Below are 288,358 nucleotides of genomic sequence, written 5' to 3'. Positions count from 1 at the left end.
GAAACTCCACAACTTGAAACTCTGCAACTAGACACTTCACAACTAGAAATTCCACAACTAGAGACTCAACAACTAGAGGTTCCTCAACTAAAAGCTCCACAACTAGAAACTCCGTAACTAGAAATTCCACAACTAGAAACTCCACAACTACAGACTCCGCAACTACAAACTTCACGACGAGAAACTCCGCAACTAGAAACTCCACAACTACGAACCCCACAACTACGAACCCTTCAACTAGAAGCTCCACAACTAGAAACTCCACAACTAGAAACTCCACAACTTGAGACTTCGCAACGAGAAACTCCGCAACTAGAAACTCCACAACTACGAACCCCACAACTACGAACCCCACAACTAGAAGCTCCACAACTAGAAACTCCACAACTAGAAACTCCACAACTTGAGACTTCGCAACTAGAAACTCCACAACTAGAAACTCCACAACTAGAGACTCCACAACTAGAAACTCGACAACTAGAAACTCCACAACTACGAACCTCACAACTAGAAACTCCACAACTAGAAACTCCGCAACTAGAAACTCCACTACTAGAAGCTCTACAACTAGAAACTCTGCAACTAGAAACTCTGCAACTAGAAACTCCCTACTAGAATCTCCACAGCTAGAAATTCCACATTTATAAACTCCACAACCAGAAACTCCACAACTAGAGACTCCAAAACTAGAGACTGCACAATTTGAGACTCCGCAAGTAGATACTCCAAAACTAGGAACTCTGCAACTAGAAAATCTACAACTACAAACTCGAAAACTAAAAACTACAAATAGAAACTCCACAACTAGAAACTCCACAAGTAGACACTCCACAACTAGAAACTCCGTAACTAGAAACCCGAAAACTAGAAACTCCACAACTAGAAACTCCACACCTATAAATTCCACAACTTTAAACTCCACAACTAAAACTCCACAACTAGAAACTCTACAACTAGAAACTCTGCAACTAGAAACTCCGCAACTAGAAACTCTACAACTTGAGACTTCGCAACTAAAGAACTCGGCCACTAGAAACTCAACAACTAGAAACTCCACAACTAGAAACACCGCAACTAAAAACTCTGCAACCAGAAATTCCACAGCTAGAAAATCCACAACTAGAAACTCTGCAACTAGAAACTCCGCAAATAGAAACTCCACAGCTAGAAAATTCACAACTAGAAACTCCACAACTAGAAACCCCACAACTACTGACTCCGCAACTAGAAACTCCACAACCAGAAACTCCGCAACTAGAAACTCACTCCACAACTAGAGACTCCACAACTAGAAATTCCACAACTAGAAACTCCACAACTAGAAACTCCACAACTTGAAAGTCCACAACTAGATACTCCACAACTACAAACTCCACAACTAGAAACTCCACAACTAGAAACTCCACAACTTGAAAGTCCACAAATAGATACTCCACAACTACAAACTCCACAACTAGAAACTCCACAACGAGAAACTCCACAACTTGAAGCTCCACAACTAGAAACTCCGCAACTAGAAACTCCACAACTAGAAAACTCCGGAACTAGAAACTCTGCAACTAGAAACTCCGCAACTAGAAACTCCACAACTTGAAACACCACAACTATATACCCCACAACTACAAAATCCACATCTAGAAACTCCGCAACTAGAAACTCCCTAACTAGAAGCTCCGCAACTAGAAACTCCACAGCTAGAAACTCCACGACTTTAGACTTCGCAACTAGAAACTCGACAACTAGAAACTCAACTACTAGAAACTCTACAACTAGAAACTCCACAACTAGAAACTCCGCAACTAGAAACTCCACAACTAGAAACTCCACAACGAGAAACTCCACAACTTGAAACTCCGCAACTACAAACTCCGCCACTAGAATCTCCACAACTAGAAAACTCCGCAACTAGAAACTCTGCAACTAGAAACTCCGCAACTAGAAACTCCACAACTAGAACTTCCACAACTAGAGACTCAACAACTAGAGACTCAACAACTAGAGACTCCTCAACTAAAAGCTCCACAACTAGAAACTCCACTACTGGAAACTCCGTAACTAGAAACCCGAAAACTAGATACTCCACAACTAGAAACTCCACACCTATAAATTCCACAACTTGAAACTTCACAACCAGAAACTCCACAACTTGAAACTCCGCAACTAGAAACTCCGCAACTAGAAACTCCACAACTAGAAAACTCCGCAACTAGAAACCCTGCAACTAGAAACTCCACAGCTAGAAACTCCACAACTTCAAACTCCGCAACTAGAAACTCCACAACTACAGACTCCACAACAAGAGACTGCACAACTAGAGACTCCGCCACTAGAATCTCCACAGCTAGAAACTCCGCAACTAGAAACTCTACAACTAGAGACTCCGCAACTAGAAACTCCACAACTTGAAACTCTGCAACTAGACACTCCACAACTAGAAATTCCACAACTAGAGACTCAACAACTAGAGACTCCTCAACTAAAAGCTCCACAACTAGAAACTCCGTAACTAGAAATTCCACAACTAGAAACTCCACATCTACAGACTCCGCAACTAGAAAACTCCGCAACTAGAAACTCCACAACTAGAAACCCCACAACTTGAAAGCCCACAACTAGATACTCCACAACTACAAACTCCACAACTAGAAACTCCACAACTAGAAACTCCACAACTTGAAGCTCCACAACTAGAAACTCCATAACTAGAAACTCCACAATTAGAAAACTCCGCAACTAGAAACTCTGCAACTAGAGACTCCGCCACTAGAATCTCCACAGCTAGAAACTCCGCAACTAGAAACTCTACAACTAGAGACTCCGCAACTAGAAACTCCACAACTTGAAACTCTGCAACTAGACACTCCACAAATAGAAATTCCACAACTAGAGACTCAACAACTAGAGGCTCCTCAACTAAAAGCTCCACAACTAGAAACTCCGTAACTAGAAAATCCACAACTAGAAACTCCACAACTACAGACTCCGCAACTAGAAAACTCCGCAACTAGAAAACTCCGCAACTAGAAACTCCACAACTAGAAACTCCACAACTAGAAACTCCAAAACTAGAAACTCCACAACTTGAAGCTCCACAACTAGAAACTCCGCAACTAGAAACTCCACAACTAGAAAACTCCGCAACTAGAAACTCTGCAACTAGAAACTCCGCCACTAGAAACTCCACAACCTGAAACACCACAACTGTATACTCCACAACTACAAATTCCACAACTAGAAACTCCGCAACTAGAAACTCCGCAACTAGAAGCTCCGCAACTAGAAACTCCACAGCTAAAAACTCCACAACTTGAGACGTCGCAACTAGAAACTCGGCAACTAGAAACTCAACTACTAGAAACTCCACAACTAGAAACTGCACAACTACAAACTTCACAACGAGGAACTCCGCAACTAGAAACTCCACCACTAGAAACTCCACAACTTGAGACTTCACAACGAGAAACTCCGCAACTAGAAACTCCACAACTACGAACCCCACAACTAGAAGCTCCACAACTAGAAACTCCACAACTAGAAACTCCACAACTTGAGACTTCGCAACTAGAAACTACACAACTAGAAACTCCACAACTAGAGACTCCACAACTAGAAACTCGACAACTAGAAACTCCACAACTACGAACCTCACAACTAGAAACTCCACAACTAGAAACTCCGAACTAGAAATTCCACAGCCAGAAACTCCGCAACTAGAAACTCCACAACTAGAACTTCCACAACTAGACACTGCACACCTATAAATTCCACAACTTTAAACTCCACAACTAAAACTCCACAACTAGAAACTCCACACCTAGAAACTCTGCAACTAGAAACTCCGTAACTAGAATCTCCACAGCTAGAAATTCCACATTTATAAACTCCATAACCAGAAACTCCACAACTAGAGACTCCAAAACTAGAGACTGCACAATTAGAGACTCCGCAACTAGATACTCCAAAACTAGGAACTCTGCAACTAGAAAATCTACAACTACAAACTCGAAAACTAAAAACTACAAATAGAAACTCCACAACTAGAAACTCCACAAGTAGACACTCCACAACTAGAAACTCCACAACTAGAGACTCCACAACTAAAAACTCCACAACTAGAAGCTCCGCAACTAGAAACTCCGCAACTAGAAACTCCACAGCTAGAAACACCGCAACTAAAAACTCTGCAACCAAAAATTCCACAGCTAGAAAATCCAAAACTAGAAACGCTGCAACTAGAAACTCCGCTAATAGAAACTCCACAGCTAGAAAATCCACAACTAGAAACTCCACAACTAGAAACCCCACAACTACTGACTCCGCAACTAGAAACTCCACAACCAGAAACTCCGCAACTAGAAACTCACTCCACAACTAGAGACTCCACAACTAGAAATTCCACAACTAGAAACTCCACAACTACAGACTCCGCAACTAGAAAACTCCGCAACTAGAAACTCCACAACTAGAAACTCCACAACTAGAAAGTCCACAACTAGATACTCCACAACTACAAGCTCCACAACTAGAAACTCCGCAACTAGAAACTCCACAACTAGAAAACTCCGCAACTAGAAACTCCGCAACTAGAAACTCCAGAACTAGAAAACTCCGGAACTAGAATCTCTGCAACTAGAAACTCCGCAACTAGAAACTCCACAACGTGAAACACCACAACTATATACCCCACAACTACAAAATCCACAACTAGAAAGTCCGCAACTAGAAACTCTCTAACTAGAAGCTCCGCAACTAGAAACTCCACAGCTAGAAACTCCACGACTTTAGACTTCGCAACTAGAAACTCGACAACTAGAAACTCAACTACTAGAAACTCCACAACTAGAAACTCTGCAACTAGAAACTCCACAACTAGAAACTCCACAACGAGAAACTCCACAACTTGAAACTCCGCAACTAGAAACTCCGCCACTAGAAATTCCACAACTAGAGACTCAACAACTAGAGGCTCCTCAACTAAAAGCTCCACAACAAGAAAATCCGTAACTAGAAATTCCACAACTAGAAACTCCACAACTGCAGACTCCGCAACTAGAAAACTCCGCAACTAGAAACTCCACAACTAGAAACTCCACAACTTGAAAGACCACAACTAGATACTCCACAACTACAAACTCCACAACTAGAAACTCCACAACTAGAAACTCCACAACTTGAAGCTCCACAACTAGAAACTCCGCAACTAGAAACTCCACAACTAGAAAACTCCGCAACTAGAAACTCTGCAACTAGAAACTCCGCCACTAGAAACTCCACAACCTGAAACACCACAACTATATACTCCACAACTACAAATTCCACAACTAGAAACTCCGCAACTAGAAACTCCACAGCCAGAAACTCCGCAACTAGAAACTCCACAACTAGAACTTCCACAACTAGAAAGTCAACAACTAGAGATTCCTCAACTAAAAGCTCCACAACTAGACACTCCACAACTAGAAACTCCACAACTAGAAACTCCGTAACTAGAAACCCAAAAACTAGAAACTCCACAACTAGAAACTCCACACCTATAAATTCCACAACTTTAAACTCCACAACTAAAACTCCACAACTAGAAACTCTACAACTAGAAACTCTGCAACTAGAAACTCCGCAACTAGAATCTCCACAGCTAGAAATTCCACATTTATAAACTCCACAACCAGAAACTCCACAACTAGAGACTCCAAAACTAGAGACTGCACAATTAGAGACTCCGCAACTAGAAACTCCACAACTTGAAACTCTGCAACTAGACACTCCACAACTAGAAATTCCACAACTAGAGACTCAACAACTAGAGGCTCCTCAACTAAAAGCTCCACAACTAGAAACTCCGTAACTAGAAATTCCACAACTAGAAACTCCACAACTACAGACTCCGCAACTAGAAAACTCCGCAACTAGAAACTCCACAACTAGAAACTCCACAACTTGAAAGCCCACAACTAGATACTCCACAACTACAAACTCCACAATTAGAAACTCCACAACTAGAAACTCCACAAGTTGAAGCTGCACAACTAGAAACTCCGCAACTAGAAACTCCACAACTAGAAAACTCAGCAACTAGAAACTCTGCAACTAGAAACTCCGCCACTAGAAACTCCACAACCTGAAACACCACAACTATATACTCCACAACTACAAAATCCACAACTAGAAACTCCGCAACTAGAAGCTCCGCAACTAGAAACTCCACAGCTAAAAACTCCACGACTTGAGACGTCGCAACTAGAAACTCGGCAACTAGAAACTCAACTACTAGAAACTCCACAACTCGAAACTCCACAACTACAAACTTCACGACGAGAAACTCCGCAACTAGAAACTCCACAACTACGAACCCCACAACTACGAACCCCTCAACTAGAAGCTCCACAACTAGAAACTCCACAACTAGAAACTCCACAACTTGAGACTTCGCAACTAGACACTCCACAACTAGAAACTCCACAACTAGAGACTCCACAACTAGAAACTCGACAACTAGAAACTCCACAACTACGAACCTCACAACTAGAAACTCCGCAACTACAAACTCCACAGCTAGAAACTCCGCAACTAGAAAATCCACAACTACAACTTCCACAACTAGAAACTCAACAACTAGAGACTCCTCAACTAAAAGCTCCACAACTAGAAACTCCACAACTACGAACCTCACAACTAGAAACTCCACAACTAGAAACTCCGAACTAGAAATTCCACAGCCAGAAACTCCGCAACTAAAAACTCCACAACTAGAACTTCCACAACTAGACACTGCACACCTATAAATTCCACAACTTTAAACTCCACAACTAAAACTGGACAACTAAAAACTCCACACCTAGAAACTCTGCAACTAGAAACTCCGCAACTAGAATCTCCACAGCTAGAAATTCCACATTTATAAACTCCATAACCAGAAACTCCACAACTAGAGACTCCAAAACTAGAGACTGCACAATTAGAGACTCCGCAACTAGATACTCCAAAACTAGGAACTCTGCAACTAGAAAATCTACAACTACAAACTCGAAAACTAAAAACTACAAATAGAAACTCCACAACTAGAAACTCCACAAGTAGACACTCCACAACTAGAAACTCCACAACTAGAGACTCCACAACTAAAAACTCCACAACTAGAAGCTCCGCAACTAGAAACTCCGCAACTAGAAACTCCACAGCTAGAAACTCTACAACTTAAGACTTTGCAACTAAAGAACTCGGCAACTAGAAACTCAACAACTAGAAACTCCACAACTAGAAACACCGCAACTAAAAACTCTGCAACCAAAAATTCCACAGCTAGAAAATCCAAAACTAGAAACGCTGCAACTAGAAACTCCGCTAATAGAAACTCCACAGCTAGAAAATCCACAACTAGAAACTCCACAACTAGAAACCCCACAACTACTGACTCCGCAACTAGAAACTCCACAACCAGAAACTCCGCAACTAGAAACTCACTCCACAACTAGAGACTCCACAACTAGAAATTCTACAACTAGAAACTCCACAACTACAGACTCCGCAACTAGAAAACTCCGCAACTAGAAAACTCCGCAACTAGAAACTCCACAACTAGAAACTCCACAACTAGAAACTCCACAACTAGAAACTCCACAACTTGAAGCTCCACAACTAGAAACTCCGCAACTAGAAACTCCACAACTAGAAAACTCCGCAACTAGAGACTTCGCAACTAGAAACTCCACAACTAGAAAACTCCGGAACTAGAATCTCTGCAACTAGAAACTCCGCAACTAGAAACTCCACAACGTGAAACACCACAACTATATACCCCACAACTACAAAATCCACAACTAGAAAGTCCGCAACTAGAAACTCTCTAACTAGAAGCTCCGCAACTAGAAACTCCACAGCTAGAAACTCCACGACTTTAGACTTCGCAACTAGAAACTCGACAACTAGAAACTCAACTACTAGAAACTCCACAACTAGAAACTGTGCAACTAGAAACTCCACAACTAGAAACTCCACAACGAGAAACACCACAACTTGAAACTCCGCAACTAGAAACTCCGCCACTAGAAATTCCACAACTAGAGACTCAACAACTAGATGCTCCTCAACTAAAAGCTCCACAACTAGAAAATCCGTAACTAGAAATTCCACAACTAGAAACTCCACAACTGCAGACTCCGCAACTAGAAAACTCCGCAACTAGAAACTCCACAACTAGAAACTCCACAACTTGAAAGCCCACAACTAGATACTCCACAACTACAAACTCCACAACTAGAAACTCCACAGCTAGAAACTCCACAACTTGAAGCTCCACAACTAGAAACTCCGCAACTAGAAACTCCACAACTAGAAATTCCGCAACTAGAAACTCTGCAACTAGAAACTCCGCCACTAGAAACTCCACAACCTGAAACACCACAACTATATACTCCACAACTACAAATTCCACAACTAGAAACTCCACAACTAGAAACTCCACAGCCAGAAACTCCGCAACTAGAAACTCCACAACTAGAACTTCCACAGCTAGAAAGTCAACAACTAGAGATTCCTCAACTAAAAGCTCCAGAACTAGACACTCCACAACTAGAAACTCCAAAACTAGAAACTCCGTAACTAGAAACCCAAAAACTAGAAACTCCACAACTAGAAACTCCACACCTATAAATTCCACAACTTTAAACTCCACAACTAAAACTCCACAACTAGAAACTCTACAACTAGAAACTCTGCAACTAGAAACTCCGCAACTATAATCTCCACAGCTAGAAATTCCACATTTATAAACTCCACAAGCAGAAACTCCACAACTAGAGACTCCGCAACTAGAAAACTCCGCAACTAGAAACTCCACAACTAGAAACTCCACAACTTGAAAGCCCACAACTAGATACTCCACAACTACAAACTCCACAATTAGAAACTCCACAACTAGAAACTCCACAAGTTGAAGCTGCACAACTAGAAACTCCGCAACTAGAAACTCCACAACTAGAAAACTCAGCAACTAGAAACTCTGCAACTAGAAACTCCGCCACTAGAAACTCCACAACCTGAAACACCACAACTATATACTCCACAACTACAAAATCCACAACTAGAAACTCCGCAACTAGAAGCTCCGCAACTAGAAACTCCACAGCTTAAAACTCCACGACTTGAGACGTCGCAACTAGAAACTCGGCAACTAGAAACTCAACTACTAGAAACTCCACAACTCGAAACTCCACAACTACAAACTTCACGACGAGAAACTCCGCAACTAGAAACTCCACAACTACGAACCCCTCAGCTAGAAGCTCCACAACTAGAAACTCCACAACTAGAAACTCCACAACTTGAGACTTCGCAACTAGACACTCCACAACTAGAAACTCCACAACTAGAGACTCCACAACTAGAAACTCGACAACTAGAAACTCCACAACTACGAACCTCACAACTAGAAACTCCGCAACTACAAACTCCACAGCTAGAAACTCCGCAACTAGAAAATCCACAACTACAACTTCCACAACTAGAAACTCAACAACTAGAGACTCCTCAACTAAAAGCTCCACAACTAGAAACTCCACAACTACGAACCTCACAACTAGAAACTCCACAACTAGAAACTCCGAACTAGAAATTCCACAGCCAGAAACTCCGCAACTAAAAACTCCACAACTAGAACTTCCACAACTAGACACTGCACACCTATAAATTCCACAACTTTAAACTCCACAACTAAAACTGGACAACTAAAAACTCCACACCTAGAAACTCTGCAACTAGAAACTCCGCAACTAGAATCTCCACAGCTAGAAATTCCACATTTATAAACTCCATAACCAGAAACTCCACAACTAGAGACTCCAAAACTAGAGACTGCACAATTAGAGACTCCGCAACTAGATACTCCAAAACTAGGAACTCTGCAACTAGAAAATCTACAACTACAAACTCGAAAACTAAAAACTACAAATAGAAACTCCACAACTAGAAACTCCACAAGTAGACACTCCACAACTAGAAACTCCACAACTAGAGACTCCACAACTAAAAACTCCACAACTAGAAGCTCCGCAACTAGAAACTCCGCAACTAGAAACTCCACAGCTAGAAACTCTACAACTTAAGACTTTGCAACTAAAGAACTCGGCAACTAGAAACTCAACAACTAGAAACTCCACAACTAGAAACACCGCAACTAAAAACTCTGCAACCACAAATTCCACAGCTAGAAAATCCAAAACTAGAAACGCTGCAACTAGAAACTCCGCTAATAGAAACTCCACAGCTAGAAAATCCACAACTAGAAACTCCACAACTAGAAACCCCACAACTACTGACTCCGCAACTAGAAACTCCACAACCAGAAACTCCGCAACTAGAAACTCACTCCACAACTAGAGACTCCACAACTAGAAATTCTACAACTAGAAACTCCACAACTACAGACTCCGCAACTAGAAAACTCCGCAACTAGAAACTCCACAACTAGAAACTCCACAACTAGAAACTCCACAACTAGAAACTCCACAACTTGAAGCTCCACAACTAGAAACTCCGCAACTAGAAACTCCACAACTAGAAAACTCCGCAACTAGAAACTTCGCAACTAGAAACTCCACAACTAGAAAACTCCGGAACTAGAATCTCTGCAACTAGAAACTCCGCAACTAGAAACTCCACAACGTGAAACACCACAACTATATACCCCACAACTACAAAATCCACAACTAGAAAGTCCGCAACTAGAAACTCTCTAACTAGAAGCTCCGCAACTAGAAACTCCACAGCTAGAAACTCCACGACTTTAGACTTCGCAACTAGAAACTCGACAACTAGAAACTCAACTACTAGAAACTCTACAACTAGAAACTGTGCAACTAGAAACTCCACAACTAGAAACTCCACAACGAGAAACACCACAACTTGAAACTCCGCAACTAGAAACTCCGCCACTAGAAATTCCACAACTAGAGACTCAACAACTAGAAACTCTACAACTAGAAACTCTGCAACTAGAAACTCCGCAACTATAATCTCCACAGCTAGAAATTCCACATTTATAAACTCCACAACCAGAAACTCCACAACTAGAGACTCCAAAACTAGAGACTGCACAATTAGAGACTCCGCAACTAGAAACTCCACAACTTGAAACTCTGCAACTAGACACTCCACAACTAGAAATTCCACAACTAGAGACTCAACAACTAGAGGCTCCTCAACTAAAAGCTCCACAACTAGAAACTCCGTAACTAGAAATTCCACAACTAGAAACTCCACAACTACAGACTCCGCAACTAGAAAACTCCGCAACTAGAAACTCCACAACTAGAAACTCCACAACTTGAAAGCCCACAACTAGATACTCCACAACTACAAACTCCACAATTAGAAACTCCACAAGTTGAAGCTCCACAACTAGAAACTCCGCAACTAGAAACTCCACAACTAGAAAACTCCGCAACTAGAAACTCTGCAACTAGAAACTCCGCCACTAGAAACTCCACAACCTGAAACACCACAACTATATACTCCACCACTACAAATTCCACAACTAGAAACTCCGCAACTAGAAGCTCCGCAACTAGAAACTCCACAGCTAAAAACTCCACGACTTGAGACGTCGCAACTAGAAACTCGGCAACTAGAAACTCAACTACTAGAAACTCCACAACTCGAAACTCCACAACTACAAACTTCACGACGAGAAACTCCGCAACTAGAAACTCCACAACTACGAACCCCACAACTACGAACCCCTCAACTAGAAGCTCCACAACTAGAAACTCCACAACTAGAAACTCCACAACTTGAGACTTCGCAACTATAAACTCCACAACTAGAAACTCCACAACTAGAGACTCCACAACTAGAAACTCGACAACTAGAAACTCCACAACTACGAACCTCACAACTAGAAACTCCGCAACTACAAACTCCACAGCCAGAAACTCCGCAACTAGAAAATCTACAACTAGAACTTCCACAACTAGAAACTCAACAACTAGAGACTCCTCAACTTAAAGCTCCACAACTAGAAACTCCACAACTAGAAACTCCACAACTAGAAACTCAGTAACTAGAAACCCAAAAACTAGAAACTCCACAACTAGAAACTCCACACCTATTAATTCCACAACTTTAAACTCCACAACTAAAACTCCACAACTAGAAACTCCACGCCTATAAATTCCACAACTTTAAACTCCACAACTAAAACTCCACAACTAGAAACTCTACAACTAGAAACTCTGCAACTAGAAACTCCGCAACTAGAATCTCCACAGCTAGAAATTCCACATTTATAAACTCCACAACCAGAAACTCCACAACTAGAGACTCCAAAACTAGAGACTGCACAATTAGAGACTCCGCAACTAGAAACTCCACAACTTGAAACTCTGCAACTAGACAGTCCACAACTAGAAATTCCACAACTAGAGACTCAACAACTAGAGGCTCCTCAACTAAAAGCTCCACAACTAGAAACTCCGTAACTAGAAATTCCACAACTAGAAACTCCACAACTACAGACTCCGCAACTAGAAAACTCCGCAACTAGAAACTCCACAACTAGAAACTCCACAACTTGAAAGCCCACAACTAGATACTCCACAACTACAAACTCCACAATTAGAAACTCCACAACTAGAAACTCCACAAGTTGAAGCTCCACAACTAGAAACTCCGCAACTAGAAACTCCACAACTAGAAAACTCCGCAACTAGAAACTCTGCAACTAGAAACTCCGCCACTAGAAACTCCACAACCTGAAACACCACAACTATATACTCCACAACTACAAATTCCACAACTAGAAACTCCGCAACTAGAAGCTCCGCAACTAGAAACTCCACAGCTAAAAACTCCACGACTTGAGACGTCGCAACTAGAAACTCGGCAACTAGAAACTCAACTACAAGAAACTCCACAACTCGAAACTCCACAACTACAAACTTCACGACGAGAAACTCCGCAACTAGAAACTCTACAACTACGAACCCCACAACTACGAACCCCTCAACTAGAAGCTCCACAACTAGAAACTCCACAACTAGAAACTCCACAACTTGAGACTTCGCAACTAGAAACTCCACAACTAGAAACTCCACAACTAGAGACTCCACAACTAGAAACTCGACAACTAGAAACTCCACAACTACGAACCTCACAACTAGAAACTCCGCAACTACAAACTCCACAGCTAGAAACTCCGCAACTAGAAAATCCACAACTAGAACTTCCACAACTAGAAACTCAACAACTAGAGACTCCTCAACTAAAAGCTCCACAACTAGAAACTCCACAACTACGAACCTCACAACTAGAAACTCCACAACTAGAAACTCCGAACTAGAAATTCCACAGCCAGAAACTCCGCAACTAGAAACTCCACAACTAGAACTTCCACAACTAGACACTGCACACCTATAAATTCCACAACTTTAAACTCCACAACTAAAACTCGACAACTAGAAACTCCACACCTAGAAACTCTGCAACTAGAAACTCCGCAACTAGAATCTCCACAGCTAGAAATTCCACATTTATAAACTCCACAACCAGAAACTCCACAACTAGAGACTCCAAAACTAGAGACTGCACAATTAGAGACTCCGCAACTAGAAACTCCACAACTTGAAACTCTGCAACTAGACACTCCACAACTAGAAATTCCACAACTAGAGACTCAACAACTAGAGGCTCCTCAACTAAAAGCTCCACAACTAGAAACTCCGTAACTAGAAATTCCACAACAAGAAACTCCACAACTACAGACTCCGCAACTAGAAAACTCCGCAACTAGAAACTCCACAACTAGAAACTCCACAACTTGAAAGCCCACAACTAGATACTCCACAACTACAAACTCCACAATTAGAAACTCCACAACTAGAAACTCCACAAGTTGAAGCTCCACAACTAGAAACTCCGCAACTAGAAACTCCACAACTAGAAAACTCCGCAACTAGAAACTCTGCAACTAGAAACCCCGCCACTAGAAACTCCACAACCTGAAACACCACAACTATATACTCCACAACTACAAATTCCACAACTAGAAACTCCGCAACTAGAAGCTCCGCAACTAGAAACTCCACAGCTAAAAACTCCACGACTTGAGACGTCGCAACTAGAAACTCGGCAACTAGAAACTCAACTACTAGAAACTCCACAACTCGAAACTCCACAACTACAAACTTCACGACGAGAAACTCCGCAACTAGAAACTCCACAACTACGAACCCCACAACTACGAACCCCTCAACTAGAAGCTCCACAACTAGAAACTCCGCTAATAGAAACTCCACAGCTAGAAAATCCACAACTGGAAACTCCACAACTAGAAACCCCACAACTACTGACTCCGCAACTAGAAACTCCACAACCAGAAACTCCGCAACTAGAAACTCACTCCACAACTAGAGACTCCACAACTAGAAATTCCACAACTAGAAACTCCACAACTACAGACTCCGCAACTAGAAAACTCCGCAACTAGAAACTCCACAACTAGAAACTCCACAACTAGAAACTCCACAACTAGAAACTCCACAACTTGAAGCTCCACAACTAGAAACTCCGCAACTAGAAACTCCACAACTAGAAAACTCCGCAACTAGAAACTCCGCAACTAGAAACTCCACAACTAGAAAACTCCGGAACTAGAATCTCTGCAACTAGAAACTCCGCAACTAGAAACTCCACAACGTGAAACACCACAACTATATACCCCACAACTACAAAATCCACAACTAGAAAGTCCGCAACTAGAAACTCTCTAACTAGAAGCTCCGCAACTAGAAACTCCACAGCTAGAAACTCCACGACTTTAGACTTCGCAACTAGAAACTCGACAACTAGAAACTCAACTACTAGAAACTCCACAACTAGAAACTCTGCAACTAGAAACTCCACAACTAGAAACTCCACAACGAGAAACTCCACAACTTGAAACTCCGCAACTAGAAACTCCGCCACTAGAAATTCCACAACTAGAGACTCAACAACTAGAGGCTCCTCAACTAAAAGCTCCACAACTAGAAAATCCGTAACTAGAAATTCCACAACTACCTTCCATGTTAACCACAAATGTTAAGAAATTCTGGCGAACTTTTAATCCCTCAACCGATGACGCTATCACACTGACCGATTCCTCTGGCGACCCCATTTCATCTGATATTTGTGCCTCAGTTTTTAACCGTACATTTGCTGAGAACTTTTCTGCCCATTCTGCTGTTAATAACCCCACAACAAACAGCCATACCTTTGAAAGTATGCCACCTATACTAATCAGTACACTTGGTGTTCTTGAGCTCATTGGTGGACTTAGCCTTCATTCAGCTCCCGGCTGCGATAATATTAGTAACAAGTTCTTGAAAAACACTTCGGCCTACGCTGCGTTAATCTTAACTAAACTTTTTCAACAGTCTCTTGATCAGTCCATTCTTCCAAATGAGTGGAAAATTGGGAAGGTCATTTCAATTCACAAGTCTGGAAGCAAGACATCTCCACTTAACTATCGCCCCATTTCCTTAACCAGCACATGTTGTAAAATGTTTGAGCATATTATTTTCACTAACCTTGTCGGTTTTCTAGAATCCAACTCTTTTTTCTGTTCAGCACAACACGGTTTTAGAAAACATTACTCATGTGAAACTCAGCTAATAACCTTTACTCATGCGCTACATCAAGTACTAGATCGATCATCGATCATTGACTGCATATTTTTAGATTTTTCTAAGGCATTCGACAAGGTTTGTCATAAATTGCTACTGCTTAAACTAAACACGCTTAATATTGGTATTAATTTACTGAAATGGATTGAGTGCTTCCTTTTAAACCGCTCACAATTTGTTGCTTTTAATGGCTTTAACTCAGAGTTTACAGATGTCTATTCGGGAGTTCCTCAAGGTTCAGTCCTTGGGCCTTTATTATTCCTAATTTATATTAATGATCTTCCTTCCGTTGTTAACTCTAATATTCTCCTATTCGCGGATGACTGTGTTGTTTTTAGAGAGATAACGAACTCTAATGATGTTGCCTCACTTCAGTTTGATCTTGGCGCAATCGCAGACTGGTGCAGTGAATGGCTAATGCAACTAAATATTAATAAATGTAAAGTCATGCGTGTTTCCAGAAAATCTTCCCGTCCACCACCATACCACATTGATAACATTCATTTAGAATCAGTAACTTCATATAAATACCTCGGTGTTTACATTACTGCAAACCTAAACTGGTCTGCTCATATCGAGCACTTAATTAACAAAGCTAACCGCATGTTAGGCTATCTTCGTCGAAATTTTTATCACGTTCCTTCCTCCTTGAAACTCCTGCTCTATAAAACACTAATCCGATCGAAATTAGAGTATGCTACATCGGTGTGGGATCCCACCCATATCAACTTAATTACTGCTCTAGAGATGGTTCAGAACAACTCTGTACGTTTCATTCGGGCTAATTACAGTCGCACCGCCAGCATAACTTCTATGAAATCAGACCTTTCCCTCCCATCATTATCACTGCGCAGAAAAGTGTCACGCATTGCCTTGTTTCATAAATTGTATCATCGTCCTGATCTGCGCGATCGACTCATCCCTCAACCATCTTATGTATCCCATCGCACTGATCATCGTCACAAAGTTGGATTCGCTTCATGTAATACTGAGTACTTTTATCAATCATTTCTACCACGAACCTCTCGCGATTGGAATGGCCTTCCCGCTGACATTGTAAACATTAATAACTGTAAACATTTTCGCAATTCTGTAGCTAATAATGTATACTCAGGCTCTTTCTGACTTATAGTGCGTCTCTATTGTACTTGCATATTTTGTTCCTTTTATTTTGTTACCTTTTTGTGCTTTTACCACTCCCCCTCTGTAATGCCTCTGGCCCTGAGGGGTATAATAAAATGAAATGAAATGAAATGAAATGAAACTAGAAACTCCACAACTGCAGACTCCGCAACTAGAAAACTCCGCAACTAGAAACTCCACAACTAGAAACTCCACAACTTGAAAGCCCACAACTAGATACTCCACAACTACAAACTCCACAACTAGAAACTCCACAGCTAGAAACTCCACAACTTGAAGCTCCACAACTAGAAACTCCGCAACTAGAAACTTTACAACTAGAAAACTCCGCAACTAGAAACTCTGCAACTAGAAACTCCGCCACTAGAAACTCCACAACCTGAAACACCACAACTATATACTCCACAACTACAAATTCCACAACTAGAAACTCCGCAACTAGAAACTCCACAGCCAGAAACTCCGCAACTAGAAACTCCACAACTAGAACTTCCACAGCTAGAAAGTCAACAACTAGAGATTCCTCAACTAAAAGCTCCACAACTAGACACTCCACAACTAGAAACTCCAAAACTAGAAACTCCGTAACTAGAAACCCAAAAACTAGAAACTCCACAACTAGAAACTCCACACCTATAAATTCCACAACTTTAAACTCCACAACTAAAACTCCACAACTAGAAACTCTACAACTAGAAACTCTGCAACTAGAAACTCCGCAACCAGAATCTCCACAGCTAGAAATTCCACATTTATAAACTCCACAACCAGAAACTCCACAGCTAGAGACTCCAAAACTAGAGACTGCACAATTAGAGACTCCGCAACTAGAAACTCCACAACTTGAAACTCTGCAACTAGACACTCCACAACTAGAAATTCCACAACTAGAGACTCAACAACTAGAGGCTCCTCAACTAAAAGCTCCACAACTAGAAACTCCGTAACTAGAAATTCCACAACTAGAAACTCCACAACTACAGACTCCGCAACTAGAAAACTCCGCAACTAGAAACTCCACAACTAGAAACTCCACAACTTGAAAGCCCACAACTAGATACTCCACAACTACAAACTCCACAATTAGAAACTCCACAACTAGAAACTCCACAAGTTGAAGCTCCACAACTAGAAACTCCGCAACTAGAAACTCCACAACTAGAAAACTCCGCAACTAGAAACTCTGCAACTAGAAACTCCGCCACTAGAAACTCCACAACCTGAAACACCACAACTATATACTCCACAACTACAAATTCCACAACTAGAAACTCCGCAACTAGAAGCTCCGCAACTAGAAACTCCACAGCTAAAAACTCCACGACTTGAGAATTCGCAACTAGAAACTCGGCAACTAGAAACTCAACTACTAGAAACTCCACAACTGGAAACTCCACAACTACAAGCTTCACGACGAGAAACTCCGCAACTAGAAACTCCACAACTACGAACCCCACAACTACGAACCCCTCAACTAGAAGCTCCACAACTAGAAACTCCACAACTAGAAACTCCACAACTTGAGACTTCGCAACTATAAACTCCACAACTAGAAACTCCACAACTAGAGACTCCACAACTAGAAACTCGACAACTAGAAACTCCACAACTACGAACCTCACAACTAGAAACTCCGCAACTACAAACTCCACAGCCAGAAACTCCGCAACTAGAAAATCCACAACTAGAACTTCCACAACTAGAAACTCAACAACTAGAGACTCCTCAACTAAAAGCTCCACAACTAGAAACTCCACAACTAGAAACTCCACAACTAGAAACTCAGTAACTAGAAACCCAAAAACTAGAAACTCCACAACTAGAAACTCCACACCTATTAATTCCACAACTTTAAACTCCACAACTAAAACTCCACAACTAGAAACTCCACACCTAGAAACTCTGGAACTAGAAACTCCGCAACTAGAATCTCCACAGCTAGAAATTCCACATTTATAAACTCCATAACCAGAAACTCCCCAACTAGAGACTCCAAAACTAGAGACTGCACAATTAGAGACTCCGCAACTAGATACTCCAAAACTAGGAACTCGGCAACTAGAAAATCTACAACTACAAACTCGAAAACTAAAAACTACAAATAGAAACTCCACAACTAGAAACTCCACAAGTAGACACTCCACAACTAGAAACTCCACAACTAGAGACTCCACAACTAAAAACTCCACAACTAGAAACTCCGCAACTAGAAACTACGCAACTAGAAACTCCACAGCTAGAAACTCTACAACTTGAGACTTTGCAACTAAAGAACTCGGCAACTAGAAACTCAACAACTAGAAACTCCACAACTAGAAACACCGCAACTAAAACTCTGCAACCAAAAATTCCACAGCTAGAAAATCCAAAACTAGAAACGCTGCAACTAGAAACTCCGCTAATAGAAACTCCACAGCTAGAAAATCCACAACTAGAAACTCCACAACTAGAAACCCCACAACTACTGACTCCGCAACTAGAAACTCCACAACCAGAAACTCCGCAACTAGAAACTCACTCCACAACTAGAGACTCCACAACTAGAAATTCCACAACTAGAAACTCCACAACTACAGACTCCCCAACTAGAAAACTCCGCATCTAGAAACTCCACAACTAGAAACTCCACAACTTGAAAGTCCACAACTACATACTCCACAACTACAAACTCCACAACTAGAAACTCTACAACGAGAAACTCCACAACTTGAAGCTCCACAACTAGAAACTCCGCAACTAGAAACTCCACAACTAGAAAACTCCGGAACTAGAATCTCTGCAACTAGAAACTCCGCAACTAGAAACTCCACAACGTGAAACACCACAACTATATACCCCACAACTACAAAATCGACAACTAGAAACTCCGCAACTAGAAACTCTCTAACTAAAAGCTCCGCAACTAGAAACTCCACAGCTAGAAACTGCACGACTTTAGACTTCGCAACTAGAAACTCGACAACTAGGAACTCAACTACTAGAAACTCCACAACTAGAAACTCCACAACTAGAAACTCTGCAACTAGAAACTCCACAACTAGAAACTCCAAACGAGAAACTCCACAACTTGAAACTCCGCAACTAGAAACTCCGCCACTAGAAATTCCACAACTAGAGACTCAACAACTAGAGGCTCCTCAACTAAAAGCTCCACAACTAGAAACTCCGTAACTAGAAATTCTACAACTAGAAACTCCACAACTACAGACTCCGCAACTAGAAAACTCCGCAACTAGAAACTCCACAACTAGAAACTCCACAACTTGAAAGCCCACAACTAGATACACCACAACTACAAACTCCACAACTAGAAACTCCACAACTAGAAACTCCACAACTTGAAGCTCCACAACTAGAAACTCCGCAACTAGAAACTCCACAACTTGAGACTTCGCAACTATAAATTCCACAACTAGAAACTCCACAACTAGAGACTCCACAACTAGAAACTCGACAACTAGAAACTCCACAACTACGAACCTCACAACTAGAAACTCCGCAACTACAAACTCCACAGCCAGAAACTCCGCAACTAGAAAATCCACAACTAGAACTTCCACAACTAGAAACTCAACAACTAGAGACTCCTCAACTAAAAGCTCCACAACTAGAAACTCCACAAGTAGAAACTCCACAACTAGAAACTCAGTAACTAGAAACCCAAAAACTAGAAACTCCACAACTAGAAACTCCACACCTATTAATTCCACAACTTTAAACTCCACAACTAAAACTCCACAACTAGAAACTCCACACCTAGAAACTCTGGAACTAGAAACTCCGCAATTAGAATCTCCACAGCTAGAAATTCCACATTTATAAACTCCATAACCAGAAACTGCACAACTAGAGACTCCAAAACTAGAGACTGCACAATTAGAGACTCCGCAACTAGATACTCCAAAACTAGGAACTCGGCAACTAGAAAATCTACAACTACAAACTCGAAAACTAAAAACTACAAATAGAAACTCCACAACTAGAAACTCCACAAGTAGACACTCCACAACTAGAAACTCCACAACTAGAGACTCCACAACTAAAAACTCCACAACTAGAAACTCCGCAACTAGAAACTACGCAACTAGAAACTCCACAGCTAGAAACTCTACAACTTGAGACTTTGCAACTAAAGAACTCGGCAACTAGAAACTCAACAACTAGAAACTCCACAACTAGTAACACCGCAACTAAAAACTCTGCAACCAAAAATTCCACAGCTAGAAAATCCAAAACTAGAAACGCTGCAACTAGAAACTCCGCTAATAGAAACTCCACAGCTAGAAAATCCACAACTAGAAACTCCACAACTAGAAACCCCACAACTATTGACTCCGCAACTAGAAACTCCACAACCAGAAACTCCGCAACTAGAAACTCACTCCACAACTAGAGACTCTACAACTAGAAATTCCACAACTAGAAACTCCACAACTACAGACTCCCCAACTAGAAAACTCCGCATCTAGAAACTCCACAACTAGAAACTCCACAACTTGAAAGTCCACAACTAGATACTCCACAACTACAAACTCCACAACTAGAAACTCTACAACGAGAAACTCCACAACTTGAAGCTCCACAACTAGAAACTCCGCAACTAGAAACTCCACAACTAGAAAACTCCGGAACTAGAATCTCTGCAACTAGAAACTCCGCAACTAGAAACTCCACAACGTGAAACACCACAACTATATACCCCACAACTACAAAATCCACAACTAGAAACTCCGCAACTAGAAACTCTCTAACTAGAAGCTCCGCAACTAGAAACTCCACAGCTAGAAACTCCACGACTTTAGACTTCGCAACTAGAAACTCGACAAATAGAAACTCAACTACTAGAAACTCCACAACTAGAAACTCCACAACTAGAAACTCTGCAACTAGAAACTCCACAACTAGAAACTCCACAACGAGAAACTCCGCAACTCGAAACTCCGCCACTAGAAATTCCACAACTAGAGACTCAACAACTAGAGGCTCCTCAACTAAAGGCTCCACAACTAGAAACTTCGTAACTAGAAATTCCACAACTAGAAACTCCACAACTACAGACTCCGCAACTAGAAAACTCCGCAACTAGAAACTCCACAACTAGAAACTCCACAACTTGAAAGCCCACAACTAGATACTCCACAACTACAAACTCCACAACTAGAAACTCCACAACTAGAAACTCCACAACTTGAAGCTCCACAACTAGAAACTCCGCAACTAGAAACTCCACAACTAGAAAACTCCGCAACTAGAAACTCTGCAAATAGAAACTCCGCCACTAGAAACTCCACAACCTGAAACACCACAACTATATACTCCACAACTACAAATTCCACAACTAGAAACCCCGCAACTAGAAACTCCACAGCCAGAAACTCCGCAACTAGAAACTCCACAACTAGAACTTCCACATTTAGAAACTCAACAACTAGAGACTCCTCAACTAAAAGCTCCACAACTAGAAACTCCACAACTAGAAACTCCACAACTAGAAACTCCGTAACTAGAAACCCAAAAACTAGAAACTCCACAACTAGAAACTCCACACCTATAAATTCCACAACTTTAAACTCCACAACTAAAACTCCACAACTAGAAACTCTACAACTAGAAACTCTGCAACTAGAAACTCCGCAACTAGAATATCCACAGCTAGAAATTCCACATTTATAAACTCCACAACCAGAAACTCCACAACTAGAGACTCCAAAACTAGAGACTGCACAATTAGAGACTCCGCAACCAGAAACTCCACAACTTGAAACTCTGCAACTAGACACTCCTCAACTAGAAATTCCACAACTAGAGACTCAACAACTAGAGGCTCCTCAACTAAAAGCTCCACAACTAGAAACTCCGTAACTAGAAATTCCACAACTAGAAAACTCCGGAACTAGAATCTCTGCAACTAGAAACTCCGCAACTAGAAACTCCACAACGTGAAACACCACAACTATATACCCCACAACTACAAAATCCACAACTAGAAACTCCGCAACTAGAAACTCTCTAACTAGAAGCTCCGCAACTAGAAACTCCACAGCTAGAAACTCCACGACTTTAGACTTCGCAACTAGAAACTCGACAAATAGAAACTCAACTACTAGAAACTCCACAACTAGAAACTCCACAACTAGAAACTCTGCAACTAGAAACTCCACAACTAGAAACTCCACAACGAGAAACTCCACAACTTGAAACTCCGCAACTCGAAACTCCGCCACTAGAAATTCCACAACTAGAGACTCAACAACTAGAGGCTCCTCAACTAAAGGCTCCACAACTAGAAACTCTGCAACTAGAAACTCCGCAACTAGAATATCCACAGCTAGAAATTCCACATTTATAAACTCCACAACCAGAAACTCCACAACTAGAGACTCCAAAACTAGAGACTGCACAATTAGAGACTCCGCAACTAGAAACTCCACAACTTGAAACTCTGCAACTAGACACTCCTCAACTAGAAATTCCACAACTAGAGACTCAACAACTAGAGGCTCCTCAACTAAAAGCTCCACAACTAGAAACTCCGTAACTAGAAATTCCACAACTAGAAACTCCACAACTACAGACTCCGCAACTAGAAAACTCCGCAACTAGAAACTCCACAACTAGAAACTCCACAACTTGAAAGTCCACAACTAGATACTCCACAACTACAAACTCCACAACTAGAAACTCTACAACGAGAAACTCCACAACTTGAAGCTCCACAACTAGAAACTCCTCAACTAGAAACTCCACAACTAGAAAACTCCGGAACTAGAATCTCTGCAACTAGAAACTCCGCAACTAGAAACTCCACAACGTGAAACACCACAACTATATACCCCACAACTACAAAATCCACAACTAGAAAGTCCGCAACTAGAAACTCTCTAACTAGAAGCTCCGCAACTAGAAACTCCACAGCTAGAAACTCCACGACTTTAGACTTCGCAACAAGAAACTCGACAACTAGAAACTCAACTACTAGAAACTCCACAACTAGAAACTCTGCAACTAGAAACTCCACAACTAGAAACTCCACAACGAGAAACTCCACAACTTGAAACTCCGCAACTAGAAACTCCGCCACTAGAAATTCCACAACTAGAGACTCAACAACTAGAGGCTCCTCAACTAAAAGCTCCACAACTAGAAAATCCGTAACTAGAAATTCCACAACTAGAAACTCCACAACTGCGGACTCCGCAACTAGAAAACTCCGCAACTAGAAACTCCACAACTAGAAACTCCACAACTTGAAAGCCCACAACTAGATACTCCACAACTACAAACTCCACAACTAGAAACTCCACAACTAGAAACTCCACAACTTGAAGCTCCACAACTAGAAACTCCGCAACTAGAAACTCCACAACTAGAAAACTCCGCAACTAGAAACTCTGCAACTAGAAACTCCGCCACTAGAAACTACACAACCTGAAACACCACAACTATATACTCCACAACTACAAATTCCACAACTAGAAACTCTGCAACTACAAACTCCACAGCCAGAAACTCCGCAACTAGAAACTCCACAACTAGAACTTCCACAACTAGAGATTCCTCAACTAAAAGCTCCACAACTAGACACTCCACAACTAGAAACTCCAAAACTAGAAACTCCGTAACTAGAAACCCAAAAACTAGAAACTCCACAACTAGAAACTCCACACCTATAAATTCCACAACTTTAAACTCCACAACTAAAACTCCACAACTAGAAACTCTACAACTAGAAACCCTGCAACTAGAAACTCCGCAACTAGAATCTCCACAGCTAGAAATTCCACATTTATAAACTCCACAACCAGAAACTCCACAACTAGAGACTCCAAAACTAGAGACTGCACAATTAGAGACTCCGCAACTAGAAACTCCACAACTTGAAACTCTGCAACTAGACACTCCACAACTAGAAATTCCACAACTAGAGACTCAAAAACTAGAGGCTCCTCAACTGAAAGCTCCACAACTAGAAACTCCATAACTAGAAATTCCACAACTAGAAACTCCACAACTACAGACTCCGCAACTAGAAAACTCCGCAACTAGAAACTCCACAACTAGAAACTCCACAACTTGAAAGCCCACAACTAACTACTCCACAACTACAAACTCCACAATTAGAAACTCCACAACTAGAAACTCCACAAGTTGAAGCTCCACAACTAGAAACTCCGCAACTAGAAACTCCACAACTAGAAAACTCCGCAACTAGAAACTCTGCAACTAGAAACTCCGCCACTAGAAACTCCACAACCTGAAACACCACAACTATATACTCCACAACTACAAATTCCACAACTAGAAACTCCGCAACTAGAAGCTCCGCAACTAGAAACTCCACAGCTAAAAACTCCACGACTTGAGACGTCGCAACTAGAAACTCGGCAACTAGAAACTCAACTACTAGAAACTCCACAACTCGAAACTCCACAACTACAAACTTCACGACGAGAAACTCCGCAACTAGAAACTCCACAACTACGAACCCCACAACTACGAACCCCTCAACTAGAAGCTCCACTACTAGAAACTCCACAACTAGAAACTCCACAACTTGAGACTTCGCAACTATAAACTCCACAACTAGAAACTCCACAACTAGAGACTCCACAACTAGAAATTCGACAACTAGAAACTCCACAACTACGAACCTCACAACTAGAAACTCCGCAACTACAAACTCCACAGCCAGAAACTCCGCAACTAGAAAATCCACAACTAGAACTTCCACAACTAGAAACTCAACAACTAGAGACTCCTCAACTAAAACTCCACAACTAAAAACTCCACACCTAGAAACTCTGGAACTAGAAACTCCGCAACTAGAATCTCCACAGCTAGAAATTCCACATTTATAAACTCCATAACCAGAAACTCCACAACTAGAGACTCCAAAACTAGAGACTGCACAATTAGAGACTCCGCAACTAGATACTCCAAAACTAGGAACTCGGCAACTAGAAAATCTACAACTACAAACTCGAAAACTAAAAACTACAAATAGAAACTCCACAACTAGAAACTCCACAAGTAGACACTTCACAACTAGAAACTCCACAACTAGAGACTCCACAACTAAAAACTCCACAACTAGAAACTCCGCAACTAGAAACTACGCAACTAGAAACTTCACAGCTAGAAACTCTACAACTTGAGACTTTGCAACTAAAGAACTCGGCAACTAGAAACTCAACAACTAGAAACTCCACAACTAGAAACACCGCAACTAAAAACTCTGCAACCAAAAATTCCACAGCTAGAAAATCCAAAACTAGAAACGCTGCAACTAGAAACTCCGCTAATAGAAACTCCACAGCTAGAAAATCCACAACTAGAAACTCCACAACTAGAAACCCCACAACTACTGACTCCGCAACTAGAAACTCCACAACCAGAAACTCCGCAACTAGAAACTCACTCCACAACTAGAGACTCTACAACTAGAAATTCCACAACTAGAAACTCCACAACTACAGACTCCCCAACTAGAAAACTCCGCATCTAGAAACTCCACAACTAGAAACTCCACAACTTGAAAGTCCACAAATAGATACTCCACAACTACAAACTCCACAACTAGAAACTCTACAACGAGAAACTCCACAACTTGAAGCTCCACAACTAGAAACTCCGCAACTAGAAACTCCACAACTAAAAAACTCCGGAACTAGAATCTCTGCAACTAGAAACTCCGCAACTAGAAACTCCACAACGTGAAACACCACAACTATATACCCCACAACTACAAAATCCACAACTAGAAACTCCGCAACTAGAAACTCTCTAACTAGAAGCTCCGCAACTAGAAACTCCACAGCTAGAAACTCCACGACTTTAGACTTCGCAACTAGAAACTCGACAAATAGAAACTCAACTACTAGAAACTCCACAACTAGAAACTCCACAACTAGAAACTCTGCAACTAGAAACTCCACAACTAGAAACTCCACAACGAGAAACTCCACAACTTGAAACTCCGCAACTCGAAACTCCGCAACTAATAATTCCACAACTAGAGACTCAACAACTAGAGGCTCCTCAACTAAAGGCTCCACAACTAGAAACTCCGTAACTAGAAATTCCACAGCTAGAAACTCCACAACTACAGACTCCGCAACTAGAAAACTCCGCAACTAGAAACTCCACAACTAGAAACTCCACAACTTGAAAGCCCACAACTAGATACTCCACAACTACAAACTCCACAACTAGAAACTCCACAACTAGAAACTCCACAACTTGAAGCTCCACAACTAGAAACTCCGCAACTATAAACTCCACAACTAGAAAACTCCGCAACTAGAAACTCTGCAACTAGAAACTCCGCCACTAGAAACTCCACAACCTGAAACACCACAACTATATACTCCACAACTACAAATTCCACAACTAGAAACTCCGCAACTAGAAACTCCACAGCCAGAAACTCCGCAACTAGAATCTCCACAGCTAGAAATTCCACATTTATAAACTCCATAACCAGAAACTCCACAACTAGAGACTCCAAAACTAGAGACTGCACAATTAGAGACTCCGCAACTAGATACTCCAAAACTAGGAACTCGGCAACTAGGAAATCTACAACAACAAACTCGAAAACTAAAAACTACAAGTAGAAACTCCACAACTAGAAACTCCACAAGTAGACACTCCACAACTAGAAACTCCACAGCTAGAAACTCTACAACTTGAGACTTTGCAACTAAAGAACTCGGCAACTAGAAACTCAACAACTAGAAACTCCATAACTAGAAACACCGCAACTAAAAACTCTGCAACCAAAAATTCCACAGCTAGAAAATCCAAAACTAGAAACGCTGAACTAGAAACTCCGCTAATAGAAACTCCACAGCTAGAAAATCCACAACTAGAAACTCCACAACTAGAAACCCCACAACTACTGACTTCGCAACTAGAAACTCCACAACCAGAAACTCCGCAACTAGAAACTCACTCCACAACTAGAGACTCTACAACTAGAAATTCCACAACTAGAAACTCCACAACTACAGACTCCCCAACTAGAAAACTCCGCATCTAGAAACTCCACAACTAGAAACTCCACAACTTGAAAGTCCACAACTACATACTCCACAACTACAAACTCCACAACTAGAAACTCTACAACGAGAAACTCCACAACTTGAAGCTCCACAACTAGAAACTCCGCAACTAGAAACTCCACAACTAGAAAACTCCGGAACTAGAATCTCTGCAACTAGAAACTCCGCAACTAGAAACTCCACAACGTGAAACACCACAACTATATACCCCACAACTACAAATTCCACAACTAGAAACTCCGCAACTAGAAACTCCACAGCCAGAAACTCCGCAACTAGAAACTCCACAACTAGAACTTCCACATTTAGAAACTCAACAACTAGAGACTCCTCAACTAAAAGCTCCACAACTAGAAGCTCCACAACTAGAAACTCCACAACTAGAAACTCCGTAACTAGAAACCCAAAAACTAGAAACTCCACAACTAGAAACTCCACACCTATAAATTCCACAACTTTAAACTCCACAACTAAAACTCCACAACTAGAAACTCTACAACTAGAAACTCTGCAACTAGAAACTCCGCAACTAGAATATCCACAGCTAGAAATTCCACATTTATAAACTCCACAACCAGAAACTCCACAACTAGAGACTCCTAAACTAGAGACTGCACAATTAGAGACTCCGCAACTAGAAACTCCACAACTTGAAACTCTGCAACTAGACACTCCTCAACTAGAAATTCCACAACTAGAGACTCAACAACTAGAGGCTCCTCAACTAAAAGCTCCACAACTAGAAACTCCGTAACTAGAAATTCCACAACTAGAAACTCCACAACTACAGACTCCGCAACTAGAAAACTCCGCAACTAGAAACTCCACAACTAGAAACTCCACAACTTGAAAGTCCACAACTAGATACTCCACAACTACAAACTCCACAACTAGAAACTCTACAACGAGAAACTCCACAACTTGAAGCTCCACAACTAGAAACTCCTCAACTAGAAACTCCACAACTAGAAAACTCCGGAACTAGAATCTCTGCAACTAGAAACTCCGCAACTAGAAACTCCACAACGTGAAACACCACAACTATATACCCCACAACTACAAAATCCACAACTAGAAAGTCCGCAACTAGAAACTCTCTAACTAGAAGCTCCGCAACTAGAAACTCCACAGCTAGAAACTCCACGACTTTAGACTTCGCAACTAGAAACTCGACAACTAGAAACTCAACTACTAGAAACTCCACAACTAGAAACTCTGCAACTAGAAACTCCACAACTAGAAACTCCACAACGAGAAACTCCACAACTTGAAACTCCGCAACTAGAAACTCCGCCACTAGAAATTCCACAACTAGAGACTCAACAACTAGAGGCTCCTCAACTAAAAGCTCCACAACTAGAAAATCCGTAACTAGAAATTCCACAACTAGAAACTCCACAACTGCAGACTCCGCAACTAGAAAACTCCGCAACTAGAAACTCCACAACTAGAAACTCCACAACTTGAAAGCCCACAACTAGATACTCCACAACTACAAACTCCACAACTAGAAACTCCACAACTAGAAACTCCACAACTTGAAGCTCCACAACTAGAAACTCCGCAACTAGAAACTCCAGAACTAGAAAACTCCGCAACTAGAAACTCTGCAACTAGAAACTCCGCCACTAGAAACTACACAACCTGAAACACCACAACTATATACTCCACAACTACAAATTCCACAACTAGAAACTCCGCAACTACAAACTCCACAGCCAGAAACTCCGCAACTAGAAACTCCACAACTAGAACTTCCACAACTAGAAAGTCAACAACTAGAGATTCCTACACTAAAAGCTCCACAACTAGACACTCCACAACTAGAAACTCCACAACTAGAAACTCCGTAACTAGAAACCCAAAAACTAGAAACTCCACAACTAGAAACTCCACACCTATAAATTCCACAACTTTAAACTCCACAACTAAAACTCCACAACTAGAAACTCTACAACTAGAAACTCTGCAACTAGAAACTCCGCAACTAGAATCTCCACAGCTAGAAATTCCACATTTATAAACTCCACAACCAGAAACTCCACAACTAGAGACTCCAAAACTAGAGACTGCACAATTAGAGACTCCGCAACTAGAAACTCCACAACTTGAAACTCTGCAACTAGACACTCCACAACTAGAAATTCCACAACTAGAGACTCAACAACTAGAGGCTCCTCAACTAAAAGCTCCACAACTAGAAACTTCGTAACTAGAAATTCCACAACTAGAAACTCCACAACTACAGACTCCGCAACTGGAAAACTCCGCAACTAGAAACTCCACAACTAGAAACTCCACAACTTGAAAGCCCACAACTAGATACTCCACAACTACAAACTCCACAATTAGAAACTCCACAACTAGAAACTCCACAAGTTGAAGCTCCACAACTAGAAACTCCGCAACTAGAAACTCCACAACTAGAAAACTCCGCAACTAGAAACTCTGCAACTAGAAACTCCGCCACTAGAAACTCCACAACCTGAAACACCACAACTATATACTCCACAACTACAAATTCCACAACTAGAAACTCCGCAACTAGAAGCTCCGCAACTAGAAACTCCACAGCTAAAAACTCCACGACTTGAGACGTCGCAACTAGAAACTCGGCAACTAGAAACTCAACTACCAGAAACTCCACAACTCGAAACTCCACAACTACAAACTTCACGACGAGAAACTCCGCAACTAGAAACTCCACAACTACGAACCCCACAACTACGAACCCCTCAACTAGAAGCTCCACAACTAAAAACTCCACAACCAGAAACTCCACAACTTGAGACTTCGCAACTAGAAACTCCACAACTAGAAACTCCACAACTAGAGACTCCACAACTAGAAACTCGACAACTAGAAACTCCACAACTACGAACCTCACAACTAGAAACTCCGCAACTACAAACTCCACAGCCAGAAACTCCTCAACTAGAAACTCCACAACTAGAACTTCCACAACTAGAAACTGCACAACTATAGACTCCTCAACTAAAAGCTCCACAACTAGAAACTCCACAACTAGAAACTCCACAACTAGAAACTCAGTAACTAGAAACCCAAAAACTAGAAACTCCACAACTGGAAACTCCACACCTATTAATTCCACAACTTTAAACTCCACAACTAAAACTCCACAACTATAAACTCCACACCTAGAAACTCTGGAACTAGAAACTCCACAACCAGAAACTCCGCAACTAGAAACTCACTCCACAACTAGAGACTCTACAACTAGAAATTCCACAACTAGAAACTCCACAACTACAGACTCCCCAACTAGAAAACTCCGCATCTAGAAACTCCACAACTAGAAACTCCACAACTTGAAAGTCCACAACTAGATACTCCACAACTACAAACTCCACAACTAGAAACTCTACAACGAGAAACTCCACAACTTGAAGCTCCACAACTAGAAACTCCGCAACTAGAAACTCCACAACTAGAAAACTCCGAAACTAGAATCTCTGCAACTAGAAACTCCGCAACTAGAAACTCCACAACGTGAAACACCACAACTATATACCCCACAACTACAAAATCCACAACTAGAAACTCCGCAACTAGAAACTCTAACTAGAAGCTCCGCAACTAGAAACTCCACAGCTAGAAACTCCACGACTTTAGACTTCGCAACTAGAAACTCGACAAATAGAAACTCAACTACTAGAAACTCCACAACTAGAAACTCCACAACTAAAAACTCTGCAACTAGAAACTCCACAACTAGAAACTCCACAACGAGAAACTCCACAACTAGAAAACTCCGGAACTAGAATCTCTGCAACTAGAAACTCCGCAACTAGAAACTCCACAACTAGAAACTCCACAACTACAGACTCCGCAACTAGAAAACTCCGCAACTAGAAACTCCACAACTAGAAACTCCACAACTTGAAAGCCCACAACTAGATACTCCACAACTACAAACTCCACAATTAGAAACTCCACAACTAGAAACTCCACAAGTTGAAGCTCCACAACTAGAAACTCCGCAACTAGAAACTCCACAACTAGAAAACTCCGCAACTAGAAACTCTGCAACTAGAAACTCTGCAACTAGAAACTCCACAGCTAAAAACTCCACGACTTGAGACGTCGCGATTAGAAACTCGGCAACTACAAACTCAACTACTAGAAACTCCACAACTCGAAACTCCACAACTACAAACTTCACGACGAGAAACTCCGCAACTAGAACTCCACAACTACGAACCCCACAACTACGAACCCCTCAACTAGAAGCTCCAGAACTAGAAACTCCACAACTAGAAACTCGACAACTTGAGACTTCACAACGAGAAACTCCGCAACTAGAAACTCCACAACTACGAACCCCACAACTACGAACCCCACAACTAGAAGCTCCACAACTAGAAACTCCACAACTAGAAACTCCACAACTTGAGACTTCGCAACTAGAAACTCCACAACTATAACTCCACAACTATAACTCCACAACTAGAGACTCCACAACTAGAAACTCGACAACTAGAAACTCCACAACTACGAACCTCACAACTAGAAACTCCACAACTAGAAACTCCGCAACTACAAACTCCACAGCCAGAAACTCCGCAACTAGAAACTCCACAACTAGAACTTCCACAACTAGAAACTCAACAACTAGAGACTCCTCAACTAAAAGCTCCACAACTAGAAACTCCACAACTAGAAACTCCACAACTAGAAACTCCGTAACTAGAAACCCAAAAACTAGAAACTCCACAACTAGAAACTCCACACCTGTAAATTCCACAACTTTAAACTCCACAACTAAAACTCCACAACTAGAAACTCTACAACTAGAAACTCTGCAACTAGAAACTCCGCAACTAGAATCTCCACAGCTAGAAATTCCACATTTATAAACTCCACAACCAGAAACTCCACAACTAGAGACTCCAAAACTAGAGACTGCACAATTAGAGACTCCGCAACTAGATACTCCAAAACTAGGAACTCTGCAACTAGAAAATCTACAACTACAAACTCGAAAACTAAAAACTACAAATAGAAACTCCACAACTAGAAACTCCACAAGTAGACACTCCACAACTAGAAACTCCACAGCTAGAAACTCTACAACTTGAGACTTTGCAACTAAAGAACTCGGCAACTAGAAACTCAACAACTAGAAACTCCATAACTAGAAACACCGCAACTAAAAACTCTGCAACCAAAAATTCCACAGCTAGAAAATCCAAAACTAGAAACGCTGCAACTAGAAACTCCGCTAATAGAAACTCCACAGCTAGAAAATCCACAACTAGAAACTCCACAACTAGAAACCCCACAACTACTGACTTCGCAACTAGAAACTCCACAACCAGAAACTCCGCAACTAGAAACTCACTCCACAACTAGAGACTCTACAACTAGAAATTCCACAACTAGAAACTCCACAACTACAGACTCCCCAACTAGAAAACTCCGCATCTAGAAACTCCACAACTAGAAACTCCACAACTTGAAAGTCCACAACTACATACTCCACAACTACAAACTCCACAACTAGAAACTCTACAACGAGAAACTCCACAACTTGAAGCTCCACAACTAGAAACTCCGCAACTAGAAACTCCACAACTAGAAAACTCCGGAACTAGAATCTCTGCAACTAGAAACTCCGCAACTAGAAACTCCACAACGTGAAACACCACAACTATATACCCCACAACTACAAATTCCACAACTAGAAACTCCGCAACTAGAAACTCCACAGCCAGAAACTCCGCAACTAGAAACTCCACAACTAGAACTTCCACATTTAGAAACTCAACAACTAGAGACTCCTCAACTAAAAGCTCCACAACTAGAAGCTCCACAACTAGAAACTCCACAACTAGAAACTCCGTAACTAGAAACCCAAAAACTAGAAACTCCACAACTAGAAACTCCACACCTATAAATTCCACAACTTTAAACTCCACAACTAAAACTCCACAACTAGAAACTCTACAACTAGAAACTCTGCAACTAGAAACTCCGCAACTAGAATATCCACAGCTAGAAATTCCACATTTATAAACTCCACAACCAGAAACTCCACAACTAGAGACTCCTAAACTAGAGACTGCACAATTAGAGACTCCGCAACTAGAAACTCCACAACTTGAAACTCTGCAACTAGACACTCCTCAACTAGAAATTCCACAACTAGAGACTCAACAACTAGAGGCTCCTCAACTAAAAGCTCCACAACTAGAAACTCCGTAACTAGAAATTCCACAACTAGAAACTCCACAACTACAGACTCCGCAACTAGAAAACTCCGCAACTAGAAACTCCACAACTAGAAACTCCACAACTTGAAAGTCCACAACTAGATACTCCACAACTACAAACTCCACAACTAGAAACTCTACAACGAGAAACTCCACAACTTGAAGCTCCACAACTAGAAACTCCTCAACTAGAAACTCCACAACTAGAAAACTCCGGAACTAGAATCTCTGCAACTAGAAACTCCGCAACTAGAAACTCCACAACGTGAAACACCACAACTATATACCCCACAACTACAAAATCCACAACTAGAAAGTCCGCAACTAGAAACTCTCTAACTAGAAGCTCCGCAACTAGAAACTCCACAGCTAGAAACTCCACGACTTTAGACTTCGCAACTAGAAACTCGACAACTAGAAACTCAACTACTAGAAACTCCACAACTAGAAACTCTGCAACTAGAAACTCCACAACTAGAAACTCCACAACGAGAAACTCCACAACTTGAAACTCCGCAACTAGAAACTCCGCCACTAGAAATTCCACAACTAGAGACTCAACAACTAGAGGCTCCTCAACTAAAAGCTCCACAACTAGAAAATCCGTAACTAGAAATTCCACAACTAGAAACTCCACAACTGCAGACTCCGCAACTAGAAAACTCCGCAACTAGAAACTCCACAACTAGAAACTCCACAACTTGAAAGCCCACAACTAGATACTCCACAACTACAAACTCCACAACTAGACACTCCACAACTAGAAACTCCACAACTTGAAGCTCCACAACTAGAAACTCCGCTACTAGAAACTCCAGAACTAGAAAACTCCGCAACTAGAAACTCTGCAACTAGAAACTCCGCCACTAGAAACTACACAACCTGAAACACCACAACTATATACTCCACAACTACAAATTCCACAACTAGAAACTCCGCAACTACAAACTCCACAGCCAGAAACTCCGCAACTAGAAACTCCACAACTAGAACTTCCACAACTAGAAAGTCAACAACTAGAGATTCCTACACTAAAAGCTCCACAACTAGACACTCCACAACTAGAAACTCCACAACTAGAAACTCCGTAACTAGAAACCCAAAAACTAGAAACTCCACAACTAGAAACTCCACACCTATAAATTCCACAACTTTAAACTCCACAACTAAAACTCCACAACTAGAAACTCTACAACTAGAAACTCTGCAACTAGAAACTCCGCAACTAGAATCTCCACAGCTAGAAATTCCACATTTATAAACTCCACAACCAGAAACTCCACAACTAGAGACTCCAAAACTAGAGACTGCACAATTAGAGACTCCGCAACTAGAAACTCCACAACTTGAAACTCTGCAACTAGACACTCCACAACTAGAAATTCCACAACTAGAGACTCAACAACTAGAGGCTCCTCAACAAAAAGCTCCACAACTAGAAACTTCGTAACTAGAAATTCCACAACTAGAAACTCCACAACTACAGACTCCGCAACTGGAAAACTCCGCAACTAGAAACTCCACAACTAGAAACTCCACAACTTGAAAGCCCACAACTAGATACTCCACAACTACAAACTCCACAATTAGAAACTCCACAACTAGAAACTCCACAAGTTGAAGCTCCACAACTAGAAACTCCGCAACTAGAAACTCCACAACTAGAAAACTCCGCAACTAGAAACTCTGCAACTTGAAACTCCGCCACTAGAAACTCCACAACCTGAAACACCACAACTATATACTCCACAACTACAAATTCCACAACTAGAAACTCCGCAACTAGAAGCTCCGCAACTAGAAACTCCACAGCTAAAAACTCCACGACTTGAGACGTCGCAACTAGAAACTCGGCAACTAGAAACTCAACTACCAGAAACTCCTCAACTCGAAACTCCACAACTACAAACTTCACGACGAGAAACTCCGCAACTAGAAACTCCACAACTACGAACCCCACAACTACGAACCCCTCAACTAGAAGCTCCACAACTAAAAACTCCACAACCAGAAACTCCACAACTTGAGACTTCGCAACTAGAAACTCCACAACTAGAAACTCCACAACTAGAGACTCCACAACTAGAAACTCGACAACTAGAAACTCCACAACTACGAACCTCACAACTAGAAACTCCGCAACTACAAACTCAACAGCCAGAAACTCCTCAACTAGAAACTCCACAACTAGAACTTCCACAACTAGAAACTGCACAACTAGAGACTCCTCAACTAAAAGCTCCACAACTAGAAACTCCACAACTAGAAACTCCACAACTAGAAACTCAGTAACTAGAAACCCAAAAACTAGAAACTCCACAACTGGAAACTCCACACCTATTAATTCCACAACTTTAAACTCCACAACTAAAACTCCACAACTAGAAACTCCACACCTAGAAACACTGGAACTAGAAACTCCACAACCAGAAACTCCGCAACTAGAAACTCACTCCACAACTAGAGACTCTACAACTAGAAATTCCACAACTAGAAACTCCACAACTACAGACTCCCCAACTAGAAAACTCCGCATCTAGAAACTCCACAACTAGAAACTCCACAACTTGAAAGTCCACAACTAGATACTCCACAACTACAAACTCCACAACTAGAAACTCTACAACGAGAAACTCCACAACTTGAAGCTCCACAACTAGAAACTCCGCAACTAGAAACTCCACAACTAGAAAACTCCGAAACTAGAATCTCTGCAACTAGAAACTCCGCAACTAGAAACTCCACAACGTGAAACACCACAACTATATACCCCACAACTACAAAATCCACAACTAGAAACTCCGCAACTAGAAACTCTAACTAGAAGCTCCGCAACTAGAAACTCCACAGCTAGAAACTCCACGACTTTAGACTTCGCAACTAGAAACTCGACAAATAGAAACTCAACTACTAGAAACTCCACAACTAGAAACTCCACAACTAGAAACTCTGCAACTAGAAACTCCACAACTAGAAACTCCACAACGAGAAACTCCACAACTTGAAACTCCGCAACTCGAAACTCCGCACACTAGAAATTCCACAACTAGAGACTCAACAACTAGAGGCTCCTCAACTAAAGGCTCCACAACTAGAAACTCCGTAACTAGAAATTTCACAACTAGAAACTCCACAACTACAGACTCCGCAACTAGAAAACTCCGCAACTAGAAACTCCACAACTAGAAACTCCACAACTTGAAAGCCCACAACTAGATACTCCACAACTAGAAACTCCACAACTTGAAAGCCCAGAACTAGATACTCCACAACTACAAACTCCACAATTAGAAACTCCACAACTAGAAACTCCACAAGTTGAAGCTCCACAACTAGAAACTCCGCAACTAGAAACTCCACAACTAGAAAACTCCGGAACTAGAATCTCTGCAACTAGAAACTCCGCAACTAGAAACTCCACAACGTGAAACACCACAACTATATACCCCACAACTACAAAATCCACAACTAGAAAGTCCGCAACTAAAAACTCTCTAACTAGAAGCTCCGCAACTAGAAACTCCACAGCTAGAAACTCCACGACTTTAGACTTCGCAACTAGAAACTCGACAACTAGAAACTCAACTACTAGAAACTCCACAACTAGAAACTCTGCAACTAAAAACTCCACAACTAGAAACTCTACAACGAGAAACTCCACAACTTGAAACTCCGCAACTAGAAACTCCGCCACTAGAAATTCCACAACTAGAGACTCAACAACTAGAGGCTCCTCAACTAAAAGCTCCACAACTAGAAAATCCGTAACTAGAAATTCCACAACTAGAAACTCCACAACTACTGACTCCGCAACTAGAAACTCCACAACCAGAAACTCCGCAACTAGAAACTCACTCCACAACTAGAGACTCCACAACTAGAAATTCCAGAACTAGAAACTCCACAACTACAGACTCCCCAACTAGAAAACTCCGCATCTAGAAACTCCACAACTAGAAACTCCACAACTTGAAAGTCCACAACTAGATACTCCACAACTACAAACTCCACAACTAGAAACTCTACAACGAGAAACCCCACAACTTGAAGCTCCACAACTAGAAACTCCTCAACTAGATACTCCACAACTAGAAAACTCCGGAACTAGAATCTCTGCAACTAGAAACTCCGCAACTAGAAACTCCACAACGTGAAACACCACAACCATATACCCCACAACTACAAAATCCACAACTAGAAAGTCCGCAACTACAAACTCTCTAACTAGAAGCTCCGCAACTAGAAACTCCACAGCTAGAAACTCCACGACTTTAGACTTCGCAACTAGAAACTCGACAAATAGAAACTCCACAACTAGAAACTCCACAACTAGAAACTCCACAACTAGAAACTCTGCAACTAGAAACTCCACAACTAGAAACTCCACAACGAGAAACTCCACAACTTGAAACTCCGCAACTCGAAACTCCGCCACTAGAAATTCCACAACTAGAGACTCAACAACTAGAGGCTCCTCAACTAAAGGCTCCACAACTAGAAACTCCGTAACTAGAAATTCCACAACTAGAAACTCCACAACTACAGACTCCGCAACTAGAAAACTCCGCAACTAGAAACTCCACAACTAGAAACTCCACAACTTGAAAGCCCACAACTAGATACTCCACAACTACAAACTCCACAACTAGAAACTCCACAACTAGAAACTCCACAACTTGAAGCTCCACAACTAGAAACTCCGCAACTAGAAACTCCACAACTAGAAAACTCCGCAACTAGAAACTCTGCAACTAGAAACTCCGCCACTAGAAACTCCACAACCTGAAACACCACAACTATATACTCCACAACTACAAATTCCACAACTAGAAACTCCGCAACTAGAAACTCCACAGCCAGAAACTCCGCAACTAGAAACTCCACAACTAGAACTTCCACATTTAGAAACTCAACAACTAGAGACTCCTCAACTAAAAGCTCCACAACTAGAAACTCCACAACTAGAAACTCCACAACTAGAAACTCCGTAACTAGAAACCCAAAAACTAGAAACTCCACAACTAGAAACTCCACACCTATAAATTCCACAACTTTAAACTCCACAACTAAAACTCCACAACTAGAAACTCTACAACTAGAAACTCTGCAACTAGAAACTCCGCAACTAGAATATCCACAGCTAGAAATTCCACATTTATAAACTCCACAACCAGAAACTCCACAACTAGAGACTCCAAAACTAGAGACTGCACAATTAGAGACTCCGCAACTAGAAACTCCACAACTTGAAACTCTGCAACTAGACACTCCTCAACTAGAAATTCCACAACTAGAGACTCAACAACTAGAGGCTCCTCAACTAAAAGCTCCACAACTAGAAACTCCGTAACTAGAAATTCCACAACTAGAAACTCCACAACTACAGACTCCGCAACTAGAAAACTCCGCAACTAGAAACTCCACAACTAGAAACTCCACAACTTGAAAGCCCACAACTAGATACTCCACAACTACAAACTCCACAATTAGAAACTCCACAACTAGAAACTCCACAAGTTGAAGCTCCACAACTAGAAACTCCGCAACTAGAAACTCCACAACTAGAAAACTCCGCAACTAGAAACTCTGCAACTAGAAACTCTGCAACTAGAAACTCCACAGCTAAAAACTCCACGACTTGAGACGTCGCGATTAGAAACTCGGCAACTACAAACTCAACTACTAGAAACTCCACAACTCGAAACTCCACAACTACAAACTTCACGACGAGAAACTCCGCAACTAGAACTCCACAACTACGAACCCCACAACTACGAACCCCTCAACTAGAAGCTCCAGAACTAGAAACTCCACAACTAGAAACTCGACAACTTGAGAATTCACAACGAGAAACTCCGCAACTAGAAACTCCACAACTACGAACCCCACAACTACGAACCCCACAACTAGAAGCTCCACAAGTAGAAACTCCACAACTAGAAACTCCACAACTTGAGACTTCGCAACTAGAAACTCCACAACTATAACTCCACAACTAGAGACTCCACAACTAGAAACTCGACAACTAGAAACTCCACAACTACGAACCTCACAACTAGAAACTCCACAACTAGAAACTCCGCAACTACAAACTCCACAGCCAGAAACTCCGCAACTAGAAACTCCACAACTAGAACTTCCACAACTAGAAACTCAACAACTAGAGACTCCTCAACTAAAAGCTCCACAACTAGAAACTCCACAACTAGAAACTCCACAACTAGAAACTCCGTAACTAGAAACCCAAAAACTAGAAACTCCACAACTAGAAACTCCACACCTGTAAATTCCACAACTTTAAACTCCACAACTAAAACTCCACAACTAGAAACTCTACAACTAGAAACTCTGCAACTAGAAACTCCGCAACTAGAATCTCCACAGCTAGAAATTCCACATTTATAAACTCCACAACCAGAAACTCCACAACTAGAGACTCCAAAACTAGAGACTGCACAATTAGAGACTCCGCAACTAGATACTCCAAAACTAGGAACTCTGCAACTAGAAAATCTACAACTACAAACTCGAAAACTAAAAACTACAAATAGAAACTCCACAACTAGAAACTCCACAAGTAGACACTCCACAACTAGAAACTCCGTAACTAGAAACCCGAAAACTAGAAACTCCACAACTAGAAACTCCACACCTATAAATTCCACAACTTTAAACTCCACAACTAAAACTCCACAACTAGAAACTCTACAACTAGAAACTCTGCAACTAGAAACTCCGCAACTAGAAACTCCTCAACTAGAGACTCCACAACTAAAAACTCCACAACTAGAAACTCCGCAACTAGAAACTCCGCAACTAGAAACTCCACAGCTAGAAACTCTACAACTTGAGACTTCGCAACTAAAGAATCGACAACTAGAAACGCAACAACTAGAAACTCCACAACTAGAAACACCGCAACTAAAAACTCTGCAACCAGAAATTCCACAGCTAGAAAATCCTCAACTAGAAACTCTGCAACTAGAAACTCCGCAAATAGAAACTCCACAGCTAGAAAATCCACAACTAGAAACTCCACAACTAGAAACCCCACAACTACTGACTCCGCAACTAGAAACTCCACAACCAGAAACTCCGCAACTAGAAACTCACTCCACAACTAGAAACTCCACAACTAGAAACTCCACGACTTGAGACTTCGCAACTAGAAACTCGGCAACTAGAAAACTCCGCAACTAGAAACTCCACAACTAGAAACTCCACAACTTGAAAGTCCACAACTAGACACTCCACAACTACAAACTCCACAACAAGAAACTCCACAACGAGAAACTCCACAACTTGAAGCTCCACAACTAGAAACTCCGCAACTAGAAACTCCACAACTAGAATACTCCGGAACTAGAATCTCTGCAACTAGAAACTCCGCAACTAGAAACTCCACAACTTGAAACACCACAACTATATACCCCACAACTACAAAATCCACAACTAGAAACTCCGCAACTAGAAACTCCCTAACTAGAAGCTCCGCAACTAGAAACTCCACAGCTAGAAACTCCACGACTTTAGACTTCGCAACTAGAAACTCGACAACTAGAAACTCAACTACTAGAAACTCCACAACTAGAAACTCCACAACTAGAAACTCCGCAACTAGAAACTCCACAACTACAAACTCCACAACGAGAAACTCCACAACTTGAAACTCCGCAACTAGAAACTCCGCCACTAGAATCTCCACAACTAGAAAACTCCGCAACTAGAAACTCTGCAACTAGAAACTCCGCGACTAGAAAGTCCACAACTAGAACTTCCACAACTAGAGACTCAACAATTAGAGACTCAACAACTAGAGACTCCTCAACTAAAAGCTCCACAACTAGAAACTCCACTACTAGAAACTCCGTAACTAGAAACCCGAAAACCAGAAACTCCACAACTAGTTACTCCACACCTATAAATTCCACAACTTGAAACTTCACAACCAGAAACTCCACAACTTGAAACTCCGCAACTAGAAACTCCGCAACTAGAAACTCCACAACTAGAAAACTCCGCAACTAGAAACCCTGCAACTAGAAACTCCACAGCTAGAAACTCCACAACTTCAAACTCCGCAACTAGAAACTCCACAACTACAGACTCCACAACTAGAGACTGCACAACTAGAGACTCCGCCACTAGAATCTCCACAGCTAGAAACTCCGCAACTAGAAACTCTCCAACTAGAGACTCCGCAACTAGAAACTCCACAACTTGAAACTCTGCAACTAGACACTCCACAACTAGAAATTCCACAACTAGAGACTCAACAACTAGAGACTCCTCAACTAAAAGCTCCACAACTAGAAACTCCGTAACTAGAAATTCCACAACTAGAAACTCCACAACTACAGACTCCGCAACTAGAAAACTCCGCAACTAGAAACTCCACAACTAGAAACTCCACAACTTGAAAGCCCACAACTAGATACTCCACAACTACAAACTCCACAACTAGAAACTCCACAACTAGAAACTCCACAACTTGAAGCTCCACAACTAGAAACTCCACCACTAGAAACTCCACAATTAGAAAACTCCGCAACTAGAAACTCTGCAACTAGAAACTCCGCCACTAGAAACTCCACAACCTGAAACACCACAACTATATACTCCACAACTACAAATTCCACAACTAGAAACTCCGCAACTAGAAACTCCACAACTAGAAGCTCTGCAACTAGAAACTCCACAGCTAAAAACTCCACGACTTGAGACTTCGCAACTAGACACTCGGCAACTAGAAACTCAACTACTAGAAACTCCACAACTAGAAACTCCACAACTAGAAACTTCACAATGAGAAACTCCGGAACTAGAAACTCCACAACTACGAACCCCACAACTACGAACCCCACAACTAGAAGCTCCACAACTAGAAACTCCACAACTAGAAACTCCACAACTTGAGACTTCACAACGAGAAACTCCGCAACTAGCGTCCCCAGGATTCCGGCCCACGCGCAGGAGGCGCGCTTTCCCGCACGGTGGGGGCGGCGCCCCGCGTCACTCTATGGGACGGGAAAGAAAAAAAATAATAACTCCTCTCCCTTTCTGATTTTCTCATTGCTTTCGCGGTTTCAAGTAGCAACTGCATGAACCTTTCTTCTGCCGGAGTTACAGTATTGTAGTTGAAATAGTGCGAGTTCCTTAGCTTAATAAAAAATAATGCACAGCGCCTATGGGCGCTCTCAGAAATGTCGGCTGTTTTACCGCATTTGAATCGCTACCGTAGAGCCGTGCTTGAAGATATCCAATTGCTTTCTGGGATTCAGGTACTGGCATATGTCTAGTTCATGATGGTGTAGAGCGTGTTTGAATCGCGTGGTAAAAAAAGTTCCCTGGCCAGTTTTGTTGAGGGTGCGACAGCATCAAGCCCTCGTAGCTCTATCTAGCGTTGAGATGGTGTACTCTACGGTGCCACGCAAATATTAAAATAGGGTACGCGTAAAAAGAGAGGATTCTTATGGAAGGCACAACATGACCTCGTAAAACAATATTTAGTGTTCGTTGAGGTAAAGATCAATAGTATAGAACATCAATAGGGTACTTAAAAAAAAGACGAAGTGCGCGTTTCCGAACAGTCAGTGTATGTACCACATAGACCCCTCAATTTACAGCACATTCTCGAGTTTTACAGGTTCCATAGTAGTTTTAGGTATCTACTAATTAGTTAATTAGTGTAAATAACGAATGCATCTTAGGTTAGGCTTTGAAAGCGCGAGTAATATTCACCGGGCGCGGTATTACGGATGGTGGTATCAACTCGCCGTCTGCGCCGCTTAAATCTGGCAGACCTCTGGGATCCGTCCTCGGACCTCTTTTCGGTTTATATCAATAATGCCACCCGTGATATTGCAGCAAATCTAAAGCTTTTTGCGAATGCCTGCGCGCTTTAAAGTAGTTAACGCATCCAGTGACCAGGTTCTTTTAAATAACTCTTTTAAGATTCAAGATTTGTGCACAAAATGACAGATGACCTTTAACGCGAGAAAAACTCTGGCGATAACCATGACCTGCAAAAAAGATCTACTAACATTCCAATACAACCTAGGCAATCAATTCTTGTCCTTTGTCTCACAGTATATGCACCTTAGTCTTGTTATCACATCTACATCAAGATGAAACCAACATGTTTGTTAAACTGAGAAAATGGCTTTGAATATACAAGGCTACTTACGGGCACTCGCTATGGCATTCGGCAAACCGAAATGTGAAACGAACGTAATACCAATATTATAATATTCATCGGCTGTCTGGGACCCGCACACGCAAGCTAACACAGATAAACTTGAATCAATACAGCGAAAAGCTGTAAAATTCATATTCAATACGTAAATGTAACACATCTCCGTCAGTTCTTCTGGAAGGCGCTAAACTAGAAACCTTGGAATGGAGACGTTATCGCGAAATAACGAAGCTGTTCTATCGCATATATAATAATAAGCTGGCAATACAAAAAAAAGTCTAATTATATCGAACCAATTTTGCGCCACGAAACGCGTGCCTCCAATCTCGAAAGAGTGACTGAGCCCCTATATACAGGTACCTTTTTTTTTTTCGAACAAGCAGAGAACGGAACAATACGCCGCCAGAGATTCTTGTAAGTGTCGATCTCAACTAGTTTCTTCGTGCGTTAGCTGTTCACGCGGCTTATAACTACACCTTCATATATATTACAGTGCACTTTATTCTGATACCCATCTTGATCAGACTGATTGCTTGAGGTTCAATGCCTCGCTTCTGCACGATTCTTAAATTCTTCGATTCTGCAATGTCTCGCTTCTTAACATTGCCGACTTTATTTTTTATACAGTTAATATTTGAGTTCTTTTTACTTTTTATCCAAACAAAATAACCTAGTGAACACTGTTTTTATAGTTTTTGTTTTGTTTAGTGTATTATGGCCATTCTTGGGATTGTGGACCATGTTTTCTGTTGCTTCTTTTTTTTGCGTTTTGAATCAGCGCGCTTTCATTCAACACTATCTATACTGCTGTACCTCCTACACAATGTTGCGTCCACTGCGCCACACCCCTGCCCAAAGTCCGGCACTAGAATGGCACTTTTTCTCTGAAATAAATAACAAATATTTAAATAAATAAATTCACTTCCTTTTTTTCAATGCGCACCTCTCCAATTTATTGATAGAAATTAAAAATATTAACGGAAGTAAGTTGAAAGAGAGAGATATAATGCTGAAAGGTGGGGAGGTTGAATTTGTTAGGGACTAATAACCCTATTTGCACTGTGTTATGTCCATGGTAGCCATAATACCAAGCGTACGTAACAGGGAACTGACTTTATTACTTTCAAGAAAGGCATTTGCGCGCAGCATGGTCCAAACGGTCCAAGTGCTGGCTTTCGAGTCCACTGTGGGCCATAAAAGGGGCGAGGAGCACAATGGACAGGCAACCAGTGCGCGGGCACAGTGATTGCCCCGATAGTCCGTCACTCCCCGGGCGCGCCGCGCCCAGCATCGAGGGGGAGGGGGGGCGGTCAAGGTGGAGGGCAGAGTGCATCCTTGCATCCCTGGAAGCGGCAATGCCCGGTCTAAAGCCTCTCCATGCGCTTTCCGGTAGAAGACGCGATGAAGGGGCTTTAAATTCAACAAACCAAAACTCCGGGTGAAACTTTTTTTTTACGATGGCTGCCGTTCATTCGGGCATTCTTTGAAACTGGTGGGCGACCACTGGTTGTCGTTTGTGGAGCTACCGGCAACGCGAGGCGTCTTCCTAATCTGGTGTTACCTTTCAAGGCGGTTCTGGCAGAATGGCTGAGATGTGTGTTCGCAGCTCGCAAGAAAACATGAGATTCGCCGATACCTGGCCCGTCTGGCCCATTGTGAGTTGCTTGACAAAAAAAAATAAACGTGCAATGCGCCGCTGTAATGACCCCGCAGAGTATCTTGCAAGAGCACGTTTTAGCTCTACCACGTAGCGTTTGGCCTGTCCGTTTGTGGCTGGGTGGTTCGGTGCAAATTTCACCACGGTGATGTAGTTGTCACTCGTAGGATTTCTGTATTTTGGCTGACAGGAATGCGATTCCGTTGTCTGAAACCACTTTGTGGTGTAATCCAAAAGTTTCGAACAACAAGCGCAGGAAATCGATGGCAGCTGTCGATGTTGTTCTGTTCACATGGCGACTTTGAACTCATTTACTGTAGGCACAAGAATAGGACAGCAGCGCGAAACTTGCGAATGAACCAGTACCTAGGAATGCTGCTATCTCCTGGGATGATCACTTGACCTGTGACTACACGTAGGCGATCATAGCTGAGCGTCTCCTTTAAAAAAAAAATTCAGTTTCCTGACACATGTACCTGGTGTCCAATTGTTTTCTCAAGTTCTTGAAAGCTTTTATAATAAATTTCTGTAACAAAGCCTAGGGTTCTGTAAACACAAGTAATGTTCATGAAGCTTTCATCATATCGTAGCTGCCTTAAGCATTTAGTTAAAAATGATTCATATTTATTTATTGGTTTCTTTATTATTTGTTCGCTGTGCCAGCAGTGTAGCCAGAAACTTCTTTCGAGTGGAGGCTTTGCCGTCCCTTATGCATGCTGGTACATCTCTTTGCATGTGTATGTGTACACAAGAACCCCCCCCCCCCTCACCACAGCACGGCCTTCGCCAGGCTCTGTGCGATTTTTGCAGCTGAAGTGAGTTCTGACACCAATAAGATGCCCAAATTGAGCATTACTATGGTTTTATGCTTCAAAAAACTGGAAGAAGTTACTGCAGTGGTAATATTTGGTCGGTGATGGGCTCTATCTCATAAAGAGAAAATTGTTGCTGAGGCTTGATAAGGACAAGAAATGAAAGTACTTGTGAATACTTTATTTTTTATCCTTTTAATGTATACAAAGTGCATTTATTACCGATTACTGTGCTTGAGCATATGTTCCTTACTTCTGTTATGATCTTGGCATTTGCATCTGTTTATAGGTATAATTTGTAAATTTGTGCCTGTCATATTTTTTTATATTTGTATCGGGATATGTATATAGATTGCGCACATTTTTTTGGCGGCTTTCGTGTTTGATATTTCGCGCATTTATTTCAAATGTGTGCCCAATGAATGTCTAACAATCTTTTTATTTGTTAGGCACATTGTGGAAATAGATCATAGTACAGTTTTACAGAATCATTTTTTATAAAACGAGCTGCGTTGTATTTTGCATGTGCATTTTTTGCTACAGAAGACAGCAAGCTCTATTGAGACTATCACTCCACACAGGTACTTTACCTAATCAGTGGAAGGTATAAGGGAGCTAGTTCCACTTCTCAAATTAGGTAACAAAACCTTAACGACCAAATATCGGCCCATTTCTTTTACCAGCACGTGCTTCTAACTATTATATAATACTTCGTAATCAAAAGCACCCTCAATTTCTCTGAAAATAACATCTTTTCATCTTCACAACATGGTTTTAAGAAATCATAATCATGTGAGACTCAACCTACATCTTTCACTGATCTAATTCTTGATCGTTCATCATCGGCTGGCTGCATTTGTTTTAGATTTTGCAAAAGCATTTGATAAAGTGTGTTATAAACTTCTCATCCACAAGTTACGGAACTTAAATCTTGACATTAACCTATTAAAATAGGTCGGATGCTGTCTTGCTAATCACTAACAGTACGTTACTGCTTACGGCTACAGTTCATAAATGTGCCATGTTATCTCAGGAGTGCCCCAAAAGTTGGTAATTGGTGTTTTGTTGTTTCTAATATATATTATTGACCTGCCTTCTCAAGTAGCTTCTAATATCCACCTTTTTGCTGATGATTGCGATACTTTTACAGCAGTTACTTTAAACGACTATTGTAATCGCCTACACTCCGATTTAAATAAATATCTAACTGGTGCAGCTTGTGGCTAATGGAACTAAATATTAACTGAAGTAAAGTTAAGCCTATATTTAGGACACCTAACTCTTCTCGGGTATACTACTTAAATAATTTACCTTTAGATCAAGTAACCTCATACAATACTTAGGAATTCATATCACATCCAATCTTACTATACGCATGGGCTTGTAATAGTGCAATGGTGATTACCAGGCACCCTATATACTCAAGCCAGGGTGTAGGAGGAAAATACCCATTTGACAGACAGACGTTTTTTGTTATCTCGTTGAACGCGAGCAAGGGTTCGTCTCAAGGTAGGCGGACAGCGGAGGCAGCATGGTCCTCTGGCGTCGTCGTCCGCACAATGAAGATTCGGCGAACGCCTTCCTCAAACCACATTCCCAGAAACACAAATGACACGCTGGGGGAAGGGGGGTAGGATGGACGCCAACCATGGTCAGAAGTTTAACCCAGCTCCCAACGAAAGATTATGAACATTTTTTCTGTTTGCAAAGTCTACCCCCCCCCCTTTTTTTTCTCAGTAGTCGGCTTGACGGAGGGATAATCATTACGGCGGGAGCAGGTTTTTCTTGCCAAAGTGGCGGTGTGTGGACAAGTGCGGAGGAGTCAAAATCGTGTCCGAGTCGGATACGTGGCAGGATTCTGACACTCCTTTCGACAGAGATAACCACAGCATGCAGCAGTGACCCAGTGCTTCCATTTTGGACTCGCTCACTACATATAAGGCCTTATGCTGGCTGCTCTCCGTCTCATCATATTTCGATTCTGGTTTTACTGCGCATTTGCTACTGAACATTCTTTTTTTTTGTATTCTCTTTCTATGGTGTTCCTGGATGTTTATTCACTCATGTTCTTACCGATGAAATGGGCACACGGGAGAGGTTTTGCTACATGATTCATTTCATTACAATAAAAATTGGCATATCCCACGTACAGTGGGAATCGATGATATGCGAAGCATGCACGAATGAGAAATGTTGATATGTCTCTTTAAAATCAGCGCAACGTTACGAGGTGGGTGTAAATGATGTCGTACATGACTTCCGTGTCATGATTATCTTGTTTGGATGTGTCGTTTACCTTTGTTATCTGTTCACGTCGCGTGATACCAAATTTAGTATATGTGAAGCTAGCGAAACGACCACGAACACGCTGTGAGCCTGGTATGTTATCATGTTCTTACACGACACGTGTGTCAGAATTATCATGCTTGCACCAGTCATTATACTTTCGTCATTCATTGACGTCACGTAACACCAAATTTGTTATATGTGAAGCTAGCAAAATGGCCGCGAGCGCATCATGAAGGGCTCAGTATACTCCCATGTAGCGTCCACGCTCGAGCACACTGGGCACAGCGACGCTTCGTTAGAAAAACGCGAGCACTGTATAGTCTGATGCCAGGCGCGGCTATTGTGCGTCGGCGCCGCCCGACGGCAACTGGCGTGAAATGCGACATGCTGCATTTAGTGCCGATGCGTTACCAAGACAACACTGCGTCTCCCTATTTTCATTATGGAGGGCCGCCGGACGCGCTGAAACGCGCATGCGTCAAAGCAACGAGGCGCGCCTGCGAGTATATGGCAGGACCAGCGCCTGGCGTGGCAACGCCAGCGTGACGCGACGAAATAAATGTCGGAGAGCACGCGCACCGCGTCAGGTCAAAATGTATTGTCGCCTTGACTTAGGCATGTAGTCATGTTCTCACATGACACGCATGTCATGATTATCATGTTTGCACCAGTCACATATCTTCGTCATCCATTGGCTTAACGTAATACCAAACTTGGCATATGTGAAGCTAGCGAAACGGCCGCGAGCGCATCATCAGTGTGGCATGTAGTCATGCTGTTACATGACACGCATGTCGTGATTATCATGTTTGGATGTGTCATTTACCTATGTTGTCCATTCGCGTCGCGTAATACCGAGTTTGGTACATGTGAAGCTAGCGAAACAGCCGCGAGCGCATCATGAGTGTAGCATGTGGTCATGTTGTTACATGACATACATGTCATGTTTATCATTCTTTCACCAGTATCATATCTTCTTCATCCATTCACGTCTCGTAATGCCAAATTTAGTATATGTGACGTTTCCGAAACGGCCGCGAGCACACCATGAGCGTGGCATGTAGCCATGTTGTTACATGACACGCGTGTCATGATTTTCATGTTAAGTATGTCGCTTGTGTTCGCCATGCAATCATACCATACGATACCAGTTTTTCAACATGTCATGTGAACGAAACCACCGCAAGTGCTACAAGACCATGAAATGTAAGTCATGACGTTCATGACATACATGTAATGATTTTCATGTTATGACCAGTCAAATATGTTTTTCATACAGTCATGTTATGCCATACCAACTTTGGTATTGATACCATTATCGAAACGGCCAGGAGAGCTAAAAGTCGTAGGCGGCTAGATAGATAGATACGCTGAAAGTCGCCGAAGGTCGCTAAAAAATGAAGGAATGAAAATTGGAGGAAAAGAATGCCAGGGAGGTTAACCAGCCTATAGGCAGCCGGTTTGCAACCCTGCGCATGAGAGGGGGGTGGGGGTGATGAAAGATAGAGAGCAGAGAGGGAAGAAGGATAAACATTACGTTACCGCCTTCCAAATGTGATGAACAAATGGAAACTAACAACTGATAATCTGCGTATTGTCTAAAACAGAAATGTTAAATTGGATGTGCTGATTGTGTTGTAAATGAATGTTGGGTGATTTCTGTAATGGTTATTCCGTTTTTATTCTTTCATACATTGCTTTGTAATGCATATTTTTGTATGTATTTCAGAGTTGTCATTCTATTATTTGCTGTCATGGGCCACATGCGTGTTTCTTTCTGTATTGTCGCTTTCGCTGCCTGTAATTTTTGTATTTTTGTAAACTTGTAGTTTAGATTTTTTTTCTGGGTGGAGGGGCCAGTCAAGCTGTGAAATGCAGCTTTTTTCCCTTCGCACCAAACCACGTATACAGTGTATTTTCGTGTACTTGTCACGTGGTTAACTAAACTCAAACTCAAACTCAAAACTTTCGGTAGCACACGCGCTCACACTCAGTCATAGTCCAATCTTGTCTTTCGCGGTGTGTGACATTACTGTTACAGCCGCTTGTTCAAGTCCGTGTCGCGTAGGAATTTTAACAGAGCTTTTGTCGCCTTCTGTTGCAATGTCTTCTCTCGGGCACTTGACAGAATAGTGTCCACAGATATTTGGCTGTTGTCGACGCGCGCAAAAATGGATGCCAGTGACTGTCTCTGGATGGCATACAGCGGACAGTCACACAGGATGTGGTGTAGCGTCTCTTCGCAATGACAGGCATCGCAGAGAGCGTTGTCGGCCATTCCTATGACAAAGGAGTAAGATTTTGTAAATGCCACTCCTAGCCATAAGCGATGAAGAAGGGTGGCTTTTCTTCGGTCGAGTCCAGTGGGCATGCGGAGAGTCATCAAAGAGGACAGGTGGTGTTGACGATTCGCATCGATGCTTGGTGGGCACCATAGTGAAAACGTGATTTCACGCGCAAGTCGTCGAAGATTACTGGCAGCATCGCTCCGCGAAAGTGGTATAGCTTCTTCTCGTGTTCCTTCAAGGGCTGCCCAAGCGGCAGTATCGGCATGTTCGTTCCCTATGATGCCGCAGTGACTTGGCCGCTGAAACGTCACATGATCCCCTTTCTCTTCTGAAGTGTGGAGGAGGCATCGAGTTTTGAAAACAAGCTGTTTGTACGGACCGCAAAGTATTGCTGAGAGCACAGATTGTAGGGCAGCCCTTGAGTAGCTGAAAATCGACCATTGTTGCGGTGGTTCCTGATTGACCACACAAAGTGCAGCACGCAAAGCAGCTAGTTCCGCTGTTGTAGATGCCGTGGAGTGGTCAGTCCTAAAGCTGATGGTAACACATCTTGCTTGGACAACTACTGCAATGCTTCACATTTAATATTGTGAGATGAACAATGCGTGCGTGTGGGCGTGTCCACCCTCTCTATATCTAAAGTTTATTGGATCTTCTGGTACCACTCAAGTCTCGTGATGCTTTTCAGGTCGCGTGCAGTAGTTTATTCGTGTTTTAGGCCCACAAGTTATTACTGAAATATTTTGAATTTCTGCTTGAAGCTTTTCGGCATTGTGATTGCCGTGCATGTGTTACAAATGACTAACGATAATTGCGAATCAACCTAACCTTATTTTTTGGTCAATGAGAGAAGCATAGTGGGAGGGGTGGCTTTATTGTTAGTCCCCTAATTCTGGGTTTTCACCGGACCGCCTAACATTATCTTTGTTTTCTTCGGGCCCCTCTTTAGTTTGTTTTCTTTGGGGCCCCTCATACTTTAACGTGTATTTCTTTTACATCTTCAAATTATTTTTTTTCGTGAATCATCACCAGCATTACTAAAAAGCGCGATATTGTCCGCAGAACTCAAATAACAAAGATATTATACGTTAAGCCTTATTATTTTGTTTTAGTTTTACTTCTTTAATATTATGAAAGTGCCGCGAATCCTATACAAGAGATTCTAACTCTTACTGAGCGCATTACCGATCATGATTTTCTTGCTTTTCTTGAGGAATACTGTGTTTAAAAGCACGTAATAAACTTTTACGTAGCATAAGCTACTACGAATACGAGTATTGCTGATGACACTTTCTTTTATCCTATTCGTACTTACGTCATGGCTGTAAGCGTCTGCTTATATGTAAATATTCGTGTTTCTTCATATGTGGATTTTTCAATTTGTCTGGGGCAGCACAATGTACGAAACTTTTTTACTAGAGGGAAGGGGGAGCAGGTGTTTAACCATACTTCATTATGTTCATACGTGTAGTTTGTATGTGTGCGCGTACATACACATGCATCCACGCACTCCTGCCTAGGCCAGGCGTCCGTACAATTTTCGCAGCTGTAGTTAGTTTTGATAGTAATGAGGTGCTTATAGCACTACCATGGTTCTATGCTTGAGAGAACTGAAAGATGTAGCTTTATTAATTTATCGTCCCGAAACGGTGATAGGATCTTTTTCACACCAAGAAAAGTGTTGAGGCTTGATAAGGACAAAAAACAACAGTACTTTCAATGTAATTATTTCATTTTTCGTTCTTTGTTTTGATTATCTCCACAGTGAATATAACATTATATTGTGCATGAATATACGTACCTTGTATTGTTATGATCTTGACATCTGCATTCCTTTGTAGGTAAAGTTTGCAGATTTGCACAGCATAATTTTTTACATTTTAATCGGGACATGCACATGCGTTTCACACATTATATTGAGGTGTTTGTGTTATTAAAGAAAACTTATTTCTTATTGATTCATGAAGAGCACACAATAAGTATCCAAAGATGTTTATATTTGTAGACACATTACAAAATATATCATAAGATTGATTTGCAGCGCATGTTTGATTACAAATGAACTGCGTCGTATTTTGCAGGTATGTTTCTTGCTATAGGCCACCACTCTATCAATGACAGGAATGTTTCACTTTTCTCGGAATTTATTACAGGCTCAATATTTTCGGAGTATTTTACATGCCTCAATTCTACAAATTGACTACGAATTGAGTACCAACTGGATTATTACAAATTGACTACAAGTTTGGTTACTGTGATTCGGTTTGTGTTGGCAGCTATAAAACTCCGACGACAGAAAGACTCATGAAAACATACGATTGACGACATCACTGCCGTCTATTCCTATATTTGCTCGAGTACAAGTGTTTGCTCAGTATTATACACTGCACCATGATTCAGAAGCACAGCCTCAGAGGGACGGGACTTGGACAATGTCGGTAAAAGAACTTTACATAGTTCCCACGCTGAGCGATAACACCTTCACATTTAGGATATTCTGTGTGTGCCAAGAGTTTTACTAAGCACACAGTGCTCTAGTAGATGCCTCAAGGCCTTCAACGTGCACCTCGGTGACGTTCAGGATGGTAACTATATGTGAATGAGGGGGTTCTGACCCCCACCAGATTTTTTTGTAATGCTTTAGCTTTTCGGGTGCTACAAAAGTATCTCCGCGCTTTCAGATCGACCAACGTTGCCAAAATTAGCCAATTTACAAAAACCCAGGCGGGTATGCTTGAATTCGTTCACTTATTTCTTCGTGGTATCAACTTCCAAGAAAAGCACGCTCCATGCCGCAACTACCTACAGGGGCGCATCAGTCAACCCGCTCTCAGCGTCATCATTAGCGTTACAGACACTGGCGAGCATTCCATTACACATCCACTCAGAGTTTGGCATCGGATTATATGGACTCCGGGCCACATGGGACTGGAGGGGAATCAGGCAGCGGATAGGGTAGCTCGAGGGTATGCGAGCCGAGCACCTTCCAACTCCGCCCCTGAGGAACTCGTTCCGGTCCCTTGCGACTATTCGGCCATCCTAAACCATTACAGAGGACTTAGGAAAGCTTATTCGCTACCACACCGAACACTAAATAAAGAGGAATCGGTCAGCTTAAGGCAAATTCAAACCGGCACGTTTCCAAATTTGCACATCCTGAGTAAAATGCACCCCTCGGCATACTCTCCTCTCTGCCCATGGTGTTCAGCTAAAGCCACTCTGTACCACGTCACGTGGGAGTGTCAGGCCATTACAGCCTTACAACCAGTACAAAATCCAACAGCGGAGCGATGGGAGGAGCTGCTGGCCAGCGAGAACCTGGAAGATCAATTGAGTCTGATCAACCGGGCCCGCAGAGCGGCTGTTGCGAGCGGAGCCCTGGACTAAGGCCCCCCTTCCCCCAACCGCAAGCCAAGCATGTCCGACTACTCGGAGCTTCTCCGCAGAAAATTTCATGTAATTAAATAAATAAATGTTTCCACCACCACCACCTCCATGAATGACGATGGCACGAACGCAGACCAAAGCAGCAACTCAATTACACAAAGTATAAATCTGCTACTTCAGGTGCTTATTAGCAAAGCAAAACACATGCAGATATTGAGACACACACACACACACACACACACATGTCACAGAACGAGCGCTAAAAAAAAGAGCGCGCCGCCAAATCCTTGCGACAACGGGCGGCGGAAACGCCGCGAGGTAAAAAGAAAAAAAAAGAAAGCAAACATCCAGGGCTCCCGGGCGCGCGCTCTCCCTGCAGAAGCACGGCTTCGCAGACGATCCTCCTCACCCCACATCGGCGGCCCAGCAAGGCCGCGATTTTTCTAGAACGAAGGAGGCGGGGTCAGACCGAGTGAATCATCCTCCGGAGAGGGCAGTCGAACCGTCTCGTGCCTCTCCCCAGCCTTCGCTGCGTATCGCGCCGACGAAATGACGAGAAACATCTGGAAAGTCGCGCGCAAGGTATTTAACTGAGCAGCCGAGACGAGAAATCAGAAGGAGACGGAAGTTAGTGCCAGGGCGCGTAGGAATTCCGCCGTGTAGTCGGCGAAGGTTCTGCCCGTAGTGACAGAACAGGAGGAGACGGAAGTGAGCGCCAGAGTGCGTAGAGATTCCGCCGTGTAGTCGGCGAAGTTTTGGTCCGTAGGGACGGCTCGAGCTACAGGCAAGAGCGTGGGTTTACCGCTATCGAGCGAAGACGCGGGCAACAGCTGCGTGTGTGAAGCCGACGGTCTTCCGGCGAAGAAGTTGAAGTTTGAAGAGTGGCCAATTGAAGACGGGAGCTTTCCTGGAAGAGAAACTCCGGCGAGGTTTCCTGGAGAGAAACTTCGAGGGCTGCGGAACGACAACGCTGAACTTTGAGTGAGTGATTCTCAGAAGAGTATCATTCAGACTTCTGTTCCAAGGACTTTGGACTGAATAGGTTTTCTATCTGTTTAGTCTTTAAGTGTCTTGGTTGTTCAATGCATGCGACTGCATTGTAGTGCGTATTGTTGTCCGTGTCCGTTGTTTCAAGTGTGGCTGATTGTATTGTGTAGTACGTTGATTGATTGGTTTGATTGGTGACATATTGTATGCAACTAGTGTGGAGTGTGCATTTTTGTGGATTATTTTCGATCTGCCATTATCGAGAATATAATTTGTTTGTTTATCAACTCTCGGCTCTGACTTGTTCTTTGGGCCACAGCCGGCGTCCGCTGGCGCACCAATAAGGATCACTTCTAAATTGTCCACGCTTTCGTGGTGCGGTTCGGGGGGCCGATACTTCGGCTCTTTGAATTAGCCCGGCGATCGCCTCCCTAATAAACGGGACAGGTGTGACAATTAATGTGGCGTCCGCGATACAGGACCTTTTGGTGCACAGTGTGTCCAAAGTAGTGAGAAAGAGCCTCGAGTTGTTGATAGTGCTATCGGAACGATTTTGTGGGTTGTTCAGTGTTCTCGTTAACGAGTGCAGGGGAGTGCTCCGATAGACTGATCTAGGCAGATACTTTTTGCACGCGGCAAGGTTTTATTTGCGAGACACCATGGATCTCGAAAAGTTAGTTGCTCTTGGTGAAAAGATGGGTCTTTCTGGCGCCGAACTACGGAAGTGGGTCACCCAGAGGGAAAAAGGAGAAAAAGCAGCCGAGCTGGAAAAAGAGAGGTTGGCGGTCGAAAGAGCCAAAGCGGAAAAAGAAGCTGAGGTGGAGAGAGAAAAGTTGGCAGCTGAAAGGGCGAAAGAAGAAAGAGAGCAGCAATTGAAGTTGGAGCTGGAGAGAGAGAAGTTGGCAGCCGAAAGGGCGAGAGAAGAAAGAGAAGCGAGGGAGCGCCAGCTGAAAGAAGAAAGAGAGGAAAGGGAGCGGCAGCGGCAGCACGAGATGGAACTCGAGCGGCTCCGTTTGCAACAGCGAAGTGAAACTCCCGTCCAAGCTAGAGTTGAAAGCAGCGAACGGGAAGATCACGGCTTCCGCTTGAACCCAAGCAAGCTGCTCGTAGCGTTTGATGAAAGGAAGGACGACCTAGACGCGTACCTCCACAGATTTGAGACGATTGCGAGGAGCCAGAATTGGCCGGAACAGCAATGGGCAACTGCTTTGAGTACCTGCTTGAGTGGTGAAGCGCTCAGTGTGTACGGTAGGCTGACGCCGACCGATGCAGCCAACTACGCAAAGGTGAAAGCGGCTTTGTTGAAGCGATTTAGATTCACTGTGGAAGGATTCCGGGACAGATTTCGGACAGGAAAGCCAGCTGATGGTGAGACGGCTACGCAGTATGCCGCCCGACTTTGCCATTATTTCGACAGATGGATTGAACTTTCAGGGACAGCACAGGAGTACGAGGAGCTTAGAGAGCTCCTAATTAGAGAACAATTTCTTACTAGTTGCCACCCAAGCCTGTCGCTGTACTTGAAAGAGAGGAGAGCTAAGTCACTTGAAGACATGCTTGAATTAGCTGATGAATTCTTGGAAGCGCAAGGTGGAACTAATTTGGCCAAGGTCAAGAAGGAGTGTCCCGATGATTTGAAGAAATTGGCTCCCGAAGAAAAGAAGCGTGCACCAGAGAGCATTCAGCGATGTTTTCTGTGTAACCGAGTGGGTCATCGCGCGAAAAACTGTCGAACGATCTTTACGAGCCCTACGGTAGTAAAATGTTTTAAGTGTGGTCAGACTGGGCACAAAGCAGACGCTTGTCGGAACGGAGTGAGTCAAACTCACCAGGTATCTTGTGTGCAAGCGGCACCGAAATCTGATAATAATGCCGTCACCGACGGATTCGTAGAATTGAAAAATGGGGAGAAAATTCCTATTGTCGGTGCTGTAATGTCAAAACAGCCAACCGGTGTTACGAAAGGAATGCCAGCGCGGCCTGGAAAAGTTGCGGGCAAAAAAGTTACGGTGTTAAGAGATACCGGAAGCTCCACGGTTATCGTGCGGAGAGATTTGGTACGGGAAAGGGAGTTAACAGGCAAAACGAAACTGGTTTGCTTAATTGACCGTACAGTTCGGATGCTTCCCGAAGCAGAAATTGAAGTTGAAACCCCGTACTTCAGCGGGAAATTACTGCTTTATGCATGACAAGCCCCCTGTATGACCTTGTCATCGGAAACATCGACGGGGCGCGAGGACCAAGTGATCCAGAATGTTTGGGAGAAGACCCGAAGATAGAGCCCTCGACAACACAGCGGCCGCGAGATACAGCGGAGGAACATCCCGTGACGGATCTCACCAGAGCCCAAGGTGAAGCTGCGGCGCAAGAGACAGCGAAGGAGAAGACGATCGTGTCGAATCAGTTCACGGGCCGAGCAACCGGACTTACGTCGGCACGACCTCAACCGACCGACAGTGTAAAGGAGACGGTGTTGGCCAGCCGGGCAAAATGTAGAGACATTATCAAGCGGGTAAAGAAACAGACAGGACCCGTCGAATGTAATGACGCATTAACGGTGTCGGAAGAGACAACGATGGCTGAGACGACGCCTCAGATATCGTCGTTGGAAAGGGCTCGCCGAAAAAGAACGTGGAAGCACAAGAAGAGATCGAGCGAGCACCGCAAAAAGGGGCGCAAGCGCAGCTCAAAATACACAGGATAAGTGCTGAGGTGGAATCAGAATGTGTTCGGCAGGGCTGAGTGACATATGTTGTGTTAATGTTCTTGTTATCCTGTGTCTCAAGTGTATGTCGAGTGAGTCAGTGTTCTGTGCGATGGTGTGATGTATAGTGTTGTATAATTGTTGGATAGACAGAACTTTGTACGTTTGTATTGTTTAGAATGTGTGATGAAGTGTTGTAGGCATGTACCTGTGGCTATATTTCATGTGTTGTGGAATTGAACTACAATGTACGATTGTATTGCGTGATATATTGTGAATGTGAAGTGTCATGAGTGACGGATTGTGTTACAGTCTGTGAGAATGTGTGGTGACTGTTCGCGCTCGTTTGTGTGGTTTTGAATATTATGAGATAATATTCTTAAAGTGGGGGGCAGTGTCACAGAACGAGCGCTAAAAAAAAGAGCGCGCCGCCAAATCCTTGCGACAACGGGCGGCAGAAACGCCGTGAGGTAAAAAGAAAAAAAAAGAAAGCAAACATCCAGGGCTCCCGGGCGCGCGCTCTCCCTGCAGAAGCACGGCTTCGCAGACGATCCTCCTCACCCCACATCGGCGGCCCAACAAAGCCGCGATTTTTCTAGAACGAAGGAGGCGGGGTCAGACCGAGCGAAACATCCTCCGGAGAGGGCAGTCGAACCGTCTCGTGCCTCTCCCCAGCCTTCGCTGCGTATCGCGCTGACGAAATGACGAGAAACATCTGGAAAGTCGCGCGCAAGGTATTTAACCGAGCAGCCGAGACGAGAAATCAGGAGGAGACGGAAGTTATTGCCAGGGCGCGTAGGAATTCCGCCGTGTAGTCGGCGAAGGTTCTGCCCGTAGTGACAGAACAGGAGGAGACGGAAGTGAGCGCCAGAGTGCGTAGAGATTCCGCCGTGTAGTCGGCGAAGTTTTGGTCCGTAGGGACGGCTCGAGCTACAGGCAAGAGCGTGGGTTTACCGCTATCGAGCGAAGACGCGGGCAACAGCTGCGTGTGTGAAGCCGACGGTCTTCCGGCGAAGAAGTTGAAGCTTGAAGAGTGGCCAATTGAAGACGGGAGTTTTCCTGGAAGAGAAACTCCGGCGAGGTTTCCTGGGGAGAAACTTCGAGGGCTGTGGAACGACAACAACGCTGAACTTTGAGTGAGTGATTCTCAGAAGAGTATCATTCAGACTTCTGTTCCAAGGACTTTGGACTGAATAGGTTTTCTATCTCTTTAGTCTTTAAGTGTCTTGGTTGTTCAATGCATGCGACTGCATTGTAGTGCGTATTGTTGTCCGTGTCCGTTGTTTCAAGTGTGGCTGATTGTATTGTGTAGTACGTTGATTGATTGGTTTGATTGGTGACATATTGTATGCAACTAGTGTGGAGTGTGCATTTTTGTGGATTATTTTCGATCTGCCATTATCGAGAATATAATTTGTTTGTTTATCAACTCTCGGCTCTGACTTGTTCTTTGGGCCACAGCCGGCGTCCGCTGGCGCACCAATAAGGACCACTTCTAAATTGTCCACGCTTTCGTGGTGCGGTTCGGGGGGCCGATACTTCGGCTCTTGGAATTAGCCCGGCGATCGCCTCCCTAATAAACGGGACAGGTGTGACAACACACACACACATATATATATATAAATATATATATATATATATATATATATATATATATATATATATATATACGACGTTTAAGTAAATATTTCTAAATCAACAGCAACATTTTAGCAGCCAGCACTACACACTACATTTTTGTTTATTTTTGCTTTTTTTGGAGGTCGTTATTTGTGGAGTGTGAATTTTATAAGCTTAAATGTAAGCATTTTGGCAGAAATCTGTCGGGCTCGGTGGAAGATTTAAGAAGTTGGGAAGTTCGTAGAGGGCCGGGGGTGTGAGGAACGACTTGGTACTTCCTCGGGATCTGTCTGTGTGTGTCACAAAACATATCTGTGTCTTGTTTTGCCAAAACTGTGTTTCTCCATTTCCAACACGTTTCCGAAGCCGTGAACGTATACAGAGGAGATTGTTCCTAGATAGCGGTTCAAGTTTGTTGGCGTGTTGTAAATGTGTCAGGACTCGCGCAAGGACCTCCTTCCGAAATTCCTCTCTGTTTCTATAACAGAAAAGCTGTAGAAATCGATCATATGGTCGGGCTGCTCAAGCTCTCTGCAAAAGCGCCGCGTTGCACTTCTGCCTTCCTGACGTCGTTCTTAAGTTGGCGTAATCTTAACGAGTGGGAGCGGAAGTTTATTGCTGCCCGGCAAGGCGCACGTTAGCGCTCAGTGGCTGACTCCCTCGTCAGGAACGCCAGTCCAAGCCTTTCGGTCGCTCCACGGGCTTTCTGAATGCAAACATTCGCTTCTGCCCACGTAGCTGGCTGGACACTCTGAACACGGCAACTTGCAGGCTACTCGCTGGTGTTGCTTCTTCCTCCGGCCGTGGTAGCAAGCGGGTGAGCGTCGAAGCAGGCTTGCGAACCACCTCGACCCCTGATTTTCCGAGAATCGCGGCGAGCTCTTCACTGGCGCCGGCACATATGGGATGACAATGCGCTTGGCTGGCTTCAACTATTTTTCTGCCAGTGGGGTGACCAGCGAGGGAACGTTGCCGCGTAGTGTGTCTTTCACGGGTTCCTCTACACGGTACAGTGATCGTTTTCTACCCATGGTGACGCCTGCCTAAATAACAAAAACGCAGGCAAAAATGGAAAGAAAACAAGAGCTATCTAAATGCACAACGCTGGGTAATATTTTTGTCAGTTTGTACCTCTCGAGGGGGCGTCACTAAAGTGTAAAGAGTGAACTTTTTCGTTGATAAATGTAAAACCAGGTTGCCGAGATGTATTAATAAAGGCAAGCTAACTGAAAAAAAATGTTTGGAGTGATTTATGTTGTTGTATACCATAATTGAAAAAAACAAATGCCGTAGGTAAATATTGTGTTACTGTGTTGCTTTCCGGCACTAAAACTCAGCTGTTCCTCCAGTAGTTCGTCACGTACACCTCAGCACCAAGAATGTAACCCTACCATCTGTGATCAATATTTTAATATGAGCATTTAGTGTGTTCACCTACCTGTACGGTGAACAGTTTAAAAAAAAGACAGGCTTATCAACAGAATGCAATTCTAGTTTCATGATGCATTTTATTGTCGCTTCCCTTTGTAACATTTACAAACTAGACCACTTCGGACGCTTTAGCACTGTGCGAAGAAATGCGAATTGTATAGCATTAATATATAAACGATCGTTATTGCTGAGCTTAAGAAAAAGAAAGCAGATTTTTCTGGCGCACACGAGAAGACTGTGGAAGCAACAATGCTGGTGGCCTACCCCAATTCCTTTCATTTATTTTACCTCTTCCTCAGTTTTTTTTCTCCCTTCTTGCTACATCATCAGTTTATCGGCTCGTTATATATATATATATATATATATATATATATATCAATGCTTTGTTTACGCTTAGCTGACACGTGTGTTCCAAGTTCGGAGAGGCCGTCGGGCCAGGCTGGAAATGAAGTTTAAACACTCCGCCGTTGAAAATAAAATGCTACGTGTATCAAGCATGTAATTCACCTGAATTTTCATCCTACGCTCTTGTCTAAACTGTGGGAGTATCGAAGCTGTAACACTGTATACGATGGCACCAAACGTGAACATCAGTTTTCTTTCTTCCTGGAAGGAAAATCAAAGCATATTTCTGCCAGTAATGACCTTACGTTAACAACTAATGGAATATTACCAATAAATACCTGTTTTATAGACTAATAAAAATGTTCTGCATCACTTTTTTTTCTTGGCTGCAGCATGATTAGTGTTCCTGCCGTTGCCATGTTTAAAAATACATCAGCGAGGCCATTGAGTGAAAAGGTGGATTATCATCAATATTTCCCAATCTAATATAGGCAATAATTATGGTGCATTCACTCTTATATCGCAAAATCAAGCTCTGAATTCCGACAACATCCGGGGGCGAGAGGAAGCACTACATACTTGAGATGTACACCTAAATAAACAGTGTGGGTTTAAAATTGCTTATAAGTTAAGCATGCTAGCCCTTACATCGTACGCCAAGGACCCCATTCGATAGCTCTTTTATTGGTGCACAGGCCTTCAACACATATATCAATAATGCGGAGATCGTTGCACATTCGACTATCTGTTGCATAAAGCAGTTGTAATGTGCGCAATAACGCTATGAAATTTCCTTTCACATGTCGCAATGAAATCTCGCCAGATGAAGTGTTACATAAATAATTTATCTATTACTATATGTAATATATCAAGGCGATTGAAATGAGCCAAAAACATAAAGACACAACAGTTCTAGGTGTAGCAAATCTTTTGTTAAACACACGATGCTGCATAATTTGAAGTTGCGAATCTCGTTAAATAAATGTTGTCAGGTAGTAGTGGAAAAACAATCAGGCATTGTTTGAAGTACAGTTTACGGAACTATGCTGAGTACCTTATAAAATCAGACACATGCAATGAGATGCCAGCAAATGAGAGGTTAACACTAAATTACAAAAAGTTCTACAAAAGCCGCTCCTTCAGCTTACACTCTGCTGTCGGTCCCGAGCATCTGGTGCTATTTTCTCGATGGAACTATACTTACCTCCTTACGCACATCGACGCAAAGAATAAGCTCTACAAAGAAATAAGAAAGCGAAAGAGCTTCCGCAAAGGATAACCGCACAGTACAATCTCGGAGCGTTTACTATGTAGTTAACAAGCACATTCCTTTCCTGCCCCTTGACTAATGTATTGAACACATTGTTTATTATTACTATTTATTTGCAGTTACTGCAATCACCATTTGGGGATTTCAGCAGGGTGGTACATATACTTAGTCGCTGACACAAACATGACGGTAAAAGTGATGAATAAAAGTAAGCAGAGCTACAGTCAGAACTAAAACCACTTTGGTAGCTTCTGTAAGAGTCGAGTAAGATGTTATATGGTGTAGTTCACCCTTCAGCTCCACCTATTTATCGGGCACTAGAAGTAATTGCGTAATCTACGCGAAACTGCGTGCGCATGATGCGTTCAAGTATACAAAAGTATTTCAGGACATATCTTTGCACCATTGAAATCATTTAAATTGTATGAGTTCTGTCATGTTTTTTCGATACGTTGTTGCAAAAATGTAGTTTTTCTAATAAAAACTTTGCTGGCAATGCGAAAATTACCTATGTCCAGTACACTCACACAAAGGTGCAATTGGTGCACATCGTGCTCAATTTAGAAGGAAAAAAAGAAAACAAGAGGTGGCTTGACGTGACACTCTTCAAGCCCAGTCATGAAAATAAAACTGAGGCATGCTGGGAATATATCAACAGCTTGAAGAGGATCAGCGAAGAGGATCAACTTTTTCTCGGGACAAAACAAACCCCGCTTGTGTTATATAAGACTAATAACCTAACAGGGCCAAAAGCAGCGCTCTATTTAAGGGAATAGCAGAATATGTGTACCTATTTGTTCAACAATTTATTCCCAGTGTCCAATATACTGGACATGCTTCTCCTGTGAAAATCGTTCTACTAACATCTTTCTTATTTTTTTGTGTGCTTTTCAATAGCCTAGTAGCTAAAAAAACAAGATTAAAAACTTTGTTCTGCCCTACAGAAAGTTTGGGTCGGAAAGTAATATGGCTTAGCCACAAATTAAGTATTGAACCTGATATTATGATTACAATAGATTACCTACGACGAGAAGAAAACTAAAGAATGTAATGCAGTTGGTCCTAGCTTCTTCGTATATCAATTATCTATGACTATATCAAAACTGTGAGGACTCGAATTCAACCAAGGCAAGAAAAAAAAGAAGTCCTCAGTCTGAAAAATTGTTCATGGCTGGTTCGGAACCTGTTCGCGTACTCTACACAGGCCGGCTCTTAAACGGCGTGAGTAAGAATGCACTGACAGCGGGTCGATATTCTTTGGTTCCCGCAATGAGGGGCGGGCGAGAACAGGTTGAAGAGCGAGGCCACTTCCGTAGGGAACTCGTCAGCGCCGTGGTGGGAGGAGAAAAGAGGGAACGAGGGGGACGGTTCAACTTCATGCGGCACGTGGTGGACGTTTAACGAACTAGCCCCTCGTGGGCCAGAATCCTGGCCTCGTAGAAACTCCACAACTACGAACCCCACAACTACGAACCCCACAACTAGAAGCTCCACAACTAGAAACTCCACAACTAGAAACTCCACAACTTGAGACTTCGCAACTAGAAGCTCCACTACTAGAAACTCCGCAACTAGAGACTCCACAACTATAAACTCGACAACTAGAAACTCCACAACTACAAACCTCACAACTAGAAACTCCATAACTAGAAACTCCGCAACTAGAAACTCCACAGCCAGAAACTCCGCAACTAGAAACTCCACAACAAGAACCTCCACAACTAGAAACTCAACAACTAGAGACTCCTCAACTAAAAGCTCCAACACTAGAAACTCCACAACTAGAAACTCCACAACTAGAAACTCCGTAACTAGAAACCGGAAAACTAGAAACTCCACAACTAGAAACTCCACACCTATAAATTCCACAACTTTAAACTCCACAACTAAAACTCCACAACTAGAAACTCCACAACTAGAAACTCTGCAACTAGAAACTCCGCAACTAGAATCTCCACAGCTAGAAATTCCACATTTATAAACTCCACAACCAGAAACTCCACAACTAGAGACTCCAAAACTAGAGACTGCACAATTAGAGACTCCGCAACTAGATAATCCAAAACTAGGAACTCTGCAACTAGAAAATCTACAACTACAAACTCGAAAACTAAAAACTACAAATAGAAACTCCACAACTAGAAACTCCACAAGTAGACACTCCACAACTAGAAACTCCACAACTAGAGACTCCACAACTAAAAACTCCACAACTAGAAACTCCGCAACTAGAAACTCCGCAACTAGAAACTCCAAAGCTAGAAACTCTACAACTTGAGACTTCGCAACTAAAGAACTCGGCAACTAGAAACTCAACAACTAGAAACTCCACAACTAGAACCACCGCAACTAAAAACTCTGCAACCAGAAATTCCACAGCTAGAAAATCCACAACTAGAAACTCTGCAACTAGAAACTCCGCAAATAGAAACTCCACAGCTAGAAAGTCCATAACTAGAAACTCCACAACTAGAAACCCCACAACTACTGACTCCGCAACTACAAACTCCTCAACCAGAAACTCCGCAACTAGAAACTCACTCCGCAACTAGAGACTCCACAACTAGAAAGTCCACAACTAGAAACTCCACAACTACAGACTCCCCAACTAGAAAACTCCGCATCTAGAAACTCCACAACTAGAAACTCCACAACTTGAAAGTCCACAACTAGATACTCCATACTACAAACTCCACAACTAGAAACTTCACAACGAGAAACTCCACAACTTGAAGCTCCACAACTAGAAACTCCGCAACTAGAAACTCCACAACTAGAAAACTCCGGAACTAGAATCTCTGCAACTAGAAACTCCGCAACTAGAAACTCCACAACTTGAAACACCAAAACTATATACCCCACAACTACAAAATCCACAACTAGAAACTCCGCAACTAGAAACTCCCTAACTAGAAGCTCCGCAACTAGAAACTCCACAGCTAGAAACTCCACGACTTTAGACTTCACAACTAGAAACTCGACAACTAGAAACTCAACTACTAGAAACTCCACAACTAGAAACTCCACAACTAGAAACTCCGCAATTAGAAACTCCACAACTAGAAACTCTACAACGAGAAACTCCACAACTTGAAACTCCGCCACTAGAAACTCCGCCACTAGAATCTCCACAACTAGAAAACTCCGCAACTAGAAACTGTGCAACTAGAAACTCCGCAACTAGAAACTCCACAACTAGAACTTCCACAACTAGAGGCTCAACAACTAGAGACTCTACAACTAGAGACTCCTCAACTAAAAGCTCCACAACTAGAAACTCCACTACTAGAAACTCCGTAACTAGAAACCCGAAAACCAAAAACTCCACAACTAGAAACTCCACACCTATAAATTCCACAACTTGAAACTCCACAACCAGAAACTCCACAACTTGAAACTCCGCAACTAGAAACTCCGCAACTAGAAACTCCACAACTAGAAAACTCCGCAACTAGAAACGCTGCAACTAGAAACTCTACAGCTAGAAACTCCACAACTTCAAACTCCGCAACTAGAAACGGGACAACTACAGACTCCACAACTAGAGACTGCTTAACTAGAGACTCCGCCACTAGAATCTCCACAGCTAGAAACTCCGCAACTAGAAACTCTACAACTAGAGACTCCGCAACTAGAAACTCCACAACTTGAAGCTCCACAACTAGAAACTCCGCAACTAGAAACTCCACAACTAGCAAACTCCGGAACTAGAATCTCTGCAACTAGAAACTCCGCAACTAGAAACTCCACAACTTGAAACACCACAACTATATACCCCACAACTACAAAATCCACAACTAGAAACTCCGCAACTAGAAACTCCCTAACTAGAAGCTCCGCAACTAGAAACTCCACAGCTAGAAACTCCACGACTTTAGACTTCGCAACTAGAAACTCGACAACTAGAAACTCAACTACTAGAAACTCCACAACTAGAAACTCCACAACTAGAAACTCCGCAACTAGAAACTCCACAACTAGAAACTCTACAACGAGAAACTCCACAACTTGAAACTCCGCAACTAGAAACTCCGCCACTAGAATCTCCACAACTAGAAAACTCTGCAACTAGAAACTGTGCAACTAGAAACTCCGCAACTAGAAACTCCACAACTAGAACTACCACAACTAGAGGCTCAACAACTAGAGACTCTACAACTAGAGACTCCTCAACTAAAAGCTCCACAACTAGAAACTCCACTACTAGAAACTCCGTAACTAGAAACCCGAAAACCAAAAACTCCAAACTAGAAACTCCACACCTATAAATTCCACAACTTGAAACTCCACAACCAGAAACTCCACAACTTGAAACTCCGCAACTAGAAACTCCGCAACTAGAAACTCCACAACTAGAAAACTCCGCAACTAGAAACGCTGCACTTAGAAACTCTACAGCTAGAAACTCCACAACTTCGAACTCCGCAACTAGAAACGGGACAAATACAGACTCCACAACTAGAGACTGCTTAACTAGAAACTCTACAACTAGAAACTCTAACACTAAAAACTCCGCAACTAGAATCTCCACAGCTAGAAATTCCACATTTATAAACTCCACAACCAGAAACTCCACAACTAGAGACTCCCAAACTAGAGACTGCACAATTAGAGACTCCGCAACTAGAAACTCCACAACTTGAAACTCTGCAACTAGACACTCCACAACTAGAAATTCCACAACTAGATACTCAACAACTAGAGGCTCCTCAAGTAAAAGCTCCACAACTAGAAACTCCGTAACTAGAAATTCCACAACTAGAAACTCCACAACTACAGACTCCGCAACTAGAAAACTCCGCAACTAGAAACTCCACAACTAGAAACTCCACAACTTGAAAGCCCACAACTAGATACTCCACAACTACAAACTCCACAATTAGAAACTCCACAACTAGAAACTCCACAAGTTGAAGCTCCACAACTAGAAACTCCGCAACTAGAAACTCCACAACTAGAAAACTCCGCAACTAGAAACTCTGCAACTAGAAACTCCACCACTAGAAACTCCACAACCTGAAACACCACAACTATATACTCCACAACTACAAATTCCACAACTAGAAACTCCGCACCTAGAAGCTCCGCAACTAGAAACTCCACAGCTAAAAACTCCACGACTTGAGACGTCGCAACTAGAAACTCGGCAACTAGAAACTCAACTACTAGAAACTCCACAACTCGAAACTCCACAACTACAAACTTCACGACGAGAAACTCCGCAACTAGAAACTCCACAACTACGAACCCCACAACTACGAAACCCTCAACTAGAAGCTCCACAACTAGAAACTCCACAACTAGAAACTCCACAACTTGAGACTTCACAACGAGAAACTCCGCAACTAGAAACTCCACAACTACGAACCCCACAACTACGAACCCCACAACTAGAAGCTCCACAACTAGAAACTCCACAACTAGAAACTCCACAACTTGAGACTTCGCAACTAGAAACTCCACAACTAGAAACTCCACAACAAGAGACTTCACAACTAGAAACTCGACAACTAGAAACTCCACAACTACGAACCTCACAACTAGAAACTCCACAACTAGAAACTCCGCAACTACAAACTCCACAGCCAGAAACTCCGCAACTAGAAACTCCACAACTAGAACTTCCACAACTAGAAACTCAACAACTAGAGACTCCTCAACTAAAAGCTCCACAACTAGAAACTCCACAACTAGAAACTCCACAACTAGATACTCCGTAACTAGAAACCCAAAAACTAGAAACTCCACAACTAGAAACTCCACACCTATAAATTCCACAACTTTAAACTCCACAACTAAAACTCCACAACTAGAAACTCTACAAGTAGAAACTCTGCAACTAGAAACTCCGCAACTAGAATCTCCACAGCTAGAAATTCCACATTTATAAACTCCACAACCAGAAACTCCACAACTAGAGACTCCAAAACTAGAGACTGCACAATTAGAGACTCCGTAACTAGATACTCCAAAACTAGGAACTCTGCAACTAGAAAATCTACAACTACAAACTCGAAAACTAAAAACTACAAATAGAAACTCCACAACTAGAAACTCCACAAGTAGACACTCCACAACTAGAAACTCCGTAACTAGAAACCCGAAAACTAGAAACTCCACAACTAGAAGCTCCACACCTATAAATTCCACAACTTTAAACTCCACAACTAAAACTCCACAACTAGAAACTCTACAACTAGAAACTCTGCAACTAGAAACTCCGCAACTAGAAACTCCTCAACTAGAGACTCCACAACTAAAAACTCCACAACTAGAAACTCCGCAACTAGAAACTCCGCAACTAGAAACTCCACAGCTAGAAACTCTACAACTTGAGACTTCGCAACTAAAGAATCGGCAACTAGAAACTCAACAACCAGAAACTCCACAACTAGAAACACCGCAACTAAAAACTCTGCAACCAGAAATTCCATAGCTAGAAAATCCACAACTAGAAACTCTGCAACTAGAAACTCCGCAAATAGAAACTCCACAGCTAGAAAATCCACAACTAGAAACTCCACAACTAGAAACCCCACAACTACTGACTCCGCAACTAGAAACTCCACAACCAGAAACTCCGCAACTAGAAACTCACTCCACAACTAGAGACTCCACAACTAGAAACTCCACGACTTGAGAATTTGCAACTAGAAACTCGGCAACTAGAAAACTCCGCAACTAGAAACTCCACAACTAGAAACTCCACAACTTGAAAGTCCACAACTAGATACTCCACAACTACAAACTCCACAACTAGAAACTCCACAACGAGAAACTCCACAACTTGAAGCACCACAACTAGAAACTCCGCAACTAGAAACTCCACAACTAGAAAACTCCGGAACTAGAAACTCTGCAACTAGAAACTCCGCAACTAGAAACTCCACAACTTGAAACACCACAACTATATACCCCACAACTACAAAATCCACAACTAGAAACTCCGCAACTAGAAACTCCCTAACTAGAAACTCCGCAACTAGAAACTCCACAACTTGAAACACCAAAACTATATACCCCACAACTACAAAGTCCACAACTAGAAACTCCGCAACTAGAAACTCCCTAACTAGAAGCTCCGCAACTAGAAACTCCACAGCTAGAAACTCCACGACTTTAGACTTCACAACTAGAAACTCGACAACTAGAAACTCAACTACTAGAAACTCCACAACTAGAAACTCCACAACTAGAAACTCCGCAATTAGAAACTCCACAACTAGAAACTCTACAACGAGAAACTCCACAACTTGAAACTCCGCCACTAGAAACTCCGCCACTAGAATCTCCACAACTAGAAATCTCCGCAACTAGAAACTGTGCAACTAGAAACTCCGCAACTAGAAACTCCACAACTAGAACTTCCACAACTAGAGGCTCAACAACTAGAGACTCTACAACTAGAGACTCCTCAACTAAAAGCTCCACAACTAGAAACTCCACTACTAGAAACTCCGTAACTAGAAACCCGAAAACCAAAAACTCCACAACTAGAAACTCCACACCTATAAATTCCACAACTTGAAACTCCACAACCAGAAACTCCACAACTTGAAACTCCGCAACTAGAAACTCCGCAACTAGAAACTCCACAACTAGAAAACTCCGCAACTAGAAACGCTGCAACTAGAAACTCTACAGCTAGAAACTCCACAACTTCAAACTCCGCAACTAGAAACGGGACAACTACAGACTCCACAACTAGAGACTGCTTAACTAGAGACTCCGCCACTAGAATCTCCACAGCTAGAAACTCCGCAACTAGAAACTCTACAACTAGAGACTCCGCAACTAGAAACTCCACAACTTGAAGCTCCACAACTAGAAACTCCGCAACTAGAAACTCCACAACTAGCAAACTCCGGAACTAGAATCTCTGCAACTAGAAACTCCGCAACTAGAAACTCCACAACTTGAAACACCACAACTATATACCCCACAACTACAAAATCCACAACTAGAAACTCCGCAACTAGAAACTCCCTAACTAGAAGCTCCGCAACTAGAAACTCCACAGCTAGAAACTCCACGACTTTAGACTTCGCAACTAGAAACTCGACAACTAGAAACTCAACTACTAGAAACTCCACAACTAGAAACTCCACAACTAGAAACTCCGCAACTAGAAACTCCACAACTAGAAACTCCGCAAATAGAAACTCCACAGCTAGAAAATCCACAACTAGAAACTCCACAACTAGAAACCCCACAACTACTGACTCCGCAACTAGAAACTCCACAACCAGAAACTCCGCAACTAGAAACTCACTCCACAACTAGAGACTCCACAACTAGAAACTCCACGACTTGAGAATTTGCAACTAGAAACTCGGCAACTAGAAAACTCCGCAACTAGAAACTCCACAACTAGAAACTCCACAACTTGAAAGTCCACAACTAGAGGCTCAACAACTACAAACTCCACAACTAGAAACTCCACAACGAGAAACTCCACAACTTGAAGCACCACAACTAGAAACTCCGCAACTAGAAACTCCACAACTAGAAAACTCCGGAACTAGAAACTCTGCAACTAGAAACTCCGCAACTAGAAACTCCACAACTTGAAACACCACAACTATATACCCCACAACTACAAAATCCACAACTAGAAACTCCGCAACTAGAAACTCCCTAACTAGAAACTCCGCAACTAGAAACTCCACAACTTGAAACACCAAAACTATATACCCCACAACTACAAAATCCACAACTAGAAACTCCGCAACTAGAAACTCCCTAACTAGAAGCTCCGCAACTAGAAACTCCACAGCTAGAAACTCCACGACTTTAGACTTCACAACTAGAAACTCGACAACTAGAAACTCAACTACTAGAAACTCCACAACTAGAAACTCCACAACTAGAAACTCCGCAATTAGAAACTCCACAACTAGAAACTCTACAACGAGAAACTCCACAACTTGAAACTCCGCCACTAGAAACTCCGCCACTAGAATCTCCACAACTAGAAATCTCCGCAACTAGAAACTGTGCAACTAGAAACTCCGCAACTAGAAACTCCACAACTAGAACTTCCACAACTAGAGGCTCAACAACTAGAGACTCTACAACTAGAGACTCCTCAACTAAAAGCTCCACAACTAGAAACTCCACTACTAGAAACTCCGTAACTAGAAACCCGAAAACCAAAAACTCCACAACTAGAAACTCCACACCTATAAATTCCACAACTTGAAACTCCACAACCAGAAACTCCACAACTTGAAACTCCGCAACTAGAAACTCCGCAACTAGAAACTCCACAACTAGAAAACTCCGCAACTAGAAACGCTGCAACTAGAAACTCTACAGCTAGAAACTCCACAACTTCAAACTCCGCAACTAGAAACGGGACAACTACAGACTCCACAACTAGAGACTGCTTAACTAGAGACTCCGCCACTAGAATCTCCACAGCTAGAAACTCCGCAACTAGAAACTCTACAACTAGAGACTCCGCAACTAGAAACTCCACAACTTGAAGCTCCACAACTAGAAACTCCGCAACTAGAAACTCCACAACTAGCAAACTCCGGAACTAGAATCTCTGCAACTAGAAACTCCGCAACTAGAAACTCCACAACTTGAAACACCACAACTATATACCCCACAACTACAAAATCCACAACTAGAAACTCCGCAACTAGAAACTCCCTAACTAGAAGCTCCGCAACTAGAAACTCCACAGCTAGAAACTCCACGACTTTAGACTTCGCAACTAGAAACTCGACAACTAGAAACTCAACTACTAGAAACTCCACAACTAGAAACTCCACAACTAGAAACTCCGCAACTAGAAACTCCACAACTAGAAACTCTACAACGAGAAACTCCACAACTTGAAACTCCGCAACTAGAAACTCCGCCACTAGAATCTCCACAACTAGAAAACTCTGCAACTAGAAACTGTGCAACTAGAAACTCCGCAACTAGAAACTCCACAACTAGAACTACCACAACTAGAGGCTCAACAACTAGAGACTCTACAACTAGAGACTCCTCAACTAAAAGCTCCACAACTAGAAACTCCACTACTAGAAACTCCGTAACTAGAAACCCGAAAACCAAAAACTCCAAACTAGAAACTCCACACCTATAAATTCCACAACTTGAAACTCCACAACCAGAAACTCCACAACTTGAAACTCCGCAACTAGAAACTCCGCAACTAGAAACTCCACAACTAGAAAACTCCGCAACTAGAAACGCTGCACTTAGAAACTCTACAGCTAGAAACTCCACAACTTCGAACTCCGCAACTAGAAACGGGACAAATACAGACTCCACAACTAGAGACTGCTTAACTAGAAACTCTACAACTAGAAACTCTAACACTAAAAACTCCGCAACTAGAATCTCCACAGCTAGAAATTCCACATTTATAAACTCCACAACCAGAAACTCCACAACTAGAGACTCCAAAACTAGAGACTGCACAATTAGAGACTCCGCAACTAGAAACTCCACAACTTGAAACTCTGCAACTAGACACTCCACAACTAGAAATTCCACAACTAGATACTCAACAACTAGAGGCTCCTCAAGTAAAAGCTCCACAACTAGAAACTCCGTAACTAGAAATTCCACAACTAGAAACTCCACAACTACAGACTCCGCAACTAGAAAACTCCGCAACTAGAAACTCCACAACTAGAAACTCCACAACTTGAAAGCCCACAACTAGATACTCCACAACTACAAACTCCACAATTAGAAACTCCACAACTAGAAACTCCACAAGTTGAAGCTCCACAACTAGAAACTCCGCAACTAGAAACTCCACAACTAGAAAACTCCGCAACTAGAAACTCTGCAACTAGAAACTCCACCACTAGAAACTCCACAACCTGAAACACCACAACTATATACTCCACAACTACAAATTCCACAACTAGAAACTCCGCACCTAGAAGCTCCGCAACTAGAAACTCCACAGCTAAAAACTCCACGACTTGAGACGTCGCAACTAGAAACTCGGCAACTAGAAACTCAACTACTAGAAACTCCACAACTCGAAACTCCACAACTACAAACTTCACGACGAGAAACTCCGCAACTAGAAACTCCACAACTTCGAACCCCACAAGTACGAAACCCTCAACTAGAAGCTCCACAACTAGAAACTCCACAACTAGAAACTCCACAACTTGAGACTTCACAACGAGAAACTCCGCAACTAGAAACTCCACAACTACGAACCCCACAACTACGAACCCCACAACTAGAAGCTCCACAACTAGAAACTCCACAACTAGAAACTCCACAACTTGAGACTTCGCAACTAGAAACTCCACAACTAGAAACTCCACAACAAGAGACTTCACAACTAGAAACTCGACAACTAGAAACTCCACAACTACGAACCTCACAATTAGAAACTCCACAACTAGAAACTCCGCAACTACAAACTCCACAGCCAGAAACTCCGCAACTAGAAACTCCACAACTAGAACTTCCACAACTAGAAACTCAACAACTAGAGACTCCTCAACTAAAAGCTCCACAACTAGAAACTCCACAACTAGAAACTCCACAACTAGATACTCCGTAACTAGAAACCCAAAAACTAGAAACTCCACAACTAGAAACTCCACACCTATAAATTCCACAACTTTAAACTCCACAACTAAAACTCCACAACTAGAAACTCTACAAGTAGAAACTCTGCAACTAGAAACTCCGCAACTAGAATCTCCACAGCTAGAAATTCCACATTTATAAACTCCACAACCAGAAACTCCACAACTAGAGACTCCAAAACTAGAGACTGCACAATTAGAGACTCCGTAACTAGATACTCCAAAACTAGGAACTCTGCAACTAGAAAATCTACAACTACAAACTCGAAAACTAAAAACTACAAATAGAAACTCCACAACTAGAAACTCCACAAGTAGACACTCCACAACTAGAAACTCCGTAACTAGAAACCCGAAAACTAGAAACTCCACAACTAGAAACTCCACACCTATAAATTCCACAACTTTAAACTCCACAACTAAAACTCCACAACTAGAAACTCTACAACTAGAAACTCTGCAACTAGAAACTCCGCAACTAGAAACTCCTCAACTAGAGACTCCACAACTAAAAACTCCACAACTAGAAACTCCGCAACTAGAAACTCCGCAACTAGAAACTCCACAGCTAGAAACTCTACAACTTGAGACTTCGCAACTAAAGAATCGGCAACTAGAAACTCAACAACCAGAAACTCCACAACTAGAAACAACGCAACTAAAAACTCTGCAACCAGAAATTCCACAGCTAGAAAATCCACAACTAGAAACTCTGCAACTAGAAACTCCGCAAATAGAAACTCCACAGCTAGAAAATCCACAACTAGAAACTCCACAACTAGAAACCCCACAACTACTGACTCCGCAACTAGAAACTCCACAACCAGAAACTCCGCCACTAGAAACTCACTCCACAACTAGAGACTCCACAACTAGAAACTCCACGACTTGAGAATTTGCAACTAGAAACTCGGCAACTAGAAAACTCCGCAACTAGAAACTCCACAACTAGAAACTCCACAACTTGAAAGTCCACAACTAGATACTCCACAACTACAAACTCCACAACTAGAAACTCCACAACTTGAAGCACCACAACTAGAAACTCCGCAACTAGAAACTCCACAACTAGAAAACTCCGGAACTAGAAACTCTGCAACTAGAAACTCCGCAACTAGAAACTCCACAACTTGAAACACCACAACTATATACCCCACAACTACAAAATCCACAACTAGAAACTCCGCAACTAGAAACTCCCTAACTAGAAGCTCCGCAACTAGAAACTCCACAGCTAGAAACTCCAGGACTTTAGACTTCGCAACTAGAAACTCGACAACTAGAAACTCAACTACTAGAAACTCCACAACTAGAAACTCCACAACTAGAAACTCCGCAACTAGAAACTCAACAACTAGAAACTCCACAACGAGAAACTCCACAACTTGAAACTCCGCAACTAGAAACTCCGCCACTAGAATCTCCACAACTAGAAAACTCCGCAACTAGAAACTCTGCAACTAGAAACTCCGCAACTAGAAACTCCACAACTAGAACTTCCACAACTAGAGACTCAACAACTAGAGACTCAACAACTAGAGACTCCTCAACTAAAAGCTCCACAACTAGAAACTCCACTACTAGAAACTCCGTAACTAGAAACCCGAAAACCAGAAACTCCACAACTAGAAACTCCACACCTATAAATTCCACAACTTGAAACTTCACAACCAGAAACTCCACAACTTGAAACTACGCAACTAGAAACTCCGCAACTAGAAACTCCACAACTAGAAAACTCCGCAACTAGAAACCCTGCAACTAGAAACTCCACAGCTAGAAACTCCACAACTTCAAACTCCGCAACTAGAAACTCCACAACTACAGACTCCACAACTAGAGACTGCACAACTACAGACTCCGCCACTAGAATCTCCACAGCTAGAAACTCAGCAACTAGAAACTCTACAACTAGAGACTCCGCAACTAGAAACTCCACAACTTGAAACTCTGCAACTAGACACTCCACAACTAGAAATTCCACAACTAGAGACTCAACAACTAGAGACTCCTCAACTAAAAGCTCCACAACTAGAAACTCCGTAACTAGAAATTCCACAACTAGAAACTCCACAACTACAGACTCCGCAACTAGAAAACTCCGCAACTAGAAACTCCACAACTAGAAACTCCACAACTTGAAAGCCCACAACTAGATACTCCACAACTACAAACTCCACAACTAGAAACTCAACAACTAGAAACTCCACAACTTGAAGCTCCACAACTAGAAACTCCACAACTAGAAACTCCACAATTAGAAAACTCCGCAACTAGAAACTCTGCAACTAGAAACTCCGCCACTAGAAACTCCACAACCTGAAACACCACAACTATATACGCCACAACTACAAATTCCACAACTAGAAACTCCGCAACTAGAAACTCCGCAACTAGAAGCTCTGCAACTAGAAACTCCACAGCTAAAAACTCCACGACTCGAGACTTCGCAACTAGAAACTCGGCAACTAGAAACTCAACTACTAGAAACTCCACAACTAGAAACTCCACAACTAGAAACTTCACAATGAGAAATTCCGGAACTAGAAACTCCACAACTACGAACCCCACAACTACGAACCCCACAACTAGAAGCTCCACAACTAGAAACTCCACAACTAGAAACTCCACAACTTGAGACTTCGCAACTAGAAGCTCCACAACTAGAAACTCCGCAACTAGAGACTCCACAACTAGAAACTCGACAACTAGAAACTCCACAACTACAAACCACACAACTAGAAACTCCACAACTAGAAACTCCGCAACTAGAAACTCCACAGCCAGAAACTCCGCAACTAGAAACTCCACAACAAGAACCTCCACAACTAGAAACTCAACAACTAGAGACTCCTCAACTAGAGACTCCTCAACTAAAAGCTCCAACACTAGAAACTCCACAACTAGAAACTCCGTAACTAGAAACCGGAAAACTAGAAACTCCACAACTAGAAACTCCACACCTATAAATTCCACAACTCTAAACTCCACAACTAAAACTCCACAACTAGAAACTCCACAACTAGAAACTCTGCAACTAGAAACTCCGCAACTAGAATCTCCACAGCTAGAAATTCCACATTTATAAACTCCACAACCAGAAACTCCACAACTAGAGACTCCAAAACTAGAGACTGCACAATTAGAGACTCCGCAACTAGATAATCCAAATCTAGGAACTCTGCAACTAGAAAATACTACAACTACAAACTCGAAAACTAAAAACTACAAATAGAAACTCCACAACTAGAAACTCCACAAGTAGACACTCCACAACTAGAAACTCCACAACTAGAGACTCCACAACTAAAAACTCCACAACTAGAAACTCCGCAACTAGAAACTCCGCAACTAGAAACTCCAAAGCTAGAAACTCTACAGCTTGAGACTTCGCAACTAAAGAACTCGGCAACTAGAAACTCAACAACTAGAAACTCCACAACTAGAAACACCGCAACTAAAAACTCTGCAACCAGAAATTCCACAGCTAGAAAATCCACAACTAGAAACTCTGCAACTAGAAACTCCACAAATAGAAACTCCACAGCTAGAAAGTCCACAACTAGAAACTCCACAACTAGAAACCCCACAACTACTGACTCCGCAACTAGAAACTCCACAACCAGAAACTCCGCAACTAGAAACTCACTCCGCAACTAGAGACTCCACAACTAGAAATTCCACAACTAGAAACTCCACAACTACAGACTCCCCAACTAGAAAACTCCGCGTCTAGAAACTCCACAACTAGAAACTCCACAACTTGAAAGTCCACAACTAGATACTCCATACTACAAACTCCACAACTAGAAACTCCACAACGAGAAACTCCACAACTTGAAGCTCAACAACTAGAAACTCCGCAACTAGAAACTCCACAACTAGAAAACTCCGGAACTAGAATCTCTGCAACTAGAAACTCCGCAACTAGAAACTCCACAACTTGAAACACCACAACTATATACCCCACAACTACAAAATCCACAACTAGAAACTCCGCAACTAGAAACTCCCTAACTAGAAGCTCCGCAACTAGAAACTCCACAGCTAGAAACTCCACGACTTTAGACTTCGCAACTAGAAACTCGACAACTAGAAACTCAACTACTAGAAACTCCACAACTAGAAACTCCACTACTAGAAACTCCGCAACTAGAAACTCCTCAACTAGAAACTCCGCAACTAGAAACTCTATAACTAGAGACTCCACAACTAGAAACTCCACAACTTGAAACTCTGCAACTAGACACTCCACAACTAGAAATTCCACAACTAGAGACTCAACAACTAGAGGCTCCTCAACTAAAAGATCCACAACTAGATACTCCGTAACTGGAAACTCCACAAATAGAAACTCCACAACTACAGACTCCGCAACTAGAAAACTCCGCAACTAGAAACTCCACAACTAGAAACTCCGCAACTAGAAACTCCACAACTTGAAACACCACAACTATATACCCCACAACTACAAAATCCACAACTAGAAACTCCGCAACTAGAAACTCCCTAACTAGAAGCTCCGCAACTAGAAACTCCACAGCTGGAAACTCCACGACTTTAGACTTCGCAACTAGAAACTCGACAACTAGAAACTCAACTACTAGAAACTCCACAACTAGAAACTCCACTACTAGAAACTCCGCAACTAGAAACACCACAACTAGAAACTCTACAACGAGAAACTCCACAACTTCAAACTCCGCAACTAGAAACTCCGCCACTAGAATCTCCACAACTAGAAAACTCCGCAACTAGAAACTGTGCAACTAGAAACTCCGCAACTAGAAACTCCACAACTACGAACCCCACAACTACGAACCCCACAACTAGAAGCTCCACAACTAGAAACTCCGCAACTAGAGACTCCACAACTAGAAACTCGACAACTAGAAACTCCACAACTACAAACCTCACAACTAGAAACTCCACAACTAGAAACTCCGCAACTAGAAACTCCACAGCCAGAAACTCCGCAACTAGAAACTCCACAACTAGAACCTCCACAACCAGAAACTCAAAACTAGAGACTCCTCAACTAAAAGCTCCAACAATAGAAACTCCACAACTAGAAACTCCACAACTAGAAACTCCGTAACTAGAAACCGGAAAACTAGAAACTCCACAACTAGAAACTCCACACCTATAAATTCCACAACTTTAAACTCCACAACTAAAACTCCACAACTAGAAACTCCACAACTAGAAACTCCACAACTAGAAACTCCGCAACTAGAATCTCCACAGCTAGAAATTCCACATTTATAAACTCCACAACCAGAAACTCCACAACGAGAGACTCCAAAACTAGAGACTGCACAATTAGAGACTCTGCAACTAGATAATCCAAAACTAGGAACTCTGCAACTAGAAAATCTACAACTACAAACTCGAAAACTAAAAACTACAAATAGAAACTCCACAACTAGAAACTCCACAAGTAGACACTCCACAACTAGAAACTCCACAACTAGAGACTCCACAACTAAAAACTCCACAACTAGAAACTCCGCAACTAGAAACTCCGCAACTAGAAACTCCAAAGCTAGAAACTCTACAACTTGAGACTTCGCAACTAAAGAACTCGGCAACTAGAAATTCAACAACTAGAAACTCCACAACTAGAAACACTGCAACTAAAAACTCTGCAACCAGAAATTCCACAGCTAGAAAATCCACAACTAGAAACCCCACAACTACTGACTCCGCAACTAGAAACTCCACAACCAGAAACTCCGCAACTAGAAACTCACTCCGCAACTAGAGACTCCACAACTAGAAATTCCACAACTAGAAACTCCACAACTAGAGACTCCCCAACTAGAAAACTCCGCGTCTAGAAACTCCACAACTAGAAACTCCACAACTTGAAAGTCCACAACTAGATACTCCATACTACAAACTCCACAACTAGAATCTCCACAACGAGAAACTCCACAACTTGAAGCTCCACAACTAGAAACTCCACAACTAGAAAACTCCGGAACTAGAATCTCTGCAACTAGAAACTCCGCAACTAGAAACTCCACAACTTGAAACACCACAACTATATACCCCACAACTACAAAATCCACAACTAGAAACTCCGCAACTAGAAACTCCCTAACATGAAGCTCCGCGACTAGAAACTCCACAGCTAGAACCTCCACGACTTTAGACTTCGCAACTAGAAACTCGACAACTAGAAACTCAACTACTAGAAACTCCACAACTAGAAACTCCACCACTAAAAACTCCGCAACTAGAAACTCCACAACTAGAAACTCTACAACGAGAAACTCCACAACTTGAAACTCCGCAACTAGAAACTCCGCCACTAGAATCTCCACAACTAGAAAACTCCGCAACTAGAAACTGTGCAACTAGAAACTCCGCAACTAGAAACTCCACAACTAGAACTTCCACAACTAGAGGCTCAACAACTAGAGACTCTACAACTAGAGACTCCTCAACTAAAAGCTCCACAACTAGAAACTCCACTACTAGAAACTCCGTAACTAGAAACCGGAAAACCAAAAACTCCACAACTAGAAACTCCACACCTATAAATTCCACAACTTGAAACTCCACAACCAGAAACTCCACAACTTGAAACTCCGCAACTAGAAACTCCGCAACTAGAAACTCGACAAATAGAAAACTCCGCAACTAGAAACGCTGCAACTAGAACCTCTACAGCTAGAAACTCCACAACTTCAAACTCCGCAACTAGAAACGGGACAACTACAGACTCCACAACTAGAGACTGCTTAACTAGAGACTCCGCCACTAGAATCTCCACAGCTAGAAACTCCGCAACTAGAAACTCTATAACTAGAGACTCCGCAACTAGAAACTCCACAACTTGAAACTCTGCAACTAGACACTCCACAACTAGAAATTCCACAACTAGAGACTCAACAACTAGAGGCTCCTCAACTAAAAGATCCACAACTAGAAACTCCGTAACTAGAAATTCCACAAATAGAAACTCCACAACTACAGACTCCGTAACTAGAAAACTCCACAACTAGAAACTCCACAACTAGAAACTCCACAACTTGAAAGCCCACAACTAGATACTCCACAACTACAAACTCCACAACTAGAAACTCCACAACTAGAAACTCCCCAACTTGAAGCTCCACAACTAGAAACTCCGCAACTAGAAACTCCACAACTAGAAAACTCCGCAACTAGAAACTCTGCAACTAGAAACTCCGCCACTAGAAACTCCACAACCTGAAACACCACAACTATATACTCCACAACTACAAATTCCACAACTAGAAACTCCGCAACTAGAAGCTCCGCAACTAGAAACTCCACAGCTAAAAACTCCACGACTTGAGACGTCGCAACTACAAACTCGGCAACTAGAAACTCAACTACTAGAAACTCCACAACTAGAAACTCCACAACTACAAACTTCACAACGAGAAACTCCGCAACTAGAAACTCCACAACTACGAACCCCACAACTACGAACCCCACAACTAGAAGCTCCACAACTAGAAGCTCCACAACTCGAAACTCCACAACTAGAAACTCCACAACTTGAGACTTCACAACGAGAAACTCCGCAACTAGAAACTCCACAACTACGAACCCCACAACCACGAACCCCACAACTAGAAGCTCCACAACTAGAAACTCCACAACTAGAAACTCCACAACTTGAGACTTCGCAACTAGAAACTCCACAACTGGAAACTCCACAACTAGAGACTCCACAACTAGAAACTCGACAACTAGAAACTCCACAACTACGAACCTCACAACTAGAAACTCCACAACTAGAAACTCCACAACTAGAACTTCCACAACTAGAAACTCAACAACTAGAGACTCCTCCACTAAAAGTGCCACAATTAGGAACTCCACAACTAGAAACTCCACAACTAGAAACTCCGTAACTAGAAGCCCAAAAACTAGAAACTCCACAACTAGAAACTCCACACCTATAAATTCCACAACTTTAAACTCCACAACTAAAACTCCACAACTAGAAACTCTACAACTAGAAACTCCACAACCAGAAACTCCACAACTAGAGACTCCAAAACTAGAGACTGCACAATTAGAGACTCCGCAACTAGAAACTCCACAACTTGAAACTCTGCAACTAGACACTCTACAACTAGAAATTCCACAACTAGATACTCAACAACTAGAGGCTCCTTAACAAAAAGCTCCACAACTAGAAACTCCGTAACTAGAAATTCCACAACTAGAAACTCCACAACTACAGACTCCGCAACTAGAAAACTCCGCAACTAGAAACTCCACAACTAGAAACTCCACAACTTGAAAGCCCACAACTAGATACTCCACAACTACAAACTCCACAATTAGAAACTCCACAACTAGAAACTCCACAAGTTGAAGCTCCAGAACTAGAAACTCCGAACCTAGAAACTCCACAACTAGAAAACTCCGCAACTAGAAACTCTGCAACTAGAAACTCCGCCACTAGAAACTCCACAACCTGAAACACCACAACTATATACTCCACAACTAGAAATTCCACAACTAGAAACTCCGCAACTTGAAGCTCCGCAACTAGAAACTCCACAACTAGAAACTCCACAATTAGAAAACTCCGCAACTAGAAACTCTGCAACTAGAAACTCCGCCACTAGAAACTCCACAACCTGAAACACCACAACTATATACGCCACAACTACAAATTCCACAACTAGAAACTCCGCAACTAGAAACTCCGCAACTAGAAGCTCTGCAACTAGAAACTCCACAGCTAAAAACTCCACGACTCGAGACTTCGCAACTAGAAACTCGGCAACTAGAAACTCAACTACTAGAAACTCCACAACTAGAAACTCCACAACTAGAAACTTCACAATGAGAAATTCCGGAACTAGAAACTCCACAACTACGAACCCCACAACTACGAACCCCACAACTAGAAGCTCCACAACTAGAAACTCCACAACTAGAAACTCCACAACTTGAGACTTCGCAACTAGAAGCTCCACAACTAGAAACTCCGCAACTAGAGACTCCACAACTAGAAACTCGACAACTAGAAACTCCACAACTACAAACCACACAACTAGAAACTCCACAACTAGAAACTCCGCAACTAGAAACTCCACAGCCAGAAACTCCGCAACTAGAAACTCCACAACAAGAACCTCCACAACTAGAAACTCAACAACTAGAGACTCCTCAACTAGAGACTCCTCAACTAAAAGCTCCAACACTAGAAACTCCACAACTAGAAACTCCGTAACTAGAAACCGGAAAACTAGAAACTCCACAACTAGAAACTCCACACCTATAAATTCCACAACTCTAAACTCCACAACTAAAACTCCACAACTAGAAACTCCACAACTAGAAACTCTGCAACTAGAAACTCCGCAACTAGAATCTCCACAGCTAGAAATTCCACATTTATAAACTCCACAACCAGAAACTCCACAACTAGAGACTCCAAAACTAGAGACTGCACAATTAGAGACTCCGCAACTAGATAATCCAAATCTAGGAACTCTGCAACTAGAAAATACTACAACTACAAACTCGAAAACTAAAAACTACAAATAGAAACTCCACAACTAGAAACTCCACAAGTAGACACTCCACAACTAGAAACTCCACAACTAGAGACTCCACAACTAAAAACTCCACAACTAGAAACTCCGCAACTAGAAACTCCGCAACTAGAAACTCCAAAGCTAGAAACTCTACAGCTTGAGACTTCGCAACTAAAGAACTCGGCAACTAGAAACTCAACAACTAGAAACTCCACAACTAGAAACACCGCAACTAAAAACTCTGCAACCAGAAATTCCACAGCTAGAAAATCCACAACTAGAAACTCTGCAACTAGAAACTCCACAAATAGAAACTCCACAGCTAGAAAGTCCACAACTAGAAACTCCACAACTAGAAACCCCACAACTACTGACTCCGCAACTAGAAACTCCACAACCAGAAACTCCGCAACTAGAAACTCACTCCGCAACTAGAGACTCCACAACTAGAAATTCCACAACTAGAAACTCCACAACTACAGACTCCCCAACTAGAAAACTCCGCGTCTAGAAACTCCACAACTAGAAACTCCACAACTTGAAAGTCCACAACTAGATACTCCATACTACAAACTCCACAACTTGAAACTCCACAACGAGAAACTCCACAACTTGAAGCTCAACAACTAGAAACTCCGCAACTAGAAACTCCACAACTAGAAAACTCCGGAACTAGAATCTCTGCAACTAGAAACTCCGCAACTAGAAACTCCACAACTTGAAACACCACAACTATATACCCCACAACTACAAAATCCACAACTAGAAACTCCGCAACTAGAAACTCCCTAACTAGAAGCTCCGCAACTAGAAACTCCACAGCTAGAAACTCCACGACTTTAGACTTCGCAACTAGAAACTCGACAACTAGAAACTCAACTACTAGAAACTCCACAACTAGAAACTCCACTACTAGAAACTCCGCAACTAGAAACTCCTCAACTAGAAACTCCGCAACTAGAAACTCTATAACTAGAGACTCCACAACTAGAAACTCCACAACTTGAAACTCTGCAACTAGACACTCCACAACTAGAAATTCCACAACTAGAGACTCAACAACTAGAGGCTCCTCAACTAAAAGATCCACAACTAGATACTCCGTAACTGGAAACTCCACAAATAGAAACTCCACAACTACAGACTCCGCAACTAGAAAACTCCGCAACTAGAAACTCCACAACTAGAAACTCCGCAACTAGAAACTCCACAACTTGAAACACCACAACTATATACCCCACAACTACAAAATCCACAACTAGAAACTCCGCAACTAGAAACTCCCTAACTAGAAGCTCCGCAACTAGAAACTCCACAGCTGGAAACTCCACGACTTTAGACTTCGCAACTAGAAACTCGACAACTAGAAACTCAACTACTAGAAACTCCACAACTAGAAACTCCACTACTAGAAACTCCGCAACTAGAAACACCACAACTAGAAACTCTACAACGAGAAACTCCACAACTTCAAACTCCGCAACTAGAAACTCCGCCACTAGAATCTCCACAACTAGAAAACTCCGCAACTAGAAACTGTGCAACTAGAAACTCCGCAACTAGAAACTCCACAACTACGAACCCCACAACTACGAACCCCACAACTAGAAGCTCCACAACTAGAAACTCCGCAACTAGAGACTCCACAACTAGAAACTCGACAACTAGAAACTCCACAACTACAAACCTCACAACTAGAAACTCCACAACTAGAAACTCCGCAACTAGAAACTCCACAGCCAGAAACTCCGCAACTAGAAACTCCACAACTAGAACCTCCACAACCAGAAACTCAAAACTAGAGACTCCTCAACTAAAAGCTCCAACAATAGAAACTCCACAACTAGAAACTCCACAACTAGAAACTCCGTAACTAGAAACCGGAAAACTAGAAACTCCACAACTAGAAACTCCACACCTATAAATTCCACAACTTTAAACTCCACAACTAAAACTCCACAACTAGAAACTCCACAACTAGAAACTCCACAACTAGAAACTCCGCAACTAGAATCTCCACAGCTAGAAATTCCACATTTATAAACTCCACAACCAGAAACTCCACAACGAGAGACTCCAAAACTAGAGACTGCACAATTAGAGACTCTGCAACTAGATAATCCAAAACTAGGAACTCTGCAACTAGAAAATCTACAACTACAAACTCGAAAACTAAAAACTACAAATAGAAACTCCACAACTAGAAACTCCACAAGTAGACACTCCACAACTAGAAACTCCACAACTAGAGACTCCACAACTAAAAACTCCACAACTAGAAACTCCGCAACTAGAAACTCCGCAACTAGAAACTCCAAAGCTAGAAACTCTACAACTTGAGACTTCGCAACTAAAGAACTCGGCAACTAGAAATTCAACAACTAGAAACTCCACAACTAGAAACACTGCAACTAAAAACTCTGCAACCAGAAATTCCACAGCTAGAAAATCCACAACTAGAAACCCCACAACTACTGACTCCGCAACTAGAAACTCCACAACCAGAAACTCCGCAACTAGAAACTCACTCCGCAACTAGAGACTCCACAACTAGAAATTCCACAACTAGAAACTCCACAACTAGAGACTCCCCAACTAGAAAACTCCGCGTCTAGAAACTCCACAACTAGAAACTCCACAACTTGAAAGTCCACAACTAGATACTCCATACTACAAACTCCACAACTAGAATCTCCACAACGAGAAACTCCACAACTTGAAGCTCCACAACTAGAAACTCCACAACTAGAAAACTCCGGAACTAGAATCTCTGCAACTAGAAACTCCGCAACTAGAAACTCCACAACTTGAAACACCACAACTATATACCCCACAACTACAAAATCCACAACTAGAAACTCCGCAACTAGAAACTCCCTAACATGAAGCTCCGCGACTAGAAACTCCACAGCTAGAACCTCCACGACTTTAGACTTCGCAACTAGAAACTCGACAACTAGAAACTCAACTACTAGAAACTCCACAACTAGAAACTCCACCACTAAAAACTCCGCAACTAGAAACTCCACAACTAGAAACTCTACAACGAGAAACTCCACAACTTGAAACTCCGCAACTAGAAACTCCGCCACTAGAATCTCCACAACTAGAAAACTCCGCAACTAGAAACTGTGCAACTAGAAACTCCGCAACTAGAAACTCCACAACTAGAACTTCCACAACTAGAGGCTCAACAACTAGAGACTCTACAACTAGAGACTCCTCAACTAAAAGCTCCACAACTAGAAACTCCACTACTAGAAACTCCGTAACTAGAAACCGGAAAACCAAAAACTCCACAACTAGAAACTCCACACCTATAAATTCCACAACTTGAAACTCCACAACCAGAAACTCCACAACTTGAAACTCCGCAACTAGAAACTCCGCAACTAGAAACTCGACAAATAGAAAACTCCGCAACTAGAAACGCTGCAACTAGAACCTCTACAGCTAGAAACTCCACAACTTCAAACTCCGCAACTAGAAACGGGACAACTACAGACTCCACAACTAGAGACTGCTTAACTAGAGACTCCGCCACTAGAATCTCCACAGCTAGAAACTCCGCAACTAGAAACTCTATAACTAGAGACTCCGCAACTAGAAACTCCACAACTTGAAACTCTGCAACTAGACACTCCACAACTAGAAATTCCACAACTAGAGACTCAACAACTAGAGGCTCCTCAACTAAAAGATCCACAACTAGAAACTCCGTAACTAGAAATTCCACAAATAGAAACTCCACAACTACAGACTCCGTAACTAGAAAACTCCACAACTAGAAACTCCACAACTAGAAACTCCACAACTTGAAAGCCCACAACTAGATACTCCACAACTACAAACTCCACAACTAGAAACTCCACAACTAGAAACTCCCCAACTTGAAGCTCCACAACTAGAAACTCCGCAACTAGAAACTCCACAACTAGAAAACTCCGCAACTAGAAACTCTGCAACTAGAAACTCCGCCACTAGAAACTCCACAACCTGAAACACCACAACTATATACTCCACAACTACAAATTCCACAACTAGAAACTCCGCAACTAGAAGCTCCGCAACTAGAAACTCCACAGCTAAAAACTCCACGACTTGAGACGTCGCAACTACAAACTCGGCAACTAGAAACTCAACTACTAGAAACTCCACAACTAGAAACTCCACAACTACAAACTTCACAACGAGAAACTCCGCAACTAGAAACTCCACAACTACGAACCCCACAACTACGAACCCCACAACTAGAAGCTCCACAACTAGAAGCTCCACAACTCGAAACTCCACAACTAGAAACTCCACAACTTGAGACTTCACAACGAGAAACTCCGCAACTAGAAACTCCACAACTACGAACCCCACAACCACGAACCCCACAACTAGAAGCTCCACAACTAGAAACTCCACAACTAGAAACTCCACAACTTGAGACTTCGCAACTAGAAACTCCACAACTGGAAACTCCACAACTAGAGACTCCACAACTAGAAACTCGACAACTAGAAACTCCACAACTACGAACCTCACAACTAGAAACTCCACAACTAGAAACTCCACAACTAGAACTTCCACAACTAGAAACTCAACAACTAGAGACTCCTCCACTAAAAGTGCCACAATTAGGAACTCCACAACTAGAAACTCCACAACTAGAAACTCCGTAACTAGAAGCCCAAAAACTAGAAACTCCACAACTAGAAACTCCACACCTATAAATTCCACAACTTTAAACTCCACAACTAAAACTCCACAACTAGAAACTCTACAACTAGAAACTCCACAACCAGAAACTCCACAACTAGAGACTCCAAAACTAGAGACTGCACAATTAGAGACTCCGCAACTAGAAACTCCACAACTTGAAACTCTGCAACTAGACACTCTACAACTAGAAATTCCACAACTAGATACTCAACAACTAGAGGCTCCTTAACAAAAAGCTCCACAACTAGAAACTCCGTAACTAGAAATTCCACAACTAGAAACTCCACAACTACAGACTCCGCAACTAGAAAACTCCGCAACTAGAAACTCCACAACTAGAAACTCCACAACTTGAAAGCCCACAACTAGATACTCCACAACTACAAACTCCACAATTAGAAACTCCACAACTAGAAACTCCACAAGTTGAAGCTCCACAACTAGAAACTCCGAACCTAGAAACTCCACAACTAGAAAACTCCGCAACTAGAAACTCTGCAACTAGAAACTCCGCCACTAGAAACTCCACAACCTGAAACACCACAACTATATACTCCACAACTAGAAATTCCACAACTAGAAACTCCGCAACTTGAAGCTCCGCAACTAGAAACTCCACAGCTAAAAACTCCACGACTTGAGACGTCGCAACTAGAAACTCGGCAACTAGAAACTCAACTACTAGAAACTCCACAACTCGAAACTCCACAACTACGAACCCCACAACTACGAACCCCTCAACTAGAAGCTCCACAACTAGAAACTCCACAACTTGAGACTTCACAACGAGAAACTCCGCAACTAGAAACTCCACAACTACAAACCCCACAACTACGAACCCCACAACTAGAAGCTCCAACTCTAGAAACTCCACAACTAGAAACTCCACAACTTGAGACTTCGCAACTAGAAACTCCACAACTAGAAACTCCACAACTAGAGACTCCACAACTAGAAACTCGACAACTAGAAACTCCACAACTACGAACCTCACAACTAGAAACTCCACAACTACAAACTCCGCAACTACAAACTCCACAGCCAGAAACTCCGCAACTAGAAACTCCACAACTAGAACTTCCACAACTAGAAACTCAACAACTAGAGACTCCTCAACTAAAAGCTCCACAACTAGAAACTCCATAACTAGAAACTCCACAACTAGAAACTCTACAACGAGAAACTCCACAACTTGAAACTCCGCAACTAGAAACTCCGCCACTAGAATCTCCACAACTAGAAAACTCCGCAACTAGAAACTGTGCAACTAGAAACTCCGCAACTAGAAACTCCACAACTAGAACTTCCACAACTAGAGGCTCAACAACTAGAGACTCTACAACTAGAGACTCCTCAACTAAAAGCTCCACAACTAGAAACTCCACTACTAGAAACTCCGTAACTAGAAACCGGAAAACCAAAAACTCCACAACTAGAAACTCCACACCTATAAATTCCACAACTTGAAACTCCACAACCAGAAACTCCACAACTTGAAACTCCGCAACTAGAAACTCCGCAACTAGAAACTCGACAACTAGAAAACTCCGCAACTAGAAACGCTGCAACTAGAAACTCTACAGCTAGAAACTCCACAACTTCAAACTCCGCAACTAGAAACGGGACAACTACAGACTCCACAACTAGAGACTGCTTAACTAGAGACTCCGCCACTAGAATCTCCACAGCTAGAAACTCCGCAACTAGAAACTCTATAACTAGAGACTCCGCAACTAGAAACTCCACAACTTGAAACTCTGCAACTAGACACTCCACAACTAGAAATTCCACAACTAGAGACTCAACAACTAGAGGCTCCTCTACTAAAAGATCCACAACTAGAAACTCCGTAACTAGAAATTCCACAAATAGAAACTCCACAACTACAGACTCCGTAACTAGAAAACTCCACAACTAGAAACTCCACAACTAGAAACTCCACAACTTGAAAGCCCACAACTAGATACTCCACAACTACAAACTCCACAACTAGAAACTCCACAACTAGAAACTCCCCAACTTGAAGCTCCACAACTAGAAACTCCGCAACTAGAAACTCCACAACTAGAAAACTCCGCAACTAGAAACTCTGACTAGAAACTCCGCCACTAGAAACTCCACAACCTGAAACACCACAACTATATACTCCACAACTACAAATTCCACAACTAGAAACTCCGAGACTAGAAACTCCGCAACTAGAAGCTCCGCAACTAGAAACTCCACAGCTAAAAACTCCACGACTTGAGACGTCGCAACTAGAAACTCGGCAACTAGAAACTCAACTACTAGAAACTCCACAACTAGAAACTCCACAACTACAAACTTCACAACGAGAAACTCCGCAACTAGAAACTCCACAACTACGAACCCCACAACTACGAACCCCACAACTAGAAGCTCCACAACTAGAAGCTCCACAACTCGAAACTCCACAACTAGAAACTCCACAACTTGAGACTTCACAACGAGAAACTCCGCAACTAGAAACTCCACAACTACGAACCCCACAACCACGAACCCCACAACTAGAAGCTCCACAACTAGAAACTCCACAACTAGAAACTCCACAACTTGAGACTTCGCAACTAGAAACTCCACAACTAGAAACTCCACAACTAGAGACTCCACAACTAGAAACTCGACAACTAGAAACTCCACAACTACGAACCTCACAACTAGAAACTCCACAACTAGAAACTCCGCAACTAGAAACTCCACAGCCAGAAACTCCGCAACTAGAAACTCCACAACTAGAACTTCCACAACTAGAAACTCAACAACTAGAGACTCCTCCACTAAAAGTGCCACAACTAGAAACTCCACAACTAGAAACTCTACAACTAGAAACTCCGTAACTAGAAACCCAAAAACTAGAAACTCCACAACTAGAAACTCCACACCTATAAATTCCACAACTTTAAACTCCACAACTAAAACTCCACAACTAGAAACTCTACAACTAGAAACTCCACAACCAGAAACTCCACAACTAGAGACTCCAAAACTAGAGACTGCACAATTAGAGACTCCGCAACTAGAAACTCCACAACTTGAAACTCTGCAACTAGACACTCTACAACTAGAAATTCCACAACTAGATACTCAACAACTAGAGGCTCCTTAACTAAAAGCTCCACAACTAGAAACTCCGTAACTAGAAATTCCACAACTAGAAACTCCACAACTACAGACTCCGCAACTAGAAAACTCCGCAACTAGAAACTCAACAACTAGAAACTCCACAACTTGAAAGCCCACAACTAGATACTCCACAACTACAAACTCCACAATTAGAAACTCCACAACTAGAAACTCCACAAGTTGAAGCTCCACAACTAGAAACTCCGCAACTAGAAACTCCACAACTTGAGACTCCACAACTAGAAACTCCACAACTAGAAACTCCCAAACTGGAAACTCCCCAACTAGAAACTCCGCAACTAGAAACTCCGCAACAGGAGACTCTACTACTAGAGACTCCAAAACTAGAAACTCCACAACTAGAAACTCCACAACTAGAAACTCAACTACTAGAAACTCCACAACTAGAAACTCCACAACTACAAACTTCACAACGAGAAACTCCGCAACTAGAAACTCCACAACTACGAACCCCACAACTACGAACCCCACAACTAGAAGCTCCACAACTAGAAGCTCCACAACTCGAAACTCCACAACTAGAAACTCCACAACTTGAGACTTCACAACGAGAAACTCCGCAACTAGAAACTCCACAACTACGAACCCCACAACCACGAACCCCACAACTAGAAGCTCCACAACTAGAAACTCCACAACTAGAAACTCCACAACTTGAGACTTCGCAACTAGAAACTCCACAACTGGAAACTCCACAACTAGAGACTCCACAACTAGAAACTCGACAACTAGAAACTCCACAACTACGAACCTCACAACTAGAAACTCCACAACTAGAAACTCCACAACTAGAACTTCCACAACTAGAAACTCAACAACTAGAGACTCCTCCACTAAAAGTGCCACAATTAGGAACTCCACAACTAGAAACTCCACAACTAGAAACTCCGTAACTAGAAGCCCAAAAACTAGAAACTCCACAACTAGAAACTCCACACCTATAAATTCCACAACTTTAAACTCCACAACTAAAACTCCACAACTAGAAACTCTACAACTAGAAACTCCACAACCAGAAACTCCACAACTAGAGACTCCAAAACTAGAGACTGCACAATTAGAGACTCCGCAACTAGAAACTCCACAACTTGAAACTCTGCAACTAGACACTCTACAACTAGAAATTCCACAACTAGATACTCAACAACTAGAGGCTCCTTAACAAAAAGCTCCACAACTAGAAACTCCGTAACTAGAAATTCCACAACTAGAAACTCCACAACTACAGACTCCGCAACTAGAAAACTCCGCAACTAGAAACTCCACAACTAGAAACTCCACAACTTGAAAGCCCACAACTAGATACTCCACAACTACAAACTCCACAATTAGAAACTCCACAACTAGAAACTCCACAAGTTGAAGCTCCACAACTAGAAACTCCGAACCTAGAAACTCCACAACTAGAAAACTCCGCAACTAGAAACTCTGCAACTAGAAACTCCGCCACTAGAAACTCCACAACCTGAAACACCACAACTATATACTCCACAACTAGAAATTCCACAACTAGAAACTCCGCAACTTGAAGCTCCGCAACTAGAAACTCCACAACTAGAAACTCCACAATTAGAAAACTCCGCAACTAGAAACTCTGCAACTAGAAACTCCGCCACTAGAAACTCCACAACCTGAAACACCACAACTATATACGCCACAACTACAAATTCCACAACTAGAAACTCCGCAACTAGAAACTCCGCAACTAGAAGCTCTGCAACTAGAAACTCCACAGCTAAAAACTCCACGACTCGAGACTTCGCAACTAGAAACTCGGCAACTAGAAACTCAACTACTAGAAACTCCACAACTAGAAACTCCACAACTAGAAACTTCACAATGAGAAATTCCGGAACTAGAAACTCCACAACTACGAACCCCACAACTACGAACCCCACAACTAGAAGCTCCACAACTAGAAACTCCACAACTAGAAACTCCACAACTTGAGACTTCGCAACTAGAAGCTCCACAACTAGAAACTCCGCAACTAGAGACTCCACAACTAGAAACTCGACAACTAGAAACTCCACAACTACAAACCACACAACTAGAAACTCCACAACTAGAAACTCCGCAACTAGAAACTCCACAGCCAGAAACTCCGCAACTAGAAACTCCACAACAAGAACCTCCACAACTAGAAACTCAACAACTAGAGACTCCTCAACTAGAGACTCCTCAACTAAAAGCTCCAACACTAGAAACTCCACAACTAGAAACTCCGTAACTAGAAACCGGAAAACTAGAAACTCCACAACTAGAAACTCCACACCTATAAATTCCACAACTCTAAACTCCACAACTAAAACTCCACAACTAGAAACTCCACAACTAGAAACTCTGCAACTAGAAACTCCGCAACTAGAATCTCCACAGCTAGAAATTCCACATTTATAAACTCCACAACCAGAAACTCCACAACTAGAGACTCCAAAACTAGAGACTGCACAATTAGAGACTCCGCAACTAGATAATCCAAATCTAGGAACTCTGCAACTAGAAAATACTACAACTACAAACTCGAAAACTAAAAACTACAAATAGAAACTCCACAACTAGAAACTCCACAAGTAGACACTCCACAACTAGAAACTCCACAACTAGAGACTCCACAACTAAAAACTCCACAACTAGAAACTCCGCAACTAGAAACTCCGCAACTAGAAACTCCAAAGCTAGAAACTCTACAGCTTGAGACTTCGCAACTAAAGAACTCGGCAACTAGAAACTCAACAACTAGAAACTCCACAACTAGAAACACCGCAACTAAAAACTCTGCAACCAGAAATTCCACAGCTAGAAAATCCACAACTAGAAACTCTGCAACTAGAAACTCCACAAATAGAAACTCCACAGCTAGAAAGTCCACAACTAGAAACTCCACAACTAGAAACCCCACAACTACTGACTCCGCAACTAGAAACTCCACAACCAGAAACTCCGCAACTAGAAACTCACTCCGCAACTAGAGACTCCACAACTAGAAATTCCACAACTAGAAACTCCACAACTACAGACTCCCCAACTAGAAAACTCCGCGTCTAGAAACTCCACAACTAGAAACTCCACAACTTGAAAGTCCACAACTAGATACTCCATACTACAAACTCCACAACTAGAAACTCCACAACGAGAAACTCCACAACTTGAAGCTCAACAACTAGAAACTCCGCAACTAGAAACTCCACAACTAGAAAACTCCGGAACTAGAATCTCTGCAACTAGAAACTCCGCAACTAGAAACTCCACAACTTGAAACACCACAACTATATACCCCACAACTACAAAATCCACAACTAGAAACTCCGCAACTAGAAACTCCCTAACTAGAAGCTCCGCAACTAGAAACTCCACAGCTAGAAACTCCACGACTTTAGACTTCGCAACTAGAAACTCGACAACTAGAAACTCAACTACTAGAAACTCCACAACTAGAAACTCCACTACTAGAAACTCCGCAACTAGAAACTCCTCAACTAGAAACTCCGCAACTAGAAACTCTATAACTAGAGACTCCACAACTAGAAACTCCACAACTTGAAACTCTGCAACTAGACACTCCACAACTAGAAATTCCACAACTAGAGACTCAACAACTAGAGGCTCCTCAACTAAAAGATCCACAACTAGATACTCCGTAACTGGAAACTCCACAAATAGAAACTCCACAACTACAGACTCCGCAACTAGAAAACTCCGCAACTAGAAACTCCACAACTAGAAACTCCGCAACTAGAAACTCCACAACTTGAAACACCACAACTATATACCCCACAACTACAAAATCCACAACTAGAAACTCCGCAACTAGAAACTCCCTAACTAGAAGCTCCGCAACTAGAAACTCCACAGCTGGAAACTCCACGACTTTAGACTTCGCAACTAGAAACTCGACAACTAGAAACTCAACTACTAGAAACTCCACAACTAGAAACTCCACTACTAGAAACTCCGCAACTAGAAACACCACAACTAGAAACTCTACAACGAGAAACTCCACAACTTCAAACTCCGCAACTAGAAACTCCGCCACTAGAATCTCCACAACTAGAAAACTCCGCAACTAGAAACTGTGCAACTAGAAACTCCGCAACTAGAAACTCCACAACTACGAACCCCACAACTACGAACCCCACAACTAGAAGCTCCACAACTAGAAACTCCGCAACTAGAGACTCCACAACTAGAAACTCGACAACTAGAAACTCCACAACTACAAACCTCACAACTAGAAACTCCACAACTAGAAACTCCGCAACTAGAAACTCCACAGCCAGAAACTCCGCAACTAGAAACTCCACAACTAGAACCTCCACAACCAGAAACTCAAAACTAGAGACTCCTCAACTAAAAGCTCCAACAATAGAAACTCCACAACTAGAAACTCCACAACTAGAAACTCCGTAACTAGAAACCGGAAAACTAGAAACTCCACAACTAGAAACTCCACACCTATAAATTCCACAACTTTAAACTCCACAACTAAAACTCCACAACTAGAAACTCCACAACTAGAAACTCCACAACTAGAAACTCCGCAACTAGAATCTCCACAGCTAGAAATTCCACATTTATAAACTCCACAACCAGAAACTCCACAACGAGAGACTCCAAAACTAGAGACTGCACAATTAGAGACTCTGCAACTAGATAATCCAAAACTAGGAACTCTGCAACTAGAAAATCTACAACTACAAACTCGAAAACTAAAAACTACAAATAGAAACTCCACAACTAGAAACTCCACAAGTAGACACTCCACAACTAGAAACTCCACAACTAGAGACTCCACAACTAAAAACTCCACAACTAGAAACTCCGCAACTAGAAACTCCGCAACTAGAAACTCCAAAGCTAGAAACTCTACAACTTGAGACTTCGCAACTAAAGAACTCGGCAACTAGAAATTCAACAACTAGAAACTCCACAACTAGAAACACTGCAACTAAAAACTCTGCAACCAGAAATTCCACAGCTAGAAAATCCACAACTAGAAACCCCACAACTACTGACTCCGCAACTAGAAACTCCACAACCAGAAACTCCGCAACTAGAAACTCACTCCGCAACTAGAGACTCCACAACTAGAAATTCCACAACTAGAAACTCCACAACTAGAGACTCCCCAACTAGAAAACTCCGCGTCTAGAAACTCCACAACTAGAAACTCCACAACTTGAAAGTCCACAACTAGATACTCCATACTACAAACTCCACAACTAGAATCTCCACAACGAGAAACTCCACAACTTGAAGCTCCACAACTAGAAACTCCACAACTAGAAAACTCCGGAACTAGAATCTCTGCAACTAGAAACTCCGCAACTAGAAACTCCACAACTTGAAACACCACAACTATATACCCCACAACTACAAAATCCACAACTAGAAACTCCGCAACTAGAAACTCCCTAACATGAAGCTCCGCGACTAGAAACTCCACAGCTAGAACCTCCACGACTTTAGACTTCGCAACTAGAAACTCGACAACTAGAAACTCAACTACTAGAAACTCCACAACTAGAAACTCCACCACTAAAAACTCCGCAACTAGAAACTCCACAACTAGAAACTCTACAACGAGAAACTCCACAACTTGAAACTCCGCAACTAGAAACTCCGCCACTAGAATCTCCACAACTAGAAAACTCCGCAACTAGAAACTGTGCAACTAGAAACTCCGCAACTAGAAACTCCACAACTAGAACTTCCACAACTAGAGGCTCAACAACTAGAGACTCTACAACTAGAGACTCCTCAACTAAAAGCTCCACAACTAGAAACTCCACTACTAGAAACTCCGTAACTAGAAACCGGAAAACCAAAAACTCCACAACTAGAAACTCCACACCTATAAATTCCACAACTTGAAACTCCACAACCAGAAACTCCACAACTTGAAACTCCGCAACTAGAAACTCCGCAACTAGAAACTCGACAAATAGAAAACTCCGCAACTAGAAACGCTGCAACTAGAACCTCTACAGCTAGAAACTCCACAACTTCAAACTCCGCAACTAGAAACGGGACAACTACAGACTCCACAACTAGAGACTGCTTAACTAGAGACTCCGCCACTAGAATCTCCACAGCTAGAAACTCCGCAACTAGAAACTCTATAACTAGAGACTCCGCAACTAGAAACTCCACAACTTGAAACTCTGCAACTAGACACTCCACAACTAGAAATTCCACAACTAGAGACTCAACAACTAGAGGCTCCTCAACTAAAAGATCCACAACTAGAAACTCCGTAACTAGAAATTCCACAAATAGAAACTCCACAACTACAGACTCCGTAACTAGAAAACTCCACAACTAGAAACTCCACAACTAGAAACTCCACAACTTGAAAGCCCACAACTAGATACTCCACAACTACAAACTCCACAACTAGAAACTCCACAACTAGAAACTCCCCAACTTGAAGCTCCACAACTAGAAACTCCGCAACTAGAAACTCCACAACTAGAAAACTCCGCAACTAGAAACTCTGCAACTAGAAACTCCGCCACTAGAAACTCCACAACCTGAAACACCACAACTATATACTCCACAACTACAAATTCCACAACTAGAAACTCCGCAACTAGAAGCTCCGCAACTAGAAACTCCACAGCTAAAAACTCCACGACTTGAGACGTCGCAACTACAAACTCGGCAACTAGAAACTCAACTACTAGAAACTCCACAACTAGAAACTCCACAACTACAAACTTCACAACGAGAAACTCCGCAACTAGAAACTCCACAACTACGAACCCCACAACTACGAACCCCACAACTAGAAGCTCCACAACTAGAAGCTCCACAACTCGAAACTCCACAACTAGAAACTCCACAACTTGAGACTTCACAACGAGAAACTCCGCAACTAGAAACTCCACAACTACGAACCCCACAACCACGAACCCCACAACTAGAAGCTCCACAACTAGAAACTCCACAACTAGAAACTCCACAACTTGAGACTTCGCAACTAGAAACTCCACAACTGGAAACTCCACAACTAGAGACTCCACAACTAGAAACTCGACAACTAGAAACTCCACAACTACGAACCTCACAACTAGAAACTCCACAACTAGAAACTCCACAACTAGAACTTCCACAACTAGAAACTCAACAACTAGAGACTCCTCCACTAAAAGTGCCACAATTAGGAACTCCACAACTAGAAACTCCACAACTAGAAACTCCGTAACTAGAAGCCCAAAAACTAGAAACTCCACAACTAGAAACTCCACACCTATAAATTCCACAACTTTAAACTCCACAACTAAAACTCCACAACTAGAAACTCTACAACTAGAAACTCCACAACCAGAAACTCCACAACTAGAGACTCCAAAACTAGAGACTGCACAATTAGAGACTCCGCAACTAGAAACTCCACAACTTGAAACTCTGCAACTAGACACTCTACAACTAGAAATTCCACAACTAGATACTCAACAACTAGAGGCTCCTTAACAAAAAGCTCCACAACTAGAAACTCCGTAACTAGAAATTCCACAACTAGAAACTCCACAACTACAGACTCCGCAACTAGAAAACTCCGCAACTAGAAACTCCACAACTAGAAACTCCACAACTTGAAAGCCCACAACTAGATACTCCACAACTACAAACTCCACAATTAGAAACTCCACAACTAGAAACTCCACAAGTTGAAGCTCCACAACTAGAAACTCCGAACCTAGAAACTCCACAACTAGAAAACTCCGCAACTAGAAACTCTGCAACTAGAAACTCCGCCACTAGAAACTCCACAACCTGAAACACCACAACTATATACTCCACAACTAGAAATTCCACAACTAGAAACTCCGCAACTTGAAGCTCCGCAACTAGAAACTCCACAGCTAAAAACTCCACGACTTGAGACGTCGCAACTAGAAACTCGGCAACTAGAAACTCAACTACTAGAAACTCCACAACTCGAAACTCCACAACTACGAACCCCACAACTACGAACCCCTCAACTAGAAGCTCCACAACTAGAAACTCCACAACTTGAGACTTCACAACGAGAAACTCCGCAACTAGAAACTCCACAACTACAAACCCCACAACTACGAACCCCACAACTAGAAGCTCCACAACTAGAAACTCCACAACTAGAAACTCCACAACTTGAGACTTCGCAACTAGAAACTCCACAACTAGAAACTCCACAACTAGAGACTCCACAACTAGAAACTCGACAACTAGAAACTCCACAACTACGAACCTCACAACTAGAAACTCCACAACTACAAACTCCGCAACTACAAACTCCACAGCCAGAAACTCCGCAACTAGAAACTCCACAACTAGAACTTCCACAACTACAAACTCAACAACTAGAGACTCCTCAACTAAAAGCTCCACAACTAGAAACTCCATAACTAGAAACTCCACAACTAGAAACTCTACAACGAGAAACTCCACAACTTGAAACTCCGCAACTAGAAACTCCGCCACTAGAATCTCCACAACTAGAAAACTCCGCAACTAGAAACTGTGCAACTAGAAACTCCGCAACTAGAAACTCCACAACTAGAACTTCCACAACTAGAGGCTCAACAACTAGAGACTCTACAACTAGAGACTCCTCAACTAAAAGCTCCACAACTAGAAACTCCACTACTAGAAACTCCGTAACTAGAAACCGGAAAACCAAAAACTCCACAACTAGAAACTCCACACCTATAAATTCCACAACTTGAAACTCCACAACCAGAAACTCCACAACTTGAAACTCCGCAACTAGAAACTCCGCAACTAGAAACTCGACAACTAGAAAACTCCGCAACTAGAAACGCTGCAACTAGAAACTCTACAGCTAGAAACTCCACAACTTCAAACTCCGCAACTAGAAACGGGACAACTACAGACTCCACAACTAGAGACTGCTTAACTAGAGACTCCGCCACTAGAATCTCCACAGCTAGAAACTCCGCAACTAGAAACTCTATAACTAGAGACTCCGCAACTAGAAACTCCACAACTTGAAACTCTGCAACTAGACACTCCACAACTAGAAATTCCACAACTAGAGACTCAACAACTAGAGGCTCCTCTACTAAAAGATCCACAACTAGAAACTCCGTAACTAGAAATTCCACAAATAGAAACTCCACAACTACAGACTCCGTAACTAGAAAACTCCACAACTAGAAACTCCACAACTAGAAACTCCACAACTTGAAAGCCCACAACTAGATACTCCACAACTACAAACTCCACAACTAGAAACTCCACAACTAGAAACTCCCCAACTTGAAGCTCCACAACTAGAAACTCCGCAACTAGAAACTCCACAACTAGAAAACTCCGCAACTAGAAACTCTGACTAGAAACTCCGCCACTAGAAACTCCACAACCTGAAACACCACAACTATATACTCCACAACTACAAATTCCACAACTAGAAACTCCGAGACTAGAAACTCCGCAACTAGAAGCTCCGCAACTAGAAACTCCACAGCTAAAAACTCCACGACTTGAGACGTCGCAACTAGAAACTCGGCAACTAGAAACTCAACTACTAGAAACTCCACAACTAGAAACTCCACAACTACAAACTTCACAACGAGAAACTCCGCAACTAGAAACTCCACAACTACGAACCCCACAACTACGAACCCCACAACTAGAAGCTCCACAACTAGAAGCTCCACAACTCGAAACTCCACAACTAGAAACTCCACAACTTGAGACTTCACAACGAGAAACTCCGCAACTAGAAACTCCACAACTACGAACCCCACAACCACGAACCCCACAACTAGAAGCTCCACAACTAGAAACTCCACAACTAGAAACTCCACAACTTGAGACTTCGCAACTAGAAACTCCACAACTAGAAACTCCACAACTAGAGACTCCACAACTAGAAACTCGACAACTAGAAACTCCACAACTACGAACCTCACAACTAGAAACTCCACAACTAGAAACTCCGCAACTAGAAACTCCACAGCCAGAAACTCCGCAACTAGAAACTCCACAACTAGAACTTCCACAACTAGAAACTCAACAACTAGAGACTCCTCCACTAAAAGTGCCACAACTAGAAACTCCACAACTAGAAACTCTACAACTAGAAACTCCGTAACTAGAAACCCAAAAACTAGAAACTCCACAACTAGAAACTCCACACCTATAAATTCCACAACTTTAAACTCCACAACTAAAACTCCACAACTAGAAACTCTACAACTAGAAACTCCACAACCAGAAACTCCACAACTAGAGACTCCAAAACTAGAGACTGCACAATTAGAGACTCCGCAACTAGAAACTCCACAACTTGAAACTCTGCAACTAGACACTCTACAACTAGAAATTCCACAACTAGATACTCAACAACTAGAGGCTCCTTAACTAAAAGCTCCACAACTAGAAACTCCGTAACTAGAAATTCCACAACTAGAAACTCCACAACTACAGACTCCGCAACTAGAAAACTCCGCAACTAGAAACTCAACAACTAGAAACTCCACAACTTGAAAGCCCACAACTAGATACTCCACAACTACAAACTCCACAATTAGAAACTCCACAACTAGAAACTCCACAAGTTGAAGCTCCACAACTAGAAACTCCGCAACTAGAAACTCCACAACTAGAAAACTCTGCAACTAGAAACTCTGCAACTAGAAACTCCGCCACTAGAAACTCCACAACCTGAAACACCACAACTATATACTCCACAACTACAAATTCCACAACTAGAAACTCCGCAACTTGAAGCTCCACAACTAGAAACTCCACAGCTAAAAACTCCACGACTTGAGACGTCGCAACTAGAAACTCGGCAACTAGAAACTCAACTACTAGAAACTCCACAACTCGAAACTCCACAACTACGAACCCCACAACTACGAACCCCTCAACTAGAAGCTCCACAACTAGAAACTCCACAACTTGAGACTTCAAAACGAGAAACTCCGCAACTAGAAACTCCACAACTACAAACCCCACAACTACGAACCCCACAACTAGAGGCTCCACAACTAGAAACTCCACAACTAGAAACTCCACAACTTGAGACTTCGCAACTAGAAACTCCACAACTAGAAACTCCACAACTAGAGACTCCACAACTAGAAACTCGACAACTAGAAACTCCACAACTACGAACCTCACAACTAGAAACTCCACAACTACAAACTCCGCAACTACAAACTCCACAGCCAGAAACTCCGCAACTAGAAACTCCACAACTAGAACTTCCACAACTAGAAACTCAACAACTAGAGACTCCTCAACTAAAAGCTCCACAACTAGAAACTCCATAACTAGAAACTCCACAACTAGAAACTCCGTAACTAGAAACCCAAAAACTAGAAACTCCACAACTAGAAACTCAACACCTATAAATTCCACAACTTTAAACTCCACAACTAAAACTCCACAACTAGAAACTCTACAACTAGAAACTCTGCAACTAGAAACTCCGCAACTAGAATCTCCACAGCTAGAAATTCCACATTTATAAACTCCACAACCAGAAACTCCACAACTATAGACTCCAAAACTAGAGACTGCACAATTAGAGACTCCGCAACTAGATACTCCAAAACTAGGAACTCTGCAACTAGAAAATCTACAACTACAAACTCGAAAACTAAAAACTACAAATAGAAACTCCACAACTAGAAACTCCACAAGTAGACACTCCACAACTAGAAGCTCCGTATCTAGAAACCCGAAAACTAGAAACTCCACAACTAGAAACTCCACACCTATAAATTCCACAAGTTTAAACTCCACAACTAAAACTCCACAACTAGAAACTCTACAACTAGAAACTCTGCAACTAGAAACTCCGCAACTAGAAACTCCTCAACTAGAGACTCCACAACTAAAAACTCCACAACTAGAAACTCCGCAACTAGAAACTCCGCAACTAGAAACTCCACAGCTAGAAACTCTACAACTTGAGACTTCGCAACTAAAGAATCGGCAACTAGAAACTCAACAACTATAAACTCCACAACTAGAAACACCGCAACTAAAAACTCTGCAACCAGAAATTACACAGCTAGAAAATCCACAACTAGAAACTCTGCAACTAGAAACTCCGCAAATAGAAACTCCACAGCTAGAAAATCCACAACTAGAAACTCCACAACTAGAAACCCCACAACTACTGACTCCGCAACTAGAAACTCACTCCACAACTACAGACTCCACAACTAGAAACTCCACGACTTGATACTTTGCAACTAGAAACTCGGCAACTAGAAAACTCCGCAACTAGAAACTCCACAACTAGAAACTCCACAACTTGAAAGTCCACAACTAGATACTCCACAACTACAAACTCCACAACTAGAAACTCCACAACGAGAAACTCCACAACTTGAAGCTCCACAACTAGAAACTTCGCAACTAGAAACTCCACAACTAGAAAACTCCGGAACTAGAAACTCTGCAACTAGAAACTCCGCAACTAGAAACTCCACAACTTGAAACACCACAACTATATACCCCACAACTACAAAATCCACAACTAGAAACTCCGCAACTAGAAACTCCCTAACTAGAAGCTCAGCAACTAGAAACTCCACAGCTAGAAACTCCACGACTTTAGACTTCGCAACTAGAAACTCGACAACTAGAAACTCTATAACTAGAGACTCCACAACTAGAAACTCCACAACTTGAAACTCTGCAACTAGACACTCCACAACTAGAAATTCCACAACTAGAGACTCAACAACTAGAGGCTCCTCAACTAAAAGATCCACAACTAGAAACTCCGTAACTGGAAACTCCACAAATAGAAACTCCACAACTACAGACTCCGCAACTAGAAAACTCCGCAACTAGAAACTCCACAACTAGAAACTCCGCAACTAGAAACTCCACAACTTGAAACACCACAACTATATACCCCACAACTACAAAATCCACAACTAGAAACTCCGCAAATTGAAACTCCCTAACTAGAAGCTCCGCAACTAGAAACTCCACAGCTAGAAACTCCACGACTTTACTCTTCGCAACTAGAAACTCGACAACTAGAAACTCAACTACTAGAAACTCCACAACTAGAAACTCCACTACTAGAAACTCCGCAACTAGAAACACCACAACTAGAAACTCTACAACGAGAAACTCCACAACTTCAAACTCCGCAACTAGAAACTCCGCCACTAGAATCTCCACAACTAGAAAACTCCGCAACTAGAAACTGTGCAACTAGAAACTCCGCAACTAGAAACTCCACAACTACGAACCCCACAACTACGAACCCCACAACTAGAAGCTCCACAACTAGAAACTCCGCAACTAGAGACTCCACAACTAGAAACTCGACAACTAGAAACTCCACAACTACAAACCTCACAACTAGAAACTCCACAACTAGAAACTCCGCAACTAGAAACTCCACAGCCAGAAACTCCGCAACTAGAAACTCCACAACTAGAACCTCCACAACTAGAAACTCAACAACTAGAGACTCCTCAACTAAAAGCTCCAACACTAGAAACTCCACAACTAGAAACTCCACAACTAGAAACTCCGTAACTAAAAACCGGAAAACTAGAAACTCCACAACTAGAAACTCCACACCTATAAATTCCACAACTTTAAACTCCACAACTAAAACTCCACAACTAGAAACTCCACAACTAGAAACTCTGCAACTAGAAACTCCGCAACTAGAATCTCCACAGCTAGAAATTCCACATTTATAAACTCCACAACCAGAAACTCCACAACGAGAGACTCCAAAACTAGAGACTGCACAATTAGAGACTCTGCAACTAGATAATCCAAAACTAGGAACTCTGCAACTAGAAAATCTACAACTACAATCTCGAAAACTAAAAACTACAAATAGAAACTCCACAACTAGAAACTCCACAAGTAGACACTCCACAACTAGAAACTCCACAACTAGAGACTCCACAACTAAAAACTCCACAACTAGAAACTCCGCAACTAGAAACTCCGCAACTAGAAACTCCAAAGCTAGAAACTCTACAACTTGAGACTGCGCAACTAAAGAACTCGGCAACTAGAAATTCAACAACTAGAAACTCCACAACTAGAAACACCGCAACTAAAAACTCTGCAACCAGAAATTCCACAGCTAGAAAATCCACAACTAGAAACTCTGCAACTAGAAACTCCGCAAATAGAAACTCCACAGCTAGAAAGTCCACAACTAGAAACTCCACAACTAGAAACCCCACAACTACTGACTCCGCAACTAGAAACTCCACAACCAGAAACTTCGCAACTAGAAACTCACTCCGCAACTAGAGACTCCACAACTAGAAATTCCACAACTAGAAACTCCACAACTAGAGACTCCCCAACTAGAAAACTCCGCGTCTAGAAACTCCACAACTAGAAACTCCGTAACTAGAAACCGGAAAACTAGAAACTCCACAACTAGAAACTCCACACCTATAAATTCCACAACTTTAAACTCCACAACTAAAACTCCACAACTAGAAACTCCACAACTAGAAACTCTGCAACTAGAAACTCCGCAACTAGAATCTCCACAGCTAGAAATTCCACATTTATAAACTCCACAACCAGAAACTCCACAACGAGAGACTCCAAAACTAGAGACTGCATAATTAGAGACTCCGCAACTAGATAATCCAAAAATAGGAACTCTGCAACTAGAAAATCTACAACTACAAACTCGAAAACTAAAAACTACAAATAGAAACTCCACAACTAGAAACTCCACAAGTAGACACTCCACAACTAGAAACTCCACAACTAGAGACTCCACAACTAAAAACTCCACAACTAGAAACTCCGCAACTAGAAACTCCGCAACTAGAAACTCTACAACTTCAGACTTCGCAACTAAAGAACTCGGCAACTAGAAACTCCACAACTAGAAACTCCACAACTTGAAACTCTGCAACTAGACACTCCACAACTAGAAATTCCACAACTAGAGACTCAACAACTAGAGGCTCCTCAACTAAAAGATCCACAACTAGAAACTCCGTAACTGGAAACTCCACAAATAGAAACTCCACAACTACAGACTCCGCAACTAGAAAACTCCGCAACTAGAAACTCCACAACTAGAAACTCCGAAACTAGAAACTCCACAACTTGAAACACCACAACTATATACCCCACAACTACAAAATCCACAACTAGAAACTCCGCAACTAGAAACTCCCTAACTAGAAGCTCCGCAACTAGAAACTCCACAGCTAGAAACTCCACGACTTTAGACTTCGCAACTAGAAACTCAACTACTAGAAACTCCACAACTAGAAACTCCACTACTAGAAACTCCGCAACTAGAAACACCACAACTAGAAACTCTACAACGAGAAACTCCACAACTTCAAACTCCGCAACTAGAAACTCCGCCACTAGAATCTCCACAACTAGAAAACTCCGCAACTAGAAACTGTGCAACTAGAAACTCCGCAACAAGAAACTCCACAACTACGAACCCCACAACTACGAACCCCACAACTAGAAGCTCCACAACTAGAAACTCCGCAACTAGAGACTCCACAACTAGAAACTCGACAACTAGAAACTCCACAACTACAAACCTCACAACTAGAAACTCCACAACTAGAAACTCCGCAACTAGAAACTCCACAGCCAGAAACTCCGCAACTAGAAACTCCACAACTAGAACCTCCACAACTAGAAACTCAACAACTAGAGACTCCTCAACTAAAAGCTCCAAAACTAGAAACTCCACAACTAGAAACTCCACAACTAGAAACTCCGTAACTAGAAACCGGAAAACTAGAAACTCCACAACTAGAAACTCCACACCTATAAATTCCACAACTTTAAACTCCACAACTAAAACTCCACAACTAGAAACTCCACAACTAGAAACTCTGCAACTAGAAACTCCGCAACTAGAATCTCCACAGCTAGAAATTCCACATTTATAAACTCCACAACCAGAAACTCCACAACGAGAGACTCCAAAACTAGAGACTGCACAATTAGAGACTCTGCAACTAGATAATCCAAAACTAGGAACTCTGCAACTAGAAAATCTACAACTACAAACTCGAAAACTAAAAACTACAAATAGAAACTCCACAACTAGAAACTCCACAAGTAGACACTCCACAACTGGAAACTCCACAACTAGAGACTCCACAACTAAAAACTCCACAACTAGAAACTCCGCAACTAGAAACTCCGCAACTAGAAACTCCAAAGCTAGAAACTCTACAACTTGAGACTTCGCAACTAAAGAACTCGGCAACTAGAAATTCAACAACTAGAAACTCCACAACTAGAAACACCGCAACTAAAAACTCTGCAACCAGAAATTGCACAGCTAGAAAATCCACAACTAGAAACTCTGCAACTAGAAACTCCGCAAATAGAAACTCCACAGCTAGAAAGTCCACAACTACTGACTCCGCAACTAGAAACTCCACAACCAGAAACTCCGCAACTAGAAACTCACTCCACAACTAGAAACTCTGCAACTAGAAACTCCGCAACTAGAATCTCCACAGCTAGAAATTCCACATTTATAAACTCCACAACCAGAAACTCCACAACGAGAGACTCCAAAACTAGAGACTGCACAATTAGAGACTCCGCAACTAGATAATCCAAAACTAGGAACTCTGCAACTAGAAAATCTACAACTACAAACTCGAAAACTAAAAACTACAAATAGAAACTCCACAACTAGAAACTCCACAAGTAGACACTCCACAACTAGAAACTCCACAACTAGAGACTCCACAACTAAAACTCCACAACTAGAAACTCCGCAACTAGAAACTCCGCAACTAGAAACTCCAAAGCTAGAAACTCTACAACTTGAGACTTCGCAACTAAAGAATCGGCAACTAGAAACTCAACAACTATAAACTCCACAACTAGAAACACCGCAACTAAAAACTCTGCAACCAGAAATTGCACAGCTAGAAAATCCACAACTAGAAACTCTGCAACTAGAAACTCCGCAAATAGAAACTCCACAGCTAGAAAATCCACAACTAGAAACTCCACAACTAGAAACCCCACAACTACTGACTCCGCAACTAGAAACTCCACAACCAGAAACTCCGCAACTAGAAACTCACTCCACAACTACAGACTCCACAACTAGAAACTCCACGACTTGAGACTTCGCAACTAGAAACTCGGCAACTAGAAAACTCCGCAACTAGAAACTCCACAACTAGAAACTCCACAACTTGAAAGTCCACAACTAGATACTCCACAACTACAAACTCCACAACTAGAAACTCCACAACGAGAAACTCCACAACTTGAAGCTCCACAACTAGAAACTTCGCAACTAGAAACTCCACAACTAGAAAACTCCGGAACTAGAAACTCTGCAACTAGAAACTCCGCAACTAGAAACTCCACAACTTGAAACACCACAACTATATACCCCACAACTACAAAATCCACAACTAGAAACTCCGCAACTAGAAACTCCCTAACTAGAAGCTCCGCAACTAGAAACTCCACAGCTAGAAACTCCACGACTTTAGACTTCGCAACTAGAAACTCGACAACTAGAAACTCAACTACTAGAAACTCCACAACTAGAAACTCCACTACTAGAAACTCCGCAACTAGAAACTCCTCAACTAGAAACTCCGCAACTAGAAACTCTATAACTAGAGACTCCACAACTAGAAACTCCACAACTTGAAACTCTGCAACTAGACACTCCACAACTAGAAATTCCACAACTAGAGACTCAACAACTAGAGGCTCCTCAACTAAAAGATCCACAACTAGAAACTCCGTAACTGGAAACTCCACAAATAGAAACTCCACAACTACAGACTCCGCAACTAGAAAACTCCGCAACTAGAAACTCCACAACTAGAAACTCCGCAACTAGAAACTCCACAACTTGAAACACCACAACTATATACCCCACAACTACAAAATCCACAACTAGAAACTCCCTAACTAGAAGCTCCGCAACTAGAAACTCCACAGCTAGAAACTCCACGACTTTAGACTTCGCAACTAGAAACTCGACAACTAGAAACTCAACTACTAGAAACTCCACAACTTGAAACTCCACTACTAGAAACTCCGCAACTAGAAACACCACAACTAGAAACTCTACAACGAGAAACTCCACAACTTCAAACTCCGCAACTAGAAACTCCGCCACTAGAATCTTCACAACTAGAAAACTCCGCAACTAGAAACTGTGCAACTAGAAACTCCGCAACTAGAAACTCCACAACTACGAACCCCACAACTACGAACCCCACAACTAGAAGCTCCACAACTAGAAACTCCGCAACTAGAGACTCCACAACTAGAAACTCGACAACTAGAAACTCCACAACTACAAACCTCACAACTAGAAACTCCACAACTAGAAACTCCTCAACTAGAAACTCCACAGCCAGAAACTCCGCAACTAGAAACTCCACAACTAGAACCTCCACAAGTAGAAACTCAACAACTAGAGACTCCTCAACTAAAAGCTCCAACACTAGAAACTCCACAACTAGAAACTCCACAACTAGAAACTCCGTAACTAAAAACCGGAAAACTAGAAACTCCACAACTAGAAACTCCACACCTATATATTCCACAACTTTAAACTCCACAACTAAAACTCCACAACTAGAAACTCCACAACTAGAAACTCTGCAACTAGAAACTCCGCAACTAGAATCTCCACAGCTAGAAATTCCACATTTATAAACTCCACAACTAGAAACTCCACAAGTAGACACTCCACAACTAGAAACTCCACAACTAGAGACTCCACAACTAAAAACTCCACAACTAGAAACTCCGCAACTAGAAACTCCGCAACTAGAAACTCCAAAGCTAGAAACTCTACAACTTGAGACTTCGCAACTAAAGAACTCGGCAACTAGAAACTCAACAACTAGAAACTCCACAACTAGAAACACCGCAACTAAAAACTCTGCAACCAGAAATTCCACAGCTAGAAAATCCACAACTAGAAACTCTGCAACTAGAAACTCCGCAAATAGAAACTCCACAGCTAGAAAGTCCACAACTAGAAACTCCACAACTAGAAACCCCACAACTACTGACTCCGCAACTAGAAACTCCACAACCAGAAACTCCGCAACTAGAAACTCACTCCGCAACTAGAGACTCCACAACTAGAAATTCCACAACTAGAAACTCCACAACTACAGACTCCCCAACTAGAAAACTCCGCGTCTAGAAACTCCACAACTAGAAACTCCACAACTTGAAAGTCCACAACTAGATACTCCATACTACAAACTCCACAACTAGAAACTCCACAACGAGAAACTCCACAACTTGAAGCTCCACAACTAGAAACTCCGCAACTAGAAACTCCACAACTAGAAAACTCCGGAACTAGAATCTCTGCAACTAGAAACTCCGCAACTAGAAACTCCACAGCTAGAAACTCCACGACTTTAGACTTCGCAACTAGAAACTCGACAACTAGAAACTCAACTACTAGAAACTCCACAACTAGAAACTCCACTACTAGAAACTCCGCAACTAGAAACTCCTCAACTAGAAACTCCGCAACTAGAAACTCTTTAACTAGAGACTCCACAACTAGAAACTCCACAACTTTAAACTCTGCAACTAGACACTCCACAACTATAAATTCCACAACTAGAGACTCAACAACTAGAGGCTCCTCAACTAAAAGATCCACAACTAGAAACTCCGTAACTGGAAACTCCACAAATAGAAACTCCACAACTACAGACTCCGCAACTAGAAAACTCCGCAACTAGAAACTCCACAACTAGAAACTCCGCAACTAGAAACTCCACAACTTGAAACACCACAACTATATACCCCACAACTACAAAATCCACAACTTGAAACACCACAACTATATACCCCACAACTACAAAATCCACAACTAGAAACTCCGCAACTAGAAACTCCCTAACTAGAAGCTCCGCAACTAGAAACTCCACAGCTAGAAACTCCACGACTTTAGACTTCGCAACTAGAAACTCGACAACTAGAAACTCAACTACTAGAAACTCCACAACTAGAAACTCCACTACTAGAAACTCCGCAACTAGAAACACCACAACTAGAAACTCTACAACGAGAAACTCCACAACTTCAAACTCCGCAACTAGAAACTCCGCCACTAGAATCTCCACAACTAGAAAACTCCGCAACTAGAAACTGTGCAACTAGAAACTCCGCAACTTGAAACTCGACAACTAGAAACTCCACAACTAGAAACTCAACAACTAGAGACTCCTCAACTAAAAGCTCCAACACTAGAAACTCCACAACTAGAAACTCCACAACTAGAAACTCCGTAACTAGAAACCGAAAAACTAGAAACTCCACAACTAGAAACTCCACACCTATAAATTCCACAACTTTAAACTCCACAACTAAAACTCCACAACTAGAAACTCCACAACTAGAAACTCTGCAACTAGAAACTCCGCAACTAGAATCTCCACAGCTAGAAATTCCACATTTATAAACTCCACAACCAGAAACTCCACAACGAGAGACTCCAAAACTAGAGACTGCACAATTAGAGACTCTGCAACTAGATAATCGAAAACTAGGAACTCTGCAACTAGAAAATCCTCAACTACAAACTCGAAAACTAAAAACTACAAATAGAAACTCCACAACTAGAAACTCCACAAGTAGACACTCCACAACTAGAAACTCCACAACTAGAGACTCCACAACTAAAAACTCCACAACTAGAAACTCCGCAACTAGAAACTCCGCAACTAGAAACTCCAAAGCTAGAAACTCTACAACTTGAGACTGCGCAACTAAAGAACTCGGCAACTAGAAATTCAACAACTAGAAACTCCACAACTAGAAACACCGCAACTAAAAACTCTGCAACCAGAAATTCCACAGCTAGAAAATCCACAACTAGAAACTCTGCAACTAGAAACTCCGCAAATAGAAACTCCACAGCTAGAAAGTCCACAACTAGAAACTCCACAACTAGAAACCCCACAACTACTGACTCCGCAACTAGAAACTCCACAACCAGAAACTCCGCAACTAGAAACTCACTCCGCAACTAGAGACTCCACAACTAGAAATTCCACAACTAGAAACTCCACAACTAGAGACTCCCCAACTAGAAAACTCCGCGTCTAGAAACTCCACAACTAGAAACTCCGTAACTAGAAACCGGAAAACTAGAAACTCCACAACTAGAAACTCCACACCTATAAATTCCACAACTTTAAACTCCACAACTAAAACTCCACAACTAGAAACTCCACAACTAGAAACTCTGCAACTAGAAACTCCGCAACTAGAATCTCCACAGCTAAGATATTCCACATTTATAAACTCCACAACCAGAAACTCCACAACGAGAGACTCCAAAACTAGAGACTGCACAATTAGAGACTCCGCAACTAGATAATCCAAAACTAGGAACTCTGCAACTAGAAAATCTACAACTACAAACTCGAAAACTAAAAACTACAAATAGAAACTCCACAACTAGAAACTCCACAAGTAGACACTCCACAACTAGAAACTCCACAACTAGAGACTCCACAACTAAAAACTCCACAACTAGAAACTCCGCAACTAGAAACTCCGCAACTAGAAACTCCCAAGCTAGAAACTCTACAACTTGAGACTTCGCAACTAAAGAACTCGGCAACTAGAAACTCCACAACTAGAAACTCCACAACTTGAAACTCTGCAACTAGACACTCCACAACTAGAAATTCCACAACTAGAGACTCAACAACTAGAGGCTCCTCAACTAAAAGATCCACAACTAGAAACTCCGTAACTGGAAACTCCACAAATAGAAACTCCACAACTACAGACTCCGCAACTAGAAAACTCCGCAACTAGAAACTCCACAACTAGAAACTCCGCAACTAGAAACTCCACAACTTGAAACACCACAACTATATACCCCACAACTACAAAATCCACAACTAGAAACTCCGCAACTAGAAACTCCCTAACTAGAAGCTCCGCAACTAGAAACTCCACAGCTAGAAACTCCACGACTTTAGACTTCGCAACTAGAAACTCAACTACTAGAAACTCCACAACTAGAAACTCCACTACTAGAAACTCCGCAACTAGAAACACCACAACTAGAAACTCCGCAACTAGAAACTCCACAACTACGAACCCCACAACTACGAACCCCACAACTAGAAGCTCCACAACTAGAAACTCCGCAACTAGAGACTCCACAACTAGAAACTCGACAACTAGAAACTCCACAACTACAAACCTCACAACTAGAAACTCCACAACTAGAAACTCCGCAACTAGAAACTCCACAGCCAGAAACTCCGCAACTAGAAACTCCACAACTAGAACCTCCACAACTAGAAACTCAACAACTAGAGACTCCTCAACTAAAAGCTCCAACACTAGAAACTCCACAACTAGAAACTCCACAACTAGAAACTCCGTAACTAGAAACCGGAAAACTAGAAACTCCACAACTAGAAACTCCACACCTATAAATTCCACAACTTTAAACTCCACAACTAAAACTCCACAACTAGAAACTCCACAACTAGAAACTCTGCAACTAGAAACTCCGCAACTAGAATCTCCACAGCTAGAAATTCCACATTTATAAACTCCACAACCAGAAACTCCACAACGAGAGACTCCAAAACTAGAGACTGCACAATTAGAGACTCTGCAACTAGATAATCCAAAATTAGGAACTCTGCAACTAGAAAATCTACAACTACAAACTCGAAAACTAAAAACTACAAATAGAAACTCCACAACTAGAAACTCCACAAGTAGACACTCCACAACTGGAAACTCCACAACTAGAGACTCCACAACTAAAAACTCCACAACTAGAAACTCCGCAACTAGAAACTCCCCAACTAGAAACTCCAAAGCTAGAAACTCTACAACTTGAGACTTCGCAACTAAAGAACTCGGCAACTAGAAATTCAACAACTAGAAACTCCACAACTAGAAACACCGCAACTAAAAACTCTGCAACCAGAAATTGCACAGATAGAAAATCCACAACTAGAAACTCTGCAACTAGAAACTCCGCAAATAGAAACTCCACAGCTAGAAAGTCCACAACTAGAAACTCCACAACTAGAAACCCCACAACTACTGACTCCGCAACTAGAAACTCCACAACCAGAAACTCCGCAACTAGAAACTCACTCCGCAACTAGAGACTCCACAACTAGAAATTCCACAACTAGAAACTCCACAACTAGAGACTCCCCAACTAGAAAACTCCGCGTCTAGAAACTCCACAACTAGAAACTCCGTAACTAGAAACCGGAAAACTAGAAACTCCACAACTAGAAACTCCACACCTATAAATTCCACAACTTTAAACTCCACAACTAAAACTCCACAACTAGAAACTCCACAACTAGAAACTCTGCAACTAGAAACTCCGCAACTAGAATCTCCACAGCTAGAAATTCCACATTTATAAACTCCACAACCAGAAACTCCACAACGAGAGACTCCAAAACTAGAGACTACACAATTAGAGACTCCGCAACTAGATAATCCAAAACTAGGAACTCTGCAACTAGAAAATCTACAACTACAAACTCGAAAACTAAAAACTACAAATAGAAACTCCACAACTAGAAACTCCACAAGTAGACACTCCACAACTAGAAACTCCACAACTAGAGACTCCACAACTAAAAACTCCACAACTAGAAACTCCGCAACTAGAAACTCCGCAACTAGAAACTCCAAAGCTAGAAACTCTACAACTTGAGACTTCGCAACTAAAGAACTCGGCAACTAGAAACTCAACAACTAGAAACTCCACAACTAGAAACACCGCAACTAAAAACTCTGCAACCAGAAATTCCACAGCTAGAAAATCCACAACTAGAAACTCTGCAACTAGAAACTCCGCAAATAGAAACTCCACAGCTAGAAAGTCCACAACTAGAAACTCCACAACTAGAAACCCCACAACTACTGACTCCGCAACTAGAAACTCCACAACCAGAAACTCCGCAACTAGAAACTCACTCCGCAACTAGAGACTCCACAACTAGAAATTCCACAACTAGAAACTCCACAACTACAGACTCCCCAACTAGAAAACTCCGCGTCTAGAAACTCCACAACTAGAAACTCCACAACTTGAAAGTCCACAACTAGATACTCCATACTACAAACTCCACAACTAGAAACTCCACAACGAGAAACTCCACAACTTGAAGCTCCACAACTAGAAACTCCGCAACTAGAAACTCCACAACTAGAAAACTCCGGAACTAGAATCTCTGCAACTAGAAACTCCGCAACTAGAAACTCCACAACTTGAAACACCACAACTATATACCCCACAACTACAAAATCCACAACTAGAAATTCCGCAACTAGAAACTCCCTAACTAGAAGCTCCGCAACTAGAAACTCCACAGCTAGAAACTCCACGACTTTAGACTTCGCAACTAGAAACTCGACAACTAGAAACTCAACTACTAGAAACTCCACAACTAGAAACTCCACTACTACAAACTCCGCAACTAGAAACTCCTCAACTAGAAACTCCGCAACTAGAAACTCTATAACTAGAGACTCCACAACTAGAAACTCCACAACTTGAAACTCTGCAAGACACTCCACAACTAGAAATTCCACAACTAGAGACTCAACAACTAGAGGCTCCTCAACTAAAAGATCCACAACTAGAAACTCCGTAACTGGAAACTCCACAAATAGAAACTCCACAACTACAGACTCCGCAACTAGAAAACTCCGCAACTAGAAACTCCACAACTAGAAACTCCGCAACTAGAAACTCAACAACTTGAAACACCACAACTATATACCCCACAACTACAAAATCCACAACTTGAAACACCACAACTATATACCCCACAACTACAAAATCCACAACTAGAAACTCCGCAACTAGAAACTCCCTAACTAGAAGCTCCGCAACTAGAAACTCCACAGCTAGAAACTCCACGACTTTAGACTTCGCAACTAGAAACTCGACAACTAGAAACTCAACTACTAGAAACTCCAGAACTAGAAACTCCACTACTAGAAACTCCGCAACTAGAAACACCACAACTAGAAACTCTACAACGAGAAACTCCACAACTTCAAACTCCGCAACTAGAAACTCCGCCACTAGAATCTCCACAACTAGAAAACTCCGCAACTAGAAACTGTGCAACTAGAAACTCCGCAACTTGAAACTCCACAACTACGAACCCCACAACTACGAACCCCACAACTAGAAGCTCCACAACTAGAAACTCCGCAACTAGAGACTCCACAACTAGAAACTCGACAACTAGAAACTCCACAACTACAAACCTCACAACTAGAAACTCCACAACTAGAAACTCCGCAACTAGAAACTCCACAGCCAGAAACTCCGCAACTAGAAACTCCACAACTAGAACCTCCACAACTAGAAACTCAACAACTAGAGACTCCTCAACTAAAAGCTCCAACACTAGAAACTCCACAACTAGAAACTCCACAACTAGAAACTCCGTAACTAGAAACCGGAAAACTAGAAACTCCACAACTAGAAACTCCACACCTATAAATTCCACAACTTTAAACTCCACAACTAAAACTCCACAACTAGAAACTCCACAACTAGAAACTCTGCAACTAGAAACTCCGCAACTAGAATCTCCACAGCTAGAAATTCCACATTTATAAACTCCACAACCAGAAACTCCACAACGAGAGACTCCAAAACTAGAGACTGCACAATTAGAGACTCTGCAACTAGATAATCCAAAACTAGGAACTCTGCAACTAGAAAATCTACAACTACAAACTCGAAAACTAAAAACTACAAATAGAAACTCCACAACTAGAAACTCCACAAGTAGACACTCCACAACTAGAAACTCCACAACTAGAGACTCCACAACTAAAAACTCCACAACTAGAAACTCCGCAACTAGAAACTCCGCAACTAGAAACTCCAAAGCTAGAAACTCTACAACTTGAGACTTCGCAACTAAAGAACTCGGCAACTAGAAATTCAACAACTAGAAACTCCACAACTAGAAACACTGCAACTAAAAACTCTGCAACCAGAAATTCCACAGCTAGAAAATCCACAACTAGAAACTCTGCAACTAGAAACTCCGCAAATAGAAACTCCACAGCTAGAAAGTCCACAACTAGAAACTCCACAACTAGAAACCCCACAACTACTGACTCCGCAACTAGAAACTCCACAACCAGAAACTCCGCAACTAGAAACTCACTCCGCAACTAGAGACTCCACAACTAGAAATTCCACAACTAGAAACTCCACAACTAGAGACTCCCCAACTAGAAAACTCCGCGTCTAGAAACTCCACAACTAGAAACTCCACAACTTGAAAGTCCACAACTAGATACTCCATACTACAAACTCCACAACTAGAAACTCCACAACGAGAAACTCCACAACTTGAAGCTCCACAACTAGAAACTCCGCAACTAGAAACTCCACAACTAGAAAACTCCGGAACTAGAATCTCTGCAACTAGAAACTCCGCAACTAGAAACTCCACAACTTGAAACACCACAACTATATACCCCACAACTACAAAATCCACAACTAGAAACTCCGCAACTAGAAACTCCCTAACATGAAGCTCCGCAACTAGAAACTCCACAGCTAGAACCTCCACGACTTTAGACTTCGCAACTAGAAACTCGACAGCTAGAAACTCAACTACTAGAAACTCCACAACTAGAAACTCCACCACTAGAAACTCCACAACTAGAAACTCCACAACTAGAAACTCTACAACGAGAAACTCCACAACTTGAAACTCCGCAACTAGAAACTCCGCCACTAGAATCTCCACAACTAGAAAACTCCGCAACTAGAAACTGTGCAACTAGAAACTCCACAACTAGAACTTCCACAACTAGAGGCTCAACAACTAGAGACTCTACAACTAGAGACTCCTCAACTAAAAGCTCCACAACTAGAAACTCCACTACTAGAAACTCCGTAACTAGAAACCCGAAAACCAAAAACTCCACAACTAGAAACTCCACACCTATAAATTCCACAACTTGAAACTCCACAACCAGAAACTCCACAACTTGAAACTCCGCAACTAGAAACTCCACAACTAGAAAACTCCGCAACTAGAAACTCTGCAACTAGAAACTCTACAGCTAGAAACTCCACAACTTCAAACTCCGCAACTAGAAACGGGACAACTACAGACTCCACAACTAGAGACTGCTTAACTAGAGACTCCGCCACTAGAATCTCCACAGCTAGAAACTCCGCAACTAGAAACTCTATAACTAGAGACTCCGCAACTAGAAACTCCACAACTTGAAACTCTGCAACTAGACACTCCACAACTAGAAATTCCACAACTAGAGACTCAACAACTAGAGGCTCCTCAACTAAAAGATCCACAACTAGAAACTCCGTAACTAGAAATTCCACAAATAGAAACTCCACAACTACAGACTCCGCAACTAGAAAACTCCGCAACTAGAAACTCCACAACTAGAAACTCCACAACTTGAAAGCCCACAACTAGATACTCCACAACTACAAACTCCACAACTAGAAACTGCACAACTAGAAACTCCCCAACTTGAAGCTCCACAACTAGAAACTCCGCAACTAGAAACTCCACAACTAGAAAACTCCGCAACTAGAAACTCTGCAACTAGAAACTCCGCCACTAGAAACTCCACAACCTGAAACACCACAACTATATACTCCACAACTACAAATTCCACAACTAGAAACTCCGCAACTAGAAACTCCGCAACTAGAAGCTCCGCAACTAGAAACTCCACAGCTAAAAACTCCACGACTTGAGACGTCGCAACTAGAAACTCGGCAACTAGAAACTCAACTACTAGAAACTCCACAACTAGAAACTCCACAACTACAAACTTCACAACGAGAAACTCCGCAACTAGAAACTCCACAACTACGAACCCCACAACTACGAACCCCACAACTAGAAGCTCCACAACTAGAAACTCCACAACTAGAAACTCCACAACTTGAGACTTCACAACGAGAAACTCCGCAACTAGAAACTCCACAACTACGAACCCCACAACCACGAACCCCACAACTAGAAGCTCCACAACTAGAAACTCCACAACTAGAAACTCCACAACTTGAGACTTCGCAACTAGAAACTCCACAACTAGAAACTCCACAACTAGAGACTCCACAACTAGAAACTCGACAACTAGAAACTCCACAACTACGAACCTCACAACTAGAAACTCCACAACTAGAAACTCCGCAACTAGAAACTCCACAGCAAGAAACTCCGCAACTAGAAACTCCACAACTAGAACTTCCACAACTAGAAACTCAACAACTAGAGACTCCTCAACTAAAAGCTCCACAACAAGAAACTCCATAACTAGAAACTCCACAACTAGAAACTCCGTAACTAGAAACCCAAAAACTAGAAACTCCACAACTAGAAACTCCACACCTATAAATTCCACAACTTTAAACTCCACAACTAAAACTCCACAACTAGAAACTCTACAACTAGAAACTCTGCAACTAGAAACTCCGCAACTAGAATCTCCACAGCGAGAAATTCCACATTTATAAACTCCACAACCAGAAACTCCACAACTAGAGACTCCAAAACTAGAGACTGCACAAATAGAGACTCCACAACTAGATACTCCAAAACTAGGAACTCTGCAACTAGAAAATCTACAACTACAAACTCGAAAACTAAAAACTACAAATAGAAACTCCACAACTAGAAACTCCACAAGTAGACACTCCACAACTAGAAACTCTGTAACTAGAAACCCGAAAACTAGAAACTCCACAACTAGAAACTGCACACCTATAAATTCCACAACTTTAAACTCCACAACTAAAACTCCACAACTAGAAACTCTACAACTAGAAACTCTGCAACTAGAAACTCCGCAACTAGAAACTCCTCAACTAGAGACTCCACAACTAAAAACTCCACAACTAGAAACTCCGCAACTAGAAACTCCGCAACTAGAAACTCCACAGCTAGAAAATCCGTACTAGAAACTCCACAACTAGAAACCCCACAACTACTGACTCCGCAACTAGAAACTCCACAACCAGAAACTCCGCAACTAGAAACTCACTCCACAACTACAGACACCACAACTAGAAACTCCACGACTTAAGACTTCGCAACTAGAAACTCGGCAACTAGAAAACTCCGCAACTAGAAACTCCACAACTAGAAACTCCACAACTTGAAAGTCCACAACTAGATACTCCACAACTACAAACTCCACAACTAGAAACTCCACAACGAGAAACTCCACAACTTGAAGCTCCACAACAAGAAACTTCGCAACTAGAAACTCCACAACTAGAAAACTCCGGAACTAGAAACTCTGCAACTAGAAACTCCGCAACTAGAAACTCCACAACTTGAAACACCACAACTATATACCCCACAACTACAAAATCCACAACTAGAAACTCCGCAACTAGAAACTCCCTAACTAGAAACTCCACAACTAGAAACTCCACAACGAGAAACTCCACAACTTGAAACTCCGCAACTAGAAACTCCGCCACTAGAACCTCCACAACTAGAAAACTCCGCAACTAGAAACTGTGCAACTAGAAACTCCGCAACTAGAAACTCCACAACTAGAACTTCCACAACTAGAGGCTCAACAACTAGAGACTCTACAACTTGAGACTCCTCAACTAAAAGCTCCACAACTAGAAACTCCACTACTAGAAACCCGAAAACCAAAAACTCCACAACTAGAAACTCCACACCTATAAATTCCACAACTTGAAACTCCACAACCAGAAACTCCACAACTTGAAACTCCGCAACTAGAAACTCCGCAACTAGAAACTCCACAACTAGAAAACTCCGCAACTAGAAACGCTGCAACTAGAAACTCTACAGCTAGAAACTCCACAACTTCAAACTCCGCAACTAGAAACGGGACAACTACAGACTCCACAACTAGAGACTGCTCTACTAGAGACTCCGCCACTAGAATCTCCACAGCTAGAAACTCCGCAACTAGAAACTCTATAACTAGAGACTCCGCAACTAGAAACTCCACAACTTGAAACTCTGCAACTAGACACTCCACAACTAGAAATTCCACAACAAGAGACTCAACAACTAGAGGCTCCTCAACTAAAAGATCCACAACTAGAAACTCCGTAACTAGAAATTCCACAAATAGAAACTCCACAACTACAGACTCCGCAACTAGAAAACTCCGCAACTAGAAACTCCACAACGAGAAACTCCACAACTTGAAAGCCCACAACTAGATACTCCACAACTACAAACTCCACAACTAGAAACTCCACAACTAGAAACTCCCCAACTTGAAGCTCCACAACTAGAAACTCCGCAACTAGAAACTCCACAACTAGAAAACTCCGCAACTAGAAACTCTGCAACTAGAAACTCCGCCACTAGAAACTCCACAACCTGAAACACCACAACTATATACTCCACAACTACAAATTCCACAACTAGAAACTCCGCAACTAGAAGCTCCGCAACTAGAAACTCCACAGCTAAAAACTCCACGACTTGAGACGTCGCAACTAGAAACTCGGCAACTAGAAACTCAACTACTAGAAACTCCACAACTAGAAACTCCACAACTACAAACTTCACAACGAGAAACTCTGCAACTAGAAACTCCACAACTACGAACCCCACAACTACGAACCCCACAACTAGAAGCTCCACAACTAGAAACTCCACAACTAGAAACTCCACAACTTGAGACTTCACAACGAGAAACTCCGCAACTAGAAACTCCACAACTACGAACCCCACAACCACGAACCCCACAACTAGAAGCTCCACAACTAGAAACTCCACAACTAGAAACTCCACAACTTGAGACTTCGCAACTAGAAACTCCACAACTAGAAACTCCACAACTAGAGACTCCACAACTAGAAACTCGACAACTAGAAACTCCACAACTACGAACCTCACAACTAGAAACTCCACAACTAGAAACTCCGCAACTAGAAACTCCACAGCCAGAAACTCCGCAACTAGAAACTCCACAACTAGAACTTCCACAACTAGAAACTCAACAACTAGAGACTCCTCCACTAAAAGCGCCACAACTAGAAACTCCACAACTAGAAACTCCACAACTAGAAACTCCGTAACTAGAAACCCAAAAACTAGAAACTCCACAACTAGAAACTCCACACCTATAAATTCCACAACTTTAAACTCCACAACTAAAACTCCACAACTAGAAACTCTACAACTAGAAACTCCACAACCAGAAACTCCACAACTAGAGACTCCAAAACTAGAGACTGCACAATTAGAGACTCCGCAACTAGAAACTCCACAACTTGAAACTCTGCAACTAGACACTCTACAACTAGAAATTCCACAACTAGATACTCAACAACTAGAGGCTCCTTAACTAAAAGCTCCATAACTAGAAACTCCGTAACTAGAAATTCCACAACTAGAAACTCCACAACTACAGACTCCGCAACTAGAAAACTCCGCAACTAGAAACTCCACAACTAGAAACTCCACAACTTGAAAGCCCACAACTAGATACTCCACAACTACAAACTCCACAATTAGAAACTCCACAACTAGAAACTCCACAAGTTGAAGCTCCACAACTAGAAACTCCGCAACTAGAAACTCCACAACTAGAAAACTCCGCAACTAGAAACTCTGCAACTAGAAACTCCGCCACTAGAAACTCCACAACCTGAAACACCACAACTATATACTCCACAACTACAAATTCCACAACTAGAAACTCCGCAACTTGAAGCTCCGCAACTAGAAACTCCACAGCTAAAAACTCCACGACTTGAGACGTCGCAACTAGAAACTCGGCAACTAGAAACTCAACTACTAGAAACTCCACAACTCGAAACTCCACAACTACGAACCCCACAACTACGAACCCCTCCACTAGAAGCTCCACAACTAGAAACTCCACAACTTGAGACTTCACAACGAGAAACTCCGCAACTAGAAACTCCACAACTACAAACCCCACAACTACGAACCCCACAACTAGAAGCTCCACAACTAGAAACTCCACAACTAGAAACTCCACAACTTGAGACTTCGCAACTAGAAACTCCACAACTAGAAACTCCACAACTAGAGACTCCACAACTAGAAACTCGACAACTAGAAACTCCACAACTACGAACCTCACAACTAGAAACTCCACAACTACAAACTCCGCAACTACAAACTCCACAGCCAGAAACTCCGCAACTAGAAACTCCACAACTAGAACTTCCACAACTAGAAACTCAACAACTAGAGACTCCTCAACTAAAAGCTCCACAACTAGAAACTCCATAACTAGAAACTCCACAACTAGAAACTCCGTAACTAGAAACCCAAAAACTAGAAACTCCACAACTAGAAACTCAACACCTATAAATTCCACAACTTTAAACTCCACAACTAAAACTCAACAACTAGAAACTCTACAACTAGAAACTCTGCAACTAGAAACTCCGCAACTAGAATCTCCACAGCTAGAAATTCCACATTTATAAACTCCACAACCAGAAACTCCACAACTAGATACTCCAAAACTAGAGACTGCACAATTAGAGACTCCGCAACTAGATACTCCAAAACTAGGAACTCTGCAACTAGAAAATCTACAACTACAAACTCGAAAACTAAAAACTACAAATAGAAACTCCACAACTAGAAACTCCACAAGTAGACACTCCACAACTAGAAACTCCACAACTAGAAACTCCACAACTAGAAACTCCCCAACTTGAAGCTCCACAACTAGAAACTCCGCAACTAGAAACTCCACAACTAGAAAACTCCGCAACTAGAAACTCTGCAACTAGAAACTCCGCCACTAGAAACTCCACAACCTGAAACACCACAACTATATACTCCACAACTACAAATTCCACAACTAGAAACTCCGCAACTAGAAGCTCCGCAACTAGAAACTCCACAGCTAAAAACTCCACGACTTGAGACGTCGCAACTAGAAACTCGGCAACTAGAAACTCAACTACTAGAAACTCCACAACTAGAAACTCCACAACTACAAACTTCACAACGAGAAACTCTGCAACTAGAAACTCCACAACTACGAACCCCACAACTACGAACCCCACAACTAGAAGCTCCACAACTAGAAACTCCACAACTAGAAACTCCACAACTTGAGACTTCACAACGAGAAACTCCGCAACTAGAAACTCCACAACTACGAACCCCACAACCACGAACCCCACAACTAGAAGCTCCACAACTAGAAACTCCACAACTAGAAACTCCACAACTTGAGACTTCGCAACTAGAAACTCCACAACTAGAAACTCCACAACTAGAGACTCCACAACTAGAAACTCGACAACTAGAAACTCCACAACTACGAACCTCACAACTAGAAACTCCACAACTAGAAACTCCGCAACTAGAAACTCCACAGCCAGAAACTCCGCAACTAGAAACTCCACAACTAGAACTTCCACAACTAGAAACTCAACAACTAGAGACTCCTCCACTAAAAGCGCCACAACTAGAAACTCCACAACTAGAAACTCCACAACTAGAAACTCCGTAACTAGAAACCCAAAAACTAGAAACTCCACAACTAGAAACTCCACACCTATAAATTCCACAACTTTAAACTCCACAACTAAAACTCCACAACTAGGAACTCTACAACTAGAAACTCCACAACCAGAAACTCCACAACTAGAGACTCCAAAACTAGAGACTGCACAATTAGAGACTCCGCAACTAGAAACTCCACAACTTGAAACTCTGCAACTAGACACTCTACAACTAGAAATTCCACAACTAGATACTCAACAACTAGAGGCTCCTTAACTAAAAGCTCCATAACTAGAAACTCCGTAACTAGAAATTCCACAACTAGAAACTCCACAACTACAGACTCCGCAACTAGAAAACTCCGCAACTAGAAACTCCACAACTAGAAACTCCACAACTTGAAAGCCCACAACTAGATACTCCACAACTACAAACTCCACAATTAGAAACTCCACAACTAGAAACTCCACAAGTTGAAGCTCCACAACTAGAAACTCCGCAACTAGAAACTCCACAACTAGAAAACTCCGCAACTAGAAACTCTGCAACTAGAAACTCCGCCACTAGAAACTCCACAACCTGAAACACCACAACTATATACTCCACAACTACAAATTCCACAACTAGAAACTCCGCAACTTGAAGCTCCGCAACTAGAAACTCCACAGCTAAAAACTCCACGACTTGAGACGTCGCAACTAGAAACTCGGCAACTAGAAACTCAACTACTAGAAACTCCACAACTCGAAACTCCACAACTACGAACCCCACAACTACGAACCCCTCCACTAGAAGCTCCACAACTAGAAACTCCACAACTTGAGACTTCACAACGAGAAACTCCGCAACTAGAAACTCCACAACTACAAACCCCACAACTACGAACCCCACAACTAGAAGCTCCACAACTAGAAACTCCACAACTAGAAACTCCACAACTTGAGACTTCGCAACTAGAAACTCCACAACTAGAAACTCCACAACTAGAGACTCCACAACTAGAAACTCGACAACTAGAAACTCCACAACTACGAACCTCACAACTAGAAACTCCACAACTACAAACTCCGCAACTACAAACTCCACAGCCAGAAACTCCGCAACTAGAAACTCCACAACTAGAACTTCCACAACTAGAAACTCAACAACTAGAGACTCCTCAACTAAAAGCTCCACAACTAGAAACTCCATAACTAGAAACTCCACAACTAGAAACTCCGTAACTAGAAACCCAAAAACTAGAAACTCCACAACTAGAAACTCAACACCTATAAATTCCACAACTTTAAACTCCACAACTAAAACTCAACAACTAGAAACTCTACAACTAGAAACTCTGCAACTAGAAACTCCGCAACTAGAATCTCCACAGCTAGAAATTCCACATTTATAAACTCCACAACCAGAAACTCCACAACTAGATACTCCAAAACTAGAGACTGCACAATTAGAGACTCCGCAACTAGATACTCCAAAACTAGGAACTCTGCAACTAGAAAATCTACAACTACAAACTCGAAAACTAAAAACTACAAATAGAAACTCCACAACTAGAAACTCCACAAGTAGACACTCCACAAATAGAAACTCCGTATCTAGAAACCCGAAAACTAGAAACTCCACAACTAGAAACTCCACACCTATAAATTCCACAACTTTAAACTCCACAACTAAAACTCCACAACTAGAAACTCTACAACTAGAAACTCTGCAACTAGAAACTCCGCAACTAGAAACTCCTCAACTAGAGACTCCACAACTAAAAACTCCACAACTAGAAACTCCGCAACTAGAAACTCCGCAACTAGAAACTCCACAGCTAGAAACTCTACAACTTGAGACTTCGCAACTAAAGAATCGGCAACTAGAAACTCAACAACTAGAAACTCCACAACTAGAAACACCGCAACTAAAAACTCTGCAACCAGAAATTCCACAGCTAGAAAATCCACAACTAGAAACTCTGCAACTAGAAACTCCGCAAATAGAAACTCCACAGCTAGAAAATCCACAACTAGAAACTCCACAACTAGAAACCCCTCAACTACTGACTCCGCAACTAGAAACTCCACAACCAGAAACTCCGCAACTAGAAACTCACTCCACAACTACAGACTCCACAACTAGAAACTCCACGACTTGAGACTTCGCAACTAGAAACTCGGCAACTAGAAAACTCCACAACTAGAAACTCCACAACTAGAAACTCCACAACTTGAAAGTCCACAACTAGATACTCCACAACTACAAACTCCACAACTAGAAACTCCACAACGAGAAACTCCACAACTTGAAGCTCCACAACTAGAAAATTCGCAACTAGAAACTCCACAACTAGAAAACTCCGGAACTAGAAACTCTGCAACTAGAAACTCCGCAACTAGAAACTCCACAACTTGAAACACCACAACTATATACCCCACAACTACAAAATCCACAACTAGAAACTCCGCAACTAGAAACTCCCTAACTAGAAGCTCCGCAACTAGAAACTCCACAGCTAGAACCTCCACGACTTTAGACTTCGCAACTAGAAACTCGACAGCTAGAAACTCAACTACTAGAAACTCCACAACTAGAAACTCCACCACTAGAAACTCCACAACTAGAAACTCCACAACTAGAAACTCTACAACGAGAAACTCCACAACTTGAAACTCTGCAACTAGAAACTCCGCCACTAGAATCTCCACAACTAGAAAACTCCGCAACTAGAAACTGTGCAACTAGAAACTCCACAACTAGAACTTCCACAACTAGAGGCTCAACAACTAGAGACTCTACAACTAGAGACTCCTCAACTAAAAGCTCCACAACTAGAAACTCCACTACTAGAAACTCCGTAACTAGAAACCCGAAAACCAAAAACTCCACAACTAGAAACTCCACACCTATAAATTCCACAACTTGAAACTCCACAACCAGAAACTCCACAACTTGAAACTCCGCAACTAGAAACTCCACAACTAGAAAACTCCGCAACTAGAAACTCTGCAACTAGAAACTCTACAGCTAGAAACTCCACAACTTCAAACTCCGCAACTAGAAACGGGACAACTACAGACTCCACAACTAGAGACTGCTTAACTAGAGACTCCGCCACTAGAATCTCCACAGCTAGAAACTCCGCAACTAGAAACTCTATAACTAGAGACTCCGCAACTAGAAACTCCACAACTTGAAACTCTGCAACTAGACACTCCACAACTAGAAATTCCACAACTAGAGACTCAACAACTAGAGGCTCCTCAACTAAAAGATCCACAACTAGAAACTCCGTAACTAGAAATTCCACAAATAGAAACTCCACAACTACAAACTCCACAACTAGAAACTCCACAACTAGAAACTCCCCAACTTGAAGCTCCACAACTAGAAACTCCGCAACTAGAAACTCCACAACTAGAAAACTCCGCAACTAGAAACTCTGCAACTAGAAACTCCGCCACTAGAAACTCCACAACCTGAAACACCACAACTATATACTCCACAACTACAAATTCCACAACTAGAAACTCCGCAACTAGAAACTCCGCAACTAGAAGCTCCGCAACTAGAAACTCCACAGCTAAAAACTCCACGACTTGAGACGTCGCAACTAGAAACTCGGCAACTAGAAACTCAACTACTAGAAACTCCACAACTAGAAACTCCACAACTACAAACTTCACAACGAGAAACTCCGCAACTAGAAACTCCACAACTACGAACCCCACAACTACGAACCCCACAACTAGAAGCTCCACAACTAGAAACTCCACAACTAGAAACTCCACAACTTGAGACTTCACAACGAGAAACTCCGCAACTAGAAACTCCACAACTACGAACCCCACAACCACGAACCCCACAACTAGAAGCTCCACAACTAGAAACTCCACAACTAGAAACTCCACAACTTGAGACTTCGCAACTAGAAACTCCACAACTAGAAACTCCACAACTAGAGACTCCACAACTAGAAACTCGACAACTAGAAACTCCACAACTACGAACATCACAACTAGAAACTCCACAACTAGAAACTCCGCAACTAGAAACTCCACAGCAAGAAACTCCGCAACTAGAAACTCCACAACTAGAACTTCCACAACTAGAAACTCAACAACTAGAGACTCCTCAACTAAAAGCTCCACAACAAGAAACTCCATAACTAGAAACTCCACAACTAGAAACTCCGTAACTAGAAACCCAAAAACTAGAAACTCCACAACTAGAAACTCCACACCTATAAATTCCACAACTTTAAACTCCACAACTAAAACTCCACAACTAGAAACTCTACAACTAGAAACTCTGCAACTAGAAACTCCGCAACTAGAATCTCCACAGCGAGAAATTCCACATTTATAAACTCCACAACCAGAAACTCCACAACTAGAGACTCCAAAACTAGAGACTGCACAAATAGAGACTCCACAACTAGATACTCCAAAACTAGGAACTCTGCAACTAGAAAATCTACAACTACAAACTCGAAAACTAAAAACTACAAATAGAAACTCCACAACTAGAAACTCCACAAGTAGACACTCCACAACTAGAAACTCTGTAACTAGAAACCCGAAAACTAGAAACTCCACAACTAGAAACTGCACACCTATAAATTCCACAACTTTAAACTCCACAACTAAAACTCCACAACTAGAAACTCTACAACTAGAAACTCTGCAACTAGAAACTCCGCAACTAGAAACTCCTCAACTAGAGACTCCACAACTAAAAACTCCACAACTAGAAACTCCGCAACTAGAAACTCCGCAACTAGAAACTCCACAGCTAGAAAATCCGTACTAGAAACTCCACAACTAGAAACCCCACAACTACTGACTCCGCAACTAGAAACTCCACAACCAGAAACTCCGCAACTAGAAACTCACTCCACAACTACAGACACCACAACTAGAAACTCCACGACTTAAGACTTCGCAACTAGAAACTCGGCAACTAGAAAACTCCGCAACTAGAAACTCCACAACTAGAAACTCCACAACTTGAAAGTCCACAACTAGATACTCCACAACTACAAACTCCACAACTAGAAACTCCACAACGAGAAACTCCACAACTTGAAGCTCCACAACAAGAAACTTCGCAACTAGAAACTCCACAACTAGAAAACTCCGGAACTAGAAACTCTGCAACTAGAAACTCCGCAACTAGAAACTCCACAACACGAAACACCACAACTATATACCCCACAACTACAAAATCCACAACTAGAAACTCCGCAACTAGAAACTCCCTAACTAGAAACTCCACAACTAGAAACTCCACAACGAGAAACTCCACAACTTGAAACTCCGCAACTAGAAACTCCGCCACTAGAACCTCCACAACTAGAAAACTCCGCAACTAGAAACTGTGCAACTAGAAACTCCGCAACTAGAAACTCCACAACTAGAACTTCCACAACTAGAGGCTCAACAACTAGAGACACTACAACTTGAGACTCCTCAACTAAAAGCTCCACAACTAGAAACTCCACTACTAGAAACCCGAAAACCAAAAACTCCACAACTAGAAACTCCACACCTATAAATTCCACAACTTGAAACTCCACAACCAGAAACTCCACAACTTGAAACTCCGCAACTAGAAACTCCGCAACTAGAAACTCCACAACTAGAAAACTCCGCAACTAGAAACGCTGCAACTAGAAACTCTACAGCTAGAAACTCCACAACTTCAAACTCCGCAACTAGAAACGGGACAACTACAGACTCCACAACTAGAGACTGCTCTACTAGAGACTCCGCCACTAGAATCTCCACAGCTAGAAACTCCGCAACTAGAAACTCTATAACTAGAGACTCCGCAACTAGAAACTCCACAACTTGAAACTCTGCAACTAGACACTCCACAACTAGAAATTCCACAACAAGAGACTCAACAACTAGAGGCTCCTCAACTAAAAGATCCACAACTAGAAACTCCGTAACTAGAAATTCCACAAATAGAAACTCCACAACTACAGACTCCGCAACTAGAAAACTCCGCAACTAGAAACTCCACAACGAGAAACTCCACAACTTGAAAGCCCACAACTAGATACTCCACAACTACAAACTCCACAACTAGAAACTCCACAACTAGAAACTCCCCAACTTGAAGCTCCACAACTAGAAACTCCGCAACTAGAAACTCCACAACTAGAAAACTCCGCAACTAGAAACTCTGCAACTAGAAACTCCGCCACTAGAAACTCCACAACCTGAAACACCACAACTATATACTCCACAACTACAAATTCCACAACTAGAAACTCCGCAACTAGAAGCTCCGCAACTAGAAACTCCACAGCTAAAAACTCCACGACTTGAGACGTCGCAACTAGAAACTCGGCAACTAGAAACTCAACTACTAGAAACTCCACAACTAGAAACTCCACAACTACAAACTTCACAACGAGAAACTCTGCAACTAGAAACTCCACAACTACGAACCCCACAACTACGAACCCCACAACTAGAAGCTCCACAACTAGAAACTCCACAACTAGAAACTCCACAACTTGAGACTTCACAACGAGAAACTCCGCAACTAGAAACTCCACAACTACGAACCCCACAACCACGAACCCCACAACTAGAAGCTCCACAACTAGAAACTCCACAACTAGAAACTCCACAACTTGAGACTTCGCAACTAGAAACTCCACAACTAGAAACTCCACAACTAGAGACTCCACAACTAGAAACTCGACAACTAGAAACTCCACAACTACGAACCTCACAACTAGAAACTCCACAACTAGAAACTCCGCAACTAGAAACTCCACAGCCAGAAACTCCGCAACTAGAAACTCCACAACTAGAACTTCCACAACTAGAAACTCAACAACTAGAGACTCCTCCACTAAAAGCGCCACAACTAGAAACTCCACAACTAGAAACTCCACAACTAGAAACTCCGTAACTAGAAACCCAAAAACTAGAAACTCCACAACTAGAAACTCCACACCTATAAATTCCACAACTTTAAACTCCACAACTAAAACTCCACAACTAGAAACTCTACAACTAGAAACTCCACAACCAGAAACTCCACAACTAGAGACTCCAAAACTAGAGACTGCACAATTAGAGACTCCGCAACTAGAAACTCCACAACTTGAAACTCTGCAACTAGACACTCTACAACTAGAAATTCCACAACTAGATACTCAACAACTAGAGGCTCCTTAACTAAAAGCTCCATAACTAGAAACTCCGTAACTAGAAATTCCACAACTAGAAACTCCACAACTACAGACTCCGCAACTAGAAAACTCCGCAACTAGAAACTCCACAACTAGAAACTCCACAACTTGAAAGCCCACAACTAGATACTCCACAACTACAAACTCCACAATTAGAAACTCCACAACTAGAAACTCCACAAGTTGAAGCTCCACAACTAGAAACTCCGCAACTAGAAACTCCACAACTAGAAAACTCCGCAACTAGAAACTCTGCAACTAGAAACTCCGCCACTAGAAACTCCACAACCTGAAACACCACAACTATATACTCCACAACTACAAATTCCACAACTAGAAACTCCGCAACTTGAAGCTCCGCAACTAGAAACTCCACAGCTAAAAACTCCACGACTTGAGACGTCGCAACTAGAAACTCGGCAACTAGAAACTCAACTACTAGAAACTCCACAACTCGAAACTCCACAACTACGAACCCCACAACTACGAACCCCTCCACTAGAAGCTCCACAACTAGAAACTCCACAACTTGAGACTTCACAACGAGAAACTCCGCAACTAGAAACTCCACAACTACAAACCCCACAACTACGAACCCCACAACTAGAAGCTCCACAACTAGAAACTCCACAACTAGAAACTCCACAACTTGAGACTTCGCAACTAGAAACTCCACAACTAGAAACTCCACAACTAGAGACTCCACAACTAGAAACTCGACAACTAGAAACTCCACAACTACGAACCTCACAACTAGAAACTCCACAACTACAAACTCCGCAACTACAAACTCCACAGCCAGAAACTCCGCAACTAGAAACTCCACAACTAGAACTTCCACAACTAGAAACTCAACAACTAGAGACTCCTCAACTAAAAGCTCCACAACTAGAAACTCCATAACTAGAAACTCCACAACTAGAAACTCCGTAACTAGAAACCCAAAAACTAGAAACTCCACAACTAGAAACTCAACACCTATAAATTCCACAACTTTAAACTCCACAACTAAAACTCAACAACTAGAAACTCTACAACTAGAAACTCTGCAACTAGAAACTCCGCAACTAGAATCTCCACAGCTAGAAATTCCACATTTATAAACTCCACAACCAGAAACTCCACAACTAGATACTCCAAAACTAGAGACTGCACAATTAGAGACTCCGCAACTAGATACTCCAAAACTAGGAACTCTGCAACTAGAAAATCTACAACTACAAACTCGAAAACTAAAAACTACAAATAGAAACTCCACAACTAGAAACTCCACAAGTAGACACTCCACAACTAGAAACTCCGTATCTAGAAACCCGAAAACTAGAAACTCCACAACTAGAAACTCCACACCTATAAATTCCACAACTTTAAACTCCACAACTAAAACTCCACAACTAGAAACTCTACAACTAGAAACTCTGCAACTAGAAACTCCGCAACTAGAAACTCCTCAACTAGAGACTCCACAACTAAAAACTCCACAACTAGAAACTCCGCAACTAGAAACTCCGCAACTAGAAACTCCACAGCTAGAAACTCTACAACTTGAGACTTCGCAACTAAAGAATCGGCAACTAGAAACTCAACAACTAGAAACTCCACAACTAGAAACACCGCAACTAAAAACTCTGCAACCAGAAATTCCACAGCTAGAAAATCCACAACTAGAAACTCTGCAACTAGAAACTCCGCAAATAGAAACTCCACAGCTAGAAAATCCACAACTAGAAACTCCACAACTAGAAACCCCTCAACTACTGACTCCGCAACTAGAAACTCCACAACCAGAAACTCCGCAACTAGAAACTCACTCCACAACTACAGACTCCACAACTAGAAACTCCACGACTTGAGACTTCGCAACTAGAAACTCGGCAACTAGAAAACTCCACAACTAGAAACTCCACAACTAGAAACTCCACAACTTGAAAGTCCACAACTAGATACTCCACAACTACAAACTCCACAACTAGAAACTCCACAACGAGAAACTCCACAACTTGAAGCTCCACAACTAGAAAATTCGCAACTAGAAACTCCACAACTAGAAAACTCCGGAACTAGAAACTCTGCAACTAGAAACTCCGCAACTAGAAACTCCACAACTTGAAACACCACAACTATATACCCCACAACTACAAAATCCACAACTAGAAACTCCGCAACTAGAAACTCCCTAACTAGAAGCTCCGCAACTAGAAACTCCACAGCTAGAAACTCCACGACTTTAGACTTCGCAACTAGAAACTCGACAACTAGAAACTCAACTACTAGAAACTCCACAACTAGAACTCCACAACTAGAAACTCCGCAACTAGAAACTCCACAACTAGAAACTCCACAACGAGAAACTCCACAACTTGAAACTCCGCAACTAGAAACTCCGCCACTAGAATCTCCACAACTAGAAAACTCCGCAACTAGAAACTGTGCAACTAGAAACTCCGCAACTAGAAACTCCACAACTAGAACTTCCACAACTAGAGGCTCAACAACTAGAGACTCTACAACTAGAGACTCCTCAACTAAAAGCTCCACAACTAGAAACTCCACTACTAGAAACTCCGTAACTAGAAACCCGAAAACCAAAAACTCCACAACTAGAAACTCCACACCTATAAATTCCACAACTTGAAACTCCACAACCAGAAACTCCACAACTTGAAACTCCGCAACTAGAAACTCCGCAACTAGAAACTCCACAACTAGAAAACTCCGCAACTAGAAACGCTGACACTAGAAACTCTACAGCTAGAAACTCCACAACTTCAAACTCCGCAACTAGAAACGGGACAACTACAGACTCCACAACTAGAGACTGCTTAACTAGAGACTCCGCCACTAGAATCTCCACAGCTAGAAACTCCGCAACTAGAAACTCTATAACTAGAGACTCCGCAACTAGAAACTCCACAACTTGAAACTCTGCAACTAGACACTCCACAACTAGAAATTCCACAACAAGAGACTCAACAACTAGAGGCTCCTCAACTAAAAGATCCACAACTAGAAACTCCGTAACTAGAAATTCCACAAATAGAAACTCCACAACTACAGACTCCGCAACTAGAAAACTCCGCAACTAGAAACTCCACAACTAGAAACTCCACAACTTGAAAGCCCACAACTAGATACTCCACAACTACAAACTCCACAACTAGAAACTCCACAACTAGAAACTCCCCAACTTGAAGCTCCACAACTAGAAACTCCGCAACTAGAAACTCCACAACTAGAAAACTCCGCAACTAGAAACTCTGCAACTAGAAACTCCGGCACTAGAAACTCCACAACCTGAAACACCACAACTATATACTCCACAACTACAAATTCCACAACTAGAAACTCCACAACTAGAAACTCCGCAACTAGAAACTCCACAACTAGAAAACTCCGCAACTAGAAACTCTGCAACTAGAAACTCCGCCACTAGAAACTCCACAACCTGAAACACCACAACTATATACTCCACAACTACAAATTCCACAACTAGAAACTCCGCAACTAGAAGCTCCGCAACTAGAAACTCCACAGCTAAAAACTCCACGACTTGAGACGTCGCAACTAGAAACTCGGCAACTAGAAACTCAACTACTAGAAACTCCACAACTAGAAACTCCACAACTACAAACTTCACAACGAGAAACTCCGCAACTAGAAACTCCACAACTACGAACCCCACAACTACGAACCCCACAACTAGAAGCTCCACAACTAGAAACTCCACAACTAGAAACTCCACAACTTGAGACTTCACAACGAGAAACTCCGCAACTAGAAACTCCACAACTACGAACCCCACAACCACGAACCCCACAACTAGAAGCTCCACAACTAGAAACTCCACAACTAGAAACTCCACAACTTGAGACTTCGCAACTAGAAACTCCACAACTAGAAACTCCACAACTAGAGACTCCACAACTAGAAACTCGACAACTAGAAACTCCACAACTACGAACCTCACAACTAGAAACTCCACAACTAGAAACTCCGCAACTAGAAACTCCACAGCCAGAAACTCCGCAACTAGAAACTCCACAACTAGAACATCCACAACTAGAAACTCAACAACTAGAGACTCCTCCACTAAAAGCGCCACAACTAGAAACTCCACAACTAGAAACTCCACAACTAGAAACTCCGTAACTAGAAACCCAAAAACTAGAAACTCCACAACTAGAAACTCCACACCTATAAATTCCACAACTTTAAACTCCACAACTAAAACTCCACAACTAGAAACTCTACAACTAGAAACTCCACAACCAGAAACTCCACAACTAGAGACTCCAAAACTAGAGACTGCACAATTAGAGACTCCGCAACTAGAAACTCCACAACTTGAAACTCTGCAACTAGACACTCTACAACTAGAAATTCCACAACTAGATACTCAACAACTAGAGGCTCCTTAACTAAAAGCTCCACAACTAGAAACTCCGTAACTAGAAATTCCACAACTAGAAACTCCACAACTACAGACTCCGCAACTAGAAAACTCCGCAACTAGAAACTCCACAACTAGAAACTCCACAACTTGAAAGCCCACAACTAGATACTCCACAACTACAAACTCCACAATTAGAAACTCCACAACTAGAAACTCCACAAGTTGAAGCTCCACAACTAGAAACTCCGCAACTAGAAACTCCACAACTAGAAAACTCCGCAACTAGAAACTCTGCAACTAGAAACTCCGCCACTAGAAACTCCACAACCTGAAACACCACAACTATATACTCCACAACTACAAATTCCACAACTTGAAACTCCGCAACTTGAAGCTCCGCAACTAGAAACTCCACAGCTAAAAACTCCACGACTTGAGACGTCGCAACTAGAAACTCGGCAACTAGAAACTCAACTACTAGAAACTCCACAACTACGAACCCCACAACTACGAACCCCTCCACTAGAAGCTCCACAACTAGAAACTCCACAACTTGAGACTTCACAACGAGAAACTCCGCAACTAGAAACTCCACAACTACAAACCCCACAAATACGAACCCCACAACTAGAAGCTCCACAACTAGAAACTCCACAACTAGAAACTCCACAACTTGAGACTTCGCAACTAGAAACTCCACAACTAGAAACTCCACAACTAGAGACTCCACAACTAGAAACTCGACAACTAGAAACTCCACAACTACGAACCTCACAACTAGAAACTCCACAACTACAAACTCCGCAACTACAAACTCCACAGCCAGAAACTCCGCAACTAGAAACTCCACAACTAGAACTTCCACAACTAGAAACTCAACAACTAGAGACTCCTCAACTAAAAGCTCCACAACTAGAAACTCCATAACTAGAAACTCCACAACTAGAAACTCCGTAACTAGAAACCCAAAAACTAGAAACTCCACAACTAGAAACTCAACACCTATAAATTCCACAACTTTAAACTCCACAACTAAAACTCAACAACTAGAAACTCTACAACTAGAAACTCTGCAACTAGAAACTCCGCAACTAGAATCTCCACAGCTAGAAATTCCACATTTATAAACTCCACAACCAGAAACTCCACAACTAGATACTCCAAAACTAGAGACTGCACAATTAGAGACTCCGCAACTAGATACTCCAAAACTAGGAACTCTGCAACTAGAAAATCTACAACTACAAACTCGAAAACTAAAAACTACAAATAGAAACTCCACAACTAGAAACTCCACAAGTAGACACTCCACAACTAGAAACTCCGTATCTAGAAACCCGAAAACTAGAAACTCCACAACTAGAAACTCCACACCTATAAATTCCACAACTTTAAACTCCACAACTAAAACTCCACAACTAGAAACTCTACAACTAGAAACTCTGCAACTAGAAACTCCGCAACTAGAAACTCCTCAACTAGAGACTCCACAACTAAAAACTCCACAACTAGAAACTCCGCAACTAGAAACTCCGCAACTAGAAACTCCACAGCTAGAAACTCTACAACTTGAGACTTCGCAACTAAAGAATCGGCAACTAGAAACTCAACAACTAGAAACTCCACAACTAGAAACACCGCAACTAAAAACTCTGCAACCAGAAATTCCACAGCTAGAAAATCCCCAACTAGAAACTCTGCAACTAGAAACTCCGCAAATAGAAACTCCACAGCTAGAAAATCCACAACTAGAAACTCCACAACTAGAAACCCCACAACTACTGACTCCGCAACTAGAAACTCCACAACCAGAAACTCCGCAACTAGAAACTCACTCCGCAACTAGAGACTCCACAACTAGAAATTCCACAACTAGAAACTCCACAACTACAGACTCCCCAACTAGAAAACTCCGCGTCTAGAAACTCCACAACTAGAAACTCCACAACTTGAAAGTCCACAACTAGATACTCCATACTACAAACTCCACAACTAGAAACTCCACAACGAGAAACTCCACAACTTGAAGCTCCACAACTAGAAACTCCGCAACTAGAAACTCCACAACTAGAAAACTCCGGAACTAGAATCTCTGCAACTAGAAACTCCGCAACTAGAAACTCCACAACTTGAAACACCACAACTATATACCCCACAACTACAAAATCCACAACTAGAAATTCCGCAACTAGAAACTCCCTAACTAGAAGCTCCGCAACTAGAAACTCCACAGCTAGAAACTCCACGACTTTAGACTTCGCAACTAGAAACTCGACAACTAGAAACTCAACTACTAGAAACTCCACAACTAGAAACTCCACTACTACAAACTCCGCAACTAGAAACTCCTCAACTAGAAACTCCGCAACTAGAAACTCTATAACTAGAGACTCCACAACTAGAAACTCCACAACTTGAAACTCTGCAAGACACTCCACAACTAGAAATTCCACAACTAGAGACTCAACAACTAGAGGCTCCTCAACTAAAAGATCCACAACTAGAAACTCCGTAACTGGAAACTCCACAAATAGAAACTCCACAACTACAGACTCCGCAACTAGAAAACTCCGCAACTAGAAACTCCACAACTAGAAACTCCGCAACTAGAAACTCCACAACTTGAAACACCACAACTATATACCCCACAACTACAAAATCCACAACTTGAAACACCACAACTATATACCCCACAACTACAAAATCCACAACTAGAAACTCCGCAACTAGAAACTCCCTAACTAGAAGCTCCGCAACTAGAAACTCCACAGCTAGAAACTCCACGACTTTAGACTTCGCAACTAGAAACTCGACAACTAGAAACTCAACTACTAGAAACTCCAGAACTAGAAACTCCACTACTAGAAACTCCGCAACTAGAAACACCACAACTAGAAACTCTACAACGAGAAACTCCACAACTTCAAACTCCGCAACTAGAAACTCCGCCACTAGAATCTCCACAACTAGAAAACTCCGCAACTAGAAACTGTGCAACTAGAAACTCCGCAACTTGAAACTCCACAACTACGAACCCCACAACTACGAACCCCACAACTAGAAGCTCCACAACTAGAAACTCCGCAACTAGAGACTCCACAACTAGAAACTCGACAACTAGAAACTCCACAACTACAAACCTCACAACTAGAAACTCCACAACTAGAAACTCCGCAACTAGAAACTCCACAGCCAGAAACTCCGCAACTAGAAACTCCACAACTAGAACCTCCACAACTAGAAACTCAACAACTAGAGACTCCTCAACTAAAAGCTCCAACACTAGAAACTCCACAACTAGAAACTCCACAACTAGAAACTCCGTAACTAGAAACCGGAAAACTAGAAACTCCACAACTAGAAACTCCACACCTATAAATTCCACAACTTTAAACTCCACAACTAAAACTCCACAACTAGAAACTCCACAACTAGAAACTCTGCAACTAGAAACTCCGCAACTAGAATCTCCACAGCTAGAAATTCCACATTTATAAACTCCACAACCAGAAACTCCACAACGAGAGACTCCAAAACTAGAGACTGCACAATTAGAGACTCTGCAACTAGATAATCCAAAACTAGGAACTCTGCAACTAGAAAATCTACAACTACAAACTCGAAAACTAAAAACTACAAATAGAAACTCCACAACTAGAAACTCCACAAGTAGACACTCCACAACTAGAAACTCCACAACTAGAGACTCCACAACTAAAAACTCCACAACTAGAAACTCCGCAACTAGAAACTCCGCAACTAGAAACTCCAAAGCTAGAAACTCTACAACTTGAGACTTCGCAACTAAAGAACTCGGCAACTAGAAATTCAACAACTAGAAACTCCACAACTAGAAACACTGCAACTAAAAACTCTGCAACCAGAAATTCCACAGCTAGAAAATCCACAACTAGAAACTCTGCAACTAGAAACTCCGCAAATAGAAACTCCACAGCTAGAAAGTCCACAACTAGAAACTCCACAACTAGAAACCCCACAACTACTGACTCCGCAACTAGAAACTCCACAACCAGAAACTCCGCAACTAGAAACTCACTCCGCAACTAGAGACTCCACAACTAGAAATTCCACAACTAGAAACTCCACAACTAGAGACTCCCCAACTAGAAAACTCCGCGTCTAGAAACTCCACAACTAGAAACTCCACAACTTGAAAGTCCACAACTAGATACTCCATACTACAAACTCCACAACTAGAAACTCCACAACGAGAAACTCCACAACTTGAAGCTCCACAACTAGAAACTCCGCAACTAGAAACTCCACAACTAGAAAACTCCGGAACTAGAATCTCTGCAACTAGAAACTCCGCAACTAGAAACTCCACAACTTGAAACACCACAACTATATACCCCACAACTACAAAATCCACAACTAGAAACTCCGCAACTAGAAACTCCCTAACATGAAGCTCCGCAACTAGAAACTCCACAGCTAGAACCTCCACGACTTTAGACTTCGCAACTAGAAACTCGACAGCTAGAAACTCAACTACTAGAAACTCCACAACTAGAAACTCCACCACTAGAAACTCCACAACTAGAAACTCCACAACTAGAAACTCTACAACGAGAAACTCCACAACTTGAAACTCCGCAACTAGAAACTCCGCCACTAGAATCTCCACAACTAGAAAACTCCGCAACTAGAAACTGTGCAACTAGAAACTCCACAACTAGAACTTCCACAACTAGAGGCTCAACAACTAGAGACTCTACAACTAGAGACTCCTCAACTAAAAGCTCCACAACTAGAAACTCCACTACTAGAAACTCCGTAACTAGAAACCCGAAAACCAAAAACCCCACAACTAGAAACTCCACACCTATAAATTCCACAACTTGAAACTCCACAACCAGAAACTCCACAACTTGAAACTCCGCAACTAGAAACTCCACAACTAGAAAACTCCGCAACTAGAAACTCTGCAACTAGAAACTCTACAGCTAGAAACTCCACAACTTCAAACTCCGCAACTAGAAACGGGACAACTACAGACTCCACAACTAGAGACTGCTTAACTAGAGACTCCGCCACTGGAATCTCCACAGCTAGAAACTCCGCAACTAGAAACTCTATAACTAGAGACTCCGCAACTAGAAACTCCACAACTTGAAACTCTGCAACTAGACACTCCACAACTAGAAATTCCACAACTAGAGACTCAACAACTAGAGGCTCCTCAACTAAAAGATCCACAACTAGAAACTCCGTAACTAGAAATTCCACAAATAGAAACTCCACAACTACAGACTCCGCAACTAGAAAACTCCGCAACTAGAAACTCCACAACTAGAAACTCCACAACTTGAAAGCCCACAACTAGATACTCCACAACTACAAACTCCACAACTAGAAACTCCACAACTAGAAACTCCCCAACTTGAAGCTCCACAACTAGAAACTCCGCAACTAGAAACTCCACAACTAGAAAACTCCGCAACTAGAAACTCTGCAACTAGAAACTCCGCCACTAGAAACTCCACAACCTGAAACACCACAACTATATACTCCACAACTACAAATTCCACAACTAGAAACTCCGCAACTAGAAACTCCGCAACTAGAAGCTCCGCAACTAGAAACTCCACAGCTAAAAACTCCACGACTTGAGACGTCGCAACTAGAAACTCGGCAACTAGAAACTCAACTACTAGAAACTCCACAACTAGAAACTCCACAACTACAAACTTCACAACGAGAAACTCCGCAACTAGAAACTCCACAACTACGAACCCCACAACTACGAACCCCACAACTAGAAGCTCCACAACTAGAAACTCCACAACTAGAAACTCCACAACTTGAGACTTCACAACGAGAAACTCCGCAACTAGAAACTCCACAACTACGAACCCCACAACCACGAACCCCACAACTAGAAGCTCCACAACTAGAAACTCCACAACTAGAAACTCCACAACTTGAGACTTCGCAACTAGAAACTCCACAACTAGAAACTCCACAACTAGAGACTCCACAACTAGAAACTCGACAACTAGAAACTCCACAACTACGAACCTCACAACTAGAAACTCCACAACTAGAAACTCCGCAACTAGAAACTCCACAGCAAGAAACTCCGCAACTAGAAACTCCACAACTAGAACTTCCACAACTAGAAACTCAACAACTAGAGACTCCTCAACTAAAAGCTCCACAACAAGAAACTCCATAACTAGAAACTCCACAACTAGAAACTCCGTAACTAGAAACCCAAAAACTAGAAACTCCACAACTAGAAACTCCACACCTATAAATTCCACAACTTTAAACTCCACAACTAAAACTCCACAACTAGAAACTCTACAACTAGAAACTCTGCAACTAGAAACTCCGCAACTAGAATCTCCACAGCTAGAAATTCCACATTTATAAACTCCACAACCAGAAACTCCACAACTAGAGACTCCAAAACTAGAGACTGCACAAATAGAGACTCCACAACTAGATACTCCAAAACTAGGAACTCTGCTACTAGAAAATCTACAACTACAAACTCGAAAACTAAAAACTACAAATAGAAACTCCACAACTAGAAACTCCACAAGTAGACACTCCACAACTAGAAACTCCGTAACTAGAAACCCGAAAACTAGAAACTCCACAACTAGAAACTCCACACCTATAAATTCCACAACTTTAAACTCCACAACTAAAACTCCACAACTAGAAACTCTACAACTAGAAACTCTGCAACTAGAAACTCCGCAACTAGAAACTCCTCAACTAGAGACTCCACAACTAAAAACTCCACAACTAGAAACTCCGCAACTAGAAACTCCGCAACTAGAAACTCCACAGCTAGAAAATCCGTACTAGAAACTCCACAACTAGAAACCCCACAACTACTGACTCCGCAACTAGAAACTCCACAACCAGAAACTCCGCAACTAGAAACTCACTCCACAACTACAGACACCACAACTAGAAACTCCACGACTTAAGACTTCGCAACTAGAAACTCGGCAACTAGAAAACTCCGCAACTAGAAACTCCACAACTAGAAACTCCACAACTTGAAAGTCCACAACTAGATACTCCACAACTACAAACTCCACAACTAGAAACTCCACAACGAGAAACTCCACAACTTGAAGCTCCACAACAAGAAACTTCGCAACTAGAAACTCCACAACTAGAAAACTCCGGAACTAGAAACTCTGCAACTAGAAACTCCGCAACTAGAAACTCCACAACTTGAAACACCACAACTATATACCCCACAACTACAAAATCCACAACTAGAAACTCCGCAACTAGAAACTCCCTAACTAGAAACTCCACAACTAGAAACTCCACAACGAGAAACTCCACAACTTGAAACTCCGCAACTAGAAACTCCGCCACTAGAACCTCCACAACTAGAAAACTCCGCAACTAGAAACTGTGCAACTAGAAACTCCGCAACTAGAAACTCCACAACTAGAACTTCCACAACTAGAGGCTCAACAACTAGAGACTCTACAACTTGAGACTCCTCAACTAAAAGCTCCACAACTAGAAACTCCACTACTAGAAACCCGAAAACCAAAAACTCCACAACTAGAAACTCCACACCTATAAATTCCACAACTTGAAACTCCACAACCAGAAACTCCACAACTTGAAACTCCGCAACTAGAAACTCCGCAACTAGAAACGCTGCAACTAGAAACTCTACAGCTAGAAACTCCACAACTTCAAACTCCGCAACTAGAAACGGGACAACTACAGACTCCACAACTAGAGACTGCTCTACTAGAGACTCCGCCACTAGAATCTCCACAGCTAGAAACTCCGCAACTAGAAACTCTATAACTAGAGACTCCGCAACTAGAAACTCCACAACTTGAAACTCTGCAACTAGACACTCCACAACTAGAAATTCCACAACAAGAGACTCAACAACTAGAGGCTCCTCAACTAAAAGATCCACAACTAGAAACTCCGTAACTAGAAATTCCACAAATAGAAACTCCACAACTACAGACTCCGCAACTAGAAAACTCCGCAACTAGAAACTCCACAACGAGAAACTCCACAACTTGAAAGCCCACAACTAGATACTCCACAACTACAAACTCCACAACTAGAAACTCCACAACTAGAAACTCCCCAACTTGAAGCTCCACAACTAGAAACTCCGCAACTAGAAACTCCACAACTAGAAAACTCCGCAACTAGAAACTCTGCAACTAGAAACTCCGCCACTAGAAACTCCACAACCTGAAACACCACAACTATATACTCCACAACTACAAATTCCACAACTAGAAACTCCGCAACTAGAAGCTCCGCAACTAGAAACTCCACAGCTAAAAACTCCACGACTTGAGACGTCGCAACTAGAAACTCGGCAACTAGAAACTCAACTACTAGAAACTCCACAACTAGAAACTCCACAACTACAAACTTCACAACGAGAAACTCTGCAACTAGAAACTCCACAACTACGAACCCCACAACTACGAACCCCACAACTAGAAGCTCCACAACTAGAAACTCCACAACTAGAAACTCCACAACTTGAGACTTCACAACGAGAAACTTCGCAACTAGAAACTCCACAACTACGAACCCCACAACCACGAACCCCACAACTAGAAGCTCCACAACTAGAAACTCCACAACTAGAAACTCCACAATTTGAGACTTCGCAACTAGAAACTCCACAACTAGAAACTCCACAACTAGAGACTCCACAACTAGAAACTCGACAACTAGAAACTCCACAACTACGAACCTCACAACTAGAAACTCCACAACTAGAAACTCCGCAACTAGAAACTCCACAGCCAGAAACTCCGCAACTAGAAACTCCACAACTAGAACTTCCACAACTAGAAACTCAACAACTAGAGACTCCTCCACTAAAAGCGCCACAACTAGAAACTCCACAACTAGAAACTCCACAACTAGAAACTCCGTAACTAGAAACCCAAAAACTAGAAACTCCACAACTAGAAACTCCACACCTATAAATTCCACAACTTTAAACTCCACAACTAAAACTCCACAACTAGAAACTCTACAACTAGAAACTCCACAACCAGAAACTCCACAACTAGAGACTCCAAAACTAGAGACTGCACAATTAGAGACTCCGCAACTAGAAACTCCACAACTTGAAACTCTGCAACTAGACACTCTACAACTAGAAATTCCACAACTAGATACTCAACAACTAGAGGCTCCTTAACTAAAAGCTCCATAACTAGAAACTCCGTAACTAGAAATTCCACAACTAGAAACTCCACAACTACAGACTCCGCAACTAGAAAACTCCGCAACTAGAAACTCCACAACTAGAAACTCCACAACTTGAAAGCCCACAACTAGATACTCCACAACTACAAACTCCACAATTAGAAACTCCACAACTAGAAACTCCACAAGTTGAAGCTCCACAACTAGAAACTCCGCAACTAGAAACTCCACAACTAGAAAACTCCGCAACTAGAAACTCTGCAACTAGAAACTCCGCCACTAGAAACTCCACAACCTGAAACACCACAACTATATACTCCACAACTACAAATTCCACAACTAGAAACTCCGCAACTTGAAGCTCCGCAACTAGAAACTCCACAGCTAAAAACTCCACGACTTGAGACGTCGCAACTAGAAACTCGGCAACTAGAAACTCAACTACTAGAAACTCCACAACTCGAAACTCCACAACTACGAACCCCACAACTACGAACCCCTCCACTAGAAGCTCCACAACTAGAAACTCCACAACTTGAGACTTCACAACGAGAAACTCCGCAACTAGAAACTCCACAACTACAAACCCCACAACTACGAACCCCACAACTAGAAGCTCCACAACTAGAAACTCCACAACTAGAAACTCCACAACTTGAGACTTCGCAACTAGAAACTCCACAACTAGAAACTCCACAACTAGAGACTCCACAACTAGAAACTCCACAACTAGAAACTCCACAACTACGAACCTCACAACTAGAAACTCCACAACTACAAACTCCGCAACTACAAACTCCACAGCCAGAAACTCCGCAACTAGAAACTCCACAACTAGAACTTCCACAACTAGAAACTCAACAACTAGAGACTCCTCAACTAAAAGCTCCACAACTAGAAACTCCATAACTAGAAACTCCACAACTAGAAACTCCGTAACTAGAAACCCAAAAACTAGAAACTCCACAACTAGAAACTCAACACCTATAAATTCCACAACTTTAAACTCCACAACTAAAACTCAACAACTAGAAACTCTACAACTAGAAACTCTGCAACTAGAAACTTCGCAACTAGAATCTCCACAGCTAGAAATTCCACATTTATAAACTCCACAACCAGAAACTCCACAACTAGATACTCCAAAACTAGAGACTGCACAATTAGAGACTCCGCAACTAGATACTCCAAAACTAGGAACTCTGCAACTAGAAAATCTACAACTACAAACTCGAAAACTAAAAACTACAAATAGAAACTCCACAACTAGAAACTCCACAAGTAGACACTCCACAACTAGAAACTCCGTATCTAGAAACCCGAAAACTAGAAACTCCACAACTAGAAACTCCACACCTATAAATTCCACAACTTTAAACTCCACAACTAAAACTCCACAACTAGAAACTCTACAACTAGAAACTCTGCAACTAGAAACTCCGCAACTAGAAACTCCTCAACTAGAGACTCCACAACTAAAAACTCCACAACTAGAAACTCCGCAACTAGAAACTCCGCAACTAGAAACTCCACAGCTAGAAACTCTACAACTTGACACTTCGCAACTAAAGAATCGGCAACTAGAAACTCAACAACTAGAAACTCCACAACTAGAAACACCGCAACTAAAAACTCTGCAACCAGAAATTCCACAGCTAGAAAATCCACAACTAGAAACTCTGCAACTAGAAACTCCGCAAATAGAAACTCCACAGCTAGAAAATCCACAACTAGAAACTCCACAACTAGAAACCCCTCAACTACTGACTCCGCAACTAGAAACTCCACAACCAGAAACTCCGCAACTAGAAACTCACTCCACAACTACAGACTCCACAACTAGAAACTCCACGACTTGAGACTTCGCAACTAGAAACTCGGCAACTAGAAAACTCCACAACTAGAAACTCCACAACTAGAAACTCCACAACTTGAAAGTCCACAACTAGATACTCCACAACTACAAACTCCACAACTAGAAACTCCACAACGAGAAACTCCACAACTTGAAGCTCCACAACCTGAAAATTCGCAACTAGAAACTCCACAACTAGAAAACTCCGGAACTAGAAACTCTGCAACTAGAAACTCCGCAACTAGAACCTCCACAACTTGAAACACCACAACTATATACCCCACAACTACAACATCCACAACTAGAAACTCCGCAACTAGAAACTCCCTAACTAGAAGCTCCGCAACTAGAAACTCCACAGCTAGAAACTCCACGACTTTAGACTTCGCAACTAGAAACTCGACAACTAGAAACTCAACTACTAGAAACTCCACAACTAGAACTCCACAACTAGAAACTCCGCAACTAGAAACTCCACAACTAGAAACTCCACAACGAGAAACTCCACAACTTGAAACTCCGCAACTAGAAACTCCGCCACTAGAATCTCCACAACTAGAAAACTCCGCAACTAGAAACTGTGCAACTAGAAACTCCGCAACTAGAAACTCCACAACTAGAACTTCCACAACTAGAGGCTCAACAACTAGAGACTCTACAACTAGAGACTCCTCAACTAAAAGCTCCACAACTAGAAACTCCGTAACTAGAAACCCGAAAACCAAAAACTCCACAACTAGAAACTCCACACCTATAAATTCCACAACTTGAAACTCCACAACCAGAAACTCCACAACTTGAAACTCCGCAACTAGAAACTCCGCAACTAGAAACTCCACAACTAGAAAACTCCGCAACTAGAAACGCTGCAACTAGAAACTCTACAGCTAGAAACTCCACAACTTCAAACTCCGCAACTAGAAACGGGACAACTACAGACTCCACAACTAGAGACTGCTTAACTAGAGACTCCGCCACTAGAATCTCCACAGCTAGAAACTCCGCAACTAGAAACTCCATAACTAGAGACTCCGCAACTAGAAACTCCACAACTTGAAACTCTGCAACTAGACACTCCACAACTAGAAATTCCACAACAAGAGACTCAACAACTAGAGGCTCCTCAACTAAAAGATCCACAACTAGAAACTCCGTAACTAGAAATTCCACAAATAGAAACTCCACAACTACAGACTCCGCAACTAGAAAACTCCGCAACTAGAAACTCCACAACTAGAAACTCCACAACTTGAAAGCCCACAACTAGATACTCCACAACTACAAACTCCACAACTAGAAACTCCACAACTAGAAACTCCCCAACTTGAAGCTCCACAACTAGAAACTCCGCAACTAGAAACTCCACAACTAGAAAACTCCGCAACTAGAAACTCTGCAACTAGAAACTCCGGCACTAGAAACTCCACAACCTGAAACACCACAACTATATACTCCACAACTACAAATTCCACAACTAGAAACTCCACAACTAGAAACTCCGCAACTAGAAACTCCACAACTAGAAAACTCCGCAACTAGAAACTCTGCAACTAGAAACTCCGCCACTAGAAACTCCACAACCTGAAACACCACAACTATATACTCCACAACTACAAATTCCACAACTAGAAACTCCGCAACTAGAAGCTCCGCAACTAGAAACTCCACAGCTAAAAACTCCACGACTTGAGACGTCGCAACTAGAAACTCGGCAACTAGAAACTCAACTACTAGAAACTCCACAACTAGAAACTCCACAACTACAAACTTCACAACGAGAAACTCCGCAACTAGAAACTCCACAACTACGAACCCCACAACTACGAACCCCACAACTAGAAGCTCCACAACTAGAAACTCCACAACTAGAAACTCCACAACTTGAGACTTCACAACGAGAAACTCCGCAACTAGAAACTCCACAACTACGAACCCCACAACCACGAACCCCACAACTAGAAGCTCCACAACTAGAAACTCCACAACTAGAAACTCCACAACTTGAGACTTCGCAACTAGAAACTCCACAACTAGAAACTCCACAACTAGAGACTCCACAACTAGAAACTCGACAACTAGAAACTCCACAACTACGAACCTCACAACTAGAAACTCCACAACTAGAAACTCCGCAACTAGAAACTCCACAGCCAGAAACTCCGCAACTAGAAACTCCACAACTAGAACATCCACAACTAGAAACTCAACAACTAGAGACTCCTCCACTAAAAGCGCCACAACTAGAAACTCCACAACTAGAAACTCCACAACTAGAAACTCCGTAACTAGAAACCCAAAAACTAGAAACTCCACAACTAGAAACTCCACACCTATAAATTCCACAACTTTAAACTCCACAACTAAAACTCCACAACTAGAAACTCTACAACTAGAAACTCCACAACCAGAAACTCCACAACTAGAGACTCCAAAACTAGAGACTGCACAATTAAAGACTCCGCAACTAGAAACTCCACAACTTGAAACTCTGCAACTAGACACTCTACAACTAGAAATTCCACAACTAGATACTCAACAACTAGAGGCTCCTTAACTAAAAGCTCCACAACTAGAAACTCCGTAACTAGAAATTCCACAACTAGAAACTCCACAACTACAGACTCCGCAACTAGAAAACTCCGCAACTAGAAACTCCACAACTAGAAACTCCACAACTTGAAAGCCCACAACTAGATACTCCACAACTACAAACTCCACAATTAGAAACTCCACAACTAGAAACTCCACAAGTTGAAGCTCCACAACTAGAAACTCCGCAACTAGAAACTCCACAACTAGAAAACTCCGCAACTAGAAACTCTGCAACTAGAAACTCCGCCACTAGAAACTCCACAACCTGAAACACCACAACTATATACTCCACAACTACAAATTCCACAACTTGAAACTCCGCAACTTGAAGCTCCGCAACTAGAAACTCCACAGCTAAAAACTCCACGACTTGAGACGTCGCAACTAGAAACTCGGCAACTAGAAACTCAACTACTAGAAACTCCACAACTCGAAACTCCACAACTACGAACCCCACAACTACGAACCCCTCCACTAGAAGCTCCACAACTAGAAACTCCACAACTTGAGACTTCACAACGAGAAACTCCGCAACTAGAAACTCCACAACTACAAACCCCACAAATACGAACCCCACAACTAGAAGCTCCACAACTAGAAACTCCACAACTAGAAACTCCACAACTTGAGACTTCGCAACTAGAAACTCCACAACTAGAAACTCCACAACTAGAGACTCCACAACTAGAAACTCGACAACTAGAAACTCCACAACTACGAACCTCACAACTAGAAACTCCACAACTACAAACTCCGCAACTACAAACTCCACAGCCAGAAACTCCGCAACTAGAAACTCCACAACTAGAACTTCCACAACTAGAAACTCAACAACTAGAGACTCCTCAACTAAAAGCTCCACAACTAGAAACTCCATAACTAGAAACTCCACAACTAGAAACTCCGTAACTAGAAACCCCAAAACTAGAAACTCCACAACTAGAAACTCAACACCTATAAATTCCACAACTTTAAACTCCACAACTAAAACTCAACAACTAGAAACTCTACAACTAGAAACTCTGCAACTAGAAACTCCGCAACTAGAATCTCCACAGCTAGAAATTCCACATTTATAAACTCCACAACCAGAAACTCCACAACTAGATACTCCAAAACTAGAGACTGCACATTTAGAGACTCCGCAACTAGATACTCCAAAACTAGGAACTCTGCAACTAGAAAATCTACAACTACAAACTCGAAAACTAAAAACTACAAATAGAAACTCCACAACTAGAGACTCCACAAGTAGACACTCCACAACTAGAAACTCCGTATCTAGAAACCCGAAAACTAGAAACTCCACAACTAGAAACTCCACACCTATAAATTCCACAACTTTAAACTCCACAACTAAAACTCCACAACTAGAAACTCTACAACTAGAAACTCTGCAACTAGAAACTCCGCAACTAGAAACTCCTCAACTAGAGACTCCACAACTAAAAACTCCACAACTAGAAACTCCGCAACTAGAAACTCCGCAACTAGAAACTCCACAGCTAGAAACTCTACAACTTGAGACTTCGCAACTAAAGAATCGGCAACTAGAAACTCAACAACTAGAAACTCCACAACTAGAAACACCGCAACTAAAAACTCTGCAACCAGAAATTCCACAGCTAGAAAATCCACAACTAGAAACTCTGCAACTAGAAACTCCGCAAATAGAAACTCCACAGCTAGAAAATCCACAACTAGAAACTCCACAACTAGAAACCCCACAACTACTGACTCCGCAACTAGAAACTCCACAACCAGAAACTCCGCAACTAGAAACTCACTCCACAACTACAGACTCCACAACTAGAAACTCCACGACTTGAGACTTCGCAACTAGAAACTCGGCAACTAGAAAACTCCACAACTAGAAACTCCACAACTAGAAACTCCACAACTTGAAAGTCCACAACTAGATACTCCACAACTACAAACTCCACAACTAGAAACTCCACAACGAGAAACTCCACAACTTGAAGCTCCACAACTAGAAAATTCGCAACTAGAAACTCCACAACTAGAAAACTCCGGAACTAGAAACTCTGCAACTAGAAACTCCGCAACTAGAAACTCCACAACTTGAAACACCACAACTATATACCCCACAACTACAAAATCCACAACTAGAAACTCCGCAACTAGAAACTCCCTAACTAGAAGCTCCGCAACTAGAAACTCCACAGCTAGAAACTCCACGACTTTAGACTTCGCAACTAGAAACTCGACAACTAGAAACTCAACTACTAGAAACTCCACAACTAGAACTCCACAACTAGAAACTCCGCAACTAGAAACTCCACAACTAGAAACTCCACAACGAGAAACTCCACAACTTGAAACTCCGCAACTAGAAACTCCGCCACTAGAATCTCCACAACTAGAAAACTCCGCAACTAGAAACTGTGCAACTAGAAACTCCGCAACTAGAAACTCCACAACTAGAACTTCCACAACTAGAGGCTCAACAACTAGAGACTCTACAACTAGAGACTCCTCAACTAAAAGCTCCACAACTAGAAACTCCACTACTAGAAACTCCGTAACTAGAAACCCGAAAACCAAAAACTCCACAACTAGAAACTCCACACCTATAAATTCCACAACTTGAAACTCCACAACCAGAAACTCCACAACTTGAAACTCCGCAACTAGAAACTCCGCAACTAGAAACTCCACAACTAGAAAACTCCGCAACTAGAAACGCTGCAACTAGAAACTCTACAGCTAGAAACTCCACAACTTCAAACTCCGCAACTAGAAACGGGACAACTACAGACTCCACAACTAGAGACTGCTTAACTAGAGACTCCGCCACTAGAATCTCCACAGCTAGAAACTCCGCAACTAGAAACTCTATAACTAGAGACTCCGCAACTAGAAACTCCACAACTTGAAACTCTGCAACTAGACACTCCACAACTAGAAATTCCACAACAAGAGACTCAACAACTAGAGGCTCCTCAACTAAAAGATCCACAACTAGAAACTCCGTAACTAGAAATTCCACAAATAGAAACTCCACAACTACAGACTCCGCAACTAGAAAACTCCGCAACTAGAAACTCCACAACTAGAAACTCCACAACTTGAAAGCCCACAACTAGATACTCCACAACTACAAACTCCACAACTAGAAACTCCACAACTAGAAACTCCCCAACTTGAAGCTCCACAACTAGAAACTCCGCAACTAGAAACTCCACAACTAGAAAACTCCGCAACTAGAAACTCTGCAACTAGAAACTCCGGCACTAGAAACTCCACAACCTGAAACACCACAACTATATACTCCACAACTACAAATTCCACAACTAGAAACTCCGCAACTAGAAACTCCGCAACTAGAAGCTCCGCAACTAGAAACTCCACAGCTAAAAACTCCACGACTTGAGACGTCGCAACTAGAAACTCGGCAACTAGAAACTCAACTACTAGAAACTCCACAACTAGAAACTCCACAACTACAAACTTCACAACGAGAAACTCCGCAACTAGAAACTCCACAACTACGAACCCCACAACTACGAACCCCACAACTAGAAGCTCCACAACTAGAAACTCCACAACTAGAAACTCCACAACTTGAGACTTCACAAGGAGAAACTCCGCAACTAGAAACTCCACAACTACGAACCCCACAACCACGAACCCCACAACTAGAAGCTCCACAACTAGAAACTCCACAACTAGAAACTCCACAACTTGAGACTTCGCAACTAGAAACTCCACAACTAGAAACTCCACAACTAGAGACTCCACAACTAGAAACTCGACAACTAGAAACTCCACAACTACGAACCTCACAACTAGAAACTCCACAACTAGAAACTCCGCAACTAGAAACTCCACAGCAAGAAACTCCGCAACTAGAAACTCCACAACTAGAACTTCCACAACTAGAAACTCAACAACTAGAGACTCCTCCACTAAAAGCGCCACAACTAGAAACTCCACAACTAGAAACTCCACAACTAGAAACTCCGTAACTAGAAACCCAAAAACTAGAAACTCCACAACTAGAAACTCCACACCTATAAATTCCACAACTTTAAACTCCACAACTAAAACTCCACAACTAGAAACTCTACAACTAGAAACTCCACAACCAGAAACTCCACAACTAGAGACTCCAAAACTAGAGACTGCACAATTAGAGACTCCGCAACTAGAAACTCCACAACTTGAAACTCTGCAACTAGACACTCTACAACTAGAAATTCCACAACTAGATACTCAACAACTAGAGGCTCCTTAACTAAAAGCTCCACAACTAGAAACTCCGTAACTAGAAATTCCACAACTAGAAACTCCACAACTACAGACTCCGCAACTAGAAAACTCCGCAACTAGAAACTCCACAACTAGAAACTCCACAACTTGAAAGCCCACAACTAGATACTCCACAACTACAAACTCCACAATTAGAAACTCCACAACTAGAAACTCCACAAGTTGAAGCTCCACAACTAGAAACTCCGCAACTAGAAACTCCACAACTAGAAAACTCCGCAACTAGAAACTCTGCAACTAGAAACTCCGCCACTAGAAACTCCACAACCTGAAACACCACAACTATATACTCCACAACTACAAATTCCACAACTAGAAGCTCCGCAACTTGAAGCTCCGCAACTAGAAACTCCACAGCTAAAAACTCCACGACTTGAGACGTCGCAACTAGAAACTCGGCAACTAGAAACTCAACTACTAGAAACTCCACCACTCGAAACTCCACAACTACGAACCCCACAACTACGAACCCCTCAACTAGAAGCTCCACAACTAGAAACTCCACAACTTGAGACTTCACAACGAGAAACTCCGCAACTAGAAACTCCACAACTACAAACCCCACAACTACGAACCCCACAACTAGAAGCTCCACAACTAGAAACTCCACAACTAGAAACTCCACAACTTGAGACTTCGCAACTAGAAACTCCACAACTAGAAACTCCACAACTAGAGACTCCACAACTAGAAACTCGACAACTAGAAACTCCACAACTACGAACCTCACAACTAGAAACTCCACAACTACAAACTCCGCAACTACAAACTCCACAGCCAGAAACTCCGCAACTAGAAACTCCACAACTAGAACTTCCACAACTAGAAACTCAACAACTAGAGACTCCTCAACTAAAAGCTCCACAACTAGAAACTCCATAACTAGAAACTCCACAACTAGAAACTCCGTAACTAGAAACCCAAAAACTAGAAACTCCACAACTAAAATTCCACACCTATAAATTCCACAACTTTAAACTCCACAACTAAAACTCCACAACTAGAAACTCTACAGCTAGAAACTCTGCAACTAGAAACTCCGCAACTAGAATCTCCACAGCTAGAAATTCCACATTTATAAACTCCACAACCAGAAACTCCACAACTAGAGACTCCAAAACTAGAGACTGCACAATTAGAGACTCCGCAACTAGATACTCCAAAACTAGGAACTCTGCAACTAGAAAATCTACAACTACAAACTCGAAAACTAAAAACTACAAATAGAAACTCCACAACTAGAAACTCCACAAGTAGACACTCCACAACTAGAAACTCCGTAACTAGAAACCCGAAAACTAGAAACTCCACAACTAGAAACTCCACACCTATAAATTCCACAACTTTAAACTCCACAACTAAAACTCCTCAACTAGAAACTCTACAACTAGAAACTCTGCAACTAGAAACTCCGCAACTAGAAACTCCTCAACTAGAGACTCCACAACTAAAATCTCCACAACTAGAAACTCCGCAACTAGAAACTCCGCAACTAGAAACTCCACAGCTAGAAACTCTACAACTTGAGACTTCGCAACTAAAGAATCGGCAACTAGAAAGTCAACAACTAGAAACTCCACAACTAGAAACACCGCAACTAAAAACTCTGCAACCAGAAATTCCACAGCTAGAAAATCCACAACTAGAAACTCTGCAACTAGAAACTCCGCAAATAGAAACTCCACAGCTAGAAAATCCATACTAGAAACTCCACAACTAGAAACCCCACAACTACTGACTCCGCAACTAGAAACTCCACAACCAGAAACTCCGCAACTAGAAACTCACTCCACAACTACAGACTCCACAACTAGAAACTCCACGACTTGAGACTTCGCAACTAGAAACTCGGCAACTAGAAAACTCCGCAACTAGAAACTCCACAACTAGAAACTCCACAACTTGAAAGTCCACAACTAGATACTCCACAACTACAAACTCCACAACTAGAAACTCCACAACGAGAAACTCCACAACTTGAAGCTCCACAACTAGAAACTTCGCAACTAGAAACTCCACAACTAGAAAACTCCGGAACTAGAAACTCTGCAACTAGAAACTCCGCAACTAGAAACTCCACAACTTGAAACACCACAACTATATACCCCACAACTACAAAATCCACAACTAGAAACTCCGCAACTAGAAACTCCCTAACTAGAAGCTCCGCAACTAGAAACTCCACAGCTAGAAACTCCACGACTTTAGACTTCGCAACTAGAAACTCGACAACTAGAAACTCAACTACTAGAAACTCCACAACTAGAAACTCCACAACTAGAAACTCCGCAACTAGAAACTCCACAACTAGAAACTCCACAACGAGAAACTCCACAACTTGAAACTCCGCAACTAGAAACTCCGCCACTAGAATCTCCACAACTAGAAAACTCCGCAACTAGAAACTCTGCAACTAGAAACTCCGCAACTAGAAACTCCACAACTAGAACTTCCACAACTAGAGACTCAACAACTAGAGACTCAACAACTAGAGACTCCTCAACTAAAAGCTCCACAACTAGAAACTCCACTACTAGAAACTCCGTAACTAGAAACCCGAAAACCAGAAACTCCAGAACTAGAAACTCCACACCTATAAATTCCACGACTTGAAACTTCACAACCAGAAACTCCACAGCTTGAAACTCCGCAACTAGAAACTCCGCAACTAGAAACTCCACAACTAGAAAACTCCGCAACTAGAAACGCTGCAACTATAAACTCCACAGCTAGAAACTCCACAACTTCAAACTCCGCAACTAGAAACTCCACAACTACAGACTCCACAACTAGAGACTGCACAACTAGAGACTCCGCCACTAGAATCTCCACAGCTAGAAACTCCGCAACTAGAAACTCTACAACTAGAGACTCCGCAACTACAAACTCAACAGCCAGAAACTCCGCAACTAGAAACTCCACAACTAGAACTTCCACAACTAAAAACTCAACAACTAGAGACTCCTCAACTAAAGGCTCCACAACTAGAAACTCCATAACTAGAAACTCCACAACTAGAAACTCCGTAACTAGAAACCCAAAAACTAGAAACTCCACAACTAGAAACTCCACACCTATAAATTCCACAACTTTAAACTCCACAACTAAAACTCCACAACTAGAAACTCTACAACTAGAAACTCTGCAACTAGAAACTCCGCAACTAGAATCTCCACAGCTAGAAATTCCACATTTATAAACTCCACAACCAGAAACTCCACAACTAGAGACTCCAAAACTAGAGACTGCACAATTAGAGACTCCGCAACTAGATACTCCAAAACTAGGAACTCTGCAACTAGAAAATCTACAACTACAAACTCGAAAACTAAAAACTACAAATAGAAACTCCACAACTAGAAACTCCACAAGTAGACACTCCACAACTAGAAACTCCGTAACTAGAAAACCGAAAACTAGAAACTCCACAACTAGAAACTCCACACCTATATATTCCACAACTTTAAACTCCACAACTAAAACTCCACAACTAGAAACTCTACAACTAGAAACTCTGCAACTAGAAACTCCGCAACTAGAAACTCCTCAACTAGAGACTCCACAACTAAAAACTCCACAACTAGAAACTCCGCAACTAGAAACTCCGCAACTAGAAACTCCACAGCTAGAAACTCTACAACTTGAGACTTCGCAACTAAAGAATCGGCAACTAGAAACTCAACAACTACAAACTCCACAACTAGAAACACCGCAACTAAAAACTCTGCAACCAGAAATTCCACAGCTAGAAAATCCACAACTAGAAACTCTGCAACTAGAAACTCCGCAAATAGAAACTCCACAGCTAGAAAATCCATACTAGAAACTCCACAACTAGAAACCCCACAACTACTGACTCCGCAACTAGAAACTCCACAACCAGAAACTCCGCAACTAGAAACTCACTCCACAACTACAGACTCCACAACTAGAAACTCCACGACTTGAGACTTCGCAACTAGAAACTCGGCAACTAGAAAACTCCGCAACTAGAAACTCCACAACTAGAAACTCCACAACTTGAAAGTCCACAACTAGATACTCCACAACTACAAACTCCACAACTAGAAACTCCACAACGAGAAACTCCACAACTTGAAGCTCCACAACTAGAAACTTCGCAACTAGAAACTCCACAACTAGAAAACTCCGGAACTAGAAACTCTGCAACTAGAAACTCCGCAACTAGAAACTCCACAACTTGAAACACCACAACTATATACCCCACAACTACAAAATCCACAACTAGAAACTCCGCAACTAGAAACTCCCTAACTAGAAGCTCCGCAACTAGAAACTCCACAGCTAGAAACTCCACGACTTTAGACTTCGCAACTAGAAACTCGACAACTAGAAACTCAACTACTAGAAACTCCACAACTAGAAACTCCACAACTAGAAACTCCACAACTAGAAACTCCACAACTAGAAACTCCACAACGAGAAACTCCACAACTTGAAACTCCGCAACTAGAAACTTCGCCACTAGAATCTCCACAACTAGAAAACTCCGCAACTAGAAACTCTGCAACTAGAAACTCCGCAACTAGAAACTCCACAACTAGAACTTCCACAACTAGAGACTCAACAACTAGAGACTCAACAACTAGAGACTCCTCAACTAAAAGCTCCACAACTAGAAACTCCACTACTAGAAACTCCGTAACTAGAAACCCGAAAACCAGAAACTCCAGAACTAGAAACTCCACACCTATAAATTCCACGACTTGAAACTTCACAACCAGAAACTCCACAACTTGAAACTCCGCAACTAGAAACTCCGCAACTAGAAACTCCACAACTAGAAAACTCCGCAACTAGAAACGCTGCAACTAGAAACTCCACAGCTAGAAACTCCACAACTTCAAACTCCGCAACTAGAAACTCCACAACTACAGACTCCACAACTAGAGACTGCACAACTAGAGACTCCGCCACTAGAATCTCCACAGCTAGAAACTCCGCAACTAGAAACTCTACAACTAGAGACTCCGCAACTAGAAACTCCACAACTTGAAACTCTGCAACTAGACACTCCACAACTAGAAATTCCACAACTAGAGACTCAACAACTAGAGACTCCTCAACTAAAAGCTCCACAACTAGAAACTCCACAACTAGAAACTCCACAACTAGAAACTCCGTAACTAGAAACCCAAAAACTAGAAACTCCACAACTAGAAAATCCACACCTATAAATTCCACAACTTTAAACTCCACAACTAAAACTCGACAACTAGAAACTCTACAACTAGAAACTCTACAACTAGAAACTCCGCAACTAGAATCTCCACAGCTAGAAATTCCACAACTAGAAACTCCACAACTAGAAACTCCCCAACTTGAAGCTCCACAACTAGAAACTCCGCAACTAGAAACTCCACAACTAGAAAACTCCGCAACTAGAAACTCTGCAACTAGAAACTCCGCCACTAGAAACTCCACAACCTGAAACACCACAACTATATACTCCACAACTACAAATTCCACAACTAGAAACTCCGCAACTAGAAACTCCGCAACTAGAAGCTCCGCAACTAGAAACTCCACAGCTAAAAACTCCACGACTTGAGACGTCGCAACTAGAAACTCGGCAACTAAAAACTCAACTACTAGAAACTCCACAACTAGAAACTCCACAACTACAAATTTCACAACGAGAAACTCCGCAACTAGAAACTCCACAACTACGAACCCCACAACTACGAACCCCACAACTAGAAGCTCCACAACTAGAAACTCCACAACTAGAAAATCCACAACTTGAGACTTCACAACGAGAAACTCCGCAACTAGAAACTCCACAACTACGAATCCACAACCACGAACCCCACAACTAGAAACTCCACAACTAGAAACTCCACAACTTGAGACTTCGCAACTAGAAACTCCACAACTAGAAACTCCACAACTAGAGACTCAACAACTAGAGACTCCTCAACTAAAAGCTCCACAACTAGAAACTCCGTAACTAGAAATTCCACAACTAGAAACTCCACAACTAAAGACTCCGCAACTAGAAAACTCCGCAACTAGAAACTCCACAACTAGAAACTCCACAACTTGAAAGCCCACAACTAGATACTCCACAACTACAAACTCCACAACTAGAAACTCCACAACTAGAAACTCCACAACTTGAAGCTCCACAACTAGAAACTCCACAACTAGAAACTCCACAATTAGAAAACTCCGCAACTAGAAACTCTGCAACTAGAAACTCTACAACCTGAAACACCACAACCTGAAACACCACAACTATATACTCCACAACTACAAATTCCACAACTAGAAACTCCGCAACTAGAAACTCCGCAACTAGAAGCTCTGCAACTAGAAACTCCACAGCTAAAAACTCCACGACTCGAGACTTCGCAACTAGAAACTCGGCAACTAGAAGCTCAACTACTAGAAACTCCACAACTAGAAACTCCACAACTAGAAACTTCACAATGAGAAATTCCGGAACTAGAAACTCCACAACTACGAACCCCACAACTACGAACCCCACAACTAGAAGCTCCACAACTAGAAACTCCACAACTAGAAACTCCACAACTTGAGACTTCGCAACTAGAAGCTCCACAACTAGAAACTCCGCAACTAGAGACTCCACAACTAGAAACTCGACAACTAGAAACTCCACAACTACAAACCACACAACTAGAAACTCCACAACTAGAAACTCCGCAACTAGAAACTCCACAGCCAGAAACTCCGCAACAAGAAACTCCACAACAAGAACCTCCACAACTAGAAACTCAACAACTAGAGACTCCTCAACTAGAGACTCCTCAACTAAAAGCTCCAACACTAGAAACTCCACAACTAGAAACTCCGTAACTAGAAACCGGAAAACTAGAAACTCCACAACTAGAAACTCCACACCTATAAATTCCACAACTTTAAACTCCACAACTAAAACTCCACAACTAGAAACTCCACAACTAGAAACTCCGCAACTAGAATCTCCACAGCTAGAAATTCCACATTTATAAACTCCACAACCAGAAACTCCACAACTAGAGACTCCAAAACTAGAGACTGCACAATTAGAGACTCCGCAACTAGATAATCCAAATCTAGGAACTCTGCAACTAGAAAATCTACAACTACAAACTCGAAAACTAAAAACTACAAATAGAAACTCCACAACTAGAAACTCCACAAGTAGACACTCCACAACTAGAAACTCCACAACTAGAGACTCCACAACTAAAAACTCCACAACTAGAAACTCCGCAACTAGAAACTCCGCAACTAGAAACTCCAAAGCTAGAAACTCTACAACTTGAGACTTCGCAACTAAAGAACTCGGCAACTAGAAACTCAACAACTAGAAACTCCACAACTAGAAACACCGCAACTAAAAACTCTGCAACCAGAAATTCCACAGCTAGAAAATCCACAACTAGAAACTCTGCAACTAGAAACTCCGCAAATAGAAACTCCACAGCTAGAAAGTCCACAACTAGAAACTCCACAACTAGAAACCCCACAACTACTGACTCCGCAACTAGAAACTCCACAACCAGAAACTCCGCAACTAGAAACTCACTCCGCAACTAGAGACTCCACAACTAGAAATTCCACAACTAGAAACTCCACAACTACAGACTCCCCAACTAGAAAACTCTGCGTCTAGAAACTCCACAACTAGAAACTCCACAACTTGAAAGTCCACAACTAGATACTCCATACTACAAACTCCACAACTAGAAACTCCACAACGAGAAACTCCACAACTTGAAGCTCAACAACTAGAAACTCCGCAACTAGAAACTCCACAACTAGAAAACTCCGGAACTAGAATCTCTGCAACTAGAAACTCCGCAACTAGAAACTCCACAACTTGAAACACCACAACTATATACCCCACAACTACAAAATCCACAACTAGAAACTCCGCAACTAGAAACTCCTTAACTAGAAGCTCCGCAACTAGAAACTCCACAGCTAGAAACTCCACGACTTTAGACTTCGCAACTAGAAACTCGACAACTAGAAACTCAACTACTAGAAACTCCACAACTAGAAACTCCACTACTAGAAACTCCGCAACTAGAAACTCCACAACTAGAAACTCTACAACGAGAAACTCCACAACTTCAAACTCCGCAACTAGAAACTCCGCCACTAGAATCTCCACAACTAGAAAACTCCGCAACTAGAAACTGTGCAACTAGAAACTCCACAACTAGAACTTCCACAACTAGAGGCTCAACAACTAGAGACTCTACAACTAGAGACTCCTCATCTAAAAGCTCCACAACTAGAAACTCCACTACTAGAAACTCCGTAACTAGAAACCCGAAAACCAAAAACTCCACAACTAGAAACTCCACACCTATAAATTCCACAACTTGAAACTCCACAACCAGAAACTCCACAACTTGAAACTCCGCAACTAGAAACTCCGCAACTACAAACTCCACAACTAGAAATCTCCGCAACTAGAAACGCTGCAACTAGAAACTCTACAGCTAGAAACTCCACAACTTCAAACTCCGCAACTAGAAACGGGACAACTACAGACTCCACAACTAGAGACTGCTTAACTAGAGACTCCGCCACTAGAATCTCCACAGCTAGAAACTCCGCAACTAGAAACTCTATAACTAGAGACTCCGCAACTAGAAACTCCACAACTTGAAACTCTGCAACTAGACACTCCACAACTAGAAATTCCACAACTAGAGACTCAACAACTAGAGGCTCCTCAACTAAAAGATCCACAACTAGAAACTCCGTAACTAGAAATTCCAAAAATAGAAACTCCACAACTACAGACTCCGCAACTAGAAAACTCCGCAACTAGAAACTCCACAACTAGAAACTCCACAACTTGAAAGCCCACAACTAGATACTCCACAACTACAAACTCCACAACTAGAAACTCCACAACTAGAAACTCCACAACTTGAAGCTCCACAACTAGAAACTCCGCAACTAGAAACTCCACAACTAGAAAACTCCGCAACTAGAAACTCTGCAACTAGAAACTCCGCCACTAGAAACTCCACAACCTGAAACACCACAACTATATACTCCACAACTACAAATTCCACAACTAGAAACTCCGCAACTAGAAACTCCGCAACTAGAAGCTCCACAACTAGAAACTCCACAGCTAAAAACTCCACGACTTGAGACGTCGCAACTAGAAACTCGGCAACTAGAAACTCAACTACTAGAAACTCCACAACTACAAACTTCACAACGAGAAACTCCGCAACTAGAAACTCCACAACTACGAACCCCACAACTACGAACCCCACAACTAGAAGCTCCACAACTAGAAACTCCACAACTAGAAACTCCACAACTTGAGACTTCACAACGAGAAACTCCGCAACTAGAAACTCCACAACTACGAACCCCACAACTAGAAGCTCCACAACTAGAAACTCCGCAACTAGAGACTCCACAACTAGAAACTCGACAACTAGAAACTCCACAACTACAAACCTCACAACTAGAAACTCCACAACTAGAAACTCCGCAACTAGAAACTCCACAGCCAGAAACTCCGCAACTAGAAACTCCACAACTAGAACCTCCACAACTAGAAACTCAACAACTAGAGACTCCTCAACTAAAAGCTCCAACACTAGAAACTCCACAACTAGAAACTCCACAACTAGAAACTCCGTAACTAGAAACCGGAAAACTAGAAACTCCACAACTAGAAACTCCACACCTATAAATTCCACAACTTTAAACTCCACAACTAAAACTCCACAACTAGAAACTCCACAAATAGAAACTCTGCAACTAGAAACTCCGCAACTAGAATCTCCACAGCTAGAAATTCCACATTTATAAACTCCACAACCAGAAACTCCACAACGAGAGACTCCAAAACTAGAGACTGCACAATTAGAGACTCCGCAACTAGATAATCCAAAACTAGGAACTCTGCAACTAGAAAATCTACAACTACAAACTCGAAAACTAAAAACTACAAATAGAAACTCCACAACTAGAAACTCCACAAGTAGACACTCCACAACTAGAAACTCCACAACTAGAGACTCCACAACTAAAAACTCCACAACTAGAAACTCCGCAACTAGAAACTCCGCAACTAGAAACTCCAAAGCTAGAAACTCTACAACTTGAGACTTCGCAACTAAAGAACTCGGCAACTAGAAACTCAACAACTAGAAACTCCACAACTAGAAACACCGCAACTAAAAACTCTGCAACCAGAAATTCCACAGCTAGAAAATCCACAACTAGAAACTCTGCAACTAGAAACTCCGCAAATAGAAACTCCACAGCTAGAAAGTCCACAACTAGAAACTCCACAACTAGAAACCCCACAACTACTGACTCCGCAACTAGAAACTCCACAACCAGAAACTCCGCAACTAGAAACTCACTCCGCAACTAGAGACTCCACAACTAGAAATTCCACAACTAGAAACTCCACAACTACAGACTCCCCAACTAGAAAACTCTGCGTCTAGAAACTCCACAACTAGAAACTCCACAACTTGAAAGTCCACAACTAGATACTCCATACTACAAACTCCACAACTAGAAACTCCACAACGAGAAACTCCACAACTTGAAGCTCAACAACTAGAAACTCCGCAACTAGAAACTCCACAACTAGAAAACTCCGGAACTAGAAACTCCACAGCTAGAAACTCCACGACTTTAGACTTCGCAACTAGAAACTCGACAACTAGAAACTCAACTACTAGAAACTCCACAACTAGAAACTCCACAACTAGAAACTCTACAACGAGAAACTCCACAACTTCAAACTCCGCAACTAGAAACTCCGCCACTAGAATCTCCACAACTAGAAAACTCCGCAACTAGAAACTGTGCAACTAGAAACTCCGCAACTAGAAACTCCACAACTAGAACTTCCACAACTAGAGGCTCAACACCTAGAGACTCTACAACTAGAGACTCCTCATCTAAAAGCTCCACAACTAGAAACTCCACTACTAGAAACTCCGTAACTAGAAACCCGAAAACCAAAAACTCCACAACTAGAAACTCCACACCTATAAATTCCACAACTTGAAACTCCACAACCAGAAACTCCACAACTTGAAACTCCGCAACTAGAAACTCCGCAACTAGAAACTCCACAACTAGAAATCTCCGCAACTAGAAACGCTGCAACTAGAAACTCTACAGCTAGAAACTCCACAACTTCAAACTCCGCAACTAGAAACGGGACAACTACAGACTCCACAACTAGAGACTGCTTAACTAGAGACTCCGCCACTAGAATCTCCACAGCTAGAAACTCCGCAACTAGAAACTCTATAACTAGAGACTCCGCAACTAGAAACTCCACAACTTGAAACTCTGCAACTAGACACTCCACAACTAGAAATTCCACAACTAGAGACTCAACAACTAGAGGCTCCTCAACTAAAAGATCCACAACTAGAAACTCCGTAACTAGAAATTCCACAAATAGAAACTCCACAACTACAGACTCCGCAACTAGAAAACTCCGCAACTAGAAACTCCACAACTAGAAACTCCACAACTTGAAAGCCCACAACTAGATACTCCACAACTACAAACTCCACAACTAGAAACTCCACAACTAGAAACTCCACAACTTGAAGCTCCACAACTAGAAACTCCGCAACTAGAAACTCCACAACTAGAAAACTCCGCAACTAAAAACTCTGCAACTAGCAACTCCGCCACTAGAAACTCCACAACCTGAAACACCACAACTATATACTCCACAACTACAAATTCCACAACTAGAAACTCCGCAACTAGAAACTCCGCAACTAGAAGCTCCACAACTAGAAACTCCACAGCTAAAAACTCCACGACTTGAAACGTCGCAACTAGAAACTCGGCAACTAGAAACTCAACTACTAGAAACTCCACAACTACAAACTTCACAACGAGAAACTCCGCAACTAGAAACTCCACAACTACGAACCCCACAACTACGAACCCCACAACTAGAAGCTCCACAACTAGAAACTCCACAACTAGAAACTCCACAACTTGAGACTTCACAACGAGAAACTCCGCAACTAGAAACTCCACAACTACGAACCCCACAACTACGAACCCCACAACTAGAAGCTCCACAACTAGAAACTCCGCAACTAGAGACTCCACAACTAGAAACTCGACAACTAGAAACTCCACAACTACAAACCTCACAACTAGAAACTCCACAACTAGAAACTCCGCAACTAGAAACTCCACAGCCAGAAACTCCGCAACTAGAAACTCCACAACTAGAACCTCCACAACTAGAAACTCAACAACTAGAGACTCCTCAACTAAAAGCTCCAACACTAGAAACTCCACAACTAGAAACTCCACAACTAGAAACTCCGTAACTAGAAACTGGAAAACTAGAAACTCCACAACTAGAAACTCCACACCTATAAATTCCACAACTTTAAACTCCACAACTAAAACTCCACAACTAGAAACTCCACAAATAGAAACTCTGCAACTAGCAACTCCGCAACTAGAATCTCCACAGCTAGAAATTCCACATTTATAAACTCCACAACCAGAAACTCCACAACGAGAGACTCCAAAACTAGAGACTGCACAATTAGAGACTCCGCAACTAGATAATCCAAAACTAGGAACTCTGCAACTAGAAAATCTACAACTACAAACTCGAAAACTAAAAACTACAAATAGAAACTCCACAACTAGAAACTCCACAAGTAGACACTCCACAACTAGAAACTCCACAACTAGACACTCCACAACTAAAAACTCCACAACTAGAAACTCCGCAACTAGAAACTCCGCAACTAGAAACTCCAAAGCTAGAAACTCTACAACTTGAGACTTCGCAACTAAAGAACTCGGCAACTAGAAACTCAACAACTAGAAACTCCACAACTAGAAACACCGCAACTAAAAACTCTGCAACCAGAAATTCCACAGCTAGAAAATCCACAACTAGAAACTCTGCAACTAGAAACTCCGCAAATAGAAACTCCACAGCTAGAAAGTCCACAACTAGAAACTCCACAACTAGAAACCCCACAACTACTGACTCCGCAACTAGAAACTCCACAACCAGAAACTCCGCAACTAGAAACTCACTCCGCAACTAGAGACTCCACAACTAGAAATTCCACAACTAGAAACTCCACAACTACAGACTCCCCAACTAGAAAACTCTGCGTCTAGAAACTCCACAACTAGAAACTCCACAACTTGAAAGTCCACAACTAGATACTCCATACTACAAACTCCACAACTAGAAACTCCACAACGAGAAACTCCACAACTTGAAGCTCAACAACTAGAAACTCCGCAACTAGAAACTCCACAACTAGAAAACTCCGGAACTAGAATCTCTGCAACTAGAAACTCCGCAACTAGAAACTCCACAACTTGAAACACCACAACTATATACCCCACAACTACAAAATCCACAACTAGAAACTCCGCAACTAGAAACTCCCTAACTAGAAGCTCCGCAACTAGAAACTCCACAGCTAGAAACTCCACGACTTTAGACTTCGCAACTAGAAACTCGACAACTAGAAACTCAACTACTAGAAACTCCACAACTAGAAACTCCACTACTAGAAACTCCGCAACTAGAAACTCCTCAACTAGAAACTCCGCAACTAGAAACTCTATAACTAGAGACTCCACAACTAGAAACTCCACAACTTGAAACTCTGCAACTAGACACTCCACAACTAGAAATTCCACAACTAGAGACTCAACAACTAGAGGCTCCTCAACTAAAAGATCCACAACTAGAAACTCCGTAACTGGAAACTCCACAAATAGAAACTCCACAACTACAGACTCCGCAACTAGAAAACTCCGCAACTAGAAACTCCACAACTAGAAACTCCGCAACTAGAAACTCCACAACTTGAAACACCACAACTATATACCCCACAACTATAAAATCCACAACTAGAAACTCCGCAACTAGAAACTCCCTAACTAGAAGCTCCGAAACTAGAAACTCCACAGCTAGAAACTCCACGACTTTAGACTTCGCAACTAGAAACTCGACAACTAGAAACTCAACTACTAGAAACTCCACAACTAGAAACTCCACTACTAGAAACTCCGCAACTAGAAACACCACAACTAGAAACTCTACAACGAGAAACTCCACAACTTCAAACTCCGCAACTAGAAACTCCGCCACTAGAATCTCCACAACTAGAAAACTCCGCAACTAGAAACTGTGCAACTAGAAACTCCGCAACTAGAAACTCCACAACTACGAACCCCACAACTACGAACCCCACAACTAGAAGCTCCACAACTAGAAACTCCGCAACTAGAGACTCCACAACTAGAAACTCGACAACTAGAAACTCCACAACTACAAACCTCACAACTAGAAACTCCACAACTAGAAACTCCGCAACTAGAAACTCCACAGCCGGAAACTCCGCAACTAGAAACTCCACAACTAGAACCTCCACAACTAGAAACTCAAAACTAGAGACTCCTCAACTAAAAGCTCCAACAATAGAAACTCCACAACTAGAAACTCCACAACTAGAAACTCCGTAACTAGAAACCGGAAAACTAGAAACTCCACAACTAGAAACTCCACACCTATAAATTCCACAACTTTAAACTCCACAACTAAATCTCCACAACTAGAAACTCCACAACTAGAAACTCTGCAACTAGAAACTCCGCAACTAGAATCTCCACAGCTAGAAATTCCACATTTATAAACTCCACAACCAGAAACTCCACAACGAGAGACTCCAAAACTAGAGACTGCACAATTAGAGACTCTGCAACTAGATAAACCAAAACTAGGAACTCTGCAACTAGAAAATCTACAACTACAAACTCGAAAACTAAAAACTACAAATAGAAACTCCACAACTAGAAACTCCACAAGTAGACACTCCACAACTAGAAACTCCACAACTAGAGACTCCACAACTAAAAACTCCACAACTAGAAACTCCGCAACTAGAAACTCCGCAACTAGAAACTCCAAAGCTAGAAACTCAACAACTTGAGACTTCGCAACTAAAGAACTCGGCAACTAGAAATTCAACAACTAGAAACTCCACAACTAGAAACACCGCAACTAAAAACTCTGCAACCAGAAATTCCACAGCTAGAAAATCCACAACTAGAAACTCTGCAACTAGAAACTCCGCAAATAGAAACTCCACAGCTAGAAAGTCCACAACTAGAAACTCCACAACTAGAAACCCCACAACTGCTGACTCCGCAACTAGAAACTCCACAACCAGAAACTCCGCAACTAGAAACTCACTCCGCACCTAGAGACTCCACAACTAGAAATTCCACAACTAGAAACTCCACAACTAGAGACTCCCCAACTAGAAAACTCCGCGTCTAGAAACTCCACAACTAGAAACTCCACAACTTGAAAGTCCACAACTAGATACTCCATACTACAAACTCCACAACTAGAAACTCCACAACGAGAAACTCCACAACTTGAAGCTCCACAACTAGAAACTCCGCAACTAGAAACTCCACAACTAGAAAACTCCGGAACTAGAATCTCTGCAACTAGAAACTCCGCAACTAGAAACTCCACAACCTGAAACACCACAACTATATACCCCACAACTACAAAATCCACAACTAGAAACTCCGCAACTAGAAACTCCCTTACATGAAGCTCCGCAACTAGAAACTCCACAGCTAGAACCTCCACGACTTTAGACTTCGCAACTAGAAACTCGACAACTAGAAACTCAACTACTAGAAACTCCACAACTAGAAACTCCACCACTAGAAACTCCACCACTAGAAACTCCACAACTACAAACTCTACAACGAGAAACTCCACAACTTGAAACTCCGCAACTAGAAACTCCGCCACTAGAATCTCCACAACTAGAAAACTCCGCAACTAGAAACTGTGCAACTAGAAACTCCGCAACTAGAAACTCCACAACTAGAACTTCCACAACTAGAGGCTCAACAACTAGAGACTCTACAACTAGAGACTCCTCAACTAAAAGCTCCACAACTAGAAACTCCACTACTAGAAACTCCGTAACTAGAAACCGGAAAACCAAAAACTCCACAACTAGAAACTCCACACCTATAAATTCCACAACTTGAAACTCCACAACCAGAAACTCCACAACTTGAAACTCCGCAACTAGAAACTCCGCAACTAGAAACTCGACAACTAGAAAACTCCGCAACTAGAAACGCTGCAACTAGAAACTCTACAGCTAGAAACTCCACAACTTCAAACTCCGCAACTAGAAACGGGACAACTACAGACTCCACAACTAGAGACTGCTTAACTAGAGACTCCGCCACTAGATTCTCCACAGCTAGAAACTCCGCAACTAGAAACTCTATAACTAGAGACTCCGCAACTAGAAACTCCACAACTTGAAACTCTGCAACTAGACACTCCACAACTAGAAATTCCACAACTAGAGACTCAACAACTAGAGGCTCCTCAACTAAAAGATCCACAACTAGAAACTCCGTAACTAGAAATTCCACAAATAGAAACTCCACAACTACAGACTCCGTAACTAGAAAACTCCACAACTAGAAACTCCACAACTAGAAACTCCACAACTTGAAAGCCCACAACTAGATACTCCACAACTACAAACTCCACAACTAGAAACTCCACAACTAGAAACTCCCCAACTTGAAGCTCCATAACTAGAAACTCCGCAACTAGAAACTCCACAACTAGAAAACTCCGCAACTAGAAACTCTGCAACTAGAAACTCCGCCACTAGAAACTCCACAACCTGAAACACCACAACTATATACTCCACAACTACAAATTCCACAACTAGAAACTCCGCAACTAGAAACTCCGCAACTAGAAGCTCCGCAACTAGAAACTCCACAGCTAAAAACTCCACCACTTGAGACGTCGCAACTAGAAACTCGGCAACTAGAAACTCAACTACTACAAACTCCACAACTAGAAACTCCACAACTACAAACTTCACAACGAGAAACTCCGCAACTAGAAACTCCACAACTACGAACCCCACAACTACGAACCCCACAACTAGAAGCTCCACAACTAGAAGCTCCACAACTCGAAACTCCACAACTAGAAACTCCACAACTTGAGACTTCACAACGAGAAACTCCGCAACTAGAAACTCCACAACTACGAACCCCACAACCACGAACCCCACAACTAGAAGCTCCACAACTAGAAACTCCACAACTAGAAACTCCACAACTTGAGACTTCGCAACTAGAAACTCCACAACTAGAAACTCCACAACTAGAAACTCCACCACTAGAGACTCCACAACTAGAAACTCGACAACTAGAAACTCCACAACTACGAACCTCACAACTAGAAACTCCACAACTAGAAACTCCGCAACTAGAAACTCCACAGCCAGAAACTCCGCAACTAGAAACTCCACAACTAGAACTTCCACAACTAGAAACTCAACAACCAGACACTCCTCCACTAAAAGCGCCACAACTAGAAACTCCACAACTAGAAACTCCGTAACTAGAAACCCAAAAACTAGAAACTCCACAACCAGAAACTCCACACCTATAAATTCCACAACTTTAAACTCCACAACTAAAACTCCACAACTAGAAACTCTACAACTAGAAACTCCACAACCAGAAACTCCACAACTAGAGACTCCAAAACTAGAGACTGCACAATTAGAGACTCCGCAACTAGAAACTCCACAACTTGAAACTCTGCAACTAGACACTCTACAACTAGAAATTCCACAACTAGATACTCAACAACTAGAGGCTCCTTTACTAAAAGCTCCAAAACTAGAAACTCCGTAACTAGAAATTCCACAACTAGAAACTCCACAACTACAGACTCCGCAACTAGAAAACTCCGCAACTAGAAACTCCACAACTAGAAACTCCACAACTAGATACTCCACAACTAGATACTCCACAACTACAAACTCCACAATTAGAAACTCCACAACTAGAAACTCCACAAGTTGAAGCTCCACAACTAGAAACTCCGCAACTAGAAACTCCACAACTAGAAAACTCCGCAACTAGAAACTCTGCAACTAGAAACTCCGCCACTAGAAACTCCACAACCTGAAACACCACAACTATATACTCCACAACTACAAATTCCACAACTAGAAACTCCGCAACTTGAAGCTCCGCAACTAGAAACTCCACAGCTAAAAACTCCACGACTTGAGACGTCGCAACTAGAAACTCGGCAACTAGAAACTCAACTACTAGAAACTCCACAACTCGAAACTCCACAACTACGAACCCCACAACTACGAACCCCTCAACTAGAAGCTCCACAACTAGAAACTCCACAACTTGAGACTTCACAACGAGAAACTCCGCAACTAGAAACTCCACAACTACAAACCCCACAACTACGAACCCCACAACTAGAAGCTCCACAACTAGAAACTCCACAACTAGAAACTCCACAACTTGAGACTTCGCAACTAGAAACTCCACAACTAGAAACTCCACAACTAGAGACTCCACAACTAGAAACTCGACAACTAGAAACTCCACAACTACGAACCTCACAACTAGAAACTCCACAACTACAAACTCCACAACTACAAACTCCACAGCCAGAAACTCCGCAACTAGAAACTCCACAACTAGAACTTCCACAACTAGAAACTCAACAACTAGAGACTCCTCAACTAAAAGCTCCACAACTAGAAACTCCATAACTAGAAACTCCACAACTAGAAACTCCGTAACTAGAAACCCAAAAACTAGAAACTCCACAACTAGAAACTCAACACCTATAAATTCCACAACTTTAAACTCCACAACTAAAACTCCACAACTAGAAACTCTACAACTAGAAACTCTGCAACTAGAAACTCCGCAACTAGAATCTCCACAGCTAGAAATTCCACATTTATAAACTCCACAACCAGAAACTCCACAACTAGAGACTCCAAAACTAGAGACTGCACAATTAAAGACTCCGCAACTAGATACTCCAAAACTAGGAACTCTGCAACTAGAAAATCTACAACTACAAACTCGAAAACTAAAAACTACAAATAGAAACTCCACAACTAGAAACTCCACAAGTAGACACTCCACAACTAGAAACTCCGTATCTAGAAACCCGAAAACTAGAAACTCCACAACTAGAAACTCCACACCTATAAATTCCACAACTTTAAACTCCACAACTAAAACTCCACAACTAGAAACTCTACAACTAGAAACTCTGCAACTAGAAACTCCGCAACTAGAAACTCCTCAACTAGAGACTCCACAACTAAAAACTCCACAACTAGAAACTCCGCAACTAGAAACTCCGCAACTAGAAACTCCACAGCTAGAAACTCTACAACTTGAGACTTCGCAACTAAAGAATCGGCAACTAGAAACTCAACAACTAGAAACTCCACAACTAGAAACACCGCAACTAAAAACTCTGCAACCATAAATTCCACAGCTAGAAAATCCACAACTAGAAACTCTGCAACTAGAAACTCCGCAAATAGAAACTCCACAGCTAGAAAATCCACAACTAGAAACTCCACAACTAGAAACCCCACAACTACTGACTCCGCAACAAGAAACTCCACAACCAGAAACTCCGCAACTAGAAACTCACTCCACAACTACAGACTCCACAACTAGACACTCCACGACTTGAGACTTCGCAACTAGAAACTCGGCAACTAGAAAACTCCGCAACTAGAAACTCCACAACTAGAAACTCCACAACTTGAAAGTCCACAACTAGATACTCCACAACTACAAACTCCACAACTAGAAACTCCACAACGAGAAACTCCACAACTTGAAGCTCCACAACTAGAAACTTCGCAACTAGAAACTCCACAACTAGAAAACTCCGGAACTAGAAACTCTGCAACTAGAAACTCTGCAACTAGAAACTCCACAACTTGAAACACCACAACTATATACCCCACAACTACAAAATCCACAACTAGAAACTCCGCAACTAGAAACTCCCTAACTAGAAGCTCCGCAACTAGAAACTCCACAGCTAGAAACTCCACAACTTGAAACTCCGCAACTAGAAACTCCGCCACTAGAATCTCCACAACTAGAAAACTCCGCAACTAGAAACTGTGCAACTAGAAACTCCGCAACTAGAAACTCAACAACTAGAACTTCCACAACTAGAGGCTCAACAACTAGAGACTCTACAACTAGAAACTCCTCAACTAAAAGCTCCACAACTAGAAACTCCACTACTAGAAACTCCGTAACTAGAAACCCGAAAACCAGAAACTCCACAACTAGAAACTCTACACCTATAAATTCCACAACTTGAAACTCCACAACCAGAAACTCCACAACTTGAAACTCCGCAACTAGAAACTCCGCAACTAGAAACTCGACAACTAGAAAACTCCGCAACTAGAAACGCTGCAACTAGAAACTCTACAGCTAGAAACTCCACAACTTCAAACTCCGCAACTAGAAACGGGACAACTACAGACTCCACAACTAGAGACTGCTTAACTAGAGACTCCGCCACTAGAATCTCCACAGCTAGAAACTCCGCAACTAGAAACTCTATAACTAGAGACTCCGCAACTAGAAACTCCACAACTTGAAACTCTGCAACTAGACACTCCACAACTAGAAATTCCACAACTAGAGACTCAACAACTAGAGGCTCCTCAACTAAAAGATCCACAACTAGAAACTCCGTAACTAGAAATTCCACAAATAGAAACTCCACAACTACAGACTCCGCAACTAGAAAACTCCGCAACTAGAAACTCCACAACTAGAAACTCCACAACTTGAAAGCCCACAACTAGATACTCCACAACTACAAACTCCACAACTAGAAACTCCACAACTAGAAACTCCCCAACTTGAAGCTCCACAACTAGAAACTCCGCAACTAGAAACTCCACAACTAGAAAACTCCGCAACTAGAAACTCTGCAACTAGAAACTCCGCCACTAGAAACTCCACAACCTGAAACACCACAACTATATACTCCACAACTACAAATTCCACAACTAGAAACTCCGCAACTAGAAACTCCGCAACTAGAAGCTCCGCAACTAGAAACTCCACAGCTAAAAACTCCACGACTTGAGACGTCGCAACTAGAAACTCGGCAACTAGAAACTCAACTACTAGAAACTCCACAACTACAAACTTCACAACGAGAAACTCCGCAACTAGAAACTCCACAACTACGAACCCCACAACTACGAACCCCACAACTAGAAGCTCCACAACTAGAAACTCCACAACTAGAAACTCCACAACTTGAGACTTCACAACGAGAAACTCCGCAACTAGAAACTCCACAACTACGAACCCCACAACCACGAACCCCACAACTAGAAGCTCCACAACTAGAAACTCCACAACTAGAAACTCCACAACTTGAGACTTCGCAACTAGAAACTCCACAACTAGAAACTCCACAACTAGAGACTCCACAACTAGAAACTCCACTACTAGAAACTCCACAACTAGGAACCTCACAACTAGAAACTCCACAACTAGAAACTCCGCAACTAGAAACTCCACAGCCAGAAACTCCGCAACTAGAAACTCCACAACTAGAACTTCCACAACTAGAAACTCAACAACTAGAGACTCCTCCACTAAAAGCGCCACAACTAGAAACTCCACAACTAGAAACTCCACAACTAGAAACTCCGTAACTAGAAACCCAAAAACTAGAAACTCCACAACTAGAAACTCCACACCTATAAATTCCACAACTTTAAACTCCACAACTAAAACTCCACAACTAGAAACTCTACAACTAGAAACTCCACAACCAGAAGCTCCACAACTAGAGACTCCAAAACTAGAGACTGCACAATTAGAGACTCCGCAACTAGAAACTCCACAACTTGAAACTCTGCAACTAGACACTCCACAACTAGAAATTCCACAACTAGAGACTCAACAACTAGAGGCTCCTCAACTAAAAGATCCACAACTAGAAACTCCGTAACTAGAAATTCCACAAATAGAAACTCCACAACTACAGACTCCGCAACTAGAAAACTCCGCAACTAGAAACTCCACAACTAGAAACTCCACAACTTGAAAGCCCACAACTAGATACTCCACAACTACAAACTCCACAACTAGAAACTCCACAACTAGAAACTCCCCAACTTGAAGCTCCACAACTAGAAACTCCGCAACTAGAAACTCCACAACTAGAAAACTCCGCAACTAGAAACTCTGCAACTAGAAACTCCGCCACTAGAAGCTCCACAACCTGAAACACCACAACTATATACTCCACAACTACAAATTCCACAACTAGAAACTCCGCAACTAGAAACTCCGCAACTAGAAGCTCCGCAACTAGAAACTCCACAGCTAAAAACTCCACGACTTGAGACGTCGCAACTAGAAACTCGGCAACTAGAAACTCAACTACTAGAAACTCCACAACTACAAACTTCACAACGAGAAACTCCGCAACTAGAAACTCCACAACTACGAACCCCACAACTACGAACCCCACAACTACGAACCCCTCAACTAGAAGCTCCACAACTAGAAACTCCACAACTTGAGACTTCACAACGAGAAACTCCGCAACTAGAAACTCCACAACTACAAACCCCACAACTACGAACCCCACAACTTGAAGCTCCACAACTAGAAACTCCACAACTAGAAACTCCACAACTTGAGACTTCGCAACTAGAAACTCCACAACTAGAAACTCCACAACTAGAGACTCCACAACTAGAAACTCGACAACTAGAAACTCCACAACTACGAACCTCACAACTAGAAACTCCACAACTACAAACTCCGCAACTACAAACTCCACAGCCAGAAACTCCGCAACTAGAAACTCCACAACTAGAACTTCCACAACTAGAAACTCAACAACTAGAGACTCCTCAACTAAAAGCTCCACAACTAGAAACTCCATAACTAGAAACTCCACAACTAGAAACTCCGTAACTAGAAACCCAAAAACTAGAAACTCCACAACTAGAAACTCAACACCTATAAATTCCACAACTTTAAACTCCACAACTAAAACTCAACAACTAGAAACTCTACAACTAGAAACTCTGCAACTAGAAACTCCGCAACTAGAATCTCCACAGCTAGAAATGCCACATTTATAAACTCCACAACCAGAAACTCCACAACTAGAGACTCCAAAACTAGAGACTGCACAATTAGAGACTCCGCAACTAGATACTCCAAAACTAGGAACTCTGCAACTAGAAAATCTACAACTACAAACTCGAAAACTAAAAACTACAAATAGAAACTCCACAACTAGAAACTCCACAACTAGAAACTCCACAAGTAGACACTCCACAACTAGAAACTCCGTATCTAGAAACCCGAAAACTAGAAACTCCACAACTAGAAACTCCACACCTATAAATTCCACAACTTTAAACTCCACAACTAAAACTCCACAACTAGAAACTCTACAACTAGAAACTCTGCAACTAGAAACTCCGCAACTAGAAACTCCTCAACTAGAGACTCCACAACTAAAAACTCCACAACTAGAAACTCCAAAGCTAGAAACTCTACAACTTGAGACTTCGCAACTAAAGAACTCGGCAACTAGAAACTCAACAACTAGAAACTCCACAACTAGAAACACCGCAACTAAAAACTCTGCAACCAGAAATTCCACAGCTAGAAAATCCACAACTAGAAACTCTGCAACTAGAAACTCCGCAAATAGAAACTCCACAGCTAGAAAGTCCACAACTAGAAACTCCACAACTAGAAACCCCACAACTACTGACTCCGCATCTAGAAACTCCACAACCAGAAACTCCGCAACTAGAAACTCACTCCGCAACTAGAGACTCCACAACTAGAAATTCCACAACTAGAAACTCCACAACTACAGACTCCCCAACTAGAAAACTCCGCGTCTAGAAACTCCACAACTAGAAACTCCACAACTTGAAAGTCCACAACTAGATACTCCATACTACAAACTCCACAACTAGAAACTCCACAACGAGAAACTCCACAACTTGAAGCTCCACAACTAGAAACTCCGCAACTAGAAACTCCACAACTAGAAAACTCTGCAACTAGAATCTCTGCAACTAGAAACTCCACAGCTAGAAACTTCACTACTTAAAACACCACAACTATATACCCCAAAACTACAAAATCCACAACTAGAAACTCCGCAACTAGAAACTCCCTAACATGAAGCTCCGCAACTAGAAACTCCACAGCTAGAACCTCCACGACTTTAGACTTCGCAACTAGAAACTCGACAACTAGAAACTCAACTACTAGAAACTCCACAACTAGAAACTCCACCACTAGAAACTCCGCAACTAGAAACTCCACAACTAGAAACTCTACAACGAGAAACTCCACAACTTGAAACTCCGCAACTAGAAACTCCGCCACTAGAATCTCCACAACTAGAAAACTCCGCAACTAGAAACTGTGCAACTAGAAACTCCGCAACTAGAAACTCCACAACTAGAACTTCCACAACTAGAGGCTCAACAACTAGAGACTCTACAACTAGAGACTCCTCAACTAAAAGCTCCACAACTAGAAACTCCACTACTAGAAACTCCGTAACTAGAAACCGGAAAACCAGAAACTCCACAACTAGAAACTCCACACCTATAAATTCCACAACTTGAAACTCCACAACCAGAAACTCCACAACTTGAAACTCCGCAACTAGAAACTCCGCAACTAGAAACTCGACAACTAGAAAACTCCGCAACTAGAAACGCTGCAACTAGAAACTCTACAGCTAGAAACTCCACAACTTCAAACTCCGCAACTAGAAACGGGACAACTACAGACTCCACAACTAGAGACTGCTTAACTAGAGACTCCGCCACTAGAATCTCCACAGCTAGAAACTCCGCAACTAGAAACTCTATAACTAGAGACTCCGCAACTAGAAACTCCACAACTTGAAACTCTGCAACTAGACACTCCACAACTAGAAATTCCACAACTAGAGACTCAACAACTAGAGGCTCCTCAACTAAAAGATCCACAACTAGAAACTCCGTAACCAGAAATTCCACAAATAGAAACTCCACAACTACAGACTCCGTAACTAGAAAACTCCACAACTAGAAACTCCACAACTAGAAACTCCACAACTTGAAAGCCCACAACTAGATACTCCACAACTACAAACTCCACAACTAGAAACTCCACAACTAGAAACTCCCCAACTTGAAGCTCCACAACTAGAAACTCCGCAACTAGAAACTCCACAACTAGAAAACTCCGCAACTAGAAACTCTGCAACTAGAAACTCCGCCACTAGAAACTCCGCAACCTGAAACACCACAACTATATACTCCACAACTACAAATTCCACAACTAGAAACTCCGCAACTAGAAACTCCGCAACTAGAAGCTCCGCAACTAGAAACTCCACAGCTAAAAACTCCACGACTTGAGACGTCGCAACTAGAAACTCGGCAACTAGAAACTCAACTACTAGAAACTCCACAACTAGAAACTCCACAACTACAAACTTCACAACGAGAAACTCCGCAACTAGAAACTCCACAACTACGAACCCCACAACTACGAACCCCACAACTAGAAGCTCCACAACTAGAAACTCCACAACTAGAAACTCCACAACTTGAGACTTCACAACGAGAAACTCCGCAACTAGAAACTCCACAACTACGAACCCCACAACCACGAACCCCACAACTAGAAGCTCCACAACTAGAAACTCCACAACTAGAAACTCCACAACTTGAGACTTCGCAACTAGAAACTCCACAACTAGAAACTCCACAACTAGAGACTCCACAACTAGAAACTCGACAACTAGAAACTCCACAACTACGAACCTCACAACTAGAAACTCCACAACTAGAAACTCCGCAACTAGAAACTCCACAGCCAGAAACTCCGCAACTAGAAACTCCACAACTAGAAATTCCACAACTAGAAACTCAACAACTAGAGACTCCTCCACTAAAAGTGCCACAACTAGAAACTCCACAACTAGAAACTCCGTAACTAGAAACCCAAAAACTAGAAACTCCACAACTAGAAACTCCACACCTATAAATTCCACAACTTTAAACTCCACAACTAAAACTCCACAACTAGAAACTCTACAACTAGAAACTCCACAACCAGAAACTCCACAACTAGAGACTCCAAAACTAGAGACTGCACAATTAGAGACTCCGCAACTAGAAACTCCACAACTTGAAACTCTGCAACTAGACACTCTACAACTAGAAATTCCACAACTAGATACTCAACAACTAGAGGCTCCTTAACTAAAAGCTCCACAACTAGAAATCCGTAACTAGAAATTCCACAACTAGAAACTCCACAACTACAGACTCCGCAACTAGAAAACTCCGCAACTAGAAACTCCACAACTAGAAACTCCACAACTTGAAAGCCCACAACTAGATACTCCACAACTACAAACTCCACAATTAGAAACTCCACAACTAGAAACTCCACAAGTTGAAGCTCCACAACTAGAAACTCCGCAACTAGAAACTCCACAACTAGAAAACTCCGCAACTAGAAACTCTGCAACTAGAAACTCCGCCACTAGAAACTCCACAACCTGAAACACCACAACTATATACTCCACAACTACAAATTCCACAACTAGAAACTCCGCAACTTGAAGCTCCGCAACTAGAAACTCCACAGCTAAAAACTCCACGACTTGAGACGTCGCAACTAGAAACTCGGCAACGAGAAACTCAACTATTAGAAACTCCACAACTCGAAACTCCACAACTACAAACTTCACAACGAGAAACTCCGCAACTAGAAACTCCACAACTACCAACCCCACAACTACGAACCCCACAACTTGAAGCTCCACAACTAGAAACTCCACAACTAGAAACTCCACAACTTGAGACTTCACAACGAGAAACTCCGCAACTAGAAACTCCACAACTACGAACCCCGCAACCACGAACCCCACAACTAGAAGCTCCACAACTAGAAACTCCACAACTAGAAACTCCACAACTTGAGACTTCGCAACTAGAAACTCCACAACTAGAAACTCCACAACTAGAGACTCCACAACTAGAAACTCGACAACTAGAAACTCCACAACTACGAACCTCACAACTAGAAACTCCACAACTAGAAACTCCGCAACTAGAAACTCCACAGCCAGAAACTCCGCAACTAGAAACTCCACAACTAGAACTTCCACAACTAGAAACTCAACAACTAGACACTCCTCCACTAAAAGCGCCACAACTAGAAACTCCACAACTAGAAACTCCACAACTAGAAACTCCGTAACTAGAAACTCCCTAACATGAAGCTCCGCAACTAGAAACTCCACAGCTAGAACCTCCACGACTTTAGACTTCGCAACTAGAAACTCGACAACTAGAAACTCAACTACTAGAAACTCCACAACTAGAAACTCCACCACTAGAAACTCCGCAACTAGAAACTCCACAACTAGAAACTCTACAACGAGAAACTCCACAACTTGAAACTCCGCAACTAGAAACTCCGCCACTAGAATCTCCACAACTAGAAAACTCCGCAACTAGAAACTGTGCAACTAGAAACTCCGCAACTAGAAACTCCACAACTAGAACTTCCACAACTAGAGGCTCAACAACTAGAGACTCTACAACTAGAGACTCCTCAACTAAAAGCTCCACAACTAGAAACTCCACTACTAGAAACTCCGTAACTAGAAACCGGAAAACCAAAAACTCCACAACTAGAAACTCCACACCTATAAATTCCACAACTTGAAACATCACAACCAGAAACTCCACAACTTGAAACTCCGCAACTAGAAACTCCGCAACTAGAAACTCGACAACTAGAAAACTCCTCAACTAGAAACGCTGCAACTAGAAACTCTACAGCTAGAAACTCCACAACTTCAAACTCCGCAACTAGAAACGGGACAACTACAGACTCCACAACTAGAGACTGCTTAACTAGAGACTCCGCCACTAGAATCTCCACAGCTAGAAACTCCGCAACTAGAAACTCTATAACTAGAGACTCCGCAACTAGAAACTCCACAACTTGAAACTCTGCAACTAGACACTCCACAACTAGAAATTCCACAACTAGAGACTCAACAACTAGAGGCTCCTCAACTAAAAGATCCACAACTAGAAACTCCGTAACTAGAAATTCCACAAATAGAAACTCCACAACTACAGACTCCGTAACTAGAAAACTCCACAACTAGAAACTCCACAACTAGAAACTCCACAACTTGAAAGCCCACAACTAGATACTCCACAACTACAAACTCGACAACTAGAAACTCCACAACTAGAAACTCCCCAACTTGAAGCTCCACAACTACAAACTCCGCAACTAGAAACTCCACAACTAGAAAACTCCGCAACTAGAAACTCTGCAACTAGAAACTCCGCCACTAGAAACTCCGCAACCTGAAACACCACAACTATATACTCCACAACTACAAATTCCACAACTAGAAACTCCGCAACTAGAAACTCCGCAACTAGAAGCTCCGCAACTAGAAACTCCACAGCTAAAAACTCCACGACTTGAGACGTCGCAACTAGAAACTCGGCAACTAGAAACTCAACTACTAGAAACTCCACAACTAGAAACTCCACAACTGCAAACTTCACAACGAGAAACTCCGCAACTAGAAACTCCACAACTACGAACCCCACAACTACGAACCCCACAACTAGAAGCTCCACAACTAGAAACTCCACAACTTGAGACTTCACAACGAGAAACTCCGCAACTAGAAACTCCACAACTACGAACCCCACAACCACGAACCCCACAACTAGAAGCTCCACAACTAGAAACTCCACAACTAGAAACTCCACAACTTGAGACTTCGCAACTAGAAACTCCACAACTAGAAACTCCACAACTAGAGACTCCACAACTAGAAACTCCACTACTAGAAACTCCACAACTACGAACCTCACAACTAGAAACTCCACAACTAGAAACTCCGCAACTAGAAACTCCACAGCCAGAAACTCCGCAACTAGAAACTCCACAACTAGAACTTCCACAACTAGAAACTCAACAACTAGAGACTCCTCCACTAAAAGCGCCACAACTAGAAACTCCACAACTAGAAACTCCACAACTAGAAACTCCGTAACTAGAAACCCAAAAACTAGAAACTCCACAACTAGAAACTCCACACCTATAAATTCCACAACTTTAAACTCCACAACTAAAACTCCACAACTAGAAACTCTACAACTAGAAACTCCACAACCAGAAGCTCCACAACTAGAGACTCCAAAACTAGAGACTGCACAATTAGAGACTCCGCAACTAGAAACTCCACAACTTGAAACTCTGCAACTAGACACTCCACAACTAGAAATTCCACAACTAGAGACTCAACAACTAGAGGCTCCTCAACTAAAAGATCCACAACTAGAAACTCCGTAACTAGAAATTCCACAAATAGAAACTCCACAACTACAGACTCCGCAACTAGAAAACTCCGCAACTAGAAACTCCACAACTAGAAACTCCACAACTTGAAAGCCCACAACTAGATACTCCACAACTACAAACTCCACAACTAGAAACTCCACAACTAGAAACTCCCCAACTTGAAGCTCCACAACTAGAAACTCCGCAACTAGAAACTCCACAACTAGAAAACTCCGCAACTAGAAACTCTGCAACTAGAAACTCCGCCACTAGAAACTCCACAACCTGAAACACCACAACTATATACTCCACAACTACAAATTCCACAACTAGAAACTCCGCAACTAGAAACTCCGCAACTAGAAGCTCCGCAACTAGAAACTCCACAGCTAAAAACTCCACGACTTGAGACGTCGCAACTAGAAACTCGGCAACTAGAAACTCAACTACTAGAAACTCCACAACTACAAACTTCACAACGAGAAACTCCGCAACTAGAAACTCCACAACTACGAACCCCACAACTACGAACCCCACAACTAGAAGCTCCACAACTAGAAACTCCACAACTAGAAACTCCACAACTTGAGACTTCACAACGAGAAACTCCGCAACTAGAAACTCCACAACTACGAACCCCACAACCACGAACCCCACAACTAGAAGCTCCACAACTAGAAACTCCACAACTAGAAACTCCACAACTTGAGACTTCGCAACTAGAAACTCCACAACTAGAAACTCCACAACTAGAGACTCCACAACTAGAAACTCCACTACTAGAAACTCCACAACTACGAACCTCACAACTAGAAACTCCACAACTAGAAACTCCGCAACTAGAAACTCCACAGCCAGAAACTCCGCAACTAGAAACTCCACAACTAGAACTTCCACAACTAGAAACTCAACAACTAGAGACTCCTCCACTAAAAGCGCCACAACTAGAAACTCCACAACTAGAAACTCCACAACTAGAAACTCCGTAACTAGAAACCCAAAAACTAGAAACTCCACAACTAGAAACTCCACACCTATAAATTCCACAACTTTAAACTCCACAACTAAAACTCCACAACTAGAAACTCTACAACTAGAAACTCCACAACCAGAAGCTCCACAACTAGAGACTCCAAAACTAGAGACTGCACAATTAGAGACTCCGCAACTAGAAACTCCACAACTTGAAACTCTGCAACTAGACACTCTACAACTAGAAATTCCACAACTAGATACTCAACAACTAGAGGCTCCTTAACTAAAAGCTCCACAACTAGAAACTCCGTAACTAGAAATTCCACAACTAGAAACTCCACAACTACAGACTCCGCAACTAGAAAACTCCGCAACTAGAAACTCCACAACTAGAAACTCCACAACTTGAAAGCCCACAACTAGATACTCCACAACTACAAACTCCACAATTAGAAACTCCACAACTAGAAACTCCACAAGTTGAAACTCCACAACTAGAAAACTCCGCAACTAGAAACTCCACAACTAGAAAACTCCGCATCTAGAAACTCTGCAACTAGAAACTCCGCCACTAGAAACTCCACAACCTGAAACACCACAACTATATACTCCACAACTACAAATTCCACAACTAGAAACTCCGCAACTTGAAGCTCCGCAACTAGAAACTCCACAGCTAAAAACTCCACGACTTGAGACGTCGCAACTAGAAACTCGGCAACTAGAAACTCAACTACTAGAAACTCCACAACTCGAAACTCCACAACTACGAACCCCACAACTACGAACCCCTCAACTAGAAGCTCCACAACTAGAAACTCCACAACTTGAGACTTCACAACGAGAAACTCCGCAACTAGAAACTCCACAACTACAAACCCCACAACTACGAACCCCACAGCTTGAAGCTCCACAACTAGAAACTCCACAACTAGAAACTCCACAACTTGAGACTTCGCAACTAGAAACTCCACAACTAGAAACTCCACAACTAGAGACTCCACAACTAGAAACTCGACAACTAGAAACTCCACAACTACGAACCTCACAACTAGAAACTCCACAACTACAAACTCCGCAACTACAAACTCCACAGCCAGAAACTCCGCAACTAGAAACTCCACAACTAGAACTTCCACAACTAGAAACTCAACAACTAGAGACTCCTCAACTAAAAGCTCCACAACTAGAAACTCCATAACTAGAAACTCCACAACTAGAAACTCCGTAACTAGAAACCCAAAAACTAGAAACTCCACAACTAGAAACTCAACACCTATAAATTCCACAACTTTAAACTCCACAACTAAAACTCAACAACTAGAAACTCTACAACTAGAAACTCTGCAACTAGAAACTCCGCAACTAGAATCTCCACAGCTAGAAATGCCACATTTATAAACTCCACAACCAGAAACTCCACAACTAGAGACTCCAAAACTAGAGACTGCACAATTAGAGACTCCGCAACTAGATACTCCAAAACTAGGAACTCTGCAACTAGAAAATCTACAACTACAAACTCGAAAACTAAAAACTACAAATAGAAACTCCACAACTAGAAACTCCACAACTAGAAACTCCACAAGTAGACACTCCACAACTAGAAACTCCGTATCTAGAAACCCGAAAACTAGAAACTCCACAACTAGAAACTCCACACCTATAAATTCCACAACTTTAAACTCCACAACTAAAACTCCACAACTAGAAACTCTACAACTAGAAACTCTGCAACTAGAAACTCCGCAACTAGAAACTCCTCAACTAGAGACTCCACAACTAAAAACTCCACAACTAGAAACTCCAAAGCTAGAAACTCTACAACTTGAGACTTCGCAACTAAAGAACTCGGCAACTAGAAACTCAACAACTAGAAACTCCACAACTAGAAACACCGCAACTAAAAACTCTGCAACCAGAAATTCCACAGCTAGAAAATCCACAACTAGAAACTCTGCAACTAGAAACTCCGCAAATAGAAACTCCACAGCTAGAAAGTCCACAACTAGAAACTCCACAACTAGAAACCCCACAACTACTGACTCCGCATCTAGAAACTCCACAACCAGAAACTCCGCAACTAGAAACTCACTCCGCAACTAGAGACTCCACAACTAGAAATTCCACAACTAGAAACTCCACAACTACAGACTCCCCAACTAGAAAACTCCGCGTCTAGAAACTCCACAACTAGAAACTCCACAACTTGAAAGTCCACAACTAGATACTCCATACTACAAACTCCACAACTAGAAACTCCACAACGAGAAACTCCACAACTTGAAGCTCCACAACTAGAAACTCCGCAACTAGAAACTCCACAACTAGAAAACTCTGCAACTAGAATCTCTGCAACTAGAAACTCCGCAACTAGAAACTCCACAACTTGAAACATCACAACTATATTCCCCACAACTACAAAATCCACAACTAGAAATTCCGCAACTAGAAACTCCCTAACTAGAAGCTCCGCAACTAGAAACTCCACAGCTAGAAACTCCACGACTTTAGACTTCGCAACTAGAAACTCGACAACTAGAAACTCAACTACTAGAAACTCCACAACTAGAAACTCCACTACTAGAAACTCCGCAACTAGAAACTCCTCAACAAGAAACTCCGCAACTAGAAACTCTATAACTAGAGACTCCACAACTAGAAACTCCACAACTTGAAACTCTGCAACTAGACACTCCACAACTAGAAATTCCACAACTAGAGACTCAACAACTAGAGGCTCCTCAACTAAAAGATCCACAACTAGAAACTCCGTAACTGGAAACTCCACAAATAGAAACTCCACAACTACAGACTCCGCAACTAGAAAACTCCGCAACTAGAAACTCCACAACTAGAAACTCCGCAACTAGAAACTCCACAACTTGAAACACCACAACTATATACCCCACAACTACAAAATCCACAACTAGAAACTCCGCAACTAGAAACTCCCTAACTAGAAGCTCCGCAACTAGAAACTCCACAGCTAGAAACTCCACGACTTTAGACTTCGCAACTAGAAACTCGACAACTAGAAACTCAACTACTAGAAACTCCACAACTAGAAACTCCACTACTAGAAACTCCGCAACTAGAAACACCACAACTAGAAACTCTACAACGAGAAACTCCACAACTTCAAACTCCGCAACTAGAAACTCCGCCACTAGAATCTCCACAACTAGAAAACTCCGCAACTAGAAACTGTGCAACTAGAAACTCCGCAACTAGAAACTCCACAACTACGAACCCCACAACTACGAACCCCACAACTAGAAGCTCCACAACTAGAAACTCCGCAACTAGAGACTCCACAACTAGAAACTCGACAACTAGAAACTCCACAACTACAAACCTCACAACTAGAAACTCCACAACTAGAAACTCCGCAACTAGTAACTCCACAGCCAGAAACTCCGCATCTAGAAACTCCACAACTAGAACCTCCACAACTAGAAACTCAACAACTAGAGACTCCTCAACTAAAAGCTCCAACACTAGAAACTCCACAACTAGAAACTCCACAACTAGAAACTCCGTAACTAGAAACCGGAAAACTAGAAACTCCACAACTAGAAACTCCACACCTATAAATTCCACAACTTTAAACTCCACAACTAAAACTCCACAACTAGAAACTCCACAACTAGAAACTCTGCAACTAGAAACTCCGCAACTAGAATCTCCACAGCTAGAAATTCCACATTTGTAAACTCCACAACCAGAAACTCCACAACGAGAGACTCCAAAACTAGAGACTGCACAATTAGAGACTCTGCAACTAGATAATCCAAAACTAGGAACTCTGCAACTAGAAAATCTACAACTACAAACTCGAAAACTAAAAACTACAAATAGAAACTCCACAACTAGAAACTCCACAAGTAGACACTCCACAACTAGAAACTCCACAACTAGAGACTCCACAACTAAAAACTCCACAACTAGAAACTCCGCAACTAGAAACTCCGCAACTAGAAACTCCAAAGCTAGAAACTCTACAACTTGAGACTTCGCAACTAAAGAACTCGGCAACTAGAAATTCAACAACTAGAAACTCCACAACTAGAAACACCGCAACTAAAAACTCTGCAACCAGAAATTCCACAGCTAGAAAATCCACAACTAGAAACTCTGCAACTAGAAACTCCGCAAATAGAAACTCCACAGCTAGAAAGTCCACAACTAGAAACTCCACAACTAGAAACCCCACAACTACTGACTCCGCAACTAGAAACTCCACAACCAGAAACTCCGCAACTAGAAACTCACTCCGCAACTAGAGACTCCACAACTAGAAATTCCACAACTAGAAACTCCACAACTAGAGACTCCCCAACTAGAAAACTCCGCGTCTAGAAACTCCACAACTAGAAACTCCACAACTTGAAAGTCCACAACTAGATACTCCATACTACAAACTCCACAACTAGAAACTCCACAACGAGAAACTCCACAACTTGAAGCTCCACAACTAGAAACTCCGCAACTAGAAACTCCACAACTAGAAAACTCCGGAACTAGAATCTCTGCAACTAGAAACTCCGCAACTAGAAACTCCACAACTTGAAACACCACAACTATATACCCCAAAACTACAAAATCCACAACTAGAAACTCCGCAACTAGAAACTCCCTAACATGAAGCTCCGCAACTAGAAACTCCACAGCTAGAACCTCCACGACTTTAGACTTCGCAACTAGAAACTCGACAACTAGAAACTCAACTACTAGAAACTCCACAACTAGAAACTCCACCACTAGAAACTCCGCAACTAGAAACTCCACAACTAGAAACTCTACAACGAGAAACTCCACAACTTGAAACTCCGCAACTAGAAACTCCGCCACTAGAATCTCCACAACTAGAAAACTCCGCAACTAGAAACTGTGCAACTAGAAACTCCGCAACTAGAAACTCCACAACTAGAACTTCCACAACTAGAGGCTCAACAACTAGAGACTCTACAACTAGAGACTCCTCAACTAAAAGCTCCACAACTAGAAACTCCACTACTAGAAACTCCGTAACTAGAAACCGGAAAACCAGAAACTCCACAACTAGAAACTCCACACCTATAAATTCCACAACTTGAAACTCCACAACCAGAAACTCCACAACTTGAAACTCCGCAACTAGAAACTCCGCAACTAGAAACTCGACAACTAGAAAACTCCGCAACTAGAAACGCTGCAACTAGAAACTCTACAGCTAGAAACTCCACAACTTCAAACTCCGCAACTAGAAACGGGACAACTACAGACTCCACAACTAGAGACTGCTTAACTAGAGACTCCGCCACTAGAATCTCCACAGCTAGAAACTCCGCAACTAGAAACTCTATAACTAGAGACTCCGCAACTAGAAACTCCACAACTTGAAACTCTGCAACTAGACACTCCACAACTAGAAATTCCACAACTAGAGACTCAACAACTAGAGGCTCCTCAACTAAAAGATCCACAACTAGAAACTCCGTAACCAGAAATTCCACAAATAGAAACTCCACAACTACAGACTCCGTAACTAGAAAACTCCACAACTAGAAACTCCACAACTAGAAACTCCACAACTTGAAAGCCCACAACTAGATACTCCACAACTACAAACTCCACAACTAGAAACTCCACAACTAGAAACTCCCCAACTTGAAGCTCCACAACTAGAAACTCCGCAACTAGAAACTCCACAACTAGAAAACTCCGCAACTAGAAACTCTGCAACTAGAAACTCCGCCACTAGAAACTCCGCAACCTGAAACACCACAACTATATACTCCACAACTACAAATTCCACAACTAGAAACTCCGCAACTAGAAACTCCGCAACTAGAAGCTCCGCAACTAGAAACTCCACAGCTAAAAACTCCACGACTTGAGACGTCGCAACTAGAAACTCGGCAACTAGAAACTCAACTACTAGAAACTCCACAACTAGAAACTCCACAACTACAAACTTCACAACGAGAAACTCCGCAACTAGAAACTCCACAACTACGAACCCCACAACTACGAACCCCACAACTAGAAGCTCCACAACTAGAAACTCCACAACTAGAAACTCCACAACTTGAGACTTCACAACGAGAAACTCCGCAACTAGAAACTCCACTACAAAACTGCGCGAAAAATCGACAAGAAACAGAGAAGGCACACACACAAGCGCAGACTAGCAACTGACAGTTTATTGAAAGAAAACACTTATATACCTAAAGAAAAACATGACGTGAAAGATTAGAAGTTGGCAGTGAGATAATCAATCTCTAGTTGGTGCAAAGTCACCGAAGGCCTCGCAACACACGTGTCGCCATACTTGTGTATATAAAAAGCCTCCGCAACTTCTCTCGCTGTCCTATCCCTGTGCCGTGACAACACCCTTGTTTCGTGAAATAAAGGGGAACACTTGCAATCCCTGCAATGTAGGCACAGATTCGACGAAGGGTGAGCCTTCAGCGATGCCCTGTGATCCATTAGTCGGTTGTTCAAACATCTTCCAGTTTGCCCAATATAGCACCTACCACATGATAAGGGGATAAGATACACCGCACCAATTCCACACTCTACAAACGTTTCCCGGTGTTTGACCACACAAACATACCACTTTTTTTCTTTTCCTTCAGCTTTCCTATCCACCATTGCGCACACTCGGCCCAACTTATTCCTGGACGAAAAAACGACATTAACACCGAATCTATGTCCCACCTTTTTCATGCGGTGGGAGAAGGCATGAAGATAAGGAATGCACGTGTAAGGCAAACGTTTATCTATGCCCGCTCTGTCATTACCTTCCCGTTTTAGTTTCTTCAATAATCTTTCACTTAGAAGACCCAGCCTTCCTTCTGGGAAGTTCGATAACCTAAGCCTAGTAAGCTGGTCATGAAAAGCCTCCGACATCTGATGCGGGCACGATTTGCACAAAGCAGATTCGAGACACGAAGTGGCGACACCATTCTTGACCAGCTTTGAGTTACAGGAATGAAAATCAAGAATGGGCTTAATCGACCTCGGCGAATACCGCCAGCACGTGTGCTCCTGCCCAATCCTAATTTTCAAATCAAGAAACTGAATGCAGCCATCTTTCGGGACCTCAAAGGTAAATTTCAAACCCCGTCCTTTCTCATTAAACATTTTCAGCACATTGACCCTGGACCTGACACAGTTGTCCATTTCAACAAACACCAGATAATCATCAACGTATCTCATTGTCTTAAGCGCTAAACTTTCTAAGCCTCCCTCAAGGTCTCGATCTATCCTCCCCAAGTATACCTCACTCAGTTTAGGGGCAACACGGGAACCTATGCACACACCCGATTTCTGCCTATACACACCACCTTTCCATTCTACCAAAGTCGAGCGAAGATACATCGACAACAGTTCCAAGAAGGACGCAACAGAAACTCCGCACTCATTTTGGAACTGTAGGGCGTCGTTGTGGTCCTGTATGCAGTCTCTCACACTTTTCATCAAGGTTTCATGCTCCAACGAGTAAAAAAGGTCCTCTACATCTATGCTAAACACTGACATAGGCCCGGGGGGTACCGTCCTCAGGAACTGAACGACTTCCTCGGAATTCTTCACCCGAAAAGGATCCTGCACCTTTAGAGATGATAGGTGCTTTTGCAGAAATTTACCTTTGAGGTCCCGAAAGATGGCTGCATTCAGTTTCTTGATTTGAAAATTAGGATTGGGCAGGAGCACACGTGCTGGCGGTATTCGCCGAGGTCGATTAAGCCCATTCTTGATTTTCATTCCTGTAACTCAAAGCTGGTCAAGAATGGTGTCGCCACTTCGTGTCTCGAATCTGCTTTGTGCAAATCGTGCCCGCATCAGATGTCGGAGGCTTTTCATGACCAGCTTACTAGGCTTAGGTTATCGAACTTCCCAGAAGGAAGGCTGGGTCTTCTAAGTGAAAGATTATTGAAGAAACTAAAACGGGAAGGTAATGACAGAGCGGGCATAGATAAACGTTTGCCTTACACGTGCATTCCTTATCTTCATGCCTTCTCCCACCGCATGAAAAAGGTGGGACATAGATTCGGTGTTAATGTCGTTTTTTCGTCCAGGAATAAGTTGGGCCGAGTGTGCGCAATGGTGGATAGGAAAGCTGAAGGAAAAGAAAAAAAGTGGTATGTTTGTGTGGTCAAACACCGGGAAACGTTTGTAGAGTGTGGAATTGGTGCGGTGTATCTTATCCCCTTATCATGTGGTAGGTGCTATATTGGGCAAACTGGAAGATGTTTGAACAACCGACTAATGGATCACAGGGCATCGCTGAAGGCTCACCCTTCGTCGAATCTGTGCCTACATTGCAGGGATTGCAAGTGTTCCCCTTTATTTCACGAAACAAGGGTGTTGTCACGGCACAGGGATAGGACAGCGAGAGAAGTTGCGGAGGCTTTTTATATACACAAGTATGGCGACACGTGTGTTGCGAGGCCTTCGGTGACTTTGCACCAACTAGAGATTGATTATCTCACTGCCAACTTCTAATCTTTCACGTCATGTTTTTCTTTAGGTATATAAGTGTTTTCTTTCAATAAACTGTCAGTTGCTAGTCTGCGCTTGTGTGTGTGCCTTCTCTGTTTCTTGTCGATTTTTCGCGCAGTTTTGTAGTGATGATTTACCAACTCGCCCAGCGTTCAGTACTCTTAGAAACTCCACAACTACGAACCCCACAACCACGAACCCCACAACTAGAAGCTCCACAACTAGAAACTCCACAACTAGAAACTCCACAACTTGAGACTTCGCAACTAGAAACTCCACAACTAGAAACTCCACAACTAGAGACTCCACAACTAGAAACTCGACAACTAGAAACTCCACAACTACGAACCTCACAACTAGAAACTCCACAACTAGAAACTCCGCAACTAGAAACTCCACAGCCAGAAACTCCGCAACTAGAAACTCCACAACTAGAAATTCCACAACTAGAAACTCAACAACTAGAGACTCCTCCACTAAAAGTGCCACAACTAGAAACTCCACAACTAGAAACTCCACAACTAGAAACTCCGTAACTAGAAACCCAAAAACTAGAAACTCCACAACTAGAAACTCCACACCTATAAATTCCACAACTTTAAACTCCACAACTAAAACTCCACAACTAGAAACTCTACAACTAGAAACTCCACAACCAGAAACTCCACAACTAGAGACTCCAAAACTAGAGACTGCACAATTAGAGACTCCGCAACTAGAAACTCCACAACTTGAAACTCTGCAACTAGACACTCTACAACTAGAAATTCCACAACTAGATACTCAACAACTAGAGGCTCCTTAACTAAAAGCTCCACAACTAGAAATCCGTAACTAGAAATTCCACAACTAGAAACTCCACAACTACAGACTCCGCAACTAGAAAACTCCGCAACTAGAAACTCTACAACTAGAAACTCCACAACTTGAAAGCCCACAACTAGATACTCCACAACTACAAACTCCACAATTAGAAACTCCACAACTAGAAACTCCACAAGTTGAAGCTCCACAACTAGAAACTCCGCAACTAGAAACTCCACAACTAGAAAACTCCGCAACTAGAAACTCTGCAACTAGAAACTCCGCCACTAGAAACTCCACAACCTGAAACACCACAACTATATACTCCACAACTACAAATTCCACAACTAGAAACTCCGCAACTTGAAGCTCCGCAACTAGAAACTCCACAGCTAAAAACTCCACGACTTGAGACGTCGCAACTAGAAACTCGGCAACGAGAAACTCAACTATTAGAAACTCCACAACTCGAAACTCCACAACTACAAACTTCACAACGAGAAACTCCGCAACTAGAAACTCCACAACTACCAACCCCACAACTACGAACCCCACAACTTGAAGCTCCACAACTAGAAACTCCACAACTAGAAACTCCACAACTTGAGACTTCACAACGAGAAACTCCGCAACTAGAAACTCCACAACTACGAACCCCGCAACCACGAACCCCACAACTAGAAGCTCCACAACTAGAAACTCCACAACTAGAAACTCCACAACTTGAGACTTCGCAACTAGAAACTCCACAACTAGAAACTCCACAACTAGAGACTCCACAACTAGAAACTCGACAACTAGAAACTCCACAACTACGAACCTCACAACTAGAAACTCCACAACTAGAAACTCCGCAACTAGAAACTCCACAGCCAGAAACTCCGCAACTAGAAACTCCACAACTAGAACTTCCACAACTAGAAACTCAACAACTAGACACTCCTCCACTAAAAGCGCCACAACTAGAAACTCCACAACTAGAAACTCCACAACTAGAAACTCCGTAACTAGAAACCCAAAAACTAGAAACTCCACAACCAGAAACTCCACACCTATAAATTCCACAACTTTAAACTCCACAACTAAAACTCCACAACTAGAAACTCTACAACTAGAAACTCCACAACCAGAAACTCCACAACTAGAGACTCCAAAACTAGAGACTGCACAATTAGAGACTCCGCAACTAGAAACTCCACAACTTGAAACTCTGCAACTAGACACTCTACAACTAGAAATTCCACAACTAGATACTCAACAACTAGAGGCTCCTTAACTAAAAGCTCCACAACTAGAAACTCCGTAACTAAAATTCCACAACTAGAAACTCCACAACTACAGACTCCGCAACTAGAAAACTCCGCAACTAGAAACTCCACAACTAGAAACTCCACAACTAGATACTCCACAACTAGATACTCCACAACTACAAACTCCACAATTAGAAACTCCACAACTAGAAACTCCACAAGTTGAAGCTCCACAACTAGAAACTCCGCAACTAGAAACTCCACAACTAGAAAACTCCGCAAATAGAAACTCTGCAACTAGAAACTCCGCCACTAGAAACTCCACAACCTGAAACACCACAACTATATACTCCACAACTACAAATTCCACAACTAGAAACTCCGCAACTTGAAGCTCCGCAACTAGAAACTCCACAGCTAAAAACTCCACGACTTGAGACGTCGCAACTAGAAACTCGGCAACTAGAAACTCAACTACTAGAAACTCCACAACTCGAAACTCCACCACTACGAACCCCACAACTACGAACCCCTCAACTAGAAGCTCCACAACTAGAAACTCCACAACTTGAGACTTCACAACGAGAAACTCCGCAACTAGAAACTCCACAACTACAAACCCCACAACTACGAACCCCACAACTAGAAGCTCCACAACTAGAAACTCCGCAACTAGAAACTCCGCAACTAGAAACTCCAAAGCTAGAAACTCTACAACTTGAGACTTCGCAACTAAAGAACTCGGCAACTAGAAATTCAACAACTAGAAACTCCACAACTAGAAACACCGCAACTAAAAACTCTGCAACCAGAAATTCCACAGCTAGAAAATCCACAACTAGAAACTCTGCAACTAGAAACTCCGCAAATAGAAACTCCACAGCTAGAAAGTCCACAACTAGAAACTCCACAACTAGAAACCCCACAACTACTGACTCCGCAACTAGAAACTCCACAACCAGAAACTCCGCAACTAGAAACTCACTCCGCAACTAGAGACTCCACAACTAGAAATTCCACAACTAGAAACTCCACAACTAGAGACTCCCCAACTAGAAAACTCCGCGTCTAGAAACTCCACAACTAGAAACTCCACAACTTGAAAGTCCACAACTAGATACTCCATACTACAAACTCCACAACTAGAAACTCCACAACGAGAAACTCCACAACTTGAAGCTCCACAACTAGAAACTCCGCAACTAGAAACTCCACAACTAGAAAACTCCGGAACTAGAATCTCTGCAACTAGAAACTCCGCAACTAGAAACTCCACAACTTGAAACACCACAACTATATACCCCAAAACTACAAAATCCACAACTAGAAACTCCGCAACTAGAAACTCCCTAACATGAAGCTCCGCAACTAGAAACTCCACAGCTAGAACCTCCACGACTTTAGACTTCGCAACTAGAAACTCGACAACTAGAAACTCAACTACTAGAAACTCCACAACTAGAAACTCCACCACTAGAAACTCCGCAACTAGAAACTCCACAACTAGAAACTCTACAACGAGAAACTCCACAACTTGAAACTCCGCAACTAGAAACTCCGCCACTAGAATCTCCACAACTAGAAAACTCCGCAACTAGAAACTGTGCAACTAGAAACTCCGCAACTAGAAACTCCACAACTAGAACTTCCACAACTAGAGGCTCAACAACTAGAGACTCTACAACTAGAGACTCCTCAACTAAAAGCTCCACAACTAGAAACTCCACTACTAGAAACTCCGTAACTAGAAACCGGAAAACCAAAAACTCCACAACTAGAAACTCCACACCTATAAATTCCACAACTTGAAACATCACAACCAGAAACTCCACAACTTGAAACTCCGCAACTAGAAACTCCGCAACTAGAAACTCGACAACTAGAAAACTCCGCAACTAGAAACGCTGCAACTAGAAACTCTACAGCTAGAAACTCCACAACTTCAAACTCCGCAACTAGAAACGGGACAACTACAGACTCCACAACTAGAGACTGCTTAACTAGAGACTCCGCCACTAGAATCTCCACAGCTAGAAACTCCGCAACTAGAAACTCTATAACTAGAGACTCCGCAACTAGAAACTCCACAACTTGAAACTCTGCAACTAGACACTCCACAACTAGAAATTCCACAACTAGAGACTCAACAACTAGAGGCTCCTCAACTAAAAGATCCACAACTAGAAACTCCGTAACTAGAAATTCCACAAATAGAAACTCCACAACTACAGACTCCGTAACTAGAAAACTCCACAACTAGAAACTCCACAACTAGAAACTCCACAACTTGAAAGCCCACAACTAGATACTCCACAACTACAAACTCCACAACTAGAAACTCCACAACTAGAAACTCCCCAACTTGAAGCTCCACAACTACAAACTCCGCAACTAGAAACTCCACAACTAGAAAACTCCGCAACTAGAAACTCTGCAACTAGAAACTCCGCCACTAGAAACTCCGCAACCTGAAACACCACAACTATATACTCCACAACTACAAATTCCACAACTAGAAACTCCGCAACTAGAAACTCCGCAACTAGAAGCTCCGCAACTAGAAACTCCACAGCTAAAAACTCCACGACTTGAGACGTCGCAACTAGAAACTCGGCAACTAGAAACTCAACTACTAGAAACTCCACAACTAGAAACTCCACAACTGCAAACTTCACAACGAGAAACTCCGCAACTAGAAACTCCACAACTACGAACCCCACAACTACGAACCCCACAACTAGAAGCTCCACAACTAGAAACTCCACAACTTGAGACTTCACAACGAGAAACTCCGCAACTAGAAACTCCACAACTACGAACCCCACAACCACGAACCCCACAACTAGAAGCTCCACAACTAGAAACTCCACAACTAGAAACTCCACAACTTGAGACTTCGCAACTAGAAACTCCACAACTAGAAACTCCACAACTAGAGACTCCACAACTAGAAACTCGACAACTAGAAACTCCACAACTATGAACCTCACAACTAGAAACTCCACAACTAGAAACTCCGCAACTAGAAACTCCACAGCCAGAAACTCCGCAACTAGAAACTCCACAACTAGAAATTCCACAACTAGAAACTCAACAACTAGAGACTCCTCCACTAAAAGTGCCACAACTAGAAACTCCACAACTAGAAACTCCACAACTAGAAACTCCGTAACTAGAAACCCAAAAGCTAGAAACTCCACAACTAGAAACTCCACACCTATAAATTCCACAACTTTAAACTCCACAACTAAAACTCCACAACTAGAAACTCTACAACTAGAAACTCCACAACCAGAAACTCCACAACTAGAGACTCCAAAACTAGAGACTGCACAATTAGAGACTCCGCAACTAGAAACTCCACAACTTGAAACTCTGCAACTAGACACTCTACAACTAGAAATTCCACAACTAGATACTCAACAACTAGAGGCTCCTTAACTAAAAGCTCCACAACTAGAAACTCCGTAACTAGAAATTCCACAACTAGAAACTCCACAACTACAGACTCCGCAACTAGAAAACTCCGCAACTAGAAACTCCACAACTAGAAACTCCACAACTTGAAAGCCCACAACTAGATACTCCACAACTACAAACTCCACAATTAGAAACTCCACAACTAGAAACTCCACAAGTTGAAGCTCCACAACTAGAAACTCCGCAACTAGAAACTCCACAACTAGAAAACTCCGCAACTAGAAACTCTGCAACTAGAAACTCCGCCACTAGAAACTCCACAACCTGAAACACCACAACTATATACTCCACAACTACAAATTCCACAACTAGAAACTCCGCAACTTGAAGCTCCGCAACTAGAAACTCCACAGCTAAAAACTCCACGACTTGAGACGTCGCAACTAGAAACTCGGCAACTAGAAACTCAACTATTAGAAACTCCACAACTCGAAACTCCACAACTACAAACTTCACAACGAGAAACTCCGCAACTAGAAACTCCACAACTACCAACCCCACAACTACGAACCCCACAACTTGAAGCTCCACAACTAGAAACTCCACAACTAGAAACTCCACAACTTGAGACTTCACAACGAGAAACTCCGCAACTAGAAACTCCACAACTACGAACCCCGCAACCACGAACCCCACAACTAGAAGCTCCACAACTAGAAACTCCACAACTAGAAACTCCACAACTTGAGACTTCGCAACTAGAAACTCCACAACTAGAAACTCCACAACTAGAGACTCCACAACTAGAAACTCGACAACTAGAAACTCCACAACTACGAACCTCACAACTAGAAACTCCACAACTAGAAACTCCGCAACTAGAAACTCCACAGCCAGAAACTCCGCAACTAGAAACTCCACAACTAGAACTTCCACAACTAGAAACTCAACAACTAGACACTCCTCCACTAAAAGCGCCACAACTAGAAACTCCACAACTAGAAACTCCACAACTAGAAACTCCGTAACTAGAAACCCAAAAACTAGAAACTCCACAACCAGAAACTCCACACCTATAAATTCCACAACTTTAAACTCCACAACTAAAACTCCACAACTAGAAACTCTAGAACTAGAAACTCCACAACCAGAAACTCCACAACTAGAGACTCCAAAACTAGAGACTGCACAATTAGAGACTCCGCAACTAGATACTCCAAAACTAGGAACTCTGCAACTAGAAAATCTACAACTACAAACTCGAAAACTAAAAACTACAAATAGAAACTCCACAACTAGAAACTCCACAAGTAGACACTCCACAACTAGAAACTCCGTATCTAGAAACCCGAAAACTAGAAACTCCACAACTAGAAACTCCACACCTATAAATTCCACAACTTTAAACTCCACAACTAAAACTCCACAACTAGAAACTCTACAACTAGAAACTCTGCAACTAGAAACTCCGCAACTATTAACTCCTCAACTAGAGACTCCACAACTAAAAACTCCACAACTAGAAACTCCGCAACTAGAAACTCCGCAACTAGAAACTCCACAGCTAGAAACTCTACAACTTGAGACTTCGCAACTAAAGAATCGGCAACTAGAAACTCAACAACTAGAAACTCCACAACTAGAAACACCGCAACTAAAAACTCTGCAACCAGAAATTCCACAGCTAGAAAATCCACAACTAGAAACTCTGCAACTAGAAACTCCGCAAATAGAAACTCCACAGCTAGAAAATCCACAACTAGAAACTCCACAACTAGAAACCCCACAACTACTGACTCCGCAACTAGAAACTCCACAACCAGAAACTCCGCAACTAGAAACTCACTCCACAACTACAGACTCCACAACTAGACACTCCACGACTTGAGACTTCGCAACTAGAAACTCGGCAACTAGAAAACTCCGCAACTAGAAACTCAACTACTAGAAACTCCACAACTCGAAACTCCACAACTACGAACCCCACAACTACGAACCCCTCAACTAGAAGCTCCACAACAAGAAACTCCACAACTTGAGACTTCACAACGAAAAACTCCGCAACTAGAAACTCCACAACTACAAACCCCACAACTACGAACCCCACAACTAGAAGCTCCACAACTAGAAACTCCACAACTAGAAACTCCACAACTTGAGACTTCGCAACTAGAAACTCCACAACTAGAAACTCCACAACTAGAGACTCCACAACTAGAAACTCGACAACTAGAAACTCCACAACTACGAACCTCACAACTAGAAACTCCACAACTACAAACTCCGCAACTACAAACTCCACAGCCAGAAACTCCGCAACTAGAAACTCCACAACTAGAACTTCCACAACTAGAAACTCAACAACTAGAGACTCCTCAACTAAAAGCTCCACAACTAGAAACTCCATAACTAGAAACTCCACAACTAGAAACTCCGTAACTAGAAACCCAAAAACTAGAAACTCCACAACTAGAAACTCAACACCTATAAATTCCACAACTTTAAACTCCACAACTAAAACTCAACAACTAGAAACTCTACAACTAGAAACTCTGCAACTAGAAACTCCACAACTAGAAACTCCACAACTTGAGACTTCGCAACTAGAAACTCCACAACTAGAAACTCCACAACTAGAGACTCCACAACTAGAAACTCGACAACTAGAAACTCCACAACTACGAACCTCACAACTAGAAACTCCACAACTAGAAACTCCGCAACTAGAAACTCCACAGCCAGAAACTCCGCAACTAGAAACTCCACAACTAGAACTTCCACAACTAGAAACTCAACAACTAGACACTCCACAAAAAGCGCCACAACTAGAAACTCCACAACTAGAAACTCCACAACTAGAAACTCCGTAACTAGAAACCCAAAAACTAGAAACTCCACAACCAGAAACTCCACACCTATAAATTCCACAACTTTAAACTCCACAACTAAAGCTCCACAACTAGAAACTCTACAACTAGAAACTCCACAACCAGAAACTCCACAACTAGAGACTCCAAAACTAGAGACTGCACAATTAGAGACTCCGCAACTAGATACTCCAAAACTAGGAACTCTGCAACTAGAAAATCTACAACTACAAACTCGAAAACTAAAAACTACAAATAGAAACTCCACAACTAGAAACTCCACAAGTAGACACTCCACAACTAGAAACTCCGTATCTAGAAACCCGAAAACTAGAAACTCCACAACTAGAAACTCCACACCTATAAATTCCACAACTTTAAACTCCACAACTAAAACTCCACAACTAGAAACTCTACAACTAGAAACTCTGCAACTAGAAACTCCGCAACTATTAACTCCTCAACTAGAGACTCCACAACTAAAAACTCCACAACTAGAAACTCCGCAACTAGAAACTCCGCAACTAGAAACTCCACAGCTAGAAACTCTACAACTTGAGACTTCGCAACTAAAGAATCGGCAACTAGAAACTCAACAACTAGAAACTCCACAACTAGAAACACCGCAACTAAAAACTCTGCAACCAGAAATTCCACAGCTAGAAAATCCACAACTAGAAACTCTGCAACTAGAAACTCCGCAAATAGAAACTCCACAGCTAGAAAATCCACAACTAGAAACTCCACAACTAGAAACCCCACAACTACTGACTCCGCAACTAGAAACTCCACAACCAGAAACTCCGCAACTAGAAACTCACTCCACAACTACAGACTCCACAACTAGACACTCCACGACTTGAGACTTCGCAACTAGAAACTCGGCAACTAGAAAACTCCGCAACTAGAAACTCCACAACTAGAAACTCCACAACTTGAAAGTCCACAACTAGATACTCCACAACTACAAACTCCACAACTAGAAACTCCACAACGAGAAACTCCACAACTTGAAGCTCCACAACTAGAAACTTCGCAACTAGAAACTCCACAACTAGAAAACTCCGGAACTAGAAACTCTGCAACTAGAAACTCCGCAACTAGAAACTCCACAACTTGAAACACCACAACTATATACCCCACAACTACAAAATCCACAACTAGAAACTCCGCAACTAGAAACTCCCTAACTAGAAGCTCCGCAACTAGAAACTCCACAGCTAGAAACTCCACGACATTAGACTTCGCAACTAGAAACTCGACAACTAGAAACTCAACTACTAGAAACTCCACAACTAGAAACTCCACAACTAGAAACTCCGCAACTAGAAACTCCACAACTAGAAACTCCGCAACTAGAAACTCCACAGCCAGAAACTCCGCAACTAGTAACTCCACAACTAGAACTTCCACAACTAGAAACTCAACAACTAGAGACTCCTCCACTAAAAGCGCCACAACTAGAAACTCCACAACTAGAAACTCCACAACTAGAAACTCCGTAACTAGAAACCCAAAAACTAGAAACTCCACAACTAGAAACTCCACACCTATAAATTCCACAACTTTAAACTCCACAACTAAAACTCCACAACTAGAAACTCTACAACTAGAAACTCCACAACCAGAAGCTCCACAACTAGAGACTCCAAAACTAGAGACTGCACAATTAGAGACTCCGCAACTAGAAACTCCACAACTTGAAACTCTGCAACTAGACACTCTACAACTAGAAATTCCACAACTAGATACTCAACAACTAGAGGCTCCTTAACTAAAAGCTCCACAACTAGAAACTCCCTAACTAGAAATTCCACAACTAGAAACTCCACAACTACAGACTCCGCAACTAGAAAACTCCGCAACTAGAAACTCCACAACTAGAAACTCCACAACTTGAAAGCCCACAACTAGATACTCCACAACTACAAACTCCACAATTAGAAACTCCACAACTAGAAACTCCACAAGTTGAAGCTCCACAACTAGAAACTCCGCAACTAGAAACTCCACAACTAGAAAACTCCGCAACTAGAAACTCTGCAACTAGAAACTCCGCCACTAGAAACTCCACAACCTGAAACACCACAACTATATACTCCACAACTACAAATTCCACAACTAGAAACTCCGCAACTTGAAGCTCCGCAACTAGAAACTCCACAGCTAAAAACTCCACGACTTGAGATGTCGCAACTAGAAACTCGGCAACTAGAAACTCAACTACTAGAAACTCCACAACTCGAAACTCCACAACTACGAACCCCACAACTACGAACCCCTCAACTAGAAGCTCCACAACTAGAAACTCCACAACTTGAGACTTCACAACGAAAAACTCCGCAACTAGAAACTCCACAACTACAAACCCCACAACTACGAACCCCACAACTAGAAGCTCCACAACTAGAAACTCCACAACTAGAAACTCCACAACTTGAGACTTCGCAACTAGAAACTCCACAACTAGAAACTCCACAACTAGAGACTCCACAACTAGAAACTCGACAACTAGAAACTCCACAACTACGAACCTCACAACTAGAAACTCCACAACTACAAACTCCGCAACTACAAACTCCACAGCCAGAAACTCCGCAACTAGAAACTCCACAACTAGAACTTCCACAACTAGAAACTCAACAACTAGAGACTCCTCAACTAAAAGCTCCACAACTAGAAACTCCATAACTAGAAACTCCACAACTAGAAACTCCGTAACTAGAAACCCAAAAACTAGAAACTCCACAACTAGAAACTCAACACCTATAAATTCCACAACTTTAAACTCCACAACTAAAACTCAACAACTAGAAACTCTACAACTAGAAACTCTGCAACTAGAAACTCCACAGCTAGAAATTCCACATTTATAAACTCCACAACCAGAAACTCCACAACTAGAGACTCCAAAACTAGAGACTGCACAATTAGAAACTCGACAACTAGAAACTCCACAACTACGAACCTCACAACTAGAAACTCCACAACTAGAAACTCCGCAACTAGAAACTCCACAGCCAGAAACTCCGCAACTAGAAACTCCACAACTAGAACTTCCACAACTAGAAACTCAACAACTAGACACTCCTCCACTAAAAGCGCCACAACTAGAAACTCCACAACTAGAAACTCCACAACTAGAAACTCCGTAACTAGAAACCCAAAAACTAGAAACTCCACAACCAGAAACTCCACACCTATAAATTCCACAACTTTAAACTCCACAACTAAAACTCCGCAACTAGAAACTCTACAACTAGAAACTCCACAACCAGAAACTCCACAACTAGAGACTCCAAAACTAGAGACTGCACAATTAGAGACTCCGCAACTAGATACTCCAAAACTAGGAACTCTGCAACTAGAAAATCTACAACTACAAACTCGAAAACTAAAAACTACAAATAGAAACTCCACAACTAGAAACTCCACAAGTAGACACTCCACAACTAGAAACTCCGTATCTAGAAACCCGAAAACTAGAAACTCCACAACTAGAAACTCCACACCTATAAATTCCACAACTTTAAACTCCACAACTAAAACTCCACAACTAGAAACTCTACAACTAGAAACTCTGCAACTAGAAACTCCGCAACTATTAACTCCTCAACTAGAGACTCCACAACTAAAAACTCCACAACTAGAAACTCCGCAACTAGAAACTCCGCAACTAGAAACTCCACAGCTAGAAACTCTACAACTTGAGACTTCGCAACTAAAGAATCGGCAACTAGAAACTCAACAACTAGAAACTCCACAACTAGAAACACCGCAACTAAAAACTCTGCAACCAGAAATTCCACAGCTAGAAAATCCACAACTAGAAACTCTGCAACTAGAAACTCCGCAAATAGAAACTCCACAGCTAGAAAATCCACAACTAGAAACTCCACAACTAGAAACCCCACAACTACTGACTCCGCAACTAGAAACTCCACAACCAGAAACTCCGCAACTAGAAACTCACTCCACAACTACAGACTCCACAACTAGACACTCCACGACTTGAGACTTCGCAACTAGAAACTCGGCAACTAGAAAACTCCGCAACTAGAAACTCCACAACTAGAAACTCCACAACTTGAAAGTCCACCACTAGATACTCCACAACTACAAACTCCACAACTAGAAACTCCACAACGAGAAACTCCACAACTTGAAGCTCCACAACTAGAAACTTCGCAACTAGAAACTCCACAACTAGAAAACTCCGGAACTAGAAACTCTGCAACTAGAAACTCCGCAACTAGAAACTCCACAACTTGAAACACCACAACTATATACCCCACAACTACAAAATCCACAACTAGAAACTCCGCAACTAGAAACTCCCTAACTAGAAGCTCCGCAACTAGAAACTCCACAGCTAGAAACTCCACGACATTAGACTTCGCAACTAGAAACTCGACAACTAGAAACTCAACTACTAGAAACTCCACAACTAGAAACTCCACAACTAGAAACTCCGCAACTAGAAACTCCACAACTAGAAACTCCACAACGAGAAACTCCACAACTTGAAACTCCGCAACTAGAAACTCCGCCACTAGAATCTCCACAACTAGAAAACTCCGCAACTAGAAACTGTGCAACTAGAAACTCCGCAACTAGAAACTCCACAACTAGAACTTCCACAACTAGAGGCTCAACAACTAGAGACTCTACAACTAGAGACTCCTCAACAAAAAGCTCCACAACTAGAAACTCCACTACTAGAAACTCCGTAACTAGAAACCCGAAAACCAAAAACTCCACAACTAGAAACTCCACACCTATAAATTCCACAACTTGAAACTCCACAACCAGAAACTCCACAACTTGAAACTCCGCAACTAGAAACTCCGCAACTAGAAACTCGACAACTAGAAAACTCCGCAACTAGAAACGCTGCAACTAGAAACTCTACAGCTAGAAACTCCACAACTTCAAACTCCGCAACTAGAAACGGGACAACTACAGACTCCACAACTAGAGACTGCTTAACTAGAGACTCCGCCACTAGAATCTCCACAGCTAGAAACTCCGCAACTAGAAACTCTATAACTAGAGACTCCGCAACTAGAAACTCCACAACTTGAAACTCTGCAACTAGACACTCCACAACTAGAAATTCCACAACTAGAGACTCAACAACTAGAGGCTCCTCAACTAAAAGATCCACAACTAGAAACTCCGTAACTAGAAATTCCACAAATAGAAACTCCACAACTACAGACTCCGCAACTAGAAAACTCCGCAACTAGAAACTCCACAACTAGAAACTCCACAACTTGAAAGCCCACAACTAGATACTCCACAACTACAAACTCCACAACTAGAAACTCCACAACTAGAAACTCCCCAACTTGAAGCTCCACAACTAGAAACTCCGCAACTAGAAACTCCACAACTAGAAAACTCCGCAACTAGAAACTCTGCAACTAGAAACTCCGCCACTAGAAACTCCACAACCTGAAACACCACAACTATATACTCCACAACTACGAATTCCACAACTAGAAACTCCGCAACTAGAAACTCCGCAACTAGAAGCTCCGCAACTAGAAACTCCACAGCTAAAAACTCCACGACTTGAGACGTCGCAACTAGAAACTCGGCAACTAGAAACTCAACTACTAGAAACTCCACAACTAGAAACTCCACAACTACAAACTCCACAACTAGAAACTCCACAACTAGAAACTCCCCAACTTGAAGCTCCACAACTAGAAACTCCGCAACTAGAAACTCCACAACTAGAAAACTCCGCAACTAGAAACTCTGCAACTAGAAACTCCGCCACTAGAAACTCCACAACTACGAACCCCACAACTACGAACCCCACAACTAGAAGCTCCACAACTAGAAACTCCACAACTAGAAACTCCACAACTTGAGACTTCACAACGAGAAACTCCGCAACTAAAAACTCCACAACTACGAACCCCACAACCACGAACCCCACAACTAGAAGCTCCACAACTAGAAACTCCACAACTAGAAACTCCACAACTTGAGACTTCGCAACTAGAAACTCCACAACTAGAAACTCCACAACTAGAGACTCCACAACTAGAAACTCGACTACTAGAAACTCCACAACTACGAACCTCACAACTAGAAACTCCACAACTAGAAACTCCGCAACTAGAAACTCCACAGCTAGAAACTCCGCAACTAGTAACTCCACAACTAGAACTTCCACATCTAGAAACTCAACAACTAGAGACTCCTCCACTAAAAGCGCCACAACTAGAAACTCCACAACTAGAAACTCCACAACTAGAAACTCCGTAACTAGAAACCCAAAAACTAGAAACTCCACAACTAGAAACTCCACACCTATAAATTCCACAACTTTAAACTCCACAACTAAAACTCCACAACTAGAAACTCTACAACTAGAAACTCCACAACCAGAAGCTCCACAACTAGAGACTCCAAAACTAGAGACTGCACAATTAGAGACTCCGCAACTAGAAACTCCACAACTTGAAACTCTGCAACTAGACACTCTACAACTAGAAATTCCACAACTAGATACTCAACAACTAGAGGCTCCTTAACTAAAAGCTCCACAACTAGAAACTCCCTAACTAGAAATTCCACAACTAGAAACTCCACAACTACAGACTCCGCAACTAGAAAACTCCGCAACTAGAAACTCCACAACTAGAAACTCCACAACTTGAAAGCCCACAACTAGATACTCCACAACTACAAACTCCACAATTAGAAACTCCACAACTAGAAACTCCACAAGTTGAAGCTCCACAACTAGAAACTCCGCAACTAGAAACTCCACAACTAGAAAACTCCGCAACTAGAAACTCTGCAACTAGAAACTCCGCCACTAGAAACTCCACAACCTGAAACACCACAACTATATACTCCACAACTACAAATTCCACAACTAGAAACTCCGCAACTTGAAGCTCCGCAACTAGAAACTCCACAGCTAAAAACTCCACGACTCGAGACGTCGCAACTAGAAACTCGGCAACTAGAAACTCAACTACTAGAAACTCCACAACTCGAAACTCCACAACTACGAACCCCACAACTACGAACCCCTCAACTAGAAGCTCCACAACTAGAAACTCCACAACTTGAGACTTCACAACGAAAAACTCCGCAACTAGAAACTCCACAACTACAAACCCCACAACTACGAACCCCACAACTAGAAGCTCCACAACTAGAAACTCCACAACTAGAAACTCCACAACTTGAGACTTCGCAACTAGAAACTCCACAACTAGAAACTCCACAACTAGAGACTCCACAACTAGAAACTCCACAACTACGAACCTCACAACTAGAAACTCCACAACTACAAACTCCGCAACTACAAACTCCACAGCCAGAAACTCCGCAACTAGAAACTCCACAACTAGAACTTCCACAACTAGAAACTCAACAACTAGAGACTCCTCAACTAAAAGCTCCACAACTAGAAACTCCATAACTAGAAACTCCACAACTAGAAACTCCGTAACTAGAAACCCAAAAACTAGAAACTCCACAACTAGAAACTCAACACCTATAAATTCCACAACTTTAAACTCCACAACTAAAACTCAACAACTAGAAACTCTACAACTAGAAACTCTGCAACTAGAAACTCCGCAACTAGAATCTCCACAGCTAGAAATTCCACATTTATAAACTCCACAACCAGAAACTCCACAACTAGAGACTCCAAAACTAGAGACTGCACAATTAGAGACTCCGCAACTAGATACTCCAAAACTAGGAACTCTGCAACTAGAAAATCTACAACTACAAACTCGAAAACTAAAAACTACAAATAGAAACTCCACAACTAGAAACTCCACAAGTAGACACTCCACAACTAGAAACTCCGTATCTAGAAACCCGAAAACTAGAAACTCCACAACTAGAAACTCCACACCTATAAATTCCACAACTTTAAACTCCACAACTAAAACTCCACAACTAGAAACTCTACAACTAGAAACTCTGCAACTAGAAACTCCGCAACTAGAAACTCCTCAACTAGAGACTCCACAACTAAAAACTCCACAACTAGAAACTCCGCAACTAGAAACTCCGCAACTAGAAACTCCACAGCTAGAAACTCTACAACTTGAGACTTCGCAACTAAAGAATCGGCAACTAGAAACTCAACAACTAGAAACTCCACAACTAGAAACACCGCAACTAAAAACTCTGCAACCAGAAATTCCACAGCTAGAAAATCCACAACTAGAAACTCTGCAACTAGAAACTCCGCAAATAGAAACTCCACAGCTAGAAAATCCACAACTAGAAACTCCACAACTAGAAACCCCACAACTACTGACTCCGCAACTAGAAACTCCACAACCAGAAACTCCGCAACTAGAAACTCACTCCACAACTACAGACTCCACAACTAGAAACTCCACGACTTGAGACTTCGCAACTAGAAACTCGGCAACTAGAAAACTCCACAACTAGAAACTCCACAACTAGAAACTCCACAACTTGAAAGTCCACAACTAGATACTCCACAATTACAAACTCCACAACTAGAAACTCCACAACGAGAAACTCCACAACTTGAAGCTCCACAACTAGAAACTTCGCAACTAGAAACTCCACAACTAGAAAACTCCGGAACTAGAAACTCTGCAACTAGAAACTCCGCAACTAGAAACTCCACAACTTGAAACACCACAACTATATACCCCACAACTACAAAATCCACAACTAGAAACTCCGCAACTAGAAACTCCCTAACTAGAAGCTCCGCAACTAGAAACTCCACAGCTAGAAACTCCACGACATTAGACTTCGCAACTAGAAACTCGACAACTAGAAACTCAACTACTAGAAACTCCACAACTAGAAACTCCACAACTAGAAACTCCGCAACTAGAAACTCCACAACTAGAAACTCCGCAACTAGAAACTCCACAGCCAGAAACTCCGCAACTAGTAACTCCACAACTAGAACTTCCACAACTAGAAACTCAACAACTAGAGACTCCTCCACTAAAAGCGCCACAACTAGAAACTCCACAACTAGAAACTCCACAACTAGAAACTCCGTAACTAGAAACCCAAAAACTAGAAACTCCACAACTAGAAACTCCACACCTATAAATTCCACAACTTTAAACTCCACAACTAAAACTCCACAACTAGAAACTCTACAACTAGAAACTCCACAACCAGAAGCTCCACAACTAGAGACTCCAAAACTAGAGACCGCACAATTAGAGACTCCGCAACTAGAAACTCCACAACTTGAAACTCTGCAACTAGACACTCTACAACTAGAAATTCCACAACTAGATACTCAACAACTAGAGGCTCCTTAACTAAAAGCTCCACAACTAGAAACTCCCTAACTAGAAATTCCACAACTAGAAACTCCACAACTACAGACTCCGCAACTAGAAAACTCCGCAACTAGAAACTCCACAACTAGAAACTCCACAACTTGAAAGCCCACAACTAGATACTCCACAACTACAAACTCCACAATTAGAAACTCCACAACTAGAAACTCCACAAGTTGAAGCTCCACAACTAGAAACTCCGCAACTAGAAACTCCACAACTAGAAAACTCCGCAACTAGAAACTCTGCAACTAGAAACTCCGCCACTAGAAACTCCACAACCTGAAACACCACAACTATATACTCCACAACTACAAATTCCACAACTAGAAACTCCGCAACTTGAAGCTCCGCAACTAGAAACTCCACAGCTAAAAACTCCACGACTTGAGATGTCGCAACTAGAAACTCGGCAACTAGAAACTCAACTACTAGAAACTCCACAACTCGAAACTCCACAACTACGAACCCCACAACTACGAACCCCTCAACTAGAAGCTCCACAACTAGAAACTCCACAACTTGAGACTTCACAACGAAAAACTCCGCAACTAGAAACTCCACAACTACAAACCCCACAACTACGAACCCCACAACTAGAAGCTCCACAACTAGAAACTCCACAACTAGAAACTCCACAACTTGAGACTTCGCAACTAGAAACTCCACAACTAGAAACTCCACAACTAGAGACTCCACAACTAGAAACTCGACAACTAGAAACTCCACAACTACGAACCTCACAACTAGAAACTCCACAACTACAAACTCCGCAACTACAAACTCCACAGCCAGAAACTCCGCAACTAGAAACTCCACAACTAGAACTTCCACAACTAGAAACTCAACAACTAGAGACTCCTCAACTAAAAGCTCCACAACTAGAAACTCCATAACTAGAAACTCCACAACTAGAAACTCCGTAACTAGAAACCCAAAAACTAGAAACTCCACAACTAGAAACTCAACACCTATAAATTCCACAACTTTAAACTCCACAACTCAAACTCAACAACTAGAAACTCTACAACTAGAAACTCTGCAACTAGAAACTCCACAGCTAGAAATTCCACATTTATAAACTCCACAACCAGAAACTCCACAACTAGAGACTCCAAAACTAGAGACTGCACAATTAGAAACTCGACAACTAGAAACTCCACAACTACGAACCTCACAACTAGAAACTCCACAACTAGAAACTCCGCAACTAGAAACTCCACAGCCAGAAACTCCGCAACTAGAAACTCCACAACTAGAACTTCCACAACTAGAAACTCAACAACTAGACACTCCTCCACTAAAAGCGCCACAACTAGAAACTCCACAACTAGAAACTCCACAACTAGAAACTCCGTAACTAGAAACCCAAAAACTAGAAACTCCACAACCAGAAACTCCACACCTATAAATTCCACAACTTTAAACTCCACAACTAAAACTCCGCAACTAGAAACTCTACAACTAGAAACTCCACAACCAGAAACTCCACAACTAGAGACTCCAAAACTAGAGACTGCACAATTAGAGACTCCGCAACTAGATACTCCAAAACTAGGAACTCTGCAACTAGAAAATCTACAACTACAAACTCGAAAACTAAAAACTACAAATAGAAACTCCACAACTAGAAACTCCACAAGTAGACACTCCACAACTAGAAACTCCGTATCTAGAAACCCGAAAACTAGAAACTCCACAACTAGAAACTCCACACCTATAAATTCCACAACTTTAAACTCCACAACTAAAACTCCACAACTAGAAACTCTACAACTAGAAACTCTGCAACTAGAAACTCCGCAACTATTAACTCCTCAACTAGAGACTCCACAACTAAAAACTCCACAACTAGAAACTCCGCAACTAGAAACTCCGCAACTAGAAACTCCACAGCTAGAAACTCTACAACTTGAGACTTCGCAACTAAAGAATCGGCAACTAGAAACTCAACAACTAGAAACTCCACAACTAGAAACACCGCAACTAAAAACTCTGCAACCAGAAATTCCACAGCTAGAAAATCCACAACTAGAAACTCTGCAACTAGAAACTCCGCAAATAGAAACTCCACAGCTAGAAAATCCACAACTAGAAACTCCACAACTAGAAACCCCACAACTACTGACTCCGCAACTAGAAACTCCACAACCAGAAACTCCGCAACTAGAAACTCACTCCACAACTACAGACTCCACAACTAGACACTCCACGACTTGAGACTTCGCAACTAGAAACTCGGCAACTAGAAAACTCCGCAACTAGAAACTCCACAACTAGAAACTCCACAACTTGAAAGTCCACCACTAGATACTCCACAACTACAAACTCCACAACTAGAAACTCCACAACGAGAAACTCCACAACTTGAAGCTCCACAACTAGAAACTTCGCAACTAGAAACTCCACAACTAGAAAACTCCGGAACTAGAAACTCTGCAACTAGAAACTCCGCAACTAGAAACTCCACAACTTGAAACACCACAACTATATACCCCACAACTACAAAATCCACAACTAGAAACTCCGCAACTAGAAACTCCCTAACTAGAAGCTCCGCAACTAGAAACTCCACAGCTAGAAACTCCACGACATTAGACTTCGCAACTAGAAACTCGACAACTAGAAACTCAACTACTAGAAACTCCACAACTAGAAACTCCACAACTAGAAACTCCGCAACTAGAAACTCCACAACTAGAAACTCCACAACGAGAAACTCCACAACTTGAAACTCCGCAACTAGAAACTCCGCCACTAGAATCTCCACAACTAGAAAACTCCGCAACTAGAAACTGTGCAACTAGAAACTCCGCAACTAGAAACTCCACAACTAGAACTTCCACAACTAGAGGCTCAACAACTAGAGACTCTACAACTAGAGACTCCTCAACAAAAAGCTCCACAACTAGAAACTCCACTACTAGAAACTCCGTAACTAGAAACCCGAAAACCAAAAACTCCACAACTAGAAACTCCACACCTATAAATTCCACAACTTGAAACTCCACAACCAGAAACTCCACAACTTGAAACTCCGCAACTAGAAACTCCGCAACTAGAAACTCGACAACTAGAAAACTCCGCAACTAGAAACGCTGCAACTAGAAACTCTACAGCTAGAAACTCCACAACTTCAAACTCCGCAACTAGAAACGGGACAACTACAGACTCCACAACTAGAGACTGCTTAACTAGAGACTCCGCCACTAGAATCTCCACAGCTAGAAACTCCGCAACTAGAAACTCTATAACTAGAGACTCCGCAACTAGAAACTCCACAACTTGAAACTCTGCAACTAGACACTCCACAACTAGAAATTCCACAACTAGAGACTCAACAACTAGAGGCTCCTCAACTAAAAGATCCACAACTAGAAACTCCGTAACTAGAAATTCCACAAATAGAAACTCCACAACTACAGACTCCGCAACTAGAAAACTCCGCAACTAGAAACTCCACAACTAGAAACTCCACAACTTGAAAGCCCACAACTAGATACTCCACAACTACAAACTCCACAACTAGAAACTCCACAACTAGAAACTCCCCAACTTGAAGCTCCACAACTAGAAACTCCGCAACTAGAAACTCCACAACTAGAAAACTCCGCAACTAGAAACTCTGCAACTAGAAACTCCGCCACTAGAAACTCCACAACCTGAAACACCACAACTATATACTCCACAACTACGAATTCCACAACTAGAAACTCCGCAACTAGAAACTCCGCAACTAGAAGCTCCGCAACTAGAAACTCCACAGCTAAAAACTCCACGACTTGAGACGTCGCAACTAGAAACTCGGCAACTAGAAACTCAACTACTAGAAACTCCACAACTAGAAACTCCACAACTACAAACTCCACAACTAGAAACTCCACAACTAGAAACTCCCCAACTTGAAGCTCCACAACTAGAAACTCCGCAACTAGAAACTCCACAACTAGAAAACTCCGCAACTAGAAACTCTGCAACTAGAAACTCCGCCACTAGAAACTCCACAACTACGAACCCCACAACTACGAACCCCACAACTAGAAGCTCCACAACTAGAAACTCCACAACTAGAAACTCCACAACTTGAGACTTCACAACGAGAAACTCCGCAACTAAAAACTCCACAACTACGAACCCCACAACCACGAACCCCACAACTAGAAGCTCCACAACTAGAAACTCCACAACTAGAAACTCCACAACTTGAGACTTCGCAACTAGAAACTCCACAACTAGAAACTCCACAACTAGAGACTCCACAACTAGAAACTCGACTACTAGAAACTCCACAACTACGAACCTCACAACTAGAAACTCCACAACTAGAAACTCCGCAACTAGAAACTCCACAGCTAGAAACTCCGCAACTAGTAACTCCACAACTAGAACTTCCACAACTAGAAACTCAACAACTAGAGACTCCTCCACTAAAAGCGCCACAACTAGAAACTCCACAACTAGAAACTCCACAACTAGAAACTCCGTAACTAGAAACCCAAAAACTAGAAACTCCACAACTAGAAACTCCACACCTATAAATTCCACAACTTTAAACTCCACAACTAAAACTCCACAACTAGAAACTCTACAACTAGAAACTCCACAACCAGAAGCTCCACAACTAGAGACTCCAAAACTAGAGACTGCACAATTAGAGACTCCGCAACTAGAAACTCCACAACTTGAAACTCTGCAACTAGACACTCTACAACTAGAAATTCCACAACTAGATACTCAACAACTAGAGGCTCCTTAACTAAAAGCTCCACAACTAGAAACTCCCTAACTAGAAATTCCACAACTAGAAACTCCACAACTACAGACTCCGCAACTAGAAAACTCCGCAACTAGAAACTCCACAACTAGAAACTCCACAACTTGAAAGCCCACAACTAGATACTCCACAACTACAAACTCCACAATTAGAAACTCCACAACTAGAAACTCCACAAGTTGAAGCTCCACAACTAGAAACTCCGCAACTAGAAACTCCACAACTAGAAAACTCCGCAACTAGAAACTCTGCAACTAGAAACTCCGCCACTAGAAACTCCACAACCTGAAACACCACAACTATATACTCCACAACTACAAATTCCACAACTAGAAACTCCGCAACTTGAAGCTCCGCAACTAGAAACTCCACAGCTAAAAACTCCACGACTCGAGACGTCGCAACTAGAAACTCGGCAACTAGAAACTCAACTACTAGAAACTCCACAACTCGAAACTCCACAACTACGAACCCCACAACTACGAACCCCTCAACTAGAAGCTCCACAACTAGAAACTCCACAACTTGAGACTTCACAACGAAAAACTCCGCAACTAGAAACTCCACAACTACAAACCCCACAACTACGAACCCCACAACTAGAAGCTCCACAACTAGAAACTCCACAACTAGAAACTCCACAACTTGAGACTTCGCAACTAGAAACTCCACAACTAGAAACTCCACAACTAGAGACTCCACAACTAGAAACTCCACAACTACGAACCTCACAACTAGAAACTCCACAACTACAAACTCCGCAACTACAAACTCCACAGCCAGAAACTCCGCAACTAGAAACTCCACAACTAGAACTTCCACAACTAGAAACTCAACAACTAGAGACTCCTCAACTAAAAGCTCCACAACTAGAAACTCCATAACTAGAAACTCCACAACTAGAAACTCCGTAACTAGAAACCCAAAAACTAGAAACTCCACAACTAGAAACTCAACACCTATAAATTCCACAACTTTAAACTCCACAACTAAAACTCAACAACTAGAAACTCTACAACTAGAAACTCTGCAACTAGAAACTCCGCAACTAGAATCTCCACAGCTAGAAATTCCACATTTATAAACTCCACAACCAGAAACTCCACAACTAGAGACTCCAAAACTAGAGACTGCACAATTAGAGACTCCGCAACTAGATACTCCAAAACTAGGAACTCTGCAACTAGAAAATCTACAACTACAAACTCGAAAACTAAAAACTACAAATAGAAACTCCACAACTAGAAACTCCACAAGTAGACACTCCACAACTAGAAACTCCGTATCTAGAAACCCGAAAACTAGAAACTCCACAACTAGAAACTCCACACCTATAAATTCCACAACTTTAAACTCCACAACTAAAACTCCACAACTAGAAACTCTACAACTAGAAACTCTGCAACTAGAAACTCCGCAACTAGAAACTCCTCAACTAGAGACTCCACAACTAAAAACTCCACAACTAGAAACTCCGCAACTAGAAACTCCGCAACTAGAAACTCCACAGCTAGAAACTCTACAACTTGAGACTTCGCAACTAAAGAATCGGCAACTAGAAACTCAACAACTAGAAACTCCACAACTAGAAACACCGCAACTAAAAACTCTGCAACCAGAAATTCCACAGCTAGAAAATCCACAACTAGAAACTCTGCAACTAGAAACTCCGCAAATAGAAACTCCACAGCTAGAAAATCCACAACTAGAAACTCCACAACTAGAAACCCCACAACTACTGACTCCGCAACTAGAAACTCCACAACCAGAAACTCCGCAACTAGAAACTCACTCCACAACTACAGACTCCACAACTAGAAACTCCACGACTTGAGACTTCGCAACTAGAAACTCGGCAACTAGAAAACTCCACAACTAGAAACTCCACAACTAGAAACTCCACAACTTGAAAGTCCACAACTAGATACTCCACAATTACAAACTCCACAACTAGAAACTCCACAACGAGAAACTCCACAACTTGAAGCTCCACAACTAGAAACTTCGCAACTAGAAACTCCACAACTAGAAAACTCCGGAACTAGAAACTCTGCAACTAGAAACTCCGCAACTAGAAACTCCACAACTTGAAACACCACAACTAGAAACTCCACAGCAAGAAACTCCGCAACTAGAAACTCCACAACTAGAACTTCCACAACTAGAAACTCAACAACTAGAGACTCCTCCACTAAAAGCGCCACAACTAGAAACTCCACAACTAGAAACTCCACAACTAGAAACTCCGTAACTAGAAACCCAAAAACTAGAAACTCCACAACTAGAAACTCCACACCTATAAATTCCACAACTTTAAACTCCACAACTAAAACTCCACAACTAGAAACTCTACAACTAGAAATTCCACAACTAGAAACTCCACAACTACAGACTCCGCAACTAGAAAACTCCGCAACTAGAAACTCCACAACTAGAAACTCCACAACTTGAAAGCCCACAACTAGATACTCCACAACTACAAACTCCACAATTAGAAACTCCACAACTAGAAACTCCACAAGTTGAAGCTCCAGAACTAGAAACTCCGCAACTAGAAACTCCACAACTAGAAAACTCCGCAACTAGAAACTCCGCCACTAGAAACTCCACAACCTGAAACACCACAACTATATACTCCACAACTACAAATTCCACAACTAGAAACTCCGCAACTTGAAGCTCCGCAACTAGAAACTCCACAGCTAAAAACTCCACGACTTCAGACGTCGCAACTAGAAACTCGGCAACTAGAAACTCAACTACTAGAAACTCCACAACTCGAAACTCCACAACTACGAACCCCACAACTACGAACACCTCAACTAGAAGCTCCACAACTAGAAACTCCACAACTTGAGACTTCACAACGAAAAACTCCGCAACTAGAAACTCCACAACTACAAACCCCACAACTACGAACCCACAACTAGAAGCTCCACAACTAGAAACTCCACAACAAGAAACTCCACAACTTGAGACTTCGCAACTAGAAACTCCACAACTAGAAACTCCACAACTAGAGACTCCACAACTAGAAACTCGACAACTAGAAACTCCACAACTACGAACCTCACAACTAGAAACTCCACAACGAGAAACTCCACAACTTGAAACTCCGCAACTAGAAACTCCGCCACTAGAATCTCCACAACTAGAAAACCCCGCAACTAGAAACTGTGCAACTAGAAACTCCGCAACTAGAAACTCCACAACTATAACTTCCACAACTAGAGGCTCAACAACTAGAGACTCTACAACTAGAGACTCCTCAACTAAAAGCTCCACAACTAGAAACTCCACTACTAGAAACTCCGTAACTAGAAACCCGAAAACCAAAAACTCCACAACTAGAAACTCCACACCTATAAATTCCACAACTTGAAACTCCGCAACTAGAAACTCCGCAATAGAAACTCCACAACTAGAAAACTCCGCAACTAGAAACGCTGCAACTAGAAACTCTACAGCTAGAAACTCCACAACTTCAAACTCCGCAACTAGAAACGGGACAACTACAGACTCCACAACTAGAGACTGCTTAACTAGAGACTCCGCCACTAGAATCTCCACAGCTAGAAACTCCGCAACTAGAAACTCTATAACTAGAGACTCCGCAACTAGAAACTCCACAACTTGAAACTCTGCAAGTAGACACTCCACAACTAGAAATTCCACAACTAGAGACTCAACAACTAGAGGCTCCTCAACTAAAAGATCCACAACTAGAAACTCCGTAACTAGAAATTCCACAAATAGAAACTCCACAACTACAGACTCCGCAACTAGAAAACTCCGCAACTAGAAACTCCACAACTAGAAACTCCACAACTTGAAAGCCCACAACTAGATACTCCACAACTACAAACTCCACAACTAGAAACTCCACAACTAGAAACTCCCCAACTTGAAGCTCCACAACTAGAAACTCCGCAACTAGAAACTCCACAACTAGAACACTCCTCATCTAGAAACTCTGCAACTAGAAACTCCGGCACTAGAAACTCCACAACCTGAAACACCACAACTATATACTCCACAACTACAAATTCCACAACTAGAAACTCCGCAACTAGAAACTCCGCAACTAGAAGCTCCGCAACTAGAAACTCCACAGCTAAAAACTCCACGACTTGAGACGTCGCAACTAGAAACTCGGCAACTAGAAACTCAACTACTAGAAACTCCACAACTAGAAACTCCACAACTACAAACTTCACAACGAGAAACTCCGCAACTAGAAACTCCACAACTACGAACCCCACAACTACGAACCCCACAACTAGAAGCTCCACAACTAGAAACTCCACAACTAGAAACTCCACAACTTGAGACTTCACAACTAGAAACTCCGCAACTAGAAACTCCACAACTACGAACCCCACAACCACGAACCCCACAACTAGAAGCTCCACAACTAGAAACTCCACAACTAGAAACTCCACAACTTGAGACTTCGCAACTAGAAACTCCACAACTAGAAACTCCACAACTAGAGACTCCACAACTAGAAACTCGACAACTAGAAACTCCACAACTACGAACCTCACAACTAGAAACTCCACAACTAGAAACTCCGCAACTAGAAACTCCACAGCAAGAAACTCCGCAACTAGAAACTCCACAACTAGAACTTCCACAACTAGAAACTCAACAACTAGAGACTCCTCCACTAAAAGCGCCACAACTAGAAACTCCACAACTAGAAACTCCACAACTAGAAACTCCGTAACTAGAAACCCAAAAACTAGAAACTCCACAACTAGAAACTCCACACCTATAAATTCCACAACTTTAAACTCCACAACTAAAACTCCACAACTAGAAACTCTACAACTAGAAATTCCACAACTAGAAACTCCACAACTACAGACTCCGCAACTAGAAAACTCCGCAACTAGAAACTCCACAACTAGAAACTCCACAACTTGAAAGCCCACAACTAGATACTCCACAACTACAAACTCCACAATTAGAAACTCCACAACTAGAAACTCCACAAGTTGAAGCTCCAGAACTAGAAACTCCGCAACTAGAAACTCCACAACTAGAAAACTCCGCAACTAGAAACTCCGCCACTAGAAACTCCACAACCTGAAACACCACAACTATATACTCCACAACTACAAATTCCACAACTAGAAACTCCGCAACTTGAAGCTCCGCAACTAGAAACTCCACAGCTAAAAACTCCACGACTTCAGACGTCGCAACTAGAAACTCGGCAACTAGAAACTCAACTACTAGAAACTCCACAACTCGAAACTCCACAACTACGAACCCCACAACTACGAACACCTCAACTAGAAGCTCCACAACTAGAAACTCCACAACTTGAGACTTCACAACGAAAAACTCCGCAACTAGAAACTCCACAACTACAAACCCCACAACTACGAACCCACAACTAGAAGCTCCACAACTAGAAACTCCACAACAAGAAACTCCACAACTTGAGACTTCGCAACTAGAAACTCCACAACTAGAAACTCCACAACTAGAGACTCCACAACTAGAAACTCGACAACTAGAAACTCCACAACTACGAACCTCACAACTAGAAACTCCACAACTACAAACTCCGCAACTACAAACTCCACAGCCAGAAACTCCGCAACTAGAAACTCCACAACTAGAACTTCCACAACTAGAAACTCTACAACTAGAGACTCCGCAACTACAAACTCCACAGCCAGAAACTCCGCAACTAGAAACTCCACAACTAGAACTTCCACAACTAGAAACTCAACAACTAGAGACTCCTCAACTAAAAGCTCCACAACTAGAAACTCCATAACTAGAAACTCCACAACTAGAAACTCTGTAACTAGAAACCCCAAAACTAGAAACTCCACAACTAGAAACTCCACACCTATAAATTCCACAACTTTAAACTCCACAACTAAAACTCCACAACTAGAAACTCTACAACTAGAATCTCTGCAACTAGAAACTCCGCAACTAGAATCTCCACAGCTAGAAATTCCACATTTATAAACTCCACAACAAGAAACTCCACAACTAGAGACTCCAAAACTAGAGACTGCACAATTAGAGACTCCGCAACTAGATACTCCAAAACTAGGAACTCTGCAACTAGAAAATCTACAACTACAAACTCGAAAACTAAAAACTACAAATAGAAACTCCACAACTAGAAACTCCACAAGTAGACACTCCACAACTAGAAACTCCGTAACTAGAAACCCGAAAACTAGAAACTCCACAACTAGAAACTCCACACCTATAAATTCCACAACTTTAAACTCCACAACTAAAACTCCACAACTAGAAACTCTACAACTAGAAACTCTGCAACTAGAAACTCCGCAACTAGAAACTCCTCAACTAGAGACTCCACAACTAAAAACTCCACAACTAGAAACTCCGCAACTAGAAACTCCGCAACTAGAAACTCCACAGCTAGAAACTCTACAACTTGAGACTTCGCAACTAAAGAATCGGCAACTAGAAACTCAACAACTACAAACTCCACAACTAGAAACACCGCAACTAAAAACTCTGCAACCAGAAATTCCACAGCTAGAAAATCCACAACTAGAAACTCTGCAACTAGAAACTCCGCAAATAGAAACTCCACAGCTAGAAAATCCATACTAGAAACTCCACAACTAGAAACCCCACAACTACTGACTCCGCAACTAGAAACTCCACAACCAGAAACTCCGCAACTAGAAACTCACTCCACAACTACAGACTCCACAACTAGAAACTCCACGACTTGAGACTTCGCAACTAGAAACTCGGCAACTAGAAAACTCCGCAACTAGAAACTCCACAACTAGAAACTCCACAACTTGAAAGTCCACAACTAGATACTCCACAACTACAAACTCCACAACTAGAAACTCCACAACGAGAAACTCCACAACTTGAAGCTCCACAACTAGAAACTTCGCAACTAGAAACTCCACAACTAGAAAACTCCGCAACTAGAAACTCTGCAACTAGAAACTCCGCAACTAGAAACTCCACAACTTGAAACACCACAACTATATACCCCACAACTACAAAATCCACAACTAGAAACTCCGCAACTAGAAACTCCCTAACTAGAAGCTCCGCAACTAGAAACTCCACAGCTAGAAACTCCACGACTTTAGACTTCGCAACTAGAAACTCGACAACTAGAAACTCAACTACTAGAAACTCCACAACTAGAAACTCCACAACTAGAAACTCCGCAACTAGAAACTCCACAACTAGAAACTCCACAACGAGAAACTCCACAACTTGAAACTCCGCAACTAGAAACTTCGCCACTAGAATCTCCACAACTAGAAAACTCCGCAACTAGAAACTCTGCAACTAGAAACTCCGCAACTAGAAACTCCACAACTAGAACTTCCACAACTAGAGACTCAACAACTAGAGACTCAACAACTAGAGACTCCTCAACTAAAAGCTCCACAACTAGAAACTCCACTACTAGAAACTCCGTAACTAGAAACCCGAAAACCAGAAACTCCAGAACTAGAAACTCCACACCTATAAATTCCACGACTTGAAACTTCACAACCAGAAACTCCACAACTTGAAACTCCGCAACTAGAAACTCCGCAACTAGAAACTCCACAACTAAAAACTCCACGACTTGAGACGTCGCAACTAGAAACTCGGCAACTAAAAACTCAACTACTAGAAACTCCACAACTAGAAACTCCACAACTACAAATTTCACAACGAGAAACTCCGCAACTAGAAACTCCACAAATACGAACCCCACAACTACGAACCCCACAACTAGAAGCTCCACAACTAGAAACTCCACAACTAGAAACTCCACAACTTGAGACTTCACAACGAGAAACTCCGCAACTAGAAACTCCACAACTACGAATCCCACAACCACGAACCCCACAACTAGAAGCTCCACAACTAGAAACTCCACAACTAGAAACTCCACAACTTGAGACTTCGCAACTAGAAACTCCACAACTAGAAACTCCACAACTAGAGACTCCACAACTAGAAACTCGACAACTAGAAACTCCACAACTACGAACCTCACAACTAGAAACTCCACAACTAGAAACTCCGCAACTAGAAACTCCACAGCCAGAAACTCCGCAACTAGAAACTCCACAACTAGAACTTCCACAACTAGAAACTCAACAACTAGAGACTCCTCCACTAAAAGCTCCACAACTAGAAACTCCACAACTAGAAACTCCGTAACTAGAAACCCAAAAACTAGAAACTCCACAACTAGAAACTCCACACCTATAAATTCCACAACTTTAAACTCCACAACTAAAACTCCACAACTAGAAACTCTACAACTAGAAACTCTACAACTAGAAACTCCGCAACTAGAATCTCCACAGCTAGAAATTCCACATTTATAAACTCCACAACCAGAAACTCCACAACTAGAGACTCCAAAACTAGAGACTGCACAATTAGAGACTCCGCAACTAGAAACTCCACAACTTGAAACTCTGCAACTAGACACTCTACAACTAGAAATTCCACAACTAGATACTCAACAACTAGAGGCTCCTTAACTAAAAGCTCCACAACTAGAAACTCCGTAACTAGAAATTCCACAACTAGAAACTCCACAACTACAGACTCCGCAACTAGAAAACTCCGCAACTAGAAACTCCACAACTAGAAACTCCACAACTTGAAAGCCCACAACTAGATACTCCACAACTACAAACTCCACAATTAGAAACTCCACAACTAGAAACTCCACAAGTTGAAGCTCCACAACTAGAAACTCCGCAACTAGAAACTCCACAACTAGAAAACTCCGCAACTAGAAACTCTGCAACTAGAAACTCCGCCACTAGAAACTCCACAACCTGAAACACCACAACTATATACTCCACAACTACAAACTCCACAATTAGAAACTCCACAACTAGAAACTCCACAAGTTGAAGCTCCACAACTAGAAACTCCGCAACTAGAAACTCCACAACTAGAAACTCCGCAACTTGAAGCTCCGCAACTAGAAACTCCACAGCTAAAAACTCCACGACTTGAGACGTCGCAACTAGAAACTCGGCAACTAGAAACTCAACTACTAGAAACTCCACAACTCGAAACTCCACAACTACGAACCCCACAACTACGAACCCCTCAACTAGAAGCTCCACAACTAGAAACTCCACAACTAGAAACTCCACAACTTGAGACTTCACAACGAGAAACTCCGCAACTAGAAACTCCACAACTACAAACCCCACAACTACGAACCCCACAACTAGAAGCTCCACAACTAGAAACTCCACAACTAGAAACTCCACAACTTGAGACTTCGCAACTAGAAACTCCACAACTAGAAACTCCACAACTAGAGACTCCACAACTAGAAACTCGACAACTAGAAACTCCACAACTACGAACCTCACAACTAGAAACTCCACAACTACAAACTCCGCAACTACAAACTCCACAGCCAGAAACTCCGCAACTAGAAACTCCACAACTAGAACTTCCACAACTAGAAACTCAACAACTAGAGACTCCTCAACTAAAAGCTCCACAACTAGAAACTCCATAACTAGAAACTCCACAACTAGAAACTCCGTAACTAGAAACCCAAAAACTAGAAACTCCACAACTAGAAACTCCACCCCTCTAAATTCCACAACTTTAAACTCCACAACTAAAACTCCACAACTAGAAACTCTACAACTAGAAACTCTGCAACTAGAAACTCCGCAACTAGAATCTCCACAGCTAGAAATTCCACATTTATAAACTCCACAACCAGAAACTCCACAACTAGAGACTCCAAAACTAGAGACTGCACAATTAGAGACTCCGCAACTAGATACTCCAAAACTAGGAACTCTGCAACTAGAAAATCTACAACTACAAACTCGAAAACTAAAAACTACAAATAGAAACTCCACAACTAGAAACTCCACAAGTAGACACTCCACAACTAGAAACTCCGTAACTAGAAACCCGAAAACTAGAAACTCCACAACTAGAAACTCCACACCTATAAATTCCACAACTTTAAACTCCACAACTAAAACTCCACAACTAGAAACTCTACAACTAGAAACTCTGCAACTAGAAACTCCGCAACTAGAAACTCCTCAACTAGAGACTCCACAACTAAAAACTCCACAACTAGAAACTCCGCAACTAGAAACTCCGCAACTAGAAACTCCACAGCTAGAAACTCTACAACTTGAGACTTCGCAACTAAAGAATCGGCAACTAGAAACTCAACAACTAGAAACTCCACAACTAGAAACACCGCAACTAAAAACTCTGCAACCAGAAATTCCACAGCTAGAAAATCCACAACTAGAAACTCTGCAACTAGAAACTCCGCAAATAGAAACTCCACAGCTAGAAAATCCAGAACTAGAAACTCCACAACTAGAAACCCCACAACTACTGACTCCGCAACTAGAAACTCCACAACCAGAAACTCCGCAACTAGAAACTCACTCCACAACTACAGACTCCACAGCTAGAAACTCCACGACTTGAGACTTCGCAACTAGAAACTCGGCAACTAGAAAACTCCGCAACTAGAAACTCCACAACTAGAAACTCCACAACTTGAAAGTCCACAACTAGATACTCCACAACTACAAACTCCACAACTAGAAACTCCACAACGAGAAACTCCACAACTTGAAGCTCCACAACTAGAAACTTCGCAACTAGAAACTCCACAACTAGAAAACTCCGGAACTAGAAACTCTGCAACTAGAAACTCCGCAACTAGAAACTCCACAACTTGAAACACCACAACTATGTACCCCACAACTACAAAATCCACAACTAGAAACTCCGCAACTAGAAACTCCCTAACTAGAAGCTCCGCAACTAGAAACTCCACAGCTAGAAACTCCACGACTTTAGACTTCGCAACTAGAAACTCGACAACTAGAAACTCAACTACTAGAAACTCCACAACTAGAAACTCCACAACTGGAAACTCCGCAACTAGAAACTCCACAACTAGAAACTCAATAACGAGAAACTCCACAACTAGAACTTCCACAACTAGAGACTCAACAACTAGAGACTCAGCAACTAGAGACTCCTCAACTAAAAGCTCCACAACTAGAAACTCCACTACTAGAAACTCCGTAACTAGAAACCCGAAAACCAGAAACTCCAGAACTGGAAACTCCACACCTATAAATTCCACGACTTGAAACTTCACAACCAGAAACTTCACAACTTGAAACTCCGCAACTAGAAACTCCGCAACTAGAAACTCCACAACTAGAAAACTCCGCAACTAGAAACGCTGCAACTAGAAACTCCACAGCTAGAAACTCCACAATTTCAAACTCCGCAACTAGAAACTCCACAACTACAGACTCCACAACTAGAGACTGCACAACTAGAGACTCCGCCACTAGAATCTCCACAGCTAGAAACTCCGCAACTTGAAACTCTGCAACTAGACACTCCACAACTAGAAATTCCACAACTAGAGACTCAACAACTAGAGACTCCTCAACTAAAAGCTCCACAACTAGAAACTCCGTAACTAGAAATTCCACAACTTGAGACTTCGCAACTAGAAACTCCACAACTAGAAACTCCACAACTTGAAAGCCCACAACTAGATACTCCACAACTACAAACTCCACAACTAGAAACTCCACAACTAGAAACTCCACAACTTGAAGCTCCACAACTAGAAACTCCACAACTAGAAACTCCACAATTAGAAAACTCCGCAACTAGAAACTCTGCAACTAGAAACTCCGCCACTAGAAACTCCACAACCTGAAACACCACAACTATATACTCCACAACTACAAATTCCACAACTAGAAACTCCGCAACTAGAAACTCCGCAACTAGAAGCTCTGCAAGTAGAAACTCCACAGCTAAAACTCCACGACTTGAGACTTCGCAACTAGAAACTCGGCAACTAGAAACTCAACTACTAGAAACTCCACAACTAGAAACTCCACAACTAGAAACTTCACAATGAGAAACTCCGGAACTAGAAACTCCACAACTACGAACCCCACAACTAAGAACCCCACAACTAGAAGCTCCACAACTAGAAACTCCACAACTAGAAACTCCACAACTACGAACCCCACAACTACGAACCCCACAACTAGAAGCTCCACAACTAGAAACTCCACAACTTGAGACTTCGCAACTAGAAGCTCCACAACTAGAAACTCCGCAACTAGAGACTCCACAACTAGAAACTCGACAACTAGAAACTGCACAACTACAAACCTCACAACTAGAAACTCCACAACTAGAAACTCCGCAACTAGAAACTCCACAGCCAGAAACTCCGCAACTAGAAACTCCACAACTAGAACCTCCACAACTAGAAACTCAACAACTAGAGACTCCTCAACTAAAAGCTCCAACACTAGAAACTCCACAACTTGAAACTCCACAACTAGAAACTTGGTAACTAGAAACCCAAAAACTAGAAACTCCACAACTAGAAACTCAACAACTATAAATTCCACAACTTTAAACTCCACAACTAAAACTCCACAACTAGAAACTCTACAACTAGAAACTCTGCAACTAGAAACTCCGCAACTAGAATCTCCACAGCTAGAAATTCCACATTTATAAACTCCACAACCAGAAACTCCACAACTAGAGACTCCAAAACTACAAAATCCACAACTAGAAACTCCCTAACTAGAAGCTCCGCAACTAGAAACTCCACAGCTAGAAACTCCACGACTTTAGACTTCGCAACTAGAAACTCGACAACTAGAAACTCAACTACTAGAAACTCCACAACTAGAAACTCCACAACTGGAAACTCCGCAACTAGAAACTCCACAACTAGAAACTCAATAACGAGAAACTCCACAACTTGAAACTCCGCAACTAGAAACTCCGCCACTAGAATCTCCACAACTAGAAAACTCCGCAACTAGAAACTCTGCAACTAGAAACTCCGCAACTAGAAACTCCACAACTAGAACTTCCACAACTAGAGACTCAACAACTAGAGACTCAACAACTAGAGACTCCTCAACTAAAAGCTCCACAACTAGAAACTCCACTACTAGAAACTCCGTAACTAGAAACCCGAAAACCAGAAACTCCAGAACTGGAAACTCCACACCTATAAATTCCACGACTTGAAACTTCACAACCAGAAACTCCACAACTTGAAACTCCGCAACTAGAAACTCCGCAACTAGAAACTCCACAACTAGAAAACTCCGCAACTAGAAACGCTGCAACTAGAAACTCCACAGCTAGAAACTCCACAACTTCAAACTCCGCAACTAGAAACTCCACAACTACAGACTCCACAACTAGAGACTGCACAACTAGAGACTCCGCCACTAGAATCTCCACAGCTAGAAACTCCGCAACTAGAAACTCCACAACTTGAGACTTCGCAACTAGAAGCTCCACAACTAGAAACTCCGCAACTAGAGACTCCACAACTAGAAACTCGACAACTAGAAACTGCACAACTACAAACCTCACAACTAGAAACTCCACAACTAGAAACTCCGTAACTAGAAACTCCACAGCCAGAAACTCCGCAACTAGAAACTCCACAACTAGAACCTCCACAACTAGAAACTCAACAACTAGAGACTCCTCAACTAAAAGCTCCAACACTAGAAACTCCACAACTTGAAACTCCACAACTAGAAACTCCGTAACTAGAATACGGAAAACTAGAAACTCCACAACTAGAAACTCCACACCTATAAATTCCACAACTTTAAACTCCACAACTAAAACTCCACAACTAGAAACTCCACAACTAGAAACTCTGCAACTAGAAACTCCGCAACTAGAATCTCCACAGCTAGAAATTCCACATTTATAAACTCCACAACCAGAAACTCCACAACTAGAGACTCCAAAACTAGAGACTGCACAATTAGAGACTCCGCAACTAGATAATCCAAAACTAGGAACTCTGCAACTAGAAAATCTACAACTACAAACTCAAAAACTAAAAACTACAAATAGAAACTCCACGACTAGAAACTCCACAAGTAGACACTCCACAACTAGAAACTCCACAACTAGAGACTCCACAACTAAAAACTCCACAACTAGAAACTCCGCAACTAGAAACTCCGCAACTAGAAACTCCAAAGCTAGAAACTCTACAACTTGAGACTTCGCAACTAAAGAACTCGGCAACTGGAAACTCAACAACTAGAAACTCCACAACTAGAAACACCGCAACTTAAAACTCTGCAACCAGAAAGTCCACAGCTAGAAAATCCACAACTAGAAACTCTGCAACTAGAAACTCTGCAACTAGAAACTCCGCAAATAGAAACTCCACAGCTTGAAAGTCCACAACTAGAAACTCCACAACTAGAAACCCCACAACTACTGACTCCACAACTAGAAACTCCACAACCAGAAACTCCGCAACTAGAAACTCACTCCGCAACTAGAGACTCCACAACTAGAAATTCCACAACTAGAAACTCCACAACTACAGACTCCCCAACTAGAAAACTTCGCATCTAGAAACTCCACAACTAGAAACTCCACAACTTGAAAGTCCAAACTAGATACTCCATACTACAAACTCCACAACTAGAAAATCCGTAACTAGAAACCCAAAAACTAGAAACTCCACAACTAGAAACTCCACACCTATAAATTCCACAACTTTAAACTCCACAACTAAAACTCCACAACCAGAAACTCTACAACTTGAAGCTCCACAACTAGAAACTTCGCAACTAGAATCTCCACAGCTAGAAATTCCACATTTATAAACTCCACAACCAGAAACTCCACAACTAGAAATTCCACAACTAGAAACTCCACAACTACAGACTCCGCAACTAGAAAACTCCGCAACTAGAAACTCCACAACTAGAAACTCCACAACTTGAAAGCCCACAACTAGATACTCCACAACTACAAACTCAACAATTAGAAACTCCACAACTAGAAACTCCACAAGTTGAAGCTCCACAACTAGAAACTCCGCAACTAGAAACTCCACAACTAGAAAACTCCGCAACTAGAAACTCTGCAACTAGAAACTCCGCCACTAGAAACTCCACAACCTGAAACACCACAACTATATACTCCACAACTACAAACTCCACAATTAGAAACTCCACAACTAGAAACTCCGCAACTAGAAACTCCACAGCTAGAAACTCCACGACTTTAGACTTCGCAACTAGAAACTCGACAACTAGAAACTCAACTACTAGAAACTCCACAACTAGAAACTCCACAACTGGAAACTCCGCAACTAGAAACTCCACAACTAGAAACTCAATAACGAGAAACTCCACAACTTGAAACTCCGCAACTAGAAACTCCGCCACTAGAATCTCCACAACTAGAAAACTCCGCAACTAGAAACTCTGCAACTAGAAACTCCGCAACTAGAAACTCCTCAACTAGAGACTCCACAACTAAAAACTCCACAACTAGAAACTCCGCAACTAGAAACTCCGCAACTAGAAACTCCACAGCTAGAAACTCTACAACTTGAGACTTCGCAACTAGAAACCCGAAAACCAGAAACTCCAGAACTGGAAACTCCACACCTATAAATTCCACGACTTGAAACTTCACAACCAGAAACTCCACAACTTGAAACTCCGCAACTAGAAACTCCGCAACTAGAAACTCCACAACTAGAAAACTCCGCAACTAGAAACGCTGCAACTAGAAACTCCACAGCTAGAAACTCCACAACTTCAAACTCCGCAACTAGAAACTCCACAACTACAGACTCCACAACTAGAGACTGCACAACTAGAGACTCCGCCACTAGAATCTCCACAGCTAGAAACTCCGCAACTAGAAACTCTACAACTAGAGACTCCGCAACTAGAAACTCCACAACTTGAAACTCTGCAACTAGACACTCCACAACTAGAAATTCCACAACTAGAGACTCAACAACTAGAGACTCCTCAACTAAAAGCTCCACAACTAGAAACTCCGTAACTAAAAATTCCACAACTTGAGACTTCGCAACTAGAAACTCCACAACTAGAAACTCCACAACTTGAAAGCCCACAACTAGATACTCCACAACTACAAACTCCACAATTAGAAAACTCCGCAACTAGAAACTCTGCAACTAGAAACTCCGCCACTAGAAACTCCACAACCTGAAACACCACAACTATATACTCCACAACTACAAATTCCACAACTAGAAACTCCGCAACTAGAAACTCCGCAACTAGAAGCTCTGCAAGTAGAAACTCCACAGCTAAAACTCCACGACTTGAGACTTCGCAACTAGAAACTCGGCAACTAGAAACTCAACTACTAGAAACTCCACAACTAGAAACTCCACAACTAGAAACTTCACAATGAGAAACTCCGGAACTAGAAACTCCACAACTACGAACCCCACAACTAAGAACCCCACAACTAGAAGCTCCACAACTAGAAACTCCACAACTAGAAACTCCACAACTACGAACCCCACAACTACGAACCCCACAACTAGAAGCTCCACAACTAGAAACTCCACAACTTGAGACTTCGCAACTAGAAGCTCCACAACTAGAAACTCCGCAACTAGAGACTCCACAAATAGAAACTCGACAACTAGAAACTGCACAACTACAAACCTCACAACTAGAAACTCCACAACTAGAAACTCCGCAACTAGAAACTCCACAGCCAGAAACTCCGCAACTAGAAACTCCACAACTAGAACCTCCACAACTAGAAACTCAACAACTAGAGACTCCTCAACTAAAAGCTCCAACACTAGAAACTCCACAACTAGAAACTCCACAACTAGAAACTCCGTAACTAGAAAACGGAAAACTAGAAACTCCACAACTAGAAACTCCACACCTATAAATTCCACAACTTTAAACTCCACAACTAAAACTCCACAACTAGAAACTCCACAACTAGAAACTCTGCAACTAGAAACTCCGCAACTAGAATCTCCACAGCTAGAAATTCCACATTTATAAACTCCACAACCAGAAACTCCACAACTAGAGACTCCAAAACTAGAGACTGCACAATTAGAGACTCCGCAACTAGATAATCCAAAACTAGGAACTCTGCAACTAGAAAATCTACAACTACAAACTCAAAAACTAAAAACTACAAATAGAAACTCCACGACTAGAAACTCCACAAGTAGACACTCCACAACTAGAAACTCCACAACTAGAGACTCCACAAGTAAAAACTCCACAACTAGAAACTCCGCAACTAGAAACTCCGCAACTAGAAACTCCAAAGCTAGAAACTCTACAACTTGAGACTTCGCAACTAAAGAACTCGGCAACTGGAAACTCAACAACTAGAAACTCCACAACTAGAAACACCGCAACTAAAAACTCTGCAACCAGAAAGTCCACAGCTAGAAAATCCACAACTAGAAACTCCACAACTAGAAACCCCACAACTACTGACTCCACAACTAGAAACTCCACAACCAGAAACTCCGCAACTAGAAACTCACTCCGCAACTAGAGACTCCACAACTAGAAATTCCACAACTAGAAACTCCACAACTACAGACTCCCCAACTAGAAAACTTCGCATCTAGAAACTCCACAACTAGAAACTCCACAACTTGAAAGTCCAAACTAGATACTCCATACTACAAACTCCACAACTAGAAACTCCGTAACTAGAAACCCAAAAACTAGAAACTCCACAACTAGAAACTCCACACCTATAAATTCCACAACTTTAAACTCCACAACTAAAACTCCACAACCAGAAACTCTACAACTAGAAACTCTACAACTAGAAACTCCGCAACTAGAATCTCCACAGCTAGAAATTCCACATTTATAAACTCCACAACCAGAAACTCCACAACTAGAAATTCCACAACTAGAAACTCCACAACTACAGACTCCGCAACTAGAAAACTCCGCAACTAGAAACTCCACAACTAGAAACTCCACAACTTGAAAGCCCACAACTAGATACTCCACAACTACAAACTCCACAATTAGAAACTCCACAACTAGAAACTCCACAAGTTGAAGCTCCACAACTAGAAACTCCGCAACTAGAAACTCCACAACTAGAAAACTCCGCAACTAGAAACTCTGCAACTAGAAACTCCGCCACTAGAAACTCCACAACCTGAAACACCACAACTATATACTCCACAACTACAAACTCCACAATTAGAAACTCCACAACTAGAAACTCCACAAGTTGAAGCTCCACAACTAGAAACTCCGCAACTAGAAACTCCACAACTAGAAACTCCGCAACTTGAAGCTCCGCAACTAGAAACTCCACAGCTAAAAACTCCACGACTTGAGACGTCGCAACTAGAAACTCGGCAACTAGAAACTCAACTACTAGAAACTCCACAACTCGAAACTCCACAACTACGAACCCCACAACTACGAACCCCTCAACTAGAAGCTCCACAACTAGAAACTCCACAACTAGAAACTCCACAACTTGAGACTTCACAACGAGAAACTCCGCAACTAGAAACTCCACAACTACAAACCCCACAACTACGAACCCCACAACTAGAAGCTCCACAACTAGAAACTCCACAACTAGAAACTCCACAACTTGAGACTTCGCAACTAGAAACTCCACAACTAGAAACTCCACAACTAGAGACTCCACAACTAGATACTCCACAACTACAAACTCCACAACTAGAAACTCCACAACGAGAAACTCCACAACTTGAAGCTCCACAACTAGAAACTTCGCAACTAGAAACTCCACAACTAGAAAACTCCGGAACTAGAAACTCTGCAACTAGAAACTCCGCAACTAGAAACTCCACAACTTGAAACACCACAACTATATACCCCACAACTACAAAATCCACAACTAGAAACTCCGCAACTAGAAACTCCCTAACTAGAAGCTCCGCAACTAGAAACTCCACAGCTAGAAACTCCACGACTTTAGACTTCGCAACTAGAAACTCGACAACTAGAAACTCAACTACTAGAAACTCCACAACTAGAAACTCCACAACTGGAAACTCCGCAACTAGAAACTCCACAACTAGAAACTCCACAACGAGAAACTCCACAACTTGAAACTCCGCAACTAGAAACTCCGCCACTAGAATCTCCACAACTAGAAAACTCCGCAACTAGAAACTCTGCAACTAGAAACTCCGCAACTAGAAACTCCACAACTAGAACTTCCACAACTAGAGACTCAACAACTAGAGACTCAACAACTAGAGACTCCTCAACTAAAAGCTCCACAACTAGAAACTCCACTACTAGAAACTCCGTAACTAGAAACCCGAAAACCAGAAACTCCAGAACTGGAAACTCCACACCTATAAATTCCACGACTTGAAACTTCACAACCAGAAACTCCACAACTTGAAACTCCGCAACTAGAAACTCCGCAACTAGAAACTCCACAACTAGAAAACTCCGCAACTAGAAACGCTGCAACCAGAAACTCCACAGCTAGAAACTCCACAACTTCAAACTCCGCAACTAGAAACTCCACAACTACAGACTCCACAACTAGAGACTGCACAACTAGAGACTCCGCCACTAGAATCTCCACAGCTAGAAACTCCGCAACTAGAAACTCTACAACTAGAGACTCCGCAACTAGAAACTCCAACACTAGAAACTCCACAACTAGAAACTCCACAACTAGAAACTCCGTAACTAGAAAACGGAAAACTAGAAACTCCACAACTAGAAACTCCACACCTATAAATTCCACAACTTTAAACTCCACAACTAAAACTCCACAACTAGAAACTCCACAACTAGAAACTCTGCAACTAGAAACTCCGCAACTAGAATCTCCACAGCTAGAAATTCCACATTTATAAACTCCACAACCAGAAACTCCACAACTAGAGACTCCAAAACTAGAGACTGCACAATTAGAGACTCCGCAACTAGATAATCCAAAACTAGGAACTCTGCAACTAGAAAATCTACAACTACAAACTCAAAAACTAAAAACTACAAATAGAAACTCCACGACTAGAAACTCCACAAGTAGACACTCCACAACTAGAAACTCCACAACTAGAGACTCCACAACTAAAAACTCCACAACTAGAAACTCCGCAACTAGAAACTCCGCAACTAGAAACTCCAAAGCTAGAAACTCTACAACTTGAGACTTCGCAACTAAAGAACTCGGCAACTGGAAACTCAACAACTAGAAACTCCACAACTAGAAACACCGCAACTAAAAACTCTGCAACCAGAAAGTCCACAGCTAGAAAATCCACAACTAGAAACTCTGCAACTAGAAACTCTGCAACTAGAAACTCCGCAAATAGAAACTCCACAGCTTGAAAGTCCACAACTAGAAACTCCACAACTAGAAACCCCACAACTACTGACTCCACAACTAGAAACTCCACAACCAGAAACTCCGCAACTAGAAACTCACTCCGCAACTAGAGACTCCACAACTAGAAATTCCACAACTAGAAACTCCACAACTACAGACTCCCCAACTAGAAAACTTCGCATCTAGAAACTCCACAACTAGAAACTCCACAACTTGAAAGTCCAAACTAGATACTCCATACTACAAACTCCACAACTAGAAACTCCGTAACTAGAAACCCAAAAACTAGAAACTCCACAACTAGAAACTCCACACCTATAAATTCCACAACTTTAAACTCCACAACTAAAACTCCACAACCAGAAACTCTACAACTAGAAACTCTACAACTAGAAACTCCGCAACTAGAATCTCCACAGCTAGAAATTCCACATTTATAAACTCCACAACCAGAAACTCCACAACTAGAAATTCCACAACTAGAAACTCCACAACTACAGACTCCGCAACTAGAAAACTCCGCAACTAGAAACTCCACAACTAGAAACTCCACAACTTGAAAGCCCACAACTAGATACTCCACAACTACAAACTCCACAATTAGAAACTCCACAACTAGAAACTCCACAAGTTGAAGCTCCACAACTAGAAACTCCGCAACTAGAAACTCCACAACTAGAAAACTCCGCAACTAGAAACTCTGCAACTAGAAACTCCGCCACTAGAAACTCCACAACCTGAAACACCACAACTATATACTCCACAACTACAAACTCCACAATTAGAAACTCCACAACTAGAAACTCCACAAGTTGAAGCTCCACAACTAGAAACTCCGCAACTAGAAACTCCACAACTAGAAACTCCGCAACTTGAAGCTCCGCAACTAGAAACTCCACAGCTAAAAACTCCACGACTTGAGACGTCGCAACTAGAAACTCGGCAACTAGAAACTCAACTACTAGAAACTCCACAACTCGAAACTCCACAACTACGAACCCCACAACTACGAACCCCTCAACTAGAAGCTCCACAACTAGAAACTCCACAACTAGAAACTCCACAACTTGAGACTTCACAACGAGAAACTCCGCAACTAGAAACTCCACAACTACAAACCCCACAACTACGAACCCCACAACTAGAAGCTCCACAACTAGAAACTCCACAACTAGAAACTCCACAACTTGAGACTTCGCAACTAGAAACTCCACAACTAGAAACTCCACAACTAGAGACTCCACAACTAGAAACTCGACAACTAGAAACTCCACAACTACGAACCTCACAACTAGAAACTCCACAACTACAAACTCCGCAACTACAAACTCCACAGCCAGAAACTCCGCAACTAGAAACTCCACAACTAGAACTTCCACAACTAGAAACTCAACAACTAGAGACTCCTCAACTAAAAGCTCCACAACTAGAAACTCCATAACTAGAAACTCCACAACTAGAAACTCCGTAACTAGAAACCCAAAAACTAGAAACTCCACAACTAGAAAATCCACCCCTCTAAATTCCACAACTTTAAACTCCACAACTAAAACTCCACAACTAGAAACTCTACAACTAGAAACTCTGCAACTAGAAACTCCGCAACTAGAATCTCCACAGCTAGAAATTCCACATTTATAAACTCCACAACCAGAAACTCCACAACTAGAGACTCCAAAACTAGAGACTGCACAATTAGAGACTCCGCAACTAGATACTCCAAAACTAGGAACTCTGCAACTAGAAAATCTACAACTACAAACTCGAAAACTAAAAACTACAAATAGAAACTCCACAACTAGAAACTCCACAAGTAGACACTCCACAACTAGAAACTCCGTAACTAGAAACCCGAAAGCTAGAAACTCCACAACTAGAAACTCCACACCTATAAATTCCACAACTTTAAACTCCACAACTAAAACTCCACAACTAGAAACTCTACAACTAGAAACTCTGCAACTAGAAACTCCGCAACTAGAAACTCCTCAACTAGAGACTCCACAACTAAAAACTCCACAACTAGAAACTCCGCAACTAGAAACTCCGCAACTAGAAACTCCACAGCTAGAAACTCTACAACTTGAGACTTCGCAACTAAAGAATCGGCAACTAGAAACTCAACAACTAGAAACTCCACAACTAGAAACACCGCAACTAAAAACTCTGCAACCAGAAATTCCACAGCTAGAAAATCCACAACTAGAAACTCTGCAACTAGAAACTCCGCAAATAGAAACTCCACAGCTAGAAAATCCACAACTAGAAACTCCACAACTAGAAACCCCACAACTACTGACTCCGCAACTAGAAACTCCACAACCAGAAACTCCGCAACTAGAAACTCACTCCACAACTACAGACTCCACAACTAGAAACTCCACGACTTGAGACTTCGCAACTAGAAACTCGGCAACTAGAAAACTCCGCAACTAGAAACTCCACAACTAGAAACTCCACAACTTGAAAGTCCACAACTAGATACTCCACAACTACAAACTCCACAACTAGAAACTCCACAACGAGAAACTCCACAACTTGAAGCTCCACAACTAGAAACTTCGCAACTAGAAACTCCACAACTAGAAAACTCCGGAACTAGAAACTCTGCAACTAGAAACTCCGCAACTAGAAACTCCACAACTTGAAACACCACAACTATATACCCCACAACTACAAAATCCACAACTAGAAACTCCGCAACTAGAAACTCCCTAACTAGAAGCTCCGCAACTAGAAACTCCACAGCTAGAAACTCCACGACTTTAGACTTCGCAACTAGAAACTCGACAACTAGAAACTCAACTACTAGAAACTCCACAACTAGAAACTCCACAACTGGAAACTCCGCAACTAGAAACTCCACAACTAGAAACTCCACAACGAGAAACTCCACAACTTGAAACTCCGCAACTAGAAACTCCGCCACTAGAATCTCCACAACTAGAAAACTCCGCAACTAGAAACTCTGCAACTAGAAACTCCGCAACTAGAAACTCCACAACTAGAACTTCCACAACTAGAGACTCAACAACTAGAGACTCAACAACTAGAGACTCCTCAACTAAAAGCTCCACAACTAGAAACTCCACTACTAGAAACTCCGTAACTAGAAACCCGAAAACCAGAAACTCCAGAACTGGAAACTCCACACCTATAAATTCCACGACTTGAAACTTCACAACCAGAAACTCCACAACTTGAAACTCCGCAACTAGAAACTCCGCAACTAGAAACTCCACAACTAGAAAACTCCGCAAATAGAAACGCTGCAACTAGAAACTCCACAGCTAGAAACTCCACAACTTCAAACTCCGCAACTAGAAACTCCACAACTACAGACTCCACAACTAGAGACTGCACAACTAGAGACTCCGCCACTAGAATCTCCACAGCTAGAAACTCCGCAACTAGAAACTCTACAACTAGAGACTCCGCAACTAGAAACTCCGCAACTAGAAGCTCTGCAAGTAGAAACTCCACAGCTAAAACTCCACGACTTGAGACTTCGCAACTAGAAACTCGGCAACTAGAAACTCAACTACTAGAAACTCCACAACTAGAAACTCCACAACTAGAAACTTCACAATGAGAAACTCCGGAACTAGAAACTCCACAACTACGAACCCCACAACTAAGAACCCCACAACTAGAAGCTCCACAACTAGAAACTCCACAACTAGAAACTCCACAACTTGAAGCTCCACAACTAGAAACTCCACAACTAGAAACTCCACAATTAGAAAACTGCGCAACTAGAAACTCTGCAACTAGAAACTCCGCCACTAGAAACTCCACAACCTGAAACACCACAACTATATACTCCACAACTACAAATTCCACAACTAGAAACTCCGCAACTAGAAACTCCGCAACTAGAAGCTCTACAAGTAGAAACTCCACAGCTAAAACTCCACGACTTGAGACTTCGCAACTAGAAACTCGGCAACTAGAAACTCAACTACTAGAAACTCCACAACTAGAAACTCCACAACTAGAAACTTCAGAATGAGAAACTCCGGAACTAGAAACTCCACAACTACGAACCCCACAACTAAGAACCCCACAACTAGAAGCTCCACAACTAGAAACTCCACAACTAGAAACTCCACAACTACGAACCCCACAACTACGAACCCCACAACTAGAAGCTCCACAACTAGAAACTCCACAACTTGAGACTTCGCAACTAGAAGCTCCACAACTAGAAACTCCGCAACTAGAGACTCCACAACTAGAAACTCGACAACTAGAAACTGCACAACTACAAACCTCACAACTAGAAACTCCACAACTAGAAACTCCGCAACTAGAAACTCCACAGCCAGAAACTCCGCAACTAGAAACTCCACAACTAGAACCTCCACAACTAGAAACTCAACAACTAGAGACTCCTCAACTAAAAGCTCCAACACTAGAAACTCCACAACTAGAAACTCCACAACTAGAAACTCCGTAACTAGAAAACGGAAAACTAGAAACTCCACAACTAGAAACTCCACACCTATAAATTCCACAACTTTAAACTCCACAACTAAAACTCCACAACTAGAAACTCCACAACTAGAAACTCTGCAACTAGAAACTCCGCAACTAGAATCTCCACAGCTAGAAATTCCACATTTATAAACTCCACAACCAGAAACTCCACAACTAGAGACTCCAAAACTAGAGACTGCACAATTAGAGACTGCGCAACTAGATAATCCAAAACTAGGAACTCTGCAACTAGAAAATCTACAACTACAAACTCAAAATCTAAAAACTACAAATAGAAACTCCACGACTACAAACTCCACAAGTAGACACTCCACAACTAGAAACTCCACAACTAGAGACTCCACAACTAAAAACTCCACAACTAGAAACTCCGCAACTACAAACTCCGCAACTAGAAACTCCAAAGCTAGAAACTCTACAACTTGAGACTTCGCAACTAAAGAACTCGGCAACTGGAAACTCAACAACTAGAAACTCCACAACTAGAAACATCGCAACTAAAAACTCTGCAACCAGAAAGTCCACAGCTAGAAAATCCACAACTAGAAACTCTGCAACTAGAAACTCTGCAACTAGAAACTCCGCAAATAGAAACTCCACAGCTTGAAAGTCCACAACTAGAAACTCCACAACTAGAAACCCCACAACTACTGACTCCACAACTAGAAACTCCACAACCAGAAACTCCGCAACTAGAAACTCACTCCGCAACTAGAGACTCCACAACTAGAAATTCCACAACTAGAAACTCCACAACTACAGACTCCCCAACTAGAAAACTTCGCATCTAGAAACTCCACAACTTGAAAGTCCAAACTAGATACTCCATACTACAAACTCCACAACTAGAAACTCCGTAACTAGAAACCCAAAAACTAGAAACTCCACAACTAGAAACTCCACACCTATAAATTCCACAACTTTAAACTCCACAACTAAAACTCCACAACTAGAAACTCTACAACTAGAAACTCTACAACTAGAAACTCCGCAACTAGAATCTCCACAGCTAGAAATTCCACATTTATAAACTCCACAACCAGAAACTCCACAACTAGAAATTCCACAACTAGAAACTCCACAACTACAGACTCCGCAACTAGAAAACTCCGCAACTAGAAACTCCACAACTAGAAACTCCACAACTTGAAAGCCCACAACTAGATACTCCACAACTACAAACTCCACAATTAGAAACTCCACAACTAGAAACTCCACAAGTTGAAGCTCCACAACTAGAAACTCCGCAACTAGAAACTCCACAACTAGAAAACTCCGCAACTAGAAACTCCACAACTAGAAATTCCACAACTAGAGACTCCACAACCTGAAACACCACAACTATATACTCCACAACTACAAACTCCACAATTAGAAACTCCACAACTAGAAACTCCACAAGTTGAAGCTCCACAACTAGAAACTCCGCAACTAGAAACTCCACAACTAGAAACTCCGCAACTTGAAGCTCCGCAACTAGAAACTCCACAGCTAAAAACTCCACGACTTGAGACGTCGCAACTAGAAACTCGGCAACTAGAAACTCAACTACTAGAAACTCCACAACTCGAAACTCCACAACTACGAACCCCACAACTACGAACCCCTCAACTAGAAGCTCCACAACTAGAAACTCCACAACTAGAAACTCCACAACTTGAGACTTCACAACGAGAAACTCCGCAACTAGAAACTCCACAACTACAAACCCCACAACTACGAACCCCACAACTAGAAGCTCCACAACTAGAAACTCCACAACTAGAAACTCCACAACTTGAGACTTCGCAACTAGAAACTCCACAACTAGAAACTCCACAACTAGAGACTCCACAACTAGAAACTCGACAACTAGAAACTCCACAACTACGAACCTCACAACTAGAAACTCCACAACTACAAACTCCGCAACTACAAACTCCACAGCCAGAAACTCCGCAACTAGAAACTCCACAACTAGAACTTCCACAACTAGAAACTCAACAACTAGAGACTCCTCAACTAAAAGCTCCACAACTAGAAACTCCATAACTAGAAAACTCCACAACTAGAAACTCCGTAACTAGAAACCCAAAAACTAGAAACTCCACAACTAGACACTCCACACCTATAAATTCCACAACTTTAAACTCCACAACTAAAACTCCACAACTAGAAACTCTACAACTAGAAACTCTGCAACTAGAAACTCCGCAACTAGAATCTCCACAGCTAGAAATTCCACATTTATAAACTCCACAACCAGAAACTCCACAACTAGAGACTCCAAAACTAGAGACTGCACAATTAGAGACTCCGCAACTAGATACTCCAAAACTAGGAACTCTGCAACTAGAAAATCTACAACTACAAACTCGAAAACTAAAAACTACAAATAGAAACTCCACAACTAGAAACTCCACAAGTAGACACTCCACAACTAGAAACTCCGTAACTAGAAACCCGAAAACTAGAAACTCCACAACTAGAAACTCCACACCTATAAATTCCACAACTTTAAACTCCACAACTAAAACTCCACAACTAGAAACTCTACAACTAGAAACTCTGCAACTAGAAACTCCGCAACTAGAAACTCCTCAACTAGAGACTCCACAACTAAAAACTCCACAACTAGAAACTCCGCAACTAGAAACTCCGCAACTAGAAACTCCACAGCTAGAAACTCTACAACTTGACACTTCGCAACTAAAGAATCGGCAACTAGAAACTCAACAACTAGAAACTCCACAACTGGAGACACCGCAACTAAAAACTCTGCAACCAGAAATTCCACAGCTAGAAAATCCACAACTAGAAACTCTGCAACTAGAAACTCCGCAAATAGAAACTCCACAGCTAGAAAATCCACAACTAGAAACTCCACAACTAGAAACCCCACAACTACTGACTCCGCAACTAGAAACTCCACAACCAGAAACTCCGCAACTAGAAACTCACTCCACAACTACAGACTCCACAACTAGAAACTCCATGACTTGAGACTTCGCAACTAGAAACTCGGCAACTAGAAAACTCCGCAACTAGAATCTCCACAACTAGAAACTCCACAACTTGAAAGTCCACAACTAGATACTCCACAACTACAAACTCCACAACTAGAAACTCCACAACGAGAAACTCCACAACTTGAAGCTCCACAACTGGAAACTTCGCAACTAGAAACTCCACAACTAGAAAACTCCGGAACTAGAAACTCTGCAACTAGAAACTCCGCAACTAGAAACTCCACAACTTGAAACACCACAACTATATACCCCACAACTACAAAATCCACAACTAGAAACTCCGCAACTAGAAACTCCCTAACTAGAAGCTCCGCAACTAGAAACTCCACAGCTAGAAACTCCACGACTTTAGACTTCGCAACTAGAAACTCGACAACTAGAAACTCAACTACTAGAAACTCCACAACTAGAAACTCCGCAACTGGAAACTCCGCAACTAGAAACTCCACAACTAGAAACTCCACAACGAGAAACTCCACAACTTGAAACTCCGCAACTAGAAACTCCGCCACTAGAATCTCCACAACTAGAAAACTCCGCAACTAGAAACTCTGCAACTAGAAACTCCGCAACTAGAAACTCCACAACTAGAACTTCCACAACTAGAGACTCAACAACTAGAGACTCAACAACTAGAGACTCCTCAACTAAAAGCTCCACAACTAGAAACTCCACTACTAGAAACTCCGTAACTAGAAACCCGAAAACCAGAAACTCCAGAACTGGAAACTCCACACCTATAAATTCCACGACTTGAAACTTCACAACCAGAAACTCCACAACTTGAAACTCCGCAACTAGAAACTCCGCAACTAGAAACTCCACAACTAGAAAACTCCGCAACTAGAAACGCTGCAACTAGAAACTCCACAGCTAGAAACTCCACAACTTCAAACTCCGCAACTAGAAACTCCACAACTACAGACTCCACAACTAGAGACTGCACAACTAGAGACTCCGCCACTAGAATCTCCACAGCTAGAAACTCCGCAACTAGAAACTCTACAACTAGAGACTCCGCAACTAGAAACTCCACAACTTGAAACTCTGCAACTAGACACTCCACAACTAGAAATTCCACAACTAGAGACTCAACAACTAGAGACTCCTCAACTAAAAGCTCCACAACTAGAAACTCCGTAACTAGAAATTCCACAACTTGAGACTTCGCAACTAGAAACTCCACAACTAGAAACTCCACAACTTGAAAGCCCACAACTAGATACTCCACAATTACAAACTCCACAACTAGAAACTCCACAACTAGAAACTCCACAACTTGAAGCTCCACAACTAGAAACTCCACAACTAGAAACTCCACAATTAGAAAACTCCGCAACTAGAAACTCTGCAACTAGAAACTCCGCCACTAGAAACTCCACAACCTGAAACACCACAACTATATACTCCACAACTACAAATTCCACAACTAGAAACTCCGCAACTAGAAACTCCGCAACTAGAAGCTCTGCAAGTAGAAACTCTACAGCTAAAACTCCACGACTTGAGACTTCGCAACTAGAAACTCGGCAACTAGAAACTCAACTACTAGAAACTCCACAACTAGAAACTCCACAACTAGAAACTTCACAATGAGAAACTCCGGAACTAGAAACTCCACAACTACGAACCCCACAACTAAGAACCCCACAACTAGAAGCTCCACAACTAGAAACTCCACAACTAGAAACTCCACAACTACGAACCCCACAACTACGAACCCCACAACTAGAAGCTCCACAACTAGAAACTCCACAACTTGAGACTTCGCAACTAGAAGCTCCACAACTAGAAACTCCACAACTAGAAACTCCACAACTACGAACCCCACAACTACGAACCCCACAACTAGAAGCTCCACAACTAGAAACTCCACAACTTGAGACTTCGCAACTAGAAGCTCCACAACTAGAAACTCCGCAACTAGAGACTCCACAACTAGAAACTCGACAACTAGAAACTGCACAACTACAAACCTCACAACTAGAAACTCCACAACTAGAAACTCCGCAACTAGAAACTCCACAGCCAGAAACTCCGCAACTAGAAACTCCACAACTAGAACCTCCACAACTAGAAACTCAACAACTAGAGACTCCTCAACTAAAAGCTCCAACACTAGAAACTCCACAACTAGAAACTCCACAACTAGAAACTCCGTAACTAGAAAACGGAAAACTAGAAACTCCACAACTAGAAACTCCACACCTATAAATTCCACAACTTTAAACTCCACAACTAAAACTCCACAACTAGAAACTCCACAACTAGAAACTCTGCAACTAGAAACTCCGCAACTAGAATCTCCACAGCTAGAAATTCCACATTTATAAACTCCACAACCAGAAACTCCACAACTAGAGACTCCAAAACTAGAGACTGCACAATTAGAGACTGCGCAACTAGATAATCCAAAACTAGGAACTCTGCAACTAGAAAATCTACAACTACAAACTCAAAAACTAAAAACTACAAATAGAAACTCCACGACTAGAAACTCCACAAGTAGACACTCCACAACTAGAAACTCCACAACTAGAGACTCCACAACTAAAAACTCCACAACTAGAAACTCCGCAACTACAAACTCCGCAACTAGAAACTCCAAAGCTAGAAACTCTACAACTTGAGACTTCGCAACTAAAGAACTCGGCAACTGGAAACTCAACAACTAGAAACTCCACAACTAGAAACACCGCAACTAAAAACTCTGCAACCAGAAAGTCCACAGCTAGAAAATCCACAACTAGAAACTCTGCAACTAGAAACTCTGCAACTAGAAACTCCGCAAATAGAAACTCCACAGCTTGAAAGTCCACAACTAGAAACTCCACAACTAGAAACCCCACAACTACTGACTCCACAACTAGAAACTCCACAACCAGAAACTCCGCAACTAGAAACTCACTCCGCAACTAGAGACTCCACAACTAGAAATTCCACAACTAGAAACTCCACAACTACAGACTCCCCAACTAGAAAACTTCGCATCTAGAAACTCCAGAACTTGAAAGTCCAAACTAGATACTCCATACTACAAACTCCACAACTAGAAACTCCGTAACTAGAAACCCAAAAACTGGAAACTCCACAACTAGAAACTCCACACCTATAAATTCCACAACTTTAAACTCCACAACTAAAACTCCACAACTAGAAACTCTACAACTAGAAACTCTACAACTAGAAACTCCGCAACTAGAATCTCCACAGCTAGAAATTCCACATTTATAAACTCCACAACCAGAAACTCCACAACTAGAAATTCCACAACTAGAAACTCCACAACTACAGACTCCGCAACTAGAAAACTCCGCAACTAGAAACTCCACAACTAGAAACTCCACAACTTGAAAGCCCACAACTAGATACTCCACAACTACAAACTCCACAATTAGAAACTCCACAACTAGAAACTCCACAAGTTGAAGCTCCACAACTAGAAACTCCGCAACTAGAAACTCCACAACTAGAAAACTCCGCAACTAGAAACTCTGCAACTAGAAACTCCGCCACTAGAAACTCCACAACCTGAAACACCACAACTATATACTCCACAACTACAAACTCCACAATTAGAAACTCCACAACTAGAAACTCCACAAGTTGAAGCTCCACAACTAGAAACTCCGCAACTAGAAACTCCACAACTAGAAACTCCGCAACTTGAAGCTCCGCAACTAGAAACTCCACAGCTAAAAACTCCACGACTTGAGACGTCGCAACTAGAAACTCGGCAACTAGAAACTCAACTACTAGAAACTCCACAACTCGAAACTCCACAACTACGAACCCCACAACTACGAAGCCCTCAACTAGAAGCTCCACAACTAGAAACTCCACAACTAGAAACTCCACAACTTGAGACTTCACAACGAGAAACTCCGCAACTAGAAACTCCACAACTACAAACCCCACAACTACGAACCCCACAACTAGAAGCTCCACAACTAGAAACTCCACAACTAGAAACTCCACAACTTGAGACTTCGCAACTAGAAACTCCACAACTAGAAACTCCACAACTAGAGACTCCACAACTAGAAACTCGACAACTAGAAACTCCACAACTACGAACCTCACAACTAGAAACTCCACAACTACAAACTCCGCAACTACAAACTCCACAGCCAGAAACTCCGCAACTAGAAACTCCACAACTAGAACTTCCACAACTAGAAACTCAACAACTAGAGACTCCTCAACTAAAAGCTCCACAACTAGAAACTCCATAACTAGAAACTCCACAACTAGAAACTCCGTAACTAGAAACCCAAAAACTAGAAACTCCACAACTAGAAACTCCACACCTATAAATTCCACAACTTTAAACTCCACAACTAAAACTCCACAACTAGAAACTCTACAACTAGAAACTCTGCAACTAGAAACTCCGCAACTAGAATCTCCACAGCTAGAAATTCCACATTTATAAACTCCACAACCAGAAACTCCACAACTAGAGACTCCAAAACTAGAGACTGCACAATTAGAGACTCCGCAACTAGATACTCCAAAACTAGGAACTCTGCAACTAGAAAATCTACAACTACAAACTCGAAAACTAAAAACTACAAATAGAAACTCCACAACTAGAAACTCCACAAGTAGACACTCCACAACTAGAAACTCCGTAACTAGAAACCCGAAAACTAGAAACTCCACAACTAGAAACTCCACACCTATAAATTCCACAACTTTAAACTCCACAACTAAAACTCCACAACTAGAAACTCTACAACTAGAAACTCTGCAACTAGAAACTCCGCAACTAGAAACTCCTCAACTAGAGACTCCACAACTAAAAACTCCACAACTAGAAACTCCGCAACTAGAAACTCCGCAACTAGAAACTCCACAGCTAGAAACTCTACAACTTGACACTTCGCAACTAAAGAATCGGCAACTAGAAACTCAACAACTAGAAACTCCACAACTGGAGACACCGCAACTAAAAACTCTGCAACCAGAAATTCCACAGCTAGAAAATCCACAACTAGAAACTCTGCAACTAGAAACTCCGCAAATAGAAACTCCACAGCTAGAAAATCCACAACTAGAAACTCCACAACTAGAAACCCCACAACTACTGACTCCGCAACTAGAAACTCCACAACCAGAAACTCCGCAACTAGAAACTCACTCCACAACTACAGACTCCACAACTAGAAACTCCATGACTTGAGACTTCGCAACTAGAAACTCGGCAACTAGAAAACTCCGCAACTAGAAACTCCACAACTAGAAACTCCACAACTTGAAAGTCCACAACTAGATACTCCACAACTACAAACTCCACAACTAGAAACTCCACAACAAGAAACTCCACAACTTGAAGCTCCACAACTGGAAACTTCGCAACTAGAAACTCCACAACTATAAAACTCCGGAACTAGAAACTCTGCAACTAGAAACTCCGCAACTAGAAACTCCACAACTTGAAACACCACAACTATATACCCCACAACTACAAAATCCACAACTAGAAACTCCGCAACTAGAAACTCCCTAACTAGAAGCTCCGCAACTAGAAACTCCACAGCTAGAAACTCCACGACTTTAGACATCGCAACTAGAAACTCGACAACTAGAAACTCAACTACTAGAAACTCCACAACTAGAAACTCCACAACTGGAAACTCCGCAACTAGAAACTCCACAACTAGAAACTCCACAACGAGAAACTCCACAACTTGAAACTCCGCAACTAGAAACTCCGCCACTAGAATCTCCACAACTAGAAAACTCCGCAACTAGAAACTCTGCAACTAGAAACTCCGCAACTAGAAACTCCACAACTAGAACTTCCACAACTAGAGACTCAACAACTAGAGACTCAACAACTAGAGACTCCTCAACTAAAAGCTCCACAACTAGAAACTCCACTACTAGAAACTCCGTAACTAGAAACCCGAAAACCAGAAGCTCCAGAACTGGAAACTCCACACCTATAAATTCCACGACTTGAAACTTCACAACCAGAAACTCCACAACTTGAAACTCCGCAACTAGAAACTCCGCAACTAGAAACTCCACAACTAGAAAACTCCGCAACTAGAAACGCTGCAACTAGAAACTCCACAGCTAGAAACTCCACAACTTCAAACTCCGCAACTAGAAACTCCACAACTACAGACTCCACAACTAGAGACTGCACAACTAGAGACTCCGCCACTAGAATCTCCACAGCTAGAAACTCCGCAACTAGAAACTCTACAACTAGAGACTCCGCAACTAGAAACTCCACAACTTGAAACTCTGCAACTAGACACTCCACAACTAGAAATTCCACAACTAGAGACTCAACAACTAGAGACTCCTCAACTAAAAGCTCCACAACTAGAAACTCCGTAACTAGAAATTCCACAACTTGAGACTTCGCAACTAGAAACTCCACAACTAGAAACTCCACAACTTGAAAGCCCACAACTAGATACTCCACAACTACAAACTCCACAACTAGAAACTCCACAACTAGAAACTCCACAACTTGAAGCTCCACAACTAGAAACTCCACAACTAGAAACTCCACAATTAGAAAACTCCGCAACTAGAAACTCTGCAACTAGAAACTCCGCCACTAGAAACTCCACAACCTGAAACACCACAACTATATACTCCACAACTACAAATTCCACAACTAGAAACTCCGCAACTAGAAACTCCGCAACTAGAAGCTCTGCAAGTAGAAACTCCACAGCTAAAACTCCACGACTTGAGACTTCGCAACTAGAAACTCGGCAACTAGAAACTCAACTACTAGAAACTCCACAACTAGAAACTCCACAACTAGAAACTTCACAATGAGAAACTCCGGAACTAGAAACTCCACAACTACGAACCCCACAACTAAGAACCCCACAACTAGAAGCTCCACAACTAGAAACTCCACAACTAGAAACTCCACAACTACGAACCCCACAACTACGAACCCCACAACTAGAAGCTCCACAACTAGAAACTCCACAACTTGAGACTTCGCAACTAGAAGCTCCACAACTAGAAACTCCACAACTTGAGACTTCGCAACTAGAAGCTCCACAACTAGAAACTCCGCAACTAGAGACTCCACAACTAGAAACTCGACAACTAGAAACTGCACAACTACAAACCTCACAACTAGAAACTCCACAACTAGAAACTCCGCAACTAGAAACTCCACAGCCAGAAACTCCGCAACTAGAAACTCCACAACTAGAACCTCCACAACTAGAAACTCAACAACTAGAGACTCCTCAACTAAAAGCTCCAACACTAGAAACTCCACAACTAGAAACTCCACAACTAGAAACTCCGTAACTAGAAAACGGAAAACTAGAAACTCCACAACTAGAAACTCCACACCTATAAATTCCACAACTTTAAACTCCACAACTAAAACTCCACAACTAGAAACTCCACAACTAGAAACTCTGCAACTAGAAACTCCGCAACTAGAATCTCCACAGCTAGAAATTCCACATTTATAAACTCCACAACCAGAAACTCCAAAACTAGAGACTGCACAATTAGAGACTCCGCAACTAGACAATCCAAAACTAGGAACTCTGCAACTAGAAAATCTACAACTACAAACTCAAAAACTAAAAACTACAAATAGAAACTCCACGACTAGAAACTCCACAAGTAGACACTCCACAACTAGAAACTCCACAACTAGAGACTCCACAACTAAAAACTCCACAACTAGAAACTCCGCAACTAGAAACTCCGCAACTAGAAACTCCAAAGCTAGAAACTCTACAACTTGAGACTTCGCAACTAAAGAACTCGGCAACTGGAAACTCAACAACTAAAAACTCCACAACTAGAAACACCGCAACTAAAAACTCTGCAACCAGAAAGTCCACAGCTAGAAAATCCACAACTAGAAACTCTGCAACTAGAAACTCCGCAAATAGAAACTCCACAGCTTGAAAGTCCACAACTAGAAACTCCACAACTAGAAACCCCACAACTACTGACTCCACAACTAGAAACTCCACAACCAGAAACTCCGCAACTAGAAACTCACTCCGCAACTAGAGACTCCACAACTAGAAATTCCACAACTAGAAACTCCACAACTACAGACTCCCCAACTAGAAAACTTCGCATCTAGAAACTCCACAACTAGAAACTCCACAACTTGAAAGTCCAAACTAGATACTCCATACTACAAACTCCACAACTAGAAACTCCGTAACTAGAAACCCAAAAACTAGAAACTCCACAACTAGAAACTCCACACCTATAAATTCCACAACTTTAAACTCCACAACTAAAACTCCACAACTAGAAACTCTACAACTAGAAACTCTACAACTAGAAACTCCGCAACTAGAATCTCCACAGCTAGAAATTCCACATTTATAAACTCCACAACCAGAAACTCCACAACTAGAAATTCCACAACTAGAAACTCCACAACTACAGACTCCGCAACTAGAAAACTCCGCAACTAGAAACTCCACAACTAGAAACTCCACAACTTGAAAGCCCACAACTAGATACTCCACAACTACAAACTCCACAATTAGAAACTCCACAACTAGAAACTCCACAAGTTGAAGCTCCACAACTAGAAACTCCGCAACTAGAAACTCCACAACTAGAAAACTCCGCACTAGATACTCTGCAACTAGAAACTCCGCCACTAGAAACTCCACAACCAGAAACACCACAACTATATACTCCACAACTACAAACTCCACAATTAGAAACTCCACAACTAGAAACTCCACAAGTTGAAGCTCCACAACTAGAAACTCCGCAACTAGAAACTCCACAACTAGAAACTCCGCAACTTGAAGCTCCGCAACTAGAAACTCCACAGCTAAAAACTCCACGACTTGAGACGTCGCAACTAGAAACTCGGCAACTAGAAACTCAACTACTAGAAACTCCACAACTCGAAACTCCACAACTACGAACCCCACAACTACGAACCCCTCAACTAGAAGCTCCACAACTAGAAACTCCACAACTAGAAACTCCACAACTTGAGACTTCACAACGAGAAACTCCGCAACTAGAAACTCCACTACTACAAACCCCACAACTACGAACCCCACAACTAGAAGCTCCACAACTAGAAACTCCACAACTAGAAACTCCACAACTTGAGACTTCGCAACTAGAAACTCCACAACTAGAAACTCCACAACTAGAGACTCCACAACTAGAAACTCGACAACTAGAAACTCCACAACTACGAACCTCACAACTAGAAACTCCACAACTACAAACTCCGCAACTACAAACTCCACAGCCAGAAACTCCGCAACTAGAAACTCCACAACTAGAACTTCCACAACTAGAAACTCAACAACTAGAGACTCCTCAACTAAAAGCTCCACAACTAGAAACTCCATAACTAGAAACTCCCAACTAGAAACTCCGTAACTAGAAACCCAAAAACTAGAAACTCCACAACTAGAAACTCCACACCTATAAATTCCACAACTTTAAACTCCACAACTAAAACCCCACAACTAGAAACTCTACAACTAGAAACTCTGCAACTAGAAACTCCGCAACTAGAATCTCCACAGCTAGAAATTCCACATTTTTAAACTCCACAACCAGAAACTCCACAACTAGAGACTCCAAAACTAGAGACTGCACAATTAGAGACTCCGCATCTAGATACTCCAAAACTAGGAACTCTGCAACTAGAAAATCTACAACTACAAACTCGAAAACTAAAAACTACAAATAGAAACTCCACAACTAGAAACTCCACAAGTAGACACTCCACAACTAGAAACTCCGTAACTAGAAACCCGAAAACTAGAAACTCCACAACTAGAAACTCCACACCTATAAATTCCACAACTTTAAACTCCACAACTAAAACTCCACAACTAGAAACTCTACAACTAGAAACTCTGCAACTAGAAACTCCGCAACTAGAAACTCCTCAACTAGAGACTCCACAACTAAAAACTCCACAACTAGAAACTCCGCAACTAGAAACTCCGCAACTAGAAACTCCACAGCTAGAAACTCTACAACTTGACACTTCGCAACTAAAGAATCGGCAACTAGAAACTCAACAACTAGAAACTCCACAACTAGAAACACCGCAACTAAAAACTCTGCAACCAGAAATTCCACAGCTAGAAAATCCACAACTAGAAACTCTGCAACTAGAAACTCCGCCAATAGAAACTCCACAGCTAGAAAATCCACAACTAGAAACTCCACAACTAGAAACCCCACAACTACTGACTCCGCAACTAGAAACTCCACAACCAGAAACTCCGCAACTAGAAACTCACTCCACAACTACAGACTCCACAACTAGAAACTCCACGACTTGAGACTTCGCAACTAGAAACTCGGCAACTAGAAAACTCCGCAACTAGAAACTCCACAACGAGAAACTCCACAACTTGAAACTCCGCAACTAGAAACTCCGCCACTAGAATCTCCACAACTAGAAAACTCCGCAACTAGAAACTCTGCAACTAGAAACTCCGCAACTAGAAACTCCACAACTAGAACTTCCACAACTAGAGACTCAACAACTAGAGACTCAACAACTAGAGACTCCTCAACTAAAAGCTCCACAACTAGAAACTCCACTACTAGAAACTCCGTAACTAGAAACCCGAAAACCAGAAACTCCAGAACTGGAAACTCCACACCTATAAATTCCACGACTTGAAACTTCACAACCAGAAACTCCACAACTTGAAACTCCGCAACTAGAAACTCCGCAACTAGAAACTCCACAACTAGAAAACTCCGCAACTAGAAACGCTGCAACTAGAAACTCCACAGCTAGAAACTCCACAACTTCAAACTCCGCAACTAGAAACTCCACAACTACAGACTCCACAACTAGAGACTGCACAACTAGAGACTCCGCCACTAGAATCTCCACAGCTAGAAACTCCGCAACTAGAAACTCTACAACTAGAGACTCCGCAACTAGAAACTCCACAACTTCAAACTCTGCAACTAGACACTCCACAACTAGAAATTCCACAACTAGAGACTCAACAACTAGAGACTCCTCAACTAAAAGCTCCACAACTAGAAACTCCGTAACTAGAAATTCCACAACTTGAGACTTCGCAACTAGAAACTCCACAACTAGAAACTCCACAACTTGAAAGCCCACAACTAGATACTCCACAACTACAAACTCCACAACTAGAAACTCCACAACTTGAAGCTCCACAACTAGAAACTCCACAACTAGAAACTCCACAATTAGAAAACTCCGCAACTAGAAACTCTGCAACTAGAAACTCCGCCACTAGAAACTCCACAACCTGAAACACCACAACTATATACTCCACAACTACAAATTCCACAACTAGAAACTCCGCAACTAGAAACTCCGCAACTAGAAGCTCTGCAAGTAGAAACTCCACAGCTAAAACTCCACGACTTGAGACTTCGCAACTAGAAACTCGGCAACTAGAAACTCAACTACTAGAAACTCCACAACTAGAAACTCCACAACTAGAAACTTCACAATGAGAAACTCCGGAACTAGAAACTCCACAACTACGAACCCCACAACTAAGAACCTCACAACTAGAAGCTCCACAACTAGAAACTCCACAACTATAAACTCCACAACTACGAACCCCACAACTACGAACCCCACAACTAGAAGCTCCACAACTAGAAACTCCACAACTTGAGACTTCGCAACTAGAAGCTCCACAACTAGAAACTCCACAACTAGAAACTCCACAACTACGAACCCCACAACTACGAACCCCACAACTAGAAGCTCCACAACTAGAAACTCCACAACTTGAGACTTCGCAACTAGAAGCTCCACAACTAGAAACTCCGCAACTAGAGACTCCACAACTAGAAACTCGACAACTAGAAACTGCACAACTACAAACCTCACAACTAGAAACTCCACAACTAGAAACTCCGCAACTAGAAACTCCACAACTTGAAACCCAACAAATAGATACTCCACAACTACAGACTCCACAACTAGAAACTCCACAACTAGAAACTCCACAACAAGAAACTCCGTAACTAAAAATTCCGCAACTAGAAACTCCACAGCTAGAAAGTCCACAACTAGAAACTCCACAACGAGAAACTCCACAACTTGAAACTCCGCAACTAGAAACTCCGCCACTACAATCTCCGAGACTAGAAAACTCCACAACTAGAAACTCTGCAACTAGAAACTCCGCAACTAGAAACTCCACAGCTAGAAACTCCACAACTAGAGACTCCACAACTAGAAACTCCACAAATACGAACCCCACAACTACGAACCCCACAACTAGAAGCTCCACAACTAGAAACTCCACAACTTGGAAGTCCGCAACTAGAAACTCCGCCACGAGAATATCCAACTCTAGAAAACTCCACAACTAGAAACTCTGCATCTAGAAACTCCGCAACTAGAAACTCCACAGCTAGAAACACCACAAACGGAAACTCCACAACTAGAGACTCCAAAACTAGAAACTGCACAACTACGAACCCCACAACTACAAACCCAACAACTAGAAACTCCACAACTTGAGACTTCTTAACTAGAAACTCCACAACAAGAAACTCCACAACTAGAGACTCCACAACTAGAAACTCGACAACTAGAAACTCCACAACTACAAACCTCACAACTAGAAACTCCACAACTAGAAACTCCGCAACTAGAAACTCCACAGCCAGAAACTCCACAACTAGAAACTCCGCAACAAGAAACTCCGCAAATAGAAACTCCACAACTAGAACTTCCACAACTAGAGACTCAACAACTAGAGACTCCTCAACTAAAAACTCCTAAACTAGAAACTCCACAATTAGAAACTCCGTAACTTGAAACCCGAAAACAAGAAACCCCACAACTAGAAACTTGACACCTATAAATTCTACAACTTGAAACTCCACAACTAAAACTCCACAACTAGAAGCTCCGCAACTAGAAACTGCACAACCACGAACCCAACAACTAGAAACTCCACAACTAGAAACTCCACAACTTGAGACTTCGCAACTAGAAACTCCACAACTAGAAACTTCACAACTAGAGACACCACAACTAGAAACTCGACAACTAGAAACTCCACAACTACGAACCTCACAACTAGAAACTCCACAACTAGAAACTCCACAACTAGAAACTCCACAGCCAGAAACTCCACAACTAGAAACTCCGCAACAAGAAACTCCGCCAATAGAAACTCCACAACTAGAACTTCCACAACTAGAGACTAAACAACTAGAGACTCCTCAACTAAAAACTCCACAACTAGAAGCGCCACAACTAGAAACTCCGTAACTTGAAACCCGAAAACTAGAAACCCCACAACTAGAAACTTGACACCTATAAATTCTACAACTTGAAACTCCACAATTAAAACTCCACAACTAGAAGCTCCGCAACTAGAAACTCGACAGCTAAAAACTCCGCAACTTCAGACTTCGCAACTAGAAACTCGGACTAGGAACTCAACTACTAGAAACTTAAATACTAGAAACTCAACAACTTGAAACCCAACAAATAGATACTCCACAACTACAGACTCCACAACCAGAAACTCCACAACTAGAAACTCCACAACGAGAAACTCCGCAACCAAATACTCCGACACTAGAAACTCCACAGCTAGAAAATCCACAACTAGAAACTCCACAACTAGAAACTCCGTAACTTAAAACCCGAAAACTAGAAACCCCACAACTAGAAACTCGACAACTATAAATTCCACAACTTGAAACTCCACAACTAGAAACTCCACAACTAGAAACTCCACAACTAGAAACTCTGCAACAAGAAACTCTGAAACTAGAAACTCTGCAACTAGAAACTCCACAACTAGAAACTCACCAGCTAGAAACTCCACAACTAGAAACTCCACAACTAGAAACTGCACAACCAGAGACTCCAAAACCAGAGACTGCAAAACTAGAGACTCCGCAACTAGAAACTCCAAAGCTAGAAACTCCGCAACTAGAAACTCCACAACTAGAGACTCCGGTACTAGAAACTCGAACACTTGAAACTCTGCAACTCGAAACTCTGCAACTAGAAAATCCGAAACTATAAACTCAAGTGAAAACTCACCAACTAGAAACTTCGCAACTAGAAACTCCGCAACTAGAAAATCCACAACTAGAAACTTCACAACTAGAAACTCCCCATCAAGAAACTCCACAATTAGAAACTCCACAAGTAGGAACTCTGCAACTAGAAAATCTAGTCCTACACACTCGAAAATTAAAAACTACAACTAAAAACTCCACAACTAGAAATTCCACAACTAGAGACTCCACAACTAGAAACTGCACAACTACGAACCCCACAACTACGAACCCAACAACTAGAAACTCCACAACTAGAAACCCCACAACTTGAGACTTCGCATTTAGAAACTCCACAACTTGAAACTCCACAACTAGAGACTCCACAACTAGAAACTCGACAACTAGAAACTCCACAACTACGAACCTCACAACTAGAAACTCCACAACTAGAAACTCCGCAACTAGAAACTCCACAGCCAGAAACTCCACAACTAGAAACTCCGCAACAATAAACTCCGCAAATAGAAACTCCACAACTAGAACTTCCACAACTAGAGACTCAACAACTAGAGACTCCTCAACTAAAAACTCCACAACTAGAAACTCCACAACTAGAAACTCCGTAACTTGAAACCCGAAAACTAGAAACCCCACAACTAGAAACTTGACACCTATAAATTCTACAACTTGAAACTCCACAACTAAAACTCCACAACTAGAAGTTCCGCAACTAGAAACTCCACAACAAGAAACTCCACAACTAGAGACTCCACAACTAGAAACTCGACAACTAGAAACTCCACAACTAGAAACTTCACAACTAGAAACTCCCCATCAAGAAACTCCACAATTAGAAACTCCACAAGTAGGAACTCTGCAACCAGAAAATCTAGTCCTACACACTCGAAAACTAAAAGCTACAACTAGAAACTCGACAACTAGAAACTCCACAACTAGAAACTCCACAAGTAGACACTCCACAACTGGAAACTCCACAACTAGAGAATCCCCAACTAGACACTCCACAACTAAAAACTCCACAACTAGAAACTCCACAACTAGAAACTCCGCAACTAGAAACTCCACAACTAGAAAACTCCGCAACTAGAAACCCTGCAACTAGAAACTCCACAGCTAGAAACTCCACAACTTCAAACTCCGCAAATACAAACTCTACAACTACTGACTCCACAACTAGAGACTGCACAACTAGACACCCCGCCACTAGAATCTCCACAGCTAGAAACTCTGCAACTAAAAACTCTACAACTAGAGACTCCGCAACTAGAAACTCTACAACTTGAAACTCTGCAACTAGAAACTCCACAACTAAAAATTCCACAACTGGAGTCTCAACAAATAGAGACTCCTCAACTAAAAGCTCCACAACTAGAAACTCCGTAACTAGAAATTCCACAACTAGAAAACTCCGCAACTAGAAACTCTGCAACTAGAAACTCCGCAACTAGAAACTCCACAACTTGAAACACCACAACTATATACTCCAAAACTACAAATTTCACAACTAGAAACTCCGCAACTAAAAACTCCGCAACTAGAACTCCGCAACTAGAAACTCCAGGGCTAAAAACTCCACGACTTGAGACTTCGCAACTAGAAACTCGGCAACTAGAAACTCAACTACTAGAAACTCCACAACTTGAAACTCCACAACTAGAAACTCCACAACTTGAAACCCAACAAATAGATACTCCACAACTACAGACTCCACAACTAGAAACTCCACAACAAGAAACTCCGTAACTAAAAATTCCGCAACTAGAAACTCCACAGCTAGAAAGTCCACAACTAGAAACTCCACAACGAGAAACTCCACAACTTGAAACTCCGCAACTAGAAACTCCGCCACTACAATCTCCGCAACTAGAAAACTCCACAACTAGAAACTCTGCAACTAGAAACTCCGCAACTAGAAACTCCACAGCTAGAAACTCCACAACTGGAAACTCCACAACTAGAGACTCCACAACTAGAAACTCCACAAATACGAACCCCACAACTACGAACCCCACAACTAGAAGCTCCACAACTAGAAACTCCACAACTTGGAAGTCCGCAACTAGAAACTCCGCCACGAGAATATCCAACTCTAGAAAACTCCACAACTAGAAACTCTGCATCTAGAAACTCCGCAACTAGAAACTCCACAGCTAGAAACACCACAAATGGAAACTCCACAACTAGAGACTCCACAACTAGAAACTGCACAACTACGAACCCCACAACTACAAACCCAACAACTAGAAACTCCACAACTTGAGACTTCTTAACTAGAAACTCCACAACAAGAAACTCCACAACTAGAGACTCCACAACTAGAAACTCGACAACTAGAAACTCCACAACTACAAATCTCACAACTAGAAACTCCACAACTAGAAACTCCGCAACTAGAAACTCCACAGCCAGAAACTCCACAACTAGAAACTCCGCAACAAGAAACTCCGCAAATAGAAACTCCACAACTAGAACTTCCACAACTAGAGACTCAACAACTAGAGACTCCTCAACTAAAAACTCCTAAACTAGAAACTCCACAATTAGAAACTCCGTAACTTGAAACCCGAAAACTAGAAACCCCGCAACTAGAAACTTGACACCTATAAATTCTACAACTTGAAACTCCACAACTAAAACTCCACAACTAGAAGCTCCGCAACTAGAAACTGCACAACCACGAACCCAACTACTAGAAACTCCACAACTAGAAACTCCACAACTTGAGACTTCGCAACTAGAAACTCCACAACTAGAAACTTCACAACTAGAGACACCACAACTAGAAACTCGACAACTAGAAACTCCACAACTACGAACCTCACAACTAGAAACTCCACAACTAGAAACTCCACAACTAGAAACTCCACAGCCAGAAACTCCACAACTAGAAACTCCGCAACAAGAAACTCCGCAAATAGAAACTCCACAACTAGAACTTCCACAACTAGAGACTCAACAACTAGAGACTCCTCAACTAAAAACTCCACAACTAGAAGCTCCACAACTAGAAACTCCGTAACTTGAAGCCCGAAAACTAGAAACCCCACAACTAGAAACTTGACACCTATAAATTCTACAACTTGAAACTCCACAACTAAAACTCCACAACTAGAAGCTCCGCAACTAGAAACTCCACAGCTAAAAACTTCACAACTTGGACTTCGCAACTAGAAACTCGGACTAGGAACTCAACTACTAGAAACTTAACAACTAGAAACTCCACAACTAGAAACTCCACAACGAGAAACTCCGCAACTGAAAACTCCGCAACTAGAAACTCCACAGCTAGAAAATCCACAACTAGAATTTCCGCAACTAGAAACTCCGTAACCTAAAACCCGAAAACTGGAAACCCCACAACTAGAAACTCGACACCTATAAATTCCACAACTTGAAACTCCACAACTAAAACTCCACAACTAGAAACTCCGCAACTAGAAACTCCACAGCTAGAAACTCCACAACTAGAGACTCCACAACTAGAAACTCCACAAATACGAACCCCACAACTACGAACCCCACAACTAGAAGCTCCACAACTAGAAACTCCACAACTTGGAAGTCCGCAACTAGAAACTCCGCCACGAGAATATCCAACTCTAGAAAACTCCACAACTAGAAACTCTGCATCTAGAAACTCCGCAACTAGAAACTCCACAGCTAGAAACACCACAAACGGAAACTCCACAACTAGAGACTCCAAAACTAGAAACTGCACAACTACGAACCCCACAACTACAAACCCAACAACTAGAAACTCCACAACTTGAGACTTCTTAACTAGAAACTCCACAACAAGAAACTCCACAACTAGAGACTCCACAACTAGAAACTCGACAACTAGAAACTCCACAACTACAAACCTCACAACTAGAAACTCCACAACTAGAAACTCCGCAACTAGAAACTCCACAGCCAGAAACTCCACAACTAGAAACTCCGCAACAAGAAACTCCGCAAATAGAAACTCCACAACTAGAACTTCCACAACTAGAGACTCAACAACTAGAGACTCCTCAACTAAAAACTCCTAAACTAGAAACTCCACAATTAGAAACTCCGTAACTTGAAACCCGAAAACAAGAAACCCCACAACTAGAAACTTGACACCTATAAATTCTACAACTTGAAACTCCACAACTAAAACTCCACAACTAGAAGCTCCGCAACTAGAAACTGCACAACCACGAACCCAACAACTAGAAACTCCACAACTAGAAACTCCACAACTTGAGACTTCGCAACTAGAAACTCCACAACTAGAAACTTCACAACTAGAGACACCACAACTAGAAACTCGACAACTAGAAACTCCACAACTACGAACCTCACAACTAGAAACTCCACAACTAGAAACTCCACAACTAGAAACTCCACAGCCAGAAACTCCACAACTAGAAACTCCGCAACAAGAAACTCCGCCAATAGAAACTCCACAACTAGAACTTCCACAACTAGAGACTAAACAACTAGAGACTCCTCAACTAAAAACTCCACAACTAGAAGCGCCACAACTAGAAACTCCGTAACTTGAAACCCGAAAACTAGAAACCCCACAACTAGAAACTTGACACCTATAAATTCTACAACTTGAAACTCCACAATTAAAACTCCACAACTAGAAGCTCCGCAACTAGAAACTCGACAGCTAAAAACTCCGCAACTTCAGACTTCGCAACTAGAAACTCGGACTAGGAACTCAACTACTAGAAACTTAAATACTAGAAACTCAACAACTTGAAACCCAACAAATAGATACTCCACAACTACAGACTCCACAACCAGAAACTCCACAACTAGAAACTCCACAACGAGAAACTCCGCAACCAAATACTCCGACACTAGAAACTCCACAGCTAGAAAATCCACAACTAGAAACTCCACAACTAGAAACTCCGTAACTTAAAACCCGAAAACTAGAAACCCCACAACTAGAAACTCGACAACTATAAATTCCACAACTTGAAACTCCACAACTAGAAACTCCACAACTAGAAACTCCACAACTAGAAACTCTGCAACAAGAAACTCTGAAACTAGAAACTCTGCAACTAGAAACTCCACAACTAGAAACTCACCAGCTAGAAACTCCACAACTAGAAACTCCACAACTAGAAACTGCACAACCAGAGACTCCAAAACCAGAGACTGCAAAACTAGAGACTCCGCAACTAGAAACTCCAAAGCTAGAAACTCCGCAACTAGAAACTCCACAACTAGAGACTCCGGTACTAGAAACTCGAACACTTGAAACTCTGCAACTCGAAACTCTGCAACTAGAAAATCCGAAACTATAAACTCAAGTGAAAACTCACCAACTAGAAACTTCGCAACTAGAAACTCCGCAACTAGAAAATCCACAACTAGAAACTTCACAACTAGAAACTCCCCATCAAGAAACTCCACAATTAGAAACTCCACAAGTAGGAACTCTGCAACTAGAAAATCTAGTCCTACACACTCGAAAATTAAAAACTACAACTAAAAACTCCACAACTAGAAATTCCACAACTAGAGACTCCACAACTAGAAACTGCACAACTACGAACCCCACAACTACGAACCCAACAACTAGAAACTCCACAACTAGAAACCCCACAACTTGAGACTTCGCATTTAGAAACTCCACAACTTGAAACTCCACAACTAGAGACTCCACAACTAGAAACTCGACAACTAGAAACTCCACAACTACGAACCTCACAACTAGAAACTCCACAACTAGAAACTCCGCAACTAGAAACTCCACAGCCAGAAACTCCACAACTAGAAACTCCGCAACAATAAACTCCGCAAATAGAAACTCCACAACTAGAACTTCCACAACTAGAGACTCAACAACTAGAGACTCCTCAACTAAAAACTCCACAACTAGAAACTCCACAACTAGAAACTCCGTAACTTGAAACCCGAAAACTAGAAACCCCACAACTAGAAACTTGACACCTATAAATTCTACAACTTGAAACTCCACAACTAAAACTCCACAACTAGAAGTTCCGCAACTAGAAACTCCACAACAAGAAACTCCACAACTAGAGACTCCACAACTAGAAACTCGACAACTAGAAACTCCACAACTAGAAACTTCACAACTAGAAACTCCCCATCAAGAAACTCCACAATTAGAAACTCCACAAGTAGGAACTCTGCAACCAGAAAATCTAGTCCTACACACTCGAAAACTAAAAGCTACAACTAGAAACTCGACAACTAGAAACTCCACAACTAGAAACTCCACAAGTAGACACTCCACAACTGGAAACTCCACAACTAGAGAATCCCCAACTAGACACTCCACAACTAAAAACTCCACAACTAGAAACTCCACAACTAGAAACTCCGCAACTAGAAACTCCACAACTAGAAAACTCCGCAACTAGAAACCCTGCAACTAGAAACTCCACAGCTAGAAACTCCACAACTTCAAACTCCGCAAATACAAACTCTACAACTACTGACTCCACAACTAGAGACTGCACAACTAGACACCCCGCCACTAGAATCTCCACAGCTAGAAACTCTGCAACTAAAAACTCTACAACTAGAGACTCCGCAACTAGAAACTCTACAACTTGAAACTCTGCAACTAGAAACTCCACAACTAAAAATTCCACAACTGGAGTCTCAACAAATAGAGACTCCTCAACTAAAAGCTCCACAACTAGAAACTCCGTAACTAGAAATTCCACAACTAGAAAACTCCGCAACTAGAAACTCTGCAACTAGAAACTCCGCAACTAGAAACTCCACAACTTGAAACACCACAACTATATACTCCAAAACTACAAATTTCACAACTAGAAACTCCGCAACTAAAAACTCCGCAACTAGAACTCCGCAACTAGAAACTCCAGGGCTAAAAACTCCACGACTTGAGACTTCGCAACTAGAAACTCGGCAACTAGAAACTCAACTACTAGAAACTCCACAACTTGAAACTCCACAACTAGAAACTCCACAACTTGAAACCCAACAAATAGATACTCCACAACTACAGACTCCACAACTAGAAACTCCACAACAAGAAACTCCGTAACTAAAAATTCCGCAACTAGAAACTCCACAGCTAGAAAGTCCACAACTAGAAACTCCACAACGAGAAACTCCACAACTTGAAACTCCGCAACTAGAAACTCCGCCACTACAATCTCCGCAACTAGAAAACTCCACAACTAGAAACTCTGCAACTAGAAACTCCGCAACTAGAAACTCCACAGCTAGAAACTCCACAACTGGAAACTCCACAACTAGAGACTCCACAACTAGAAACTCCACAAATACGAACCCCACAACTACGAACCCCACAACTAGAAGCTCCACAACTAGAAACTCCACAACTTGGAAGTCCGCAACTAGAAACTCCGCCACGAGAATATCCAACTCTAGAAAACTCCACAACTAGAAACTCTGCATCTAGAAACTCCGCAACTAGAAACTCCACAGCTAGAAACACCACAAATGGAAACTCCACAACTAGAGACTCCACAACTAGAAACTGCACAACTACGAACCCCACAACTACAAACCCAACAACTAGAAACTCCACAACTTGAGACTTCTTAACTAGAAACTCCACAACAAGAAACTCCACAACTAGAGACTCCACAACTAGAAACTCGACAACTAGAAACTCCACAACTACAAATCTCACAACTAGAAACTCCACAACTAGAAACTCCGCAACTAGAAACTCCACAGCCAGAAACTCCACAACTAGAAACTCCGCAACAAGAAACTCCGCAAATAGAAACTCCACAACTAGAACTTCCACAACTAGAGACTCAACAACTAGAGACTCCTCAACTAAAAACTCCTAAACTAGAAACTCCACAATTAGAAACTCCGTAACTTGAAACCCGAAAACTAGAAACCCCACAACTAGAAACTTGACACCTATAAATTCTACAACTTGAAACTCCACAACTAAAACTCCACAACTAGAAGCTCCGCAACTAGAAACTGCACAACCACGAACCCAACTACTAGAAACTCCACAACTAGAAACTCCACAACTTGAGACTTCGCAACTAGAAACTCCACAACTAGAAACTTCACAACTAGAGACACCACAACTAGAAACTCGACAACTAGAAACTCCACAACTACGAACCTCACAACTAGAAACTCCACAACTAGAAACTCCACAACTAGAAACTCCACAGCCAGAAACTCCACAACTAGAAACTCCGCAACAAGAAACTCCGCAAATAGAAACTCCACAACTAGAACTTCCACAACTAGAGACTCAACAACTAGAGACTCCTCAACTAAAAACTCCACAACTAGAAGCTCCACAACTAGAAACTCCGTAACTTGAAGCCCGAAAACTAGAAACCCCACAACTAGAAACTTGACACCTATAAATTCTACAACTTGAAACTCCACAACTAAAACTCCACAACTAGAAGCTCCGCAACTAGAAACTCCACAGCTAAAAACTTCACAACTTGGACTTCGCAACTAGAAACTCGGACTAGGAACTCAACTACTAGAAACTTAACAACTAGAAACTCCACAACTAGAAACTCCACAACGAGAAACTCCGCAACTGAAAACTCCGCAACTAGAAACTCCACAGCTAGAAAATCCACAACTAGAATTTCCGCAACTAGAAACTCCGTAACCTAAAACCCGAAAACTGGAAACCCCACAACTAGAAACTCGACACCTATAAATTCCACAACTTGAAACTCCACAACTAAAACTCCACAACTAGAAACTCCACAACTAGAAACTCTGCAACAAGAAGCTCTGAAACTAGAAACTCTGCAACTAGAAACTCCACAACTAGAAACTCACCAGCTAGAAACTTCACAAATAGAAACTCCACAACCAGAGACTCCAAAACCAGAGACTGCACAACTAGAGACTCCGCAACTAGAAACTCCAAAGCTAGAAACTCCGCAACTAGAAACTCCACAACTAGAGACTCTGGTACTAGAAACTCAACAACTTGAAACTCTGCAACTCGAAACTCTACAACTAGAAAATCCGCAACTATAAACTCAAGTGAAAACTCACCAACTAGAAACTTCGCAACTAGAAACTCCGCAACTATAAAATCCACAACTAGAAACTTCACAACTAGAAACTCCCCATCAAGAAACTCCACAAGTAGGAACTCTGCAACTAGAAAATCTAGTCCTACACACTCTAAAACTAAAAACTACAACTAGAAACTCCACAACTAGAAACTCCACAACTAGAGACTCCACAACTAGAAACTGCACAACTACGAACCCAACAACTAGGATCTCCATAACTAGAAACTCCACAAATTGAGACTTCGCAACTAGAAACTCCACAACTAGAAACTTCACAACTAGAGACACCACAACTAGAAACTCGACAACTACAAACTCCACAACTACGAACCTCACAACTAGAAACTCCACAACTAGAAACTCCGTAACTAGAAACTCCACAGCCAGAAACTCCACAACTAGAAACTTCGCAACAAGAAACTCCGCAAATAGAAACTCCACAACTAGAACTTCCACATCTAGAGACTCAACAACTAGAGACTCCTCAACTAAAAACTCCACAACTAGAAGCTCCACAACTAGAAACTCCGTAACTTGAAACCCGAAAACTAGAAACCCCACAACTAGAAACTTGACACCTATAAATTCTACAACTTGAAACTCCACAACTAAAACTCCACAACTAGAAGCTCCGCAACTAGAAACTGCACAACCACGAACCCAACAACTAGAAACTCCACAACTAGAAACTCCACAACTTGAGACTTCGCAACTAGAAACTCCACAACTTGAAACTTCACAACTAGAGACACCACAACTAGAAACTCGACAACTAGAAACTCCACAACTACGAACCTCACAACTAGAAACTCCACAACTAGAAACTCCGCAACTAGAAACTCCACAGCCAGAAACTCCACAACTAGAATCTCCGCAACAAGAAACTCCGCAACTAAAAACTCCGCAACTAGAAACTCCACAGCTAGAAAATCCACAAGAAACCCCACAACTAGAAACTCGACACCTATGAATTCCACAACTTGAAACTCTACAACTAAAACTCCACAACTAGAAACTCCACAACTAGACACTCTGCAACAAGAAGCTCTGAAACTAGAAACTCTGCAACTAGAAACTCCACAACTAGAAACTCACCAGCTAGAAACTCCACAACTAGAAACTCCCAACTAGAAACTCCACAACCAGAGACTCCAAAACCAGAGACTGCACAACTAGAGACTCCGCAACTATAAACTCCAAAGCTAGAAACTCCGCAACTAGAAACTCCACAACTAGAGACTCCGGTACTAGAAACTCGACAACTTGAAACTCTGCAACTCGAAACTCTTCAACTAGAAAATCCGCAACTATAAACTCAAGTGAAAACTCACCAACTAGAAACTTCGCAACTAGAAACTCCGCAACTAGAAAATCCACAACTAGAAACTTCACAACTAGAAACTCCCCATCAAGAAACTCCACAATTAGAAACTCCACAAGTAGGAACTCTGCAACTGGAAAATCTAGTCCTACACACTCGAAAACTAAAAACTACAACTAGAAACTCCACAACTTGAGACTTCGCAACTAGAAACTCCACAACTAGAAACTTCACAACTAGAGACACCACAACTAGAAACTCGACAACTAGAAACTCCACAACTACGAACCTCACAACTAGAAACTCCACAACTAGAAACTCCGCAACTAGAAACTCCACAGCCAGAAACTCCACAACTAGACACTCCGCAACAAGAAACTCCGCCAATAGAAACTCCACAACTAGAACTTCCACAACTAGAGACTAAACAACTAGAGACTCCTCAACTAAAAACTCCAAAACTAGAAGCGCCACAACTAGAAACTCCGTAACTTGAAACCCGAAAACTAGAAACCCCACAACTAGAAACTTGACACCTATAAATTCTACAACTTGAAACTCCACAATTAAAACTCCACAACTAGAAGCTCCGCAACTAGAAACTCGACAGCTAAAAACTCCACAACTTCAGACTTCGCAACTAGAAACTCGGACTAGGAACTCAACTACTAGAAACTTAACAACTAGAAACTCAACAACTTGAAACCCAACAAATAGATACTCCACAACTACAGACTCCACAACCAGAAACTCCACAACTAGAAACTCCACAACGAGAAACTCCGCAACCAAATACTCCGACACTAGAAACTCCACAGCTAGAAAATCCACAACTAGAAACTCCACAACTAGAAACTCCGTAACTTAAAACCCGAAAACTAGAAACCCCACAACTAGAAACTCGACACCTATAAATTCCACAACTTGAAACTCCACAACTAGAAACTCCACAACTAGAAACTCCACAACTAGAAACTCTGCAACAAGAAACTCTGAAACTAGAAACTCTGCAACTAGAAACTCCACAACTAGAAACTCACCAGCTAGAAACTCCACAACTAGAAACTCCACAACTAGAAACTGCACAACCAGAGACTCCAAAACCAGAGACTGCACAACTAGAGACTCCGCAACTAGAAACTCCAAAGCTAGAAACTCCGCAACTAGAAACTCCACAACTAGAGACTCCGGTACTAGAAACTCGAACACTTGAAACTCTGCAACTCGAAACTCTGCAACTAGAAAATCCGAAACTATAAACTCAAGTGAAAACTCACCAACTAGAAACTTCGCAACTAGAAACTCCGCAACTAGAAAATCCACAACTAGAAACTTCACAACTAGAAACTCCCCATCAAGAAACTCCACAATTAGAAACTCCACAAGTAGGAACTCTGCAACTAGAAAATCTAGTCCTACACACTCGAAAACTAAAAACTACAACTAAAAACTCCACAACTAGAAATTCCACAACTAGAGACTCCACAACTAGAAACTGCACAACTACGAACCCCACAACTACGAACCCAACAACTAGAAACTCCACAACTAGAAACCCCACAACTTGAGACTTCGCATTTAGAAACTCCACAACTTGAAACTCCACAACTAGAGACTCCACAACTAGAAACTCGACAACTAGAAACTCCACAACTACGAACCTCACAACTAGAAACTCCACAACTAGAAACTCCGCAACTAGAAACTCCACAGCCAGAAACTCCACAACTAGAAACTCCGCAACAATAAACTCCGCAAATAGAAACTCCACAACTAGAACTTCCACAACTAGAGACTCAACAACTAGAGACTCCTCAACTAAAAACTCCACAACTAGAAACTCCACAACTAGAAACTCCGTAACTTGAAACCCGAAAACTAGAAACCCCACAACTAGAAACTTGACACCTATAAATTCTACAACTTGAAACTCCACAACTAAAACTCCACAACTAGAAGTTCCGCAACTAGAAACTCCACAACAAGAAACTCCACAACTAGAGACTCCACAACTAGAAACTCGACAACTAGAAACTCCACAACTAGAAACTTCACAACTAGAAACTCCCCATCAAGAAACTCCACAATTAGAAACTCCACAAGTAGGAACTCTGCAACCAGAAAATCTAGTCCTACACACTCGAAAACTAAAAGCTACAACTAGAAACTCGACAACTAGAAACTCCACAACTAGAAACTCCACAAGTAGACACTCCACAACTGGAAACTCCACAACTAGAGAATCCCCAACTAGACACTCCACAACTAAAAACTCCACAACTAGAAACTCCACAACTAGAAACTCCGCAACTAGAAACTCCACAACTAGAAAACTCCGCAACTAGAAACCCTGCAACTAGAAACTCCACAGCTAGAAACTCCACAACTTCAAACTCCGCAAATACAAACTCTACAACTACTGACTCCACAACTAGAGACTGCACAACTAGACACCCCGCCACTAGAATCTCCACAGCTAGAAACTCTGCAACTAAAAACTCTACAACTAGAGACTCCGCAACTAGAAACTCTACAACTTGAAACTCTGCCACTAGAAACTCCACAACTAAAAATTCCACAACTGGAGTCTCAACAAATAGAGACTCCTCAACTAAAAGCTCCACAACTAGAAACTCCGTAACTAGAAATTCCACAACTAGAAAACTCCGCAACTAGAAACTCTGCAACTAGAAACTCCGCAACTAGAAACTCCACAACTTGAAACACCACAACTATATACTCCAAAACTACAAATTTCACAACTAGAAACTCCGCAACTAAAAACTCCGCAACTATAACTCCGCAACTAGAAACTCCAGGGCTAAAAACTCCACGACTTGAGACTTCGCAACTAGAAACTCGGCAACTAGAAACTCAACTACTAGAAACTCCACAACTTGAAACTCCACAACTAGAAACTCCACAACTTGAAACCCAACAAATAGATACTCCACAACTACAGACTCCACAACTAGAAACTCCACAACTAGAAACTCCACAAGAAGAAACTCCGTAACTAAAAATTCCGCAACTAGAAACTCCACAGCTAGAAAGTCCACAACTAGAAACTCCACAACGAGAAACTCCACAACTTGAAACTCCGCAACTAGAAACTCCGCCACTACAATCTCCGCAACTAGAAAACTCCACAACTAGAAACTCTGCAACTAAAAACTCCGCAACTAGAAACTCCACAGCTAGAAACTCCACAACTGGAAACTCCACAACTAGAGACTCCACAACTAGAAACTCCACAAATACGAACCCCACAACTACGAACCCCACAACTAGAAGCTCCACAACTAGAAACTCCACAACTTGGAAGTCCGCAACTAGAAACTCCGCCACGAGAATATCCAACTCTAGAAAACTCCACAACTAGAAACTCTGCATCTAGAAACTCCGCAACTAGAAACTCCACAGCTAGAAACACCACAAATGGAAACTCCACAACTAGAGACTCCACAACTAGAAACTGCACAACTACGAACCCCACAACTACAAACCCAACAACTAGAAACTCCACAACTTGAGACTTCTTAACTAGAAACTCCACAACAAGAAACTCCACAACTAGAGACTCCACAACTAGAAACTCGACAACTAGAAACTCCACAACTACAAATCTCACAACTAGAAACTCCACAACTAGAAACTCCGCAACTAGAAACTCCACAGCCAGAAACTCCACAACTAGAAACTCCGCAACAAGAAACTCCGCAAATAGAAACTCCACAACTAGAACTTCCACAACTAGAGACTCAACAACTAGAGACTCCTCAACTAAAAACTCCTAAACTAGAAACTCCACAATTAGAAACTCCGTAACTTGAAACCCGAAAACTAGAAACCCCACAACTAGAAACTTGACACCTATAAATTCTACAACTTGAAACTCCACAACTAAAACTCCACAACTAGAAGCTCCGCAACTAGAAACTGCACAACCACGAACCCAACAACTAGAAACTCCACAACTAGAAACTCCACAACTTGAGACTTCGCAACTAGAAACTCCACAACTAGAAACTTCACAACTAGAGACACCACAACTAGAAACTCGACAACTAGAAACTCCACAACTACGAACCTCACAACTAGAAACTCCACAACTAGAAACTCCACAACTAGAAACTCCACAGCCAGAAACTCCACAACTAGAAACTCCGCAACAAGAAACTCCGCAAATAGAAACTCCACAACTAGAACTTCCACAACTAGAGACTCAACAACTAGAGACTCCTCAACTAAAAACTCCACAACTAGAAGCTCCACAACTAGAAACTCCGTAACTTGAAGCCCGAAAACTAGAAACCCCACAACTAGAAACTTGACACCTATAAATTCTACAACTTGAAACTCCACAACTAAAACTCCACAACTAGAAGCTCCGCAACTAGAAACTCCACAGCTAAAAACTTCACAACTTGGACTTCGCAACTAGAAACTCGGACTAGGAACTCAACTACTAGAAACTTAACAACTAGAAACTCCACAACCTGAAACTCCACAACTTGAAACCCAAAAAAAAATACTCCACAACTACGGACTCCACAACCAGAAACTCCACAACTAGAAACTCCACAACGAGAAACTCCGCAACTGAAAACTCCGCAACTAGAAACTCCACAGCTAGAAAATCCACAACTAGAATTTCCGCAACTAGAAACTCCGTAACTTAAAACCCGAAAACTGGAAACCCCACAACTAGAAACTCGACACCTATAAATTCCACAACTTGAAACTCCACAACTAAAACTCCACAACTAGAAACTCCACAACTAGAAACTCTGCAACAAGAAGCTCTGAAACTAGAAACTCTGCAACTAGAAACTCCACAACTAGAAACTCACCAGCTAGAAACTTCACAAATAGAAACTCCACAACCAGAGACTCCAAAACCAGAGACTGCACAACTAGAGACTCCGCAACTAGAAACTCCAAAGCTAGAAACTCCGCAACTAGAAACTCCACAACTAGAGACTCTGGTACTAGAAACTCAACAACTTGAAACTCTGCAACTCGAAACTCTACAACTAGAAAATCCGCAACTATAAACTCAAGTGAAAACTCACCAACTAGAAACTTCGCAACTAGAAACTCCGCAACTATAAAATCCACAACTAGAAACTTCACAACTAGAAACTCCCCATCAAGAAACTCCACAAGTAGGAACTCTGCAACTAGAAAATCTAGTCCTACACACTCTAAAACTAAAAACTACAACTAGAAACTCCACAACTAGAAACTCCACAACTAGAGACTCCACAACTAGAAACTGCACAACTACGAACCCAACAACTAGAAACTCCATAACTAGAAACTCCACAACTTGAGACTTCGCAACTAGAAACTCCACAACTAGAAACTTCACAACTAGAGACACCACAACTAGAAACTCGACAACTACAAACTCCACAACTACGAACCTCACAACTAGAAACTCCACAACTAGAAACTCCGCAACTAGAAACTCCACAGCCAGAAACTCCACAACTAGAAACTTCGCAACAAGAAACTCCGCAAATAGAAACTCCACAACTAGAACTTCCACATCTAGAGACTCAACAACTAGAGACTCCTCAACTAAAAACTCCACAACTAGAAGCTCCACAACTAGAAACTCCGTAACTTGAAACCCGAAAACTAGAAACCCCACAACTAGAAACTTGACACCTATAAATTCTACAACTTGAAACTCCACAACTAAAACCCCACAACTAGAAGCTCCGCAACTAGAAACTGCACAACCACGAACCCAACAACTAGAAACTCCACAACTAGAAACTCCACAACTTGAGACTTCGCAACTAGAAACTCCACAACTTGAAACTTCACAACTAGAGACACCACAACTAGAAACTCGACAACTAGAAACTCCACAACTACGAACCTCACAACTAGAAACTCCACAACTAGAAACTCCGCAACTAGAAACTCCACAGCCAGAAACTCCACAACTAGAATCTCCGCAACAAGAAACTCCGCAACTAAAAACTCCGCAACTAGAAACTCCACAGCTAGAAAATCCACAACAAGAAACCCCACAACTAGAAACTCGACACCTATGAATTCCACAACTTGAAACTCTACAACTAAAACTCCACAACTAGAAACTCCACAACCAGAGACTCCAAAACCAGAGACTGCACAACTAGAGACTCCGCAACTATAAACTCCAAAGCTAGAAACTCCGCAACTAGAAACTCCACAACTAGAGACTCCGGTACTAGAAACTCGACAACTTGAAACTCTGCAACTCGAAACTCTTCAACTAGAAAATCCGCAACTATAAACTCAAGTGAAAACTCACCAACTAGAAACTTCGCAACTAGAAACTCCGCAACTAGAAAATCCACAACTAGAAACTTCACAACTAGAAACTCCCCATCAAGAAACTCCACAATTAGAAACTCCACAAGTAGGAACTCTGCAACTGGAAAATCTAGTCCTACACACTCGAAAACTAAAAACTACAACTAGAAACTCCACAACTTGAGACTTCGCAACTAGAAACTCCACAACTAGAAACTTCACAACTAGAGACACCACAACTAGAAACTCGACAACTAGAAACTCCACAACTACGAACCTCACAACTAGAAACTCCACAACTAGAAACTCCGCAACTAGAAACTCCACAGCCAGAAACTCCACAACTAGACACTCCGCAACAAGAAACTCCGCCAATAGAAACTCCACAACTAGAACTTCCACAACTAGAGACTAAACAACTAGAGACTCCTCAACTAAAAACTCCACAACTAGAAGCGCCACAACTAGAAACTCCGTAACTTGAAACCCGAAAACTAGAAACCCCACAACTAGAAACTTGACACCTATAAATTCTACAACTTGAAACTCCACAATTAAAACTCCACAACTAGAAGCTCCGCAACTAGAAACTCGACAGCTAAAAACTCCACAACTTCAGACTTCGCAACTAGAAACTTCGACTAGGAACTCAACTACTAGAAACTTAACAACTAGAAACTCAACAACTTGAAACCCAACAAATAGATACTCCACAACTACAGACTCCACAACCAGAAACTCCACAACTAGAAACTCCACAACGAGAAACTCCGCAACCAAATACTCCGACACTAGAAACTCCACAGCTAGAAAATCCACAACTAGAAACTCCACAGCTAGAAACTCCGTAACTTAAAACCCGAAAACTAGAAACCCCACAACTAGAAACTCGACACCTATAAATTCCACAACTTGAAACTCCACAACTAGAAACTCCACAACTAGAAACTCCACAACTAGAAACTCTGCAACAAGAAACTCTGAAACTAGAAACTCTGCAACTAGAAACTCCACAACTAGAAACTCACCAGCTAGAAACTCCACAACTAGAAACTCCACAACTAGAAACTGCACAACCAGAGACTCCAAAACCAGAGACTGCACAACTAGAGACTCCGCAACTAGAAACTCCAAAGCTAGAAACTCCGCAACTAGAAACTCCACAACTAGAGACTCCGGTACTAGAAACTCGAACACTTGAAACTCTGCAACTCGAAACTCTGCAACTAGAAAATCCGAAACTATAAACTCAAGTGAAAACTCACCAACTAGAAACTTCGCAACTAGAAACTCCGCAACTAGAAAATCCACAACTAGAAACTTCACAACTAGAAACTCCCCATCATGAAACTCCACAATTAGAAACTCCACAAGTAGGAACTCTGCAACTAGAAAATCTAGTCCTACACACTCGAAAACTAAAAACTACAACTAAAAACTCCACAACTAGAAATTCCACAACTAGAGACTCCACAACTAGAAACTGCACAACTACGAACCCCACAACTACGAACCCAACAACTAGAAACTCCACAACTAGAAACCCCACAACTTGAGACTTCGCATTTAGAAACTCCACAACTTGAAACTCCACAACTAGAGACTCCACAACTAGAAACTCGACAACTAGAAACTCCACAACTACGAACCTCACAACTAGAAACTCCGCAACAAGAAACTCCGCAAATAGAAACTCCACAACTAGAACTTCCACAACTAGAGACTCAACAACTAGAGACTCCTCAACTAAAAATTCCACAACTAGAAACTTCACAACTAGAAACTCCGTAACTTGAAACCCGAAAACTAGAAACCCCACAACTAGAAACTTGACACCTATAAATTCTACAACTTGAAACTCCACAACTAAAACTCCACAACTAGAAGTTCCGCAACTAGAAACTCCACAACAAGAAACTCCACAACTAGAGACTCCACAACTAGAAACTCGACAACTAGAAACTCCACAACTAGAAACTTCACAACTAGAAACTCCCCATCAAGAAACTCCACAATTAGAAACTCCACAAGTAGGAACTCTGCAACTAGAAAATCTAGTCCTACACACTCGAAAACTAAAAGCTACAACTAGAAACTCGACAACTAGAAACTCCACAACTAGAAACTCCACAAGTAGACACTCCACAACTGGAAACTCCACAACTAGAGAATCCCCAACTAGACACTCCACAACTAAAAACTCCACAACTAGAAACTCCACAACTAGAAACTCCGCAACTAGAAACTCCACAACTAGAAAACTCCGCAACTAGAAACCCTGCAACTAGAAACTCCACAGCTAGAAACTCCACAACTTCAAACTCCGCAAATACAAACTCTACAACTACTGACTCCACAACTAGAGACTGCACAACTAGACACCCCGCCACTAGAATCTCCACAGCTAGAAACTCTGCAACTAAAAACTCTACAACTAGAGACTCCGCAACTAGAAACTCTACAACTTGAAACTCTGCCACTAGAAACTCCACAACTAAAAATTCCACAACTGGAGTCTCAACAAATAGAGACTCCTCAACTAAAAGCTCCACAACTAGAAACTCCGTAACTAGAAATTCCACAACTAGAAAACTCCGCAACTAGAAACTCTGCAACTAGAAACTCCGCAACTAGAAACTCCACAACTTGAAACACCACAACTATATACTCCAAAACTACAAATTTCACAACTAGAAACTCCGCAACTAAAAACTCCGCAACTATAACTCCGCAACTAGAAACTCCAGGGCTAAAAACTCCACGACTTGAGACTTCGCAACTAGAAACTCGGCAACTAGAAACTCAACTACTAGAAACTCCACAACTTGAAACTCCACAACTAGAAACTCCACAACTTGAAACCCAACAAATAGATACTCCACAACTACAGACTCCACAACTAGAAACTCCACAACTAGAAACTCCACAAGAAGAAACTCCGTAACTAAAAATTCCGCAACTAGAAACTCCACAGCTAGAAAGTCCACAACTAGAAACTCCACAACGAGAAACTCCACAACTTGAAACTCCGCAACTAGAAACTCCGCCACTACAATCTCCGCAACTAGAAAACTCCACAACTAGAAACTCTGCAACTAGAAACTCCGCAACTAGAAACTCCACAGCTAGAAACTCCACAACTGGAAACTCCACAACTAGAGACTCCACAACTAGAAACTCCACAAATACGAACCCCACAACTACGAACCCCACAACTAGAAGCTCCACAACTAGAAACTCCACAACTTGGAAGTCCGCAACTAGAAACTCCGCCACGAGAATATCCAACTCTAGAAAACTCCACAACTAGAAACTCTGCATCTAGAAACTCCGCAACTAGAAACTCCACAGCTAGAAACACCACAAATGGAAACTCCACAACTAGAGACTCCACAACTAGAAACTGCACAACTACGAACCCCACAACTACAAACCCAACAACTAGAAACTCCACAACTTGAGACTTCTTAACTAGAAACTCCACAACAAGAAACTCCACAACTAGAGACTCCACAACTAGAAACTCGACAACTAGAAACTCCACAACTACAAATCTCACAACTAGAAACTCCACAACTAGAAACTCCGCAACTAGAAACTCCACAGCCAGAAACTCCACAACTAGAAACTTCGCAACAAGAAACTCCGCAAATAGAAACTCCACAACTAGAACTTCCACATCTAGAGACTCAACAACTAGAGACTCCTCAACTAAAAACTCCACAACTAGAAGCTCCACAACTAGAAACTCCGTAACTTGAAACCCGAAAACTAGAAACCCCACAACTAGAAACTTGACACCTATAAATTCTACAACTTGAAACTCCACAACTAAAACTCCACAACTAGAAGCTCCGCAACTAGAAACTGCACAACCACGAACCCAACAACTAGAAACTCCACAACTAGAAACTCCACAACTTGAGACTTCGCAACTAGAAACTCCACAACTTGAAACTTCACAACTAGAGACACCACAACTAGAAACTCGACAACTAGAAACTCCACAACTACGAACCTCACAACTAGAAACTCCACAACTAGAAACTCCGCAACTAGAAACTCCACAGCCAGAAACTCCACAACTAGAATCTCCGCAACAAGAAACTCCGCAACTAAAAACTCCGCAACTAGAAACTCCACAGCTAGAAAATCCACAACAAGAAACCCCACAACTAGAAACTCGACACCTATGAATTCCACAACTTGAAACTCTACAACTAAAACTCCACAACTAGAAACTCCACAACCAGAGACCCCAAAACCAGAGACTGCACAACTAGAGACTCCGCAACTATAAACTCCAAAGCTAGAAACTCCGCAACTAGAAACTCCACAACTAGAGACTCCGGTACTAGAAACTCGACAACTTGAAACTCTGCAACTCGAAACTCTTCAACTAGAAAATCCGCAACTATAAACTCAAGTGAAAACTCACCAACTAGAAACTTCGCAACTAGAAACTCCGCAACTAGAAAATCCACAACTAGAAACTTCACAACTAGAAACTCCCCATCAAGAAACTCCACAATTAGAAACTCCACAAGTAGGAACTCTGCAACTGGAAAATCTAGTCCTACACACTCGAAAACTAAAAACTACAACTAGAAACTCCACAACTTGAGACTTCGCAACTAGAAACTCCACAACTAGAAACTTCACAACTAGAGACACCACAACTAGAAACTCGACAACTAGAAACTCCACAACTACGAACCTCACAACTAGAAACTCCACAACTAGAAACTCCGCAACTAGAAACTCCACAGCCAGAAACTCCACAACTAGACACTCCGCAACAAGAAACTCCGCCAATAGAAACTCCACAACTAGAACTTCCACAACTAGAGACTAAACAACTAGAGACTCCTCAACTAAAAACTCCACAACTAGAAGCGCCACAACTAGAAACTCCGTAACTTGAAACCCGAAAACTAGAAACCCCACAACTAGAAACTTGACACCTATAAATTCTACAACTTGAAACTCCACAATTAAAACTCCACAACTAGAAGCTCCGCAACTAGAAACTCGACAGCTAAAAACTCCACAACTTCAGACTTCGCAACTAGAAACTTCGACTAGGAACTCAACTACTAGAAACTTAACAACTAGAAACTCAACAACTTGAAACCCAACAAATAGATACTCCACAACTACAGACTCCACAACCAGAAACTCCACAACTAGAAACTCCACAACGAGAAACTCCGCAACCAAATACTCCGACACTAGAAACTCCACAGCTAGAAAATCCACAACTAGAAACTCCACAACTAGAAACTCCGTAACTTAAAACCCGAAAACTAGAAACCCCACAACTAGAAACTCGACACCTATAAATTCCACAACTTGAAACTCCACAACTAGAAACTCCACAACTAGAAACTCCACAACTAGAAACTCTGCAACAAGAAACTCTGAAACTAGAAACTCTGCAACTAGAAACTCCACAACTAGAAACTCACCAGCTAGAAACTCCACAACTAGAAACTCCACAACTAGAAACTGCACAACCAGAGACTCCAAAACCAGAGACTGCACAACTAGAGACTCCGCAACTAGAAACTCCAAAGCTAGAAACTCCGCAACTAGAAACTCCACAACTAGAGACTCCGGTACTAGAAACTCGAACACTTGAAACTCTGCAACTCGAAACTCTGCAACTAGAAAATCCGAAACTATAAACTCAAGTGAAAACTCACCAACTAGAAACTTCGCAACTAGAAACTCCGCAACTAGAAAATCCACAACTAGAAACTTCACAACTAGAAACTCCCCATCATGAAACTCCACAATTAGAAACTCCACAAGTAGGAACTCTGCAACTAGAAAATCTAGTCCTACACACTCGAAAACTAAAAACTACAACTAAAAACTCCACAACTAGAAATTCCACAACTAGAGACTCCACAACTAGAAACTGCACAACTAGAAACTCCGCAACTAGAAACTCCACAGCCAGAAACTCCACAACTAGAAACTCCGCAACAAGAAATCCGCAAATAGAAACTCCACAACTAGAACTTCCACAACTAGAGACTCAACAACTAGAGAATCCTCAACTAAAAACTCCTAAACTAGAAACTCCACAACTAGAAACTCCGTAACTTGAAACCCGAAAACTAGAAACCCCACAACTAGAAACTTGACACCTAAAAACTCTACAACTTGAAACTCCACAACTAAAACTTCACAACTAGAAGCTCCGCAACTAGAAACTGCACAACCACGAACCCAACAACTAGAAACTCCACAACTAGAAACTCCACAACTTGAGCCTTCGCAACTAGAAACTCCACAACTAGAAACTTCACAACTACAGACACCACAACTAGAAACTCGACAACGAGAAACTCCACAACTACGAACCTCACAACAAGAAACTCCACAACTAGAAACTCCGCAACTAGAAACTCCACAGCCAGAAACTCTACAGCTAGAAACTCCGCAACAAGAAACTCCGCAAATAAAAACTCCACAACTAGAACTTCCACAACTAGAGACTCAACAACTAGAGACTCCTCAAATAAAAACTCCACAACTAGAAGCTCCACAACTAGAAACTCCGTAACTTGAAACCCGAAAACTAGAAACCCCACAACTAGAAACTTGACACCTATAAATTTTACAACTTGAAACTCCACAACTAAAACTCCACAACTAGAAGCTCCGCAACTAGAAACTCCACAGCTAAAAACTACACAACCTTAGACTTCGCAACTAGAAACTCGGACTAGGAACTTAACTACTAGAAACTTAACAACTAGAAACTCCACAACTAGAAACACCACAACTTGAAACCCAACAAATAGATACTCCACAACAACAGACTCCACAACTAGAAACTCCACAACTAGAAACTCCACAACGAGAAACTCCGCAACTAAAAACTCTGCAACTTGAAACTCCACAGCTAGAAAATCCACAACTAGAAACTCCACAACTAGAAACTCCGTAACTTAAAACCCGAAAACTAGAAACCCCACAACTAGAAACTCGACACCTATAAATTCCACAACTTGAAGCTCCACAACTAAAACTCCACAACTAGAAACCCCAGAACTAGAAACTCTGCAACAAGAAACTCTGAAACTAGAAACTCTGCAACCAGAAACTCCACAACTAGAAACTCACCAGCTAGAAACTCCACAACTAGAAACTCCACAACTAGAAACTCCACAACCAGAGACTCCAAAACCAGAGACTGCACAACTAGAGACTCCGCAACTAGAAACTCCAAAGCTAGAAACTCCGCAACTAGAAACTCCACAACTAGAGACTCCGGTACTAGAAGCTCGACAACTTGAAACTCTGCAACTCGAAACTCTGCAACTATAAAATCCGCCACTATAAACTCAAGTGAAAACTCAAACTAGAAGCTTCGCAACTAGAAACTCCGCAACTAGAAAATCCACAACTTGAAACTTCACAACTAGAAACTCCCCATCAAGAAACTCAACAATTAGAAACTCCACAACTAGGAACTCTGCAACTAGAAAATCTTGTCCTACACACTCGAAAACTAAAAGCTACAACTAGAAACTCCACAACTAGAAACTCCACAACTAGAAACTCCGCAAGTAGACACTCCACAACTAAAAACTCAACAACCAGAAACTCCACAACAAGAAACTCCACAACTTGAAACTCCGCAATTAGAAACTCCGCAACTAGAAACTCCACAACTAGAAAACTCCGCAACTAGAAACCCTGCAACTAGAAACTCCACAGCTAGAAACTCCACAACTTCAAACTCCGCAACTACAAACTCTACAACTACTGACTCCACAACTAGAGACTGCACAACTAGACACTCCGCCACTAGAATCTCCACAGCTAGAAACTCTGCAACTAGAAACTCTACAACTAGAGACTCTGCAACTAGAAACTCCACAACTTGAAACTCAGCAACTAGAAACTCCACAACTAGAAATTCCACAACTAGAGTCTAAACAAATAGAGACTCCTCAACTAAAAGCTCCACAACTAGAAACTCCGTAACTAGAGATTCCACAACTAGAAAACTCCGCAACTAGAAACTCCGCAACTAGAACTCCGCAACTAGAAACTCCAGGGCTAAAAACTCCACGACTTGAGACTTCGCAACTAGAAACTCGGCAACTAGAAACTCAACTACTAGAAACTCCACAACTTGAAACTCCACAACTAGAAACTCCACAACTTGAAACCCAACAAATAGATACTCCACAACTACAGACTCCACAACTAGAAACTCCACAACTAGAAACTCCACAACAAGAAACTCCGTAACTAAAAATTCCGCAACTAGAAACTCCACAGCTAGAAAGTCCACAACTAGAAACTCCACAACGAGAAACTCCACAACTTGAAACTCCGCCACTAGAAACTCCGCCACTACAATCTTCGCAACTAGAAAACTCCACAACTAGAAACTCTGCAACTAGAAACTCCGCAACTAGAAACTCCACAGCTAGAAACTCCACAACTGGAAACTCCACAACTAGAGACTCCACAACTAGAAACTCCACAAATACGAACCCCACAACTACGAACCCCACAACTAGAAGCTCCACAACTAGAAACTCCACAACTTGGAAGTCCGCAACTAGAAACTCCGCCACGAGAATATCCAACTCTAGAAAACTCCACAACTAGAAACTCCACAACTAGAAACTCGACAACTAGAAACTCCACAACTACAAACCTCACAACTAGAAACTCCACAACTAGAAACTCCGCAACTAGAAACTCCACAGCCAGAAACTCCACAACTAGAAACTCCGCAACAAGAAACTCCGCAAATAGAAACTCCACAACTAGAACTTCCACAACTAGAGACTCAACAACTAGAGACTCCTCAACTAAAACTCCTAAACTAGAAACTCCACAATTAGAAACTCCGTAACTTGAAACCCGAAAACTAGAAACCCCACAACTAGAAACTTGACACCTATAAATTCTACAACTTGAAACTCCACAACTAAAACTCCACAACTAGAAGCTCCGCAACTAGAAACTGCACAACCACGAACCCAACAACTAGAAACTCCACAACTAGAAACTCCACAACTTGAGACTTCGCAACTAGAAACTCCACAACTAGAAACTTCACAACTAGAGACACCACAACTAGAAACTCGACAACTAGAAACTCCACAACTACGAACCTCACAACTAGAAACTCCACAACTAGAAACTCCACAACTAGAAACTCCACAGCCAGAAACTCCACAACTAGAAACTCCGCAACAAGAAACTCCGCAAATAGAAACTCCACAACTAGAACTTCCACAACTAGAGACTCAACAACTAGAGACTCCTCAACTAAAACTCCACAACTAGAAGCTCCACAACTAGAAACTCCGTAACTTGAAGCCCGAAAACTAGAAATCCTACAACTAGAAACTTGACACCTATAAATTCTACAACTTGAAACTCCACAACTAAAACTCCACAACTAGAAGCTCCGCAACTAGAAACTCCACAGCTAAAAACTCCACAACTTGAGACTTCGCAACTAGAAACTCGGACTAGGAACTCAACTACTAGAAACTTAACAACTAGAAACTCCACAACTTGAAACCCAACAAATAGATACTCCACAACTACAGACTCCACAACCAGAAACTCTACAACTAGAAACTCCACAACGAGAAACTCCGCAACTAAAAACTCCGCAACTAGAAACTCCACAGCTAGAAAATCCACAACTAGAAACTCCACAACTAGAAACTCCGTAACTTAATCCCGAAAACTAGAAACCCCACAACTAGAAACTCGACACCTATAAATTCCACAACTTGAAACTCCACAACTAAAACTCCACAACTAGAAACTCCACAACTAGAAACTCTGCAACAAGAAGCTCTGAAACTAGAAACTCTGCAACTAGAAACTCCACAACTAGAAACTCACCAGCTAGAAACTCCACAACTAGAAACTCCACAACTAGAAACTCCACAACCAGAGACTCCAAAACCAGAGACTGCACAACTAGAGACTCCGCAACAAGAAACTCCAAAGCTAGAAACTCCGCAACTAGAAACTCCACAACTAGAGACTCCGGTACTAAAAGCTCGAAAACTTGAAACTCTGCAACTCGAAACTCTGCAACTAGAAAATCCGCAACTCTAAACTCAAGTGAAAACTCAAACTAGAAGCTTCGCAACTAGAAACTCCGCAACTAGAAAATCCACAACTAGAAACTTCACAACTAGAAACTCCCCATCAAGAAACTCAACAATTAGAAACTCCACAACTAGGAACTCTGCAACTAGAAAATCTTGTCCTACACACTCGAAAACTAAAAGCTACAACTAGAAACTCCACAACTAGAAACTCCACAACTAGAAACTCCGCAAGTAGACACTCCACAACTAAAAACTCAACAACTAGAAACTCCACAACAAGAAACTCCACAACTTGAAACTCCGCAATTAGAAACTCCGCAACTAGAAAACTCCGCAACTAAAAACCCTGCAACTAGAAACTCCACAGCTAGAAACTCCACAACTTCAAACTCCGCAACTACAAACTCTACAACTACTGACTCCACAACTAGAGACTGCACAACTAGACACTCCGCCACTAGAATCTCCACAGCTAGAAAATCTGCAACTAGAAACTCTACAACTAGAGACTCTGCAACTAGAAACTCCACAACTTGAAACTCAGCAACTAGAAACTCCACAACTAGAAATTCCACAACTAGAGTCTAAACAAATAGAGACTCCTCAACTAAAAGCTCCACAACTAGAAACTCCGTAACTAGAAATTCCACAACTAGAAAACTCCGCAACTAGAAACTCCGCAAGTAGAACTCCGCAACTAGAAACTCCAGGGCTAAAAACTCCACGACCTGAGACTTCGCAACTAGAAACTCGGCAACTAGAAACTCAACTACTAGAAACTCCACAACTTGAAACTCCAAAACTAGAAACTCCACAACTTGAAACCCAACAAATAGATACTCCACAACTACAGACTCCACAACTAGAAACTCCACAACTAGAAACTCCACAACGAGAAACTCCGTAACTAAAAATTCTGGAACTAGAAACTCCACAGCTAGAAAGTCCACAACTAGAAACTCCAAAACGAGAAACTCCACAACTTGAAACTCCGCAACTAGAAAACTCCACAGCTAGAAACTCCACAACAAGAAACTCCACAACTAGAGACTCCACAACTAGAAACTCGACCACTAGAAACTCCACAACTACGAACCTCACAACTAGAAACTCCACAACTAGAAACTCCGCAACTAGAAACTCCTCAGCCAGAAACTCCACAACTAGAAACTCCGCAACAAGAAACTCCGCAAATAGAAACTCCACAACTAGAACTTCCACAACTAGAGACTCAACAACTAGAGAATCCTCAACTAAAAACTCCTAAACTAGAAACTCCACAACTAGAAACTCCGTAACTTGAAACCCGAAAACTAGAAACCCCACAACTAGAAACTTGACACCTATAAACTCTACAACTTGAAACTCCACAACTAAAACTTCACAACTAGAAGCTCCGCAACTAGAAACTGCACAACCACGAACCCAACAACTAGAAACTCCACAACTAGAAACTCCACAACTTGAGACTTCGCAACTAGAAACTCCACAACTAGAAACTTCACAACTACAGACACCACAACTAGAAACTCGACAACTAGAAACTCCACAACTACGAACCTCACAACTAGAAACTCCACAACTAGAAACTCCGCAACTAGAAACTCCACAGCCAGAAACTCCACAGCTAGAAACTCCGCAACAAGAAACTCCGCAAATAAAAACTCCACAACTAGAACTTCCACAACTAGAGACTCCGTAACTTGAAACCCGAAAACTAGAAACCCCACAACTAGAAACTTGACACCTATAAATTCTACAACTTGAAACTCCACAACTAAAACTCCACAACTATAAGCTCCGCAACTAGAAACTCCACAGCTAAAAACTCCACAACTTGAGACTTCGCAACTAGAAACTCGGACTAGGAACTCAACTACTAGTAACCTAACAACTAGAAACTCCACAACTAGAAACTCCACAACTTGAAACCCAACAAATAGATACTCCACAACTACAGACTCCACAACCAGAAACTCCACAACTAGAAACTCCACAACGAGAAACTCCGCAACTAAAAACTTCGCAACTAGAAACTCCACAGCTAGAAAATCCACAACTAGAAACTCCACAACTAGAAACTCCGTAACTTAAAACCCGAAAACTAGAAACCCCACAACTAGAAACTCGACACCTATAAATTCCACAACTTGAAACTCCACAACTAAAACTCCACGACCAGAAACTCCACAACTAGAAACTCTGCAACAAGAAGCTCTGAAACTAGAAACTCTGCAACTAGAAACTCCACAACTAGAAACTCCACAACTAGAAACTCCACAACTAGAAACTCCACAACCAGAGACTCTAAAACCAGAGACTGCACAACTAGAGACTCCGCAACTAGAAACTCCAAAGCTAGAAACTCCGCAACTAGAAACTCCACAACTAGAGACTCCGGTACTAAAAGCTCGAAAACTTGAAACTCTGCAACTCGAAACTCTGCAACTAGAAAATCCGCAACTATAAACTCAAGTGAAAACTCACAAACTAGTAGCTTCGCAACTAGAAACTCCGCAACTAGAAAATTCACAACTAGAAACTTCACAACTAGAAACTCCCCATCAAGAAACTCCACAATTAGAAACTCCACAACTAGGAACTCTGCAACTAGAAAATCTAGTCCTACAAACTCGAAAACTAAAAGCTACAACTAGAAACTCCACAACTAGAAACTCCACAACTAGAAACTCCACAAGTAGACACTCCACAACTAGAAACTCCACAACTAGAGACTCCCCAACTAGACACTCCACAACTAAAAACTCCACAACTAGAAACTCCACAACTAGAAACTCTACAACTCTAAACGCCGCAATTAGAAACTCCGCAACTAGAAACTCCACAACTAGAAAACTCCGCAACTAGAAACCCTGCAACTAGAAACTCCACAGCTAGAAACTCCACAACTTCAAACTCCGCAAATACAAACTCTACAACTACTGACTCCACAACTAGAGGCTGCACAACTAGACACTCCGCCACTAGAATCTCCAAAGCTAGAAACTCTGCAACTAGAAACTCTACAACTAGAGACTCCGCAACTAGAAACTCCACAACTTGAAACTCTGCAACTAGAAACTCCACAACTAAAAATTCCACAACTAGAGTCTCAACAAATAGAGACTCCTCAACTAAAAGCTCCACAACTAGAAACTCCGTAACTAGAAATTCCACAACTACAAAACTCCGCAACTAGAAACTCTGCAACTAGAAACTCCGCAACTAGAAACTCCACAACTTGAAACACCACAACCATATACTCCACAACTACAAATTTCACAACTAGAAACTCCGCAACTAGAAACTCCGCAACTAGAAACTCCGCAACTAGAAACTCCAGGGCTAAAAACTCCACGACTTGAGACTTCGCAACTAGAAACTCGGCAACTAGAA

This window comes from Rhipicephalus microplus, unplaced genomic scaffold (genome assembly GCF_043290135.1).
Source record: "Rhipicephalus microplus isolate Deutch F79 unplaced genomic scaffold, USDA_Rmic scaffold_12, whole genome shotgun sequence".
In the NCBI taxonomy this organism is placed as follows: Eukaryota; Metazoa; Arthropoda; class Arachnida; order Ixodida; family Ixodidae; genus Rhipicephalus; species Rhipicephalus microplus.
This window is presented reverse-complemented; position numbering follows the sequence as displayed.